The sequence below is a fragment of the Tenrec ecaudatus genome, chromosome 2 (assembly GCF_050624435.1).
Source record: "Tenrec ecaudatus isolate mTenEca1 chromosome 2, mTenEca1.hap1, whole genome shotgun sequence".
NCBI lineage: Eukaryota > Metazoa > Chordata > Mammalia > Afrosoricida > Tenrecidae > Tenrec > Tenrec ecaudatus.
Genome location: NC_134531.1, coordinates 202,435,805 through 202,724,162, shown reverse-complemented (window position 1 = coordinate 202,724,162; position 288,358 = coordinate 202,435,805). Strand labels below are relative to the sequence as shown.

The following is a 288,358-nucleotide window of genomic DNA, read 5'->3' as shown; positions in this document are numbered from 1 at the left end:
GAGTAGTCCTCTGGGATTAACACCTAAATGAGGAACTGGTAAATTAGTTCGACAATGGGGACAAGATTTTACTATGTCCCTTGCTGCTTCTTTAGATATGTTAAATTTATGTTTTAAAGCTTGGCTATTTTGGTGATGTAGTTGATGAGAACACTGGGCTAGAGTAATTTGATCTTCAGATAAACTGACAAATGCTGCCACAGCTCGAGTTGCACAATCACCTAAATTGTTGCCTTCTGCCAAAGTCCCAGGTAGGGAAGAATGAGCTCTGATATGTGCTGCAAAGTAAGGATACTTGCGGTTCCAAATTAATTGTTGCAATTCACCAAATAAAGCCAAAATAGGTTCATTTTGCGATTGAACACAAGCAACAGTTTTTAAATTATTTAATACGAAAACAACAAATAGGCTGTCTGAATAAAGGTTAGCGCAGATTGAGCTGGAAATTTTTTAATCATAGTATGTCCTATGTACGAAATTACTGCAGTTCCATTGGAGGAACCATCAGTAAATATTGTAAGGATACGAGGTATGGGTTTATTTTTATAAAACTGGGTAAAATAAATGTTTTTTTTAGCAAATTGTAACAATTTATCTGGAGGATAAATATTGTTCACCAATCCACAAAATCCAGCAAATGCTATTTCCATGAATCACAACTTTCCCATAACTAAGAAGTTTGGGGTCTTTCATAAGGTATGCTTATGGAATTAGGGTCTTTTACAAAATATTTCACAGACTCAAATCTATCTTTCATCACTAACTCAGCTATTTAAAAAAAAATAAGTTTTCAGAACTCTTTTTCTTGAAGAAGCTAAATATACCCTCAATAATGGTCTTTCCTGTCATAACAGAACAGATGTAAAAGTACCAAGGTTTACCATAATTAATGTACATAATTTGTTGTTCTTGAGTACGTAAATTTGCTAAATTTAAGGTTTGTTCTGCTAATGGGGAAATTTTCCGAGTCGAATTTGGATCAGGATCTCCTTTTAAAATATCAAATATAGGCTTAAGCTCTCCAGTACTTATTTTTAAATATGGTCTAAGCCAATTAATATCTCCTAATAATTTTTGAAAATTATTTAAAGGTTTTAAGTGATCTTTTCTTATTTCTATCTTCTGGGGTTTCACAAAACCTTTCTGTAAAATATGTCCTAAATATTGGTAAGGTTCAATAACTTGTACTTTTTCTTCTGCTATAACTAACCCATGCCTTTTTAATGCTTCTCGTAATAAGTCAAAAATAAAGAGAACCACCTTTTGGTCCCTATGAGCCATCAAAATATCATCCATGTAGTGAATGTTAAACACCAATTTTTCAGAAGTTTTTACCGATTTTATAGATGCAGTTGCAAACTTTTGACATAAGGTGACACTATTAGACATTCCCTGACTTAAGACTCTCCACTGATAACGCTCTATAGGTTCTTTAAAATGAACACTAGGAACACTAAAAGCAAACCTTTTATAATCTTTGGGATCCAAGTATAGTTTGATATAATCCGATAAGTTGTTCCTTTTTTTAAGGTCTCAGCACTGCCTTGCATTTTTAAAAGCCAATTGTTTAATTTTTAAATACAATTCCTGATTTTAATTAGACAAAGGGATAAAAAATTAGCACATACTTGAAGGTTACATAGTCTACAAATGATGGCAATATTTTCCTTGAGAGAGTAGTTTTGTTGGTATAATTATTTTTTAAATACTCAAAAAAGACTTAATTTCAAGCAGTAATAAACACAAGCAAAAGTGACTTTATCCTTAAAATAAACATTCAGAAAAACCTCTCCGTGAATACAAGTGAAAGAGTATGTAATACTTACACACACACACACACACACACATTGTTCACACAAACTTTGTTCACACAAACAGCTTATATCTGCTGTATTTTGAAAACTCTCAAGAAACTCTGAATTTCACAACAAGTAGTCTTTTCCTGACAAACACATTTGAGCCAGCTATTACCAGTCTTCTGCCCAAAACACATTTTCTCCTATCGCGGCTTCTACTAACTCCATAGTAAAATGAGCCACAGAACCATATTGAGAATAAGCAGATTTTAAATCTTTAGCAGTTTTGAATGAAATGGGGGAAACATTCACCAGTCCTTGAGCATCTTGTCCTTTAACTGGATAACATCCTGGAATTCCTAAACCTACTCCTTGTTATGTTGCTAATGACTCACACTCTTGGTCTCAGGCTACCGCCTTTGTATCATCCCAGCAGGACACCTGAGTCTCCTGCAAGAGGTCTCAGGTTGAAGCTTCTTAGAAAAGGCAAAAATTCCTAAATCTTCATCATAACAACGTACTAACTCGTCCTCTAACTGCTCTGACTTGTCCTCTAACTGTTCGGCATCACAGGGATTAAGGAGTTTCTCATCCTGGCTTTCAAAGCCCTCAGCTTCACTTTCCAGTGGTTTCAGTGGCGGAGGGGGAGAAGCTGGAGGTATAGCAGGAACTTTTCTATCAATTTTATTTGAGCATGCAAACGAATTATTCTCACCCTGGAGTCCCTCATGCCTAGGATCCAGGCTATCCCTAATATTCACAGTCCCGTCTTCAGTAAATTAAGGACATATCTTAATCACAAAATCTGAAAACTTCTCTAATATATGGTAACTTATTTTTGTTCCTCTGGCTTTTAACATATTTTGAAGCATATTTACATAACTACATTTACTAGAAACCTGTCCCATCATTTATTACTTCCGACTTTTCACCATTTACCCTTAATTTTCTCTGTAAAGATTCACGGCTAAGCTACTCAGTGGTGTCCATCAACAGGATCCTCGGTTTTCAAAGCTCCAACATTGGGCGCCATTAATAAGGGGGATTAGACCAGCTTTCCTGCATCATGCTGGGTTCGAAATGAGGCATGCGGATGAAAGGAAAATAAAGAGATATATACAAAGTATGGGATGGGGAGGACTCCGATCTGATGGACTGAAGTCTTGTGTATATTTGAAGCTTGCTTTTTATACTCTCCTTACACAAGGGAATTGGTTACAAAACAAACATCAAAGAACTTAAACATTCCTAAACTCTTATATATGCAAATGTTACTTAATTAGTCACAGTTTCTTAACCTTAGAATAATAAAAGCACTAGGTTCAAAGACAATCACACAGATATGCAAGATTCAAGAGAGCCTCAAAGAGATCGTAAATAACTGAGTTATCCCTCAATGCTTTTAGCAGCAAAGTCACAAATAACAGTCATTTTGCAATGCTTTTGTCTGCAGAGACACAGAGGCACAGGGGACTAAATAGTCACCCTTTAGTAAACACCTTGATCAGCCAGATGCTTCCTACAGATAGATATTATAATTTTAATAATCTAGTATTATTGTCCATGAAGAAAAATATTAGGCCATTAAATCATACTCTCTTGTTTTCTACAATTGTTTGATAAAGTTTGAATGAAAACTCGGAATTTTTAAACTGTTTTTTGTTACTTTAAAAAATAGACACATCCAAGTATTATGTAAGTTAACTATTACTACATATAGCATTCACAGATATTTGTTTAATATTTTCACTTTGTTTCTTCATTGTGGTAATTTTTGCTCAAGTTGTTTCACTCTCTTTAATTTAGACTCACTCACCCAAACTTCATTTTCTTGCTCAACTTACTTGGTGGTGCCGTCTAGCAAGTCTCAGACTGCTCAGCACAAGTTTACTTGGTTGAAACACACCAGAATGATGAGACTAGCAGCTCACATAACAATTTTCAACCTCAAAAATTCTTCCTGGTTACTATAAGCCAAAATGTACTTATTGGCATTATTTTAGTTTGCATTTTATTCATATACATCTATATATGTTTTTAAGTGAAATTCTTATTACTGACATTCTTTATATTTTTATTTAATCTTTATTTTTGCGTATGAAGTTGGTTGATTGCTTTCTATAGAAGTATTTTTATCAATGTTATACTTTGTATTGCATTATATTTATTTGATAGTGTATTTAAATTGTGATATTTTTTCAATATGCCCACATTGCATTGTCCTATTATGATAGACAGATTTACTGTGCCAACCTGGCAAATTAACACAGGTGAGATTAATTGAAAGCCGGATATGTAAATGACTCAGTGAACCTTGTCTTTCTCTTCTTTTTCTCTTTGATGATCAGACCAGACCGTGTGTGGCCTTAGCTCGTTCTGTGCCTCAACTTGTGAGCTATACTACCTGTGGGACCACCAAACCCATGGAGTGTGCATGTGTAGTTAGAGGTTCCTTCACGACCTGCTTCACCACGCTACTGGAGTATACATCACTTGAGCTGGGGACTGTCAGACCCTGTCTTCTGGCTGACTGTTGGTAACCTGTCTTGCTGTTTTCTGCCGGTGCCTGGATAGTCTTAATTGCTCTACAGAGGACTACTAGGCTGTCCTTAGGACTTGAAGGACTTCCAGGGTATTAACTCAAGGAGGTGAGTTTCACTGAGCCATTTGTACTGCTCTATAGAATAATTAACTGGTTATTTCTTATGTTATATATATGTTTATATAAATATATATAAAATCATAAGTGGCCTAGTTTTGTTTCCTTAGAGAACCCTGTATAACATACCTATATATTTCAATATGATTGATTTGTATGTTCCTATAAGTTACTTTTTTGTTTTTAGTTAACTACAGAGAGAAACACATTACCAAGAAACTTTATTCATTTCAGTCTTCTGAATGGAGATTTAAAGCCCTACATTTCCAATGCAAAATTTAATACTGGAAATAATATAAAATACTTGGTGTACATACTAGGTAGACAGATTGCTGTTTGATATTTATGGGAAAAAGATGTACTACACATATACAAACCTATTATTGGACACATGCTTTTGACAAAGTTCTATATTAAAAGCAAATAATTCTTTGATGATGCCTAGATTAGATACTAATAATGATTCAAATAGCTTGCGGTTTTTGTTAATGTAAAGATCTGACAGCTATTACAACCTGACAGAAATGAGAGCTATAATTAGGAAGTACAATTTATTATGGTATCCATGATTCCCATATTGACTCTCCTATAGTAATATCTTTAAGAATCACCTTTAGAATGTCTGTTTATTGTATCATGACTCAGCATTTATTTAAGCAGCTTTTCCCTAAAACTTGACGGAACTAATGCATAGTTTTAAAAGTTGTCATTATTTTCTTCCCCCCCCTCGCCCCCGCCAGATATTGGTAACCTGGAACTAATAAAATCTTGAGTTGAAAAATCAGTAACACAGTATGAGAATATCTACTTACAAATCACACAGGAAGTTATCCTATTAATATAACTGTAATGTAAGTATTAAATCATATTCCATATGGATATCTGTGCATATTTTCCCAGTGTTTTAACTAATTATAATAAATGGAAACAGTATAGATTTTATTCTGTTTTGTGTAATTCAAATGGATCAGTCAAGCTGCACTGAATCTTATAATGATGCAATTTATTTACTATATCTTAATCCTGGAATGCACAAGTCATTCTAATCTCAGATTACTAAATTTATATTCAATCTATATTATATATGCAGATTCACATTAGTAATTTATCATCATTTTGCTTACTTACATTTTCTGTGAATAGCAAGCTACATCCCAGCTGTCTGACTATTGACATTCTGTTGTTAAAGCTGTGTCACATTTGTCTCTGCTGCATTTTCCCAGTGACTAATGAATCAGATGGGAAGGAAAATGAGGTTTTCTCTTCAGGTGCACTGTGGCACTCTTGAAAACCCATGGAACAGTTCAACCCTGTCTCACATTGTCACTATGGGATGGACTTGACTCTACATCCAGTCAGTTTGAGTTTTAGAAGTTGTTTCCTGAGTTAGTGGATTAGAACTTCTCATATTTGATAGTCATGTGGAAATTCTCTTTCAAAGTATTTGTATTCCCTATTTTGAGTCTTGATTATATTTATTGATTTGATATATATCTCTATTCATATTCTATGTGTATTCATTTTATATTTGAAGGAAGAGAAACAATCCCCTATGTAAGAACAAATTTATTTGAACAGCGAATAAAATTGTTTTATGTGAATTTTCTGGGTTGAGATATCATTTAAAGATTTTTACCAATAGAAAACATTTATGCCACCATGAAAAGTTAAGTGTATCTCTATTTTTATATTTCTATTTTCTAAAATATGGCTATGAATCTCCCTACTGCATATTAATTTAGAGCAAAATAATAATACAGATTTTCACTTGAACTTGTGGTGATCCTTTTTTCCTCTCATAGCTGTTTTTCCAATTCTGTGTGTGTGTGTGTGTGTGTGTGTGTGTGTGTGTGAAGGTACATAGTGAACCAGGAAAACTGGATAGGAATTGTGGCATTTGAGTAATGGTCTTGGTGTAGAATATTGATAGGACCACAGATTCCTCAAAACAAACCGATGTATCTTGAAAGTACTATCAGAATGCTCCTTAGGAATAAAGATAACAAAACTTTAACTTATACCCTTTGGAGACCAATTCCTGGGATGGACACCATGCCTGGAAAAGTAGAGGATCAATGAAAAAGAAGTAGAAAATCAGTGAGATGGATTAACACAGTAGATGAAATAATGGGCACAAACCTAAAGATTATGTGTGTCAATGTTTTATTCTATGGCACATATCTTCTCTAAGAGTCAGGTGCAACTTTATGTCGCCAAACAACAACAGTAGCATCTGCATAGCAATCAACATTCTTTGACATCTGGTCTCCTCTAAGGATGGTATTAAATTATATTGGGGAACAAAAGTATGCAAATATATTTCCCATTCTATGGCTGAGGAATGTTGAGGACCAGGGCTTTGTGCAGCCCACTTGAGTTAACCTTGCAATAGGAAGCCGTGAAGGAACCTTTCAGAACATGTTCAGAAAAAGGGCATCACATAATACTGTTGTGAGAATCCAGTCTAGTGTTACAGGCTGCTAGCAGTGGTACCTGGATTTTCTTTCTAAACAGCTTTTCCAAAGAGTACATTAACGATCTGTTGGTATTCAATATCAAAAATGAAAAGGATACACTGAGACCATATTTCCAATATTATAAATAGTTTTGTGTTAATGTACTGGACATATTTTAGAAATAAGCAATATTACCCACAATTCTACATATTATTTCATTGAATATATTTATGCGTGCCTAACTCAATATAGAACTTAGTTAATAATTATTATTATAATCAACTGAACTAATTTTATGAATCATCTATATTCTATTATATTTCTGTTAAAAATGAGCAGAATAAAAATCCAATAATTTTAAAGAACATACCTTTCCTCACTCTAGTCTTCACAAACTTAAATAATTACAAAGCTCAGCATACTGTGGATGAGAGATTGAGACAGCTAGATTAAGGCTATGTATGATATGTTTTATAGCAGAGACAGTTAAAAACGAAGATCGTCAATGAAGCATTTTGACACAATGGCCGCAACAATTGGTTCACACATGACGACAATGGTGAGAATGGTGCAGGACTTGGTGTTGCTCTGTTCTGAGGACAATGTGGTGCGATGAGATAGAACCAACTGGATGGTACCTAAAGGGAACAGCAACACCTATGTAGGGTGAAAACTAAAGAAACACAAAAAACTGGAGTTACAAATAACTCACAGTAAGTGCAAGCAGGACATTTTTTAGTAGCGTAAGTTGGTAGATGAGTCTTGATAATATTTTATTACCATCAAGTAAGTACTGACAAATTGTGTGTCTTTAGGACAGGTTAGAAATTTCTGTTTGGGTTTCCAATAATTTAAAATCTTACACAAGCTAATAGGAGCTCTCTCTCCCCTGAAGAGGTTACTAGTTTCAAACTGCCTACCCTCTGATTAGTGGCCCAAAGTATAACCCAGGAAGCCTCCAGAACTTCTTGGATAAGCTATTGTTGTCATGTGCCATCCATTCATTTCTGACCCATAATGGCCTTATGTACGCCTGAACAAAACCCTCCTGGTCCTGTGCCATCCTCACAATTGTCCATATCCTTGCACCACTCTGCCAATGCATCTCCTCCTGTTAGCTATTTTTCTACTTTACAAAGCACAAACTTCATCAGGAAATGGTTTCTCCTGACAACATGTCCTAACTCTGTAAAATGAAGTCTTTCCATCCTTGCCTCGCAGGAGCACGCTGGCATATTTCTTATTAAACAGATTTGTGTGTCCTTTTGGTAATCCTTAGTACTTTCAATATTCTTTGCCAGCACCAAAATTCAAATGTACCCATTCTCCTCAGTCTTCCTTGTTCAATGTCCAACTTTCTGATATATATAAAGCAATTGAAAATACCACGAGTTATGTGGGGCACTTTAGTCCTGAAAGTAACATCCTTGCATTACAATACCATGAAGAGGTCCTAGGCAACAGATTTCCCAGTGCTATGAATCTCTTTACTGCTGCTTCCAGAACCATTGATTGTGGATGCAAGGAAGACAAAATATTTGAAAATTTTAATCTCATCTCCATTCTCAATGGTAGCTCTATTGACTTTCTTCACATTAAATTGTAAACCATACTGAAAGCTTTAATCTTTTATCTTGATCAGGAAGTGCTTCAAGTCCTCCTCACTCTCAGCAAGCAAGCTATGGCATCTCTGTATTGTATGTTGTCATATGCCTTACTCTAATCCTGATGCCACACCCTTCTGTATATAATCTAGTTTCTGTGATGATTTATTCAGCATAAAGTTTGAATAAGTAGGTGAAAGGATACAACTATGAAGCATACTTTTCCTGATCATCAATAAACCATGCCCTCTCTCCTTGTTCTGCTCACACAACTACCTCTCGATCACTGTAAAAGTTCCACATGTGTACAATGAAGTGTTCATTAATCAGGAAATCGAATTATGAGGGAAAGTGAGAGGTACACAAGGTAGAGAAGACCTCCTGTGCTGCTTCACTCACCCATTTTTCATAGCACGTCCAACGAGGAGGCAAAGGCAAGAGTTCACAAAAGTTCAAGTGCGGGGCCTATATTAGTGCACAGCTTCAGGCTTAAGCTGTTCTCATGGTTGATAACTAACAAACATGATCACATTCTGACCTCATTGAGCATCGTGTTGCTGCAACAAGTGATCTCCTTCTCACTCACTGTCTGTGCCAAGTCCCTTACACATGTAAACTGTCACCCACTTTAGGTGTAACTAATCCCAGAGGGAAACAGGACAATATTTCCCTACTCTCAATGCTATCCATATTTTGTTAGGATACACACAGTCAAATGTCTTGGCATAGTCAACAAAATCCAAATAAACAGATCTTTGCTTTTCTCTGATTTTAGTGGAGATCCATCTGACTTCAGTAACATTATCATTTGTTTCATATCTTCTTCTACACCTTGCCTGGTTCTCCAGCATCTCTTTGTCAATGTATTGATGCAACTGTTTTGGGATGATACAAAGCAGAATTTAACTTGCACATAATATCAATGATGTTGTCCTGTATATTGAGCATTCTATTGGGTCACCTTCTTTGGAATATGTACAAATACGGATCTCTTCCAGTAAGTTGGAAAAGTAGTTGTCTTCCAAATATCCTCGTGCAGGTGAATATGTTCTTCCAAAGCATCATAAATTTATTCAAATATTTCAGGCGTTTTTTTCTTGTTTTTAGCTAATGCTTTCAGTTCTGCTTGAACTTTTCCCTTAATACCATTGTTTCTTGCTCACATGCTGAGCAAGAAATTGTGTAATATTGACAAGTTTCCTTTGGTACAGTGACTCTGTGTACTCTTTCCTTCTTCTTTTGATGCTTCATGCATAAATCAATATTTTGCTTGTCATATCTTTCAAAGCTGCAAAACAAAGCTTTAATTGTTCTTGATTTCTTTTGGTTAAAGGTAAGCTATGTGTGCTCTTCCTTTCTATTTTTAATTCTAGGACTTTGAAAATTTCATTATAACATTTTTATTTTTCTTCTCAGGTGCCTTTTGACAATTTCTGTCCAGCTCTATGGGTTCTTCATTTCTCCTATTTGCTTTGGCTCATCTATGATTCAGTGTAAGTTTGAGAGTCTCTTCTGACATCCACTTTGAACTTTTGTTTCTTATCATTTTAATGATCATTGACTGTTTAAAAAAGTTTAATTAGCATTTCAAACATATATCAAAAATTCAATCAAATCAAGAAGAATTGTTCAATTAGCACCACATTCATTACTGTTCTTCCTTGTACCCATGGTTATTGATACAATTATTTTTTCTAATTGTGGCAAAATTTTCATAGGAAGACTCTCCAATTCCACAAATTCTACACATACATGGCAATGCCATGGCTTATACTCTTGATTACATGGATCATTATTGATAACCTTTTTCAAATTTTCCACCACCAGGAATATAAACACAATGCCTCTTAAAGGAAGAATCTTTCTCCTTCACACATAATAATTATTGTTCAAGTTTGACTTCTGGTCTATTTCCTTTCTTGTGGATGATGCTCTTGCTATTCTCCCATAGCTCCCTGGGTCTTCTCTCATTAGTGTTTTTTGCAATCAATCTCTTCTTGAGATGTTCCCAAAATTCAGCTGGGATAAACTCAAGTTTAAATTTTTGCTTTCATGGACTTGTTTTAATTTTCTTCAACTTTAACCTGAACTTACATATGAACAATTTTTCCAGAGTTAACCACTGGCCTATTTTAACTGTTGGTATTAAACTTGTCCATTATCTCATATTTCATCCTGAGAGATCTACATGTAGAGTTACTGTTTGTGTTGTTGAAAAAGCCTGTTTTCTATGAACAAATCTTTTACCAGGAACAATTCCATCATGTGATCTCCACCTTCATTTCTATCATCAAGTTTCAATTTTCCTACTTTTGTTCCAATTTTCTTTTTGCAAATTTTCCAACTGTCAATCATTATCAATGCACATTAATTACATATTTCATCAATTTCACGTGCAAGTCTACAGATTTATTCAGTTTGTTCATCACTAGCTTTGGTGGTTGATACATAAATTTGTATAATAATTATATTGATTGCATATCCTTGAATGGGGAAAAATATACCACAGAGAGCATTGTAATTCAAGACTAATTTTTCAATGCCCTTTGACAACAAATGCTATGCCATTTCTCTTTATAGTGTCATCTCCTTCATACTATATCATGCAATTTTCTGATTCAATGGCCAATACAATTCCTTTTCAGCTCATTAATGCCTAGTATCTCCGATGTGTTTCATTTCACTTTGATGACTATCAAATTACCTGGATTCATACGTCCCACATTCCAAAATCTGATAATTAGCAAGTTTTCGCAGCAGCTTTCGTCTTCATTGTCTCTTCTTAGTCTGGAAGCTCCACTGAACTTGTTCACTTTATGTGACCGTGCTGACATTTAAAACATCAGTGACATAGCTTCTAGCATTACAGCAACACCAAAGCTACTACACTATGACAAACTGACAGAATAGTAGTGGAGTCTATTTACAGACTATGCATATTTAGTGCATGAGAGAAATTGTTTAATGTGATACTTTTAGACCAGCTGTTATTAACCTGTGTGTGGGTCACGTCTCCTTTGGGGGTCGAACAACTCTCACTGTGTCACTCAATAACAGTAGCAAAATTACAGTTATGAAAGAGCAGAGAAAATAATTTCATGATGGGGGGGCATTACCACAAAAGGACAAACTGTATTAAAGGGTTTAGGGCATTAGGGAGGTTGACAACAACTCCTCCAGACAACGTGTGTATCTCTGACCAAATTACCTTTTCCTGCATGGACTAAGTAAGAATGAGGGGGGAGGCCTGGAAATATATTGATAGGATTCACCTGTGATTAACTGTGGAGAGGAATTCCTAAAATGACAACATGCTGTACATAAAATGAGCCTTTGGAGAAGCAATAGGAGAAATCTGATTGCTAGCAAGAGTCAGCAGTGGAGCAAGTCCTGTATACCCTATATTACTTCCCAGGACCTACATGGATGCAGAAATAGTTATCACATCAGAGGAGCAGTAACAGAACAAGGGAGCCAGAGCACGGAACAGAGTCCTGGGCTCCCCAAAACGGGGAGCGAGAAAAAGTGAATGTTTCTGTGCTGGAGGCTGACTTGTGGAGTGAAGTGCCTCTCAACATTGAATTGGGAACGATGGGCTTTCTGGCCCTCTGAAATAATGCTGACTGCCTTTGGGCCGTGGTTCCTGAAGTGGGGTGCTTCTGTGCACTTAATTCAGCAATTGGGTTGCTGACCCAGGGGGCTCGATCAGAATATCTTTCAGTTGAGGATTTCTGTGGAATGGTATGCTTCTTGGAGGGTTTATTAGCATATTGAAAGAACTTTGTAACATGTCCTGATAAACAAATTTCCTGCACATTTCTAACGGGCATTTAAATGTGTAAAAATCAATTAAAAACTTGTTAATCATGTACTTTGTCAGAGTTCAGTGTAAGAATTTAATGATTTTAGAACTAAGGGAGGTAAAATAGAGAATATTACTGTACACCAGTTTGTCTTAATTAGTTATTACACATTTACTTAATAATTACATATTATTATTACTTAAAATTACATTAAGCATTACACAGTATAGCAAATTCAGGTCACAACAACTATATATAAGAAATTGTGGAAAAGCTGGTGTCATAACTAGTAAAAGACAAATTGACCACCATCAAGCCAATGATAACCCATAGGAAGCATGTGTTGATTTCCAAGACCATTTACAAGAGTAGAAAGTCCAACCATTGTTCTAAGGAACTACTGGTGGTTTGAAACTGGTGGTTTGGGGACCCACAATGCATAACCACTACATGACCAGCGCTCCTGGTGGGAAAAAGAGGTTAAAGGGGATCAACAAAATTAATAGGCAAATAAGATTAGCAAACCATTCCAGGGTAAGTAGAAACCTTAGAAAACATTCCTTCTCAAAGCAAAAGGTTCAAGCTGTGTTTGTGCAGAGTGATTTCACTGGGAGAAGGAACATTCTGCAGATTTTTTAAAGACTATGGATGATGCTGTGCTGGCACGTCCCACAGCACACTTAGTTATCCCATTGCTCATTCACATTGGGTGGTAGTTGAAGCTCTGTGGCCACAGACGTGTCAACATTAATTAATACTTCATTACACTTTTCATCATAGAAACCTCTTACAAAATGTATTCATGTTGCCATGTGTTCACAGTTCACTTTAGATTTTGCATATTTATTCATTGTGTTCTCTCTCCACTGTTAGAAGTGGTGTCTTTAACTTCTTAAACCATCTCTCCTCTTGTTTAGACAGGTATCTTTAGGATCTATGAACAGATGGGTAGCTTTTATCAGATTACTTTCTCAGGATTTTGGATCCCTACTTGTTGCTATTCAATTCTTTTTTATTTACCCCCATCAACACTTTTTAATAATTGTTTTATGGGCATATAAATCACATATCATACATTTCAATAGTTTGATCATACTGAGTTGTACAATCATTACCTTAATACATTTTAGAATATTTTCTTCTTTCATTGTGATTAGGACTGCCTTCCATCAACCTCCCTGGCTCTACCCCAAAACAATCAATGCAGTTAGTGTCTCTACAGATTTACCAGCCTTGTATTTCATATACGGGAAAAGATACAAAACAAAAAATCTACCAACAATTATAAAATAAAATTCTGGAATATATCTCAATTGAAGAGACAGTAGAAAATATTCAAAGTTACAACAGTTTTAAAATAGGTCAAAAGCAAGTTCATAGATACATGGTGAAATTTGAACTTATCTATATCTTCTATAGAGATCAAGAATTGCAGTCTTAAGTATAGTTTAACATTCAATATAAAGAAAACCAAAATCCCCACAACAAGACAAACAGGATCATTATGCAAGAGAAGCATTTGAAGTCACCAAGGATTTTGTCTTACTTGCATCCAAAATCAATACTCATAGGAACAGCAGTCAAGTGATCAAAAGGTGCATTGCATTCGCCAAATCTATTGTATAAGAACACTTTAGAGCATTTAAAAGCAAGGATGTTTCCTTGAGGGCTAAGGTGCACCTGATCCAAATCATGGCATTTTCAAGTGCCCCATGGATATGTGAAAGTTGGATATTGAATTAAAATGATACATTTGAATTGTAGTCCTGGAAATGTACTAGTGCAGTGTTGAAAAATACTACTGGGCACACTTTACTGAAGGGTTGTGAGGAGGAGATGAGCCAGTCAGGGTGCAGGGTAGCAACGATGAAACATATAACTTTCCCCTAGTTCTTAAATGCTTCCTCCTCCACAACCTCACCCCACTATGATGGTCTCTATTCTACCTTCCAATTCCGGCTAGACCAGAGGATGTACATAGGTACAGATAGCAACTGGAAACACAGGAATCCCAGACAGATGGCTCCTTCAAGACCAGTGGTGAGAATGGCAATGCCTGGAGGGTGGAGAGAATATGGGGTGAAACTGATTGCAATAATCTAGGTATAGCTTCCTCCCGGGGAGACAGACAGCAGAGAAGGACGCGGGGGGAGACATCAGACAGTGTAACTTATGACAAAATAATAATAATTTATGAATGATGAAGGGTTTATGAGGTAGGGGAGAGTGGGGAGGGAGGGGGAAAACAAGTAGCAGATATTAAGGGCTCAAGTAGAAGGCAAATGTTTTGAGAATGATGATGGCAACAAATGTGCATATGTTCTTGACACAATGGCTATATGTATGGATTGTGATAAGAATTGTATGATCCCCCAATAAAATGATTTTTAAAAGTACCGTGAATTGCTAAAAGGGCAAAGAGATCAATCTTGAAAGGAGTATTACAATAGTGCTCCTTAAGGACAGAAGGATGGTGACCCTGTCTTACATACTCTAAAATGGGTTGTCAGCAGAGATCAATTCCTGGAGAGTACATTGTGTTCGCTGAAGTGGTGTGGCAGTGAAAAATGGAAGGTCCTCAAGGAAATGAATTGACCAGTGGCTGCAAAAATTGGCTCAAGTATAGGAAAAATTGTGAGGATGTCAGAGATCAAGGAAGTGTGTCATTCCTTTGTACACAATGTGTATGGGTTTGAATCAACCAGATGGCCCTTAAGAGCAAAAATACCTGCCAAAATCCACTTTCTTTAAAAAAATTTTTTTAATCGTTTTATTAGGTGTTCATACAGCTCTTATCACAATCCATACATACATCAATTGTGTAAAGCGCATTTGTGCATTCATTTCCTTCTTTTCAATGAGCTCTTCGTGAGAGCAGAGTAATTCTGACCCTGGACAAAGGGGATTCACCGTAACCTTAATCTATGTAATGACCTTGCAAATGGATTTTGGGCTTCCACTGTATTCTGTGGCCTTCTGCGAGCTTATATTCATGATTCCATCTGATACAATTCCCTTCTTCTGGTTTGGATTTCACTGTTTACCAAACTTGGATCACTCGGGCTGATGTGCTTTTTCCTTGTGAATTTAGTTGATGCTTCACTTAGATGGCTGCTTGTTTGAGGCAAGCCATTATGACCTCAGGTGCTAACTAATCTTTTTGAAAGTCAGATACCATCTACTTTCTCCTCAAATCTTGTTGGGATTCCTTGTGACCATCTCAAGTTTGAGACAATTTACTATTTCTTTTTTTTTTTAACTACCCTTTGAGAAGCATCAGTCAGGCAGGGAGTGGTCTTGGTTTTATATTAGGAACTTTATATAGTTAAATAATAGACAATATCTGCCTTTCATTCTATTGCTATCACCTTTCAAGTTTATTGCTTGTGATTTACCATTAGTAAACAACTTCAAGTTATTTCAGATCATGATGGTTTATTTAACTGAAGTGAGTACATCAATCTTTTTTTCATAAGTCATTTTTACAAATGGGCTTCGATATCTTTATCCAGTATTTTAGTTTTAAAATTCTACAACTTATTCTATCTTTCCTAAGAATGCTTAATCCTGCCATCAAGACGTATGAATTTCAATATAGAATCTATTTTAGGAAACTTTTGCTTTTCGTGTTTTACAACAACTCTATTATAATGTTATCTCTAAAAATTCACATGAACGTCTCTAATTAATCTCAAGGGATAGGTCAGAATATATATGAGGAAAGAGCCATTGAAGGCCCTTACACTTTTCTGGAAACTACAATTAAGAGTGTTCCCTGAGGATTCCCCCCCAAAAAACCCCAAGGATTTACCAACATACTTCAAAATAGAATTTCCATGGCTGAAAATCAGATATATCACTTCTTATGGCTTAGAAAATCTATGTCACCATGATGAAAAATAAACTAATAGAGAGCCTTTCCATTCAAGGGATTTAAAGAAAATATGGGGTTTGGCTTTACATCAGTGAATTTTATGAGGGATAGAAATATTAATGGAGAAAAAATAAAACGTCAAACTTTGTGATCAGGTATGGTTATTTCATTTTTAATTTAGTGAATTTTATTTCAATTTTGAAGGAAATTACAAAGTTAATTGAATTGATATTAACATATTTGTGTGTACATATGAATAACCTTCATTTGATAATTTAGTAATCTTTTCTACTTTTTAAATTTCTTTGCTAATAGAAAAAAAATTATTCTAAATTACAGCAAATTTATTCAGAAATATAAAGTTTTAGGATAATAGACACAGTATCCGTTTTGGTAGGTTGCATAATTTTACCATTTTATCATGTAATTCTAGAGAGAGAAAAGTATATTAGTAGACATGGGGAACCTCACCATCATCACAGAATTCCTCCTCATGGATATTACAAGCTCTCGGGAGCTCCAAGTCCTGCAAGGTCTGCTTTTCCTACTGATTTATCTGGGATCCATGGCTGGAAATCTTCTAACACTTACTGTCATAATAACAGACAAGCACCTTCATTTCCCCATGTACTTCTTTATAGCCAACTTATCCTTGCTCGATTTTTGCTGTATTTCAGTAACTGTCCCCAAAGCGGTTTTAAATTCTCTGATGGACAGTAAAGTGATTTCTCTCAGAGAATGTCTGGCTCAAGTTTTCCTGTTTATCTTATTTGCATCCACAGAGTTTTCTCTCCTTTTGTTCATGTCCTATGACCGCTATGTTGCCATTTGTCACCCTCTGCATTATCAGCTCATCATGACCCCATGGCTGTGCACACAGATCTCGGGTGGCACGTGGGTCTGTGGGCTGGTGTATTCAGCAATCCATACAGTCACCTTGTTCAGGCTGCCCTTCACAAAATCCAATGTCATTCACCAGTTTTTCTGTGACTTTCCTCAAATACTGAGCATTTCATCCCCGTCTGTGCAGTTTTCTGAAACAGTGGTTCTTGCAGTCAGTTCTGGCTTTGCCTTAATCTGTTTTGTTGTCTTATTCACTTTCTATGTTAAAATATTTTCTACTGTGCTCCGGATGAAATCTATGGAAGCCCGAAACAAAGCCTTGTCTACCTGCTCTCCACAGATAGCTACAGTTATTTTGTTTATAATCTCTGCGATATTTGCTTCTTTCGGCCCCAACTCAAATGTATCCGCTGTTGAAAACTTTCTCACATCTGCGTTCTACTCCATAGTGCCCGCCTTTGTCAATCCGATTATCTTTAGCCTGCGGAACAGGGAAATCAAGAGTGCTCTTGGCAGAATGATGTTTAGATATTCCAAGTTACCCTAAGGCTTTTTGTTCCTGCTGTGTGTTTGTGTGCTTCTTTTGTTTCACTGAATAAAACATTTCAATCACATCATCTTTAATTTTGACATTCATAAAAAGTAATAATTTCAGATATTTTTCTATTTAAAATCATGGGGTGTATATAAACAAGCAGTACTATATTTGAAAAAAGCCTTTACATGAATTCAGTGAATTATTAATACTCATAGACACTTTTGTGAATATTAATTATTATATGTTTAATAGTGGATAAATAGAGCAATTTTAATTATCCAATTGTATTGTCCATGAAAAAAATACTAGGGCATTAAATCATATTATCTTGTGTTCTATCATTCTTTGATAAAGTTTGTATGAAAACTCAATAATCTAACTGTTTTAGCTTAATTTTAAAAATATACACATCAAGGTAGGATGTCAGTGAACTATTTCTACACATTACCCTCATTGTAATTTGTCAGATATGTTCACTTTGTTTCAACATTGTGGCTATTTTTACTCAAGTTGTTTCCTTCTCATTAGTTAAGACTCACTCACCCAAGTCTTCATTTTCTGGTTCCACTTAATTGATGGTGCCGTCTGGTGAATGTTGGACTGCTCACCACAAGATTAGTGGGTTCAAACACCAGAATGATGAGTCTAGCTGCTCACATGGTGATTTATAACCTTAAAAACCCTTTTTCATAACTATGAGTCAAAATATACTTATTGGGATTGTTTTATTCTGCATTTTATTCTCATATATAATAATTTGAAAGTGAAAACCTTATTATCGACATTCTTTAATTTTTTATTTCATATTTATTTTTGTGTGAGAAGTTTGTTGGTTGGTTCCTCTGGGAATAATTTTTTCAATGTTATACTTTTTATTGCATCATATTTATTTGATTCTATATTTGAATTGTGGTTGATTTTTTTTCAGTATGTTCCTATTGTAATAGATTGGTTTATTGTGACAACCTGTCCAATTAACACATGTGAGATTAGTTGAAGGGTGGAGAAATAAATGGCTCGGTGAGCCTCATCTTTCTTGCCACTTGCTCTTTGATGATCAGACCAGTGTACAGCTGCCTTAGCTGGTTCTGTGCCTCAACTTGCAAGCTCTACTACCTGTGGGACACCTAACACATGGACTGTGTATGTGTAGTTTGAAGTTCTTTCAAGACCTGCTTTGCTACGCTACTGGAGTATACATCGTTTGAGCTGGTTCTGTAGAACGCTGTCATCTGCCTAACTGTTTGTGACCTGCCTTGTTGTTTGCTGCCTATGGCCAGATAGCTTGAATTAGGACTGCCTGGCATGCCCTCAAGATTTGAAGGAGTTGCCAGGGTACTAGCTGTCTCACGAAGTAAGTGGCACTGGGCTATTTGTACTGCTCTATAGAAACTCTTTGTTTCTTTTGTTATATATATGCATATATATGCCTATATATACAGAACCATAAGAATCCTGGTTTTGTTTCTCTAGAGAACCCTAAATACCTATATAATTCAATATGCCTGAATTGCATGTTCCTGTAAGTTACTTGTTTTTTTAGTTAACTACAGAAGAAAACACATCACCAAAAAACCCTATTTATTTCAGTATTCTAAAGGGATATTTAAAGTTCAACATTTTTAATCAACATTTAATACTCAGGATAATAAAAATTAGTTGGTGTACACACTATGGACAAAGATAACTGTTTTTCATTCATGTAAAAAAGACATGTACCATATATACAAAATCCTATTATTGGACATGTGCTTTTGACAAGGTTGTATATTGAAAGTCAATAATTCTTTGGAGATATGAAGAATAGAAATATCAGAGATGATGTATAGATATGATTCAAATAATTATTGTAATTTTTTTAATGTAAAAATCTGACAGCTAGTACAAGCTGGTAGAAATGAGAGCTGTAATTAGAAAATACAATTTATTATGGTATCTATGATTCCTATACTAATATCCTTAAGAGTCACCATTAGAATGCCGGTTTATTGTATCCTGACCCGGCATTCATTTAAACAGCTTTATCCTAACACTTGATGGAATTTTAAAAGTTGTCATTTTTTCCTTTTATTCAGACATTTGTAACCTGGAACTAATACAATCCTTACTTAAAAAAATAGTAACAGTCAGGATTAGAGTCTCTATTTACAAAACACAGAAGTAGTTATCCTATTAATCTAATTGTTACATAAGGATGAATTCATATTCAATATGGATATCTGTGCATATTTGTCTGAGTGTTTTAACTAATTGTAATAAATGGAAACAGTATAGATTTTATTGTGTTTTTTGTAAATCAAATGGATCAGTAAAGCTGCACAGAGTCTTATAATGATGCAATTTATTTGCTACGTCTTAATCCCAGAATGCACAAGTCACTCTATATCTCGAGTTACTGAATTTATATTTAATCTTATATTCAAACATGCGGTTTCACATTAATAAGTTATCACCATTGTGTGTATTCATATTTTCTCTATGAAAGCAAGCTAAATCCCAGGTGTCTAATTATTGGCATTCGTTATGTCAAAACTGTGTCACATTTGTCTATGCTGCATTTTCCCAGTTACGAATGAATCAATTGGAAGAAAAATGAGGTTTTCTCTTCCTGTACAGAATTGTACTTGAAAACCCACGGGAATAGTTCAACTCTGTCTTATAGTGTCGCTATGAGATGAACTTGACTTTACAGGCAGTGAGTTAGAGTTTCAGTCATTGTTTTTTCAGTTAGTGTATTAGAAATTCTCTTATTTGATAGTCATGTGGAAATGCTCTTTCAAAATATTTCGTATACTCTATATTGAGTTTCTGATTGTACTTAATGATTTTGTATGTATCTATGTTCATATTCTTTGTGTGTTCTTTGAATATTTGGATGAAGAGAAACAACCACTTTTGTAAGAACATTTATTTGAACAGGAAAAAAAATTTTGTTATGTGAATTTTCTGGGTTGAGATGCTGAGATATCATTGTAAAAGTTTGCACCCAAAAAAAGGTTTATGACTAAACAAAAGGCTAAGGGTATCTATATATTCTGAATTTCTATCATTTCAAATTTGGCTATGAATCTCTCTACTAATTTAAAGCAAAATAATAATACAGGATTTTTCACTTTCATTTGTGGTGATCTTTTTTTTCCCTCTCACAGCTGTTTCCTAGTATGTTGTGTGTGTGTGAAGGTGTAAAGTGAACAAGGTAAATGGGATAAGAATTGTGGCATTTGGTTATGGTGCTGATGTAGAACATTTGAAAGGACCACAAATTCCCAGAAAAAAAAAAAACCCACTGTATCTTGACAGTACAGCCAGAATGCTCCTTAGGAATAAGAATGACAAAACTTCAACTTATACCCTATGGGGACCAATTCGTGGCATGGACATCATGCCTAGTAAAGTAGGGGGTCAGTGGGAAAAAAAGAGAAGAAAGTCAATGAGATGAATTAACACAGTGGATGTAATACTTGACCCCAACATGAAGATTGAGAGTATGTCACATCACTGGGCAATGTTGTATTCTGTGGCACATAAGGGCTCTATGAGTCAGATCCAACTTCATGTCACCTCACAACAGTAGTAATATGTGCTAAACAATCTACTATTTTTGCCACCTTCTTAAGGATAACATAAAATTACATGGGAGGAAAAAGCACACAAATATATTGCCCGGTTTATAGCTGAGGGAAGTTGACAGAGGTAGGACTCAGGCTTTGTGCAGCCAAATTGAGTTAGGGCTTCAGTAGAAAGCAGTGAAGGAACCTTTCAGAAAGGTTCAGAATGAGCACATCACAAAATCCTGTTGTGAGAATCCAGCCTAGTTTTGCAGGCTGCTAGCAGTGGTTCCTGGATTTTCTTTCCAAAGAGTACATTAAAGAACTGTTGGTCAGCAACATCAAAAATGAAAACGGAAAAACTGACACCACATTACCAATAATTTAAATAGTTCTGTGTTAAAATTCTCCATATATTTTAGAGATAAGCAATATTATCCACAATTTTAAATATTATTTCAGTGACTATAATTCTGTGTGACTAACTCTCTATAGAACTTAAATCATACTAATTAGTATACTCAGCAGAATTAATTTCATGAATTCCCCATATCCTATTATACTTGCTTTAGCAAATGAGCACCATAAAAATTGATTAATTTTAAACAGCATCCCTTTCCTCACTCTAATCTTTATAAATTTAAATAATTACAAATCTCAACATACTCTGGAGAGAGATTGAGGTGGCTGGATGAAGGCTAAAAATCATGTTTTATAGCAGAGGGACATTGAATAAAATGAAGATCCTCAATGAAACAGCTTGACACTGTGGCCACAACTGGGTCACACAGGACGACAACGGTGAGAATGGTGCAGGACTTGGTGTTGCTCTGTTCTGGGTACAATGTGGAGCAGAACCAACCAGATGGCCACTAAAAAGAACAGCAACACCTATATAGGCTTAAAAACAAAACAAACAGAGTGGAAATATAAATAATAACTCATAGTAAACGGAAGCACAACATTTACAATAGCGTAAGTGTGTAGATGAGTCTGAACAATATTTTATTAATATCAACTCAGGAATTACGCATTGTGTTCCTTTAGGAAAGGATAAAAATTTCTGTTTGAGTTTCCAAGAATGTAACATTTTATAAGAGTTAAAAGGCTTCTCTCTCTGCCCTGCAGAGGCTGGTGGTTAGAAACTGCTGACCTGTGCTTAGTGGTCCAGGATAAAACCAACTAGGCCAGCAGAACTCCTTGAACAACCTATTGTCTTCATGTGCCATCCATTCATTTTCAACCCTTAGTGGCCTGAGGCACACCTGAATGAAACATTTCTTGGTACTGCACCATCATCACAATTGATCCTTGCAGCCACTGCCAATACATTTCTGTGAGGGCCTTCCTCCTTTTTCACTATTCCTCTACTTTACCAAGCACATATCTCATCAGGACCTGAACTCTCATGGCAATATTTCCAATGGATGTGTGATTAATCCTCCAATTCATCCCTCTAGGCAGCACTCTGGCCATATTACTTTCTTTTTTAAAATTTATATTAATTTATTTTTATATCTCATATCATTTTATTGGGGGTTCTTACAATTCTTGTTACAATCCACACATCAATTATATCAGATGTATTAGTACATATATTATCATTGTTCTTTTCTAGACATTTATATTCTATTGAGCCTTTGGAATCAACTACTCTTTTTTTTCCCTCACTCCCCCCACACTCGTGGCCCCTTGATAGATAATAGTTTGTTATTATTTCATATCTCACAGAGACCTCTTTCTCTCTTGCTCTCTGGTTTCTATTTTTCTGCACTCTGTGGGTTGGGGAGATGGTTATGTGCCATTCATTGTGATCGGTCCTCACTTCGTCCACACCTTCACCCAAACCTTTTATTATTGCTACATCCTTTTACTAATGAATTCTGGATTCAGTGTGTCCTGAGGTTTATCTCTTGCCCATACCTATGTACATTAGCAGATGCAGTCCAGAGTGGGAAGCAGTACGAGGGTCATGATATTGGGGGAAGAGGAAGTCTCATGGAACCAGATGTATATTGCATGATCCATCAGTGCTCTACTGCACCTTGATTGACTCATCTCTTCCCTGCTTCCCCTCTGAAGGGGATGGGCCCTTGTCTACAGATGAGCTTAAAGGTCAGCTGTACTCCCTCCTACCCACGTGCTTTTGTTTGTTTGTTTGTTGTTTGCTATGAATCTTCTGATGCCTATAACCCGGTCTCAGTGACACTTCATGATCACACCGGGTACTATGCTTCTTCCATGTGGGCTTGTTACTTCACTGTTGGAGGTTGGCCTGTTTAACCTCAAGCCATTAAGACCCCAGAAACTGTATCTTTTCATCGCCGGGCACAGTTTTCTGCCTTCACCACAGGTGCTTATGCACCCATTTTTCCTTCAGTGATCATGCCGGGCATTGGGGTGGAGAGTTTGAGTATCACAAAATGCCATTTTGTTAGAACAAAGTGTTCATGTGCTGAGGGAGTTTAGAGTGGAGGCCCAAGGCCCATCCGCAGCCTCAGTGTATTGCCTTATAAATGTATGTACATAGTCCAATACCAATATTTTTATGGATCAATGTACTTACATAATTGCCCACATATATTAATACCTCTCTCTAAATTTGCTTCCTAGAGCTTTCCTCTGTTTCCTTTTGCCCCTCCTGCTTCACCATCATTTTTCCCCTTCTTCCACCTCTTACTACTCCCTCTCACCTATATGGGTGCTTCTCTAATACCCACAGGATCTTTACAATCTCTTAGATGTCGGTTTTAATTCCCTAGGCTTTCACCCTGTCTATGGTGTTGTTTGTTCACCACAACGTTTTCCCCACTAGCTTCTCTTGCCAAGACACTCCAGGACCATGGAGCCCGTTGCTTTCTCCTTGAGCTTGCTTCCCCTGTCTGTCTGATATAAGTAGGCAAACCAGCAATGTCCTAGTCCACACAATAAGAACAAAAGGTTGAAAAAAAGGGAAGAAGAAACAAAGGAAGCATACATAGATCAAAGTTTGTCTGCTTGCCTTTATGAATCTCTTCTCATGGTCCTATAGGGGTTCCGAGGCCTTCCCCTTCTAACCTGAAGTCATTTTGGGACTCTGTAGGGGATTTGTGGTTTGAATTTGCTCCAATTGCTGGTGTTATGCTCTCTTCTAGGTTTGTCCCATTGTGGGGAATTCAGGACACATTATCTCCCCACTGTGTATCCCCATTATTGTCTTCTGTCACTGTGTGGTCCATTTAGGGGACAATATGTCTTGAGTTGTTGGTGGTCCCATAGTAATCTCCTCTGTTCCTTAGCAGCTCTATGGAAGGACATCATCCTCTGGTTTTTGTGGGCCACTATGGAGCCTAGGCTGATTGTCCCTTTTCTTTTCCCTTCTTGGTTGGCTTGCATGTAGGCAAAGTAAGTCATTTCCTTTCTCTGACCTGAAAGGTTTAGTGCTGTTCTCTATGGCAAATACTTCTAGGGCAGGGGTCAGATTGACTCTGATTGGGTCCATCCCCGCATCTTTTCCTCCACTTCTCCATGTGGTTGCATTGCCCTCCTTTTTTGGTGCGCCATCTGTATGTACACTCATAATTCTGTGGTGTCACAACCAATACTCTCTCCCTGGGTGGGTTAGTGTCCTTTTACCCCCATGCCACCATCTGTTTCCCCATGCTCATTTTCTCCCTCCTTCTTCCACCTATCTCCTTCTTTTTGTTGGATTCACATGGACCTCCTTGGGTTTGGTGTGACCTCCACCCACTTACATGTGCCTCTATCGGTATATCGTGAGATAGGTTTCTTTTCTTCTATAACTCCTCAGCTGATTATACTTAACCCCAGGAAACTCCTGTTATTCTTCTCCTCTGGTGATTGGCTGAACTCATTTAGCGCAATTTCCTCCAAAAATGCCCGTGAAATGACATGTTTCATGTGATAATACGTGATTTTTAATGTTGCAGAGTACTCCGTTGTGTGTGTGTGTGTGTGTGTGTGTGTGTGCCAGATTATAGAAATCCACTGGTCTATTGATGGAAATTAAGGTGGTTTCCAACTCTTTGAGATTGTGAATTGAGACCCCAAAAACATTGGGGAACAGAAGACTGGCTGTACTTTATTTTTTACCTCTTCACCACGCTTACTTGTGCACACATTCGTCTTCAACATTTATGTGGGGAAGGTGATCACACAATGATGGTTTATGTTTTTTGGTGTCTGCTACCTGATCCCTTCAACAGCTGGTGTTCACTTAGGCTTGTGTGCTTCTTCACTGTGGGCTTTGTTGCTTCTGAGCTAGATGGTCGCTTGTTTTGTATTCAAGCCTTTAAGACCTCAGTTGCTAAATATTTGATAGCCAGGACACATCAGCTTTCTTCACCACATTTGCTTATGTACACGTCTGTCTTCAGCGATCATGTGGGGAAGGAGGGTATCATGGAATGACCGTTTAGCTGATCAAGGCGCTCTTGTGTTGAAGGAATGCACGTGAGTAGGGCCAATGTCCATCTGCTACCCTATTACTAAACTTATAAAGATATGCACATAGGTCTATTCTCCCCATAATAATAAATATATTTACACAAGTACATGTCAGTATTTAGCCTTCTCTGTATGCCCTTAGCTTCCTACTGCTTTCCTCTATTTCCTTACACTTTCCTCCTGTCGCACTACCATGTTCAGCTTTCATTCTGGTGTCAGTAATTCCTCTCAGTTACCTCCTTAGTCACTCCATTCCAGTCCTCCCATCCCCTCCCTCTACTGGTTTTGAACCACTCGTTGTTCCCTTGTCCCTGGGTTGGCCAACACCTCCTCCCTTCCCCTACCTCCCACACTCTCATGTCCCTTCGGGACCGTTGGTCCGTTATTTTCTTCTCCCATTGGTTGTCCAGCCTATCTTATCTAGGTGGACCTGCAGACACAGTAATATGTGCATAACAAGGTGAATAACTTTGACAGCAGCGAAGTGGCACATAAGAACATGGCGTCCATGGAAGCAACACCGGCAAGCTAAGAAACAAAAAAGCCACTGACATGCAAAATTTAAAAGAAGAGGAAAAAAACTAGAAAAAGAAGTTAGCAAAAAAATTTAAAAAAACACTATTAGTAGTTCAAGGTCTGTTGACCTTAGGTGTGTTTTACGGACAAGTCTCATGGCATGCTAGGTGCTGGCCTCAAAGTCTATCCTTTATACACCCTCGGGACCTCCTTGTTCTGCGTCCCTCACCCCTTCATTGCACGTCACCAGTGTTCTGCCTCATGTGGTGGGGTCAGCTCAGGTGCATACGCCCGCCTGTGTCTCCTGTGCTGCCCCGTGTAGGTCGATGGGTCAGTGCAGGATGTTGCATCGCCTGGGGGGCCGGCGATTTGGTCTTCTCTGTACATTGGGCCCTTCGAATCCGCCTATCGTCTTCTGAGCTCGGTGTGCCCAAGATGCTCCACTCCGTTCTTCGTACTTCCGTGGCTTCAGCTTTCTTCTGGGTGTGGTGTGGTAGGTCAGTTCTTTTCCCACACCAGATGATCTATTGTCATTCTCTGTGGAGCTCCCTTTGATGGTGGGGGTCGGGCTAATTTTGGTTGGGGACATCTTATGGTTCAGTCTCTTTGTGGATTCCTCCTCGTATTGCATTGCCTTCCTGATTTGGCATGTAATGCTGGGATTAGTATGCATGTTCCAGTTCTGTGGGGGGGACACCCAATATCCTCCCCCAGGGTGGGTTAGTGCCCTGTTCCCCCGTGGTATCCACTCGTTTCTCCCTACCCCCTTCTCCCTCCTCCGGTCCCCCTTCTCCTTCTTTATGCTGGGCTCTCATGTACCTCCCAAGGTGTGGCCTGCCCTCCACCAGCTACCTATGCTTCCTTTGCAAGATAGTTGTTTATTCTTCTATTCCTGGCATATAGATTGTACTTACCTCAGAGGACTCGTGTTATGCCTGTCCTTTTGAGTTGGGCTTACCTCGCTTAACATGATTTCTTCCAGCTCTGCCCACAAAATGATGCGTTTCATGTGATCTTCTGTGCTTTTCAGTGCTGCATAGTACTCCATAGTGTGTATGTGCTAGAGTTTATTAATCCACTCACCTATCAATGGAAACTTAAGCTGTATCCAATTTTTTGCTATTTTGAATTGTGCCACAATGAACATTGGAACGCAGATGACTGGTCGTGTCTGATTTGTTGTTTCCACAGGGTATATGTCCAGGAGAGAGATGGTTGAGTCATGAGGTAGATCAATTTCCATTTTCTTTAAGTATTGCCATATTGCTTTCCATATTGGCTGTACAAATCTACACGACCACCAGCAGTGCAGGAGGCTTCCTGCTTCACTACAGCCTCTACAGCTTTTAATGTACGAATTGGGTCCATTTGTTTTTTGAGTTATTATCACTCTCTGTGTATTCATAATCGTCATACCCTGTTTTGGGTCTTTACCTATCTCATTTCATATCAGTGTTCTGTGTTTGATTGGAGAATTTCTATCTTGTACTCTTTTCCATCTGAGAACATGCTGTTCTGATAATTTTTGCTGGCATGTTGACTTTTGGATGGATATAGGGCATATGGTGGTCTCTTGTTTGTTCTTAGTGGTTGTTGATCCTCTGGCCATAACGAGTCCGTCAGTATGTTCCACAGTGTCGGATATCTTGCAGGACATTCTCAGAGTCTTTCCTTGTCCTGAAAGACCCTTATCTTGCCATCTATTTTAATGGATAACGTAGCTGGGTACAAGATTCTAGGGTAGGCATTATTTCTTTTAGCTTTTGAAGATTTCGTTCCATTCTTTCCTTCTCCTCAGTGTATCTGCTGAAGGTCTGAGCATATTCTTACTTGCGCTCCTTTTATGTGACTATCTTCCTTTCTCTTGCTGCACATAAAATTTTCGCTTTTCCCTCTAAGTTGGATATGTTTACTATTATATGTCTTGGTGAGTACCTCTTGGTATTAAGTTTAAGTATTAAGGTTAGCTGGTGTCCTTTCTGCTTCCTGTATGAGTGCCGGGTTCTCCTTTGTTAGGGTGGAATATTTTTCTTACAGAAATTCTTTTGATATTTGGGCTGTCATCTTGTGCTCCGGTTGATCGATTATTCGAATATTATTCTTCTTCATAGAATCTGTCATATTGATCTCACGCTAACTTCTGTTCCTTTAATTTTCCTATATGACTGTCTTTCTTTCATGCTTGGGTCTCTTTGAGTGTCCTCGAGATCTCTGATATGGTTCTCTCGCTCCTCATGCATAAACGTAAATATTGTGACCTTGTGCGGGGCTTCTCCTATATCCTCTGTTAGCTCCTGCAGTTCCCTTTGATGGATTGATTTCATCCCCTTTATTGTGGACTTCATGCCCTCTATTGGGAACTTCATCTCCTCTATAACTGCATCCTTATTCTGGGTTGCTTCCTTCAGCTCCTGTATTACTATAAGCAGACTCCGAAGATTTCCTTGTGTGTCACTTTTGCATCTGTTTCTTTTGATAATGTTACCTCTGCTCTTTTATTTCATCTTATTGGGGGGGGGGGTTGTGATGTGGTCTTTTGATATTTCCTCAGTCCTTTCATAGGCTCCGTGATTGTGGATGGCCAGGGGAACCTTATCTTTGTTACTGTTAAGAATTATTTCAGGCAACTGCCTATGACCTTCTATAAGGATGGATCAGACTTCCTTGTAGGCAGGGTTCACCCAAGGGTTTAGTGACCCACAGTGTTGAGATATTTCAGCAACTAGAGTGGCGCCTGAAGTTTCTGTGTGTGCCCTCAGCCTGCTTTGACATGATGTCAGGGTGGTCTTAGAAGCCCTTTTTTATTCTTTAATAACAAAAAGGAATTTAAAATGTGGAGAGGAAAAATAAAAAAATAAAGAGAGAGGAAGAAGTAGAAGCTATAAAATAGGAGAGAAATGAAGTGATACTAGAAGTGGATGGAGAAGAAAAAAGAGATAGAAGAAAAGCTATAGAAAAGGGCCATAAGAGAAGAAGTAGCAATAATGGAAAAAGGAGCAAGAAAGAAGAGAGAAAAGACAACACAGAAAGTAAAAAAAGAAAAGAGAAAACTAGCACGAGATAAAATGTGTGTGTGTGTGTTTATAAAAATGAATTCGCCCCGCTTCTTTTCCTTCCAAAGTATAGTGATGCCTAAGAGAAGGGAGAGGTAGGAGTGACCTTGCTGCCATGGGAGGTGGTACTGATCTGGGCTACAGAGACCGGCAATGTGGGTTGAAAAGCTCTTCAGATCAGCAAACACTCCCAGGTCCCTTCAGGCCTATTGAGTTGAGCCTGTCGTGAGAGGCTACACACGCGTGATCAGCCTCCCAGAGACAAGCCTGAAAATGCTTGCACAGGAAGTGGTGCTGAGAGGAACACAGGCCCTAGCGCCTGCCTCATTAGCTGCTTGGGAAGGGTTGGGGTAGGCTTTTGATTCTGATGCTGGGGAACGTGCAGGGCACCACGTTGGTGAGAGCTGGCTGGGGCGCACAGTCGGCTCTGGCGGGGACCACAAAGTTGAGTCCTAGGTTCCCTAGCAATCAAGGATTTTATTGCTTAAACTCGGGCCCTGTGAGCGGTGCAGGCTCTGCAATGATGTGGTCTGAGTCATATGGACAGCGATTACTCTGGCCAGGAAGAGCAGTGAATGGCGCGTGTCCTCCACCCAGGAGGAAGGACACAGCAGGCTCAGAACTCAGAGTCGTGGCTGCTAGAATTCCCGCAGCACACCAGGGAGGGCAAAGTCACTCACGAAGGAATGCAAAGCCCTGTGGCTCACGCTCCCAGTAGGCAGGGGTGCCCTCTGGTCTTTCCGGCGATTTTGGCGCTAGAGGAGTGTCCTGCAGCAAGCAGGTCTGGTGTCCCCGGCTGCAGGCATGGGTCTCCGCAAGCACGGGTATCCACGGTGTCACAGGCCAGCCTCAAGTGGTTACAGCGGCAGAAATGCAGTGTCCCTGGTAGAAGCGGGTTGGCTTCTGGCTACAGGTGACTGCAGACATTGTAGTTTCCCTGGACGGGAATGGAGCAGAAGCTAGGTTGATGGGGGCTGGTAGCCGAGCAAGCGGGTTGCTAGTGGAGAGGTCCCAGGCAGCAATTGGAGTAGATGGTCTCCCGTGGGGTTCACTCTGGCAGCCCCTGCTGGCCTGCAGATTAGTTATCTGGGCCTTGGATGAATGGAGGGAGGGATGCCGGCCCAAGGGCAGATAGCTCTCACGTGGGGAGAGGGGAACTGCGGGAAAGGGAAGCTTCGCTCTAAGTGGGGTCCCATCCAGGACTGCTACATGTATCTGGGAGGGTTAGGCATGTGACTCTGGACTCGGGATCCCGGTCTGGGGATGGTGTGGGGCTATAGCTAGTCTCAGCCAAGATGGTGGCAGCCTAGTGACTCAAGATATCCCACGAATCAGGTCCTGTATAGCCGAAGCCCATACTCAGGACAAATGTGTGGGGTGGGGTGGGGTGCTGTCCTGGGGGATATTTAACTCACCAGACTCCTATCACTTCGCTACCTAGATAGACATCAAACCCACTATGTTCGGAAGAGCTCTCAGAGTATGCAGATCCTGTGGTCTGCCATCTTCCCAGTTTCTCCCCATAGTAGGGTCTTATAGTTTTCCTTGTGTAGGTCTTTAGTTTTTCTTATTAAATATATTCCTAGGTATTTCAATTTGTTCTTTGCTATTGTGAAGGAACCTGCTTTCTTGTTCTCCTCTTCCATGGTCCTATCTAATGTACATCACAAACCAATATACTTTGGTTTGTTGATCTTGTGTTCTGCCACTCTTACATGTTCCTCTATCACTGTAAGTACACTCTTTGTGGAGCTTTGGAGATTTTCACTGAACAGAATCTTGTTGTCTGCAAATAGCCAAAGTTTCACTTCCTCTTCTCCTACTGCAATATCTTTACAGTCCTTCCGGGGTCTTATGTTGTTAACTAGAACCTCCAGTAAGATACTTAAAAAAGTGGGGGAAAGGGGCATCCTAGTCTGCTTCCCTATTGCAGAGGGATTGTGTTTTTCTTTTGTTCATTGACTATAATATTGGCTGTGGGTTTTTCATAGATAGCAAGCATTAGATTGAGTAATTTTCCTTCTATAACTATCTTCATGAATATCTTAATTAGAAATGTGTGTTGGATATTCTCAAATGATTTTTTGTGTGTCTATCGATATTGTCATGTGGTTCTTATAGTTGTCTTGATCAATGTGGCATAGTATATTGATGGTTTATTGCATGTGAAACCATCCCTGCATCCCTAGAATGAATAATCTCTGATCAAGGGATTTGATTTATTTTATATACTTTTGTATGCTATTGGCCAATGTTTTTTTTAAAGATTTTTGCATCTATGTTCCTAAGCAATATTGGTCTGTATTTCTTTATACCTGTGTGATCCTTTTCCTGTTTGGGTATCAAAGTTACACTGTTTCTGATATTATACCATGATGTTCTGAGAATGACATCTGAATAATCCAAATGTGTTTGAATTTGCTCAGGCTTGATTTGTTTCCCAGTCTGTGGTCCATTCTCCAAAATGAGCCATGTGTGCTTGAGAAAATATGTATTATTTGTGTTTTGATGGAAAGCTCTATAAATTTCTATCAAGCCCAGGTGCCTAATTTATTGCTTAGCTACATAGCCTCCTCACTGAGTTTCTTTATCAGTTATCTTTCTCTGATAGAAGTGTATGAAAGTCACCCACTATGATTGTTGAATCTCTGATTTCTTATTTCTTTCACAAATCTTGCTGGTCCCTTGTTAGGAACATAAATATTCAATATGCTTACTGATTCCTGGCTTACTGATCCTTTGAGCACTACAAAGGACAACTCCTTGTTTCTTTTTATGATCTAAGCCATGAGGCTAATTTTGAGGAAGATTAGCGATGCCACCCCTGCTTTTTTACAGTTGCCATTTTGAGGGTATACTTCCCACGGACCTTTTATTCTTAGTTTATTTTTGTCTGTGCACTTAAAATGTGTCTTACAGCCAACAGGTTGTTGGGTCATGTTTTCTGAGCCAGTCTTCTAGCCTTTTTCTTTTAATGCATGAGTTGAGACCATTGAATTTCAGAGTTATTATCCTGATCTATGGATTCATTACTGTCATCTAGTCCTTGTGTTTGTGGTGTTTTCATATGTCCCTTCATATCAGTGTGCTGTGTTTGTGTGGGGAGTTTCATTCTTGTCTTCTTTTCCCTTTGAGGTCCTTTTATCTTGATATTTGTTGTGAGCACATTGGCTTCCAGATGGAGTTGGGCTATATTGTGATCTCCTGCATAAGCTTGGTGGATATTAATCCTCTGACCATATCAGTAGGCCAGTATCTTCCGTAGTGTTGGGTGGCTTGCAGCAAATTCTTTGAGCTTTTTATTGTCCTATAACACCTTAATCTCCCCATATATCTTAATGTATAATTTGTCAGAGTAGAGGATTAGGGGGCTGGCTTTTTTCTTTCAGCTTTTGGAAGATGTTGCTCCACTTTCTCCTTTCCATCATGGTTTCTGCTGATATGTCTGAGCATATTCTTACCTGAGCACCATGGTCTGTGACCATCTTTCTTTCTCTTGTTGCTATTAAAATTTTCTCTTTATCCTCAAAGTTGGATATTTTAAATATTATATGCTTTGGTGAGTTCTTCTAGGTGTTCAGTCTTGTTGGTGTCCTCCCTCCTTGCTCCCTGAGTGCTTATTTCTCATTCATAAAGGTGAGAAACTTTACTTCCATTAATTCATTTGTTATGTTATCTGTTGATTTGTTCCTAGTGACCTGTTCTGGGAAACCAATTATTCGAAAATTGTTCCTGTTCATAGTATCTGTCATTGATCGCAGGTTACCTTCGAATTCTTTTATTATCCTATTTGACTCTCCTCATTTTCTGAAGTCTGCCTGTGTGCTTTCAAGATTGCTTGTCCCCTCTAGTGTAATCATAAATTCTGTGATCTTTATAGATTCTGATAGCTCAGCTGTTATCACCTGTAGGCCTCTTTGGTGAGTGGCATTCATCTCCTCTATCATGGAGTTCTTCCCCGCAATTGTGGACTTAATTTCCTCCATCGTTGAATCCTTTTTTGGCATTGCTTCCCTGAACTCCTGTATCACCACAGGCAGCCCTCTGAAGATTTCTTTTTGTGGCAGATCCATTTCAGATACTTCTCAGAGTGTCATTAACTCTGCTGTTGTGTTTTGTCCCACTGGGTTTTTGGAGAAAGATGTGGTTTGCTGCTGCTTTCTTGACCCCCTTTCAGAGGTAGTTGCCATGTTTCTGGGAAACCAAGGGTCCTGAGCTCTTTCTCTGTGTTTTAGATAAGAATGCTTTCAGGTGCTGCCTGTACCCTACTATAGAGTTAGGTCATACTACCATGTAGGTAGGGTTTCAAGTCAATTCAGTGGCCAAAAGTGTTGAGGAGTTCCTTTGAGTAGAATGGGGCTTGAGCCTGTATATGCCCCTGGGCTGCTTTCAACAGGGTTGTCAGACCATGATTAGCAGTCTTTTTACTTATTTTATTTTAATTTTTTTAAAAGTTTTATAATAGAAGGCAAAGTTGGGGGACACCCCTCTCCATGGGTGGGGAAGTGGATTGAGGGCAAAAACAATCCCACTGAACTGGTACAGTTTCCCAGGGATAGCCTTCACAAAGTGGGGGTGCCTGGCACTGGTGGGGGCAGCTGAGGCATCCACAGGTAGGAAGCCCTATGGTGGCATGGGCCAGGTCACTGCTGCAGTGGGTGGCAAGATTGAAGGATCCCTGAGTGCAATGAAAAGCCTGATGGAGACCAATCACAGGGCATTTGGCTCATGGGGCTCTGATGTTGCATGAATGGCATGAGTTGGAAATACCTTGAACCAAGGTCTCTTATGTCCTGCATTTGAGAGTCCGAATATGTGTGGGGAATGTCTGATATTCAGACTGAGGAGGACTCCCTCTTGTTCACTGTGGGTCTTGGATGTTAGGGATGTCCTGAGTTGGTGAGGGCAGGAGCAGTTCCAACAGGAGCAGGGAGGGCCCAAATGTTTGGGGGCATGATGGTGTGCAGGAGCAGTACGGTCCACCACCTATGGGGGTACAGATACAGGGGTCTCAGGCAAAAGTCCTGGGGAAGGATACACTTTGTTGCAGGTCACCTAACCTGCCACAGGTAGACTGCAGTTCATTTCCTTGGACTATCACCACCAGGTAGAGAGAGGGGAACCACCAGGTAAAGGAAAAGCTCCCCTACGGGAGTGCTGGAATTGGGCAACTGCTGCACAGGTTTTCCACCACAGCTGTGTGGGTCTAGAAAGGGCAGCCAAGCATCTCCTGGCATGGAGAACAGACCTGGGGGTGGGGTGGGGTAATAGGTGACTGCAGCAGCAGCAGTGCCATGCAGGAGCAGCCCAGCTGGCCTAGCCAAGATGTCTCAAGGATTAGATCTCAGGCCTTCTGGGGTTCCAGCTCAGGGCTTATGCATGAGAGAGTTGCCTCATGACTGGAGGAGGCACCAAGGATTGTTTTAGGGGGTCCTTTTACTCACGAGAATCTTCTCATTAGTCCTCCTGGACACAAGGCCCTGCATACATGAAAGAGTTCTCAGTATATGCTTCTTACGTGGGTACATTCTTGACTCTATTTATCAGCCATATTTCTTATAAAACAGATTTATGTGTCCTATTAGTAGCCCATGATACTTTCAATATTCTTTGCCAGCACCAAAATTCAAATACATCAATTCTCATTCAGTGTTACTTGTTCAATGTCCAGCATTAATATGCATATAAAAATGGAAAATACCTTGGCTTATGTGAGGGACACTTTATTCCTGAAAGTAACATCTTCCCTTACAATACCCTGAAGAGCTCCAAGGCAACAGATTCCCCCCATTGCTATGTATCTCTTGACTCTTGCTTCTGCGACCAATGATTGAGGATGCAACAAAGTCAAAGTCTTAAACATTTTTAATCTTATTTCAATTCCCCATGGAGTCAAATATTCATTCAGTTGTGAGGATTTTGGTCTTCTTTATATTGAGTTGTAATCAATACTGGAGGCTTTAATCCTGGTTCTTCATTGAATGCTTCAAGTCTTCCTAAATTTCAACAAGCAAGTTTATGGGATCGGTATATTTGTACATGTTTAATAAATTTTCTTTCATTCCTGATGCCTCATTCTTCTTTATATAATCCAACTTCTGTAGTGATTTACTCAGCGCATAGATTGAATAAGTATGGTGAAAGGATACTACTATGAAGCATAATTTTTCCTGATCATTGAAACACCGTGTACACTCCCCTTCTTCTGTTCACACAACAATGTCTTAATAGGTGTACAACTTCCCCATGTGTACAAGGAAGTATTCTGTAATCAGGAAATTGAGTTATGCGGATCATGGAGAGATACTCAAGGGAGAAATGACCTCCTGAGCTGCTTCACTGGCCAGTTTTTATTACCTGGTCAAAGGAGAAAGTTTAGAAAAGTTCAAATGTGGGGCCTATATCAAGGCACAACTTCATTCTTACAATGTTCTCATGTTTGATAACAAACATTATCACATTCTAACCTAAAGGTAATTCCTGTTGCTGCAACAAGGAATCTCCTTATCACTCACCATCTGTGCCAAGTTCCTGACATCTGTAAACAGTCACCCATTCAAGTTTTTATTAAAAAAACTATCCCAGAGGGAAACAGGACAATGATTCCCTACTCCCAATGATATCCATATATTGTTAGGATACACACAGGCAAATGCCAATGCATAGTCAATTAAATTAAAATAAACATATGTTTAGTCTTCTGTGCTTTCTGACATGATCTATCTGACATCTGTAACACTATCATTTTTTTCACATTTTCTTTTAAATTTAGCCTGATTCTCTAGGACCACCCTATCAATGCATTGCTGCAACTCTTTTTGGATAATCTTAAGCAAAAGTTTACTTGCATGTAATGTCAATAATATTGTCCTGTACATTGATCATCCTTTGTGGCACTGTCTATGGAATGGGTACAAATAAGGATCTCTTCTAGTAAGTTGGTCAAGTAGATGTCCTCCATATGTCCTGGCAGAGGTGACTATTTGCTTCCAGTAAGTCATCAGCTTTTGAAACATGTCAATTGGTATTTTCTATGCATTCTTGGAGGCTTATTTATTGACTAACACTTTCAGTTCAGCTTGAACTATTTCCTTAATATAAATTTTCCTTGTTAATGTGCTGAGCAAGAAATTGTGGGATGCTGACTAGTTTTTTGTTTTCTGTACTTTTTTTGTTACAGTGACTGTGTATTCTTTCCCTCTTATTTTGATGCTTCTTGGATAACTGAATATTTTGCCTGTCACATTCTGTCATGCTTACCTTCCCAACACCATCACCGAAGGAATAATGGGTACGTAAGCAAATGTGGTGAAGGAAGCTGATTGTACCTTGCTATCAAAAGATATAGCATCTTGTGTCTTAAAAGCTTGAGGATAAACAAGCAGCGATCTAGCAAAGAAGCAATAAAGTCCACATATTGAAGAAGCACATCAGCCTCTGAGATCATGAGGTGTTGATGGGATAAGGTATCAGATATCAAAGACTCAGAACAAAAAAAAAATCATATCATAGTGAATGAGGGTGAGTGTGGACTGGAGACCCCAAACCCATCTGCAGACAATTGGACATCATGTCACAGAAGGGTCACAAGTAAAAGGCCAGTCGGTCAGGGTATAGCACTGTGGAGACACAAATTTCCTGTAGTTCTGTAATGATTCCTGACCCTCAATATTATACCCCAATTCTGCCTTACAAATCCTGCTAGACCAGAGAATGTGCAGTGGTACAAATAAGCAGTGGAAACACAGTAAATCCAGGAAAGATGAACCCCTCAGGACCAATATTGAAAGTAGTGATACCAGGAGGGTAAGGGAAAGGTGCAGCGGGAGGCTGGTAAGGATGGAGTGATCACAATGATCTACAATGCTATGAGGAGGGTAAGGAAAAGTTGGGGGTGGGAGAGTGGTTGAAAGGGGGGATTGATCACAATGATCTACATATAGCCCCCTCCCTGGTGAACTGACAACAAAAAAGTGGGTGAAGGGAGCCAATGGTCAGTGTAAGGCATCAAAACAGAAATAATTTATCCCGTGATATTTCTTAAAGAAACAACACAAGGCTTTAATTTTTCTAGATCTCTTCCAGTTTAAGATATGGATGAGAGCATTCTTCCTCTTGTTTTCTAATTTTTGGGCGTTGCACATTTCAACATACTATTTTACATAGTTTTCTCACGTGCCCTTTGAGGTTTTCTGTCAAGCTCTTTGACTTCATCATTTCTTCTACTTGCCTTAGCTTATCTAGGATTAATTGTAAGTTTGAGAGTCTCCACTAATATCCAAATTGATCTCTTTTTTCTTATCTTTTTAATGATTTTTTATCTTTTTAAACAGTTTTATTGGCTCTTCATCAACAAGTCATAAATTTAATAATTCAATCATATCAAGAAGAATTCTACAATTTTCACCAAATTCAATTCTAGAATATGAACTTCTTCCTTGTAAGCATCGTTATTCCTGTCATTATTGTTTTCTAATTGTGGCAAAAATTACACAGGAAAATTCTCCACTTCCACAACTTCTACATGTATAATCTATTGCCATTGATTATACTTCTGATTATATCATTCGTTATTGAAATTATTTTCCAAATTATTCCACCAGTAGCAACATAAACTCAATGTTTTGTAAGGAACAAATCTCTCTCCTTCACGCATTACTGGTCAAGTTAGACTCCTTCCTTTCTTATGAAAGATGCTCTCCCATGGTTCCCAGGTCTTCAGTCATTAGAGTTTTGTTTTGCAGTAAATCTCTTCTTGAGAAATTCTCAACATTCAGGTGTAATAAACTCAAGATGAATTTTTGCTTTCATGGAATTCTTTTTTCAACTTCAAACTGAAATTACATGTGAACAGTTGTTACAGAGCTAAATGCCAGTCTAGTTTTAGCTGTTGGTATTAAACTTCTCCATCATTTCGTATTTCATCTGATGAGGTCCGTATAGAGGTTGACTGTATTTTTGGAAAAGGATGTTTGCTATGAAGAAATCTTTGACCATGCAAAATTTAATCATGTGACCTCCACCTTCATTTCTATCACCAAATTTTGATTTTCCAACTTCTGTTCCATTTTATCTTTTTGCAACGTTGGCATTCTAACTACCAATCATTATCAATTCACCTTGATTGCATGTTTACTCAATTTCAGACTCAAGTCAGTAGAATTCTTCAGTCTGTTCATCACTAACTTTTGTGGTTGGTGCATAAATTTGAATAAAAGTTGTATTGATTGCATGCCTTTGAGGGGAAAATATATCACAGATCACATTATACTTCAAGATTAATTTTGAAATGTCCTTTTGACAACGAATGTTACACCATTCCTCTTTAGAGTGTAAATTCCTGCATAATATATCATGATTTTCTGATTCAACATCATCTCACTAATTCTGGAATAGCCATCTTGATGTGTTCCATGTCATTTTGGTGACTACCAATTTTCCTAGATTCATACTTCACATATTCCAAGTTCACAATTAGAAAATTTTTGCAACAACTTTCTTCTTCATTGTCTCTTCTTAATCTGGAAAATCTCCTGAAACTAGTTCACATTGGATGACCCTGTTGACATTAAAAATATCATAGACATAACTTTCCGCATTGCAGCAACAAAAAAACACCACTATGTGACAAACTGACAGATAAGTATTAGAGTGTATTTATAGACTAGTATAGAAAATTAGTACAGCAGTAGTAAATTATTTAATGTGATTTTTCTAGTCAAAGTTTCTAACTCTGACCAAATTACCATTTCCTGAATGAAGTTAGTAAGAATGGGGAGAAGATAATGACAGAATTCACCTGTGAGCAATTGTGAACAGGATTTCCTGGAATGACATCCTGCTGTGTGTAAAAAGAGCCCTCTGAGAAACACCAGATTTACTAGAGGAGCCAGAAGTGGAAAAAAGTTTAACATCAGAAGAGCAGTAATAGAACAAGGAGCCAGAGCATGGAACAGTCCTGGGCTTCCCAATCGTGGACCAAGTAAAACTAAATGTTTCTGTGCTGGAGACTGGCTTGTGCAGTGGAGTGCCTCTGGACATTTAATTGGGAAATCTGGTCTGTGTGCCTTTGTTTGGAGGCTTACTGCAGTGGGGTGTTTCTGTACACTTAATTCATTGTTAACTCAGGGAGCTTCAGCAGAATGTCTTAAGTTGAGGTTTGCTCCTTTGGAGGATCTGAAAGAACTTTGTAACATGTCCTAATACACAATTTTCCTGAGCACTTCTCATGGGCATTTCCATGTGTTAACTTCCATAATAAAATTGTAAATCATGGATTTTATCTGAGTTCCGTGTAGCTATATCAATCAATATTGGAATCTAGAAGAGTAAACTAGAGGAAATTAATTATCACCAGTCAGGATTAATTGGTTGTTACCTATTCAATTATTAATTACATATAGTTAACGTTTACAATAATATTATGATTATGCATTTTGCATAACCAATTGAGATCACAAAACTATAAATGATTAGTTATTGAAGCTCTATTTTCATCTGAATGAAGCAAAATCGGCCTGTAATTGGCCAATGCTGACACAAAGCAGCCACCTGAGAATTTCCAAGAGCGTTTACATGTGTACAAACTCCAAACTTTCTCCTGTGGAGCTGCAGGTAGTTTTGAACTGTGAACCATGTGACCCGCAGTATCTAACAAGTGCATGTCCATGACACCTGAAGTGATAATAAGGTTAAAGTTAATAAACATAATTAATAAGCGAATGAGAGTAACAAATCATTCCAAGGTACATAAAAATGAGATAATACTTTCTTCCTTAAAACAAAAGTTTCAGGCTGTGTTCATGCAGAATGATTTCACTGGTACAAGAACATTCAGCAGATCTTTCAAAGACTGTATGGAATAGTTGATGGAGTGTCTCATGTAAGATTGAGTTATACCTTTGCTCATTCACATTACATAATAGTTGAAGCTCTGTGGGCTTTGTTGCTTCTGAGCTAGATGGCTGCTTTTTTATCTTCAAACCTTTAAGAGCCCAGATGCTTTATCTTTTGATAGCCAGGCACCATAATTTAAAAAAAGGAAAAATTTTAAACAGAAGGAAAAATCTATGAATAGCTCAAAGTCTGATTTTTGACCTTTGTGGGTATCCTCCAGTCAAGTCGGAAGGGGTGCCACGTTCTGGCCCCAAAGTCTATGCTTTGCACTCCCTTGGGAACTTCCTGTTAGGCTACCCTGGTTGAGCTGCCGCAGGTCTATAATGTTTTGCCTTGGTGTCGCCAAGTCAGTCCAGGCCAATCCTGACACTGAGTCTCCAGTGTTGTCCCCATAGGGCCATGGGTCAGCGAGAGACACTGTGTCTCATAGTGGGATCACCCATATGCTCCACTCTGTGCACTGGCTGTTCAGAGTAGGGATATTTTCCCCAAGCCTGGGTGGGCCAGTATGTACTCCACCCTCCCTTCCTCCCCATTCATTTGCTCCCATGTGCTCTGATCATACACGTTTCTGTCCCCTAGTTGCAGTCTCAGTGTCCTCCTCTAAAGCAAATTATTCTAGGGGGAGGGGCAGTTGTCCACGTAAATGATATGGGGGTATCATGCCCCTCCACAGGCTCGCTGTCTACACCGGCATGCTGCATTCACATCCCGGAACACTGGATTAAAGCCTGGTCTCTGTTTCCCTGTGGAGACACAAATATTAGCTTACTTTTGGGCGGGTCAGTGCCCTATTCTGCCGCCACACATCTCTTTTTTTTAACTTTTCCTTCTCCCCCACCATGCTTTTTAGTTGCCTATCATATGCACTACTGGATTTGATCTGGCCCTTGCTGTATTACCTGGACCTCAACCCTGGAGTGTCTGTATACAATAGCTTTTCCATGTGACCCTTTTGCATTTTATTTTATTTGTTTTAATAAACTTACCTCAGCGGACTCATCTTGTACTTTTCCTTTTGTGCTTGGCTTGCTTCCCTTAGCATGATTTCCTCCAGTTCTTCCCATACAGTGATATGCTTTATGCGTTCATCACTGCTTTTTAGCAATGCATAATACTCCATGTATGCATGCTCCACAGTTTTTTAATCCCTTAACCGGTTGATGGAAATTTGGGTTGTTTCCAACTCCTTGCAATTGGGAACAGTGCCACAATGAATATTGGAGCACAGATATCTGACCGTGGCTTGTTTCTTGCCTCCATTCGGTATGTGCCCAGCAGGGGAATTGCTGTGTCGTAAGGTAGCTCCATTTCCATCTGTTTTTGAAATTGCCAAATTGATTTCCATAGTGGCTGTACATATCTATAGGCCCACCAGCAGTGGATGAAACTTCCTATCTCACCACAGGCCCTCCAACCATTGTTGTTTTCTGATGTTTTGAATTGGGCTATCTTTGAGGATATTAGTTACTATCTCATAGTTGCTTTAGTTTGAATTTCGCTTAAGGCTAATGGTTGGGAACATTTTCTCATATGTTTATTAGTCATTTGGATTTCGGACTCTGTGAAATTTCTGTTCATGTCCTTTGCCCACCTCCTCAGTGGGCAATTAGTTTTTCTCTTAAATGAAGCTTGCAAAATATTGTAGATTTAATAATACGGCCTTTGTCTGATGTTTCATTGCTAAAGATATTTTCCCAGTCGGTGTGTTCTCTTATTACTCTCTTGGTGAATTCTTTTAATGTACACAGGTGACTTATCTTCGGTATATCCCACTGTTATATTTGTGACTCCTCTGTATTTGTACACTTCCCTATTTCTGATAGCCTATGTATTCCTTGTGCCAAGGTACTCAGGTTTGTCCCAATTCCCTCATCAATGGCCCAATTGTTTGGGGTTTTAGCTCTAGGTCTGTGATCCACCTTGAGTTCTTTCTTGTGCATGGAGTGAGGTAAGGGTCTTGCTTCATTTTTCTGCAGGTAGACATCCATTTTTCCACCACCATTTATTGAATAGGGAATCTGCTTGCCATTCCATATTTTTTGGACCCTTATCAAAATGCAGTTGCCTGTATGCTGATGTTTTTATTTCTGGGCCTTCAACTCTTTTCCATTGGTCTGAATATCTATCACTATACCAGTACCACACTGTTTTGAAAACTGTGGCTGAATAATATGTGCTAAAGTCAGGTAGAGCAAACCCTCCCACTTTGTCCATCTTCTAGAGGAGTTCTCTGCTCATTCTGGGCGTTTCCCACCTTCATATGAAGTTGATCATCAGTTTTTCCAAGTCTTTTAAAGAAGGTGGTGGTTCTCATATTGGAATTGCATTGAATTATAAAATGCCTTGAGGAGAACTGACATTTTTACTATGTTGAGTTATCCAATCCACAAGCATGGGAAGTTCTCCCATTTGTTGAGGTCCCTCTTGGTTTCTTTAGTAGTGTTTTATAAGTTTCTTAATAAAAATCTTTCACTTTTCAAATCAGGTATATCCCTAGATATTTCCATTTCTGCTTGGCTCTTGTAATCGTCTCTTCTGTGATCTTGTCTTACGTGTAGTGCATCCCGATAGACTTCTGTTTGTTGATCTTGAATTCTGACCTTCTACCATATTCTTCTAACACTCCACTTGTGGAGTTTAGTGGATCTTTGGGGTATAGAGTCATATTGTCTAAGAATAACGATAATTTTGCCTCTTCCCCAGATGAAAACCTTTGATGTCTAGTCTTTGTTTTATGTAGTTGTCTAGGACCTCCAGCTACATATTAAGTAGGAGTGGGGACAAGAGGCATCCTTGTACGGGCCCCCTTTTTCAGTTGAATTGTTTTCAACTTTTCTCCACTAACTACCACGTTGGCTGTTGGCTTTTCATATATAGCTTGTATAATATTGAGAATCAGCAGAGCAACTCCTCCAAAAGCAAGAGAAAAGAAATGATAAAATCAGGGCAGAGTTAAACCATCAGGAAGACAAAAGAACAATGCAGAACATAAATGAAGCTAAAAGCTGGTTCTACAAAAGAATTAACAAAATTGACAGTCCTGTGGCAAAGTTTACCAAGAATATAAAGGAGCAAACACCAATAGCCAGGATGACAGATAAATCAGAGGCAAAAACATCAAACCCCAATGAGATTAGAAGGATATTCACAAAGTACTATGAAGACCTGTATTATAATGAATCCCGAAACATGGAAGACGTGGATAAATAGTTGGAAAAACGTTCTCTCCCTGGATTATCTCAGACAGAGATCAAGAACCTCAACAAAGGCATAGCGAAAGAAGAAATAGAGAAGGTCATCAAAAACCTACCAACAGAAAAGGCCCCAGGGCCAATGGTATTACAGCAGAATTCTACCAAGCATTCAGGGAAGAGTTGACGCCGATCCTCCACAAAGTATTCCATAACACAGAAGAGGATGACAAACTCACAAACTCATTTTCCGAAGCTAGCATTACTTTCATACCCAAACCGGGCAAAGACCCCACAGATATAGATAATTACAGACAAATAGCTCTAATGAACATAGATGCAAAAATCCTTAACAAAATATTCTCAAATAGAATACAAAAGTATATAAAACATATCATCCAACACGACCGGGTAGGATTCATCCCAGGGATGCAGGGATGTTGTAACATCTGAAAATCCATCAATATTATACATAACACCGAGAAGAAAAAGGATCAAAACCATATGATAATATCAATAGAGGCAGAAAAAGCATTTGACAACATCCAACACACATTCCTAATCAAGACACTCATGAAAATTGGACTGGAAGGTAAGTTCCTCAAGCTGATAGAAGCTATCTTTGAAAGACCAACGGCCAACATCATAGTCAATGGAGAAAAGGCAAAAACAATCCCACTGAAAAAGGGTACAAGACAGGAATGCCCCCTGTCCCCACTTCTATTCAATATCGTTTTGGATGTTCTGTCCAACACCATAAGACAATGGAAGGATGTCAAAGGAATCCAAATGGGAGAGAAGAAGGTGAAACTATCACTATTTGCAGACAACATGATCCTGCACATTGGAAAGCCCAAAAGCTGCACAGCTGAAGTACATACAGAGACAGAGGCATATGGAAGAGTGGTAGGATACAAGATAAATAAAGAGAAGTGGGTAAGTTTTCTATACACATTGGACAGGACCATGGAAGAGGGGATTAAGAAGGAAGTATCCTTCATAGTAGCTAAGAAGAAAACTGAAATACTTAGGAATATATTTAACAAAAAGGTACTAAAGACCTATACAAGGAAAACTATAAAACCCTACTACAGGAAACCGAAAGCAAACTCCACAAAGGGAAGAGCTCTTGGATTGGAAGTCTGAACATAGAAAAGATGTCAGTCCTACCTAAAACAATTAAAAGTTTAATTCTACACAAATTCAAATAACATCAACCTTCTTCAAAGAATAGGAAAAACTGATCGCTGATATCATATGGACAGGGAGGAAACCCAGAATTAGCAGAAAACTCAAGAAGAAGGTCACAGTTGGAGGACTCACCACATCCGATTTTAATGCCTATTACACAGCTACAGTAGTCAAAACAGCGTGGTACTGGCACAACGACACACACTCAGGTCTGTGGAAAAGAATAGAAAGCGAAAGAACAAAACGATAAGCATATAGACAACTGATCTTCGACATCAAAACCAAGTAGGGAGTGGATGCCCTTTGTAACGAGTGGGGGTGGAAACAATGGATATCCACATGTAGAAAGATGAAACAAGACATTTACCTCACACCATGCACATGGATAAACTCAAGGTGGATCACAGACATAGAAGTCAAACCCCAAACCATTCGGACCATCAAGGAGGAAATTGGAATTAACCTGAGAGCAATGGCCCAGGGAAGTCATTGGTTCACTGCAAGAGGGAAGTGTTCACACATAGGTGAACTGGAAATCAACAAATGGGATTTAATAAGAATAAAGCACCTGTGTGTCTAGAAAGACTTCACCAAGTGGGTGACACTACAACCCACAGACTGTGAGAAAATGTTTAGTAATGACACATTGGACAAAGGGCTCATTAATAAAATCTACAACACCATAATGACCTGCAAAAAGAGGAAAACAGTTAATCCCCTAAGGAAGTGGGCAAAAGAACTGAAAAGAGCTTTCACTAGGGAGGAGACCCATATGGTCAATAAGCACATGAGAAAGTGTTCCAGGTCAATAACCATGAGAGAAATGCAAATCAAAACAACCATGATATACCTCCTAACACCCGGGAGGCTAGCCCAAATCAGCAAATCAGAGAGCAACAAGGGCTGTAGGGGCTGTGGTGAAGCAGGAAGCCTCCTGCACTGCTGATGGTCGTGTAGATTTGTACAGCCAATATGGAAAGCAATCTGGCAATACTTAAAGAAAATGGAATTGATCTACCTCATGACTCAACCATCCCCCTACTGGGCATATACTCGGTCGAAACAACAAATCAAACACGACCAATCATCTGCGTTCCAATGTTTTTCGCACAATTCACAATCACAAAGACTGGAAACAGCCTAAGTTTCCATTGATAGGCGAGTGGATTAATAAACTCTAGCACATACACACAATGGAGTACTATGCAGCACTGAAAAGCACGGACGATCACATGAAACACATCGTTTTGTGGGAAGAGCTGGAAGAAATCATGTTAAGTGAGGTTAGCCCAACTCAAAAGGACAGGCATAACATGAGTCTTCTGAGTTAGGTACAATCAGCATGCTAGGCATAGAAGAATAAACACCTATCTCGCAAAAAAAAATGGTGGAAGCATAGTTAGTTGGTGGAGGGCAAGCCACACCTCGGGAGGTACATGAGAACCCAGCATAAAGAAGGAGAAGGGGGCCTGGAGGAGGGAGAAGCGGGGTGGGGAGAAACCGAGTTGATGTCACAGGCGAACAGGGCACTAACCCAAATTGGGGGAGGATATTGATTGCATCCCCACAGAACTGGAACATGCATACGAACACCACGAAGACACGCCAAACCAGGAAGGCAATGCAACGCGCTCAGTAATCCACAGAGACTGGAACATAAGTTGTCCCCAACCAGAATTAGCCCGAACCCCACCATCAAAGGGAGTTCCACAGAAAATGAAAATAGATGATCTGATGTGGGAAAGGAACTGACCTACCACACCACACCCAGAAGAAAGCTAAAACAAAGGAAGGACGAAGAACGGAGTGGAGCATCCTGGGCCCATCGAGCTTAGAAACGATAACCCAGTTCGAAGGGCCCAATGTACAGAGAAGACCATATCGCTGGCCCCCAGGTGATGCAACATCATGCACTTTCCCATGGCCCTACACGGGACAGCACCGGTGATACAGTTGGGCGTATGCAACAGAGCTGACCCCACCACATGAGGCAAAACACTGGGGCCCTGCAATGAAGGGGTGGTGTAATGCAGAACAAGGAGATCCAGAGGGCGTAGAAAGGATGGACTTTGAGGACAGGACATGGCACCCCATGAGCTTTGTCCATAAAACACACCTAAAGGTCACCAGACCTTGAATTACTAACACAATTTTTTTAATTTTTTGCTTTTCTTCTTCTTTTTTTCCTCCTCTTTTAAATTTTGCAGGTCAGTGGAGTTTTTGTTTCTTAGATTGTCGGTGTTGCTTCCATGGACGCCAAGTTCTTATGTGTCACTTGGTGCTGTCAGAGATTTCGCCTTTTTATGCACATATTACTGTATCTGCAGGTCGACCTAGAAAAGATAGGCTGGACAAACAATGGGAGAAGAAAATAATGGACCAACGGTCCCGAAGGGACATGAGAGTGTGGGAGGTAGGGGAAGGAGGAGGTGTTGGCCAACCCAGGGACAAGGGAACAACGAGTGGTTCAAAACCAGTGGAGGGAGGTGATGGGAGGACTGATATGGAGTGACTAAGGAGGTAACTGAGAGGAATTACTGAAACCCGAATGAAAGCTGAACATGGTAGTGCGACAGGAGGAAAGTGTAAGGAAATAGAGGAAAGCAGTAGGAAGCTAAAGGCATACAGAGAAGCCTAAATACTGACATGTACTTGTGTAAATATATTTATTATTATGGGAAAATAGACCTATGTGCATATCTTTATAAGTTTAGTAGTACCGTAGCAGTTGAACATTGGGCCTACTCATGTGCATTCCCTCAACACAAGAGCGCCTTGATCAGTTAAACGGTCATTCCATGATAGCCTCCTTCCCCACATGATCGCTGAAGACAGATGTGTGCATAAGCAAACATGGTGAAGAAAGCTGTGTGTCCTGGCCATCAAATATATAGATCTAAGGTCTTAAAGGCTTGAATGAAAACAAGCGACCATCTAGCTCAGAAGTGACAAAGCCTACAGAGAAGATGCACGCAAGCCTAAGTGAACACCAGGTGTTGAAGGGATCAGGTGGCAGATACAAAGAACAAAAACCATCATTGTGTGATCACCTTCCACACATAAACGCTGAAGAAGAATGTGTGCACAAGTCAGTGTTGTGAAGAAGGCTTAAGGTGCCCAGCTATCGAGAGATATACCGTCTGAGAACTTAAAGGCTTGAAAGTAAACAAGCGGCCATCTAGCCCAGATGCAACAAAGCCTACACGGAAGCAGCAGACCAACATGTGTGATCATGAAGGGCCAAGGGGACCAGGTTTAAGCAAGAAAGGAGGGGAGGAAATTCTTATCATCGTGAATGAGGAGAGTGCATGATGGGGATCCAATGCCCATCTGTAGACAACTGGACAGGCCTTGCAGAAGGGTAGTAGAGAGATGAGTCACTCAGGGTTCAGTGTAGCAATAATGAAACGGACAACCTTCCTCTAGTTCTTAAACGCTTCCTGCCCCTCAACTATCATGATCCCAATTCTACCTTGCAAACCTGGTTAGATCAGAGGACGCACAGCGGTACAGTTGGGATCTGGAAACACAGGGAATCTAGGATAAATGAACCCCTCAGGACCAACGGTGAGATTGGCGACACTGGAGGGGAAGAGTGGGTAGAAAGGGGGAACCGATCTCGAGAATCTCTATATAGCCTCATCTCTGGGGATTGGGCAACAGGAAAGTGGGAAAGGGAGATGCTGGCAGTGTAAGATAAGATAAAATAATAATTCATAAATTATGACAGTTTCTTGAGAGAGGAGGAAGCGGGGAGGGAGAGGGAGGAGAAAATGAAAATGAGGAGTTGAATACAGGAACCAAAGTGGAAGGCGAATTTTGATAATGATGGGGGCAATGAATGTATACGTGTGCTTTACACAATTGATGTATGTATGGATTGTGATAAGAGTTGTATGAGCCCCAATAAAATGATTTTTTTTAAAAAAGGAGATGCTATAGGAAACCAAATGTGACATCCATAATAGGAAGAATATCCCATGCTCGTGGATTGGAAGACTCAACTAAGTAAAGATGTCAAACTTAACCCATGCACTTTATACGTTTAATGCTATTGTGATTCAAATACCAACAATCTTCTTCAAATAATTTGAAAAACTGATAACCTATGTCATATGGAGAGTAAAGAAAGCCAGTATTAGCAGAGAAGTACTCAAGAAGGACAAAGTTGGACAACTTGCTTTACCTGATTTTAATACCTACTACACAACCTCAAGGCTCAAAACAGTGTGGTACTGACATAATGACAGATACTTAGACTGGTGGGAAAGAACAGAAAGCCCAGACGTGAAATCATTGGCATATAGACAACTGATCTTGATAAGAGCCCCAAAGGCATGAAGTCACAGTTGGATGCCCTCTTTCACAAGTGGTGCTGGAAACAATGGATATCCACACGTAGAAAAATAAAACAAGATGTTTAACTGACCCCATGAATGACAACAAACTCAAGGTAGATCTCAGATGCAGAAGTAAAACCCCAAACCATGAGGACAATGAATGAAGCAATTGAAAGTAATCTAAGATCATTGGACCAAGGAAATACATAGTCTCACCGTAATAGGGGAAGGTATACACACAAGTGAACTAGAAAATCAACAAATGGGGTTTAATGAGAGTAAAACAACTGTATCAGTTGAAACATTTCACCTAGAGGATAAGAAGGCTATCTACGGATTGGGAGAAGATTTTTAGCAAAGTCACATCAGACAAAGGACTTATACTGAAATGTGAAGTATCCTCCTGTCCTGAAAAAACAAAAGGAAAACAGTTAACTCCCTTAGGAAGTGGGAAAAAGAAATGAAAAAAAAAACTCATATGGGAGGAGAACTGTATGGCATATAAACACATGAGAAAGTGCTCCCTCTCATTAATCACAATTAATCGCAAATTAAACAACCTTGCGATATCATCTACCACCTTGAGGTTAGCCCAAACCAGAAATTCAAAGAGCACCGAAAACATTTGGAGGGGACATCGTGAAAAAGGAGATCTCCTCCACTGCTGGTGTTCCTGTAGATATGTACAGCCAGTGTGGAATGCAACCCAGTGATATTGAAAGAAATTGGAAATTGATCTACTTTATGATCCAGTATATTCCAGAAAGAGTAAGAAATCAAGCACGGCCAGTCTTCTGTGCCCCGATGTTTTTGGGATGCAATTCACTATCTTAAAGAGTTGGAACCAACTTTAATTTCCATCGATAGAGCAGTGGATTGCTATACTCTGGCACACACACACACAATGGAGTACTCTGCAACAGTAAAAATCACGTATTATCACATGAAATGTCATTTCATGGGCATATTTAGAGGAAATTATGCTAAGTGAGTTCAGCCAATCACCAGAGGACAAGAATAACAGGAGTCCCCTGGGGTTAAGTATAATCAGCTGAGGAGTTATAGAAGAAAAGACACCTATGTCACGATATACCGATAGAGGCACCTGTAAGTGGGTGGAGGTCACACCAAACCCAAGGAGGTACATGTGAATCCAACAAAAAGAAGGAGATGGCGTGGAAGAAGGAGGGAGAAAATGAGCATGGAGAAACAGATGATGGCATGGGGGTAAAAGGACACTAACCCACCCAGGGGGAGAGTATTGGTTGTGTCTCCACAGGATTATGAGTGTACATACAGATGGCGCACCAAAAAAGGAGGGAAATGTAACCACATGAAGAATTGCAGGAAAAGATTCAGGGACCGCCTCAATCAGAGTCAATCTGACCCCTGCCCTAGAAGTATTTGACACAGAGAACAGCACTAAACCTTCAGGTCAGAGAAAAGAAATGACTTACTTTGACCCCATGCAAGCCAACCAAGAAGGGAAAAGAAAAGGGACAATCGGTCCAGGCTCCATAGTGGCCCACCAAACCCAGAGGATGATGTCCTTCCACAGAGCTCCTAAGGAACAGAGGAGATTACTGTAGGACCACCAACAACTCAAGACATATTGTCCCCTAAATGGAGCACACTGTGACAGAGGACAATAATGGGGGCACACAGTGGGGAGATAATGTGTCCTGAATTCCCCACAGCGGGACAAACCAAGAAGGGAGCATAACATATCTGCAGTTGGAGCAAATCCAATCCATGAATTCCCTACAGAGCCCCCAAATGACTTCAGACTAGGAGGGGAAGATCCTTGAACTCCCCTAAGACCATGGGAAGAGATTCATAAAGGCAAGAGGACAGACCTTGAAATATGTATGCTTCTTTTTTTTCTGCTTCTTCCCTTTTCTTTTTTCAACCTTTTGTTTTTTCTTTGTCTTGACTAGGACATTTCAGGTTTGCCTACTTATATCAGACAGACAGGGGAAACAAACTCAGGGAGAAAGCAACGGGGGCCATGGTCCCGGAGTGTCTTGGCGGGAGAAGGTAGTGGGGAAAATGTTGTGGTGAACAAACAACACCATAGACAGGGGAAAAGCCTAGGGAATTAAAACCAATATCCAGGAAGTTGTAGAGATCCTGTGGGTATTAGAGCAACACCAATTTGGTGAGAAGGAGTACTAAGAGGTGGAAGAAGGGGGAACATGATGGTGAAGCAGGAGGAGGCAAAGGGAGACAGAGGAAAGCTCTGGGAAGCAAATTTAGAGAGGTATCAAACGATTTGTGTACTTATGTAAGTACATTAATCCTTAAAAATAGATGCATTGGCCTATGTACATATATTTATAAGGCAGTACACTGAGGCTGAGGATGGGCCTTGGACCTCCACTCTAAGCTCCCTCAACACATGAACACTTTGTTCTAACAAAACTGCATTTTGTGATGCTAAATCCCCACGCCCTAATGCCCGACATGATCACTGAAGGAAAAATGGGTGCATAAATATCTGTGGTGAAAGCAGAAAACTGTGCCCAGCATTAAAAAGATATAGCCTCTGGGGTCTTAAATGCTTCAAGTTAAACAGGACAGTCTCCAACAGTGAAGCAACAAGCCCACATGGAAGAAGCACACCACCCGGAGCAATCATGAGGTGTCACTGGGACATCAGTTATAGGCATTAGAAGATTCATAGCAAACAACAAACAAACAAACAAACAAAAACATATGGGGGTAGAATGAGGGGGGTCAGCAGACCTTTGAGCTCATCTTTAGACAAGGGACCATCCCCTACAGAGAGGAAGCGGGGAAGAGATGAGTCAATCAGGGTGCATTAGAGCTTTGATGGATCATGCAATATACCTCTGGTTCCGTGAGACTTCCTCTTCCCCCAATATCATGACCCTCGTACTGCTTCCCACTCTGGACTGCTTCTGCTAATGTACATAGGTATGGGCAAGAGATAAAGCTCAGGACACTCAGAATCCTGGATTCATTAATAAAAGGATATAGCAATAATAAACGGTTTGGGGGAAGGTCTGGACGAAGTGAGAACCGATCACAATGAATGGCACATAACCATCACCCCCCCCCCCCACAGAGGGCAGAAAAACAGAAACCAGAGGACAAGAGAGACAGCGATCTGTGTGAGATATGAAATAATAACAAACTATTATCTATCAAGTGTGGGGGGACTGAGGGAAAAAAGAGGAGCAATCCCAAGGCTCAATAGAATATAAATGTCTAGAAAATAACAATGACAATATATGTAGTTATACGTCTGATATAATTGATGTATGGATAATAACAAGAGTTGTAAGAACCTCCAATAGAAAGATATGAGATATAAACATAAATTAATAAAGATTTTTTAAAAAGAAAGAAATATGGCCAGAGCTATCTAGAGGCATGAATTGGAAGACTTCGTCTAACATCCATTGGACATTTTGTCATGAGAATTCAGGTCCTGATGAGGTATGTGCTTGGTAAAGTAGAGGAATAGTGAAACAGGAGGAAGGCCCTCACAGAGATGTATTGGCAGTTGCTGCAAGGATCAATTTTGATTGTGGTGCAGGACCAGGAAATGTTTCCTTCAGGTGTGCTTCAGGCCACTAAGGGTTGAAAATGAATGGATGGCACATGAAGACAATAGGTTGGTCAAGGAGTTCTGCTGGCCTAGTTGGTTTTATCCTGGAACACTAAGCACAGGTCAGCAGTTTGTAACCACCAGCCTCTGCAGGGCAGAGAGAGAAGCCTTTTAACTCTTATAAACTGTTACATTCTTGGAAACCCAAACAGAAAATTGTATCCTTTACAAAAGGAACACAATGCGTCATTCCTAAATTGATATTATTAAAATATTGTTCAGACTCATCTATACCCTTACGCTGTTGTAAAATGTTCTGCTTCCATTTACTAAGAGTTATTATTTGTATCTCCACTCTGTTTGTTTTGTTTTTAAGCCTACAGAGGTGTTGGTGTTCCTTTTAGGTGCCATCCAGTTGGTCTAACTCATCGCCCCACATTGTACCCAGAACAGAGCAACACCAAGTCCTGCACCATTCTCACCATTGTCGTCCTGTGTGACCCAGTTGTTGCGGCCACAGTGTCAAACTGTTTCATTGAGGATCTTCATTTTATTCAATGTCCCTCTGCTATAAAACATGATTTATAGCCTTCATCCAGCCACCTCAATCTCTCTCCAGAGTATGTTGAGCTTTGTAATTATTTAAGTTTATAAAGATTAGAGTGAGGAAAGGGATGCTGTTTAAAATTAATCAATTTTTATGGTGCTCATTTGCTAAAGCAAGTATAATAGGATATGGGGAATTCATGAAATTAATTCTGTTGAGTATACTAATTAGTATGATTTAAGTTCTATAGAGAGTTAGTCACACAGAATTATAGTCACTGAAATAATATTTAGAATTGTGGATAATATTGCTTATCTCTAAAATATGTGGAGAATTTTAACATAGAACTATTTAAATTATTGGTAATGTGGTGTCAGTTTTTCTGTTTTCATTTTTGATGTTGCTGACCAACAGTTCTTTAATGTACTCTTTGGAAAGAAAATCCAGGAACCACTGCTAGCAGCCTGCAAAACTAGGCTGGATTCTCACAACAGGATTTTGTGATGTGCTCATTCTGAACCTTTCTGAAAGGTTCCTTCACTGCTTTCTACTGAAGCCCTAACTCAATTTGGCTGCACGAAGCCTGAGTCCTCACTCTGTCAACTTCCCTCAGGTATAAATTGGACAATATATTTGTGTGCTTTTTCCTACCATGTAATTTTATGTTATCCTTAAGAAGGTGGCAAAAATAGTAGATTGTTTAGCACATGCTACTACTGTTGTAAGGTGACATGAAGTTGGATCTGACTCATAGAGCCCTTATGTGCCACAGAATACAACATTGCCCAGTGATGTGACATACTCTCAATCTTCATGTTGGAGCCAATTATTACATCCACTGTGTTAATTCATCTCATTGACTTTCTTCTTTTTTTTCCCCACTGACCCCCTACTTTACTAGGCATGGTGTCCATTTCACGAATTGGTCCCCATAGGGTATAAGTTGAAGTTTTGTCATTCTTATTCCTAAGGAGCATTCTGGCTGTACTGTCAAGATACAGTGTTTTTTTTTCCTGGGCATTTGTGGTCCTTTCAAATATTCTACATCAGTACCATAACCAAATGCCACAATTCGTATCCTGTTTTGCTTGTTCACTTTACACCTTCACATACACACAACATACTAGGAATTGGAAAAAGAGCTGTGAGAGGGAAAAAAGGATCACCACAAATGAAAGTGAAAAATCCTATAGTATTATTTTGCTTTAAATTAGTATACAGCAGAGAGATTCATAGACAAATTTGAAAAGACAGAAATCAGAATATAGGTCCCGCGCCCCAGGGTCCGAGTCCTGAGCGGCGGCAGTTCTCACCCCGCCAGTGAACATAGCGCTGCTAGCGGAGCGGAGTGCGCGGGCTGCAGCCTGCAGCTTGCGTGTGCTCTCGGCGGACTGCACGCTCTGCCAGGCGCGATGCTGGGGTCCCGGGTCGGCCACTGTGCGGACGCTGCGCTCCAGCCGGGCTCTGCTCTCAGCGTGCAAGTTCATAGACAAACACGAATGGATAACGACAGAAAATGGTGTTGGAACAGTGGGGATCAGCAATTTTGCACAGGAAGCGTTGGGAGATGTTGTTTACTGTAGTCTTCCTGAAGTTAGGACAAAGCTGAACAAACAGGATGAGTCTGGTGCTTTGGAAAGTGTGAAAGCTGCTAGTGAACTCTACTCTCCTTTATCAGGAGAAGTCACAGAAATTAATAACACACTTACAGAGAAACCCGGGCTTGTGAACAAATCCTGTTATGAAGATGGTTGGCTGATCAAGATGACACTGACTAATCCTTCAGAACTTGATGAACTAATGAGTGAAGAGGCCTATGAGAAATACATAAAATCCATCGAGGAGTGAAAATGGGACCCCTCAATAAGCTACAATGAAACAACTTACGCCAGCATGGTTGTCTTAAATCAGCGGGGCAAAGAACTGAAGTAGCCTTTAGCAGTACCACTCGAACAGAGAAATCTGTTGGGGGCAATTATGCTATTGGACAAAAGTACTCCTTAACTTCCTAATGATTGTCGAGAAGCACAATGCACACTTTTTCTCACAGTAGCCTGTGATTTTTATGTTATGATCTAGTTATAATATTCAGAAGTCATGAAATGATCTGTGGTGAGAACAGCCACAGAACAATGTAACTCAAAAGGTACACTGTTATCTTAAGCCTCCTAACATAGCTACTGGGGATATCCAGACCTGGGTTTGAGCCAGCGTAATTAACCAGGAGTGGAGATAAGGTTTTATTAATTGTACAGTAGCAGCTAAAGAACAGCACAATTTTAAGTTTGCGATACACTTGCCATTGCTGGTGCAATTTTTATACAATGAAGCAACAGCCTTGCAGCAACATAAGAAACCATTTAATAAAACATTCAGCTTCTTAAAAAAAAAGAAATCAGAATCCATAAATACCCACAACCTTTTGCTAATGCATCAGCCTTTATTGGGGTGCAAATATTTTAAATTATTTCTCAGCATCCCAACCCAGAAAATTCACATAACATAATTTTATTTCCTGTTCATATGAATGTTCTTATGCAAGTGGTTGTTTCTCTTCCTCCAAATATACAAAGAACACACAAAGAACATGAACATAGATACATACAAAATCAATAAGTACAATCAGAAACTTAATATAGAGAATACAAAATATTTTGAAAGAGCATTTCCACATGACTATCAAATATGAGAAGGTCTAATCCACTAATTCAAAAACAACCACTGAAACTAACTCTCTGCCTGTAAAGTCAAGTTCATCTCATAGCGACCCTATAAGAGAGTTGAACTGTTACTGTGAGTTTTCAAGCACAATTCTGTACAGGAGGAGAAAACCTCATTTTTCTTGCAACTGATTCATTCGTAACTGGGAAAATGCAGCATAGACAAATGTGACACAGTTTTCACATAACGAATGCCAATAATTAGACACCTGGGATTTAGCTTGCTTTCATAGAGAAAATATGAATAAGCACAATGATGATAAATTATTAATGTGAATCTGCAAGTGTGATAAAGATTGAATATAAATTCAATAATCCGAGATTTAGAATGACTTGTGCATTCCGGGATTAAGACGTAGCAAATAAATTGCATCATTATAAGACTCAGTGCAGCTTTACTGATCCATTTGATTTACAAAAAACACAATAAAATCTATACTGTTTCCATTTATTACAATTAGTTAAAACACTGGGACAAATATGCACAGATATCCATATTGAATATGAATTCATCCTTATGTAACAGATTAGTAGGATAACTACCTCTGTGTTTTGTAAATAGAGATTCTTATCCTGACTGTTACTATTTTTTTCAATTCAGGATTGCATTAGTTGCAGTTTTCCAATGTCTGAATAAAAGGAAACAATGACACCTTTAAAACTATGTATTAATTCCCTCAAGTTTTAGAATAAAGCTGTTTAAATGAATGCTGGGTCAGGATACAATAAACAGGCATTCTAATGGTGACTCTTAAGGATATTAGTGTAGGAATCATAGATACCATAATAAATTGTACTTTCTAATTATAGCTCTCATTTCTACCAGCTTATACTAGCTGTCAGGTTTTTACATTAACAAAAATCACAAACTATTTGAATCCTTATTTGAATCATATCTAGACATCATCTCTGATATTTCTATTCTTCATATCTCAAAAGAATTATTGACTTTCAATATACAACTTTGTCAAAAGCATGTCCAATGATAGGTTTTTGTATGCATGGTACATCCCTTTTTTACATGAATGCAAAAGAGTAATCTTTGTCCCTAGTGTGTACACCAACTAATTTTTATTATCCTGAGTATTCAATGTTGATTAAAATGTTGAACTTTAAATATCCCATTAGAATACTGAAATAAATGGGGTTTTTTGGTGATGTGTTTTCTTCTGTAGTTAATTAAAAAAACAAGTAACTCACAGGAACATGCAATTCAGGCATATTGAATTATACAGGTATTTAGATAGAGTTCTCCTGAGAAACAAAACCAGGATACTTATGGTTCTGTATATATTTTTATAGGCATATATATGCATATATATAACAAAAGAAACAAAGAGTTTCTATAGAACAGTACAAATGGCCCAGTGCCACTTACTTCATGAGACAGCTAGTACCCTGGCAACTCCTTCAAGTCTTGAGGGCATTCCAGGCAGTCCTAATTCAGGCTATCTGGCCATAGGCAGCAAACAACAAGGCAGGTCACAAACAGTTAGGCAGATGACAGCGTTCTACAGAACCAGCTCAAGTGATGTATATTCCAGTAGCGTCACAAAACAGGTCTTGAAAGAACTTCAAACTACACATACACAGTCCATGTGTTAGCTGTCCCACAGGTAGTAGAGCTTGCAAGTTGAGGCACAGAACCAGCTAAGGCAGCTGTATACTGGTCTGATCATCAAAGAGCAAGAGGCAAGAAAGATGAGGCTCGCCGAACCATTTATTTCTCCACCCTTCAACTAATCTCACATGTGTTAATTGGACAGGTTGGCACACTAAACCTATTACAATAGGAACATACAATATGAGCATACTGGAAAAAAAATCAACCACAATTCAAATATAGAATCAAATAAATGTGATGCAAGAAAAAGTATACCATTGAAAAAATTCCTCCCAGAGGAACCAACCAACCAACTTAGCACACAAAAATGAATATTAAATAAAAAAGTAAAGAATGTCGATAATAAGGTTTTCACTTTCAAATTATTATATATGAGAATAAAATGAAGAATAAAACTATCCCAATAAATATATTTTGACTCATAGTTATGATAAAGGGTTTTTAAGGTTATAAATCACCATGTGAGCAGCTAGACTCATCATTCTGGTGTTTGAACCCACTAATCTTGTGGTGAGCAGTCCAACATTCACCAGACGGCACCACCAATTAAGTGGAACCAGAAAATGAAGACTTGGGTGAGTGAGTCTTAACTAATGAGAAGGAAACAACTTGAGTAAAAATAACCACAATGTTGAAACAAAGTGAACATATCTGACAAATTACAATGAGGGTAATATGTAGAAATAGTTCACTGACATCCTACCTTGATGTGTACATTTTTAAAATTAAGCTAAAACAGTTAGATTATTGAGTTTTCATCCAAACTTTATCAAACAATGATAGAACACAAGACAGTATGATTTAATGCCCTAGAATTTCTTTCATGGACGATAAAATTAGATCATTAAAATTGCTCTATTTATCCACTAATATACATAAAATAACTAATATTCACAAAAGTGTCAAGTAGTATTAATAATTCACTGAATTCAAGTAAAGCCTTTTTCAAATCATTAAGTATTGCTTATTTATATACTCCCCAGGTTTCCTAAATAGCAAAAAATCTGAAAGTTTTAACTTTTTCTGAAGTTAAAGATGATGTTATTGAAATGTTATTTCCAGTCAATCAAGGGAGCACAAAAACACACAGCAGGAACAAAGAGCCTTAGAGGAACCTGGAATATCTAAACATCATTCTGCCAAGAGCACTCTTGATTTCTTTGTTCCTCAGGCTAAAGATAATCGGATTGACAAAGGAGGGTACTATGGCGTAGAACGCAGATGTGAGGAAGTTTTGAACAGCAGATACATTTGAGTTGGAGCTGAAAGCAGCAAATATTGCAGAGATTATAAATAAAATAACTGTAGCTATCTGTGGAGAGCAGGTAGACAAGGCTTTGTTTCGGGCTTCCATAGATTTCATCCGGAGCACAGTAGAAAATATTTTAACATAGAAAGTGAATAAGACAACAAAACAGATTAAGGCAAAGCCAGAACTGACTGCAAGAACCACTGTTTCAGAAAACTGCACAGACGGGGATGAAATGCTCAGTATTTGAGGAAAGTCACAGAAAAACTGGTGAATGACATTGGATTTTGTGAAGGGCAGCCTGAACAAGGTGACTGTATGGATTGCTGAATACACCAGCCCACAAACCCACGTGCCACCCGAGATCTGTGTGCACAGCCATGGGGTCATGATGAGCTGATAATGCAGAGGGTGACAAATGGCAACATAGCGGTCATAGGACATGACCAAAAGGAGAGAAAACTCTGTGGATGCAAATAAGATAAACAGGAAAACTTGAGCCAGACATTCTCTGAGAGGAATCACTTTACTGTCTATCAGAGAATTTAAAACCGCTTTGGGGACAGTTACTGAAATACAGCAAAAGTCTAGCAAGGACAAGTTGGCTATAAAGAAGTACATTGGGAAATGAAGGTGCTTGTCTGTTATAATGACAGTAAGAGTTAGAAGATTTCCAGCCATGGATCCCAGATAAATCAGTAGGAAAAGCAGACCTTGCAAGACTTGGAGCTCCCGAGAGCTTGTGATATCCATGAGGAGGAATTCTGTGATGATGGTGAGGTTCCCCATGTCTACTAATATACTTTTCTCTCTCTAGAATTATATGAAAAAATGGTAAAATTATGCAACCTACCAAAATGGATACTGTGTCTAGTATCCTAAAACATTAAATCTCTGAAGAAATTTGCTCTAATTTAGAATCATATTTTCCATTGGCAAACAAATTTAAAAAGTTGAAAAGATTACTAAATTGTCAAATGAAGGTTATGCATATGTACACACAAATGTGTTTATATCAATTCAATTAGCTTTGTAATTTCATTCAAAATTGAAATACAAATCACTAAATTGAAAATGAAATAACCATACCTGATCACAAAGCTTGACGTTTTATTTTTTTCTCCATTAATATTTCTATCCCTCATAAAATCCAATGAAGTAAAGCCAAACCCCATATTTTCTTTAAATCCCTTGAGTGGAAAACCTCTCTATGAGTTTATTTTTTGTCATGGTGTTACAGATTTTCTAAGTCATAAGAAGTGATGTATCTGATTTTTAGTCATGGCAATTCTATTTTTGAAGTATGTTGGTAAATCCTTAGGGGGTTTTGGTGGGAATCCTCAGGGAACACTCTTAATTGTAGTTTCCAGAAAAGAGTAAGGGCTTTCAATGGCTCTTTCCTCATATATTCTGACCTATCCATTGAGATTAATTAGAGACATTGATTTGAATTTTTAGAGATAGCATTATAATAGAGTTGTTGTAAAACAGGAAAAGCAAAAGTTTCCTAAAATAGTTTCTAAATTGAAATTCATATGCCTTGATGGCAGGATTAAGCATTCTTAGGAAAGACAGAATAAGTTACAGAATTTTAAAACTAAAATACTGGATAAAGATATCAAAGCACATTTGTAAAAATGACTTATGAAAAGAAGATTGATGTACTCACTTCAGTTAAATAAACCATCATTATCTGAAACAACTTCAAGGTGTTTACTAATGGTAAAGCACAAGCAATAAACTTGAAAGGTGATAGCAATAGAATGAAAGGCAGATATTGTCTATTATTGAACTATATAAAGCTCCTAATATAAAACCAAGACCACCCCTTGCCTGACTGATGCTTCTCAAAGGGTAGTTAAAAAAAAATAGTAAATTGTCTCAAACTTGAAATGGTCACAAGGATTCCCAACAAGATTTGAAGAGAAAGTAGATGGTATGTGACTTTCAAAAAGATTAGCTAGCACCCGAGGTCATAATGGCTTCCCTCAAACAAGCAGCCAAGTGAAGCATCAACTAAATTCACAAAGAAAAGCACATCAGCCTGAATGATACAAGTTTGGTAAATAATGAAATCCAAACCTGAAAAAGAGAATTGTATCAGGTGGAATTGTGAACATAAGGACACAGACGACAGTGAAGCCCCAAATCCATTTGCAGGTTCATTAGATAGATTAAGGTTACGGTGAATCCCCTCTGACCACTGTCATAATTGCTCTGCTCTCACGAAGAGCTCATTGAAAAGAGGTCAGTGGATGCACAAACATGCTTTACACAATTGATGTATGTACAGATTGTGATAAGAGCTGTATGAAAATGAATGTTATAATTTTTAAAAAGAAAGAAAAGTGGATTTTGGCAGTTACTTTTGTTCTTATGGGCCATCTGGCTAAATCAAACCCATACACATTGTGTACAACGGAATGACACACTTCCTTGATCACTGCCATCCTCACAATTATTCCTATATTTGAACCCATTGTTGCAGCCACTGGTCAATCCATCTCCTTGAGGACCTTCCATTTTTCACTGCCACACCACTTCAGCGAACACAATGTATTCTCCAGGAATTGATCTCTGCTGACAACCCATTTTAGAGTATGTAAGACAGGGTCACCATCCTTCTGTCTGTCCTTAAGGAATACTATTGTAATACTCCTTTCAAGACTGATCTCTTTGCCCTTTTAGCAATTCACGGTACTTTTAAAAATCATTTTATTGGGGGATCATACAATTCTTATCACAATCCATACATACAGCCATTGTGTCAAGAACATATGCACATTTGTTGCCATCATCATTCTCAAAATATTTGCCTTCTACTTGAGCCCTTAATATCTGCTGCTCATTTTCCCCCCTCCCCACTCCCCCATACCTCATGAATCCTTCATCATTCATAAATTATTATTATTTTCTCATAAGTTACACTGTCTGACTTCTTCCCCCGCGTTCTTCTCTGCTGTCTGTCCCCCCGGGAGGAGGCTATACCTAGATTCTTGCAATCAGTTTCACCCCATATTCTCTCCACCCTCCAGGCATTGTCATTCTCTCCACTGGTCTTGAAGGAGTCATCTGTCTGGGATTCCCTGTTTTCACAGTTGCTATCTGTACCTATGTACATCCTCTGGTCTAACCAGTTTTGTAAGGTAGAATAGGGACCATGATAGTGGGACGAGGGTGGGGAGGAGGAAGCATTTAAGAACAAGGGGAAGTTATATGTTTCATCGTTGCTACCCTGCACCCTGACTGGCTCATCTCCCCCTACAACCCTTCAGTTAGGGGTGCCCAGTCGTATTTTTCAGCACTGCACTGGTACATTTCCAGGACTACAATTCAAATGTATCATTTTAATTCATTGTCCAACTTTCGCATATCCATGGGGCACTTGAAAATGCCATGATTTGGATCAGGTGCACCTTAGGCCTCAAGGAAACATCCTTGTTTTTCAATACTCTAAAAGAGATCTTATGCAAGAGATTTGGGGAATGCACTGCATCTTTTGATCACTTGACTACTGCTCCCATGAGTACTGATTGTGGATCCAAGTAAGATAAAATCCTTGATGATTTACTTCAAATGTATCTCTGTCATAATGATATCTGTTTGTCTTCTTTTGAGAGTTTTAGCTTTCTTTATATTGAATTTCAATCTATACTTAATGCTACAATTCTTGATCTTCATGGCAGATGTAGATAAGTTCAAATTTCACAACTTATCTATGATCTCACTTTTGACCCATTTTAAAATTGTTGTAACTTTGAATATTTTTTACTTTCTTTTTAATTGAGATGTTTTCCAGAATTTTATTTTATAATTGTTAATAGGTTTTTCTTTTGTATCTTTTTCTATATAGGAAATACAAGATAAGTAAATCTCTAGGGACAATAACTGGATTTATTGTTTTGGGGGTAATGCCAGGTTGGTTGATGGAAAGGCAGTCCCAATAACGATGAAAGAATAAAATGTTCTAAAATTTATTAAGTAAATGATTGTACAACTCAGTATGATCAAAGTATTGAATTATATGATATGTGATTTATGTGGCCATAAAACAATAATTAAAAATCCCTGATGGGGGTAAATAGAATATAATTGAACAGAAACAAGTACAGATGCTAAATCCTGAGGAAGTAATCTGATTTAAAAAACCACTGTGTTCACGGATCACAAAGACACCTGTGCAAACAAGAGGAGAGTAGCTTAAGATGTTAAATATACCACTTCTAACATTGGAGGGAGAAATGAGAGAACACAATGAATAAATATGTAAAATCTAAAGTGAACTGTGAACACGTGGCAAAATGAATACATTTTGTAAGAGGTTTCTATGATGAATAGGGTAATGAAGTATTAATTAATGTTGACATGTCTGTAGCCACAGGACTTCAACTATTACCCAATGTGAATGATCAATGGGATAACTAAGTGTGCTGTGGGGAGCGCCAGCACAGCATCATTCATAGTCTTTAAAAAATCTGCAGAATATTCCTTTTACCAGTGAAATCACTCTGCACAAAAACAGCTTAAACCTTTTGCTTTGAGAAGGAATGTTTTCTGTGGTTTCTACTTACCCTGGAATAGTTTGTTAATCTCATTTGCCTATTAATTTTGTTTATCCACTTTAACCTCTTTTCCCACCAGGAGCACTGGTCATGTAGTGGTTATGCATTCTGGGTCCCTAAACCATCAATTTGTAACCACTAGTAGTTCCTTAGAACAATGGTTGGATTTCTACTCTTGTAAACGGTCTTGGAAACCAACACATGCTTCCTATGGGTTATCATTGGCTTAATGGCGGTCAATTTGTCTTTTACTAGTTATGACACCAGCTTTTCCACAATTTCTTATATATAGTTTTTGTGACCTGAATTTGCTATACTGTGTAATGCTTAATGTAATTTTAAGTATTAATAATATGTAATTAATAAGTAAATGTGTAATAACTAATTAAGACAAACTGGTGTACATTAATATTATAAAGCAGTGCATATTGTCTGGTAAAAGCATAGACACCCTTCCCCCAGAGCGAGTTTCCCAGAAACGGGCTCGTTCTGTGAAAAACTGTACCCTCTAAGAGCACAGACCACCATATCATTGTTCCTAGAACCAGAACAGACTGACATTGTACAACGAGCAAAAACTCACGTAAGCCCCATTGAACAAAATCGCACCTTACCTCAACTCTCGAGAAGCTTCAACGGGCGGGGGGGGGGGGGGGGGGATAAAAAGTCCCTTAAGCGCTTCCCTGGGGCAAATTCCACAGCTTCACTTTACTGTTGGCTGTTGAACCTGTCCATTTGTCCCCAATAAAGCCTGCTTTTTAATCAGTCCTCAGTGAGTATAGTCCATCTCTAGTTATTTCGTGCCTCAGTTTACCTAACAATTTTGGCGCCGAAACCCAGAAGGGGTGAGTGGATCCCCCCTCTTTTGGTGGTCCCCTGAGAGCCCCTCTCTCTCCTCTAAATCTCCAGGACCTTTTGGCGTGGCGCTTACCTTCAGCGCTCGGGCACGCTCAAAACCAATCTACAGCCACCCTGGTGAGTCTCTCTCTCTCTCCCTCCCAGCTCCCCCGCCCCCCCCCTCCCCCGGCAACTTGGTTTCAGTTTCTTGAGCTCCTCCAGAGTCTTTCCGCCTGAGACGCAGCCACGCCAGGAATTCTCCTTCCAGTGGCCCCAGGGGCCCTAGGGGAGTGATTGTTCTTGAGACGTCTTGTCAATCCCTCTTCCTGTCCTTTACTGCTGTCCCAGTCAGGACACACTTGGGGACGCCTGGGTGCCTCCTGCCTGGTCCTGCTCACCAGGAACCTGAAACCTAGTCTCTGTTCACTCCCTCTCCCTCTTTCCATGTGGCCTTTTGCCTATTCTGCTGGCATTCATTTTATGATGTTCCTACCGCTGATGGGACTGTTGGCAATAGGCCTCGCGGCAGCTGCCCCCTCACACTGTACTCGGCCACAAAGGGTCAGCCTAAGTCTGTTTTACCTGGATATGTGCTTCCTATTCACACAACTTCAGTGTCTGTAAACTACATCTCTTTATCAACTCCTCCCTCCTACCCTCACCATGGGCACAGGGCAGTCTAAAATTGACCCATTGACTCCATTGGGCTGTCTCTTAAAAAATTTCTCTAACTTGGGGTACACCCAGACCTTGCGAAAGAAAAAAAACTTGTTTTTCTCTCCCAAGTTGCCTGACCCAGTACCAGCTTGACAACCAGTCACATTGGTCTCCGACTGGCACCTTCGATTTCAGCATTCTACAGGACCTGGACAATTTTTTCCGGCGTACTGGTAAGCATTCTGAGATCCCCTGTGTGCAGGCTTTTTGGGACTAGCGTTCCCACCCCAAACTCTGTAGCCACTGTTCCACCCGCCAAATCCTCTTAGCGCAAGCCTCCAAGACGGAACCAAACCCCGGGCTCTCAAAGAGCCGCCCGAACTCCTCAGTGCACCTCCTCCAACCCCATATCATTCTCCTCCAGCAATGTCTTCTGCTGTAAAGCCACCCCTGCATTCGGCAGCACCCATGCAGCCTCCCCCCCTTCCTCTGTCAGAGCCTCGCCTGTATCTTCCCTTTATAAAAGAATTTCAACACTTAACCCTTATTTAACCTGGCATGACGTACAGGTCATTTTAGCTTTCTCACTAACACCGGATGAATGTGCCAAAGTAACGGATGAAGGCAGGCAACAGACCGACCGGGACCATGTTATAGACAATACCATCCGCTTGGGAGAGCATGCCATTCCAGGGAGGACCCCAACTGGAACTATCAAATAGGGCAGGGCAACAACATTCCCCACAGGAACCTTATGCTCAGGTATCTTCTCTGAGAACTGGAAGCAGTTTCTAATAAGGTGGTGAACTATGATAAACTCAGGGAAGTTACCCAGAAGGCAGATGAAAACCCTGCTCTCCTCCTGAACAGGTTGCAGGAAGCCCTGGTTCGTTTTTCCAGGCTAGATCCAGGATCCCAAAATGCGGCTACAATCCTAGCTTCCCAGTTCATTTCCCAATCAGCACCCGACATTAGAAAATAGTTAAAAAAAAGGATGAGGACGTCCCTGAAACTCCCATCCAAGACCTGGTAAAAATGACTTTAATAGTTTTTCATGCTTGAGAGGAGACGGCTGAGGCTATCTGCCAGGCCAGACTCCAGGAAAAGGATAGCCTCCAGACCCAAGCCTTGGTGGCCGCCCTGAGGCCGGCAAGTGGCTCAGCTCCACCACAGCGACCCTCTAAGGGGGTTCGCAAACACCACCAGGTGCCTGCTTCAAGTGCAGAAAAAGTGGCCACAAGGCCAATTGCTGCCCTAACCCCAGACCTCCAAGCCGACCTTTCCCCCAATGTAAGCAGTCAGGTCACTGAAAATCGGATAGCCCAGCTTCGGGCCACACACTTGGCATCTCTATGTGGAGGAGTTGGGCCCCGGAATCTTCCAGACCTTCCGGTATTTGAGCTCCCGAATTGGCAGATGACTGAATTGGCCCTGGCGCCTCGAGTCCAGTCACCCTAGCCGAGCCCAGGGTCGTTCTCCAGGTAGTGGGCTACGTTCTCTGTTTTTGCTCTCTCACTCGGGCCATGCTTCCCCTTCCCAGGTCTTGGTTATGGGAATAGATGGGTTCCCCTCCACTCCACAGAAAACAGAACCTTTCTTTTGCCAATTTAATCAACTCACATTTTCTCACTCCTTTTTAGTTATCTCCTCGTGCCCCGTTACATTGCTAGGAAGGAATATTTTATAACCCTATCCAGCAACGCTCTCCGCTTTATCGCCCTCTTAAGTCAGGCCACCTCCACAACCTCATCCCCACCCCCAATCATCCAGCTGTTACCCGAGGTGTCTCCTGAAACCTGGGATATTAGTACACACGCATTGGCAAGTCACCACGAGCCAGTCCTAATTAAGCTTATAAAAACCCCTAATGTGTACCCTAACCACCTAGTTTCCAATTTCAAAAACCCACCGACTAGGCCTAGGGTTACTTTTATTGCAAACAAAATTGAAGTTGTTAGGCTGACCCAAGCAGAAGTAAGGAAGAAGTTGAACTTTGTGCAAGATCAAGTCAAACTGAGTCAGAAAACTGAGTACGCCCCCAAACCAGTAAAGAAAGATAAGGAATGTGATAAGGATGTGATGAGGATGTGATGAAGAAGGGATAAGGAATGTGATTTTTAAAATAACGAGTAATAAGGATGTGATGATGTGCTGGAGAAGGTAATAAAGAAGTTGAAATTGTTCTAAGAAAGATAAGGAATATGATAAGGATGTGATGAGGATGTGATGTGATGGAGAAGGTGATAAAGAAGTTGAAATTGTTCTGAGTGAGAAGGAAATTGAGATTGTTCTAAGTGGTAAGGAAGTTGCGATTGTTCTGGGTAAAACTGTTCTAGGTTTGCAATAAGAACAGAAGAAAGCAGGATGATCCCAACCTTGCATAAAGTTCAGCTTAACCAAATGTTCCATTTCTGTACCCTGCAGCATTTTAGCAAAACCACAGCTTCAGCAGATAACTGCCTTTCAACTCTTCAATGGTAGCTATAAAATAAAACAAAATGGGGGATATAGAGAATCACTGAGTTTAAATTGAAGTGTACTAGAAACTCTCTTAAGACACCGTGTCTTTATGTTTTCCCAAATTCTGAGACGCAAAAAGTAAACTGAGAACACAGCTGCCCTTGTTAAGATAAGATTAGTCCCAAGAAATTGTTTGTGCTGAGAGCAATTTTATCAGGATGCTATTATTACACTATGCAAGCTATGTACCCTTGCCTCATTCATATATAAAGCTCTACTTTGGAATGCTTCTACCCAGCTGTGCAACTCTACCAGTCCCTTCATACAAACTCAAGTTGCTCCAAATGGATACATTTTATGGTGCATCCACACTTTGTCCAAAGTATTGTACCCCAACATAGCAACTCACCAACTTTGCCTTCTGGTCACCCTAATTCCACAACCAACTATTTACACACCGGCAGAATTCCAAAGCATAAACCAAGCCCACCTTCCCCCAACAGGAAGAAAAAAAGGAGCCATTTTCTTCCATTGGTCGCAGAACTACCACTCGCATCCTCTGCGGTAGCCTTGGGACTTAGCGGAGGGGCCCTGGCACATTCCGTCCTAACCACAGACAAGCTAGCCATGTAATTCCAAATGGCCATAAATTCCTCCGCCGAATCCCTAGCTTCATTGTAAAAACAAATAACCTCTGTCGCCCAAGTTGCCTTACAGAATCGACGAGCCTTAGACCTAATCACCGTTGAAAAAGGAGGCACTTGCTTTACTTCCAAGAAGAGTGCTGATATTACATCACCGTGTCAGCAATACCAACCCCTGCCGTCCGTGCCAAGCCCGGAGTCCCTGATTTCTGTCTGATAAACTTCCCCACTACGCCCCCGTACAGAAGGAAGAAATCACGGACGACCTCATCAGTGCTGCCTTTCCCTATTAGACAGAGTCAGGGATGTCTGGTAAAAGCATGGACACCCTTCCCCCGGACTGAATTTCCCAGAAATAGGCTAGTTCTGTGAACAACTGTATCCTCTAAAAGCACAGACCGCCCATATCATTATTCCTAGAACCAGAACAGACTGACCTTGTACAATGAGCAAAGAGTTATGGATGCCCCACTGAGCAAAACCGCACCATATGTCAACTCTCCAGAAGCTTCAACAGGGGTTGGGGGTGGGTGAGTATAAAAAACCCCTTAAGTGCTCCCCTGGGGTGGCTTCCACAACTCCACTTTACTGGGGGCTGTTGAACCTGTCCACTTTTACCCAATAAAGCCAGCTTTTTCATCAGTCTTTGGCGAGTATGGTCCGTCTCTTCTTGTTTCGTGCCTCTGTTTACCTAACACAAATGACACAATGTTCCTCACTCCCGTGAGAGGGTTGTGAGATACTAGTAGTCCTTCGAGTTTCGAGAGATGCCAGGTAGTCCTCTGTAGAGAGAGAGAGCTAGGCTATCCCAGCACAGGCAGCAAACAGCAAGGCAGATTACCAACTGTCAGCCCCCAGCTCCAGAGATGTAAATTCTAGTCATGTGGTCTTAATGAGACCTCAACTTACAACGACAGAGTCCACAGGCTTGGCATCCCACAGGTAGTTTACCCTTTAAATTGAGGCACATAACAAACAAGGCAGTCATACCTTGGTCCAATTAGGAAAGAGTGAGAGACAAGAAAGGGGAGGCTCACCAAGCCATTTAACTCTCCTCCCTTCAATCAGTCTCACTTGTCTTTATCAGCCAGATTGGCACAACAAGCAATTTCAGAAGCCAAACATAGTGCACATGCAACACAAGCAGATAATATAGGTAGGTAGGACAACACCCAACACAAATATACAACATGACATAACATACTCCACAGATGAATGTAATATCACTGAATGTCAATGGCCTGAGGGCAGGTATTAAAAGGAAGAGGCTATCAGACTGGCTCAGAATTCAACAATTAGGAAGACAAGGACAAATATTTGGAAACACAATTTCTCCCTAGGATATCCCACTTGGATGTTGAGAACCTCAATAGCAATGGGAGAAATAGACAAGGTTGTCAAGGGATTACCAATAAAAATTCCCCGGGCTAGATGGCTTCAAAGGAGAATTCTACCATGCATTCAGGGACGAACTGAAACCAATCCTGCACAAACTCTTCCAGAAAATAAAAAGATGGAACAAACCCTTTCTATGAAGCTGGCATAACTCTGATACCTACAGCGGGTAAAGATCCCACAAGAATTAAGAACTACAGAAGAATAACTCTAATGAACAGTGATGCAAAAATATTTAGCAAAATATTGCCCAATAAAACACAAAAGCATATTAAAAATAATACACTGTGAACAAGTGGGGTTCATTTCAGGGATGCAGAAATGATTCAACATTCAAAAGACCATTTGTATTATTCACCACATTGGGAGGAAAATTGATAAGAACCACATGATAATATTGATAGATGCAGAGAAAGCATTCGACAATGTCCAACACACATTCCTGATTAAGACACTCAAGAAAATTGGAATCGAAGGAAAATTCCTCAATATTGTGCAAGCTATATATGAAAAGCCAACAGCCAACGTGGTAATTAGTGGAGAAATGTTGAAAACAATTCCACAGAAAAAGGGGAACCAGACAAGAATGCCTCTTGTCCCCACTCCTATTTAATAGGAGGTCCTAGCTTACTACATAAAACAAATACTAGACGTCAAAGGTGTTCATCTGGGGAAGAGGCAAAATTATCATTATTCGTAGACAATATGACACTATACCAAAAAGATCCATTAAAATCCACAAGTGGAGTGTTGAAAGAAATAGAAGAATATGGTAGAGGGTCACAATACAAGATCAACAAACAGAAGTCTATTGGAATGCGCTACACATCAGACAAGATCACAGAAGAGATGATTACAAGAGGCAAGCAGAAATGGAAATATCTAGGGATATACCTGATTACAAAAATGAAAGATTTTTATTAAGAAACTTATAAAACACTATTAAGAAACCAATAGTGACCTCAACAAATGGAAGAACATCCCATGGTTGTGGATTGGAAGACTCAATATAACGAAGTTGTCAGTTCTCCTCAAGTCATTTTATAAATTCAATGCAATCCCAATAGGAGAACCACCACCCTCTTTCAAAGACTTGGAAAATCTGATTATCAACTTCATATGATGGGGTCAACCCCCAGAATGATCAGAGAACTCCTTTAAAAGATGGACAAAGTAGGAGGGTTTGCTCTACCTGACTTTAGCACATATTATACAGCCACAGTTTTCAAAACAGTGTGATACTGGTATAACGATAGATATTCAGACCAATGGAAAAGAGTTGAAGGCCCAGAAATAAAAACATCAGCATACAGGTAACTGCATTTTGATAAGGGTCCCAAAAATATGGAATGGCAAGCAGATTCCCTATTCAATAAATGGTGGTGGAAAAAATGGGTATCTACCGGCAGAAAAATGAAGCGAGACCCTTGCCTCACTCCATGCACAAGAATAAACTCAAGGTAGATCACAAACCTAGAGCTAAAACCCCAAACAATTGGGCCATTGATGAGGGAATTGGGACAAACCTGAAAACCTTGGCACAAGGAATATATAGCCTATCAGAAATAGGGAAGCGTACAAATACAGAGGAGTCACAAATAGAAAAGTGGGATATACCGAAGATAAGTCACCTGTGTACATTAAAAGAATTCACCAAGAGTGTAATAAGAGAGCACACCGACTGGGAAAACATCTTTAGCAATGAAACCTCAGACAAAGGCCTTATTACTAAAATGTACAATACTTTGCAAGCTTACAATAAGATAAAACTAATTGCCCACTGAGGAGGTGGGCAAAAAACATGAACAGAAATGACCAATAAACATATGAGAAAAGATTCCCAATCATTAGCCTCAAGCAAAATTCAAACTAAAGTAACTATGAAATACTAACTAATATAATCAAAGATAGCTCGACTCAAGACATCAGAAAGCAACAATGATTGGAGGGCCTGTCGTGAGAGAGGAAGTATTATCCACTGCTGGTCGACCTGTAGATATGTACAGCCACTATGGAAATCAATTTGGAAATTTCTAAAACAGATGGAAATGGAGCTACCTTATGACACAGCAATCACCCTGCTGGGCATATACAGAGTGGAGGCAGGAAAGAAGCCACGGTCAGATATCTGTGCTCCAATAGTCATTGTGGCACAGTTCCCAATTGCAAGGAGTTGGAAACAACCCAAATTTCCATCAACTGGTTAAGGGATTAAAAAATTGTGGAACATGCATACATGGAGTATTATTCATTGTTAAAAAGCAGGGATGAATGCATAAAGCATATCACTTTTTGGGAAGAACTGGGGGAAATCATGCTAAGGGAAGCAAGCCAAGCACAAAAGGAAAAGTACAACATGAGTCCGCTGAGGTAAGTTTATTAAAGCAAATAAAATAAAATGCAAAAGGGTCACAGAGAAAATCTATTGTATACAAACACTTCAGAGTTGAGGTCCAGATATTATGGCAAGGGCCAGATCAAATCCAGTAGTGCATATGATAGGCAACTAAAAAGCATGGTGGGGAAGAAGGAAAAGTTTAAAAAAAGAGATGTGTGGCGGCAGAATAGGGCACTGACCCACCCAAAAGTAAGGTAATATTTGTGTCTCCACAGGGAAAGAGAGACCAGGCTTAAATCCAGTGTTTCAGGATGTTAATATAGCATGGGGGCATAGACAGTGAGCCTGTGGAGCGGCCCGATACCCCCATACCATTTATGTGGACAACTGCCCCTTCCCCCAGAAGAATTTGCTTTAGAGGAGGACACTAAACTGCAACTAGGGGACAGAAACATGTCTGATCAGAGGACATGAGAGCAAATGAATGGGGAGGAAGAGAGGATGGAGTATATTCTGGCCCACCCAGTCTTGGGGAAAATATCCCCACTCTGAACAGCCATTGCACAGTGGACCATATGGGTGATCCCACTATGAGACACAGTGTCCCTTGCTAACCCATGGCCCCATGGGTGACAACACTGGAGACTCAGTGTCAAGATTGGTCCGGACCAATTCAAACACATTTAGATTATTCAGATGTCTTTCTCAGAACATCACGCTATAATGCCAGAAAGAGTATAACTTTGATACCCAAATAGGACAAGGATCACACAGGTATAAAGAAATACAGACCAATATTGCTTAGGAACATAGATGCAAAAATGTTTAAAAATATATTGGCTAATAGCATATAAAAGTATATAAAATAAACCAAATTCCTTGATCAGAGATTATTCATTCCAACGATGCAGGGATGGTTTCACATCTGATAAACCATCAATATTATATGCCACATTGATCATGACAACTATAAAAACCACATGACAATATCGATAGACGCACAAAGAATCATTTGACAACATCCAACACACATTTCCAATTAAAATATTCATGAAAATAGTTATAGAAGGAAAATTACTCAATCTAATGCTTGCTATCTATGAAAAGCCCACAGCCAACATTATAGTCAATGAACAAAAGAAAAACACAATCCCTCTGCAATAGGGAAGCAGACTAGGATGCCCCTTTCCCCCACTTTTGTAAGTATCTTACTGGAGGTTCTAGTTAACAACATAAGACCCCGGAAGGACATTAAAGGTATTCCACTAGAAGAGTAGGAAGTGAAACTTTTGCTATTTGCAGACAGCAAGATTCTGTTCAGTGAAAATCTCCAAAGCTCCGCAAGAAGTGTACTTACAGTGATAGAGGAACATGTAAGAGTGGCAGAACACAAGATCAACAAACCAAAGTATATTGGTTTGTGACATACATTAGATGGGACCATGGAAGAGGATATCAAGAAAGCAGTTTCCTTCACAATAGCAAAGAACAAATTGAAATACCTAGGAATATATTTAACAAGAAAAACTAAAGACCTACACAAGGAAAACTATAAGACCCTACTATGGGGAGAAGCTGGGAAGATGGCAGACCACAGGATCTGCATACTCTGAGAGCTCTTCCAAACATAGTGGGTTTGATGTCTAGGTAGCCAAGTGATAGGAGTCTGGTGAGTTAAATATCCCCCAGGACAGCACCCCAGCCCACCCCACATATTTGTCCTGAGTAGGGGCTTCAGCTATAGAGGACCTGATTCGTGGGATATCTTGGGTCACTAGGCTGCCACCATCTTGGCTGAGACTAGCTATAGCCCCACACCATCCCCAGACCGGGATCCCGAGTCCAGAGTCACATGCCTACCCCGCCCAGATACATGCAGCAGTCCTGTATGGGACCCCACTTGGAGCGAAGCTTCCCTTTCCCGCAGTTCCCCTCTCCCCACGTGAGAGCTATCTGTCCTTGGGCCGGCATCCCTCCCTCCATTCATCCAAGGCCCAGATAAGTAATCTGCAGGCCAGCAGGGGCTGCCAGAGTGACCCCCACGGGAGACCATTTACCCCAACTGCTGCCTGGGACCTCTCCACTAGAAACCCGCTTGCTCAGCTGCCTTCCCCCGTCAACCTAGCTTCTGCTCCACTCCCGTCCAGGGAAACTACAATGTCTGCAGTAACCTGGAGCCAGAACCCAACCCACTTCTACCAGGGACACTGCATTTCTGCCGCTGTAACCACTTGAGGCTGGCCTGTGACACGGTGGATACCCGTGCCTGCGGAGACCCATGCCTGCAGCCTGGGACACCAGACCTGCTTGCTGCAGGACGCTCCTCTAGTGCCAAAATCGCCGGTTAGAACAGAGGGCACCCCTGCCTACTGGGAGCGTGAGCCACAGGGCTTTGCATTCCTTCGTGAGTGACTTTGCCCCCCCTGGTGTGCTGCGGGAATTCCAGCAGCGACGGCTCTGAGTTCTGAGCCTGCTGTTTCATTCCTTCCTGGGTAGAGGACATGCGCCATTCCCTGCTCTTTCCAGCCAGAGTAATCCTGTCCATCTGGCTCAGACCACCTCACTGCAGAGCCTGTACCGCTCACAGGACCCTCGTTTAACCAATAAAGTCCCTGACTGCTAGGGAGCCTAGGACTCAACTTTGTGGTCCCCGCCAGAGCCAACTGTGTGCCCCAGCCAGCTCTCACCAACGTGGTGCCCTGCACGTTCCCCAGCATCAGAATCAAAAGCCTACCCCAACCCTTCCCAGGCGGCTAATGAGGCAGGCGCTAGGGCCTGTGTTCCTCTCAGCACCACTTGCTGTGCAAGCATTTTCAGGCTTGTCTCTCGGAGGCTGATCACGCGTGTGTAGCCTCTCACCACAGGCTCAACTCAATAGGCCTGAAGGGACCTGGGAGTGCTTGCTGATCTGAAGAGCTTTTCAACCCACATTGCCGGTCTCTGTAGCCCAGATAAGTACCACCTCCCATGGCAGCAAGGTCACTCCTACCTCTCCCTTCTCTTAGGCATCACTATACTTTGGAAGGAAAAGAAGCGGGGCGAATTCATTTTTATAAACACACACACACACATTTTATCTCGTGCTAGTTTTCTCTTTTCTTTTTTTACTTTCTGTGTTGTCTTTTCTCTCTTCTTTCTTGCTCCTTTTTCAATTATTGCTACTTCTTCTCTTATGGCCCTTTTCTATAGCTTTTCTTCTATCTCTTTTTTCTTCTCCATCCACTTCTAGTATCACTTCATTTCTCTCCTATTTTATAGCTTCTACTTCTTCCTCTCTCTTAATTTTTTTATTGTTCCTCTCCAAATTTTTAATTCCTTTTTGTTACTAAAGAATAAAAAGGGCTGCTAAGACCACCCTGACATCATGTCAAAGCAGGCTGAGGGCACACACAGAAACTTCAGGCGCCACTCTAGTTGCTGAAATATCTCAACACTGTGGGTCACTAAACCCTTGGTCGAACCCTGCCTACAAAGAAGTCTGATCCATCCTTATAGAAGGTCATAGGCAGTTGCCTGAAATAATTCTTAACAGTAACAAAGATATGGTTCCTCTGGCCATCCACAATCATGGAGCCTATGAAAGGACTGAGGAAATATCAAAAGACCACATCACAACCCCCCCCCCACAAATAAGATGAAATAAAAGAGCAGAGGTAACATTATCAGAAGAAACAGATGCAAAAGTGACACAGAAGGAAATCTTCGGAGTCTGCTTATAGTAATACAGGAGCTGAAGGAAGCAACCCAGAATAAGGATGCAGTGATAGAGGAGATGAAGTTCCCAATAGAGGGCATGAAGTCCACAATAAAGAGGATGAAATCAATCCATCAAAGGGAACTGCAGGAGCTAACAGAGGATATAGGAGAAGCCCCGCACAAGGTCACAGTATTTACGTTTATGCATGAGGAGCGAGAGAACCATATCAGAGATCTCGAGGACACTCAAAGAGACCCAAGCATGAAAGAAAGACAGTCATATAGGAAAATTAAAGGAACAGAAGTTAGCGTGAGATCAATATGACAGATTCTATGAAGAAGAAGAATATTCGAATAATCGATCAACCGGAGCACAAGATGACAGCCCAAATATCAAAAGAATTTTTGTAAGAAAAATATTCCACCCTAGCAAAGGAGAACCCGGCACTCATACAGGAAGCAGAAAGGACACCAGCTAACCTTAATACCTAAACAATACCAAGATGTACTCACCAAGACATATAATAGTAAACATATCCAACTTAGAGGGAAAAGAGAAAATTTTATGTGCAGCAAGAGAAAGGAAGATAGTCACATAAAAGGAGCGCAAGTAAGAATATGCTCAGACCTTCAGCAGATACACTGAGGAGAAGGAAAGAATGGAACGAAATCTTCAAAAGCTAAAAGAAATAATGCCTACCCTAGAATCTTGTACCCAGCTACGTTATCCATTAAAATAGATGGCAAGATAAGGGTCTTTCAGGACAAGGAAAGACTCTGAGAATGTCCTGCAAGACATCCGACACTGTGGAAGATACTGACGGACTCGTTATGGCCAGAGGATCAACAACCACTAAGAACAAACAAGAGACCACCATATGCCCTATCTCCATCCAAAAGTCAACATGCCAGCAAAAATTATCAGAATAGCAGGTTCTCAGATGGAAAAGAGTACAAGATAGAAATTCTCCAATCAAATACAGAACACTGATATGAAATGAGATAGGTAAAGACCCAAAACAGGGTATGACGATTATGAATACACAGAGAGTGATAATAACTCAAAAAACAAATGGACCCAATTCGTACACTAAAAGCAAGAGGCTGTAGGACTGGCTCAGAAAACATAATCCTTCAATCTGTTGCCTGCAAGAGACACATGTTAAGCACACAGGCAAGAATGTGCTAAGAATAAGGTTGGCAAAAAGTTTACAAATCAAATTGTAACTCCAAAAAGGCAGGGGTGGCTATCTTAATCTCCAAAAAAATGGGCCTCAAGAACCAAAACACAAAGGGACAAAGAGGGACACTACATAATGCTCAAAGGTTCAGTAAACCAGTAAGCACTTAGCATATTGAATATTTACGTTCCTAGTAATGGTGTGGCAAATTTCATCAAACAAACTATTAAAAAACTAAAAAAAAAGAAATCATCAATCATAGCAGGTGACTTTAATAAACCGCTATCAGAAAAAGATCACTGGGAAAGAAGCTCAGCATAGAGGCCATAGAGCTAAACAATGTAATTAGCCAGCAGGTCCTCATAGACATCTGTAGCGCTTTCCATCCAAACGCAAAGCATTTCACATTCTTTAAAAATCCACATGGATCTTTTTCAATAGACCACATGCTGGGATACAAGTCCAACCTCAGTAAATTCAAACACACAGATACTATCAAGAAATCTTTCTCAGATCAGCATACCATAAAGCTGGAGATTAATAAGAGGATGTCCAGAAAAGAAGGGCAACCAATTGGAAATGAATAAACATCTCCTGCAACATGAATGGGTACAGGGTAAGATCCGAGAGGATATTAGGAAATTTCTAGAAACTAACGAGAATGAGAATACAACGTATCAAACTTATGGGACAATGCGAAGGCAGTTACCAGAGGTAGCTTGATACCTTTATATGCATCTATGAAAAAAACAAGAAAGGCTTATGACAGATACACTAATACAATCCTCCATCAACTAGAACAGAATCAGCAGAACAACTCCTCTAAAAGCAAGAGAAATGAAATGATAAAAATCAGGGAAGTGTTAAACCAGAGGGAAGACAAGAGAACAAAGCAAAAGATAAATGCAGCTAAAAGCTGGTTCTACAAAAGAATTAACAAAATTGACAGTCCTCTGGCAAAGCTTACCAAACATAGAAAGGAGCAAACATCAATAGCCAGGACGATGGATGAATCAGGGGCAATAACAACAAACCCCAAATAATTTGAAAGGATATTCACAAAGTATTATGAAGGTCTGTATTCTAATGAATTCAGAAACATGGAAGACATGGATAAATAGTTGGAAAAACGGTCTCTCCCTGGATTATCTCAGACAGAGATCAAGAACCTCATCAAACCCAGAGTGAAAGAAGAAATAGATATGGTCATCAAAAACCTACCAACAGAAAAAGCCCTAGGGTCAGATGGCATCACAGCAGAATTCTACCAAATATGCAGGGAAGAGTTGACACCAATCCTCCACAAAGTATTCCATAACACAGAAGTGGATGACAAGCTCATTTTGCGAATCCAGCATTACTTTCCTACCCAAACCGGGCAAAGATCCCACAGGTATAGAGAATTATAGATGCAAAAATCCTTAACAAAATATTGGCCAATAGAATACAAAAGTATATAGAATATATCGTCCACCATGATCAGGTAGGATTCATCCCAGTGATGCAGGGATGCTGTAACATCTGAAAATCCATCAATATTACACATCACATGGAGAAGCAAAAGGATCAAAACCATATGATAATATCAACAGAGGCAGAAAAAGCATTTGACAATATCCAACACCCATTCCTAATCAAGACACTCATGAAGATAGGATTGGAAGGTAAGTTCCTCAAGCTCATACAAGCTATCTTTGAAAGACCAACGGCCAACACCTCAGTCAATGGAGAAAAGGCAAAAAAATCTCACTGAAAAAGGGTTCCAGACAGGAATGGCCCCTGTCCTCACTTCTATTCAATATCGTTTTGGAGATTCTGTCTAACACCATAAGACAATGGAAGGATATCAAAGGAATCCAAATGGGAGGGAAGGAGGTGAAACTATAGCTATTTGCAGACGACATGATCCTGCACATTGAAAAGCCCCAAAACTCCACACCTTGATTACTAACAGAGATAGAGGAATATGGAAGAGGGACAGGATACAAGATCAATAAAGATCAGTGGGTAGGTTTTCTATGCACATTGGACAGGACCATGGAAGAGGGGATTAAGAAGTACCCTTCACAGTAGCCAAGAACAAACTGAAATACCTAGGAATATGTTTACCAAAAAAATACTAAACACCTATACGAGAGTACTATAAATCCTACTACAGGAAACTGAAAGCAACCACCACAAAGGGAAGATCTCTTGGATTGGAAGTCTGAACATAGAAAAGAAGACACTCCTACCTAAAACAATTAAAAGTTTAATTCTATACAAATTCAAATAACATCAACCTTCTTCAAATAATTGGAAAAACTGACCACTAATTCCATATGGAGAGAGAAGAAACCCAGAATTACCAGAGAACTCCTCAAGAAGGATACAGTTGGAGGACTCACCTTATCCGATTTTAGCTATAGTAGTCAAATAGCGTGGTACTGGCACAATGACAGACTCTCAGACCAGTGTAAAAGAATAGAAAGCCAAAGAATAAAACCATAATCATATAGACAATAGATCTTTGACCAGGGTCCCCAAACCATCAAGTGGGGTGCAGCTGCCCTTTGTAATGGGTGGTGTTGGAAACAATGTATATCCACATGTAGAAAGATGAAACAAGACATTTACCTCACACCATGCACAAGGATAAACTCAAGGTGAGTCACAGACCTAGAAGTCAAACTCCAAACCATCAGGACCATCAGGGATGGAACTGGAAATAACCAGAAAGCGCAGGCCCAGTGAACTCATAGGCTCCCTGCAATAGGGAAGGGCACACACACAGGTGAACTAGAAATCGACAAATGGGATTTAATAAGAATAAAGCACCTGTGCATCTAGAAAAATTTCACCAAGAGGGTGACAATACAACCCAAAGACTGTGAGAAGATGTTTAGTAATGACACATCAGACAAAGGGCTCATTAATAAAATCTACAACACCATCATGACCTGCAAAAAGAGGAAAACAGTTAACCCCCTAAGGAAGTGAGCAAAAGAACTGAAAAGAGCTTTCACTAGGGAGGAGACCCATATGGCCAATAAGCACATGAGAAAGTGTTCCCGTCATTAGCCATGAGAGAAATGCAAATCAAAACAATCATGAGATACCTCCTAACACCCCTGAGGCTAGCCCAAATCTGCAAATCACAGAGCAACAAGTGTTGGTCTGGCGTGGTGAAGTAGGAACCCTTTACACGGCTGGTGGTTGTGTATATTTGTACAGCTAATATGGAAATCAATCTGGAAATACTTAAAGAAAATGGAAGTAGATCTACCTTAGGACCCAGCCATCCCTCTACTGGGCATATACCAGGTGGAAGCAACAAATAAAACACGACCAGTCATCTGTGCTCCTATGTTTATTGTGGCACAATTCACAATCACAAAGACTTGGAAACAGCCTAAGTTTCCATCGATAGATGAGTGGATTAGTAAACTCTAGCACATACACACAATGGGTACTATGCAGCACTGAAAAGCACAGATGATCACATGAAACACGTCTTTTTGTGAGAAGAACTGGAAGGAATCATGTTAAGCGAGGTAAGCCAAATTCAAAAGGACAGGCATAATATGAGGCCCTGAGGTAAGTACAATCAGCATGCCTGGAATATCAGAATAAATACCTTTTTCACAAATCCTGGTGGAAGCATAGGTAATTGGTGGGAGGGCAGGCCACACCTAGGGAGGTACATGAGAGCCCAACAAAAAAAAGAGAAGTGGGACAGGTTGAGGGAGAAGCGGGGTGAGGAGAAACCAAGTGGCTGGCATGGGGGGAACAGGGCAGTAACCCACCCATGGGGAGAGTATTGGTTGCATCTCCACAGAACTGGAAATTGCATACGGACCCCACCATAACATGCCAAACTAGGAGGGCAACGTAACACGTGGAGGAATGCACAAAGAGACTGGACCATATGCTGGCCCCAAACAGAATTAGCCCGCCCCCCACCATGGAAGGGAGTACCACAGAAAATGAAAATAGATTGTCTGGTGTGGGAAAGGAACTGACCTACCACACCCAACCAGAAGGAAGCTGAAGCAAAGGAAGGAGGAAGAACCGAGCGGAGCATCCTGGGCCCACCAAGCTCAGAAGACGATAGCCTGGTTCGAAGGGCCCAATGTACAGAGAGGACCATATAGCCGGCCCCATGGCAAGATGTGACACCTTGCACTGTCCCATGGCCCTACATGGGACAGCCCCGGAGACACAGTGGGGGGTGTGCAACTGAGTTGATCCCACCATACTGAGGCAAAACACTGGGTGCATGCAATGGAGCAGGGGGGTAGCAGAGCAAGGAGGTCTCGAGGGAGTATAAAGGATGGACTTTGGGGCCAGGACTTGGCACCTCATCAGTCTTGTCCGGAAAACATGCTTAAGGTCAACAAACAGACCTTGAACTACTAACAGGTTTTTTTTTTTGGTTGTCTTCTAGTCTTCTTTTTTTTCTCATTTTAAAAATTTTGTATGCCAGTGGCTTATTTGTTTGTTAGCTTGTCGGTGTTGCTTCCATAGACGCAATGTTCTTATGTGCCACTTTGGTGCTGTCAAAGCCATCCACATTTTATGCACATATTATTATATCTGCAGGTCCACCTAGATAAGATAGGCTGGACAAAAAATGTGAGAAGAAAATAAAGCGATCAATGATACTGGAGGGACATGAGAGTGTGGGAGGTAGGGGAAGCGAGGAGGTGTTGGCCAAACCAGGGACAAGGGAACAATGTGTGGTTCAAAACCAGGGAAGGGAGGTGATGGATGGACTGTTATGGAGTGACCAAGGAGATAACTGAGAAGAAATACTGAAACCAGAATGAATGCTGAACATGGTAGTGTGACAGGAGGAAAGTGTAAAGAAATAGAGAAAAGGAGTAGGAGGCACATGACATATATAGAAGCCTCAATACCAACATGTACATATGTAAGTATATTTATGATTATGGGGGAAATAGACATATGTGCTTATCTTTATAGGTTTAGTAGTAGGTGGACATTCGGCCTCCTCGCGCGCATTCCCTCAATAGAAGAGCACCTTGCTCAGCTAAATCATCATTCATGAAACCCTCCTTTGTGACGTGATCGCTGAAGACAGACGTGTGCACAAGCAAACGTGGTGAACAAAGCTTATGGGGCCCGGCTATCAAAATATATAGCATCCGAGGTCTTAGAGGATTGAAGGCAAACAAGCAACCATCCAGCTCAGAAGCAAGAAAGCTCACAGAGAAGATGCACACAAGTAAGTGAACACGAGGTGTTGAAGGGAGCAGGTAGCAGACACCAAAAAACAAAAACCATCATTGTATGATCACCTTCCCCACATAAACACTGAAGACGAATGTGTGCACAAGTAAGTGTGGTGAAGAAGACTAAGGGTGGCCAGCTATCGAGAGATATAGCATCTGGGGACTTGAAGACTTGAAAGTAAACAAGCGGCCATCTAGCGCAGAAGCAACAAAGCCCATGTCAAAGTAGTACACCAGCATGTGTGATCATGAAGGGCCGAGGGGATCAGGTTTCAAGGAACAAAGGCAGGGGGGAAATCATATCATCGTGAATTAGGAGAGTGCATGATGGGGACCCAATACCCTTCTGTAGGCAACGGGATATCCCTTGCAGAGGGGTAGTGGGGAGGAGATGAGTCACTCAGGGTTCAGGGTAACAATAATGAAATTCACAAACTTTCTCTACTTCTTAAATGCTTCTTCCCCCACAAATATCATGATCCTAATTCTACCTTGCAAACCTGTTTAGAACAGAGGATACACAGTGGTACATTTTGGATCTGGAAACACAGGGAATCTAGGTGAGAGTGGCCATACCAGAGCAGAAGGGAATGTAGAAAGGGGGAACCGATCTCGGGGATCTACATATAGCCTCATCTCTGGGGGATGGGCATCGGGAAAGTGGGTGAAGGGAGAAGCTGGGCAGTGTAAGATGAGATAAAATAATTTATAAATTATTAAGGGTTCATGAGAGGGGGGAAGCGGGGAGAGAGGGGGAGGGAATAAACAAAAATATGGAGCTGATTCAAGGTACCCAAGCAGAAGGCGATTTTTGAGAATGATGAGGCCAATGAATGTATACGTTTGCTCAACTCAACTGATGTATGTATGGATTGTGATAAGAGTTATATGAGCCCCAATAAAATGATTGGTGTTTTTAAAAGACGCTACTATAGGAAAACAAAAGTGATATCCACAAAAGAAAGAATGTCCAATGCTCGTGAATTCGAGGACTCAGCTCAGGAAAGCTGTCAAACTTAACCCATGCACTTTATAAGTTTAATGCTATTGTGATTCAAATACCAACAATCTCCTTCAAAAAATTGGCAAACCTGACCACCTATGTCATATGGAGAGAGAGAAAGCCAGAATTAGCAGAGAACTACTTAAGATGAAGATCAAAGTCTGAGGACATGCTTTACCTGATTTTAACACCTACTACACAACCACAAGGATCAAAACAGTGTGGTACTGGCATAATGACAGATACTCAGACCCGTGGGAAAGAACAGAAAGCCCAGAAGTGAAAGCATCAGCATATAGACAACTGATCTTTGATAAGGGCCCCAAAATGATCTATTCAAAGTTGGATGCCCTCTTTCACAAGTGCTGCTGAAAACAATGGATATCCACACGTAGACAAATAAAATAAAATGTTTAACTCACCCATGAACAAGAACAAACTCAAGGTGGATCACAGACCTAGAAGTAAAAGCCCAAACCAGGAGGACAATGAATGAAGCAATTGGAACTAGTCTAATATCAATGGCCCAAGGAAATACATAGTCTCACCATAATAGGAAAAGGTATACACACAACTGAACTGGAAATCGACAAATGGGATTCAATGAGAATAAAACACCGGTATGAGTTGAAACATTTCACCTAGAAGATAAGAAGGCAACATATGGACAGGGCGAAGATTTTTAGCAAAGTCACATCAGACAAAGGGGTTATAACTGAAATGTGCAATATCCTCCTGTCCTGCAAAAAAAAAAAAAAGGAAAACAGTTAACTCCCCTAGGAAGTGGGGGACAAAATTGAAAGGAAGTCTCATAAGGGAGGAGAACTGGATGGCCCGTAAAGACACGAGAAAGTGCTCCCTATCATTAATCACAAGAGAAATTCAAATTAAACAACCATGAGATATCTTCTACCACCCTTGAGGTTAGCCCAAATCAGAAAATCAAAGAGCACCAAATGGTGGAGGGGATGTGGTGAAAAAGGAGATCTCCACTGCTGGTGGTCCTGTAGATATGTACAGCCAGTGTGGAAGGCAACCCAGCAATATTGAAAGAAAATGGAAATTGATCTACCTTATAACAGAAGAGGGAAGAAATCAAGCACGGCCAGTCTTCTGTGTCCCAATGTTTTTTGGGATGGAATTCACAATCTCAAAGCATTGGAAACCACCTTAATTTCCATCAATAGACCAGTGGATTGCTATACTCTGGCACACACACACACACACAACCGAGTACTGTGCAGCATAACAAATCACATATTATCACATGAAACATATCATTTTATAGGCATATTTGGAGGAAATTATGCTAAGTGAGTTCAGCCAATCACCAGAGGACAAGTATATCATGAGTCCCCTGAGGTATGTATACACAGCACAGTAGGTGTAGAAGAAGAGACACTTATCTCACAATATACTGGTAGAGGCACATTGGATTTTATTATTTACAATCTTTGATCACACAGGCTGATGTGCTTTTTTCCATTTAGACTTAGTTGATACTTCACTCAGATGGCTGCTTTTTTGAAGGAAAGCCTTTATGACCCCAGACTCAATGCTCTCTGATAGCCAGGCACCATCTGCTTTCTCCTCCAATCGTTTTGGGAATTCTGGTGATCATCTCAGGCTTGAGACTATTTACTATTCTATATGTAAACTCTCAGAAGCATCAATAAGGGAGTGTTCTCAATATTATAGTAGGAGCTTTACATATTTCAATAAAAGAGAATACATGTCTTTCATTCTATTGCTGTCACTTTTCAATTTTATTGCATGTGACTTATCATTAATAAATACTTTGAAGTTGTTTCAGATAATGATGGTGTGCTTGACTGCAGTGAGTTCAGCCCTCTTCCTTTCATAAGTCAGTCTTACACACATGCTTCAATATATTTATACAGTACTTTAATATATAAAACTCTGGGAGTTATTCTATCTTTCCTAAGAGTGCTTAATTGTATTATCAAGAGATAGGAATGTTGACCAAGAATTTATTTTGGAAACTTTTTCTATTTCATATCTTTCAAAAATTCTATTATATTGTTATTTCTAAAAATTCAGTGAATGACTCAAATTACTCTCACTGGAGAGGTGCAAATATATAGGAGGAAGCAGCCGTAGAAGGGCTTTATCTTTTCTGAAGGCTGCAATTAGTTGCTTTCCCCGAGGATTTAAGTCTATAAGTACACTAGCATACTTCAAATTACAATTCCCATCACCGAGCATCAGACATATCACTTATCATGGCTTAGATAAAATATGCCACTAAGGACAAAGAATAGTCAACTACAGAGAACTTTCATGGAAGAGATTGTAAAAAGCACAGGGTTGGGCTTTACATCAGAGTACCATATGAGGGATAACAGTACTAACAGAGAGAGGATAAAACTGCAAGCTTTGTGCTAAGGTATATTTGTTTCATTTTAATTTTACTGATTTCTCTTGTTATTTTAACTAAATTACAAAAGGTATATTGATATATCTATATGGATAGTAACATATTTGTGTGTACTATATGCAGACTTTTGATTTTCTTATTCACTAATATTTGCTACTTTTTAAGTTAAAAATAAAACAATTATTAAATAAAATAATTATTTAAAATAGATGAAATTTTGTGTAGGTTTCAATGTCTGATGAGGATAGTCAGAGTACATGTTTTGTTGGGTTCCATAATTTTATCACTTTATCATTCCATTCCAGGGAGAGAAGAGGGTGTTAGCAGACATGGGCGACTTCACCATCATCACAGAATTCCTCCTCATGGACATCACAAGCTCCAAGCCCTGCAAGGTCTGCTTTCCTACAGATTTATCTGGGATCCATTGCTGGAAATGTTCTATTACTGTCATTATAACAGACATGCACCTTCATTTCCCAATGTACTTCTTCATAGCCAACTTATCCTTGCTAGATTTTTGCTGTATTTCAGTAACTGTTCCCAAATCAGTTTAAATTCTATGATGGACAGTAAAGTGATTTCTCTCAGAGAATGTGGGGCTCAAGTTTTCCTGTTTATCTTATTTGCAGCCAGACTTTTTCTCCTTATGGTCATGTCCTATGACCACTATGTTGCCATTTGTCACCCTCTGCATTATCAACTCATCATCAGCCCACTGCTGTGCGCACAAATCTCAGGTGGCACGTGGGCCAGTGGCCTGGTGTATTCAGCAATCCATACAGGCACCTAGTTCAGGCTGCCCTTCACAAAATCCAATGTCATCCACCAGTTTTTCTGTGACTTTCCTCAAATACTGAGCCTTTCATCCCAGTCTGTGAAGTTTTCTGTAACAGTGGCTCTTGCAGTCAGTTCAGGCTTGGCCTTAGTCTGTTTTGTTGTCTTATTTATCTCCTATGTTAACATATTTTCTACTGCGCTTTGGATGAAATCTATGGAAGCCGGAAACAAAGCTTTCTCTACCTGCTCCCCCCAGCTAGCTACAGTTATTTTGTTTCTAATCTCTGTGATATTTCCTGCTTTCAGCTCCAACTCAAATGTATCAGCTGTTCAAAAGGTTCTCACATAGTGCCCCTCTTTATTAATCCGATTATCTTTAGCCTCAGGAACAAGGAAATCAGAGTGCTCTTCACAGAATGGTTTTTAGATATTCCAGGTTCCCCTAATCACTTTTGTTCCTGCTGTGTGTTTGTGTGCTTCTTTTCTTTGACCGAATAAAACATTTCAATCACTTCATCTTTAATTTTGACATTCAGATAAAGTCAAAATTTTGAGACATTTTGCTATTTAAGAAACATGGGGAGTATATAAGTAAGCAGTACTTAATTATTTGAAAAGCGCTTTACTTAAATTCAAAGAATTATTAATACTAGTAGAAACTTTTGTGAATATTATTATGTTTTATAATGAATAAATAGTTAAATTTCATGAAGAAAAATAATACTAGGGTACTAAATCATACTCTCTTGTGTCCTATCATTGTTTGATAAAGTTTGGATGAAACTCAAAATTCTTTAACTGTTTTTTCCTTAATTTAAAAAATGTACACATCAAGGTATGATGTAAGTTAACTATTTCTACACATAACATTCATTGATATTTGTCAGCAATTTTCACTTTGTTTCAACATTGTGGCAATTTTTGCTTATGTTGTTTTGCTGTCATTAATTAGACTCAGTCATCCAAGGCTTCATTTTCTGATTCCACTTACTTGGTGGTGCCGACTGGTTAGTGTTGGACTGCTCACCACACCAGAATGATGAGACTAGCTGCTCACATGGCAATTTACAATCTCAAAAACCCTTTATTGTAACTCTGAGTCAAAATGTATTTATTGGGATTGTTTCATTCTGCATTTTATTTTCATATATAATCATTTTATAGTGAAAAACTCATTATTGCTATTATTTATTTTTAATTTAATCTTTATTTTTGTGTGGGAAGTTGTTTGGTTTCTATGGGAGTAATTTTTCCAATGTTACACTTTTTATTGCATCATATTTATTTGATTCCATATTTGAATTTGGGTGGATTTTTTTTTCAGTATGCCCACATTGTATGTTTCTATTGTAATAGATGTGTTTATTGTACCAAACTGGCTAATTAACACATGTGAGATTAATTGAAGGGTGGAGAGATAAATGGTTTGGTGAGCATCATCTTTCTTGGCTCTTGCCCTTTGATGATCAGACCAGTGTACAGCTGACTTAGTTGGTTCTGTACCTCAACTTGCAAGCTATATTTCCTGTGGGGCACCTATCCTGCAGACAGTGTATGCATATTTAGAGGTTCCTTCTAGGCCTGCTTCGCCACACTATTGGAGTATACCTTGCTTGAGCGTGGGACTATAGGACACTGTCATCTGACTTACTGTTGGTGACCTGCCTTGTTGTTTGCTGCCTGTAGCCAGATAGCCTGAATTTGTCTGTAGACTATAGAGGACTGCCTGGCCAGCTCTCAAGACTTCAAGGACTGCCACTTTCTTACAAAGTGATAGCACAGAGACATTTGTAATGCTCTATAGATTAATTATCTCTTTATTTCTTATGTTTTATTATATATCTATATCTGTCTTTATAAATACATATATAAAACCATATGTATCCTGGTTTTATTTCTCTAGAGAACCCTTTCTAAACACCTGTATATTTCAATGTGCCTAAATTGTATGTTCCTATAAGGTACTATTTTTTATATTAGTTAACTGCAGAGAAAAACACATCACCAAGAAACTCTATTTTCATATTCTAAAGGGATATTTAAAGTTCAATATTTCAGATCAAATTAATACTTGGGATAATAAAAATATTTGGTGTACACACTGGGGACACAGATTTCTGTTTTTCATTCATGGAAAAAAGAGATGTACCATACATATAAAAACCTATTATTGGACATATGCTTTTGACAAAATTGTATAATGGAAGTCAATAATTCTTTGGAGGGATGAAAATAGAAATATTACTGATGATGTCTAGATATGATACTAATAATAATTCAAATCACTTGTGGTTTTTGTTAATGTAAAGATCTGACAGCTAGTACAAGCTGATAGAAATGAGAGCTATTATTAGAAAGTATAGTTTATTATGGTATTCATGATTCCTATATGGACTCTCTTATACTAATATCCTTAAGAATCTTCGGCCTTTGAAACAAGGGATATTAGCATTACACTGGGCAGAATGTTCAACAGTTATTTGGAGTTCTCAAGAAGAAATTTTCTTACTTAAAGATAAAAATACTTAAATAAGACACTTAAAGTAAGTTACATTTATGTATGTGACCCTGAAACAAATAAATTTGAAACTATGCAAATTTTAATCTTCATACAAAGAGATATTGTTGATTGAATATTGAAACATGTTATAATGAAATATTTATATTCCATTTTACTGAAATAAATATATTAATAGTGCTAACACAAGTGGTTAAATATTTATGTGTGGAAAAAAGAATTATTCTTTATGTTGAGTTGCAGTCATACTGAAGGCTCAAATCCCGACCTTCAGCAGAAAGCAAGTTTGTAGCAGCTGTATAATGTAAGTTGATAATAAGCCTTCCATCAATCCTGATGCTCCATTCTTTTTTATATAATCCAGGTTCTGTGATGATTTGTTCAGCATACAGACTGACTAAGTAGGTGAAAGGAGAGAACTAAAGCATACATTTCCTAATCATAAAAAAAAAACATGCACAGTATCCTTGTTTTGTTCACAGAACTACCTCTTGTTCAGTGTGCAAGCTTCACATGTGTACAATGAGGTGTTCTGGAAATTGTGTTATGAGGGAAATTGAGTTATGAAATTGTGTTATGAGGGAATGGGAGAGGTACTCAAGGGAGAGAAAACCTCCTAAGCTGCCCCACTCACCCGTTTTATTAGCACGTCCAAGGAGGATGCAAAGGAGGAAGTTCACAAAAGTTCAATGCGGGGCCTATATTAGTGCATGTTATCAAAATCTGACCTCATTGAGAGTCTTGTTGTTGCAACAAGTAATCTCCTTCTCACTCATTGTCTGTGCCAAGTCCCTTCCACATGCAAACTGTCACCCACTTAACCCAATTTTGGTTTAATAAACTTATCTATCCCAGAGGGAAACAGGACAGTATTTCCCTACTCTCAATGCTATCCATATTTTGTAAGAATGCAAATAGTCAAGTGCCTTGGCATAGTCAATCAAATATATATAAACCTACCTTTGTTATTCTATGATTTTAGCTGAGATCCATCTGACATCAGTAACACTATCCTTTTCCACATCTTCTGGATCCGGCCTGATTCTCTACCAGCTCCCTGTCAATGATTTGCTGCAACTGATTTTGGATGATACTAAGCAGAATTTAACTTACATGTAATATCAATGGTATTGCCCTATATATTCAGCATTCTATTGGGTCACCTTCTTTGGAATATGTACACAGATGGATCTCTTCCAGTAAGTTGGAAAGTAGTTGTCTTCCAAATATCCTAGCACAGGTGAATATGTCCTTCCAGTGATTCATCAGTTTATTGAAACATTTCAGTTCATATTTTTATAAATTCCTGTAGCCGTGTTCTTAGCTAATGGTTTCAGTTCTGCTTGAACTTTTTCCTTAATGCAGTTGTTTCTTGCTCATATGCTGAGCAAGATATTGTGGAATGTTGACAAGTTCCTTTTGGCACAGTGACTCTGTATTCTTTCCCTTTTCTTTTGATGCTTCATGTGTAACTCAATATTTTGCCTGTTGTATCTTTCAAAGTTGCAGAACAAAGCTTTAGTTTTTCTTGATTTCTTTCAGTTAAAGATATGCTATGTGTGCAACTCCCTTCTGTTTTTAAGTCTAGAACTTTTCAAATGTCATTACAATAGTTTACTTTGTCTTCTCATGTGCCCTTTGATATCCTCTACCCAATTCTATGGCTTCTTCATTTATTCTATTTGCCTTGGGTCATCTATGATTCAGTGTAAGTTTGAGAGTCTTCTCTCACATGCGCTATGGTTTTTGTTTCTTATTTTTTAATGATATTTGTCTTTTTAAAAAGTCTAATTAGCATTTCAGCCACATGTCATAAATTCAGTATTTCAATCATGTCAACAAGTATTGTACAATTACTACCACATTCAATTCTAGAAATTTTCTGCTTCCTTATACTAATTGTTGTTCGTGTATTTATTTATGTCTAATTCTGGCAAAAATTACTCAAGAAAACTCCCAAATTCCACAAGTTCTACATGTACATTTCAGCACCATGGTTTATATTCCTGATTATATAAATAATTATTGATAACCTTCTACAAATTATTCTAGCACCAGGAACATAATTCACGGCTTCCAATAGGGAAAATCTTTCTCCTTCACACATAATAATTATTGGTCAAGTTAGAATGAAATTCAGAACTTAGGGAGGTGAAACAGAGAATATTAATTAACACATTAGTCCTAATTGGTCATTACACATTTAATTATTTGTTACATTTAGCTATTAATTAAAATTACACTAAGTATTACACAGTTAGCATAACTAATGCAGGTCACAAAAACTATGTATAAGAAATTGTGGAAAAGCTGGTGTCATAACCAGTAAGAGACAAATTGACTGCCATCAAGCCAGTGATGACCCATAGGAAGCACGTGTTGGTTTCCAAGACCGTTCACAAGAGTAGAAAGCCCAACCGCTGTTCTAAAGAGCTGCTGGTGGTTTGCAGACCATGAATGCATAACCACTACATCACCAATGCTCCTGGTGGGAAAAAGAGGTTAAAGTTGATCAACAACATTAATAAACAAAAGAGATTAACAAATCTTTCCAAAGTAACTAGACCACATAAAACATTCCTCCTTAAAGACAAAAGGTTCCTGCTGTGTTCATGCAGAGTGATTTCACTGGGAAAAGGAACATTCTGCAGATTTTTTACAAACTGTGTATGATGTTGTGCTGGAGCGCCCCACGGCGCACTTAGCTATTCCATTGCTCATTCACATTGGGTAATAGTTGAAGCTCTGTGGTTATAGATGTGCCAACCTTAACTAATGCTTCATTACACTTTTAGCATAAAAACCTCTTCCAAATTGTAATGATTTTGCCATGCATTCACAGTTGGCTTTAGATGACACAGGTTTATCCATTGTGTTCTCTCACTTCTCCCTCCACCGTTACAAGTGGTGTGTTAACTTCTTAAGCCATCTCTCCTCTTGTTTACACAGGTATCCTTGGGGTCCATGACAAGAGGGGTAGTTTTATCAGATTACGTTCTCAGAATTTAGGATCCCTACTTGTTTCTATTCAATTATTTTTATTTACACCCAACAGTGCTTTTAAATAATTGTTTTATAGGCATATAAACCACAAATCATGTATTTCAATAGTTTGATCTTACTGAGTCATACAATTATTACTTTAATACATTTTAGAACATTTTCTTCTATTACTATTATTAGGGCCACCTTTCCATCAACATCCCGGCACTACCCATAAAATAATAAATCCAGTTACTGTCTCTAGGGATTTACATATCCTGAATTTCATATATATAAAAAGATATAAAACAAAAAACCTGTTAACAATTATAAAATAAATTTCAGGAAAATATCTCAATTGAAAAGAAAGTTGAAACTATTCAAAATTACAACTTTAAAATGGGTCAAAAGCAAAATCATAGATAAGTTGTGAATTTTGAACTTATCTACATCTGCCATGAAGATCAATGATTGCTACCTTATGTATAGATTGCAATTCAACATAAAGAAAACCAAAACCCCCACAGCAAGACCAATAGATATCATTATGATCAATGTCAAGGATTTTGTCTTGCTTGGATCCACGATCAATACTCATGGGAGCAGCAGTGAACTGATCAAACTATGCAGTGCATTCCCCCAGTCTCTTGCATAAGATCTCTTTAGAGTATTGAAAAGCAAGGATGTTTCCTGAGGACCAAGGTGCACCTGGCCCAAATCATGGCATTTTCAAGTGCCCCATGGATATGTGAAAGTTGGACATTGAATTAAAAAGATGCATTTGAATTGTAGTGCTGGAGAAGAATATGGAAATTATCATGAACTGCTAAAAGCATAAACAGATTGATCTTGAAAGGAGTATAAGATAGTGCTCCTTCAAAACAGAAAGATGGTGACACTTTGTCTTACCTACTTTGAACATGTCAGTAGAGATGAATCCCTGGAGAATACATGGTGTTTGCTGAAGTGATGTGGCAGAGAAAAAAAGGAAGGCCCTTAAGGAGATGGATTGACCCCGTGGCTGCACAATGGACTCAAGTGTAAGAGCAATTATGAGGATGGCAGAGATCAAGGAAGTGTATCATTGTGTTGTACACAATGTAACTATGGGTCTGAATCAAACAGGTGACCCCTAACAACAAAAATCCTCGCCAAAATCCACTTTCCAATGATAACAAGACTATTCCAACCCTGGTCAGGGCACATTCACTCATTCACTGTAAACGTAATCTATGCAATAGCGCTGCAACTGGATTTTGGACTGCCACTATTTTCTATGGCTTCTGCAAATCAGATGTTCACAATTCCAGCTGATACCGCTCCCTTCCTCATATTTGGATTTTATTATTTACCAACCTTGGATCACATGGGCTGATGTGCTTTTTCCATTTTGACTTAGTTAACACTTCACTTAGATTGCTGCTTGTTTGAAGGCAGGCCTTTATAACCTCAGGTGTTAGCTAATCTTTTTGATAGTCAGACACTATCTAGTTTCTCTTCAAATCTTGTTTGGGATCCTTGTGACCATCTCAGGCTTGAGACAATTTACTATTTTTTTACAAGCCTCTGAGGACTTTTTCCTTAATACCATTGTTTCTTGCTCATATGCTCAGCAAAGAGTTGTGCAATGTTGACAAGTTATTTTTGGTACAGTGACTGTGTATTCTTTCTCTCTTCTTTTGATGCCTCATGCATAACTCAATATATTTCATGTTATATTTTTCTTTTAAAAAAACATTTATCGGGGCCCATACAAATCTTATCAGAATCCATACGTGCATCAATTGTATCAAGCATATCTGTACATTCGTTGCCCTCATCATTCTCAAAATATTTGCTCTCCACTTAAAACCTTGGTATCACTCCTCATTTTTCCTTCTCCCTCTCTGTTCCTCCCTGTTTCATGAATCCATGACAATTTATTACACTGTCCAAGGTCTCCCTTCACCCACTTTTCTGTTGTCCATCCCCCAGTGAGGAGGATATATGTAGATCCTTATAATCGGTTCCCTCTTTTTACCCTACCTTCCTTCCACCGTCCAGTATATCCACTCTCACTACTGGTCCTAAAGGGATCATCCATCCTGGATTCCCCGTGTTTCCGGTTCCTATCTGTACCAGTGTACATCCTCTGGTATAGCCGGATTTGTAAGGGAGAATTGGGATCATGATAGTGGGGGGGGGGGAAGCATTTTAGAACTAGAGGAAAGTTGTAAGTTTCATTGTTGCTGCACCGCACATTGACTGGCTCATCTCCTCCCTGCTACACTTCTGTATCTGTAAGGGGGTGTCCTGTTACCTTCGGATGGGCTTTGGGTCTCAACTCTGCACTCCTCCTCATTTACAATGATTAGATTTTTTGTTCTTTGATGCCTAATACCTGACCCCTTGGACACCTCATGATCACACAGGCTTGTGTGCTTCTTCCATTTTGATTATGCTGCTTCTGAACTGGATGGCTGTTTGTTTCCTTGCAAGCCTTAAAGGCCCCAGGCACTATGTCTTCTGATAGCAGGGCACCATCAACTTACTATACCACATTTGCTTATGCACACATTTGTCTTCAGCGATCATGTCTGGAAGTTGTGCAGAGTTCTTTCAGTTAAAGATATGCTGAGTACATTCTTTCTTTTTGTTTTGAATTTAACAATTCTTTAATAAATTGTTGCAAATTTCATTATAATATTGTACTTTGTCTTCTCAGGTGCCCTTTGACATTTTCTGTCCAGTTCTATGACTTCATTTTTTTTTCTATTTACTTTGGCTCATCATGATTAAGTATAAGGCTGAGACACACAGCATGTCTCTTGTGACATCCACTTTGACCTTTTGTTTCTTTCTTATTTATTTAATGATTTTTGGCTATTATAAACAATTTTCTTAGCACTTTATCCACATGTCATGAACTCAATAGTGCAATCATGTAAGCAGAATTGCACAATTAGCACCACAGTTAGTTGTAGAACGTTTAATTCTTCCTTGTACTCCCTGTTATTCATGTCATTATTTTGTTCAATTTATGGTAAACATTACACAGGAAAGCTCTAATTCCACAAATTATATATGTATATAAGTCGGTGCCATGGATGATACTCCTGATTATATGAATCATTACTGATATATTTTTCCATCACCATCTTATTACCTCACCAAGAACATAAATTCAATGCCTCCTAACAGAACAATATTTCTCCTTAATGCATAGTAATTATTAGACAATTTTATTTCTTGCCTTTTTCCTCTCTTATGGATAATGCTCTTGCTGTTTTCCCATAGCTTCCCAGGTCTTCTCTCATTAGTGATTTTTGCAGTCAATCTCTTCTTCATGTATTCTCAAAATTCTGCTGGAATAAAATCAAGTTTAAATTTTGGTTTTCATGGACTTGTTCTAATTTTTTTCAACCTCATCCTGATTTACTTATAACAAGTTTTCCAGAGTTAACCGCTGGCCTACTTTTAGCTGTTGGCATTAAACATCTCCATGATCTCATATTTCTTCCTGAGAGGTCTATCTGCATAGTTACTGTTTGTGCTGTTGAAAAAGGATATTTACTATGAACAAATCTTTGACCAGGCAAAATTCAATCATGTGATCTCCACCTTCACTTCTATCATCAAGTTTCAATTTTCCAACTTCTGTTCCATTTTGTCTTTTTCTAATTTTTGACATTACAACAGCCAATTATCATCAATGCACTTTAATTGCATCTTTCATCAGTTTCACACTCAAGACTATAGAACTCTTTATTTGGTTCATCACTAGCTTTTGTTGTTCTTGCATAAATTTGAATAATATTTGTATAGATTGCATATCCTTCAAGGGGGATAAATATACCACATTGTACTTCAAGACTAATTTTGCAATATCCTTTGACAATGAAATGCTACATCATTTCTCTTCTTAGTTTCATCTCCTGCATACTATATCACACGATATTCTGATTCAAAATGGCCAATGCCAGTCTTTTTCAGCTCACTTATGCCTAGGATATCCATCTTGATGTGTTCCATTTCAGTTTGATGACTATCAATTTTCCTGGATTCATGTTTTGCACATTCAAAGTTGTGATGATGAGCAAATTTTTGCAGCCACATTCTTCCTCAATGACTCTTCTTAGTCTGGAAGCTCCACTGATAATTGTTCTCTTTGGGTACCCTTGCTGACATTTACAATATCAGTTACTTAGCTTTTGCATTACAACAACACAAAAGCCACCACACTAAGAAAAACTGGCCAAATATTAGTGGAACCTATTTATAGACTATACACATTAAGTACAGGGGTATTAAATTATGTAAGGTAATACTTCTAGAAACATTCTCTAATTCTGATCAAATTACCATTACCTGCATATATTTAGTAATATTGGGTGGGGAAGGGGGTGAATATTGATATAATCCATCTGTGATTGTGAACAGGATTCCCTTCTTTGTATCAAAGGAGAAGCATCAGAAGAGATCTCATTACTAGAAAGGCCTGGAGTGGAGCCCGTCCTGAAAACCCTGCAACCCTGCACATTGAACTTCCTGGATTCAGAAACAGCATTAACAGCAGAAGAGCAAAAACAGACAAGTAACCAGATCATTGATCAGGGTCATTGGTTTCTGAAACCAGGGAGCAAGTAACACTGAATGCTTTGGTGCTAGAGGTTGGCTTGTGGAGTGGAGTGCCTCTGGGCATTTAATTGGAAAAACTGGGCTTCCTGGCCCTCTTAAATAGTGCTGAGTGTCTTTAGGCTGAGCCTTACTGAAGCCCAGTGCTTCTGTGCACTTAATTCAGGGTCTGTGTTTACTCATCCAGAGAGCTAGAATGCCTTCCTGTTGAGCCTTGTAGTGGAATCTTATGCTCCTTTGGGGATTTGTGAGCAGAGCTGATAAAACTTTGCAACATGTTGGGATAAACAACTTTCTGAGTCATTTCACACTGGTCTTTCAATGAGGAAACTTCCGTATTATTTTATCATGGATATACTGTGAGTTTCAGGTAGCCATTTCGTGAATATTATAAACTAGAGGGGTAAAATAGAGGGTATTAATCAGAACCAATTAGCATCAATTGGTCACTACATGCTAAATTATTAATCACACATAATTATTAATTATAATTACATTAATTTTTGCACATTTAGTACAAACAATGCACATCACAAAAACTATATATAAGAATGCCTATTAAAATGCTGTTGACTGAATAAAAAATATTAACAGATATCAAGCCATTGCTGATTTATAGTAACCAGTTTTGTGTTTTAAAGACAATTTACAGGAATAGAAAGCCTACAGAGCTTCAGGTAACTTTGAACTCTGGATATGTGATCCCCAATGCACAATTACTACATGGTCAGGGGTCCTGTAGTGATAAAGAGGTTAAAGTTAAGAAACAATTAATAAGCAAATGAGAATGACAAAATTTCCAAGGGAAGTAGAAACCACACAGAACTTTCTCCCTCAAACAAAAGTTTCAAGCTGTGTTCCTGCAGAGTGATTTCACTGGGGCATGAACAATCAGGAGATCATGTACAGATGGTGCGTAATGCTGTGATGGAGCGTTATGATGTAGCACTGTGTTACCGCCTGTCACACTCACATTAGGTATCGGTCAAAGTCTATGGTTACAGAGGTATTTTATTCTTAAGTATAAATGTTCATTAATATTTTACTAAGATTTTCTGCATAGAAAACTAACAAAAGCTATTTATTTTGCCATGTGTGTTCAAAGTCCTGATCAAAATTACAAGTTGATTCATTCTGTTTGCTCACTTCTCCCTTCGCTGTGTGCAGTCGTGTATTTGCCTGGTGAAGCCATCTCTCCTCACTTTTCACTGGTGTCTTTAGGATCTATGCCCTGAGATGTAGCATTTATCAGATTACTTTCTCACGATTGTGGATCCTTCTTGTTTTTATTATATTATTTTTATTTAATTCCCTAGTCTGTATGCTTTTAAAAATTGTGTTATGGGCATGTAAACTCCATATTATATATAGAATTCAATAGTTCAATGATATCGAGTTGTACAATTGTCACCTTAATCAATTTTAGGACATGTCTCCCTTTCACTTTTTTTTTTTTTAATTTTAGATTTCTTTTTTTTTTTTTAACAATTTATTGGGGCTGATACAATTCTTTTCACAGTTCATACATATACATACATCAATTGTATAAAGCACATCTGTACAGTCTTTGCCCTAATCATTTTTTTCTCTTTTCTTCTTTTACATTTTATTAGGGACTCCAACAACTCTTACCACAATCCATACATATACATACATCAATTGTATAAAGCACACCCATACATTCCCTGCCCCAATCATTCTCAAGGCATTTGCTCTCCACTTAAGCCCCTTGCATCAGGTCCTCTTTTTTTTCCCCCCCTCCCTCCCCTTTCCCCCCTCCCTCATATGCCCTTGGTAATTTATACCTCGTTATTTTGTCATATCTTGCCCTATTCGGGGTCTCCCTTCCCCCCTTCTCTGCTGTCCCTCTCCCAGGGAAGAGGTCACATGTGGCTCCTTGTAATCAGTTCCCCCTTTCCAACCCACTCACCCTCCACTCTCCCAGCATCGTCCCTCACGCCCTTGGTCCTGAAGGTATCATCCACCCTGGATTCCCTGTACCTCCAACCCTCATATGTACCAGTGTACAGCCTCTGTCCTATCCAGCCCTGCAAGGTAGAATTCGGATCATGGTAGTTGGGGGGAGGAAGCATCCAGGATCTGGGGGAAAGATGTGTTCTTCATCGATACTACCTCACACCCTAATTAACCCATCTCCTCTCCTAGGCCCCTCTATGAGGGGATCTCCATTGGCCGACACTTGGGCCTTGGGTCTCCACTCTGCACTTCCCCCTTCATTTAATATAATATATATATACACATACATATATACATATACACATATATACACATACATACACACACTTATATCTTTTTTTTTTTTTTTGCATGATGCCTTATATCTGGTCCCTTGGGCACCTCGTGATCGCACTGTCCGGTGTGCTTCTTCCATGTGGGCTTATTTGTTTCTGAGCGAGATGGCCGCTTGTTCACCTTCAAGCCTTTAAGACCCCAGACACTATCTCTTTTGATAGCCGGGCACCATCAGCTTTCTTCACCACATTTGCTTGTGCACCCATTTGTCTTCAGCGATCCTATCATGGAGGTGTGCAGTCAATGATATGATTTTTTGTTCTTTGATGCCTGGTAACTGATCCCTTTGGGACCACTCAATCACACAGGCTGGTGTGTTCTTCCATGTGGACTTTGTTGCTTCTGAGCTAGATGGCCGCTTGTTTATCTTCAAGCCTTTAAGACCCCAGTCACTATCTCTTTTGATAGCCGGGCACCATCAGCTTTCTTCACCACATTTACTTGTTCACCCACTTTGGCTCCAGCCATTGTGTCGGGAGAGTGAGCATCATAGAGTTCCAATTTAATAAAAGAAGGTATTCATGCATAGAGGGAGTGTTTGAGTAGAGGCCCAAGGTCCTTCCGCCACCTTAATACTTGACCTATAAATATCGACACAAAGATCTATTTCCCCAACCTCCTATATATATTTGCATGTACATGTCTTTGTCTAGACCTCCATGAATGCCCTTTGACTCCTAGCTCTTTCCTCCATCTCCCTTGACCTTCCTCCTGCCCTACTACCATGCTTCATCGCCACCTGGGCTAGAGTATACCTCTTCTCTAAGCAACCTTACCCTTGATCATTTCCCATCAGGCCTGCCACTCCCCCTTCTCTACCCTTTGGGGTCCCATGTTTTTCCCTTGTCCCTGGGTTTGTTAACACCACTTCCTTACCCCCCCTACCCCCCACCCCATGTCCCCCCGGAACTGTCGGTCCCGTTGTTTTTCATCCAGATAGTTCATCCAGCCTGTCCTATTCAGACAGACCTGTGGAGTCACTAACATGCACGAAAACTAGACAGAGGAACACAAAGCAACAGTATACAACCAGACAACAAAACAACCAAAACAAACCACTGAAAAAGAACAGAACAGAACAGTTCACAAGAGAAAAGCTTGTAGTTAGTTCAGGGATCTTTGCTGGCCCTTAGGAGCGTTTTCCAGTCCAGTCTGTTGGGGCACCACACCCTGGCCCCAAAGTCCACTTTCAGCATTCCCTGGGGACCTTGCCACTCCATTCCCTTGCTGTTCCGCTGCACTCCCCCAGTGATTTGCCTCGGTGTGTTAACCCCCTAAGGAAGTGGGCAAAAGAAATGAGAAGAACTTTCACTAGAGAGGAGATCAATATGGCCAATAAATATATGAGAAAGTGCTCGAAGTCCCTTGCCATAAGAGAAATGCAAATCAAAACAACCATGAGATACCACCTAACACCCCTCAGGCTAGCTCAGATCAGTAAATCAGAGAGCAACAAGTGTTGGAGGGGCTGTGGTGAAATAGGAACCCTCCTCCACTGCTGGTGTTCGTGCAGATTTGTACAGACACTGTGGAAAGCAATCTGGCGATACCTAAAGAAAATGGAAATTGATCTACCTTACGACCCAGCCATCCCTCTACTGGGCATATACCCGGTTGAAGCAGCAAATAAAACACGACCAGTCATATGCGCTCCAATGTTTATTGCGGCACAATTCACAATAGCAAAGACTTGGAAACAGCCTAAGTTTCCATCGATAGACGAGTGGATTAGCAAACTTTGGCACATACACACAATGGAGTATTATGCAGCACTAAAAAGCACCGATGAGCACATGAAACACGTTATTTCATGGGAAGAGCTGGAAGGAATTATGTTAAGCGAGGTAAGCCAGACCCAAAGGGACAGGTACAACATGAGTCCCCTGAGGTAAGTACAATCAGCATGACAGAAATGGGGCATTAATCCACCCGAGGGGAGGGTATGGTTTATATCTCCACAGGGAAAGTGGGACCAGACTTCAACCCAGTGTCGCAAGGTGTGAATGCAATATCCCGGCGTGGAGGAGGGAACCGGTGGAGAGGTCTGGGAGGCTGGCCCCAGCACCATAAATTAAGTGGATTCCTGCCCCTCCCCCGAAAAGAACTTGTTCCAAAGGACGACATTGACCCTGCAGCTATGGGAGATGGACATATTTGATCAGAGCACACGGGAGCAGATGAAGGGGCAGGAGGAGAGAGTGGAGCACAGCCTGGCCCACCAGGCCGTGATGATGATGTTCCTGAGTAGAGCAGCCAGTCCACAGAGAGAACAACATGGCTGGCCCTACTATGAGACATGATGTCACTTTTATCAGAATTGTATTTCGATAAACCTCTCCTGCATAAACCCAAGCACAATTAATCCTGTTACTGTCTCTAGAGATTTTCCTATCTTGGATTTCATATGAAGAAAAATACAAAAACAAAAAAAATTATCAGCAATTACAAAATAAAATAGTAAAAACGAACTCAATTGAAAATAAAACAACTTAAAATGGGTCTAAAAGAGAGTTCATTGGTAAGTTGTGAAATTTGAACCTATCTACATCTACCATGAAGATCAAGGATTCAGCTTTAATATAGATTGTAATTCAATATAAAGAAAACCAAACCCCCCCACAACAAGACAAACAGGGATGGTTATGATCAACAAGGAAGAATTTGAAGTAGTGAAAGATTTTGTCTTGCTGGTGTCCACAATCAGCACTTATGAGAGCAAAAGTCCAGAGATCAAAAGGTGCATTGCATTAGGCAAAGCTATTGCATGAGATCTCTTTAGAAGATTGAAAAGCAAGGATGTTACTATGAGGGCTATGGTGCACCTGACCATATCATGATATTTTCAACAGCCAAAGGGATATGTGAGAGTTGGACATCGAATAAGATGAGCATAAAAGACACATTTGAATTGTGATGCTGGGAAAGAATAGTGAAAATGTCATGGACTGCTGATAGGATAAACAGATCTCTCGGGAGGGATGCCGTATAGAGAAAAGGATGGGAAGACGTTGTCTTACATATTTTGAAGGTGGTGTCAGAAGACATCAATCCCTGGAGAATACAGCATGTTTGGTGAAGTGATGTGGCACCCACCCCCTAAAAAAAGGAAGGCTATCAAGGAGATGGATTTGCTCAGTGGCTGCAACAATGAGCTCAAGTATAGGAATAATCGTGAGAATGGCAACGAGCAAGGCAGTGTTTCATTCTGTTGTGCACAATGTGACTATCGGTCTAAATCAAACACATGGACCCGAACAACAACAGTAATTCCTGCCCAAATCCACTTTCCAATGCGCTCTTCATGATAACAAGTCTATTCCACTCTGTGGTCAGAGGGGATTCACTGTAAGCTTAATCTATGTAACATTCCTGCAAGTGGATGTTGGGCTTCCACTGTCTTTCATCGTCTTGTGCAAACCAGATGTTCACAATTCCAGTTGATGCCACTCCATTTTTACAGATTTGGATTTTATTATTTACAATCATTTGATCTCACAGGCTGATGTGCTTTTTCCATTTGAACTTAGGTGATGTTTCATTTAGATGGCTGCTGGTTTGAAGACAAGTTTTTATGACCCCAGACTCTATTCTCTCTGATGGAAGGCACCATCTACTTTCTCCTCAAATCTTTTGGGGAATCCTGGTGATCATGTCAAGCTTGAGACAATTTTCTATTTTATTTCTACACTCTCAGAAGCATCAATAAGGGAGTGTTCTCAATTTTATAGTAGGAGCTTTACATATTTCAATAAAAGACAATACATGTCTTTCATTCCATTGCTGTTTTCAAGTTCTTTGCATGTGATTTACCATTCATAAATACTTTGAAGTTGTTTCAGATATGGTGGTGTGTTTGAAGTGAGTACATCAATCTTCCTTTCACAAATCATTCTTACACACATGCTCAATATATTTATACAGTACTTAGCTTATAAAACTCTACCACTTATTCTGTATTTCCTAAGAGTGCTTAATCATATTACCAAGAGATAAGAATTTTGACTAAGAATTTATTTTTGAAAGTTTTGCTATTTCATCTCTCAAAAATTCTATTATACTGTAATCCGTCAAAATTCAATTAATGACTCGAATTACTCTCAATGGAGAGGTGTAAATATATAGGAGGAAGCAGCTATTGAAGAGCTTTATCTTTCCTGAAGGCTGTGATTAATTCCTTTCCCTGAGGATTTAAGGCTATAAGTATACAAGCATACCTAAAAATTTAATTAGCATCACCAAACATCAGACATATCACTTCGTATGGCTTAGATAAAATATGCCACTAAGGACAAAGAATAGTCAACTACAGAGAACTTTCATTGAAGGGATTGTAAAAAGCACAGGGTTGGGCTTTATATCAGAGTACTGTCTGAGGGATAACAACACCAACAGAGAGAGGATAAAACTTCAAGCTTTGTGCTCAGGTATATTTGCTTCATTTTTATTTTACTGATTTCTCTTGCGACTTTACATAAATTACAAAAGGTAATTGAAATACCTATATGCACATTGACATATGTGTGTATTATTTGCAGAATTTTCATTTTTATTCACTAATATTTGCTGCATTTGTTAATTACTAAATAAAACAATTATTAAATAAAATAATTATTTAAAATAGATGAAATTTTGAGTTTCACTGTCTGATTATCATAGTCAGAGTACATGTTTTGTTAGGTTCCATAATTTTTTTACTTTATCATTTAATTCTAGGGAGAGGAGGGTATGTTAGAAGACATGGGCAACCTCACCATCATCACAGAATTCCTCCTCATGGACATCACAGGCTCTCGGGAGCTCCAAGTCCTGCAAGGTCTGCTTTTCCTACTGATTTATCTGGGATCCATGGCTGGAAATCTTCTAACACTTACTGTCATTATAACAGACAAGCACCTTCATTTCCCAATGTACTTCTTTATAGCCAACTTGTCCTTGGTAGATTTTTGCTGTATTTCAGTAACTGTCCCCAAATCGGTTTTAAATTCTCTGATGGACAGTAAAGTGATTTCTCTCAGAAATGTCTGGCTCAAAATTTCCTGTTTATCTTATTTGCATTCACAGAGTTTTCTCTCCTTTTGTTCATGTCCTATGACCGCTATGTTGCCATTTGTCACCCTCTGCATTATCAGCTCATCATGACCCCACGGCTGTGCACACAGATCTCGGGTGGCACATGGGCCAGTGGGCTGGTGTTTTCAGCAATCCATACAGGCACCTTGTTCAGGCTGCCCTTCACAAAATCCAATGTCATTCACCAGTTTTTCTGTGACTTTCCTCAAATACTGAGCATTTCATCCCAGTCTGTGCAGTTTTCTGAAACAGTGGCTCTTGCAGTCAGTTCTGGCTTTGCCTTAATCTGTTTTGTTATCTTATTCACTTTCTATGTTAAAATATTTTCTACTGTGCTCCGGATGAAATCTATGGAAGCCCGAAACAAAGCCTTGTCTACCTGCTCTCCACAGATAGCTACAGTTATTTTGTTTCTAATCTCTGCAATATTTGCTGCTTTCGGCCTCAACTCAAATGTATCTGCTGTTGAAAACTTTCTCGCATCTGCATTCTACTCCAAGTGCCTTCCTTTGTCAATCCGATTATCTTTAGCCTGAGGAACAAGGAAATCAAGAGTGCTCTTGGCAGAATGATGTTTAGATATTCCAGGCTACCCTAAGGCTTTTTGTTCCTGCTGTGTTTTTGTTTGCTCCTTTTTCACTTGATTTAACATTTCAATCACATAGTCTTTAATTTTGACATTCAGATAATTTTAAAAATTTGAGACATTTTCTTATTAAGAAACATAGGGAGTATATAACTAAGCAGTATTTAATTTTTTGAAAAACGCTTTAGTTAAATTCAATGAATTACTAATACTAGACACTTTCGTGAATATTAATTATTACATGTTTAATTATGGATAAGTAATTCCATTTTAATTATCCAATTTTATTGTCCATGAAGAAAAATACTAGGGCATTAAATCACACTCTCTTCTCTTCTATCATGGTTTGATAAAGTTTGGATGAAATTCAAAATTCTTTAACTGATTTACTCTTAATTTAAAAATGTACCCATCAAGGTATGATGTAAGTCAACTATTTCTACACATAACATTCATTGATATTTGTCAGAAATGTTCACTTTGTTTCAACATTGTGGCAATGTTTGCTCATGTTGTTTCCCTCTCATTAATTTAGACTCACTCCCCGCAAGGCTTTATTCCCTGGTTCCGCTTACTTGTTGGTGCCGACTGGTGAGTGTTGGACTGCTCCCCACACCAGGTAGATGAGACTAGCTGCTCACATTGCGATTTGCAGTCTCAAAAACCCTTTATCATAACTATGATTAAACATGTATATATTTGGATTGTTTTATTCTGCATTTTATTCTCATATATAATTCTTTAAAGTGAAAACCGTATTATCGATATTCTGAATATTTTATTTACTCTTTATTTTTCTGTGCGAAGTTGCTTGGTTGGTTTCTATAGGAGTAATTTTTTTAAAGTTACACTTTTTATTGCATCATTTTTATTTGATTCTGTATTTGAATTGTGGTGGATATTTTTTCAATATGCGCACATTGTATGGTCCTATTGTAATAGATAGGTTTATTGTGCAAACCTGGCCAATGAACAAATGTGAGATTAATTGAAGGGTGGAGAAATAAATGGCTCTGCCAGCCTCATATTTCCTGTCTTTTGCTCTTTGATCATTAGACCCGTGTACAGCTGTCTTAGCTGGTTCTATGCCTCAACTTGCAAGCTATGCTACCTGTGGGACAGCTAACCTGTGGACTGTGTATGTGTAGTTTGAGGTTCCTTCAGTGCCTGCTTTGCCACGCTACTGGAGTATGCATCACTTGAGCTGTGGACTGTCAGACCCTGTCATCTGGCTGACTGCTAGTGACCTGCCGTGTTTGCTGCCTGTGGCCAGATAGCCTGAATTGCTCTATAGAGGAGTACCTGGCCAGTCCTCAAGATTTTAAAGACTGCCAGTGTATTAGCTGTCTCACGAAGTGACTTGCACTTAGCCATTTGTACTGCTCTATAGATTAATTAATAGTTCATTTCTTATGTTTTATATATATCTATACCTGTCAATATATATAAACCATAAGTATCCTGGTTTTGTTTCTCTAGAGAACCCTGCCTAAATACCCATATATTTAAATATGCCTGAATTGTATTTCATGTATGTTACTTTTTTGTGTTTTAGTTAACTACAGAAAAAAACACATCACCAAGAAACTTTATTTATTTCAGTATTCTAAAGGAATATTTAAAGTTCAAAATATCTAATCAAAATTGTATACTTTGGATAATAAAAGATACTTGATGGACACACTAGGGAGACAGATTACTGTTTTGCATTCATGGATAAAAAGATGTACCATACATATAAAAACCTTTTATTGGACACATGCTTTTGACAACGTTGTATATTTAAAGTAAATGATTCTTTGGAGGGATGAAAATAGAAATATTACTGATGATGTCTAGATATGATACCAATAATGATTCAAACAGCTCGTGATTTTTGTTAATGTAAAACTCTGACAGCTAGTACAAGCTCATAACAATGAGAGCTATAATTAGAAAATACAATTTATTATGGTATCTATGATTCCTCTATGGACTATCCTATACTAATATCCTTAAGAGTCACCTTTAGAATGCTGGTTTATTCTATCCTACCAGGCATTCCTTGTAAACAATTTTATCCTAAAACTTGAGGGAATTTATACAGCATATTAAAAGTGGTCATTGTTTCCATTTTTTTTCAGATATTAGTAAACTGATTTGAAAAAAATAGTAACAGGATAAGTGTCTCTATTTACAAAACACAGAAGTAGTTATCCTATTAATACAACTTTTATATATGGATTAATTCATAGTTAATATTGATATCTGTGCATATTTGTCCCCGTGTTTTACCTACTTGTAATAAATAGAAACAGTATAAGTTTATTTGATTTTTGCACAATTCAAATGAATCAGTAAAGCTGCACTGAATCTTACACTGAAGCAATTTATTTACTATGTCTCAATCAAGGAATTCATAACTCATTCTAAATCTCAGATTACTAAATTTAAATTCAATCTTTATCACACATGTGGATTCACATTAGTAATTTATCATCACTGTGCTTACTCATACTTTCTGTGAAAGCAGGCTAAATCCCATATGTCTGACTATTGACATTCGTGTGTTAAAGCTGTGTCACCTTTATCTATGCTGCCTTGTGCCAGTTACTAATGAATCAGATGGGAATAAAAATGAGATTTTCTCTCCTGTACAGACTTGTACTCTTGAAAACCCACGGAACAGATCAACCCTGTCTCACAGTGTCGCTATGAGAGGGACTTGACTTTACAGGCAGTGAGTTTGAGTTTTAGAGGTTGTATTTTGAGTTAATGGATTAGAACTTCTCATATTTGATAGTCAGGTGGAAATGCTCTTTCAAAATATTTCGTATTCTCTATATTTAGTTTCTGATTATATTTATTGATTATATATGTATCTATATTCATATTCTTTGTAAATTCTTCATATATTAGGAGGAATAGAAACAAGCACCTTTGTAAGAACATTTATTTGAACAGCAAATAAAATTATGTTATGTGAATTTTCTGGGTAGAGATATCATTTTAAAAAGTTGCACCCCCCCCAAAAAAAAAAAGAAATCTTATGCCTAAAGAAAAGGTTATGGATTTCTATATATTCTGAATTTCTATCTTTTCAAATTTGGCTATGAATCGCTCTACTGTATACTAATTTAAAGCAAATAATACAGGATTTTTCACTTTCACTTGTGGTGATCTTTTTTACCTCTCAGAGCTGTTTTTCCAATTCCTAATGTGTGTGTGTGTGTGTGTGTGTTTGTGTGTGTGTGTGTGTTTGTGTGTGAAAGTGTATAGTGAAGAAGAAACTCGGGATAACAATTGTGGCATTTGGTTATGGTATTGATGTAGAATATTGAAAGGACTACAAATTCCCAGGAAAACAAACCAATGTATCTTGAAAGTACAGCCAGAATGCTCCTTAGAAAAAAGGATGACAAAGCTTCAATTTATAGCATTTGGAGACGAATTCATGGCATGGACACCGTGCCTGGTAAATTAGGGGGTCAGTGAAAAAGAAAGTCAATGAGCTGAATTAGCACAGTGGATGAAATAATTAGCTACAACATGAAGATTGTGAGTCTGTCACATTACTGGGCACTGTTCTATTCCGTGGCACATAAGTTCTCTATGAGTCATGTCACCTTACAACAGCAGTAACATCTGCTAAACAATCTACTATTTTTGCCACCCTCTTAAGGATAATATCAAATTACATTGGAGCAAAAAACACACAAATATATTGCCCGTTTTATAGCTGAGGAAAGTTGACAGTGAGGACTGGGTCTTCGCGCAGCCCACTGTAGCTAGCGCTGCAGTAGGAAGCATTGAAGGTACCTTTCAAAAAGGATCAGAATGAGCGCATTGAAAAATATTGTTGTGAGAATCCAGTCTAGTGTTGCAGGCTGCTAGCAGTGGTTCCCTGTATTTTCTTTCCAAACAGCTGTTCTAAAGATTACATTAAAGAACTGTTGGTCATCCATATCAAAAATGAAAACAGAGAAACTGACACCATATTACCAATATAATAAATAGTTTGTGTTAAAATTCTCAACATATTTTAAAAATAAGCAACATTGTCTGCAATTCTAAATATTATTTCATTGGCTATAATTTTGTGTGACTAACTCTCTATAGAACTTAAATCATACTAATTAGTATGCTCAACTGAATTAATTTTGTGAATTCTCCATATTCTATTATACTTGCTTTAGCAAATGAGCACAATAAAATCGATTAATTTTAAATAATTTATAAATTATCAAGGGCTCATGAGGGAGTGGGGAGCAGGTGGGAGGGGGAAAAAAGGAGGACCTGATGCAAAGGGCTTTAGTGGAGAGCAAATGCTTTGGAAATGAAAAGACAAAAACATGTACAGATGTGCTTTACACAATTGGTATGGATTGTGAAAAGCTTTGTATGAGTCCCTAATAAAATGTTTAAATAAATAAATAAATAAATAACTTTAAATAGCATCTCTTTCCTCACTCTAGTCTTTATAAAGTTAAATAATTACAAAGCTCAGCATACTCTGGGTGAGAGATTGAGGCGGCTGGATTAAGGCTATGTATGATATGTTTTACAGCAGAGAGACAGTTAAAAACGAAGATCTTCAATGAAGCCTTTGACACTGTGGCTGCAACACTTGGTTCCCACATGACGACAATGGTGAGAATGGTGCAGGACTTGGTGTTGCTCTGCTCTGGTACAAAGTGGTGCTTTGAGTTAGAACCAACTGGATGGCACAGAAAAGGAACAGCAGCACCTGTGTTGGGTTAAAAACAAAACAAAACTGGAGATACAAATAATAACTCATAATAAAGGGAAGCAGAATATTTTATAATAGCATAAGTGTGTAGATGAGTCTGAACAATATTTTATTAATATCAACTCAGGAATGGCCCAGTGTGTGTTTGTATGACAAGATAAAACTTTGTTAGGGTTTCCAAGAATGTAACATTTTATGAATTAAAAGGCTTCTCTCTCTCCCCTGCAGAGGCTGGTGCTTACAAACTGCTGACCTGTGCTTAGTGGTCCAGGATAAAACCAACTAGGCCAGCAGAGCTCCTTGACCAACCTATTGTTTTCATTTGCCATCCATTCATTTCCAAACCTTAGTGGCCTGAGGCACACCGGAAGGAAGCACTTCCTGGTCCTGCACCACCATCAAAATTGATCCTTGAAGCCACTTTCAATACATCTCTGTGAGGGCCTTCCTCCTTTTTCACTATTCCTCTAATTAACCAAGCACATACCTCATCAGGCCCTGAACTCTCATGACTACATGTCCAATGATTGTAAGATGAAATCTTGCCATTCTTGTTTCTAGGGGGCCATTCTTGTTTCTAGGGAGCACTCTGGCCATATACGTTTTTTAAAAAATTTATATTAATTTATTTTTTATATTATTTTACTGGGGCCTCTTATAACTTTTGTTAAAATCCATACATTAATTTTATTGGACATATTGGTACATAGTGCCATCATTGTTTTCTAGACTTTTACATTCTATTGAGCCTTTGGGATCGGCTCCTCTTTCTTCCCTCCCTCCCCCCACACTCATGGCCCCTTGATAGATTATAGTTTGCTATTATTTTCATATCTCACACAGACAGCTGTCATTTTCCCCCTCTGGTTTCTGTTTTTCTGCCCCCAGAAGGGGTCGTGATGGTGATGTGCCATTTATTGTCATCAGTCCTCACTTCCTCCACACATTTCCCCTACCTTTTTAGTATTACTATACCCTTTTACTATTGAATCCTGGATACTGTGTGTCGTGAGCTTTATCTCTTGCCCATAACTAAGTATGATCTGATTCAGTCCAGAGTAGGAAACAGTACTGAGGTCATGATATTGGGGGAAGACGAAGTCTCATGGAACCAGAGGTATATTGCATGATTCATCAGTGTTCTACTGCACACTCATTGACTCCTTTCTTCCATGATTCCCCTCTTTGGAGGGATGGTCCCTTCTCTACAGATGAGCTTACAGGTCTGCTGCAACCCCCCTCATTCTTACCCACGTGCTTTTGTTTGTTTGTTTGTTTGTTATGAATCTTCTGATGCATATAACCCGATCCTGGTGACACTTCATGATCACGTGGGGTACCATGCTTCTTTCATGTGGGATTGTTGCTTCACTGTTGGAGGTTGGTCTTTTTAACTTCAAGCCTTTAAGATCCCAGATGCTATATCTTTTAATAGCTGGGCACAGTCTTCTGCCTTCACTACATGTACTTATGTACCCATTTTGTCTTCAGCGATCATGCAGGACAGGAAGATACTGCACATTTCAGTTATAAGCACTTTATGTGATGTGACTTTGCACATAATCTTCTCGCAGTCTTCAGGTTGCCTTCTTATCCTCTAGGTGAAATGTTTCAACTCACACAGGTGTTTTATTCTCATTAAATCCTTTTTGCCGATTTACAGTTCATTTGCGTGTATTCCCTTCCTTATTGAGATGAGACTATGTATTTCCTTGGGCCAATGCTCTTAGACTAGTCCCGATTGTTTCATGCATAGTCCTCACGGTGTGGGTTTTACTTCTTGGTCTGTGATCCACCTTGTGTTTGTTCTCATTCATAGGGGGAGGTAAACACCTTGTTTTATTGTTCTACATGTGGATAACCATTGTTTCCACTTGTGAAAGAGGGCATCCAACTCTGACTTGCTGCTTTTGGGGCCATTTTCAAAGATCATTTGTCTATATGCTGATGGTTTCACTTCTGGGCTTTCTGTTCTTTTCCACAAGCTTGAGTATCTGTCATTATGCCTGTACAACACTGTTTTGAGTCTTGTGATTGTGTAGTAGGTGTTAAAATCAGATAAAGCAAGTCCTCTGACTTTGTTCTTCTTCTTGAGGAGTTCTCTGCTATTTCTGGCCTTCTTCCCTATCCATATGAAATACATCAACAGTTTTCCCAAGTATTTGAAGAACATTGTTGCTGGTACTTGAATCACAATAGCATTAAACTTATAAAGTACCTGGTTAAGTTTGACATTTTACTGTGTTGAGTCTTCGAATCCACAAGCATGGAATATTCTTCCTTTTGTGGATGTTGCTTTTGGTTTCCTATAGTAGAGCCTTTTGTTTTCCTTGTGTAGGTCTTTTAGTTTTTCCTGTTAAATATATTCCTAGATAATTCAATTTGTTTTTTGCTATTGTGAAGGAACCTGCTTTCTTGATCTCCTCTTTCATGGTCCTATCTAATGTATATAGCAAGCCAATAGACGTTGGTTTGTTGATCTTGTGTTCTGCCACTCTTCCATGTTCCTCTATCACTGCAAGTATACCTGTTGTGGAGCTTTGGGGATTTTCACTGTATAGAATCATGTTGTCTGCAAATGTGAAAGTTTCACTTCCTCCTCTCCCAGTGGAATACATTTAATGTCCTTCCGCTGTCTTATGTTGCTAACTAGGACCTCCAGTATGATATTGAAAAAAGTGGGGACAAGAGGTATCCTTGTCTGCTCCCCTTTTGCAGTGGGATTGTTTTTCTTCATTGACTATAATGTTGGCTGTTGGCTTTTCATAGATAGCTAGTATTAGCTTGAGGAATTTTCCTTCTATAACTATCTTCATGAGTGTCTTAATTAGGAATGTGTGTTGGATGTTGTTAAATGATTTTTTGTGTGTCTATCGCTATTATCATGTGGTTGCTATCATTTTCCTGATCCATGTGGTGTTTAATATTGATGGTCTTTGGATGTTAAGTCATCCCTGCATCCATGAGATCATCCCTGATCAAGGAATTTGGTACATTTTATATACTTTTGCATGCTATTAGCCAATATATTTGTAAAGATTTTAGCATCTATGTTCGTTAGCAATATTGGTCGGTAGTTCTCTATACCTGTAGGATCTTTGTCCTCTTTGGGCATCAAAGTTACACTGTCTCAAGCTTTATAGCGTGATGAGCTGAGAAAGATATCTGAATAATCCAAATATGTTTGAATTTACTCAGGCTTGATTTGTTTCCCCGTCTGTGGTCCATTCTCCAAAATGAGCCATGTGGGCTTAAGAAAAATGTGAATTTTTTGTGTTTGAGTGGCAAGCTCTATAAATTTCTGTCAAGCCCAGTTGTCTAATTGAATGGTTTAGCTCTATAACCTCCTTGCTGAGCTTCTTTCTCAGTGATCTTTTTATGACAGAAGTTTATTAAAATCACCCACTATGATTGTTGAATCTCTAATTTCTTATTTCAGATTTTGAATAGTTTGTTTGACAAATATTGCTGGTCCATTGTTAGGAACATGAATATTCAATATAATAACTGGTTCCTGGCTTTCTGATTCTTTGAGCATTACATGGTAACCCTCCTTGTCTCTTTTTATGGGTTAACCCTTGAGACTAATTTTGAAGGAGATTAGGAATGCTACCCCCTGCTTTCTTATAGTTGCCATTTTGGGGTTTATTTACCGTGAACCTTTTATTCTTAGTTTATTTTTGTCTGTGTGCTTAAGATGTGTCTCTTGCAGGCACCAGATTTTTGGGTCATGTTTTCTGAGCCAGTCTTCAAGCCTTTTTATTTTAATCTATAAATTGAGATCATTGATATTCTGAGTTTTTATCCAGATTTGTGGATTCCTTGCTGTCATTTAGTGCCTTGTGTTTGGTGTGTTTTCATATCTCCCTTCATATCAGTGTGCTGTATTTGTGTGGGGAGTTGCATTCTTATCTTCTTTTCTATTGTAAGTCCTGTTATCTTGGTGATTGTTGTCAGCACATTGGCTTCTTGATGGAGTTGGGCTATATGGTGGTCTCTTGCATGAGCCTGGTGGATGTTAGTCCTCTGACCATATCAGTCGGCCAGTATTTTCCACTGCGTTGTGTATCTTTCAGCATTTTTGAGTTTTTTCATGTCCTAAACAAGCCTTATATCCCCATCTATCCTATTGGATAATTTGTTTGAGTAAAGGAGTCTTGGTCAGATTTTTTTTCTTTCAGCTTTTCGAAGATGTTGCTCCACGCTTTCCTTCTCTTCATGGTTTCTGCTGATGGTTCTGAGCATATTCTTCCCTGAGCTCCCTGATCTGTGACCATCTTTCTTTCTCTTGCTGCTATTAAAATTTTTTCTTTATCCTCAAAGTTGGATATTTTAAATATGATATGCCTTGGTGAGTTCTTCTTGATGTTAAGTCTAGTTGGTGTCCTCTCTGCCTCCTTTATGAGTGCTTGATTCTCATTCATAAAGATGGGAAACTTTGCTTCCATTAATTCCTTTTTCTATTTTATCTGTTGATTTGTTAATAGTGTCTTATATTGGTAGACCAATTATTTGAAAATTGTTCCTCTTTATAGTGTCTGTCATTGATCTTAGGTTACCTGCGACTTCTTTTATTATCCTATTTGACTCTCCTCATTTTCTGAGTTTTGCCTGAGTATCTTAAAGATTGCAGATACAATTCTCTTCCTCCTCTAGTCTAATAATAAATTCTGTGCTCATGTGTGTAGATTCTGATACCTCAGCCGTTATCACCTGTAGGCCACTTTGGTGTGCGGCCTTCATCTCCTTTATCATGGAGTTTATCCCCGCAATTGTGGATTTAATCTCCTCCATTGTTGCATCCTTATTCGTCATTGCTTTTTGAACCCCTGTGTTATTCAGGCAGCCCCCTGAAGATTTCTTTTTGTGACAGATCCGTTTCTGATACCTCAATGAGTGTCATTAAGTCTGCTGCTGTGTTTTGTCCCTCTGGGTTTTTGGAGAGTGACACTATTTGCTGCTTCTTTCTTGACCCCTTTTCAGAGGTAGATGCCATGTTTCTGGGAAACCAGGGCCCCGGGGCTCTTTCGCTGTGTTATAGATAAGAGTGCTTTCAGGTTCTGTCTGTAGCCTACGATAGATATGGTTCAGACTCCTATGTAGGCATGGCTATTCAAAGGCCAACAGTGTGGAAGAGTTCCTTTGAGTACAGTGGGGCTGGAGCCGGTTTATGCCCATGGGCTGCTTTCAACTGGGCTGTCAGGCCATAAAAGCCCTATGGTGGTGTGGGACAAGTCACTGCTCCAGTGGGTGGCAAGAGTGGAGGGTCTCACGTGGATTATGATAAGAATTGTAAGAGCCCCCAATAAAATGATTTAAATAAAAAGAAGAAAGAAATTTTGACTAGAAAATCACATTAAATAATTTACTACTCCTACAATATGTACAGTATGTAAATAAACTCCATTACTTGTCTGTCAGGTGGTCCTAGACCCTGGTTTTGGTGCTGCTGTTGTGCTGAAAGTTATGTCACTGATACTTTAAATGTCTGCAGGGTAACTCAAAGTGAAGAAGTTTCAGTGGAGCTTCCAGACTAAGAAGAGACAATGAACAATAAAGTTGTTACAAAAATTTGCTAATTATGAACTTTGAATATGTGAAGTATGAATCTAGGAAAATTGATAGTCCTCAAAATGAAATGGAACACATCAAGATGGCTATGCTAGGCCTTAGTGAGCTGATGTTGAATTTGAAAAGCATATGATATATTGTGCAGGAAATGATGCTCTAAAGAGGAATGGTGGAGCATTCATTGTCAAAAGGACATTGCAAAATTAGATTTGAAGCACAATGCTGTCTGTCATATGTTTCCCAATTCAAAGATATGCAATCCATACAATTATTATTCAAATTTATTCCCCATCCACAAAAATAAGTGATGGACAAATTGAAGAATCTATTGACTTGAGTCTGAAATTGAGCAACCAGAAATCAAGGTGCATTGATAATGACTGGTAATTAGAATAGCAAAGTTGGGAAAGGATAAAATGGAAAAGAAGTTAGAAAATTAAAACTTGGTGATAGAAATGAGAGTGGAGATCATATGAATCAATTCTGTATGACCAAGGATTTGTTCATAGAAAATATTCTTTTTCAAATATAGAGTCAACATACATATGGACCTCTCCAGATGAAATATGAGATGATGGACAAGTTTAATACCCACAGCAAAATCTAGGTTAGCAGTTAGCTCTGAACAATTGCTCATATGTAACTTCAGGTTGAAGTTGAAAAAAATAAAATAAGTCCATGAAAGCAAAAATTAATCTTGTGTTTATTGCATCTGAATTTTGAGAACATCTCTAGAAGAGATTTACTGCAAATGATTCTAATGACAGAAGACTTGGAGAACCATGGGAGAACCTCAAGAACATCATTCATAAAAAAGAAAAAGTCAGGAAGTCTAATTTGACCAATAGTTACTATGCCTGAAGGAAAAAGATTTGTTCCTTAGGAGACATTGAGTGTAAGTTATTGGTGGAGTAATAATTTGGAAAAGGATATAAATAATGATTGACATAAGTATTATCAATAAAAATGGATTATATGTGTAGAAGTTGTGGAATTGAAGACATTAGAAAAAATATGACATTAATAACTGAATACCACAAGAAAAAATATCCTAGAATTTTAAGCAGCAGACTTAATGACACTCATTGAGGTATCCTAGAATTTAATGTGGTCAAAAGTGTACAAATCTTGATATTTTTTAATTATTAAAGCTATGACTTATAGGTGAAGTGCTAGTACAACTGCTTTTAAAAAGTGAACAATCTTTAAAAAGATTAGAAACAAAAGGTAAAAGTGGATGTTAGATAAGACTCTCAATCTTAAAATTAATATAGCTAAGCCAAGGCAAATAGAAGAAATGAAGAAGTCAAAAAGCTGAACAGAAAAAGCCAAATGGCACCGGAGAAGACAAAATAAAATGACATATTGAAGTGTACAATGCCCTAGAATCAGAAAACAGAGAGAACACACTCGGCATGTCTTAAATGAACCAAAAGAACTAGTAAACATCCCACCATATCTTGTTCCGCATTCGAGCAAGAAAAACTGGTATTAAGGAAAACTTCAAGCAGAACAGATAGTGTTAGCTAATGAATAAATCTCCAGGAATTTATAAAAAATACAAATTAAAATGTTTCAATAAGCTGATGACTCACAGGAAGGACGTATTCACCGGTGTCAGGACATTTGGAGAATATCTACTTGACAAACTTACTAGAAGAGATCTGTATTTGTACCCATTTCAGTGAAAGTGACATATTAGAATGATCTATAGGACAATTATTATTGCTATCACAGGTAAAATTTTGCTGAAGACTACCCCAAATAGTTGCAGCAATACAGCTAGAGTATCATGTTAAATTTAGAAGATATGAAAAAATGATAGCATTACTGATATCAGATGGATCATGGCTGAAAGCACAGAAAACCAAACATATGTTTATTTTATTTTCATTGACTGTGCCACTGCATTTGACTGTGTGTATCCTAACAAAGTATGGATAGTATGGAGAGTAGGGTATCATTGTGCTGTTTCTCCCTGGGAGAATTACTTGGGTGTCAAGACTTTGGTTAAACCTTGAGTGGATGACTGTTTGCAGGTGTCAGGAACTTGGCACAGTGAGTGATAAGGATAAGGAGATGCCTTGTTGCAGCAACAGGAAATTCCCTTAGGTCAGAATGTGATCATGCTTGTTAGTTATCAACCATGAGAACATCTTAAGCCTGAAGTTGGTGTGTCTTCTATAGGCCCCACATTTTAACTTTTCTAAATTATCTCCTTTGACATGGTAAGAAAAACTGGCCAGTGAAGAAGCTCAGGAGGTCATTACTCCATTGAGTACCTCTCCCTTACCCTCGTAACTCTATTTCCTGATTACAGCATTCTTCGTTGTACACACGTGGAACTTGCACACCTATCAATAAATAGTAGTGTGAACAGAAAAAGGAGAGAGTGCATGGTGTTTCGATGATCAGTAAAAGTATGTTGCACACTTGTATCCTTTCAACATACTTATTCAAGCTGAATGCTGAGTAAATCATCACAGAAGACAGGTTATATAAAGAATAATGCGGCATTAGAATTGGAGGAAGATGTATTAACCGCCTACAATATACAGATCCCATAAACCTGCTTGTTGAAAGTGAAGAAGGCTTGAAGCACTTGATGCTGAAGGCCAAGGGTTAAAGCCTTCTGTACTGATTGCAACTCAATATGAAGGAGGTCCAAATTCTTATAACTGAATCAATAGATGACATCATGGAGAATGGAGATAAGTTTGAAATGTTCAAAGAGCAGGTCTTGCTTGCATCCATAATCAATGGTCCTGGAAGCAGCAGTCAAGAGATTTGTAGCACTGGGTAAATCTGTTGCCTAGGACCTCTTCAGGGTATTGCAAGGCAAGGATGCTACTTTCAGGACTAAAGTGCCCCTGACACAAGCCTAGGTTTTTAGAATCACATCATAGGCATGTCAAAATCGGACACTGAACATGGAAGACTACAAGAGAAATGATGTATTTGAATTTTGGTGCTGACAAAAAATATTGAACATATACTGGCCTGCCAATAGGACATATACATCTGTTTTATAAGAAATATGGTACACAGATAGAGCCAAGATTGCGCCCACGTAAGTAGCACATTCTGAGAGTTCTGTCAGGCATGGAGGGTCTGGTGTCCAGGAGGAGCATTCTGGTGAGTGATAGGACCCCTACGAAAACCCCGGGTGCCTCCCCAGGACACAAGACAACCCTCCCACACATCTGCCCTGAGCTGGAACCCCGGGAGATCTGAGATATAATCCTTGAGACATCTTGGCTCAGCCAGCTGGGCTGCTCCTGCGCATCACTGCCTGGTAGACATTTATAGAGTTTCCCATCAAAACACAAAAAAAGCTCACATTCTTTTCCAGCCCATATAACTAATTTTTGATAATAGACCACATGCTGGGACAAAAGTCAAGCCTGAGTAAATTCAAACACATTGAGATTATTCAGATGTCTTTTTTGTATCACCATGCTATAAAGCTGGAGATTAATAGAAAGTCGACCAGAAAAGCAAGAGAAAACAAAGTGATGCTCTGTGACATGAATCAGCAAAAGGTCTGGATTAGAGAGGAGATTAGAAAGTTTCTAGAAGCTAATGAGAAGATAATTCACGTATCAAAACATATGGCAAAATGTGTAGGCAGTTATCAGAGGTATCTTCATATCAGTAAATGCATACATGAAATAATAAGAGAAGCTTATGACTGAAACCTTATCACAAAACCTCCAGCAAGTACAACAGTCAACAGAAAAACCCCTCTAATAGCAAAAGAAAAGAAATAGCAAAAATTTTGGCAGAGATAAAAAAAGTGGGAAGACAAAAAAATGATGCAAACAATTAATGTATTAAAGAGCTGGTTTTAGGAAAGGATCAACAACATTGACAGAGCGCTGGTGAACATCACGAAGGAAAAGAAGGAGAAAACCCCAATAGTCAGTATGAAGGATGAAACAGGGGAAATCTCAACAGAACCAAATGAGGTTAAAAGGATAATCACAAAGTGCTATGAAGGAATGTATTCTAATGAATTAAAAAATGTGGACGTGGATAAATACTTGGGAAAACAGTCCCAGACAGAGCTCAAGAACCTCAACAAACGCATAGTGAAAGAAGAAAAATATACAGCTATCAAGAAGCTACCAAGCAAAAGGCTCCAGACCACAAGGCTTCACAGGGGAATTCTACCAAACATTAAGGGAAGAGTTGACACTGAACCTCCAGAAATTATTCCAGAGCATAGGAAAGGATGACAAACTCCCAAACTAATTCTACGAAGCCAATATAACTTTGATACTTAAACAGGACAATGACCCCACAGGTATAGAGAACTAAAAATCCTTAACAAAATATTGGCTAATAGAATGCAAAAGTATATAAAACATACTATCCACCTTGATCAGGTAGGATTCATCCTAGCATTGCAGGGATAGTTTAATATCCAAAACACCATCAATATTATATACCACATTGATAAGGAAAACTATAAGACCCACATGATCATATCAATAGGTGCAGGGAAAGCATTTGATAACGGCGAACATGCATTCCTAATTAATGCACTCATGAAGATAGGAATGAAATGGAAATTCCTCAAGTTAATGTAAGCTATCAATGAAAAGCCAACAGCTAACATTATAGACAATGGAGAAAAGATGAAAAATAAATCCCACTGAAAAAGGGGAACAGACAAGGATACCCCTTGTCCTCACTTCTTTTCAATATCGTACTGGAGATCTTAGCTAACAATATAGGACAGTGGAAGAACATTAAAAGTGTACAACTGAGAGAGAAGAAGGTGAAATTATAGCAATTTTCAGATAACATGATTATGTATATTGAAAATCCCAAAAGCTCCACAATGGGTACACTTACAGAGAGAGAGGAATATGGAAGAGTGGCAGAATACAAGACCAAAAACCAGAAGTCTGTTGGTTTGCTTTATAATCAGACAGGACCATGGAAGAAGAGATTAAGATGGTAGTACCCTTCACACTAGCCAAGAACAAATTGAAATACCTAGGAATATATTTAACAAGAAAAACTAAATAGCTACACAAGGAAAATTATAAGAGCCTATTATAGAAAACCGAAAGTGACCTTCATAAATGGAAAAATATCCCATGCTTGTAATACTCAACACGATAAAGATGTCAATCTTACCCCAAGCATTTTCTAAGTTTAACGCTATTCCTATAGAAATATCAACAATCTTCTTCAAAGAATTGCAAAATCTGACGATCTATTTCATATGGAGAGGGGAGAAGGCCAGAATTAGCAGATAACTCCTCAAAAAGGACAAAGTCGGAGGACTCGCTTTACCTGATGTTAACAACTACTACACAGCCAGAGTGCTCAAAACAACGGGTACTGGCATAATGAGATACTAAGACAGGCAGAAAAGAACAGAAAGCCTAGAGTGAACCTATCAGCATAAAAACACCTGATGTTGATAAGAGCCCCAAAAGCATCAAGTCAGAGTTGGATGCCCTCTTTAACAACTGGTGCTGAAAACAGTAGAAAACCCCACATGTAGAAAAATAAAAGAAGATGTTTACCTCACCCCATGCTCAAGCATTAACTCAAGATGAATCATGAACTTAGAATTAAAACCCCCAAACATCAGGATCATATATAAAGCAATCGGGATTAACATAAAATCATTAGCTCAGGTAATATATAGGGAAGGGTATATACACAGTTGAACTGGAAATCAGCATATGGGATTTAATAAAAATAAAACACCTGCATGAGTTGAAAGACTTCACCAAGAAGGTAACATGGCAACCCACAGACTAGAAGAGGATGACACATCATACAAAGGGTTTATTAACAAAATGTACAATGTCCTTCTGGCCTGCACAAAAGAGGAAAACACTTATCTCCATGAGGAAGTAGGCAAAAGAAGTGAAATTTTTCAATAGGGAGGAGACCTCTATGACCAATAAACACATGAGAAAGTGGCTCTGATCATTAGCCTTAAGAGAAATGCAAATTAAACAACCACAAAAGACCATGTAACACCCTTGTGGTTAGCCCAAATCAGAAAATCAGAGAGCTACGAATGGGGGAGGAAATGCGGTGAAAAAGGAAATTTCCTCCACTGCTGGTGGTCCTGATGTGGAAGGTAAACCAGCGATATTGAAAGAAAATGGAAATTGAGCTACGCTGTACAGGGCATATACCAATTGTACTGGGCATATAACAGAAGAGGTATGAAATAAAACACGACCAGTTATCTGTACCCCAATGTTTGTTGGGGCACAATTAACAATCCAAAAATGTTACAAGCAATCTTAATTTCCATCGAGAGAGGAGTGGATTAGTATACCTTGACACACACAAACAATGGAGAACTATGCTGAACTTAAAAGCACGGATGATCACATGAAACATGTCATTTCATGGGAAGATTTTCAGGAAATTATGCTAAGCGAGGTAGCCTATCACCAAAGGACAAGATAGATTGAGTCTCCTGAGTTAAGTATAATCAGCACAGTAGGTATAGAAGAAAAGACACCTATTTCAAAATACACAGGTAGAGTCACATGTAGTTGGCTGGAGGTCAGAAAAACCCAAGGAGGTACATGTAAATCCAACATAAAGAAGGAGATGGGGTAGAAGTAGAAGGTATAAAAGGTAGTGGGGTAGAGGTGTGGGGATGACTGAGATGATGGCATGGGGGTAACAGGGAACTAACCATCCCAAAGGGAGAGTATTGGTTATGTCTCCACAGAATTGGCACTGTGCATATGGACCTCACAATGGTGCACCAAACCAGGAGGACAACCTAACCACAGGGAGGAATTGCATGAAAAGATTGGGCTACAGGGCCAGCCCAAACAGAACCCAAATTACCCCCACCCTAGAAGTATGTGCCTTTAGGTACGGGAAAGGAGTTGACTTCCCAGGCCCACATGGAAGAAAATCAAGAAGGAAAAAGAGAAAGGGGCAGTTGGCCTAGACTCCATATTGGCACACCAAGATCAGGGAATGATGTACCTCCACTGAGCTGGAAAGGAAAAGGGAGGACTGTAGGACCACCACCAACTCAAGGCATGCTGTTCCCTACCTGGAGCATACTAGAACAGAGGCCAATATTGGGGACACACAGTGGGGAGATAATGTGGCCTGAATCCCCCCACTCCCTGTGGGTTATTAGACTAGCTATCCTGCATCAAGCTGCGTCTGAAATGAGGCGTGTGGATGAAAGGAAAAGAAAGACATATACAAAGCATGGGATTGGGAGGACAACAGTCTGATGGACTGAAGTACCAACTATATTAAAGCTTCGTTTTTATACTATTCTTACAAGGGAATGATTACAAAGTAAACATTAAAGCACTAATTAAAAAAACATTCTGAGCCTCTTAGCTATGTAAACATTACTTAACTAGCTACACTGTCTAAACACTTGAACAATAACAGCACTATATTCTAAGATAAGCACAATGACATGCAGGGTTCAAGAGAATTTTCAAGAGGTCTTAAAGAACAGAGTTATCTCACAATGCTTTCAACTGCAAAGTCATAAAGAACTGAGTTATCCCACAATGCTTTTAGCTGTGAGGTAAACAGAGGCACAGGAGACTAATTAGTCACCCATCAATAAACACCTTGACCAGCAGACCTCCTACATCTCCCTCCTTTTATTTACTAAATATGAGCAAAGCGGGACTGCGTCCGTTTAGTTTGGGAAAGTTTCTGATGATCTTACCCGTCATTGGGTCTACTGTTATTCAAAAACAGTTTCCTGTCTTAGGTTGATGCATCTGAACTCAATCCCCTTGCCCGTCATTGTCTGCCAGACCTTCAGACTTTGCGGGGGTGAGGGTGGGGGGGGGGGGTAACTCCACGAACTCGATTTAACTTAAGGCTGTTCAGATGAACTTGTGCTATATTTCCATGCCACTATGGTTTGAAGACATTGCAGATAACAAGGTAATAAAATGCAAAAAATTTCCCCCCAAATTAATAATAATAATAATAACATATTCCTTATATTCATGCAGAAACAAGCCAGTGTTAATTATCTCATTGTTAAGCAAGCACATCTGATACACATAGCAACTTTATCTTTTGTCAAGCCAGACTCCTTGAGAAAATTATACCACCTGTTTTTCCAGACCTTACAAACTTCCTTGTTCTTGACAGTCTGTTCAAAACGTTGTCACAGAAGAAATCAGCAAACACTGACATATAGGTCATGAAAATTTTCAGCTCTTTTAAGGCTGAGTCTTAATGGCCTTCAACATCTTTCCCCATTTTTTATTTACTGAAGACGTTTTTACTCAAACCGTAGGCAGATAACTGTGTCTGTCTTAGGTTGTCGAGTACTGAAATTGCCCTTACCCATCATTAGTCACAGTCCTCCAGGCGACTATGACCTGTCTTAGGTTGAGAGACTCAGACTCGATCTTACCCGTCTTTGACTAACCAGCCTCTGCCTTACGCCCCTGTTTGGGGAGGGCACAGTGCACTTCATGAAGTTTTATTCTTAAGGCCAATAATTTAACCACAACCTTGTGCAGTATCATGGGAAGTATGCATAAGATCAACAATAAACACACTTCTGCTGTGACTGTGGACATAAGCGTTTCCTTTTATTTCTAACTTCTTGTCTAATATCTTCTTCAGTACCCAACACATTAGTCACATTTTTTGCATAATTCCTTTAAACAGTGGGCAGTTTGTAATTCACTGGCAGCATAATAAAAGAAGATTGATACAAAATAGCAATGACAATACCTTCAGGCTTCTAGGTAATACAATTAGACAAATTACAATTATTACAAGACATGTTAAACTTACAATCATCATGATCTATAGTAATTTTTCCTACCAAAAGTACATAAGGTGGTGGCATGCAGACAGTCACTTTTCCTTGTGGTCTGGAGGAAGGGCCCATAAGGTTTGCATAACTCAAAGTAGCCTCTATTTTCCATTCAGCAGTATTTTTTTGAGTATTATCTTGATTGCCGGACTAATCAATGATATATCTCTCTTTTGTGATGTTATACTGGATGGGCTTGTCCATGAAACATGATCTCCACAATATGGTTTTATTATTCTTTCAAGTCTCTAGTCCACAAGAAGAAAAAGACTGCACAGTGGATGAGATTACATTTCCTTCACCTTGTACATGGAAGACGTGAGTCATTAACCCACACCGTGATTTCCTGACCTTCCCAGACAGTAGGATGTAAGAGTGGTGATCAGGAACTTAAGGCTAGTACTGCTCACTGTACCATGTCCCCAGAAGCACTTGGAGGCAAATTACCATCTGCATGGTTTGCAAACTGCACCAACCTTTCTGTCAGTCACTTCGCTCCATCAGTATCCTGTTAGAAAAACACAGACATGTGCTCTTCCCCAAATTAATCGGGGCCATGCCATGAGGCAAAACAAGCCAAGGATATCTCTTCATAGGATCTTTAAAGTTGGTGGAAGAAATACTAAAGGCAAATTTTTTACAATCATTTGCATCCAACGGGATTGTATAAAACAATCTTTTAAATCTATAAAGTTCTAATATGTTCTGGCTGGACTAGCAGAGGGGTAAGGGAGCCCAGGCTGCATGGCTTCCATAAATTCAATTGTATCATTAATCCTCCTTTACTATTTTCCCTTGCAAAGAAGCTGCTGTAGCAAGCGCCTGAGTAAAGGAAGTTCCAATGTCCGAGCATAGTCTGATATAATCAGAAAGGTTGCCCTTTTTTTCTAAAAGGTCTCAGCACTACCTGACTGGCAGTATTTGCCTTTTCAAAAGCCAATTACTTAATTTTTTTAATACAATTCCTGATTTGAATTAGACAAAGGGACAAACAATTAGCACATACTTGAAGGTTACATAGTCTACAAATGATGACAATATTCTCTTTGGAAGAGTAGTTTCGTTGGTATAATTATTTTTTAAATACTCAAAAAAACTCAACTTCAAGCAGAAGTAAATGACACAAACAAAAAAGTGATTTCTTCCTTATAATAAATATTCAGAAAAACTTCTCTGTACATAAAAGTGAAAGAGTATGTATTATTTTCACATGCACACGCGCACACACAATTTATTTACACAAACAGCTTACATCTGCTGTATCTTCACAACTCTCATGAAACTCTGATTTCCACAAGTAACCTCCACCTGACAAACATGCTCGAGCCAGCTGTTTCCAGTCTCTTGCACAAAACACATTCTCTCCTATCGCAGCATCTACTAACTCTGTAGTAAAAGGAGCCACAGGATCATATTGAGAACAAGCAGGTTTTAAATCTTTTATACTTTTGAATGGAATGGGGGCGAACATTCACCCCTGTCCTTGAGCATTTTGTACCCTAATCTGATAACATCTTGGAATTCCTAAATCTTCTCCGTGCTCTGTTGCTAATGATTCATAAGCTTTTTCCCAACCTACCACCTTTGTTTCATCCCGATAGGACTTCTGAGTCTATTGCACCAGGTCTCCACTCTCAGGCTGAAGCTTCTCAGCAGAGGCTTCAGTGGTGGAGGGGGAGGAGGAGGTGCAGAAGGAATTTTCTTTCAATTATGTTTGAGCATGTGAACGAATTATTCTCACCCCAGTGTCCCTCATGCCTAGGGTCCAGGCTATCCCTAAGTAAATTCCACAAACTAAACATGTCTATGGGAACCTTACTAGGTCCATTAGCAGTATAGTGATCTGTTAACCGTTGCCCTACTTTTTGCCAAGTTTCAATATTTACAGTCCAGTCCTCAGGATACCAAGGACATACCTTAACCACAAAATCTAAAAACTTCTCTAATCTTTGGTAGCTTACTTTTGTTCCTCTGGCTTTTAACAATTTTTGAAGCATATTTACATACATACATTTACTAGAAGCCTTTCCCATTATTTGTTGCTCCCAACTTTTCACCCTTAATTTTCACTGTAAAGATTCATGGCCATGCTACTCAGTGGTGTCCGTCACGTGATCCTCGGTTTTCAAAGCTCCAACTTTGGTCACCAAAACTGCGGTAATTAGACCAGCTCTCTCTCATCATGCTGCATCTGAACTGAGGCATGCAGATGAAATGAAAAAAAAAAAACATATACAAAGCATGGGATTGGGAGGTCAACAGTCTGATGGACTGAAGTACCAACTATATTAAAGCTTCGTTTTTATATTCTTCTTACAAGGGAATGATTACAAAGTAAACATTAAAGTACTAATTAAAAAAAACATTCGGAGCCTCTTAGCTATGTGAACATTACTTAACTAGCTACACTGTCTAAACACTTGTATAATTACAGCACTATATTCTAAGATAAATACAATGACATGCAGGGTTCAAAAGAATTTTAAAGAGGTCCTAAAGAACCGAGTTATCTCACAATGCTTTTAGCTGCAAGGTAAACAGAGGCACAGGAGACTAATTAGTCACCCATCAACAAACACCTTGACCAGCAGACCTCCTACAACTCCCCTCCTCCCACCACTGGTACAAACCAAGAAGAGGACATAAGATTTCAGCAAATGGAGCAAAGCCAATTCACAAACCCCTATAGGGCCCCCCTAAATAGACTTTGGGCTATGAGGGGCAACCTCTGGAACACCTGCAGAACCATAGGGGAGAGATTCATACAGGCCAGTGAAAAGACCTTGAATTATATGTTTCTTATTTTTCTGCTCTCCTTTTCTTTCATCAACCTTGTGTTTCCTTATTGTTTGGATTAGGGTATTGTTGGCTTGCCTACTTATATCAGACAGACATGGGAAGCAAGCTCGGAAAGAAAGTCATGTGGCCAATGTTCCTGAAGAGTCTTGCAGGGAGAAGGTGGTGGGGAAAAGGGTATGGTGAGCATACAACTCCATAGACAGGAGAACAACTAGGGAATTAAAATCAACATCTAGGAGGTTGTAGAGATCCTGTGGGTATTAATGCAGCACCAATCTAGATGAGAGGGAGTACTAAGAGCTGGAAGAAGGGGAAATGTGATGGTGGGGCTGGAGGAGACAAAAGGAAACAGAGGAAAGCTCTAGGAAGCAAATTTAGAGATAGAGGTTTTACCACAGGTATGTAATTATGTAAATACATTAATCCAGAAAAATAGAGGCATTGGTCTAGGTGCATCTATTTAAAAGGCTACGTAGAAGCCTTGGGTCTGTGCTCTAACCTCCCTCAATAAAAGAACACTTTGTTTTAACAAAATGGCATTTTGTGATGCTCACCCATGTGCCCCATCCATGAAGTGATCACTGAAAGCAAAATGGATGTATACACAGATGTAGTGAAGACAGAAGATTGTGCCCGATATTAAAAGATATAGCATCAGGGGTCTTAAAGGCTTGAAGTTAAACAAGCTGGCCTCCAACAGTGAAGCAACAAGCCCACATGGAAGAAGCACACTACCCAGTGCGATCATGAGGTTGACCGGACCTGGTTAAAGGCATCAGAAGATTCATAACAAACAACAAACAAACAAAAGCACTTTGCTGAGAAACAGGGGCTTGTATTGGACACCCAAAGCCCATCTGTAGACTATGGAACATCCCCCCACAGAGGGGATACAGGGAGCAGATGAGTCAATCAGCGTGTGGTAGAGCACTGAGGGTTCGTGCTATATACCTCTGGTGCCTTGAGGCTACCACATCCCCAACTGTCATGATCCCAGTGCCGTTCCCACTCTGGATTGGACCCTCGACCAGAGCACGTACATAGGTATAGGCAAGAGATAAAGCTCACGACACACAGAACCCAGCAACAGGAATGGGAATAGCAATACTACAAGGGTAGGGGGAAGGTTTGCAGCCAGTATGGACTGATCTCAATTAATGGCACATAACCACCCCTCACCCCCTTCCAGAGGGAAGAACAATGGAAACCAGAGGAGAAGGGAGACAGCGGTCAGTGTGAGATATGAAAATAATAACAATCGTTAATCTATTAAGGGGCCATGAGGGTTGGGGGAGAGAAAAAAGGAGCAGCTGATCCCAAAGGCTCAAAGGAATGTAAATGTCTAGAAAAGAATGATGACAATGTGTGTACAAATATGTCTGATAATACTGATGTATGGACTGCAATAAGAAGTGTAAGAGCCCCCAATAAATTGATATAAAAATAAATAACTATAAATTAAACAAAAAAGGTATATGGCGAAAGTGCTCCCTAGAGGCATGAATGGCAAGACTTCATCTAACATACATTGGACATGTAGATATGACAGTTCAGGTCCTGGTGAGATATGTGCTTGGTAAAGTAGAGGAATAGTGAAAAAGGAGGAAGGCCCTGAAAGAGGTGTATTGACAGTGGCTGCAAGGTTTGGGTCAATTGTGATGGTGGTGCAGGATCAGGAAGTGTTTCATTCTGGTGTGCCGAAGGCCACTAAGGGTTGGGAATGAATGCATGGCACATGGAAACAATAGGTTGCTCAAGGAGTTCTGCTGGTTTTATCCTGGATCACTAAGCACAGGTCAGTAGTTTGTATCCACCAGCCTCTGCAGGGGAGAGAGAGGAGCCTTTTAACTCTTATAAAATAGTACATTTTTGGAAACCCAAAGAGAAGGTCTAATTCTGTCCTACAGACACTTAATACATCATTCCTGACTTGATGTTAATAAAATATTGTTCAGGCTCATCTACACACTCATGCTATTAAAAATGTTCTGCTTCCATTTACTATGAGTGATTATTTGTTTCTCCAGTGTTTTATTTTTAACCTCACATAGGTGTTGCTGTTCCTTTTCTGTGCCATCTAGTTGGTTCTAACTCAAAGGACCATATTGTCCCCAGAACAGAGCAAAACCAAGTCCAGGACCATTCTCACCATTGTCGTCATGCGTGAACCAATTTTTGCGGCCACAGCGTCAATCGATTTCATTGAGGATCATCCTCTTTTTCACTGTCTCTCTACTCTACCAAATACGATACATAGCCTTATTCCAGCCACCTCTATCTCTCTCCCAGAGTACATTGAACTTCATGGTTATTTAACTTTATAAAGATTAGAGTGAGGAAAGGGATGTTATTTAAAATTATTTCATGTTTATTGTGCTCATTTCTTAACAGAAACATAATATAATATAAAGAATTCATAAAATTAATTCAGTTGATTATAATAATTATTATTATTTAAGTTCTATATTGAGTTAGTCGCACAGAATTACATTCAATGAAATAATATGTCGAATTATGGGCAATATTGCTGATTTCTAAATATGTAGAGTATATTAACACAAAACTATTTATAGTATTCATAATATGGTCTCAGTTTCTCTTTTTTCATTTTTGATATTGAATAGCAACAGTTCTTTAATGTACTCTTTGGAAAAGAAAATCCAGGTACCACTGCCAGCATCCTGCAACACTAGACTGGATTCTCACAACAGTGTTTTGCAGTGTGCTCATTCTGAACCTTTCTGAAAGGTTCCTTCACTGCTTCCTATTGCAGCACTAACTCAAGTGGGCTGCACGAAGCCCCAGTCCTTACTCTGTCAACTTTCCTCATCCATAAAACGGTGAATATATTTGTATACTTTGCTTCCCCAATGAAATCTAACATCATCCTTAAGAGGAGGCCAGATGTCAAAGAAAGTTGATTGTTATGCAGATGCTATTGTTGTTGTAAGGTGACATAAGTTGCACCTGACTCTTAGAGACCATATGTGCTATAGCATAAAACATTGACATATAATCTTTAGGTTGGAGCCAATTATTTCATCTACTGTGTTAATCCATCTCACTAACTTTCTACTTCTTTTTCACTGATCCTCAACTTTACCAAGCATGATGTCCGTCCCAGGAATTGGTCTCCAAAGGGTATAAGTTGAAGTTTTGCCATCTATTTTCCTAAGGAGCATTGTGATTGTACTTTCAAGATACATCGGTTTACTTTTTGGGAATCTATGGTCCTATCAATATTCTACATCAAGAACATTACTCAAATGCCACAATTCCTATCCAGTTTTCCTGGTACACGATACACCTTCACACACACACACACGCACACACACACACACACACACACACACACACACACACACACACACGCACACACACACAGAATTGGAAAAACAGCTCTGAGAGGAAAAAAGGATCACCACAAGTGTAAGGGAAAAATCTGTATTTTGCTTTAAATTAATATGCAGTAGAGAGATCCATAGCCAAAATTTAAAAGATAGAAATTCAGAAAATATAAGAATCCTTAACATTTCATGTTGGCATAAATGTTTTCTATTGGTAAAAACTCTTTAAATGGTATCTCAACCCAGAAAATTCACATAAAATAATTTTATTTGCTGTTCAAGTAAATTTGTTCTTACATAGGAGACTATTTATCTTCCTCCAAATATACATTGAATACAGACAGAATATGGATATATCAGAAACTCAATGTAGAGAATACAAAGTATTTTGAAAGAGAATTGTCACATGGCTAACTCAAAAAACAACCACTCAAATTCAAATTCAATGACTGTAAAGTCAAGTCCATCTTGACTTTCTAGCCTTCTGTAGAGCAATGACGGCTATCCGGCACAGGCAGAAAACAGCAAGGTAGGTTAAGAACAGTCAGCCAGAAGAGAGGGTCATCTCATAGCGACACTATAAGACATGGTTGAAGTTTTCCGTGGGTTTTCAAGAGTGCAACTCTGTATAGGAGGGAAAATCTCATTTTTCTTCCAACTGATTCATTAGTAACTGGGAAAGTGAAGCATAGATATATGTGACAAAGCTATCACATCAGAATGTCAATAGTCAGACAGTTGGGATGTAGCTTGCTTTCCACAGAAAATGTAAGTAAGCTCAATGATGATAAATTACTAATGTGAACCTGCATATGTGATATAGATTAAATATAAATTTAGTAAACAGATTTAGAATAACTTGTGCATTCCTGAATTAAGACATAGTAAATAAATTGCATCATTTTAAGATTGATTGCAGCTTTACTGATCCATTTGAATTAGACGAAGCAAAATAAAATCTATACTGATTCCATTTATTGCAATTAGTTAAAACACTGGGACAAATATGCACAGATCTCCATATTGAATATGAATTAATTCTTAAGTAACAGTTATATTAACAGGAGAACTCCCTGTGTGGTATGTAACTAGATGCTATTATACTGTTACTAGTTTTTCACTCCAGATTTTATTAGTTCCAGTTTACCAATATCTGAAGAAAAAAAAGGAAATAATGACAACTTTTAAAGCTTTGTTTAACTTCCCTCAAGTTTAAGGATCAAGTTGCTTAATTAAATGCTGGGTCAAAGTCTAATAAACAGGCGTTCTAAAGGTGATTCTCAAGGCTATTTACTATAGTAGAGTCAATATAGGAATCAAGGATACCATAATAAATTGTGCTTTCTAATTATAGCTCTAATTTCTACCAGCTTGTTCTAGCTGTCAGATCTTTGCATTAACAAAAACCACAAGCTATTTGAATTATTATTAATATCTAATTTAGGCATCATCTGTAATATTTTTATTCTTCATCCCTCCAAAGAATCCTTTGCTTTTAATATACAACTTTGTCAAAAGCATGTGCCCAATAATAGGTTTGTATATGTATGGTACATCTCTTTTTCCCACGAATGTAAAAAAGTAATCTGTCTCCCTAGTGTGTACACTAAGTATTTTTTCTTATTTCCATTATTAGATTTTGCATTGGAAATGTTGAACTTTAAATCTCCATTCAGAATACTGAAATGAATAGAGTTTCTTGATGATGCGGTTCCCTCTGTAGTTAACTTTTTAAAAAAGTACCTTACACTTACATACAACTCAGGCATATTGAAATATGTAGGTATGTTAGACAGGGTTCTCTTGAGCAACAAAAACAGGACACTTATGATTTTATATATATTTATATAATCATGTATATCTATATATATATAAAACATAAGAAATAAACAGTTAATTAATCTATTGAGCAGAAAAAATGGCTCAGTGCAACTCACTTTCTTGAGACAGCTAATACCCTAGCAGTTCTTCAAGTCCTAAGGACAGCCGGGTAGTCCTCTGTAGAGCAATTCAGGCTATCCGGGCACCAGCAGAAAACAGCAAGGCAGGTTATCAACAGTTAGCTAGATGACAGGGTCTGACAGTCCCCAGCTCAAACAATGTATACTCCAGTAGCGTGGTGAAGCAGGTCTTGAAGGAACCTCAAACTAGACATACACAGCCCATGGGTTAGGTGGCCCACAGATAGTATAGTTCACAAGTTGAGGCAGACAACGAACTAAGGCCACATACTGTCTGATCATCAAAGAGCAAAGACAAAAAGGCAAGGCTAACTGAGTCATTTACCTCCCTGACCTTTAATTAATCTCACCTATGTTAATTGGCACGGTTGGCACAATAAACTTGTCTATCACAATGGGAACATACAATGTGGGCCTATTAAAAAAAATCACAATTCAAATATACTATCAAATAACTATGATGTAATAAAAAGTGCAACATTGAATAAAAATACTTCTATAGAAACCAACCAACCAACTTTGCACAAAAAAAGGATTAAATAAAATGAATAAAGAATGTCAATAATAAGGATTTCACTTATATATATATGAATAAAATGAAAACTAAAACAATCCCAATAATTATACTCTGACTCACAGTTACCAGAAAGAGTGTTTGAGATTGTAAATTGTTATGTGAGCAGTTAGTCTCATCAATCAGGTGTGTTTGAACCAACTAATCTTGTGGTGAGCAGTCTAAGATTTACCAGACAAAGTAAGTTGAACAAGAAAAAGAGTTTGGGGTGAGTGAATCTAAATTAAAGAAACTGAAACAACTTGAGCAAAAATTACCAAAATGTAGAAGCAAAGTGAAAATATCAGACAAATATCAATGAATGCTATATGTAGAAATAGTCAGCTTACATCATACTTGGATGTGTATATCATTTAAATTGAAAAAAAACAAGTTAAAGAATTCTGAGTTTTCATCCAAACTTTATCAAGCAATTGTAGAAAGCAAGAGAGTATGATATAATGGCCTAGTATTTTTCTTCATGAACAATACTATTAGATTATTAAAATTGCACTATCTATACAATATTTAACATATAATAATTAATATTCACAAAAGTGTCTACTTGTAATAATAATTCATTGAATTTAAGTGAAACATTTTTCAAGTTATTAAGTACTGTTGATTTATATACTCCCCATGTTTCTCAAATAGCAAAATGTCTCACATTTTTAACTTTATCTGAATGTCAAAGTTAAAGACTATGTGATGGAATATTAAATCCAGTCAATCAAAGGAGCACCCAAGCACATAGCAGGAACAAAAAGCCTTAGGGGAACCTGGAATATCTAAACATCATTCTGCCAAGAGCACTCTTGATTTCCTTGTTCCTCAGGCTAAAGATAATCGGATTCACAAAGGTGGGCACTGTGGAATAGAACACAGATGTGAGAAAGTTTTGAACAGTTGAAACATTTGAGTTAGTGCCGAAAGCATCAAATATCGCAGAGATTATAAACAAAATAACTGTAGCCAGCTGTGGGGAGCAGGTAGATAAAGCTTTATTTCGGGCTTCCATAGATTTCATCCGGAGCACAGTAGAAAATATGTTAGCATAGGAGGTGAACAAGACAACAAAACAGATTAAGACAAAGACAGAACTGGCTGCAAGAGCCACTGTTTCAGAAAACTGCACAGACTGGGACGAAATGCTCAGTACTTTAGGAATGTCACAGAAAAACTGGTGAATGACATTGGATTTTGTGAAGGGCAGCCTGAACAAGGTGCCTGTGTGGATTGCTGAAAATATCAGGCCACTGGCCCATGAACCCACCGAGATCTTTATGCACAGCCGTGGGGTCATGATGAGCTGTTAGTGCAGAGGCTGACAAATGGCAACATAGCGGTCATAGGACATGACCACAAGGAAAAAAAACTCTGTGGCTGCAAATAAGATAAACAGGAAAACTTGAGCCACACATTCTCTGAGAGAAATCATTCTACTGTCCATCAGAGAATTTAAAACCGCTTTAGGGACAGTTACTGAAATACAGAAAAAATCTAGCAAGGATAAGTTGGCTATAAAGAAGTACATTGGGAAATGAAGGTGCTGGTCTGTTACAATGACAGTGATAGTTAGAAGATTTCCAGCCATGGATCCCAGATAAACCAGTAGGAAAAGCAGACCTTGCAGGACTTGGAGCTCCCGAGAACTTGTGATATCCATGAGGAGGAATTCTGTGATGATGGTGAGGTTGCTCATGTCTGCTAACACTCTCTTCTCTCCCTGGAATGAAATGATAAAATAATGCAATCTACCAAAATGGATACTCTCACTATCCTCATAAGAAATCACATCTCTTACAAAATTTAGTCTACTGTTTTCAAACAATTGTTTTTTATGGTAAACAATATAAAAAGTAACAAAGATTAGTAAATAATAAAATTAACATTCTCAATATAGTAAACACAAACTGATGTAAATATATCTATTTACATTGACTTAAAAAATTAATTACTACTCAAAATATAAATCACTAAAATAATAAAAATAACCATATCTGAGCACCACACTTGAAGTTTTATATTCTCTCTGTTAATATTGCTATCCTTCAAAAACTTCACTGATGTAAAGCCCAACCCAGTGGGTTCTTTAATCCCTTCAATGAAAATTTTTTGTAGAAGATTATTCTTTATCATAGTGGCATATTTTTCCAAACCCTAAGAAGTGATGTGTCTGTTATTCAGTGATGGTCATTCTATTTTGATGTATTCTAGTGCAGTTATTATATCTTTAAATCCTCTGGGAAAGCTATTAATTGTATCTTCCAGAAAAGATTAAGGCCTTTCAATGGCTCTTTCCTCATATAAATATAATAACCTCTCCATTGAGATTAATTAGAGGCTTCTATATGAATTTTTAGAGATAACATTATAATAGAGCTTTTATAAAACATGAAAGAGGGAGCGTTTCCAAAATAAATTTTAGGTATAAATTCTTATCTATTTATAATAGAATTAAGCTTTCTCAAGAAAGATAGAATATATTGTAGAGTTTTATAAACTAAAATACTGAATAAATATATTGAGGCAAGTGCGTACGAATGACTTATAAGAGGATGCTTGGTGTACGCAATTCAACCAAATACCATAATTATCTGAAACAACGTTGAATTGTTTATTAATGGTAAGTCACAAGTGACAAGCTTGAAAGGTGACAGCAATAGAATGAAAGATATATTGCCTATTATTCAATTATGTAAAGCTACTAATATAAAATTTAGACTACTCCTTGACTGATGCTTTTGAGAAGGTAGTAAAAGAAGTCATAAATGGTCTCAAGCCTGAGATGGCCATGAGGTTCCCAACAAGGTTTGAGTAGACACTAGATGGCGCCTGTCAATCAGTATGTACAGGGCCTGGAGTCACAAAGGCTTGTCTTCAGACAAGCAGCCACCTGAGTAAAGCATCTACTAAATTCACATGGAAAAGACACCACAGCATGTGTGATTTAAGGATTGTAAATAATAAAACCCTAACTTGAAGAAGGGAGTGGCATCAGATTTAATATTGAACATCTGCTTTGCAGAAGGCCATAGAAAACAGTGGAAGCCCAAATTCCATTTGCAGGGTCATTACATAGATTAAGTTTACAGTGAATGCCCTCTGCCCTCTGTCAGCATAGCCTGGTATCATGAAGACTGCATTGGGAAGTGGATTCTGGCAGGTATTTTTGTTGTGATTAGGGGCCATTTGGTTGATTCTGATCCATAGTGACATTATGCACAGCAGAGTGAAACATAGCCTTGATCATTGCCATCCTCACAATTATTCCTTTACTTGAGCCCATTGTTGCAGCCACTAAGTTAATCCATTTCTTTGATGGCCTTCTTTTTTCATTGCCACACCACTTTACCAAACATGATGCATTCTCCAATGACTGATCTTTGCTGACAACCTATTCAGAGTGTGTAAGACAAGGTGTCAACATCCTTCCTCTGAGCAGCACTATGGCAGTGCTCCTTTCCAGGCAGATGTTTGCCCTTTAGCAGTCCATGAGACTTCGATATTCTTTGCCAGCACCACAATACAAATGTATCTTCTTTGATCTTTATTCAGTGTCCAACTTTCACATACCCATGTGGTAGTGGAAAATACCATGATTTTGGTCAGCACCTTAGCCCTCAAAGTAACATCCTTGTTTTTCAGTACTCTTTATTGCAGAGAGAGAACTTATGCAATAGATTAAGCTAATTCAATGCATTTTTTGGTGACTTGACCGCTGCTCTCATAATCGTTGTTTGTCGATCCAGGCAAGACAAACTTCTTGGCAACTTCAAATGCTTCTCTGCTCATAATGGTTCCTATTGGTCTTGTGGGTGTTTTGGTTTTCTTTAAATTGAATTGTAATCTATAGGTAAGGCTGCTATCCTCAAACTTCATGGCAAATTTAGATAGGTTCAAATTCCACAATTTATCATTTTAACTTACTTTTAACCTATTTTTAAGTTGTTATAATTTTCAATACTTTTTATTTTCTCTTCCATTGAGATACTCCCCTTTGCTTTATAATGTTGGTATGGCTTTTAAAAAAAAGTTTTTCTGTATATGAAATTCCAGATAGGTATATCTATAAAGGACAATGAAAGGAGAGGTGAGAGAACAGAATGAACCTATGTAATTCTAAAGAGAAATAAGAACACATAGGGCAAAATGAACAGCTTTTGTAAGGCATCTATGCTGAAAATCATCATAAATTATTAATTCATGTTGATACTTAAGAAGAAAGAAGCTCTGTAGCAACAAAGTTTCAAATCTTTGTCAATGTGAATGAACAAAGTGGTAACTGAGTTCTTGCTCTATGGGCACCCCATCACGGCATCATACACAGCCTTTAAAAGATCTGCTGAAAGATCTTGCCCAAGTGAAATTATTCAGTGGGAACACGGATTGAATTCTTTTGTTTTAAGGAAGAAAATTTTGCGTAGTTTCTACTCACCTTGGAAAGATTTAGTGCTCTCATTTGCTTATTATGTTTATTAACTTTAATCTCTTTATCACACTAGGATCCCTGGACAGGTGGGTGTTACCCATTGTGGACCACATGGTCTTCAGTTCAAAATCACCTGAAGGTTCACAGGAGAAAGTTTAGGTTTTCTACTCCTGTAAACCATCTTGGAAATCCACGTGTGTTTGATGTGTGTCAGCATTGCGTCTGTGTCAGCGAATTTTTTTTTCTGGTTATGACAACAGCTTCTCCTAACTTCTTATATATAGTTTTTGTGAACTTCATTGTTACACTAAATGTGTAATTGTAATTAATAATTATGTTTGTAATACCTATTAATACTAATTCTAATAATATCCTCTATTTTACCCCTGTAGGTTCCAATATTCATTGAAATGGCTACACAGAAATCAGATAAAATCACTGATTTAAATGTTTATTATTGAAGTTTCCACATAGAAATGCCAATGAGAAATACCAAGGGAAATTGTTTTTTGGGACATGTTACAAAGTTCTTTAAGATCTGCTGACAAATCCCCAAGGGAGCACACCATTCCACTGCAAGCGCCAACAGGAAGCTATTCTGTTCAAGGTCACTATAAGAGTAAAACTGGGTGAGTAAACTCAGTCCCTTAATTAAGTACATAGAAGCACCCTGCTCCTTTTAGCCTCAGGTCAAAGGCACTCTGGTCTACTCAAGAGGGCTAGGCAGCCCAAATGCCCCAATTAAGTGCTGAGATGTAAGCCATTCCACAAGCCAGCCTCCAGCACAAAAAACATTCACTTTTACTTGGTCCTGGTTGGGGAAGCCCAGGAATGTGATCTATGCTCTGCCTGTTTGTTCTCTTTCTGCTCTGTGTGTGTTACAGCTCTTTCCGGATACAGGGCTCACAGGACTTGCTCCACTGCAGGCTCTTCTAGTAATGAGATCTCTCCCTGTGCTTCTCAGAGGGCTCGTTTAAAACACAACAGAGTGTCATTCCAGGGTATCCTGTTCAAGATTGATCACATGTTAATATCATAATCATTACCGCCCACCTACCACCACTATTCTTCCTAATTCCATGCAGGAAAGGATAATTTGTTCAGAGTTAGAGACTTTGCCTGGAAGACTGACATTAAATAATTTACTACTCCTGCATTGAATATTTATAGTCTATAAGTAGACATCCACACTCTATTGGTCACTGTCGGTCAGTTTGTCATGGTATGGTGGCATTTGTATTGCTGTCATGCTAGAAGCAAGGTTACTGATATTTTAAATGTCAGCATGGTCACCCAAAGTAAACAAGTTTCAGTTGAGCTTCCAGACTTAAGAAGAGACAATGAAGAAGAAAGGGGCTGTAAAAATTTGTTAATTATCATAACTTGGAATGTGTGAAGTATGTATCTAGGAAAATTGATAGTCATCAAAATGAAATGAAACACATCAAGATGGCTATTCTAGGTACTAGGAAGCTGAAATGGACTGGCGTTGGGCCATTTTGAATCAGAAAATCATATGATATACTATGCAGAAGATGACACTTTATAAAGAAATGGCATAGCATTCATTGTGAAAAGCACATTACAATATCAATCTTGAAGTACAATTTGGCCCGAGATATATCTTCCCCTCTCAAGGATATGCAATCAATACAACTATTATTCAAATGTATGTACAAACCACAAAAGCTAGTGATGAACACATTGAAGAATTCTATAGACTTGAGTGTGAAATTGAAGAAACATGCAATTAAGGTGCATTGATAATGATTCGCAGTTGGAATGCCAAAATTGGAAATAGAGAAAATGGAGCAGTAGTTGGAAAATTGAAATTTGGTGATATAAATGAAGGTGGAGGTCACATGATTGAATTATGTGTGGTCAAAGATGTCTTCATAGCAAACATCCCCTTTCAATAACACAAACATAAATGTACATAAGCACCTCTCCTGATGAAATATGAGATGATGGAAAAGTTTAATCCCAACACCTAAAACAAGGCCAGCAGTAGGCTTTGTAACAATTGCTCATGTGTAAGTTCAGATTGAAGTTGAAAAAAATTAAAACAAGTTCATAAAAGCAAAAATTTAAATATGAGTTTATCTCAGCTGAATTTTGAGAACATCTGAAGATTTGACTTACTGCAAAAAACACTACTGGCAGAAGATGTGGAGAGTTTAGGAGAAGAGAAAAAGCATCCCCAATAAGAAGGGAAAAAGGCAAGAAGTGTAACTTGACCAATAATTATCATGCTTGAAAGAGAAATATTTTCCTTTAGGAGTCATTGACTTTATGTTCCTGGTGGTGGATTAATTTGGAGAAGTATATCAATAATGATTCATAGAATCAGGAGTATAGTCAATGGCACTGAATTTTATATGTAGAATTTGTAGAATTAAAGAGTTTTCTGGAGTAAATTTTGCCACTTTAGAAAAAAAATAATTACATCAATGAGTAAAAAGAAGAACAAAATTTTTGGAATTGAATGTGGTATTAATTGTATAATTCGTGTTATGATTGAATTATTGAATTTATGACATGTAGATGAAGTCCTAATAAAACTGTTAAAATAGAGAGTTCATTAGAAAGATAAGAAATGAACAAAAGATCAAATTGGATGTCAGCGGAGACTCTCAAACGTACACTGAATCAAAGACAAGTCATAGTAAATGTAATAAATGGTGACATCAAAGAGCTGAAAAAAATGTCAAAGGCACCTGAGAAGACAAAGTAAAAAGTAATCATGAAATATGAAAATCCCTAAAAATAGAAAACAAAAAGAAAGAACACACCCAGCATATTTTTAATGGAAAAAACTCAAGAGAATGAAAGCCTTGTGATGCACCGTTGGGAGATACGAGGGGGAAATAGTGAGTGATGCAGGAAGCTTCAAAAGAAGAGGGAAGGAACACACAGAGTCACTGCACCGAAGAGACCTAGTCAACAGTGCGCAGTTTCTTGCTCAGCAAATGAACAGGGAACAATGATATTAAGGACAAAGTTGAAGTAGAAATGAATACATTAGCTAAAAACAAGGCTCCAGGTATTTATAGAAAATACCAACTGAAATGTTTCAATAAGTTTAGGAAGCACTGGAAGGATATATTTACTTGTGCCAAGACATTTGGAAGACAGGAAGTTGTCCAACTTACTAAAGAGATCCATGTTTGTACATATTCCAAAGAGGGTGATCCAATGGAATGCCAACCTTATAGGACAATATCAATAATAATTGCATGCATGATAAATTTTGCTTAAGATCATCCAAAAACAGCTGCAGGAATATATTGACAAGGTTCTGGTAAAGAATCAGGTCAATTTAGAAGAACATGGGGGAAAATGATAGTATCACTAATATCAGATGGATCTTGTGAAAGGAGAGAAGGTCAAACACATGTTTATTTGAATTTTATTGGCTATGGCCAGGCATTTGACTGTGTGCATGCTGACAAAACCTGGATGTCCTTGAGTGTAGGAAACGGTGCCCTGCTTCCCCTGGAGAGTTACTTGCTTGAAAAGACTTTGGTTAAACCTTGAGTGGGTGACTGTTTAGAGATGTCAGGAATTTGGCACAGACAGTGAGGAATAAAGGGGTTCCTTGTTGCAGCAGCAGGACTCTCCCTTAAGTCAGAATGTGATCCTGTTTGTCAGTTATCAACCATGAGAACATTTTAAGCCTGGAATTTTTGTGTCCTAATAGAATTCCTGCATTTGAATTTATACACTTCCTCATTTGAATCCTCCTTTGGTGTGCTCATAAAAACTGGCCAGTGGGGAAATTCAGGAGGTTTGCTCTCCCTTGAATATATCTCCCTTTCCCACATAAGTCAATCTCCTGATTGCAGATCACTTCATTGTACACATATAGAACGTATACTCTCATCAAGAGGTAGTTTGTGAACAGAACAAGGAAATAGTGTGTGGTAGTTACATAATCTGGTGCTATTTGAGGGCTTGAGAGGATTAAAAGAAAAAGGGTGGAGTCAGTCTATAAATCAGTTTACAACCAACAAGGTCTCTGTGTGGACAGAGCCTTTTCCTGAGGATTCTTGGAATGCCAGTATTTCCTTCACGGACATAGGAGACATGTTCTCTAGGCGCACTCCCTGTGAGATATTTCTGAGGAGAATCTACAAAGAGCTACCCTGATGCCACCAGAACGCTGGGAGCTGGAGGAACCACCTGTATACCCCTGTCAGCACTGAGATGCTTACACCACAGGATCCGCAAGACTTCCCACCTACTGGCCTATGATCTTCCTGCATTTGGAGTAATTGCATGTGTTTCATGAGTCTGAAGGGGAAATTATAGATTAGTGTCAGACATATGGGCTAATATCAACCTTTTGGACTCGATCTTCACTAGGTATAGATGTTTTCCCAATATTCAATTGCATATATATATATTTATACAAAAATGATTGTGTCCATGAAACTGTTGCTTTAGTCTACCCAGACGAACAAAGAGCGCATGACTTAAAATCAGGAAAAGCATGCTGCACATTTCACCATATTTATTTATTCTGTATGTTGAGTCAATCATCACAGAAACTGGCTTATGTAAGTAAGAATATTGGCATCATGATTGCAGGAAGGTTTATTCACAACCTACAAATCACAGATCCCATACATTTACTTTCTGAAAATGAGGAGGGCTTGAAGCACTTGTTAATAAAGATGAAGGACTACATCCTTCATCATGGATTACAACTCTATATAAAGATTTCAAAATCCTCACACTGGAATCAATAGATGATATTATCGGGAACGGAGATACCATTAAAATTTTCAAATATATTTTTCTTGCTTGCATCCACGATCAATGGTCCTGGAAGCAGCAGTCAAGAGATTCATAGCACTGGGGAAATCTGTTGCCGAGGACCTCTGCAGGTTATTGTAAGACAAGTTGTTACTTTCATGTGCCCCTAACACTAGCCATGGTATTTTCAAATGCTTCATATACATGTGAAAGCTGGACGTTGAACAGAGAACACTGAAAGGGAGTTCATGCATTTGAATCTTGGTTCTGGCAAAGAAGATTGAAAATACCACGTACTACAAGAAGGACACATAAATCTGTTTTATAAAAAATATGGCAGAGTGCTCCTGAGAGGCACGGATGGCAAGACTTCACTTGACAGAGGTAGGATATGTTGTCAGGAGAGACAATTTCCTAATGCAGTGTGTGCTTGATAAAGTAGAGGACTAGTTAAAAGGAAGAAGACCCTCAAGGAGATGTATTAACACAGTGGCTGCAAGGACAGGGACAATTGTGAGGATGGCACCGGACCAGGAGGGTTTCATTCAGGTGTGCATAAGGCCACTATGGGTCAGAAATGAATGGATGGCACATGACAACAATAGCTTATTCAAGAAGCTCTGATGGTTTGTGAGTTATACCTTGGCCTACCAGCCAGAGGTCAGCTGTTTGAAACTAGCAGTCTGTTCAGGGGAGAGAGAAGCCTTTCAGCTCTTGTAAAATGTTAAATTGTTGGATTCCAAAACAGAAAATCTATCCTGTTATGTAGATACACAATTTGTCAGTACTGACTTGATGTTAATCAAATATTATTCAAACTCATCTACAGACTTACAGTACTAAAAATGCTCTGCTTCCATTTGCTATGAGTTTTTATATATAACTCCAGTTTTTGGTTTTTTGTTTTGTTTTTAACCATACACAGGTGTTGCTGTTCTGTGGAGGTGCCATCCAGTTGGTTCTAACTCAAAGCACCACATTGTCCCCAGACAGAGCAACACCAAGTCCTGCACCATTCTCACATTGTCGTCATATGTGAACCAATTGTTGCAGCCACAGCGACAATCTATTTCCTTGCGATCATCCTCATTTTAACTGACTCTCTGCTATACAAAGGATGATACATAGACTTAATCCAGCCTCCTCCATCTCTTTCCCAGAGTATGTTGAGCTTCACGATTATTTAACTTTATAAAGACTCAAATGAAGAAAGGCATGTTATTTAAAATCATTTGATTTTTATGAATATTGAGAATTCATAAAATTACTTCAGTTGATTCTAATAATTATTATGATTTAAGTTATATATCTTTTTTTAACAATTTATTGGGGCTCATACAATTCTTATCACAGTTCATACTAATACATACATCAATTGTATAAAGCACATCTGTACAGTCTTTGCCCTAATCATTTTTTCTCCTCTTTTCTTTTTTTACATTTTATTAGGGACTCATACAACTCTTATCACCATCCATACATATACATACATCAATTGTATAAAGCACATCCATACATTCCCTGCCCCAATCATTCTTAAGGCATTTGCTCTCCACTTAAGCCCCTTGCATCAGGTCCTCTTTTTTTCTCCCCCCTCCCTCCCCTTTCCTCCCTCCCTCATGTGCCCTTGGTAATTTATACATCGTTATTTTGTCATATCTTGCCCTATCCGGAGTCTCCCTTCCCCCGTTCTCTGCTGTCCCTCTCCCAGGGAAGAGGTCACATGTGGATCCCTGTAATCAGTTCCCCCTTTCCAACCCACTCACCCTCCACTCTCCCAGCATCGTCCCTCACACCCTTGATCCTGAAGGTATCATCCACCCTGGATTCCCTGTACCTCCAGCCCTCATATGCACCAGTGTACAGCCTCTGTCCTATCCAGCCCTGCAAGGTAGAATTCGGATCATGGTAGTTGGGGGGAGGAAGCATCCAGGATCTGGGGGAAAGCTGTGTTCTTCATCGGTACTACCTCACACCTGACTGCCCCATCTCCTCTCCTAAACCCCTCTATGAGGGGATCTCCATTGGCCGACACTTGGGCCTTGGGTCTCCACTCTGCACTTCCCCCTTCATTTAATATGGTATATATATATATATATATATATATATATATATATATATATATATATATATATATACACATATATACACATACATGCACACACTTATATCTTTTTTTTGCATGATGCCTTATACCTGGTCCCTTGGCACCTCGTGATCGCACTGGCCGGTGTGCTTCTTCCATGTGGGCTTTTTTGCTTCTGAGCTAGATGGCCGCTTGTTCACCTTCAAGCCTTTAAGTTATATATCTTGTTAGGCACACAGAATTATGTTCAATGAATAATATTTAGAATTGTGGGCCATAATGCTGATCTCTAAAATATGTGTAGAATATTAACACGAAATTATCTATATTATTTGCAATTTTTCTTAGTTTTTTTATATTGATGATCAACATTTATTTCATATACTCTTTGAAAAAGACGTTTGGAAATTAAATCCAGGGAACCACTGCTAGCAGCCTGCAACACTACAGTGGATTCTCACAACAGTGTTTTGTGATGCGCTCATTATGAAGCTTCCTGAAAGGTTCCTTCACTGCTTCCTATTGCAGCACTAACTCAAGTGGGCTGCATGTAGCCCCGGTCCTCACTCTGTCAACTCTCCTCAGCCACAAAGTGGGAAATATATATGTACACATTTTTTCCAAAATAATTTAATACCATCCTAAATATGTGGCCAGATATCAAAGAAGGATCATAGTTTAGCAGATGTTACTGTTGTTATAAGGTGACATAAAGCTGTGTCTGACTCAAAGAGACTGTGCAATTGAATAAAACCTAGCCCAGTGATGTGACAGACTGACAATCTTCATGGTTGAGCTCACTGCTTCATCCACTGAGTGAATTAATCTCATTCACTTTATTCCTCTTTTTTCTCTGACCCTCTACTTTACCAGGCATCATGTCCGTGCCAGGAATTGTCTTCAAAGTGTATAAAGTGAACTTTTGTCATTCTTATTCCTAAGGAACATGCTAGTTGCATTTCTTTGAGGATAGTGTGTTTCTTTTCATGGGAAACCATGGTCCTTTTGATATTCTTTCTTAATGTCGTAACTCAAATGCCACAAATCTACTCCAGTTTCCTTTTTCACTACACAACCTTTAAACACATGTTAGGAATTGAAAAGCAACTCTGAGAGAAAAATGGACCTCCAAAAGTGCAATTGGAATAGTCTGCAATGTTACCTAGCTTTCAATTAGCACACAGTACAGAAATCCAAAGTCAAAATATAAAAGATAAAAATTTTGTAAATATACATATCCTTAGCATTTCATGCTAACATACTTTCTAAATGATATCTAAATCCAAAAAATGCAGATCAAATATTACATTAGTTCAGACAAAGAGGGTTGGTTCTCTTCCTTCAAATTTACAAAGAATACACAAAGAATATGCATAAGATTAAACAACACATATAATAAATATAATCAGAAACTCAATATCGAGAACACAAAATACGTTTTAAACAGAAGAATTTCCACATGACTGTGAAGTGCGAGAAGTTTTAATCTACTAGATCAAAAAAAGAACCTCCAACACACAAACTTACTGCATGTAAAGTCAATTACAACTCATAAGGCACACTCTAGGGCAGGGTTGAACTGCCCCTGTGGGTTTTTAAGGGTGCAATTCTTTACAGGAAGAGAATGCCTCATTGTTCTTCCAATCCGATTTATTAGTAACTGGGAAAATGCAAATTAGACAAATCTGAAACACAGCTCATAAAACATAGGAATGTCAATTGCTAGACAAGTGGAATTTCACTTTCTTTGGGAGACTATGTAAGTAAGTACAATGATGAAGCATTAGTGAAGTGAAACCGTATGTGTGAAGAAGATTGAATATAATTTGAGTAAACTGAGATTTAGAACGGCTTGTGCATTCTTGGATTAGGAAAAACATAAATAAATTGCATTCTTATAAGAGGTAGTTCAGCTTTACTGAACTAGACAATCCATTTGAATTATACAAAAGAACATGAAATCCATATTGCTCATATTTATTATAATAAGAAAAACACTGGGACATATATGCACAGATATCCCAATTGAATATGAATTTATCCTTATGTAACAGTAATATTTATAGAAGAAATACTTTTTTTGATTTGCCTAAAGAAAGTCATTCCCAGACTGTTACTGTTTCTTCATTTCCAGGTTTTGTAAGTTCATGTTTACCTATATATGAAAATGAAAGAGATAGTGACAAATTAAAAAATATGTGTACATTCTCTAAAATTTTTATGATAAAACAGCTTAATGAATGCTGGCTTTAGGGCACTGTCAACAGGCATTCCACAGGCGATTCTTAAGGATATTACTATAGGAAAGTCAGTATCGGCATCATAGATAACAGTAAGTTATACTTTCTAGTCATAGCTCTCATTTTTACAAGCTTTTTCCAGCTGTCAAAAGCTGTTTGAATCATTGTCACTTCTAATCTAGACATCATATGCAATATTAATATGCTTCATTGCTCTAATGATTTAGTTTTAATATTCAACTTTGACAGAAATATCTGTCCAATAGGGGGTTTTTATATGTGTGGTACATCTTTGTTTGTTCCTCATAAATGAAAAATAGTAATCTCTCTTAGTTGTGTGTACAGCTATTATTATTTCATGTCTCCACTATTAGATTTTGGATTGGAAATATTGAAGTTAAATTAACATTTAAAATTCTGAAATAGAGTTATTTCGTGATGAGTTTCTCTCTATAGTTAGCAAAAAAACCTATATCTTACAGGAACTTAATGCAGCCATATTGAAATATATAGGAACATAAACAAGTGATTGAAATACAGAGGTAAATACAATTTAGGCATATTTATATAAACAACGACAATTCATATATACCATCAAATAAATATGGTGCAATAAAATGAGGAACATTGAAAAAATAAAACATACCTGTAGAGCAACAAACCAACGTCACCTACAAAATTACAGTTCAAATAAAAAATTGAAAAATGGCATTATGAAATATTTCACTTAAAATTATCTATATGAGAACACAATCCGAACCAAAACATTTCCACAAATAAGTACATTGTGATTCACAGTAATCAAGTAGGATTTTTGAGCTTGTAAATATTTATGTGAGCAGCTAGTCTCATCGGTCTGGTGTTTGAAGCAACTAATCTTGTGGTGATCGCCCAACACTTACCAGTCGGCACCACCAAGTAAGTGGAACCAGGAAATGAAGCCTTGGGTGACTCAGTGTAAATTATAGAGAGGGAAACAATTTGAGCAAAAATAACCACACTGTTGAAACAAAGTGAACATATTTGACAAATATCAATGAATGCTATGTGTAGAAAAAGTTCTTACATACTACCTTGATGCATACATTTTTAAAGAAAAAAACAGTTAATGAATTTTGAGTTTTCATCCAAACTTTATGAAACAATGACAGAACACCAGAAAATATGATTTAATCCCCTAGTATTTATCTTCATGAACAATACTTTTTGATTATTAAAATTTCACAATTTATTCAATATATATCATATAATAATTAATATTTATAAAAGTGTCTATTAGGAATAGTAATTCATAAATTTAAGTAAAGCATTTTTCAAATAATTAAGTACTGCTTATTTATATACTCCCCATGTTTCTTAAATAGCAAACTATCTCAAGTTGTTAAATTTCTCTAAATGTCAAAGTTAAAGACTATGTGATTGAAATGTTATACTCAGTCAAACAAAGGAGCACACAAACACATAGCAGGAACAAAAAGCCTTAGGGGAACCTGGAATATCTAAACATCATTCTGCCAAGAGCACTCTTGATTTCCTTGTTCCTCAGGCTAAAGATAATCGGATTGACAAAGGCGGGCACTATGGAGTAGAACACAGATGTGAAAAAGTTTTGAACCAATGATACATTTGAGTTGGGGCACAAATAAGCAAATGTTGCAGAGATTATAAACAAAATAACTGTAGCTATCTGTGGAGAGCAGGTAGATAAAGCTTTATTTCGAGCTTCCACAGATTTCATCCGGAGCACAGTAGAAAAAATGTTAACATAGGAAGTGAATAAGACAGCAAAACAGATTAAGACAAAGACAGAACTGACTGCAAGAGCCACTGTTTCAGAAAACTGCACAGACGGGGATGAGACACTCAGTATTTGAGGAAGGTCACAGAAAAACTGGTGAATGACATTGGATTTTGTGAAGGGCAGCCTGAACAAGGTGCCTGTATGGATTGCTGAATACACCAGCCCACTGGCCCATGAACCCACCGAGATCTGTGTGCACAGCCGTTGGGTCATGATGAGCTGATAATGCAGAGGGTGACAAATGGCAACATAGCGGTCATAGGACATGACCACAAGGAGAAAAAATTCTGTGGCTCCAAATAAGAGAAACAGGAAAACTTGAGCCACACATTCCCTGAGAGAAATCACTTTACTGTCCATCAGAGAACTTAAAACCGACTTGGGGACAGTTACTGAAATACAGCAAAAATCTAGCAAGGACAAGTTGGCTATAAAGAAGTACATTGGGAAATGAAGGTGCGTGTCTGTTATAATGACAGTAAGAGTTAGAAGATTTCCAGCCATGGATCCCAGATAAATCAGTAGAAAAAGCAGACCTTGCAGGACTTGGAGCTCCCGAGAGCTTGTGATGTCCATGAGGAGGAATTCTGTGATGATGGTGAGGTTGCCCATGTGTGCTACCATACTCTTCTCTCCCTGGAATCAAATGATAAAATGATGTAGCCTACCAAAATAGATATTGTGACTATCTTCATAAGAATTTACATCTCTCACAAAATTTAAATTATGGTTTTACATGTAAGTAAATAAGCAAAGTAACAAATATTAGTAAATAATAAAATGTAGATTATCTATATAGTAAACACAAAGCAATGTAAATATGTCTATTCACAGTATGTTTTTTCTGATTCATTGAAAATCAAAATATACCTGGGCACCATGCATGAAGTCTTATCCTCCCTCTGTTAATGTTGTTCTCCCTCATGAAATTCACTGATAAAAAGCCCAACTCAGTGTTTTCTTTTAATCCTTTCAATGAAAATTCTCCCTAGAAGATTATTCTTTGTCCTAGTGGCGTATTTTAACTTAACCCTAAGAAATGATGTGTCTGGTCCTCAGTGATGCCAATTCTATTTTGAAGTATTCTCATGTACTTATATCTTTACATCCTCAGGGAAATCTATTAATTGTAGTTTCCAGAAAAGATTAAGGCTCTTCAATGGCTCTCTCCACATATAAATTCTGACCTATCCATTGAGATTAATTAGAGGCATTTATTTGAATTTTTAGAGATAACAGTATAACAGGTCTTTGTAAAACATGTAAACGCAAGAGTTTTCTAAGATAAATTGTAGCTCAGAATTCTAATCTGTGTATAATAGAATTAATCACTCTTATGAAAATTAGAATAAGTTTTAGCATTTTATAAATTAAAATATTGAATAAATATATTGAAGCACATGTGTAAGAATGACTTTTGAAAGAAAATTGTTGTATTCACTTCAGTCAAACACACCTTAAGTGTCCGAAACAACTTCAAAGTATTTATTAATGGTAAATCACCAGCAATAGACTTTAATGTGACAGTATAGAATGAAAGACATATACTGTCTATTTTTAAAGTATACAGAGTTCCTAATATAAAATTTAGACCACACCCTTACCTATTATTCTGAAAGGATAGTAAAAAATTAGGCTAGAATTCTCAAGTCGGAGTAATCCCACTGAGAGTTGAATAGTAACTACCGTAGGTGGTGCCTGGACACAGTGCATGGTGAAAGACAAGGGGCAAAAAAATAAGATAATACAAGAAGCAACAGTAATAATAACATTTAATATAAGAACAAGGTTACTTGGGGGAGGGGTTAGAGTGAGGGCAGGCAGACATAGGGGAACTGATACTAAAGAGTTCAAGGAAAAATAAAATGTTTTAAAAATAATGGTGGCGATAATTGTAAAATCATGCTTAAGCGAATTGAACCATGGACAGCTATATCATTAAGAGCTCCCAATAAAATGAAAAAGAAAATTGCAACTGTGGTCATAAAGACTTGCCTTAAAAAAGCAGCCATCTAAGTGAAGCATCGATGAAGTCCACATGGAAATAGCTGACTGGCCTGTGCGATCCAAGCATTGTAAATAATACAGTCCACATCTGAAGGAGGGAGTGAAACCAGCTCTGTTAGTCTGAGCAGACTAGAGAAACAGATCCAGGAGGACACAATGTGTATTAGAGAGAGTTTTACATAAAGAGTATTTGTACATTCAGAAAGCATTCCACCCCAGTCTAGATCAAGTCCATAAGTTAGATATTAGTCCATATGTCCAATACCAATATGTAAAGTCTCTTCAGACTTACAGAAGACATGCAATGACACATAGTGCAGGACGATCACAGGCCTGTGGGTAGGAATCATTGGATCCAGCGGGACTGTAAGAATCTGAGCACTGGCAGGGGTTCCCACGTGGCTTCTCCTGTTCCCTGGGCAAGAGGTCTATCAGAGTAGTGTCAGGGTTCTTGTCAGTCAAGTGTCTCAGTGAGTGAGCTCAGGGAGAAATTCTTGTCAGGTAGGATGTCTCACAGGGACTGCGCTGAGAGAGAGGGGTCTCCTGCCCCCAAGGAGGAAATACAGGAGTTTCCAGAATTCTTAGGAGAAGGCCTAGCCCATACAGAGGCCTCATTGGTTATATCTTGATTGACAGGCCACACTCCACACCATTCACTGGTAATCCTCTCAAATTGGCACCAGATTATGTAACTATTCCATGGGCTTAAATTTTAAACATCTAGTTTGTAGGAAGCCATAAGTAACAGTGGAAGCCCCAAATCCTTTTGCTGGATCACATGACATAGATTAAGTTTACAGTGAACGCCTCTGACTAGGTGTCTGAATAGTCTTACTCCCATAAAGAGTGCACCTGAAAGTGGATGATGGCAGGTAGTTTGTTGTTGCTAGGGGCCATCTGGTTGATTCTGAACCACAGTGAGATTATGCACAACAGAATGAAACGTTGCCTTGTTCCTTGCCATCCTCACAATTATTCCTATAATTAAACCCATTGTTGCAACCACTGAGTCATTCCATCTTCTTGAGACCTTACTCTTTTTGCCACCCCTATCTGAAATTTTATCAGCATTGCTCTCCCCAAACTTTTCAGTGAGAAATTAATTATACAAAATAATGATCATTTTCGTTTAGCTTTGCAATATAGGCTGTTTTCTTGGGCCCCCCATTGGTTGATTCTGATTCATGGTGATTTCAGATTGTAAAGAGTCTAACTGGTCCATGGGATTTTCTTTGTTGTAATCTTTACAGAGATGAATGGTCAGACCCCCACCTCCAACATTTGAGTTATCAGCTAAGTACACTATTTTGTGCCACCCAGAAGCTTTTTTCAGCAGATGCTCGATATCATAGGCAAATAATTGTAGGAAACTGAGAACCTGGAAGGAGGTGTACGTGGCCTAATCTCTACACTCAGGACCACAGGGAAGACCAGCTCTAGTGTTTAGAGGAAAGCCTCCACAGTCTGGAAATAAGGATAATGCCAGACACAGTCTTCACATAGAGCAATTTCTCCACAATTGCCCTGGATTAAAATGCTAATACAAAGCTGTCTCCCCCTGGCGCCTGGTTCCTGGCCACACAGCTAAAGGATGCCAACCTTTAAGAGGAGTCAGATTGTTTTATCCCTTTCGCTGCTCAGCCTACTCCTTTTGCCTCTTCAATGCCCAACACCGAGCATGAAGGGTTCCCCTAGGGAGCTCAGGAGACGCAAGATTCACAAATTGCCTTTCGATTGTTTAGGTTCTCACTGGAGGCTCACAGGCATGTTCACTTTGTAACTTCATCCGTGAATAAACTCAAGACTGCTTTTCTTCAGAGACTGGAGGTCAGTCCCCGCCCTGCTTTAGTGTATTTTTGTTTCTGTTAGTGTGCTGTCCTTTCTTCCAGAACCCTATTTGTGCGACTGGACCCCACAAATAATTCTTAGGTATTTACTACATCCAAAAGTATAATAATGTCTACAGTAAATAAATATACAGAACCCTGCCCATATGTATTTCTCTACATTATCTATCCTTTTACAAAATAACATAACTCATTTTAAAAATCCAAACTTGAAATCAGGTAACTTGTATGAGCTTTTCTTGAAGCAGTTTACATTAAAAGACTCATTTTTAAGGCTGAATATAATCTTTCTGTTTCAAAATATTATTTCTCTTTATTCATTTGATTTTAGAACATAAAATTGTGGTACCAGTTGGATTCATTTTACATACTTACCTGGGCATCAGTAACTTTAAAAGAATATGCAGTGTTACTCCATAAATAGCTTATACTTTAAGATATTTATTTTACTTTGGGTGAAAATGTGCACAACAGATTATATGTCCATTTTTCTATACACTTCCATGACATCGGTTACATTTTCAGGTTATATCACTATTCTCATGATATCTCCCCATGTTGTTTCACTAATATTTGCTTAGGATATTCACTTAGTTTGGCTTTATAAACAATTCATCTATGTGATAGAAATTTTGTCTATTCAATTTCATATTATTATTTTTCAAAGAATGCAATACTTAAGAGAATATTCTTATTAATTCATCTAAACTATTTTTTAGTTTGAAGAAGACTTTAGGGTAAACTTTAGGTTCAAGGATCTAAACATTCTATTCAGAGCAAAAAAATTAAGGGTTGCTGCAGCTTCAACACACCCAGTATGTCTGGGTTCCATAGAACATTTGAAGTTCTGCCCACATTGCCTCTTTTTTGGTCAAGAGTCAAAGCATGCAGAATATTAGGACAGTCTAGAATAATCCACTTTTTCTTAGTATTGTTGAAAAGTAGATCATAGTTCTTGAAGTCAGTTTTTTTTTTTATTTATTTCTTGGTGTCCTATGTTGATACAATAGAAACTAACTGTGGAGCCTTGGATTGCCACTCCCACTTTTGAAGACCCTGACACTCCTAATCAAGTAGAGAGGGGTAGAGCAGAAACTCCAAAATAATGTTAGTCTAATTACTCTACAAAGCAGTGACCATAAGCCTTCAAAACAAACAAAGCTAAAAAAAACATATCCCTATGAGGTTTTGGGGTTCTATCTAAATAGTATCCGTAATTGTAACCTCACTTTTGCCGTTGTTCAGATTTTTTAAATTCTTAAATGTTTTCTACCATTACAATGTTTTTAAAGTCATTGCTATTTTTCTTGTTATGTGATCTACAATAACAATGATAGTAATTTTTTTTTTCAAGACTGAAGGACTAGTTTTATTATGTACAAAAACCAGCCATGAGCAAGCTAGCCCAGCTTGGTGGCAAGTTCTTTGGCCTTGGCCTTTTCTAACTTGGCGATTCGGGCCTCTGACTTGGGGCCCAGCTCATTGCCACCCCAGTGGCGGCGGATCTCGTCAAACCTGTCATTATAGTTTGTCCTGATGGTCTCCACCAGCTTAGCCAAGGCTCCTTTGTCTTCCGAGTTCACCTCTGTGAAGGCGACAGTGGTGCAGATCTTCCTGTGCACCAGACGCCCCAGCCGGACCTTGATCTTGATGATGCAGTAGGGGACCCCCATTTTACGTCACAGGGCAGACAGGAAGACCACCAGCTCAATGGGGTCCACGTCGTGCGCGATCACCACCAGCTGAGCCTTCTTGTTCTCCACCAGCGTGGTGAAGGTGTTGATCTCCGCTCGCAGGACAGGCTGCCTCTTGGTGGGCACGTCCCATTTGCTGGCAGCCTTCTTGCCCCGGGCCAGCAGCCGCTGCTTCTTCTCCTGCTTCGTCTCCGGCTGGTACTTGTGGGCCAGCTTCAGCAGCTGGTGGCTGTCTGCCGGTCCAAGGCCTGGGTGAACGGGTTGATGGCGGGCGGCACCTTCAGCCCCTTATACAGGATGGCGCGCTGGCGCTGCAGCCAGATATAGTGCTGCCACCGGACTAAGCGGGTGAGGTCCCTCTTGGGCTGGATGTCCTGGCCGATGCCGAAGTTCTTGGGCCTCTTCTCGAACAGGGGATTCACCACATTCTTTGCCTCCTGCTTCTTCACGACAGCCGGCGGCAGGGCCACCTTCTTGCCCTTGGCCTTCTTCCCTTTCGGCACGTTGGCTGGCTGGACGCAGGAGAGGATGATAACTTTTTATCATGCAGTTGTACTTATTTATAATTGCCTTCTTATTTTTGTTATTGACTCAAATTCATGGGCTATACCTCTTCAGTTATTTAAGTCTTTTGTTATGCTTAATTTACTGCTTAAAATAAAACAAAACTGTTTTAAGGAAAGCAGCAAATCTTTTGAGAACAACCATGAATAAAAATGACAATGCTTTACACAATGGAATGACATCATTTAGCAAGAAGAAGGTGAATATTATGCTTAAGAAAGAGGAAGAGAGAGAATTTCAGTACATTTTCTATGTGACTAAAGCCAGTATGAAATAGCTGCAGAGTGCATGCTTTCTTTATAAACTTTATGATTCTGAGAAAACACAAAAAGCATAACATCCATGTAAAGAAGTATACTTTCTTATATTTTTCTTTAAATCTAAAACTTTTATAAGTAGAATATATTAAGAATAAGTAAATTGTTCTACACAGAAATAATTCACAAGCCAAAATAAATATTCAAATGTAAAACTTAATTGTCTTTATTATTAGTCAGACTTTCATCTTCAAAAACAGCATGCTAAAAAATGTGATATCACTGCATCATAATTTAAGGTAAACAATACTGAATTCAAAACATGCTTACATTGCCTTCCTTTTATCATTAAATTTGCATTTTATGCTGAATCAAATTTTAAGTTTGGTTTCCAACACTAAATAGTTTGGTTTCCAACACTAAATTCTCTCTCTTCTTTTGTGGACAATAATCATGAGCTGTTTACTCAGTCCTATAGCATCTCCATGAGTCAGAATTGACTTGATGGCAGTGAGTTTTCTGAATTTAAATAGGTTTACATGTGTGTATGTGTGTATTGCCATAATAAACAACAACTGCTCACATGGAAGTTCAGGTTGAACCTGAAGGAAATTAACATAAGTTCTTAAGAGCCAACGTAAGATCTTGAGTATATTCCACCTCACTGTAGAGAACATTTCCAGAATATACTTGACACATGGAACACTAGTGCCTGCAGACCAGACTAGCTGTGAGACATCCTCACGTACATCACGCCCAAAAAAGAAAGGGGCAAAACAAAGTCAAGAAGAAAGAAAAGACCAAATTGGATACTAGCAGAGAGTCAGAAACTTGTTCTTGAATATATAATACCTAAAGCTCATTGAACAAATGTGGGGGTGTATGTGGGGGGTGTGTATTAAAGAGAAACTTTCAAAATTTACTTTGTGAAGAAAAAGTAAAGTATTATAATGAAATATCCAAATGCCTGGATTTGGAAAACCAATAAAGAAGAAGAATATCCTCAGCATTTCTCAATCTGCAAGAATGAAAAAAACATTCAAGTATTGTATTGCAAAATTAAGAACTCTCTGCGTAGAATATTGTCCAATGTAGGAAGCATCAAAAGAAAATGGGAAAGATACAAAAAATTAATCAACATTATTCCATTTCAAGGGGCAGAATATGATTGAGAACCTTTGGTAATGAAAGAATTCCAAGCTGCACTAAAGGAATTTAGTGTAAATCAAGGCAGAAATTGATGGAATATCAATTTGAAGTGTTACAACAAGCTATTGAATCACTGAAGCAGTTTCTAGTCTATGTCAAGGCATTTAGATGACAGAAATATGGATAACTGATTGGAAGAGATGCCTATTTCCCCATTCCTAACAAAATGAAATGCAGAAATTATTGAACAATATCATTAATTTTACATGCAATACAATTTAGTATTATAAACTGAATATAATTTAGTTATGCTTTCTAGAGTACATTGATTCAAAAGAGGACATGGAATTAAGAATACGATTGTTGATATTAGATGGATCTTGATTAAGAGCAGATAATACCAGAAAGATGTTTACTTATGATTTAGTGATTATTCAAATATATTAGCCAGTGTGAATTATAATAAACTTTGAATAATATTTCAAAGAAGGGAACTAAAAAAAAGGTTAATTATACTCATGTGGAACCTGTACATAATCTAAGAGTCAGTTATCTGAACATAATAAGAGACTATTTCATGTTGTAAAAACAAAAATTTCAGGGTGATTTTCTTTCACCATACTTATTCAATATGTATGCTGAGCAAATAATCTAAGAACCTGAACACTATGAAGATCTCAGCATGAAGTTTGGAGCAAGGTTCATTGTGATATTCACCTGTGATATTCAGATGATGCACACTTGCCTGTTGAAAGTTAAGAGCAATTTAGGCCTTTGCTGATGAACAGTGTAAACTGTAGTCTGTAGTATGCATTTCAACCCCACGTAGAGGAAACAAATATCTTCAGAACTGGACCGATAGACAGCTTCACCATAAACAGAAAACACTGATGTTATCAAGAATTTCATTTTACTTGGATCCACAGCTAACATTTATGTAAGTGGTAGTCATGAAACCCATAAAAAAGATATCAATCAATTAATTACATTGGAAAAATCTGCTATGAAAATGTTGAAGGACAAAAATCCTCTTTGAGAACTAGGGTCTGCCTGACACAAAACAAAACCTCTGTCACTGAGTTGATTCTCACTACTAGCAACCACATGGGGCAGGCTAGAAGGTAAAGTTTCTTAGACTATAACTCTACAGGAACAGAGAACCAAATCTTCCCGCCATTGTACATCTGGTGGTTTTAAATTGCAGGCTTAGCAGTAGTCCACTATACCAGTAGACCTCCAGATCCATAGCATTTTCAATCTCCTCATATGCATGTGAAATCTGGATCATGAATAAGGAGGACAACAGAATTGATGCATTTGAATTATGGTTTTGACAAAGAATATTTAAAGTCATATGGACTGCTAGAAGAATAAACTAATCTATCTTGGAGATAGTTGGTTAGTGTAAAACAATAGGTAGAATGTTCTTAGAAGGGAGGATAGTGATTTTATTTATCATATGTAGATATGCTGCTAGGAGAGACCAATCACTGGAAAAGAACATCATGATTAGTAGAGGATCATCATAAATTAACAGTAGAGGAAGACCCTTGAGATAGAAATCAAATAAAAGGGTAAACTAAAGGTAATTTAGACATTCAAAATTTCAGGATTACAATTGTCAAAATCTTAGAAGAAAATTACTTGAAAGAAATCCTTAGCAAAATGAAGATTCTGTCAAGAAAAAAAATACATAAAGTATGAATCTAGTTTAATAGTTATATGCTTTATAATATGACCGCCCTGTTGAAGATTTGATGCAGAAAAATGAAGATTAGCACATGCTCACACCCACATACATCTGCTCACTTGCACAAACATCCATCCACAGGAAAGAGGAGATTTTTCCTGGATATATGATTTCAGGACATAATGTGATTAAATAGAATACAAAAAGGGGTGGAATATTAAGAAATCAAAGACACAGTTAGGCTTGTCTGGAAACGTGAAAAACATTACATATCTTGAACAATTTTTACAGACAGCATTGTTCAGGATTTTAAACTACTCGGGGTCAGCTGCCATTCTAATGAATACCTTGCTTCCATAATTAAAAAAAGTTGAACATTGCATAAAGAAGACCAAAGGAGAATTGATGCATTTAAATTGTACTGCATTTGAATTACGAAGAATAACGAAAATATTCTGGACTGCCAAAGAATAAACAAATCTATCTTTGAAGAAGTACAGGATCTTAGACGCAAGAATGGAGAGACTTTGTTTCATGTCCTTTGGACAAGTTATCAGGTGAGACCAGACCCTGGGAAAGCGTGTTGTTGTTTGTTGCCATGAGTCTTTTCTGATGCACAGTGACCCTGACATCTATCTGGATCTTTTCAGTTTTTCCTATTTTTTTATTACCTTTGCTCTCTTCAAGTGGTGATGGTAAAGCATAGGAGCTGTGAAAAAGAGGGAGACCCTTAATAAGATGGTCTGAGAGAGTAGCGGCAACCATGACCTTAATTGTAAGAAATATTCTGAGGATGGCACAGGACTGAGAAGAGTTTGGTTCTGTTGTGCATAGGGAGACTCTGAGTCAGAACCAACCCACTGGAACTGAAAGATAGAAACATAGTAAAATAAATGGGCAGAGTAAGAACAATTCAGTTGTGCTAGCTTATTTAGTTTGAGACTGAATTTACATAAGAATAAACCCATAAATATTGAAGTTAGTTTTCCCATATTGTACAGCTAAATAACAAAGGCATTTAATACATTTCCTTAATATACTTCAATCTCATTTCCTTAAAATATTTCAATAGTCACTAAAAAAAGAGCATTATTTTCTTCTGTAACCAGAATTAGGAAACTTCTTGAGTATTAGGAAACTTCTTCCACATCAGCTTGTGCATAGTAAATGGTGAAAAATGACACCAAGTTCCACAAACAAGGATAGCCATTAAATTTTTGGAGGTTAAATATTTCCTTTCCACTGAAACATGGTAAATAGAGGAGAGTGTAGCTTTGGTCAGAAGAGCATACATACCCTTCATATAGCCTGACTCTGGAGCCCAGGGGAGAAGACACCTGGGTGCAAGGACTTTACAGCTCATGGTTACCACACAACCTCAGACCCTAGTGTGGCCAATGTCTGCTGACAGTTCTCCTTCAACCTTTTAATTGCACAAAGAGTTCCACCATTCTCACCACCTACTGAAGCATTAACCTGTCCCATGCCAGCATGGTTCTCCCCACCTGGGGATGACTCAGCTGCCCCCACCAGTGCCATTCACCTCCACCCTGCAGAAGCTCTCCCTGGGCACCCACGCCAGGGAAGTTGGTTCCTTTTTGCCCTCAGTCAGCTACCTCACCCATGGTGGAGATGCTCCCCCAACCTTTGCCTTCTATTAGGCAAACGGAAAAAAAAATTAAAATTTAAGAATGAAAAAAGGCTGTTAATCGTGGTCTGAGAGCCCAGTTGAAAGAAATCCAGTGGCATATACAGGCCCATGCCCCACTCTAGTCACAGAAGCTCCTCACCACCATTGGCCAATGAATCGCCGTGGAATCCTGCCTATATGGTAGTGGAACCAACCTCTATAGTAGGCTAGAGGCAACCCCTAAAAGCACTCTTATCAGTAACACAGAGAAAGAGCTGAGGGTCCCCTGACTTCTCAGAAACATGGCACCTACCTCTGCCAAGGGGTCAAGAAGGCAGCAGAAAACCACATCACTGTCAAAAAAGACAGAGGTGAAAAACACAAAACCAGAGTTAATGCTAATAATAGAAGAATCAGACATGGATCTGCCACACACAAAAATCTTCAGAGGGCTGCTTGGGGTAATACAGTAGTTGAGGGAAGCAATGCAGAATACATTTGCAATGATAGAGGAGATGAAGTCCAAAATTGTGGGGACGAAGTCCAGGATAGTGGGGATGAAGTCCACACATCAAAGGGAAATGTAGGCGCTAATGGATGAGGGAGCAGAAGCTATGCACAATATCACAGAATTTATGATTAGACTAGAGGTGCCAGAGAACCATAGCATCGATCTTGAAGACAATTGGCAGACCTCAGAAAATGAGAAGAGGAGTCAGATAGGTTAATAAAAGAAGTGGAAGATAACCTGAGATTAGTGACAAGTGCTATGAAGAGAAACAATATTTGAATAATTGGTATACCAGAGCAGGACATTACAAACAAGTCAACAGTTAATAGTGAAGGAATTACTGAAAGCAAACTTTTTAATCTCAATTAATGTGAATCAAGAACTCATAAAGGACCACAAGAAGGACTCACCAAGGCATATAATAGTTAAATAATCCAACTTTGAGGCAAAAGAATAAAGGAGCAAGAGAAAGGAAGATGGTCACAGACAAGGGAGCTCAGGTAAGAATATTTTCAAACATATCAGCAGAAACCATGAGGGGGAGGAGAGTGTGGAGCCATATCTTCCAAAAGCTGAAAGAAATAAATGCATTCCCAAGAATCCTCTACTCTGTCAAATTATCCTTTAAGATAGAAAAGGGAGATAAGGGTCTTCCAGGAAAAGAAAAACTCAAAGAATATGCTTCACCTGCTGGAAACACCTTCTACACAGCCACAATGATCAAAATTGTATGGTACTGACATAATGACAGGTATTCAGACTTGTAAAAAAGAACAGAAAGCCCAGAAGTGAAATCATCAGCATATAGACAACTGATCTTTGCTAAGGGCCTCAAAAGCATCAAGTCAGAGCTGGATGCCCTCTTTAACAAGTGGTGCTGGAAAAAAGGATATCCACATGTCGAATTATAAAACAAGATGTTTACCTTGCCCCATGCACAAGAATGAACTCAAGGTGGATCACTGACCTAGAAGTAAAACACCAAACCATCAGAACCAGCCTTGACATAATGGAGACTAGCATAGGATCATTGGCCAACTGAAATACATAGTCTCACCGTAAAAGGGTAGGGTACACACACAGGTGAACTGTAATTGACAAATGGGATTTAATAAGAATAAAATACCTGTGCGACATGAAAGACTTCACCAAGAGGATTAACAAGGCAACCCACAGACTGGAAGAGGATTTTTAGCAATGTCACACCAGACAAAGGGGCTTATAATTAAAATATACTATATCCTTCTGGTCTGCAAAAAGAAGAAAACAGTTACCCCTAAGGAAGAGGGTAAAAGAAATGAAAAGAAGCTTCAATAACAAGGATACCTGTATGGCCAATAAACAATGAGACAGTGCTTCTGATCATTAGCTATAAGAGACATGCAAATTAAAACAACCATGAGATACCATCTAACACCAATGAGGTTAGCACAAATCAGAAAATCAGGAAGCAGCAAATGGTGAAGGGTATGTCGTGAAATAGGAAATCTCCACTGCTGTTGGTCCGGAAGACATGTACAACCACTGTGGAACGTGATGGGCTGCTCGTGAAAGACAAAGGAAATTGATCTACTTTATGACCCAGCTATCTCTCTACTGGGCATATACCAGAAGAGGTAAGATATAAATCATGACCAACTGAGGTGCTTAGGAAAGTAACTGTGTTGTTGAAAAAGGATGGTTGCTATGAAGACATCTTTGACCACACCTAATTCAATCAGGTGACCTCCACCTTCATTTCTATCACCAAGTTTCAATTTTCCTACTATTGCACCATTTTCTCTATTTCCAAATTTGAACTTCCAACTGCCAATCACTATCAATGCGCCTTAATTGCATGTTTCATCAATTTCACATTCAAGTCTATAGAATTCTTCAATGTGTTCATCACTAGTTTCTATGGTTGGTGCATACATTTGAATAATGGATGTATTGACTGCATATCCTTGAGGGGGAAAGGCATATCACAAGCCCCAGTGTACTTCAAGCCACATTGTACTTCAAAAGACAATATCCTTTTGATAATGAATGCTAGTCCATTCCTCTATACAGTGTCATCTCTGGCATATTATATCATATGATTTTCTGATTCAAACTGGCCAAAACCAGTCCTTTTCAGTTCCCAAATGAATAGAATAACCATCTTGATATGTTTCATTTCATTTTGAAGATTGTCAATTTTCCTAGATTCATACTTCACACATTCCAAGTGCTGATAATTAGCAAATTTTTGCAGCCCCTTAAACTTCATCATTGTCTCTTCTTAGTCTGGAAGCTGCCCTGAAACTTGTGTACTTTGGGTGACCATGCAGACATTTAAAATATCATTGACATGCCTTCTAGCATCACAGCAACACAAAAGCCACGACACTATGACAAACTGACAGACTAAGACAAATAGAAAGTATTACCTTTTCCTGCTTGGAATTAGTAAGAATGGGGTTGGGTTGTGGGCGGCACAGATAATGATAGAATTCATCTGTGATTAATTGTGAATAGGCTAACCTGTAATGACATTCTGCTGTGTATAAAATGAGCCCTCTGAGAAGCACTAGGACAGATATCATTGCTAGAAGCACCTGCAGTGGAGCAAGTCCTGTGAGCCCTGCATCTGAAAACAGCTATAACACACACACACATCAGAAACAGAACAAAGAGACAGAGCATAGAACAGATTCCTGGGCTTTCCTAACCAGAACCAAGTAAAAGTGAAAGTTTTTGTGTTGGAGGCTGGCTTGTGGAATAGAGTGCATCTCAGCATTTAATTGGGAAAGTTGGGCTTCCTAGCCCTCTTAAGTAGCCCAGAGTGCCTTTGACCTGAGGCTAACAGAAGTAGGCTGCTACTGTGCACTTAATTAAGGGACTGAGTTTGCTCACCCATTTTTGCTCCTGTAGGGAACTTGAGAAGAATGGCTTCCTCTTGGCACTTGCAGTTGAATGGTTTGCCCCTTTGGGGATTTGTCAGCAGATCTTAAAGAACTATGTAACATGTCCTAAAAAACAGTTCTCCTGAGCATTTCTCAGTGGCATTTCAATGAGGAAATTTCAATAATAAACATTTAATTTTGGATTTTCTTTGAGTACTATATAGCCATGTCAATGAATATTGGAATCTACAGTGGTAAAATAGAGCATATTAATTATTAGAACTGGTGTTAATAAAGTATTGTGCATTTAATTATTCATTAAATGTAATTATTAATTACAATTAAATTGATTATTACACATTTAGTGTAACAAAGAACTTCACAAAAACTATATATGAGATGTTAGGAGAAGCTGTTGTCATAACCAGAAAAAAAAATCCACTGATGTCGAGGCAATGCAGACACCCAGCAAACGCCCCTGGGTTTCCAAGAAGGTTTACAGAAGTAGAAAGCATGAACCTTGTTCTGTGGACCTTCAGGTGGGTTTGAAATGCAGACCATGTGATCCACAATGCGTAGCACCCAACTGTCCAGGGATCCTATTGTGATAAAGAAGCTTAAGTTAATAAACATAATTAATAAGCAAATGAGAGTATCAAATCTTTCCAAGGTGAGTTGAAACTACCTAAATTTTTCTTCTTTAAAACAAAAGATTCAATCCGTGTTCCCAATGAATAATTTCACTGGGGTAAGATATTTTTTTTCTAATCATTTTATTAGGGGCTCATACAACTCTCATCACAATGCATACATTTATCAATTGTTTAAAGCACATCTGTACATTCATTGCTCTCATCATTCTCAAAACTTTTGCTCTCAACTTAAGCCCCTAGTATCAGGTCCTCTTTTTTCCCCTCCCTCCCCGGTCCCCTCTCCTCATGAGCCCTTGATAATTTATGAATTATTATTTTGTCATATCTTACCCTGTCCCACGCCTCCCCTCACCCACTTTTCTGTTGTCTGTCCCCCAGGGAGGAGGTCACATGTATATCCTCATAATCGGTTCCCTCTTTCCAACCCACCCTCTCTCTACGTTCCCAGTATCGTCACTCACACCACTGATCCTGAAGGGTTCATCTGCCCCAGATTCCATGTGTTTCCAGTTCCTATCTGTACCAGTGTATGTCCTCTGGTCTAGCCAGACTTGCAAGGTAGAATTGGGATCATGATAGTGGAAGTGGGGGGAGGGGCCGGGGGGAGAAAAAGCATTTAGGAACTAGAGGAAAGTTGTATTTTTCATCGTTGCTACATCTCACCTTGACTGGCTAACCTACACCCCTCTGCAAGGGACTCTCCACTGGCCTACAAATTGGCTTTGATTCTCCAGTCTGCACTCCCCTCCTCACTACAATTAGATTTTTTTTTTGTTCTGATGATGCCTTATACCTGATCCCTTCGATACCTCATGATCGCACAGGCTGGTGTGCTTCTTCCACGTGGGCTTTGTTGCTTCTGAGCTAGATGGCCGCTTGTTTACCTTTAAGCCTTTGAGACTCCAGATACCATATCTTTTGATAAACAGTAACCATCAGTTTTCTTCGCCACATTTGCGTATTCACCCATTTATTTTCAGCGACCTTATCATGGAGGTGAGCACACAATGATATGATTTTTTTTTCTTTGATGCCTGCTAACTGATCCCTTCTGCACCTCGTAATCACACTGGCTGGTGTGTTCTTCCATGTGGGTTTTGTTGCTTTTGAGCTAGATGGCCGCTTGTTTACCCTCAAACTTTTAAGACCCCAGAAGCTATGTCTTTTTATAGCTGGGCACCATCAGCTTTCTTCACCACATTTGCTTATTCACCCACTTTGTCTTCAGTGGTTGTGTCTGGAAGGTGAGCATCATAGAACACCAATTTAATAGAAGAAAGTACTCTGGCATTGAGGGAGTACTTGAGTGGTTGCCCAATATCCTTCTGCTACCTTAATACTAAACCTATAATTATAGGCACATACCTATATTTCCCCATCCTAATATATAAATATGTTTCCATGTGTACATGTCTTTATCTAGACCTCTATAAATGCCTTTGCCACCCAGCTCTTTCATCTATTTCCCTTGACTTTCCTCCCCCTCTCATTCACCATCATGCTCAGTCCCCACCTGGGTTTCAGCAATTCGTCTTCGTTACATTATCCTTGATCATGTCCTACTAGGCCTCCCACACCCACCTCACCACCAATATGGGTCACTTGTTTTTCCCTTGTCCCTGGGTTTGTTAACACCACTTCCTCCATCCCCACCCCACCCCATTTCTCCCTATGCCATGTCCTCCCAGAACTGTTGGTCCCGTTGATTTCTCCTCCAGATTGTTCATCCAGTCTAGCTTATTTAGACAGGCCTGTGGAGATAGTAACATGCACAAAAACAAGACAGAGCAAAACCAAGAATCAATATACAACAACAAAAAAAACCCCAGCAACAACAAACCACTGACAAAGACAAAACTAACTACAAGCTCTTCTTTCTTGTGTTTTGTTTGTTCTTTGCTAGCAGGCAGATCTTTTAAAGACTGTGTATGATGCCATGATGAAATGCCCCATAGAGCACTCGGTTCCTGCTTTACTCATTCACAATAAGTAAGAGTTGAAGTGTTGTGGCTACATAGCTTCTTTATTCTTAAATACCAACATTCATTAACATTTTATGATAATTTTCAGAATATAAACCTTACAAAAGATGTTTGCTTTACCCTATGTGTTCACAGGTCTCTTCAGAATTACATTTGTTCATTCTGTTCACTCACCTATCCATTCCCTGTCTGAAGTCATGCATTTTCCTTCTAAAGCCATCTCTTCTCATTTTGCACATGTGTTTTTGAGTCAGATCATCTTCTCTGGATTTATTATCCCTTCTTGTTTCTATTCATTTCTTTTCTATTTACCCCCATTAGCATTATGCTTCTTAAAAAATGTCTTTGGGGACATAATCCACATATCACACAATTCAATCTTATAGTTAAATCATATTGAGTTGCACAATCATGATCTTACTCAATTTTACAACATCTTCTTTCATTTTTATTAGCAGCCAATTTCCCTTGTTCTCTCCTGCACTACCTCCAAGAAACAAATAATCCAGTCTTTATGGATTTACCTATATGGGATTTCATATACAGAAAAATCTTAAAAAAAATAAAGCCCTACCAATATTATAAACAGCGGGCGGGGGGAATATCAGTGGAAGAGAAAAGAGAAAGTATTAAAAATTAGAACTTCAAAATGGGTTAAAAACAAGTATAAATGATAAGTTGTGGAATTGAACCTATCTACATTTGCCATGAAGATCAGGCTTGCAGCATTATCTATAGATTACAATTCAATTTAAAGAAAATCAAAACATTCATAAATCCAATATGTACCATTATGAGCAGAGAAGCGTTTGTAGTTTCCCATAATTTTGACTTGCCTGGATCCATAATCAATGCTCATGAGGGCAGTGGTCAAGTCACCAAAAAATGCACTGAATTAGCTAAATCTATTCCATAAGATTGCTTTATGCAATAAGGAGTACTGAAAAGCAAGGATGTTACCTCGAGGTCTAAGGTGCGCTTGACCAAAATCATAGTATTTTCAACTACCACATTGGTATGAGAAACTTGGACACCAAATAAAGAAAATCAAAGAAGATACATTTTAATTGTGGTGATGGCAAAGAATATTGAAGTCTCATGGACTGCTAAAGAGCAAACATCTGCCTGGAAAGGAGCACTGCCATAGTGCTGCTCAGAGAAAGGATGTTGGCATGTGTCTTACACACTCTTAAAAGTTTGTCAGCAAAGATCAGTCATTGGAGAATACATCGTTTGGTAAAAAGGGGTGGCAATGAAAAATGGAAGGCCCTCAAGGAAATGGATTGACTCAGTGTCTGCAACAATGCGCTCAAGTAAAGGAATAATTGTGAGGATGGCAACGATCAAGGCTATGTTTCATTCTGTTGTGAATAATGTCACTATGGGTCAGAATCAACCAAATGGTTCCTAACCACAACAAAAGTACCTGCCAGAATCCACTTCCCAATGCAGTCTTCATGATAGCAAGGCTATTCTGACCCAGGGCAGAGGGGATTCACTGTAAACTTAATCTATGTACTGACCCTGAAAATGGAATTTGGCTTCCACTATCTTCTATGGCCTTCTGGAAACCAGAGGTTCAATATTAAATCTAATGCCACTCTCTTCTTCAAGTTTGGATATTATTATTTACAATCATTGGATCACACAGGCTGCTGTGCCTTTTCCACGTGAATTTAGTAGGTGTGTGAATTTAGTAGGTGCTTTACTCAGATGGCTGCTTGTCTGAAGACAAGTCGTTGTGACCCCAAGCCCTCTACTTACTGATTGCCAGGCACCATCTAGCATCTACTGAAACATCGTTGGGAATCCTCATGACCATCTCAGTCTTGAGACCATTTACTACTTCTTTTTCTGCCTTCTCAAAAGCATCAGTCAGGGATTGGTCTAAATTTTATTTTAGTAGTTTTATATAATTCAGTAATAGACATATGTCTTTCATTCTATTGCTGTAAACTTTCAAGTTTATTGCTTGTGATTTATCATTAATAATCACTTCAAAGTTGTTTCAAATAATGATGGTGTATTTGACTGAAGAGTGTACACCAATCATCATTTTTTATAAGTCATTCTTACACACATGCTTCAATATGTCTATTCAGTATTTTTTTGTTTATAAAACTCTACAACTTATTCTACCTTTCCTGAGAAATATGAATCTTATTATCAAGAGATAATAATTTCAACCTAGAATTTATTTTGGAAATTTTTCCTCTTTCATGTTTTAGAAAAACTCCATTATAATGTTATCTCTAAAAATTCAAATAAATACCTCTAATTAATCTCAATGGATAGGTTATTATATATATGAGGAAAGAACCATTGAAAGCCTCAATCTTTTCTGGAAGATACATTTCATAGCTTTCCCAGAGGATTTAAAGATATAATTAGTACACTGGAATACAGCAAAATAGATTGACCATCATTGAACATCAGACACATCACTTCATAGGGTTTAGAAAAAGTATGCCAATATGAAAAAGAATAATCTTCTAGAGTAGTTTTTCTATGAAGGGATTAAAAACCCACTGGGTTGGGCTTTACATCAGTGAATTTTATGAGAGATAACAATATTGACAGAGAGAATATAAAACTTCAAGGGTGGTGCACAGATATGGCTCTTCTCTATTATTTTAGTGATTTATATTTTGATTTGTAATGAATTACAAAACGTCAATGTAAGTAGATATATTTACATTAATTTATGTGTACTATAAGGAGACTCTTCAATTTTTATTTACTAATATTTGTTACTTTTTTATTGATTTACCATAAAAAACAATTATCTAAAAACAGTAGAATAAGTTTTGTCAGATTTGTGATTTTTTATGAGGACACTGAGAATATCCATTTTGGTTGGTTTCATAATTTTAACATTTAATTCCAGAGAAAGAGAGTGTTAGCAGACATGAGCAACCTCACCATCATCACAGAATTCCTCCTCATGGACATCACAAGCTCTCGGGAGCTCCAAGTCCTGCAAGGTCTGCTTTTCCTACTGATTTATCTGGGATCCATAACTGGAAATCTTCTAACTCTTACTGTCATTATAACAGACAAGCACCTTCATTTCCCAATGTACTTCTTTATAGCCAACTTGTCCTTGCTAGATTTTGGTTGTATTTCAGTAACTGTCCCCAAATCGGTTTTAAATTCTCTGATGAACAGTAAAGTGATTTCTGTCAGAGAATGTGGGGCTCAAGTTTTCCTGTTTATCTTTTTTGCATCCACAGAGTTTTTTCTCCTTGTGGCCATGTCCTATGACCGCTATGTTGCCATTTGTCACCCTCTGCATTATCAGCTCATCATGACCCCACGGCAGTGCACACAAATCTTGGGTGGCACATGGGCCAGTGGTCTGGTGTATTCAGCAATCCATACAGGCACCTTGTTCAGCCTTCCCTTCACAAAATCCAATGACATTCACCAGTTTTTCTGTGACATTCCTCAAATACTGAGCCTTTCATCCCAGTCTGTGCAGTTTTCTGAAACAGTGTCTCTTGCAGTCAGTTCTGTTTTTGCCTTAATCTGCTTTGTTGTCTTGTTCACTTCCTATGTTAACATATTTTCTACTGTGCTCCGGATGAAATCTATGGAAGCCAGAAACAAAGCCTTGTCTACCTGCTCCCCACAGCTAGCTACAGTCATATTGTTTCTAGTCTCTGGGATATTTGATGCTTTGGGCACCAACCCAAATGTATCAACTGTTCAAAACTTTCTCACATCTGTGTTCTACTCCTCAGTGCCTGCCTTTGTGAACCCGATTATCTTTAGCCTGAGGAACAAGGAAATCAAGAGTGCTTTTGGCAGAATAATTTTTAGATATTCCAAGTTCCCCTAAGATTTTTTATTCCTGCTGTGTGTTTGTGTGCTCCTTCGATTGACTGGATATAACATTTCAATAACATAGGCTTTAAATTTGACATTCAGATAAAGTTAAAAATTTGAGACATTTTGCTATTTGAGAAATATCGGGAGTATATAAATAAACAGTACTTAATTACTTGGAGAAAGCTTCGCTTAAATTCAATAATTATTATTACTAGTAGACACTTCTGTGAATATTAACTATTATATGTTAAATATTGGATAGATAGTGCAATTTTAATAATCCAATAGTATTTTCCATGAAGAAAAATACTAGGGCATTAAATCATTCTCATGTTTTCTACAATTGTTTGATAAAGTTTGGATGAAAACTCAGAATTCTCTAACTGTTTTTTTGGTAACTTAAAAAATATACACATCCAAGTATGATGTAAGTTAACTATTTCTATATATAGCATTCATTGATATTTTTCTGATATTTTCACTTTGTTTCTACATTGTGGTAATTTTTGCTCAAGTTGTTTAACTCTCTTTAATTTAGACTCACTCACCCAAAACTTCATTTTCTTGTTCAACTTACATGGTGGTACCGTCTGGTAAGTCTTAGACTGCTCACCACAAGACTAGTTGGTTCAAACACACCTGAATGATAAGACTAGCTGCTCACATAATGATCTGCAATCTCAAAAACTCTTTCTGGTAACTGTGAGCCAAAATGTACTTATTGGATTGTTTTAGTTTGCATTTTATTCGTATACATCTATATAGGTTTTAAGTGAAATACTTATTATTGCCATTCTTTTTATTTTTATATAATCTCTTTTTGTCTACCAAGATGGTTGGTTGCTTTCTATAGAAGTATCTTTTTTCAGTGTTATACTTTGTGTTGCATCATATTTATTTGATAGTATATTTAAATTTTAATTTTTTTCATTAAGCCCACATTGTATGTTTCTATTGTGCTAGATAGGTTTATTGTGCCAATCTGGCATATTAACACAGGTGACATTAATTGGAAATCAGAGATGTAAATGGCTCAGTGAGCCTTGTCTTTCTTGTCTTTTGTTCTTTGATGATCAGACCATGTGTGGCCTTACCTGGTTCTCTGCCCTCAACTTGTGAGCTATACTACCTGTGGGATACCTAACCAGTGGACTGTGCATGTGTAATTTGAGGTTCCTTCAAGACCTGCTTCACCACGCAACTGGAGTATACATCGCTTGAACTAGGGTCTGCCAGACCCTGTCATCTGGCTGACTGTTGGTAACCTGATTTGCTGTTTTCTGCCGGTGCCAGCATAGCCTTAATTGCTCTACATAGGACTACCAGGCTGTCATTAGGACTAGAAGGGCTGCCAGGGTATTAGCTTCTCAAGGAAGTGAGTTTTATATATAATAAGTATCATTAGTGTCCTGGGTTTGTTTCCTGAGAGAACCCTGTCTAACATAACTATAGATTTCAATATGCCTGAGCTGTATGTTCCTGTAAGTTACATTTTATTTTTAGTTAACTACAGAGAGAAACACATTACCAAGAAACTCTATTCATTTCAGTATTCTCAATGGAGATTTAAAGTACAGCATTTCCAATGCAAAATTTAATACTGGAAATAATAAAATAATATTTAGTGTACACACTAGGGAGACAGATTACTGATTGGCATTCATGGGATAAAGAGATATAACACACATATACAAACCTATTAGTGGACAAATGCTTTTGACAAAGTTGTCTATTAAAAGTAAAAAATTTTTTGATGATGCCTAGAGTAGATACCAATAAGGATTCAAATAGCTTGCGTTTTTTGTTAATGTAATGTTCTGACAGCTAGTACAGCTGGCAGAAATGAGAGCTATAATTAGAATGTACAAATTATTTTGATACCTATGATTCCTATATTGACTCGCCTATAGTAATATCTTTAAGAATCACCTTTAAAATGTCTGTTTATTGTATCCTGACTGGGCATTTAAGCAGCTTTATCCTAAAACTTGAGGGAAGTTATGCATAGTTTTATAAGTTGTCATTATTTCCTTTTTTTCAGATATTGGTAAACTGGAACTAATAAAATCTTGAGTTGAAAAAGAAGTAACACTCAGGATAAGAATATCTACTTACAAATCACACAGGGATTTCTCCTATTAAAATAACTGTTATATAAGGATTAAATTAGATTCTCAATATAGATATCTGTGCATATTTTCCCAGTGTTTTAACTAATTATAAAAAATGGAAACATTATAGATTCTATTTTGTTTTGTGCAATTCAAATGTATCAATCAGTCAAGCTGCACTGAACCTTATAACGATGCAATTTATTTACTATGTTTTAATCCCAGAATGCACAAGTCATTCTAATCTCGGGATACTAAATTTATACTAAATCTTTATCACACATGCAGATTCACATTAGTAATTTTTCATCATTGTGCTTACTTACATTTTCTGTGAAAGTGAGCTAAATTCCAGCTGTCTGACAGTTGACATTCTGATGTGAAACCGGTGTTACATTTGTCTATGCTGCATTTTCCCAGTGACTAATGAATCAGTTGGAAGAACAAAGAGGTTTTCTCTTCCTGTTACCACGTTGCACTCTTGAAAACCCACAGAACAGTTATCCCTGTCTCACAGTGTCACTATGAGATGGACGTGACTCTACAGGCAGGGAGTTTGAGTTTTAGAGATTGTTTTCTGAGTTAGTCATGTGGAAATTCTCTTTCAAAATACTTCGTAGTCTCTATATTGAGATTTGTTTATATTTATTGATTTGATATATATATCTATATTCATATTATTTGTGTATTCGTTGTATATTTGGAGTATGTGAAACAATCCTCTATGTAAGAACAAAGTTATTTGAACAGAAAATAAAATTATTTATGTGAATTTTCTGGGTTGAGATATCATTTAAAGAATTTTTACCAATAGAAAAAATGTATGCCAACATGAAATGTTAAGTGTATCTCTATTTCCTGAATTTCTATATTTCAAAATTTTGTTATGAATCTCTCTACTGCAAATTAATTTAAAACAAAATAATAATACAGATTTTTCACTTACACTTATGGTGATCCTTTTATCCTCTCATAGCTGTTTCTCCACTTCCTAATGTGTGTGTGTGTGTGTGAGTGTGTGTGTGTGTGTGTGAGTGTGTGTGTGTGTGTGTGTGTGTGTGTGAGTGTGTGTGTGTGTGTGTGTGTGTGTGTGTGTCTGTGAAGGTATATCGTTCACCAGGAAAACTGGATAGGAATTGTTGCATTTGAGTTATGGTACTGATGTAGAATATTGATAGGACTACAGATTGCCAAAAAAAAAAAAAACCGATGTATCTTGAAAGTACAATCAGAATGCTCCTTAGGAATAAAGATGACAAAACTTCAACATATACATTTTGGAGAACAATTCCTGGGATGGACATCATGCCTGGAAAAGTAGAGGGTCAGTGAAAAAGAAGAGAAAGTCAGTGAGAAGGATTAACACAGTGGATGAAATAATGGGCACAAACCTAAAGATTATATGTCAGTGTTTTATTCTATGGCATATATAGTCTCTAAGAGTCAGGTGCAACTTTATGTCACCTTACAACAACAGTAGCATCTGCATAATGATCAACTTTCTTTGATATCTAGCCTCCTCTAAGGACAGTACTAAATTATATTGGGGAACAAATGTATTCAAATATATTTCCCATTTTATGGCTGAGGAATGTTGATGGAGTGAGGACCGGGGCTTCGTGCAGCCCACTTGAGTTAACACTGCAATAGGGAGCAGTGAAGGAACCTTTCAAAAAGGTTCGGAATGAGTACATTACAAAATACTGTTGTGAGAATCCAGTCTAATGTTGCAGGCTACTAGCAGTGGTACCTGGATTTTCTTTCCAAACACCTTTTCCAAAGAGTACATTAAAGAACTATTGGTATTCAATATCAAAAATGAAAAAAGATAAACTGAGACCATATTACCAATATTATAAATCGTTTTGTATTAATATACTTGACATATTTTTGAAATAAGCAATATTACCCACAATTCTACATATTACTTTATTGAATAGAATTCTGTGTGACAAACTCAATATAGAACTTAAATCATAATAATTATTATGATCAACTGAATTAATTTTATGAATCCTCTATATTCTAGTAGGTTACTGTTAAAAAATGAACAGAATAAAATCAAATAATTTAAAATAACATCCCTTTCCTTACTCTAGTCTCTACAAAGTTAACTAATCATGAAGCTTAACATACTCTGGAGAGAGACAGAGGTGCCTGGACGAAGGCTGTGTATCATACTTGGTATAATAGAGAGTGAAAAAGAGGATGATATTCAATGAAATGGATTGACATAATGGTTGTAACAATTGGTTCACACATGACAAAAACTTTGAGAATGGTGCAGGACTTGGTGTTGCTTTGTTCTGGGGTCAAATGTGGTATTTTGAGTTAGAAACAACTGAATGGCACAGAAAAGGAACAGCAATACCTATGTATGGTTAACAAACAAAACTAGAGATACAAATAATAGCTCATAGTAAATGGAAGCAGAACATTTTACAGCAGCGGTAGTGTGTAGATGAGTCTGTACAATATTTTATTAACATCAAGTCAGGAATGATGCAGTGTGTGACTCTAGGACAGGATAAAATGTTCTGTTTGGGTTTCTAAAAATGTACTATTTTATAAGAGTTAAAAGGTTTCTCTCTCTCCTCTAAAGAGGCTGGGGAAACTGCTCACCTGTGTTTAGTGGTCCAGGATAAAACCAACTAGGCCAGCAGACCTCCTTGAACAACCTATTGTTCTCATGTGCCATCCATTCATTTCCACCCCTTAGTAGCATTAGGCACACCAGAAGGAAATATTTCCTGGTTCTGCACCGCCATCACAGCTGTCCCTATCATTGCAACCACTGTCAATCCTTCTATTTGAGGACCTTCCTCCTTTTTCACTATTCCTCTACTTTACCAAGCACATACCTCATCAGGAACTGGTCTTTCATGACAACATGTCCAGTGCATATTAGTAGAAGTCTTGCCATTCATGCCCCTAGGGAGCACATTGACCATATTTCTTTTTTATTTAATTTATATTTATTTTTATTTTATATCATTTATTAGGGACTCTTACAACTCTCTTTAAAATTCATGCATCAAATGCATCAGATATATTAGTACATACATTGCCATCATTCTTTTCTAAATATTTACATTCTATCGAGCCCTTGGTATCAGCCACTCTTCCCCCCTGCCCATGGCCCCTTGATAGTTTATAGATTGTTATTATTTCAGTATCTCACACTGACCACTATCTCCCTTCCCCTCTGCTTTCTATTGTTGTTCCCCCTAGAAGGGGGTGGGGGTAGTTATGTACCATTCATTGAGATCAGTCCTCACTTCCTGCCAATCTTCCCTATACACTTTTGGTATTTCCGTTCCTGGGTTCTGTGTGTCATGAGCTTTATCTCTTGCCTATACCTATGTACGTGCTCTTGTGAAGGGTCCAGTCCACAGTGGGAAGCAGCACTGTGGTCATGACAGTGCAGGATGAGGAAGCCTCATGTTACCAGAGGCATATTGCATGATCCATCAGTGCTCTACTGCACTCTGATTGACTCATCCGGTGCCTGAAACCCCTCTGTGCGGGGATGTTCCATACTCTACAGTTGGGCTTTGGGTCTCCACTACAAGCCCCTCTTTCTCAATAACGTGCTTTGGTTTGTTTGTTGTTTGTTATGACTCTTCTGAAGACTTTAAAACCGATCCCAGTGACACCTCATGATCGCACTGGGTAGTGTTCTTCTTCCATGTGGGCTTGTTGCTTCACTGTTGGAGGCCAGCTTATTAAACTTGAAGCCTTTAAGATCCTAGATGCTATATCTTTTAATAGCTGGGCACAATCTTCGGTCTTCACCACATCTGCTTACACACCCATTTTGCCTTCAGCGATCATCTCGGGGGGGGTGGAGGGGTGAGCATCACAAAATGCCATTTTGTTAAAACAAAGTGTTCTTATATTGAGGAATGTTAGAGCGGAGGCCCGAGGTCCATGTGCAGCCTTATAAATATATGTACTTAGACCAATGCCTCTATTTTTATGGATTAATGTACATACCTCTGTTAAAACCGCTATCTCAAAATTGCTTCCTACAGCTTTCCTCTGTTTCCTTTTGCCTCCTCGAGCCCCACCATCACATTTCCCATTCTTCTACCTCTCAGTACTTCCTCTCACCTATGTTGGAGCTTATCTAATACTCACAGGATCTCTGCATCCTCCTTGATGGTGATTTTAATTCCCTAGTGTTCCCCCTGTCTATGGAGTTGTTTGCTCACCACACCCCCTCCTACCAACTTCTCCCCTCAAGACTCTCCAGGATCATTGGCCGCATTGCTTTCTCCTTGAGCTTGCTTCCTATGTCTGTCTCATATAAGTAGGGGAACCAGCAATGTCCTAGTCCAAACAATAAGGAAACATAAGATTGATAAAAGGAGAGAATAAATAAAAGAAACATACAAAGTTCAAGGCCTGTCAACTGGCCTTTATGAATATCTCCCTCATGATCCTGGGGGTTTTCCAGGGGCTGCCCCTCCTAGCTCAAAGTCTATTTCTTTTTGTTTTTCCTTTTTATTCTTTTCCTAGTTTTATTTTTAAACATTTTATTAGGGGCTCACACAACTCTTATCACAATCCATACATATACATACATCAATTGAATAAAGCACATCCACACATTCCCGGCCCCAATCGTTCTCAAAGCTTTTGCTCTCCACTTAAGCCCTTTGTATCAGGTCCTCTTTTTTGTCCCCTCCCTCCCCTCTCTCCCCTCCCTCATGTGCCCTTGGTAATTTATACTTTGTTATTTTGTCATATCTTGCCCTATCCGGAGTCTCCCTTCCCCCCTTTCTCTGCCGTCCATCTCCCAGGGAGGAGGTCACATGTGGATCGTTGTAATCAGTTCCCCCTTTCCAACCCACTCACCCTCCACTCTCCCAGCATCGCCCCTCACACCCTTGGTCCTGAAGGTATTATCCACCCTGGATTCCCTGTGCCTCCAGCCCCCATATGCACCAGTGTACAACCTCTGCCCTATCCAGCCCTGCAGGGTAGAATTCGGATCATGGTAGTTGGGGGGAGGAAGCATCCAGGATCTGGGGGAAAGCTGTGTTCTTCATCGGTACTACCTCACACCTGACTGCCCCATCTCCTCTCCTAAACCCCTCTATGAGGGGATCTCCAGTGGCCGACACTTGAGCCTTGGGTTTCCACTCTGCTCTTCCCCCTTCATTCAATATGGTATATATATATATATATATATATATATATATATATATATATATATATATATATATATATATATATATATATATATATACATACACACACACATATATACATATATATTTATTTTTTTGCACCTTTAGGGATTTGTGGATTGGTTTTGTTCTAATTGCTGAAATGTTATGCTCTCTTCATGGTTTTTCCTGCTGGGGGTGGGGGGAATTCTGGCCACATTATGTCCCCAGTGGGTATCCCCATTATTGTCCTATGTCACAGTAACTCCAGTTAGGGAACAGCATGTCTGGAGTTGTTGGTGCTCCTATCGTCCTCCCTGTTCCTTACCAGCTCAGTGGAGGGACATCATCCTCTGATCTTGGTGTACCAAATGGAGTCTACGCCAACTGTCCCTTTCTCATTTTCCTTCTTGATTTGCTTCCATGTGGGCCTGATAAGTCAGCTCCTTTCCCCCACCTAAAGGCTGAGTGTTGTTCTCTATGGCACATACTTCTAGGGTGGGGGTAATTTTGGCTCGGTTTGGGCTGGCCTTGTAGCCCAATCTTTTCTTGCAATCCTCCATGTGGTTAGGTTGCCCTCCTGGTTTGGTGCACCCTGGTGGGTTCCATATGCACCCTGCCTATTCTGTGGAGACCCAACCAATATTCTCCCCCTGGGACCATTAGTGTCCTCTTATCCACATATCCTCCATTATCTCAGTCATCCCCCACCCCTACCCCACCGTCTTTTCTCCCTTCTTCTTCTACCCCAGCTCCTTCTTTATGCTGGATTCACATGTACCTCCTTGTGTTTGATCTGACCTCCACCTAACTACATGTGTCTCTACCCGTATATTGTGAGATAAGTATCTTTTCTTCTATACCTACTGTGCTGATTATAATTAACTCAGGAGACATGCTATACTTGTCCTTTTGTGATTGGCTTACCTTGCTTAGCATAATTAACTCTTCCCATGAAATGACATGATTCATGTGATCGTCATGCTTTTTGGTACTGCATAGTACTCCATTGTTTGTTTGTGCAAAGGTATACTAATCCACTCATCTATCCATGGAAATTTAGTTTGTTTCCAACTCTTTGAGATTGTGAATTGTGGCCCGACAAATATTGTGGTGCATACAACTGGTCGTGCTTTATTTCATACCTCTTCTGTTGTATACTCAGGGCAGAGACACTTGGATCATAAGGTATTTCCATTTAAATTTTCTTTCAATATCGCTGGTTGCCTTCCACATTGACTCTACATATCTACAGGACCACCAGCAGTGGAGGAGATTCCCTTTTTCATCGCATTCCCTCCACCATTCACTGCTCTCTGATTTTCTGATTTTGACTTACATCAAGGATGTTACATGGTCTTTTGTGGTTGTTTAATTTGTATTTATCTAATGTCTCATGATCGGGATCACTTTCTCATGTGTTTGTTGATCATAAAATTCTCCCTAGTGAAGTATTTCAGGTTTTTTTTGCCTACTTCCTCATGGAGTTAAGTGTTTTTTCTCTTTTTGCAGGCCAGGAGGATATTGTATATTTTGTTAATAAGCCCTTTGTGTGATGTGGCATTCCTAAAAAACCTCTTCTCATCTGTGGGTTGCCTTGTTACCCTCTTGGTGAAGTCTTTCAACTCACACAGGTGTTTTATTCTTATTAAATCTCATATCTTGATTTCCAGTTCACCTGTGTGTATACCTTTCCATATTGTGGTGAGCCTATGTATTCCCTGAGCCAATGATTTTAGGTTAGTCCCGATTGCTTCATTTATGGTCCTGATGCTTTGGGATTTTACTTCTAGGTCCGTGATCCACCTTGAGTTAGTTGATATGCACGGAGCTGGGTAAACATCTTGTTTTATTTTTCTACATATGGATATCTACTCTTCACAGCACCACTTGTTAAAGAGGGCATCCAACTCTACTTGAGGCTTTGGGGGTTCTCATCAACATCAGGTGTCTATATGCTGATAGTTTCACTCTGGACTTTCTGTCCTTTTCTCCTGATCTGAGTCATATTATGCCGGTACCCGTTGTTTTGACCACAGTGGCTGTGTAGTAGATGTTAACATCAAGTAAAGCAAGTCCTCTGACTTTGTTCTTCTTCTTGAAGAGTTATCTGCTAATTCTGCCTTCTTCCTTCTCCATATGAAATTGGTGGTTAGTTTTTCCAATTCTTTGAAGAAGATTGTTGGTGTTTGAATAGGAATAGCGTTAAACTTATAAAGTGCTTTGTGTAAGATTGAAATCTTTACTGTGTTGAATGTTCCAATCCAGTAGCATGGGATATACTTCCATTGATGAAGGACGCCTTCGGTTTTCTGTAATAGACCCTTATAATTTTCCTCGTGTAAGTCTTCAGTTTTCCTTATTAAATACAGTATATACCCGTCTGTCAATTGAGTTTTTCACGCAAAAAAATGTCCTGCAAAACTGTGGTTCTGCTTATACATGGGTCAGTCGTACCCCAGTGAGGTATTACATCTTGCTGGTCCCCCCCACCAAGTAACAATAGGAGCACCCGTTACATCGCGGGTGATTGCTATTTCTGTACTGTTCATTCAAAGCCCAGCTGACACTGAAGGGCTCTGAATTTTTGTTTACTCACATCTAACCAATGAAAGCCGTCCTATGATGTGGACGGCTCCAATTTGCAGAAGCACACGGAGTGATGCACTTAACGCCAGCAGCTGAACTGGTAAGGATGTGTCTGTTGCTGTGCTCTGTCTCTCCCCTCTGGTGTCTGTGTTAATTCACATCCTGCATTCCCTGGATGCTCCAACTACCACTCTTTCTTCTAGCTAACACTTCTCAGTAGGGTGGGGGGCAAGCATTACCATGAAAGTTCTTTTTCAAAGTCTGTGATTTTTATCCCATTAGAAATGGATAGTCTTGAACCGAAACAAAAACACCGATCATATGAGGCTGGTTTCAAAATGAAGGTTGTGTTGAGAACAGAAGAGAGCAAGAACTGTGTTGCAAGTTGGGAATTCTGTGTTGATGAAAAGCAAGTGAGGGAGTGGCGGATAATGAAGGCTGACTTTGAACAGATTCCAGAAACTTAAAAGGCTCATTGTGGTTTAATGTCTTTTTATGAGGCTCAAGAGAGTGAATTGCATAAATGGGCTATGCAGTGTCATCAAAATGGTTACTGCATAACACACATGGGTATCCACATACATGCTCTACAAATGGCTAAGGATGACAAATATAAAGCACTAGGCATTGAAAAAATTGCTGGGTCTAACCTTCATGAATAGGTTCGTCCTATGTTTGAGACCAAGAACAGAGATTTCACAAAAATTGCCACAAGACTTTGAAGAAAAAATATGCAATTAGTCATTTATTATAAAACAAAGAAGGATTTATTATTATGACCTGGAAAATATTGGGAATATGGTAGAAACTGCCATGACTTCTGATCTTCCAAGGAACAAAACTGGCAAGTTTAAGTGAAAAAAAAAACATTTTTCTCAAAACCACAGGAAATGAAATTAAAACACTTTACAGTTGTTCTATCATGTTTGGATAATGGAACTAAGTTGCGTCCTGTCATTATTTTTAAAAGAAAGACTTTGCCTAAAAAGATCAATTTCCCACCAAGAATTACTTTGCGTGCACATGTTAAAGGCTGGATGGTTGAAGACGTACCAAAAAAAATGACTGGAAAAAATTTGGAACTGACGACCAGGAGCAGCTTAAAGAAAAAACCATCATTATTGGTTTGGGATATGTTCAGAGGCCACCTATTATATGACATAAAAAAATTGGCAAAATCTAATAAAGTTACATTAGCCGTTATTCCAGGTGGGCTTACATCTGTACTGCAGCCTCTGGATGTATCTTTGAATAAGCCTTTTAAAGACCATGTTCGAAGGATGTGGCATGAAGGGATGTCATCTGGTCAAGCCCGACTAACAAAAGGAAGAAATCTCATGAAGCCTGACAGAGTTAATAGCAAAGTGGGTTCGAGATGAATGGGAAGACATTCCAGAAGACATTGTGGGACCTGCCTTCCAGAAATGTAGTACTAGTAATGCTATGTATGGCAGTGAAGACTGTGCTTTCTATGAAAATGACAGCAGTGATGGTGATGATGGCAATCTCAGTGAGGACAGCGTCTATGATGACCTCACACCGGCTAAAGCTCTGCACTGGGATACAGATGATGATGAGGACTCCAGTTTTTAAGAATTTTAACTGTTTACATTTTAGCTTGGTTGTTGATTGAGCTCAGGGAATAGTACTCTTAAGGTATCATTGTTGATAACTTACTGTTTTTGTTTAACCTTTTTTCCACTCCCTGTGCTGGATTACTAATGTGAAAAAGACTTGCTGTCCTTTTATTTATGTTTTTATTTAAAATAAATATTTAATTATATCGCCCCACTGATGTCTCAATTTTCAGTAATTTTACTTTCATTTGTTATGATTATTGAAACTCTCTAATAGTTTCTGCAAATTCCACCATAGGCTTATGCTCGAATCAATCAGTTTTTCTGGTTTCCCAGGTGATAATTACATACCTTGGCTTATACTCGGGTCAGCTTACATTCGAATATATACAGTGGATTCCTAAGTATTTCCATTTGTTCTTGCCTATCTCATTATAAAGCAAACCAGTAGATTTCTGGTGTTTTGTTTTGTTTTTCAGGTTTATCATTTTTAAAAAACATTTTATTAGGGACTCATACAACTCTTATCACAATCCATACGTATACATACATCAATTGTATAAAGCACATCTGTACATTCTTTGCCCTCATCATTTTCAAAGCATTTGCTCTCCATGTAAGCCCTTTGCATCATGTCCTCTGATTTTTTCCCCTCGCTCCCCGCTACCCCTCCCTCATGATTCCTTGATAATTTATAAATCATTATTTTGTCATATCTTGCCCTGTCCCACGTCTCCCTTCACCCCCTTTACTGTTGTCCGTCCCCCAGGGAGGAGGTCACATATAGATCCTTGTAATCGGTTCCCTCTTTCCAGCCCACTCACCCTCTACCCTCTCAGCATTGCAATTGACACCCCTGGTCCAGGAAGTATCATCCACCCTGGATTCCCTGTGTCTCCAGCTCCTATCTGCAGCAGTGTACATACTCTGCTCTACCCAGACTTGCAAGGTAGAATTTGAGTCATGATAGTTGGCGGGGGAAGGAAGCATTTAGGAACTGGAGGAAAGCTATATGCTTCATCCGTGCTACATCGCACCCTGACTCATTTCATCCCCTAGACCCCTCTGTGAGGGCATCTCCAGTGGCCGACAAATGGGCTTTGGGTCTCCACTCTGCACTTCCACCTTCATTCACTATGATAACATTTTTTTTTCTGATGATGCCTTATACCTGATTCCTTTGACACCTCGTGATCGCTCAGCTGGTGTGCTTCTTCCATGTGCGCTTTGTTGCTTCTGAGCTAGATGGCTGCTTGTTCACCTTCAAGCCTTTAAGACCTCAGATGCTATCTCTTTTGATATCCGGGCACCATCAGCTTTCTTCACCACATTTGCTTATGCACCCGTGTGTCCTCAGTGATCATATCATGGAGGTTTGAACCCAATGATCTAATTTTTTGGTTTTTGATGCCTGATAACTGATCCCCTCAGAACCATGTGATCACACGGGCTGGCGTGTTCTTCCATGTGGGCTTTGTTGCTTCTGAGCTAGATGGTCGCTTGTTTATCTTCAATTCTTTAAGACCCCAGATGCTATCTCTTTTGAGAGCCAGGCACCATCAGCTTTCTTCATCACATTTGCTTGTTCACCCGCTTTGTCTTCAGCGGTTGTGTTGGGAGGGTGAGCCTCATAGAATGCCAATTTAATAGAAGAACGTATTCATGCATTGAGGGAGTACTTGAGTAGAGGGCAAATATCCTTCTGCCACCTTAATACTAAACCTAAAAATATAGGCACATAGATCTATTTTCTCATCCTCATATATATAGTTGCATGTCTTCGTCTAGACCTCTATAAATGTCCTTTGCCTCTTAGCTCTTTCCTCTGTTTCCCTTGACTTTCCTCCTGTCCCACTATCATGCTCTGTCCCCACCTGTGTTTCTGCTATACCTCTTCATTACATTACCTTTAATCATTCCCTACCGGGCCTCCCACTCCAACCTCACCACCAAATTGGATCACTTGTTGTTCCCTTGTCCCTGGGTTTGTTAACACCACTTCCTTACCACCCACCTCCCCCTATCTCATGTCCTCCCAGGAACTCTCGGTCCCATTGTTTTTCCTCCAGATAGTTCATCCAGCCTACCTTATTTAGACAGACCTACAGAGATAATAACATGCACAAAAACAAGACAGAGTAAAACCAAGCAATAGTATACAGCAAAACAACAACAAACCAGTGACAAAAACAAAACACAACAAGAAAGAAAAGCTTGTAGTTAGTTCAAGGATCATTTGTTGGCCTTTGGGAGTATTTTCCAGTCCAGTCTGTTGGGGCACCACGCCCTGACCCCAAAGTCCACTTCCAGCATTCCCTGGAGAACTTGCTGCTCCATTCCCTTGGTGTTCTGCTGCACTCCCCCAGTGATTTGCCTCAGTGTGGTGGGATCTATTCAGGTGCAATGTGTCTCCTGTGCTGTGCCCTGCAGGGTCATGGTCAATGAGGGATGTCATATCTCATAGTGGGCCCAGCCATGTGGTGCTCTCTGTGGACTGGCTGCTCTAATTGGGGTCATCATCCTCCAGGCCTGGTGGACCAGGATGTGGTCCTCTCTCTCCAACTCCCCCTTCATCTTCTCCCATGTGCTCTGATCAGATATGTCCCTCTCCCGGAGCTGGAGATTCAATGTCAACCATTGAAATAAATTCTTCTTGGGGGGAGATGCAGGCATCCTCTTAGTATTTGGTACTGGGGCCAGCCCTCCAGACCTCTCCACTGGTTCCCGACTCCATGAGGGAATGTTGCATTCACACCTTGAGGCACTGGGTTGAAATCTGTTCCCTCTTTCCCTGTGGAAATATAAACAATACCCTCCCCTTGAGTGGGTTAGCGCCCCATGTCCCCACTCCCCTTTTCTTCCTTATATTGATCCTTTTTTTCCCCCTTTTCCCATCTCCTCCCCAGTTGTCTACCATGTGCATCCCTGGATTTGATCTGGTCTCTGCCATACTACATGGTCCTCACCCCAAGAAAGTTTGTATAGAGTAGCGTATTCCCTATGCCCCTTTTGCATTTTTTAAAATTACTTATCTCAGCGGGCTCATGTTGTACTTATCCTTTTGTGCCTGACTTATTTCACTTAGCATTATTTCCTCTAGTTCTTCCCATGCCACTAAGTGCTTCATTCGTACATCACGGCTTTTTAGTGATGCGTAGTACTCCATTGTATGTATATACCTCAGTTTTTTAATCCAACCGTCAGTTGATGGAAATTTGGGTTGCTTCTAACTCCTTGCAATTGGGTACTGTGCCGCAATGAATATTAGAGCACAGATGTCTGGTCTTGGTTTGTTTCTTGCCTCTTCTGGGTATATGCCCTTAGGGGGATTGCTGGGTCCTATGGTAACTCTATTTCCATCTGTTTTAGAAATCGACAGATTGATTTCCATAGTGGCTGTACATACTTACACGTCCACCCGCAGTGGATGAGAGTTCCTGTCTCCCCACAGCCCCTCCAACACTTGTTGCTTTCTGATTTTTTGTATTGGGCTACCTTTGAGGGTGTTAGGTGGTACCTCATTGTTGTTTTAATTTGCATTTCTCTCATGGCTAAAAATCGGGAACATTTTCTCATGTTTCTTGTTCATTTGGATTTCTGCCCCTGTGAAACTTCTGTTCAAGTCCATTGCCCACCTCTGAAGTGGGCAATTAGATTGGGGTTTTTTTTTTGGAAGCTACCAGAGTATTGTAGATTTTAGTAATAAGGCCTTTGTCTGATTTGTCATTGCTAAAGATGTTTTCCCAGTCCGTGGACTCTCTTATTGCTCTATTGGTGAATTATTTCGATGTACACAGGTATTTTATCTTCAGTGTATCCCATTTGTCAATTTGTACCTCCTCTGTGTTTGTGTCCTTCCCTATTTCTGATAGCCTGTGTATTCCCTGTGCCAAAGTTCTCAAGTTGGTCCCAACTCCCTCATTGATGGCCCTAATTATTTGGGGTTTAACTTCAAGGTCTGTGATCCACCTTGAGTTTATCCTTGTGCATGAAGTGAGGTAAGGGTCTTGCTTCAATTTTCTGTAGGTAAATAACCATTTTTTCCAGCACCACTTGTTAAAAAGGGCATCTGCTTCCCATTTGATATTTTTAGGGCCCTAATCAAAGATCAGTTGTCTGCATATTGATGATTTTATTTCTGGGTTTTCAGTTCTTTTCCATTGGTCTGCATATCTGTCATTTTACCAATAACATGAGGTTTTGACAAGTTTGGGCTGTATAGTAAGTGCTAAAGTCAGGTAAAGCAAGCCCTCCCATGGTGTCCTTCTTCTTGGGGAGTTCTCTGCTAATTCTAGACTTCTTCCCTCTCCATATGAAGTTGGTCATCAATTTTTCCATTTCTTTGAAAAAAATGAGGGTAATTGTATTGGGATTGCATTAAATTTAAATAGTGCCTTTGGCAGAACTGTCATCTTAACTATATTGAGTCTTCCAATCCACGAGCATGGGATATTCTTCCATTTGTTGAGCTCGCTCTTGGTTTCTTGTAATAATGTTCTATAGTTTTCCCCATATAGATCTTTTGTTTTTTCAGCCAGGTATATCCCTAGATATTTCCATTTGTATTTGGCTATTGTGAAGGGTACCACCTTTTTTATCTCTTCTCCTGTGGTCTTACCCGATATGTAGAACAGTCTGATGGGCTTCTGTTTGGTGATCTTGTATCCTGCCACTCTCCCAAACTCCTCTATTGCTACCAGTACTCCCTTTGTGGAACGTTTGGGATTTTCCATATATAAAATCACATAATCTGAAAATAATGATAATTTCACCTCTTCCTTCCCCAGACGAATACCATTGATGCTTCTTCTTTGCTTTATGCTTTTAGCTAAAACCTCCAGCACAATATTAAATAAGAATGAGGACATGAAACATCCTTGGCTGGTCCCCGTTTTCAGTGGGATTGTTTTAGTCTTTTCTCCATTGACTACCACGTTGGCTGTTGGTTTTCCATACATAGCTTGTAATGTCTTGAGGAACTTTCCTTCCATTTCTATCTTCACTAGTGTCTTAAACAGGAATTCGTGTTGGATGTTGTCGAATGATTTTTCTGCGTCTATTGATATTATCATGTGATTCTTATACTTTTTCATGTCAATGTGACGAATAATACTAATGGTCTTTCATATGTTGAACCATCCCTGCATCCCTGGTATGAATCCCACTTGGTCATGGTGAATTATTTGTTTTATATACTTTTGTATTCTGTTGGCTAGTATTTTGTTAAGGATTTTTGCATCATTGTTCATTAGGGATATTGGTCTATAGTTCTCGATTCTTATGGGATCCTTGCCTGGTTTTGGTATCAGAGTTATACTAGCTTCATAGAAGGAGTTCTGGAGTTTCCCATCTTTTTCTATGTTCTAGAAGAATTTGTGTTGGTGTTAGTTCTTCCCTAAATGCTTGGTAAAATTCTCCAGTGAAGCCATCTGGTCCAGGGGACTTTTTTGTTGGTAATCCCTTGAGAACCTTTACTATTTCTTCTATTGCTATGGGTCTGTGGACATTCTTGACGTCCACTGAGGATAGTCTAGGGAGGGATTGTTTTTCCAAGATTTTGTCCATGTCTTTCAAATTGTTGAATTCATTGGAGTACAATCCTTCATAGTACTGTGTAACTATCCTTTTAATTTCATTAGGGTCTTTTGTAATGACCCCTCTTTCATCCCTTATTCTTGCTATTGAGATTTGTTCCCTCCTTTCTTGGATAGGTTTGCCAGTGGTGTATGATTTTGTTTATCCTTTCAAAGAACCAACTTTTAGCGATATTAATTTTTTCCATAGTTTTCTTATTTTCCCTCTCCTGGATCTCAGCCCTGATTTTTATAATTTATTTTCTTTTGCTATTAGTAGGATTGTCCTGCTGACTGTGCTCTAGCTTTTGTAAATTTTGTGCCAGCATATCAATCATGAGTCTCTCTTCCTTTCTCAGGTATGCATGTATTGCTATGAACCTTCCTCTGAAGACTGCCTTTGCTGTGTCCCATATGTTTTGGTACATTTTGTGCTCATTTTTGTTGGTTTCTAGAAATTTCCTAATATCATTTCTGATATGCACCAGTAGACACTCCTTTTGCAGTAGAGAGTTATTCATCCTCCAATTGTTTTCTCCTCTTTTCTTTATCTTCCTTTTGTTGATTTCCAGTCTTATGGCACACTGGTCAGAGAGAGAGGTCTGTATTATTTCAATATGCTTAAATTTATGTAGATTTGACTTATGCCCCAGCATGTGTTCTATCTTTGAATATGTGCCATGGGGACTTGAAAAGAAAGTGAAATTTTTTGTATTTGCATGAAAAGCTCTGTAAATATCTATCAGGTCAAATTGTCTAATTGTGGTGTTTAGCTCTTTAGTCTCCTTGTTGATTTTCTTTCCCTGTGATCTATCTTTCTCAGAAAGTGGTGTGTTGAAGTCACCCACAATATTTGTTGAGTCTGTGATTTCTTTTTTAATCTTTTGGAGTGTTTGGTTGACGTATTCAGCCAGTCTCTCATCCGGGGAATATATGTTTACAATGGTTAGTGGTTCTTCACCTACCATTCCCTTGAGCATTATATAATTTCCCACCTTATCTCTTTTTATTGTTTGCACTTTGAGGTCAATTTTATCCAAGATTAGGATTGCAACTCCTGCTTTTTTTTTTTTTTTCGTATTGCTGTTTGCTTGGTAGGACCTTCTCCAGCCTATTTTTTTCTGTAGCCTTGAGATGTTTCTCCTTTAGTTAGCAGATTGATGGGTTGTGTTTTCTAAACCAGTCTTCTAGTCTCATTCTTTTAATGCCTGAGTTCAGACCTTTGATATTCAGGGTTATTATCTCCATCTGCCGACTCTGTGATGTCATCTTATACCTTTTGTGTTGGGAGTATTCCTACTTTCCTTTCTCATTAGTGTGTTGTGCGTGTGTGTGTGTGTGTGTGTGTGTGTGTGTGTATCATTCTTGACCTCTTTCCTTCCTTATGCCAATGCTATCTTGGGGTCTGTTTACTCTTCGTTGCATTCTGGGTGAGGTTGTTATATGTGGCGGTCTCTCATTTATGCTTGGTGAGTGTTCTTCCGCCGATACTGAGTTGGTAAGGATCATTTGTAAGGCTTGGTTTGTTATAACGTATTCTTTGAGTTTTTCCTTGTCTGGGAAGACTCCTACTTCTCTTTCTATCTTGATCAATAATTTGACTGGGTGGAGTATTCTTGGATTTGCATTGTTTTCCTTCAGTTTTTGGAATATGTTACTCCACTCTCTCCTCTTCTTCATAGTTTCTGCTGATAGATCTGAGCATATTCTTATGTGGGAACCTTTATATGTGATTGCTTTTTTTCCCCTAGCTGCTCTCATGATTTTCTCCTTTTCCGCAAAGTTGGATAGTTTAACTATTATGTGCCTGGTGACTTCTTCTTGAGGTTCAATCTTGCTGGTGTTCTTTCAGCCTCCTGAATGGTTGCCTGGTTTTCATTCATTAGCCTGGGGAAGTTTTCCTCCAAGATTCTCTCGCTATTGTTGCAGATGATTCTTTGTTGTGTCTACCTCTGGTAAGCCAATAATTCTAATGTTGTTCCTCTTCATAGAATCAGACATCGCTCTTAGGTTTTCTTCAGCTTCTATGATGATCTTATTGGATTTTTGTTCACGTTTGTTAAAGTCTGTGTGGTTGTCCTCCAAGTCACTGATGCGGTTCTCTGATTCCTCCAACCGATTCTCAAGGCCCGTGTTTCTGCTACTGGTTTTCGTTATCTCCTCCCTAAGCTCCTGTATTTCCCTTTGGTGTATGGTACTTTATCACCTCTATCATTTCATCCTTTTCTGTATTGTTTCCCTCATATCCTGTATGACTCCAAGCAGCATTCTGAAAATTTCTTTGTGTGGCAGCTCATTGTCTGCTTCTTCTATGTATATTGTTATGCTCAGGACATCTTCTGCTATTGCCTTTTGTTTCTCATGTTTTTTTCGTTGAGGTCATTGAGGCTGATGGCTGTTTGTGTTGTGTTGTCTTAGAAGGACCAGGTGCCATTTTCCAGGCTCTCTCTGGTAGACTTATATGAATGCTTCTTCGAACTGCCTACAGCTGATTTTACTATGGGATTAACCTACCTATTTATCCTCCCGTGGCTTCCCTATCGGGGAGTGTCCCAGAAGGCTGATGGGTTGCCTGCTTTGGTGTTGCAGAGGTTGGGCAGAAATTCCTGCAACATCTTGGAATGGTGATGAGTGTTGCCTGAGCTGCCTTATGCCCCAGGTACACAGGCAGGAATTCCCTGATGAGAAGTTGGACAGAGTATCCCCTGGAGGTAAAGTGGGCCTTTCCATAGCCTTGGGCTATCTACTCAGGTTGGAGTTCATACCAGGTTGGGTATGGTACAGGCATAAATGTTCTAGGGCAAAGGGAGAGTTCTGTAGGTCAGCAGTGGAGTGTGAGAGAACAGGAGAGAGACAAAGAGGAGGAGAAAAATGAAAAAGTAACAAGTTTTAGACTGTACAGGAATATAGGGAAGAGAGGGAAGAAAAAACAACTATGTAGCTGAGTCCCACTCCCTGCCTGTTGAGCTGCAAGGGTTTAGTCCCTGCCCCAAGGCAATGCAGCAATCTACAGCTAGGCCCCAAGAAAAGTCGTGAGAAAGCTCCTGAGCAGCCCTTAAAGAAGTAGGGGGACAGAGAACACAGATGTAAACAGAAGCTGCAATGTAGCTGAACCCTGATCCCTGCCCATGGAGCTGCAAGGGTTTGGGTTTAGTCCCTGCTCAGAAGCGTTGGTGGCAAGCTGTGGCTGTGCCATGAAAAATCCCCTGTGCAGCTTTCCAAGGCTGTGTGGGAAAAGAGAGCAGAGATGTAAACAGAAGCAACAATGTAGCTGAACCCCAATCCCTGCCAGTGAAACTTCAAGGGTCCTGTCCCTACCCTGAGACAGGCAGGTGGGTGGGTGGGGGAACTGTGGTTGTGTTGAGGCAAAGCCCTGCTACAGGCTCCACACGGTCCCGGTTCCCGCAGGTACAGTGGCAGTGCCAACGTCAAGCCCCAGCTGGATTCGACTGAAGTAAGCCAAAAGGCCTCAGCCCCTCAAAACACCGTGGGTCTATGCCTACTTATCTTTTTGATGCTCCTCCTGTGTTCGTTCCAGCAGTGTTGAATTTCCCTCTAAGCAACTCTCCTGGGCTGGATTCTGCGGAGTCCCTCTGGTATGTGTTACTCCATCGTCATCTTCGACTTCTGTTTTTGGTCTTCTGCCATTCTTCCATATTCCTCTACCTCTGTAAGTACACCCATTGTGGACCTTTGGGGATTTTCAATGTACAGAATCATGTCTGCAAATAGCGCTAGTTTCACATCCTCCTCTCTCAGTTGTACACCTTTAATATCCTTCCATTGTCCTATATATTTAGCTGGGATCTCCAGTACAATATTGAATAGAAATGAGGATAAGGGGTATCCTTGTCTGTTCCTCCTTTTCAGTGGTTTTGTTTTCATCTTCTCTCTCTATTGCCTTAAGGTTGGCTGTTGGATTTTCATTGATAGCTTATATTAACCTGAGGAATTTTCATTCCATTCTTATCTTCAGGAGTGTCTTAATTAGGAATGGTTGCTCAATGTTGTCCATTGCTTTTCTGCACCTATTAATATTTTCATGTGGGTCTTATACCTTTCCTTATCAATGTGGTATATAATATTGATGGGTTTTTTGGTGCTTAACTATCCCTGCAATTATAGGATGAATCCTACCTGATCAAGGCATATAGTATGTTTTATATACTTTTGTATTCTATTGGCCAATATTTTGCTAATGATTTTTAGTTCTCTATACCTGTGAGGTCTTTGTACTTTTGGGGTATCAAAGTTATACTGGCTTTGAAGAATGAGTTTGTGAGTTTGTCATCCTTTTCTATGCTCTGGAGTAATTTGTGAAGGTTTGGTGTCAACTCTTCCCTGAATGTTTGGTAGAGTTCCCCTGTGAAGCCTTGTGGTCCGGAGCCTTTTTACTTGGTAGCTTCTTTTTTTCTTTTTTTAACTTGGTAACTTCTTGATAGCCGTATATATTTCTTCTTTTACTATGAGTTTGTTGAGGTCCTTGAGTTCTGTTTGGGACTGTTTTTCCAAGTATTTATCCACATCTTCTACATTTTTGAATTCATTAGAATACAATCCTTCATAGTACTTTGTGATTATCCTTTTAATTTCATTTGGTTCTGTTGAGATTTCCTCTGTTTCATTCCTCATGTTGGCTATTGGTGTTTTCTCCTTCCTTTCCTTAGTCAGTTTCACGAGCGCTCTATCAACAGTGTTGGTGCTTTCATGAAACGAGCTTTTGAATGCATTAATCTTTTGCATCATTCTTTTGTCTTCCCACTTGCTTAGCTGTGCCAGGATTTTTATTATTTCTTTTCTTTTGCTATTAGAGGGGTTGTTTTGTTAACTCTGTTGTACTTTCTGAAGGTTTTGTGATAATGTGTCAGTCATGAGCCTCTCTTCTTATTTCATATATATATTTACTGATAGCAAGTTACCTCTGATAACTGCCTTCAAAGTTTTCCATGTTTTCATACATTGATTCTCTTCTCATTTGTTTCTAGAACCTTCCTAATCTCCTCTCTAATCTAGGCCATTTGCTGATTCATGTAACAGAACATCATTATTCATCCTCTAATTGTTTTCTATTGCTTGTCTGGTCTATCTTTTATTAATCTCAAGCTTTATACTGGGTTGATTCAAGAAAAAAACATCTGAATAATCTCATTGTGTTTGAATTTATTCAGGCTTGACTTTTGTCCCAGCATGAGGTCTATTATCAGAAATCATTCACATGGACTGGAAAATGACGTGAATTATTTTAAGTTTTGATGTGAAGCTCTATAAATGTCCACCAGGTCTAGTTGGCTAATTGTATTCTTTAGCGCTATAGCCTGCTGGCTGAGTTTGTTTCCCAGTAACCCTTTTCCGATAGCAGTGTATTAAAATCACCTCTAATGATTGTTAAATCTGTCATTTCATTTTTCATCTTTTGAAAAGTTTGTTTGACAAATCTGTCCAGTCCATTGTTATGAGCATAAATATTCAATATGCTTACTAGTTCCTGGTTTACTGATCCTTTGAGCATTACATAATGCCCTTCTCTCTCTCTCTCTTTTTTTCTTTGTCTCTTTTTATGGTTTGAACCTTGAGGTCAATTTTGTCCCAAATTAGAAATGCCACCCCTGGTTTTTTTTTAGTTGCCATTTTATTGGTGTATACATTCTGCCAAACTTTTATTCTTAGTTCATGTTTCTCCAAGTGCTTAAAATGTGTCCCCTACCAGCAACAGATTGTTGGGTTATGTTTTCTGAGCCAGTTTTCTTGAGTTTTTCTTTTATTGTATGAATTAAAATCATTGGAATTAAGAGTTACCACGATCTGTGAATTAATTGTTGTCATCTAGAGCCTTGTGTTTTTCTGTATCCCTTCATATCAGTGTGCTGTGTTTGTGTGGAGAGCTTCTTTCTTGACTTCTTTAACCTTTGAGGCTCTGTTCTCTTGGTAATTGTTGTCTGCATATTCATTTCTGGATGGAGTTGGGTTATATTTTGGTCCCCCACTTGTGCTAGGTGGATGTTGGTCCTCTGACCATGTGAGTTGGCCAGTATTTTCTGCAGGGCTGGGTATGCTGTATCACATTTGATTTTTTTCATGTCCTGGAAGACCCTTATCTCCCCATCTATCTTAAAAGATAACTTCATAGAGTAGAGATTTCTTGGGCAGCCTTATTTTTCTTACAGATTTTGGAGGGTGTTGCTCCCCTCTCCTCCTCTTCATGATTTCTGCTGATAGGTCTGGGCATATTCTTACCTAGCTCCCTTGTCTGTGACCATCTTCTTTCTCTTGCTGCTCTTAAAATTTTCTCAGAGTGGATATTTTAACTATCATATCCCTTGGTGAGCCCTTCTTGGGGTTCAGACTACTTGGTTTCTTTGTGCTTCCTGTATGAGTGCTTGATTCTCATTCATTAAGAAGGGAAAGTTGACTTGCAGTAATGTCTTTGCTATTTTAACAGTTGACTTGTTCACTGCTCTGGTTGACCAATTATGTGAATATTGTTCCTCTTCATTGCATCTGGTATTGATCTCAGGTTATCATCCACCTCTTTTATTATCCTATTTGACACTCCTTCTCATTTTCTGAGGTCTGCCTGCGTGTCTTCCAGACCACTGATACAGTTCTCTGCCTCCTGTATTCTAATCATAAATTCTGAGATCATGTGTTAGCTTCGGCTACCTCATCTGTTAGCACCTGTATTTCCATTTTGTGTGTGGACTTCATCCCCTCTATTGTGGACTTAATCTCCTGTATCATTGCATTCTTATTCTGCATTGCTTCCGTCAACTCCTGTATTACTCCAAGCAGCCCTCCTAAGATTTCTTTTAGTGGCAGAACCATGGCTGACTCATCTATGAGCATCATTATCTCTGCTGTTTTGTTTTGTCCCCGTTGATTCTTTGTGATATGGTTTACTTCTGTTTCTTTACCCCTTGGCAAAGGTAGCTGCCATGTTTCTGGGAAACCAGGGTGCTCTGAGCTCTTTCTCTGTGTTACTGATTAGAGTGCTTTTAGGGGCTCCCTATAGCCTCTTGTAGTGGTGAGTCAGACTGCTATATAGGCAAGTTCCACTGCAATTCAGTGGCCAACTGTGGTGACGGGTTTCAGTGACTAGAGTGGGGCTGGAGCCCGTATATTCTCCTGGGCTGCTTTCAACTTGGCTGTCAGACGGTGATTAGCAGCCTTTCTTCGTATTTCACTTTTAAATTTTTTTCTGGATGAAGCCAAGCTTTATGTTGTAATTAAACACAGCAGCTCCTTTAGGTACAGATGGACATAAAAATTCGTTACCAAATTACTCTCCTTGGTTTTATAGAATGTTTACCCAATATTTAAACTTTGGTCTCATTATATTTCATAATCATTTATGTAATACTGATCAAAAAATCCTCAATGGAAGATTAACTGAAATTAAAAAGCCTAAGAGGGTTTCATTTTTAAAGTATGTTTATATGAAATGCTCTAACATTATAAACAGTAAAGAGTCATTGCATATCCATACTTTTTGTTATTTTGCTTGTGGGCTGTGGTTTTGTTGTTGTTTGTTTGTTTGTTTTGCTTTTTTAATGATTTCATTGGGGGCTCATACAATGTTTGAAACAATTCAAACATACATCCTTATGTTGAGCATATTTGTACATTTGTTGCCATCTTAATTCTCAAAACATTTGATTTCTACTTGAGCCTTTGGTATCAGCTCCTCACTTTTCTCTTCCTTTCCTGCTACCTTCCCTCATGAACCATTGAAAATTTATAAATTATTATTGTTTTGTCATATCTTACATTGTCCCACGGCTCCCATCACCCATTTTTATGTTGTCCATACCCCAGAGAAGAAGTTATATGTAGATCCTTATAATCAGTTCCCCCTTCCTACCTCACCTTCCCTCCACCCTCCCGGTATCTCCCAAAAGTTGCCTAATTCTGGGAAAAGGTATGGGAGGCCTTGCTGCAATGGGAGGGGTAGCTGATTGAGGGAAAAACAACCCCATTGCCCAGGTGAGTTTGCCCAGAAAAAGCCTCCAAAGGGTAGGGATGCCTGGTACTGCTGGGGCAGCTGAGGCATTCGTGGGCAGTGAGTGCCATGCTGGCCATAGGGCAGGCCACTGTTGCAGTGGTAGGTGAGAGTGGAGGAGACCTGTGAGCAATAAAAAGGTTTAGGGAGACCAATTTGTAGGCATTGACCACATTGGGTTCTGAGGGAGTGTGGTCAGCAAGAGCTGGATTGCCAGTGGACCCAGGTCTCTTAACACCTGGACTCCAGAGCCATGCTATGTGTGGGGAAAGTTTGTTCTTTGGACCGAAGATGATCTCCGCCCTGCTCACCATGTGCCTGGGACTCTAGGGAAGTGCTGAGCTGGTGAGGGCAGGAGTTGTGCCAGCAGTAGGGGGGAGGACTACGCCCACAACAATTGAGGGAAAAGGATCATGTGGAGGTGTGAGGGAGCTGCATAGGACACTGTGGCCTGTGGTATGGATGGAGTAGTCTCAGGCAGCAGTGGGAACAGAGGAGCCTCCAGTGGCAGGCCACTTAACCTGATACACGTAGGCTGTAGGTCATTTCCTAAGGTCCGGGGAGATAGAGTGAGACACACAAGCTTGGTGACAGATCTCCACCAAGTGGAGAGAGGGACCCACAGGAGAAGGGAAAAGCTCTCCTAGAGGAGTGCTGCAATTGTGCAGCTGCTGCACGATGGTTCCACCACAGCCATGTGGGTCTAAGAAGGGCAGCCAGCATCTTCTGGCGTGGTAACCAGGCTTTGGGATGGAGTGACCGTGGCGGCAATGGTGGTGGCACACAGGAAATGCCCACCTTGCTGAGCCAAGATATCTCAAGGTTAGATCTCAAATATCCCAGGGTTCCAGCTTGGAGCAGATGCATCGGAGGGTTGCCTGTGATAGGGGGAGGCGCCCTGGATTTTTGTAGGCATCGTCTCACTCATCATAATAGTCCCACTATTCCTCCTGCACACCAGACCCTCCATACCCTGCAGAACTCTCAGTATGTGCTACTTACATGGGTACAATCTTGATCTACTTATCAGCTGTATTTCCTATAAAACAGATGCATATGTCCTATTGGTAGCCCTGGATGCTATCAATATTTTTTGCCAGCACCAAAATTCGAATACATCAATTCTCTTCTAGTTTTCCTTGTTCAATGTCCAACTTTCACATGCCTATGATGCGATTCAAAAACCTAGGCTTGTGTCAGGGGCACTTTAGTCCTGAAAGTAGCATCCTTGCCTTTCAATACCCCAAAGAGGTCCTAGGCAACAGATTTACCCGGTGCTACAAATCTCTTGACTGCTGCTTCCAGGACCATTGATTGTGTATGCATGCAGACCAGATCTTTGAAAATTTTAATATTTTTTTTTCCATTCTGCATGATGTCGTGTATTCATTCAGTTGTCAGGATTTTGACCTTCTTTATATTGAGCTGAAGGCTTTAATCCTTGGCCTTCAGCAACAAGTGCTTCATGTCTTTCTTACTTTCAACAAACAAGTTTATGGAATCTGTATATTGTAGGTGGTTAATAGATCTTCCTCCAGTCCTAATGCAATGCTGTATTCTTCTTTATATAATCCAACTTCTGTCATGATTTCCTTAGGATTCAGATTAAATACGCATGCTGAAAGGATACAACTATGAAGCATACTTTTCCTGATCATCGAAACACCATGCACTCTCCTTGTTCTGTTCACTCAACTACATCTAGATAGGTGTACAAGTTCCACATTTGGACAATGAAGTGTTCTATAATCAAGAAATTGTGTTATTAGGGTCAGGGACAGGTACTGAAGGAATAAATGACTCCTGAGTTGCTCCACTGGCCAGTTTTTCTTACCAGTTCAAAGTAGAAAGTTCAGAAACTTCAAATGTGGGGCCTATATCAAGACACAACTTCAGGCTTAAGCTATTCTCATGGTTGATAACTAACAAACATGATCACATTCAGACCTAAGGGAATTTCCTGTTGCTGCAACAAGGAATCTCCTTATCACTCACTGTCTGTGCCAAGTCCCTGACACCTGTAAACAGTCATCCACTCAAGGTTTAACCAATGTCTAGACACCCAAGTAACTCTCTCAAAGGGAAGCAGGACAATGCTTCCCTACTCTCAAGGCTATCTGTACTTTGTTAGGATACACAAAGTCAAATGCCTTGGCATTGTCAATGAAATTAAAATGAACATGTTTGTTTTTCTGTGCTTTCAGCCATGATCCATCTGATATCAGTAATGCTTTCATTCTTTCACATCTTCTAAATTTAACCTGATAATCTAGCCATATTCCTGCAACTGTTTTGGGGTAGTCTTAAGCAAAATATTACCTGTGGCAGCAATAACATTGTACTATAGATCATTCTAATAGGTCACCTTCATTGGAATGGGTACAAAAATACATCTCTTCTAGTAAGTTGGTCAAGTAGATGTTCTCCAAATGTCCTGGCACAGGTGAATATGTTCTTCCAGGGAGTTATCAACTTATTGAAACATTTCAGTTTTTATTTTCTATAAATTCCTGGAGATTTATTCATTAGCTATCACTATTTGTTCTGTTTGAAGATTTTCTTTAATGCCAGTTTTCCTTGTTCATATGCTGAGCATGAAATTGCGGGATGTTGACTAGTTCTTTTGGGTCATTTAAGATATGCCGAGTGTGTTCTCTTTAGTTTCTAATTCTAGGGTGATGCACATTTCACTATATTATTTTACTTTGATTTCTCAGGGGCCTTTGACAGTTTCTGTTCAGCTCTTTGACTTCATCATTTCTTCTATTTGCTTCGGGTTAGCTATATTTATTGTAAGATTGAGAGGCTTTTATAACATCCACTTTTACCTGTTTCTTTCTAATTTTTTACTGATTTTTTACTTTTTAAAACAGTTTTATTAGCACTTCATCCACATTATAGCTTTAATAATTCAAAAATATCAAGAATTATTGTACACTTTTTACCACCTTAAATTCTAGGATATTTTATTCTTCTTGTATTCAGAGATTAATGTCATTATTTTTCTAATTGTGGCAAAAATTACACAGGAAATTTCTCCAATTCCACAACTTCTACAGAGATAATCCATTTCCATTGATTATACTTCTTATATCAATCATTATTGATATCCTTTTCCAAATTATTACACCACCAGTAACATAAATTCAATGTCTCCTAAGGAACAAATATTTTCCTCATGTATAATAACTATTGGTCAAATTAGACTTCCTGACCTTTTCCTTTTTAAGAATGATGCTCTTGAGGTTCTCCCATGGTTCTGCAGGTCCTCTGTCATTAGAACCTTTTGTAATAAATCTCTTCTAGGAATGTGCTCAAAATTTAGGTGTAATAAACTCAAGATAAAGTTTTTGCTTCTATAGACTTGTTTTATTTTTTTTCCAACTTCAACCTGAACTTACATATGACCAATTATTCCAGAGCTAAACTGCTAACCTAGTTTTATCTGTGGGTATTAAAGTTCTCCATTATCTCATATTTCATCTGGTGTTTTCCATATGTATGTTGACTCTATTTTTGAAAAAGAATATTTTCTATGAACAAATCTTTGAACAAACAGAATTCATTCATATGATCTCCACTCTCATTTCTATCACCAAGTTTTAATTTTCTGACTTTTGTTCAATTTTATCCTTTTCCAACTTTGCTATTTAATTAGCAGTCATTATTAAAGCACCTTGATTTCTGATTGCTCAATTTCAGACTCAAGTCAATAGATTCTTCAATTGGTTCATCACTAATTTTTGTGGTTGGGGAATGTATTTTAATTCTAATTTCATGGATGACATATCCTCTAATGGGGACACATATATTACAGACAGTATTGTTCTTCAAGACACATTTTGTAATGTCCTTTTGAAAATTAATGCTACACCATTCCTCTTTAGAGCATCATTTCCTGAATAATATATCATATGATTTTCTAATTCAACATCAGCTCACTTATGCCTAGAATAGTCATCTTGAGGTGTTTCATTTCATTTTGATGACTATCAATTATCATAGATTCATACTTCACATATTCCAAGTTCATAATTACCAAATTTTTGTAAAAACTTTATTCTTCATTGTCTTCTTAGTATGGAAGCTCCACTGAAACTTCTTCACATTGGGTGACCCTGCTGGCATGTAATGTATCAGTAACATAACTCTCAGCGTAACAGCAAACCAAAGTCAGGACTCTACGACAAACTGACAGACAAGTAATGGAGTTTATTTATAGACGATATATATTTAGTGCAGGAGTAGTTCATTATTTAATGTGATTCTTCTAGTCAAAGTGTCTTTCTTTTAAAAAAATCATTTAATTGGGGGTTCGTACAATTCTTATCACAATCCATACATCCATCCATTGTGTCAAGCACATTTATACATTTGTTGAAATCATCATTCTCTAAAGATTTTCCTTCTACTTGAGCCCTTAATATCGGCTCCGCATTTTGCCCCCCGCCTTCCGACTCCCCTCTCCCACATGAACCTTCATAATTCATATTTTGTCTTATGTTACACTCTCGGACATCTCCCATCACCCACTTCTCTGTTGACAACCCCCTGGAGGTTATATGTACATTCTTGTCATCAGCTCCCCCACATTCCCTCCACCGTTCATGCATCGCCACTCTCACCACTGATCCTCCAGGGGTCATCTGTACTGGATTCCTAACTGTAACAATATACATCCTTTGGTCTAGCCAGATTTATAAGGTAGAATTGGGATTATGATAGTGGGAGGAGGGGAGGAAGCATTTAATAACTAGAGGAAGGTTATAAATTTCATTGTTGCTAACCTGTACCCTGATAGGCTAATCTCCTCCCCATAATCCTTCAGTAAGGGGAAGTTCAGTGTCCTATTGATGGGCTTTGAATTTCCACTCTGCACTCACCCTCATTTTCAATGATATTTTTTGTTCTTTGATGCTTGATATCTGATCTCTTCAACAACTCGTGGTCACACAGAATGTTGTGCTTCTTCCATGTGGGCTTTGTTGCTTCAAAGCTATATGACTGCTTGTTTATCTTCAAGCTTTAACATCCCAGAGACTATGTCTTTTGATAGCTGCACACTTTCAGCTTTCTTCATCATATTTACTTATACACCCGATTGTCTTCAGTGATTATACTGGGAATGTGGGCACCTACTGATATGATTATTTGTTCCTTGGTATCTGATACCTGTTGCCTTGTACACCTCGTAGTTACACTAGCTGGTGTGCTTCTTCCATGTAGGCTTGATGATTATCACCTAGATGGATGTTTGTTTATCTTCAAACTTTTAAGACCCCAAACACTATATCTTTTGATAGTCTAGTCGGGCACCATCAGCTTTCTTCACCACATTTGCTTATGCAAACATTTGTCTTCAGCAATAGTGTCGGGAAGGTATGTAACATGGAATGACAATTTCATAGAACATCATGTTTTTGCATTGAGTAAGTACTTTAGTGAAGGTCCAATGTCCATCTGTTGCCTTAAAACTAAACCTATAAATATATGGACATAGATCTATTTCCCCACCATCCTATATAAATGTATTTAAATATGTGAATGCCTGTATTTAGGCCTTGATAAATACATTTTGTCACCTAATTTTTCCCTCTATTTCCTTTTACTTTTCTCTTGTTCCACTGTCATGCTCAGCCTTTATTTGGGTTTCTGTAATTTCTCTCGGTTACGTTGACCTTGCTGAATCCCTACCAGACCTCTCACAGTTTCCTTGCCACTAATTTTGGATCACATGTTGTACCCTTGTCCCTGGGTTGGTCAACACCACCTCCACTTCTCCCATGTAACCCAAGAACCTTTGGTCCAATTGTTTTCTCCTCCAGAATGTTCATCCAGCCAACTACCATGTTGGCTGTTTGATTTTTATATATGGCTTGTATAATATTGAGGAATTTTACTTCTATTCCAACCTTCTTGATTGTTTTAAACAGGAATACGTGTTGGATGTTGTCAAATGTTTTTTCCTCATTGTCAATATTATTATGTGGTTCTAATCATTTTTCCTGCCAATGTGGTGAGTAATGTTAATGTTCTTTCATATATTGAACCATACAAGAATCCCTGGTATGAATCCTACTTGGTCACAGTGCATTCATTTTTTTAATGCTTTTTAATTCTATTGGCCAGTACTTTGTTAAGGATTTTTGCATCAATGTTCATTAGGAATATCGATCCTTAGCTCTCGATTCTTGTGGTATCACTGCCCGCTTCAGGTATCAGAGCTATACTAGCTTCATAGAAAGAGTTTGGGAGTTTTCTGGAAGTGTTTGTGTAGGATTTTTGTCAGTTTTTTCCCTGAATGCTTGGTAGAATTCTACTGTGAAGCCATCTGACCCAGAGAATTTTTTGGTTGGCAATCCCTTAATAACCTTGTCTCTTTCTTTCATTGCTATGGGTCTGTTGAGATTCTTGACATCCATCTGGGGTAGTCTAGGGAGGGAGTGTTTCCAAATATTTGTCCATGTTTTCCAAATTATTGAATTCATTAGCGTATAGACCTTCATAGTACTGTGCAATTATGCTTTTGATTTCATTAGGGTCTCTTGTAATGTCCCATGTTTCATCCCTCATCCTTGCAATTGTCATTTGGTCCTTCCTTTCAATATTTACATTTCCAGCGGTCTATCAATTCTGATAATTCTTTCAAATAACCAATTTTAACAGTATTAGTTTTTACATAGGTTTCTTGTTTTCCTTCTCCTGTATTTCAGCTCTAATTTTTATTATATCTATGCCTTGCGATTAGTAGGGTTGTTCTGTAGACTCTACTCTAATTGTGTAAGTTTGTGCCAACATATCCACAAGCCTCTCTTCTTTTTTCATGTGTGCTTTTATTGCTATCAGCTTTCCTCTGATAAATGCCATTGCTGTATTCCACAGGTTTTGATACATCGTATTTTTGTTCTTATTGGTTTCTAGAAACTTCCTGATTTCACATCTAATCTGGGTCAATACCCATTCTTTTTGCAATAGAGATTTGTTCATCCTCCAATTGTTTGCCTTTGCTTTCTTCACCTTCTTTCTGTTAATTTCCAGCCTTTTGGCACAGTGATCTGAGAGGGATGTATGTATACTCTCTATTTGCTTGGATTTACTCAAGTGTGACTTGTGCCACAGCATGTGGTTTATTTTCAAATATGTGCCATGTGGGCTTGAAAAGAATGTGAATGTTTTAACTGTGGGTGGAAGGCTCTGAAAATATCTACCAAGTTAATTTGTCAAATTGTGCTATTTAGATCTGTAGCCTCCTGGTTGAGTTTCTTTCCCAATTATTTTTTTTCAGAGAGCGTTGTATCAAAATCACCAACTACAATTGTTAAGCCTGTCATTATTTTCAAATTTTGGAGTGTTTGAGTTACAAATTGTGTAGGTCTCTCATTAGGTGCATATATATATATTAATTATGCTTACTGATTCTTGGTCTACTAGTCCCTTCAGCAGTGTATAGTGTACCTTTTTAATCTTGTACTGGCTTGTATCTTGAGATTAAATTGATCAGATATTAAGATTGCTACCCCTGTTTAGTTTACATTGGCATTTGTGTTGTTTATTTTTCTCCAGCCATTAATTCTTAACCTGTTTTTGTCTGCTAGCTTGAGATGTGTCTCTTGGAGGCAGCAGATCATTGGCTTATGTTTTCTGAGTCAGTTAGCCTCTGCCTTTTAATGTCTGTGTTCATAACATTGAAAACCGTTTTATTGCATCCATCTGTGGACTCTGTGATTCATCTTGTACCTTTTTGATGGATATTTTCCTATCTACCTATATTATCCGCATGTGTTGTGTTTGTGGTTTGTATTTACCTTCTTTCCACTATTAAGTTGATGCTATCCTTGTGGCTGTTTTCTCTTGTAGTCCTGTGGGTGGAGTTGTTCTACGTGATGGTCTCTTATTTGCCTTGGTGAGTGTTGATCTTCTGCCCATACTGGATTGGCAAGGATCTTTGTAGGTCTGGATTTCTTTTTATGTATTCTTTGACGTTTTCCTCATCTGGGAAGACTCTTACTTCTCCATCTATCTTAATAGATAATTTCACTGCGTAGGGTATTCTTGGGTTTGCATTGTTTTCCTTCAATTTTTGGAATATGTTACTCCATTCCTTCCTCTTCATGTTTTGCGCCAATAAGTTTGAACATACTCTTATTAGGGTACTTTTATACATAATTGTTTCCCTTTCCCTAGCTGCTTAAATGGTCTTCTCCTTGTCCTTATAGTTGGATAATTTGACAATTATGTGTCTTGGCGACTTCTTGGATTCAGTCTGGCTAGTGTTCTTTCAGCCTCCTGAATAGTTGCCTGATTTTCATTTATTAAGCTGGGGAAGTTTCCCTCTTTCGCTGTTTTCCCTGTTGACTTCTTTGTTGTGTCTTATTCCGGTAGTCCAATTATTCTAATATTGTTCCAATTCATAGCATCAAACATGGCTCTTACGTTTTCTTCTGCTTCTTTGATTGACTTATTTAACTGTTTTTTCCCATTTGTTGAGGTCTGCTTGTTTATACTCTAGGTCACTGTTGAGACATTCTGACTCCTCCAGTCTGTTGGTAAGGTCTGTCTATTTGCCACTGGATTTTTTTTATTTCATTCCTTAACTCTTGCATTTCCCTTATAGGTGTGTTGCCTCTATGTCCTCTATCATTTCACCTTTTTTGCTGAATTGCTACCCTTATGTCTTTGAGGACTCCAAGCACCATTCTGAACATTTCTTTTTCCACAGATCAATATCTGCTTCTTTTTATGCACATCATTGGGTTCATTGCTTCTTCTGGCATTATCTTCTGTTCACCTGCTTTTTCGTTGAAGCTGTTAAATCTGGTTGCTGTTTACGTGTCGTTTTAGAGGAGTTGGAGCCATCTTCCAGAGTCCAAGAGCACTGGGCTCTCTCTTAGGGGACTCATATGAGTGCTTCTATGAACCAGCTACCTTTAGCTAGACTGAATTATCAGGCTATTGCTGTATCTTCCTGTGTTTTCACTCTTAACCTAGCCATCCATTATTCCATTATTTGGAATATGAGTTGGATATTCCTCTCATTTGACACTGGTTGGGTTGTTGTGGGCCCACAAAGCCATTGCTTCACTGGCTGATCTCTAAGTAGGCCTCATGGTGCTTGGAGCACCTGGAGTGGCCTTTGGTGTCTCCCTCTGTAACTGGGATGCCGAGGAGTGCACGGGGGTTACACCCTCCTAAGTGTAGAGCTCTGTAGTTGGCAGGGGGGATTACCATATACAGAGCAATTGCCTTGGAGGTTGGGTGAATATTCCTGAGTTAATGTCAAGCCCTATCACTGGAGTTCAGGTGTTTGCCCCAATCACATGTAGGGCCTTGTGGTTTAGGCTGGAGATGTCCCCGATTTTCGCAGGGGTGAACACCCTGCTGCTTGGTGTGCGGAAGAAGACTGACGTGATTTCCCAAGCTGCTTGAAAAGCCAATACATTCATGTGGGAGCTCCCCCAGTTGGGCCTTCAGAGATTCCTAGGCTGAGGGGAGTGGCCTAGAGGTTGGTAATGGATTGAGACAGCAAAGAGAGGATAGGGAGAGAAAAAAGAAGGAAAGAGGAACAAAAATACCGGAGCAACAATGCCAAGAAAACTAATACCCACTCACACACACATTACTAAAACACACAGAATAAACACAAGTGAAAACAGTAAAAACATATAATAAAGGAAATAGAAAAAAGAAAACAACAAAAAGGGAGAACTGAATATGCTAAGACTGTGGCAGTAAAGAAAGAAGAGCTAGAAGAAGAGGAGAAAAGAAGAAAATTGAAAGAAGATCAATAAAAGAAATAAAACAAAGAAAAAAAGAAAGTGAAGAAGAGAAAAAAAATTAAATTGATAAAGAGATAGCTTACCCTGAGCTGTGATGTGTGTAGCACTGTCTCTTGATGTGTGCAGCACTATTCTTGGGGTTAGGCTGCCTACTGGCTGGGCAGAGTTGCCTTAGGCATAGGGTATGGGTCTGGGAATCAGCAGTGACATAGGAAAGGACAGTGCGGGAGAAGGAGAATCATACAAGCAGAGAGAAAAGTGAAAAAAGAAAGAGAGAAGAAATAAAAAGAGGAGAAAGAGGAGAAAAACTCAACTGTGTTCACTAAGATTGGCTGTGATGGTAAAGAGGGAATGGAGAGAGAAGGATGAAATAAAGAACAAAGAGAATGCTGATCCCTGATTGTTTGAATGCGGGGCCAGAGGGTTTTAGACTGCCCCACAATGGCAGGTTGGTGTGCCCTTTTAATCAAAGACCCAATGGTGTTAGGTGGAATTGTCCTAGTTGACGAGATCACCTAAATTGACCAGACGTCCCACTTTTGGAGGCATAATCCCAATTTTAACAATTTTTCCGTTTTCCACAGCATTTTTAAAAATTCCCAATTTTGGGGAAAAATGCACAGAGAGCTAGGGTATACGGTTTTTGACTGCCATGTGGCTATTTTGCCAGGATATGGGTTTTATCAATGCTGTCCTGCTTTAGCAATGTTAAAATCTGTTCACCTTACCTTAGATGTCTGACGGAGGTTTGCTCAGCAGCTCAGCGCACTTTAGATGGCTGCCATAGCTGCTTCGTGTGGTGTATAGCACTCCCACGGAGGGCAGGCTGAAGTTACTCCTTCTATTTGGAATGATTTGCCCTAGTCAGAGGGTAGTGACCTGGAAGTCAGTAGTGACATATGATCGGAAAGAGAAGGAGAGAAGAGAAAGAGGGAAAAGGCGTGGGGAAAAGATGGAAAAAGAAGAAAGAGAAAAATAAACCCAACACAAACCTGAGCTCGTTGGGGCTGTGGTGGGAAAGATAGAAGGGCGAGTGAATAAAGAAAGAAGAAATACAGTGATAAGTAAGGAAATAACTGTGACTTGATCACCTATCCGTGAGGGCTGGAGCTGTTCCAACTCTTCCTCAAAGTATCTAGGAGGTGTCCACCCTTTATGTAGGGTTCCACAGATGCAGGGTTGGATTACTCTGGAAGGCAAGATTGCACCAGAGGTCAAGTGTCAATTGTCACCATGGCACTGAGTGCTGGAGTTCACTGGTATTCCTGCCTTGTGCTGTATGTAGCGCAACAGCAGGGGGAGGGGTGCATGGTGTTTCCACAGCCCCATGTTGGGCCCCCAGCCAGGCAGGACCTCCTTAGCTGTGTATAGCACCACTGAGAGGGAAGCTGGGCTTATTGTCCTATCTAGATAACTGGTGCCATACTAGATCAAAGGATTTTTTTTTATCACCTTGGTCAGCTTGAATAGAATCAAATTAAATTGTCTCTGTCACTGTGGGTTGCAGCTCAGTGCTCTGTTAGAAGCTTAGACTAGAGTTAGTGGGTCTTTGTTATGCAAACAGCCTCTAGGCCCTGTATCTAAGTTCTGACATTCCTTAGCTGGGCTTCTTATGCTAAGGGTCCCCATCTATGTGCTCCTTGGAACTAAGCATCAAGACTGGAGTTTGAATTTTTAACCAATAATAAATATTTCACTCTTTTTTATATTTTGCTTGTGAGGCGCTCTGATTTGGGGAATATCACACTGACCCCCAAGGGGGAGATAGAGTTTATCAGAGGGGTTGTTTCTCCCATATTGCGATCTGCCTCAGGTAAAATTCTGCTTTTTATTTCTACTCCAAATTATGGCTACCCACCACTTCTACTCCCCAGACTATGAGCTCAGGGCAGTCAACAGCATGGAGAGCTCCAGCATGGGGTTCTCCTTGTATCTGAGATCATGTCCCCTGTAGGGTGTCCACCTGAAGAAATCGCTACTCCCAGCAAGGGCACGATAAGTTTTTCAGCTGTAGCCTGCTGGCTCATCAAACCTAGAGCGATTTAGAATATTCTTAGTTCCCTTTGTGAGTGGAAATCCCACGCAAAAAAAGGGATTCAGGAGAGATTTTAGTATCCTAATTCTAATTTCATGACTCCATCTCCACAATTCTAATGTCATGACTCCATCTCCTTCACCTTACCTCCCAATTTGCTGGCCTGGCAGCAGGAGCTCCTGATGGGTAAGTCCTATGTAGTGGACATTTTCCCTGACCTCCTAGTTGAACTTTCTGTCGGACCAAATTACCTTTTCCTTCATAGACTTAGAAAGAATCAGGGAGGGATGTGAGGCAATGACAGAATTCACCTGTGATTAATTTTGAACAGGATTCCCTGGAATGACATCCTGCTGTGTCTAAAATGAGCCCTCAGAGAAGCACTAGATTTACTAGAGGAGTCAGGAGTGGAGCAAGTCCTGTGAACACTGCACCCTTGCATAGTGAATTTTCTGTATCCAGAAAGAGCTTTAACTTCATAAGAGCAGTAACAGAACAAGGAGCCAGAGCATGGAACACAGTCCTGAACAACCCAAACTGGGAAGCAAGTAAAAGTGAATGCTTCAGTGCTGGAGGGTGGATTGTGGAGTGGAGCAACTCTGGACATTTAATTGGGAAATCTGAGCAGTTTGCCTTTGTTCTGAGGCTAACTGGAGTAGAGTGCTTCTGTGCACCTAATCCAGGGACTGGGTTTTTTCTCACCTAGAGAGCTTGAGTAGAATTCATTCAGTTGAGGTTTGCAGTGGATTGGTGTGGTCTTTTGGGAGATCTGAAAGAACTAATATTTTATTCTTTGAAACAAAAGTTTCAGGCTGTGTTCATGCAGAATGATTTCACTGGGACAAGAACATTCAGCAGATCTTTTAGAGACTGTATAGGATAGTTGAAGGACCGCCCCATGTAACATTGAGTCATGCCTTTGCTCATAACTACAGAACTATTTTTCTTCAATATAAATATTTATTAATGTTTTATTACGATTTTCAGCATAGAAACCTCTTACAAAATCTATTTTCCCTATGTTTTTTATTTCTCTTCATTGTTCTATGTTTTTTCATTCTGTACGGTCAACTCTTTGAAGTAGTGATTGAACTTATTGACCCATTTCCTCTCATTTTTCACAGGTGTCTCTGGGCTATGCACTGAGATGTAGCATCTATCAGATTACTTTCTCTGGATTTAGGATCCCTCATATTTTTCATTCAGTTCTTTTTTATTTACCTTCATCAGCATGATCCTTCTTCAGAGTTGTTTCATGGGCATATAAACCACACAACGTACAATTCAGTTATATCAAGTTGTACAATCAATTTTAGAACATTTTCTTCTTTTATCATTATTGGCACATCATTTCCTCCCAAACTTGCCTGCACTAGTCCTAAGAACAGTGAATCTAGTACTGCCTCTATAGATTTACCTATCTTGCTTTTCATATATAGAAAAACATATTTAAAAAACCCTATGAACAATAATAAACCAAAGTTGATAAAAAATCTCAATTTGATTGAAAATATTAAAAATTAGAACAACTTTAAAATGGATAAAGAGTGGGTTGAAATTACAAAGTGTGAAATTAGAACCTACAGCTGCCATTAAGATCAAGGATTGTAGTTTTTGGTACAGGTTACAATTCAATGTCAAGAGAACCAAAACCCCCACAACAGGACCAATAGATACCATTCTGATAAACAGAGCAGCATTGGAGGTTGTAAAAAATTTTGTCTTGCTTGAACCCACAATCACTGCTCATAGGAGCAGCAGTCAAGAGCTCAAAAGACATATTGTATTAGGTAAATCTACTGCATAAGATCTCTTTAGAGTATTCAAAAGGATGAATGTTACTTTGAGGACTAAGGTACACTTGATCCAAATCATGGTGTTTTCAATTGCCACATGTCCGTGTGAAAGGTCAACATTAAATAAAGAAGATCAATGAACATCCATTTGAATTATGGTGCTGACAATGAATATTGAAGCTATAATGGACTACTAACAGGACAAGGAGATTTACCCAGGAAGGAGTACTGCCATATTACTGCTTAGAAGCAAGGATGGTGATACTTTACTTTACATACTTTGAATATGCATATGTTCTCAGCAGACATCAAATCCTGGGGAATACCTCAGGTTTGTTAAAGTGGTGGGTGGAAAGAATGAATAAGACCTCAAGAAGATGGATTGACTCAGTGGTTGCAACAATGGGATTAATTATAGGAATAATTGTGAGGGTGGCAAGGAAGAAGGCAGCGTTTCATTCTGTAGTGCAGAATCTCACTGTGGGTCAGAATGAACCTGATGGCCCCTAGCTACAGCAACCTACCTGCCATCACCCACTTTCCGATGCACCCTTTAAGAGAGAAAGGCTATTCAGACCCCTAGTCAGAGGGATTCACTGTAAGCTTTATCTATGTCATCATCCTGCAAAAGAATTTTGGGCTTCCATTGTTATTAATGGAGTTCTTCAAACAAGATGGTCAAAATGTAAGCCAATGTGGTAGTTATGTGATCTGGTGTCAATTTGAGAGGTTTACAGTGTAGGGGTGGAGTCTGGCTTGTCAATCAAAATATTACAAATGAGGCCTCTGTGTGGGCATGGCCTTTTCCTGAGAATCCTGAGAACTTCTGTATTTCCTCCTTCGAGGAGGGAGAAGCCTCTTTCTCAGCCCATTCCCTGTGAAACAGATAGCTGACAGCAATGTATCCCTCGTCTCACTCCCTGAGACCCACTCTACTGACAAGAACTACGCTGACAGACCCAATGCTCTAGGAACAGGAGAAGCCACAAAGAGACCCCTGCCAGCGCTGAGATTCTTACAATGCCACTGGATCCAAAGACCAGCTACCTACTGGCCTGTGATCATCCTGAACTCTGCGTAATTGCATGTGTTTCGTGAGTCTGAAGAGACTTTATTTATTGGTATGAGACATACGGACTAATATCAAACTTATGGACTGGTTCTGGACTGGGTTAGGATACGTTCTTAGTGTACAATAACCCTTTATATAAGACTATCTCTCAGACACATATGAATCTCCCTGGCTTTGTTTCTCTAATCTACTCAGTCTAACACAGCCGATATCACTCCCTCCTTCAGATTTGGACTGTATAATTTAAGATCCTTGGATCACACAGGCCAGTGTGCTATTTTAATGTGGACTTAATTGATATTTTACACAGATGGCTGCTTTTCTTAAGACAAGTCTTTATGACCCCGGGTGCGATTCCTTTTTTTCATTTTATTGGGAGCTCTTAAAGATATAACAATAGTTCAATTAGGTTAAGCATGATTTTACAATTATTTTTACAATAACACTGTCATTGTCCAAACATTTTATTTTTCCTTGTACTCTTTAGTATCAGCTCCCTAACTCTGTCTGCCCTCACCCTAAGCCTCAAGTACTCTTGTTCTTATAGAAAATGTTTTTATTACTGTTGCTCCTTTTGTTATCTTTTTTTTGACCCTTTTCTTTCACCATGCACTGTACCCAGGTACCACTTTGTTTCTGCTCAACTCTTGGTGTGAATCTTCAGGCTTGATTATTCAGGCCTACTGTTTTTTTTCTTATCGTCTCAGAAACATCAGTAAGGGTGTGGAGTAAATTTTATATTAGCAGCTCTATATAGTTCAATAACAGACAGTATAGGTCTTTCATTCTATTGCTGTCACATTAAAATTTATTGCTGGCGATTTACCATTAATAAATACTTAGAAGTTGTTTCAGACACTTAGGTGTGAATACTTCAATCTTCTTTCAAAAGCCATTCTTACACACATGCTTCACTCAATTTATTCAGTATTTAATGTACATAATGCCACAACTTATTCAATCTTTCCTAAGACTAATTAATCCTATTATCCATAGATAAGAATTCTGACCTGCAATTTATCTTAGGAAATTTTCCTTTTACATGTTTTACTAAAACTATTATAAGGTTTCCCTAAAAACTCAAATAATGCATATAATTAATCAGAATCAAAAACGAGATTATATATGAGAAATAAGTCATTGAAGGCCCTTAATCATTTTGGAAGCTATAATTAATTACTAGCTTTCCCTGAGGATTTAGAGATATAACTATATAGCATTCTCCAAAATAAAATTAGACATTCATTACTGAACATCATGCATATCACACCTTTGGTTTAGATTAATACTTACATTATGAGAAGGAAAAATATACTAGAGTATTTTCATTGAAGAGTCTTAGAAAAGCATGTTATTAGGCTTTGCATAGGAGAACTCTAAGAGGAATATTAGAAGAGAGACGATAAATATTCAACTCTGTGCTCAGGTTTGGTTTTATTCATTTAAGTGATTTATATTTGGATTTTTAATGAAAATTTTAAAAGTTAATTGAAATAGATATATTGATATTAACATTTTCATGTTTACTATATGGAGAATCTTCATTTTATTATTTACCATTTGCTATTTTCCTATTTACTTACCAAGTAAAACAATTATTAAAAAAGAGTAGACTAAATTTTGTAACAGATGTAATTTCTTATGAGGATAGTCAGAATATCTGCTTTCGTAGGTTGTATAATTTTATCATTTAATTCTAGGGAGCAGAGGGTGTGTTAGCAGACATGGGCAACCTCACCATCATCACAGAATTCCTCCTCATGGACATCACTAGCTCCCGGGAGCTCCAGGTCTTGCAAGGTCTTCTTTTCCTACTGGTTTATCTGGGATCCATGGCTGGAAATCTCCTAACTCTTACTGTCATTATAACAGACAAGCACCTTCATTTCCCAATGTACTTCTTTATAGCCAACTTGTCCTTGCTAGATTTTGGCTGTATTTCAGTAACTGTTCCCAAATCAGTTTTAAATTCTCTGATGGACAGTAAAGTGATTTCTCTCAGAGAATGTGTGACCCAAGTTTTCTTATTTATCTTATTTGCAATCACAGAGATTTTTTTCCTTGTGGTCATGTCCTATGACCGCTATGTTGCCATTTGTCAACCTCTGCATTATCAGCTCATCATGACCCCACGGCTGTGCACACAGATGTCAGGGGGTTCATGGGCCAGTGGGCTGGTGTATTCTGCAATCCATACAGGCACCATATTCAGGCTGCCCTTCACAAAATCCAATATCATTCACCAGTTTTTCTGTGACATTCCTCAAATACTGAGCATTTCATCCCAGTCTGTGCAGTTTTCTGAAACAGTGGCTCTTGCAGTCAGTGCCGGCTTTGGCTTAATCTGTTTTGTTGTCTTATTTACCTCCTATGTTAACATATTTTCTACTGTGCTCCGGATGAAATCGATGGAAGCCAGAAACAAAGCCTTGTCTACCTGCTCCCCACAGCTAGCTACAGTCATTTTGTTTCTAACCTCTGCGATATTTGGTTGTTTGGGACCCAACTCAAATGCATCATTGGTTCAAAGCTTTCTCGCATCTGTGTTCTACTCCATAGTGCCCGCCTTTGTGAATCCGATTATCTTTAGCCTGAGGAACAAGGAAATCAAGAGTGCTCTTGGCAGAATGATGTTTAGATATTCCAAGTTCCGCTAAATGCTTGCTTTTCTTTCTGAGTGTGTGCTCCTCTGTTTTACTTGAAATAATAATTGAACCACATATTCTTTAACTTTGACATTCAACTAAAGTTAAAAATTTGATACATTTTGCTAGTTGAGTAAAAATGTGGGGGCATATAAATATACAGTATTTCGTTTGTAAAAAGTTTTACTTAAACAATGAGTTTTTTTTTTTCTAGTAGACACTTTTTGTGACTATTAATTATTAGATGTTAAATATTAATTAAATGATGCAATTTTACTAATCCAATATTGTGTTCCATAAAGAAATATAGTAGGACAATTAATCATATTCTCATGTGTTCTCTCATTGTTTGGTAAAGATTGGTTGAAAATTCAGAATTCTCTAACTCTCTTTTACTTAAATTTGAAAATGTACACATCCATGTATGCTCTAAGTTATAAATTTCTACACTAACATTCAATGATATTTGTTTGATTTTTTCACTTTGTTTCTACATTGTGGTAATTTTTGCTCAAGATGTTTCACTCCCATTAATTTAGACTCAGTCACCTAAAACTTCATTTTCTGGTTCCACGTACTTGGTGGAGCCGTCTGGTAAGTTTTGGACTGATAACCACAAGATTAGCTCGTTCAAACACACCTGAGTGATGAGTGTAATTGCCCACATAAAGATCTACAGCCTCAAAACCCTACACAGTAACGATGAAACAGAATGTACTTATTGCTGGCAGTGTTTTTGTTGGCAGTTTGTTCTCATATAGATAATTCTTTAAAGTGAAATACTTAATAAAGTCACTCTTCAAGTTACATTTAAACTGTAATTTTGTAGGTGAGTTGGTTTGTTTCTCCACAGGTGTATTTTATTTTTTCAGTGTTAAACATACTTTATTGCATCATACGTATTTGATTATAAATTTGAATTGTGATTGCTTATTTCAATATGCCTGCAATGTATGTTCCTGTGTATTTCAATTCACAAGTGTATGTTCCTATATATTTCAATATGGCTACATTGTAATGTACTGTATGCTATAATTCTTTTAGCTAACTACAGAGAGAAATGCATCATGAAAAAACCCTATTTTAGAATTCTAAATGTAGATTTAAGTTCAATATTTTCAATCCAAAGTTTAATGGTGGAGATAATATATGATGATTGTTGTACACACAACTTACACAGATTACTGTTTTTCATTTATGGAAAAAAGAGAGATGTATTATACATAAAAAACCCTATTATTGGACAACTGCTTCTGTCTAATTTGTATATTAAAACTAAACAATTAGAGTGATAAAGGATAATTATATTGCATATGATGTCTAGATTAGAAACTACTAATGACTGAAATAGCTTTTGATTTCTGTGAATTTAAATGCCTGACAGCTGGTACAAGGTGATGGAAATGCGACCTATTATTAGAACATACAATTCACTCTGTTATCCATGATGCCAATATTGACTTTCCTATAGTAATATCCTTAAGAATCACCTGCAGATTGACTGTTTACAGTACCCTAAAGCCAGCATTCATTAAACAGTTTTATCTTAAATATTTTAGTGAATTTACACATGGTTTTTAAACTCCTCATTATTTCTTTCATTTTCATATATAGGTAAACATGAACTTATAAAACCTTGAATTGAAGAAAGAGTAACAGTCTGGGTGTGACTTTCTATTGGAAAATCAAAACAGTATTTCTTTTATAAATATTACTATTACACTAAAGCTAAATTCATATTCAATAGGGATATCTGTGCGTATTTTTCCCAGTGTTTATCTGATTAAAATAAATGTGAGCAGTATGGATTTCATGTTCTTTTGTAAAATTCAAATGGGTTGTCTAGTTCGGTAAAGCTGAACTGCCTCTTATAACAATGTAATTTATTTAAGTTTTTCCTAATCTAGGAATGCACAAACTGTTCTAAATCTCAGTTTACTCAATTTATATTCAATCTTCTTCACACATATGGCTTCACATCACTAATGCATCATCATTGTACTTACTTACATAGTCTCCCAAAGCAAGTTACATCCCACCTGCCTAGCAATTGACATTCTTACATTTTATGAGCTGTGTTTCACATTTGTCTATTTTGCATTTTCCCAGTTAGTAATAAATCAGATTGGAAGAACAATGAGGCATCCTCTTCTTGTAAAGAGTTGTACCCTTGAAAACCCACACGGGCAGTTCTACCCTGCTCTAGTGTCGCTCTGAGTTGGGATTGACTGTACAGGCAGTGAGTTTGTGTGTTGGAGGCAATTTTTGATCTAGTAGATTAAAACTTATCATACTTCATAGTCATGTGGAAGTTCTTCTGCTTAAAACATTTTGTCTTCTCTATATTGAGTTTCCTATTAAATTTATTGGATTCATTATTTAATCTTATTCATATTATTTGTGTATTCTTTGTAAATTTGAAGGAAGAGAAACAACCCCCTTAATGAGAACTAATTTTATTTAAAGGTCAACATAATATTTGATCTGCATTTTCTGGATTTAGATATCATTTAGAAAGTGTATACCAACATGAAATGTTAAGAGAATCTATTTTCTGAATTTTTATCTTTCAAATTTTGGCTTTGAATTTCTGTACTGTATACTAATTGAAAGCAAGAAAATATCAGTTGTTGTTTTTTTTTGTGGTGGGAATCAGGCATTTCCCAGGACTACCTTTAGTTCATTTTTTAATAGAATTTTATTGGGATCTCTTACAGATATTATAACAATCCATAATTCAATTAGATCAAGCATAATTGTACAAGTGCTGCCACCAATGGTTTCAATACATTTTATTTCTTCTTTAACTCTTGATATCAGCTCCCCTTTATCTCCTCCCTCCCCCTCCCTCCACTCTCCTACCAAGAACTCTTGTTATTACATTACAAATTGTTATTATTACTCTGTATCTTACAGCATCCATTGCATCTGTTCACCTACAATTCTGCTATTCATTCCCCTAGAGTGGGGTTATACAGTCATCATTGCTATCGGTTCCCCATTCTATCCTTTCCTTACCCCTCTTCCCATACCCTTAGGGAATCATTACTCCCAATTCTATTTCTGAAGGGTTTATCTATCTTGGATTTCTAGCATTGAACAATCTTATCTATGCAAATGAACATTCATACGGCTACCAAGATTAATGAAGTAAACCTAAGACCATAATAGTAAGGGGAGAAAAAATATATATATATAGGATGATTGTTTTTTGGTTTTTTTACATTTTATTAGAGGCTCATACAACTGTTATTACAATCCATGCATATACATACATCAATTGTATAAAGCACATCCGTACATTCTTTGCCCTAATAATTTTCAAAGCATTTGCTCTCCACTTAAGCCCTTTGCATCAGGTTCTCTTTTTTCCCTCTCCCTCCCCGCTCCCCCCTCCCTCATATGTCCTTGATATTTTATAGATTGTTATTTTGTCATATCTTGCCCTATCCGGAGTCTCCCTTCCTCCACCTCCCCTTCTCTGCCGTCCATCTCCCAGGGAGGAAGTCACATGTGGATCCTTATAATCGGTTCCCCCTTTACAAACAACTCACCCTCTACTCTCCCAGTATCACCCCTCACACCCCTGGTCCTTAAGGTAGCATCCACCCTGGATTCCCTGTGCCTCCAGCTCCCATATGCCCCAGTGTAAAACCTCTGCCCTATCCAGTACTGCAAGCTAGAATTCGGATCATGGTAGTTGGTGGGAAGAAGCATCCAGGATCTGGGGGAAAGCTGTGTTCTTCATCGGTATTACCTCACACCCTGACTGACCCATCTCCTCTCCTAAACCCATCTGTGAGGGGATCTCCAGTGCCCGACAAATGGGCTTTTGGTCTCCACTCTGCACTCCCCCCTTCATTCACTATGGTATGTATGTATAGATAGATAGATAGATAGATAGATAGATAGATAGATAGATAGATAGATAGATAGATAGATAGATAGATATTTGCATGAAATATCAGTTTTTTCATTTGCACTTTTGGATTTTCATTTTTCTCTCTGATTTCCTTTTCAATTACTAATATGTGTCTGAAGGTTGTGTAGTAAACAAGAAAAGTGGAGAAGAACTGTGGCACTTGAATTATAGCATTGATAAAGAATATTAAAAGGACCCTGGATTCCCATTAAAAGACACAAAACTATCTTTTAAAAAAAATAATTGTATTGGGAGCTCATACAATTCTTAACACAATCTATACATTTCATCAAGCACATTGGTACATTTGTTGCCATCATCATTCTCAAAACACGTGCTTTCTACTTGAGCCCTTGATATGAGCTACTCCTTTTCCCCCTTCCTTTCCCACTCCCACGCCCTCATGAACCCTTGATAATTTATAAGTTATTATTTTATCATATCTTACAATCTTCAACGTCTCCATTCACCCAATTTTCTGTTGTCCATCTCCCAAGGAGAAGTTTATATAGAGAGCCTTGTAATCGGTTCCCACTTTCTACCCCACTAACCCTTCACCCCCAGGTATCTCCCCCCACACCAGTGGTCCTGAAGGCATCTTCTGTCCTGGATTCTGTTTCACAGTTTCTATTTGTAACAATGTACATCCTCTGGACTAGCCAGATTTGTAAGGTAGAATTGGGATCATTATATTGCGGGGGGGTGGGGGAATTTAGGAACTAGAGGAAAATTGTATCTTTCATTGATGCTACCCCACACCTTGACTGGCTCATCTCCTCCCTGTAAGGTCATGTCCAATTGCCTACGGATGGGCTTTGGGTCTCCAATCTGAACTCAACCTCATTTATAATGATATGATTTTGCTCTTTGATACCTGATACCTGATCCCTTCAACACCTCGTGGTCATACAGGCTGGTGTGCTTCTTGCATGTGGGCTTTGTTGCTGCTGAGCTAGATGGCCGCTTGTTTATCTTTAGGCCTTTAAGATCCCAGATGCTATATCTTTTGATAACTAGGCACTATCAGCTTTCTTCACCACATTTCCTTATGCATACATTTGTCTTCAGAAATTATATTGAGAAGGTGTACATCACGAATGCCAATTTGATAGAATAAGGTGTTCTTGCATTGAGTAAGTAATTGAGTGGAGGTCCAATGTCCATCTGATGCCTTAATACTAAACCTATAAATATATGCACGTAGATCTATTTCCCCACCAGCCTATATAAATATATTTATATACGTACATGCCTGTATTTTGACTTCTAAAACACCCTTTGCCTCCTAGTTCTTTCCTCTATTTCCTTTCACTTTCTTCTTGTCCCACTATCATGCTCAGCCTTAATTCAGGTTTCAGTTATTTCTCTCGGTTTCATTGGTGTTGCTGAATCCCTACCAGGCCTTTCACATCCTCCTCGCCACTAATTTTGGATCACTTGCTCCCTTGACTCTGGGTTGGTCGACACCACCAACTTTCCCCTGCCTCCCTCTATCCCATGCCCCCCCAGAACCATTGGTCCCATTGTTTTCTCCTCCAGACTGTTCTTCCAGTCTATCTTATCTGGATGGATCTGCAGAGCTAAAATATGTGCAAAAAAACAAAGCATAGCAAGACAACAAAAAAGAAAGCAAATGACACAGAGAAGAATAAATTAATTTTTTTAAAGAAAAAAAATTTAAAAATGTAAAAAAGAAAACCTGTAAATCGATCAAGGTCTGATTTTTGACTAATAGGCATGCCCTCCAGTCAAGTCAAATGCAGTGCCATGGTCTGGCCCCAAAGTCTACTTTTGCACTCCCTCAGGATTTCCCAGCTCTGCTCCCCCCATGGCTCTGCCTCACTCCCTTAGTGCTTTGCCTCAGTGTTGCGGGGTCAGACCAGGAAAATCCAAATACTGTGTCTCCAGTGTTGTCCTCCCTAGGGCCATGGATAATGAGAATCATCATATCTCATAGTGGGATCAGCCATATTATCCACTCTGTGCATTGGCTATTCGGAGTGGGCATATTGTTGTCCTCCAGGCCTGGTGTGCCAGCAGGTGCTCCACTCTCTCTTCCTCCCCATTCATTTGCTCCCATGTACTCTGATCATATATGTCCCTCTTCCTTAAGCTGCTGAGGGGGAGGGGCAGTTTTTCATGTGGCTGGTATGGAAGCCAAGCCCTCAGGCCCCTCCACTGACAGCCTTCTCAATGCCATTATGCTGCTTTCACATCCTGGAACACCGGATTTAAATCTGGTCCTTCTTTCCCTGTTGAGACACAAACAATACCCTCCCCACCACACATCTCTCTCTCTCTCCCATTTTTTTAACCTTTCCTATCCCACTCCTTTTTATTTGGCTACCATATGTACCCCTGGATTAAGTCTGGCCCCTGTGATACATGGACCTCACCCTGCAGTGTTTTTATACAGTAGCTTTTCCCTGTGCCCCTTTTGCATTTTCTTTTCTTTCTTTCTTTGTTGTTTTTTTTTATTTTATAAATTTACATCTGTGGACTCACGTTGCACTTGTCCTTTTGTGCTTGGTTTACTTCACTTAGCATAATTTCCTCCCATGAGGTGATTTGCTTCCCATGCGGCAATATGCTTCATACATTTATCACTGCTTTTTAGCGATGCATAGTACTCCATTGTATATATGTACCACAGTTTTTAATCTATTCATGTATTGATGGAAATTTTGGTTGTTTTCAACTCCTGTGATTGTGAACTGTGCTGCAATGAGCATTGAAGCACAGATGTCTGGCCGTGGTTTGTTTATTGCCTTTTCTGAGTATATGCCCAGTCGGAGGATTGCTGGGTCATATTGTAGCTCAATTTCCATCTGTTTTAGAAATTGCCAAACTGATTTCCATAGTGGCTTTACACAGTGGCAGTGGATGAGAGTTCCTATCGCACTACAGCCCGTACAACACTTGTTGCTTTCTGATGTTTTGAATTGGGCTATTTTTGGGGGTGTTAGGTGGTATCTCATTGTTTTAATTTGCATTTCTCATATGGCTAATGATCAGAAACATTTTTTTCATATGTTTATTGGTCATCAAATTTCAGACTGTGAAATTTCTGTTCAGGTCCTTTGCCCACCTCCTCAGTGGGCAATTGGTTTTTCTCTTATTCTAAGCTTGCAAAGTATTGTAGATTTTAGTAATAAGATGTTTGTCTGATGTCTCATTGCTAAAGATGTTTTCCAAGTCGGTGGACTCTCTTATTATTCTCTTAGTGAATTCTTTCAATGTATCCAGGTGACTTATCTTCAATAAATCCAACTTTTCTATTGTGACTCCTCTGTATTTGCATCCTTCCCTGTAGCCTATGTATTTGATCTTCCAAAGTACTCAGGTTTGTCCCAATTCCCTCATTAATGGCCCTAATTGTTTGGAGTTTTATCTCAAGGCCTGTGATGCACCTTAAATTTATTCTTGTACATGGAGTGAGGTAAGGGTCTTGCTTCATTTTTCTGCAGGTAGATATCCATTTTTTCCAATACCATTTATTGAAGAGGGCATTTGCTTCTTGTTTGTTATTTTTTTTGGCCCTTATCAAAATACAGTTGCCTGCATGCTGGTGTTTTTATTTCTGGTTCTTCAACTCTTTTCCATTGGTCTGAATATCTATCATTATATCTATACTGAACTGTTTTAACTACTGTGGCAATATACTACGTGCTACTCAGGAAGAACAATACCTCCCACGTTGTCCTTCTTCTTGAGGAGTTCTCTGCTTATTATGGGCTTCTTTTTCCTCAATAGGAAGTTGATAATCAGTTTTTTCCCAATTCTTTGAAGAAGGATGGTGGTATTCGTATTGGGATTGCATTCAACTTATATAGTGTCTTGGGGAGAACAGACATCTTTACTATATTTAGTCTGCCAATCCATGAGCATGGGATGTCCTTACTTTGTTGATGTCTTTCCTGGTTTCTTGTGTTTTATAATTTTCCTCCGACAGATCTTTCGTGTTTTTAGTCAGGTATATCCCAAGGTATTTCTATTTGTGCTTGACTATGGTAAAGGATATTACCTTTTTAATCGTCTCTTCTGTGATCTTGTCAGATGTGTAGAGCAGTTGATAGACATCTGTTTGTTGATCATTGTCCTGCCACTCTGCTATATTTCTCTATTGCTTACAATAATCCACTTGTGGATTTAGGGCATATTTTATGTGTGGAATCATATCATGTGCAAATAATGATAATTTTGCCTTTTCCTTCCCAAGATGAATGCCTTTGATATCTCTTCTTTGCTTTATGTTGTTAGCTAGGACCTCCAGTATGATATTAAATAGGAGTGGGACAAAAGGTATCCGTGTCGGTTCCTTTTTTCAGCAGAATTGTTTTAATCTTTTTCTCTGTTAACTACCACATTGGCTGTTGGTTTTTAATATATAAGTAGTGTAATACTGAGGAATTTTCCTTCTATTCCTATCTTCTGGAGTGTCTTAAACAGGAATGCATGTTGAATGTTGTTGAATGCCTTTTCTTCATTTATCGATTTATCATGAGATTCTTATAATTTTTCCTGCCAATGTGGCCAATAATACTGATGATCTTTCCTATGTTGAACCATCCCTGTACCCCTGTTATGAATCCCACTTGGTCACAGTGAATTACTTTTTAATATGCTTTTGTATTCTTTTGGCCAGTATTTTGTTAAAGGATTTTTACATCAAAGTTTATTAGGGATATTGGTTTGTAGTTCTCACTTGTGCGGGATCTCTGCCAACTTTAGGTAACAGAGTTATACTAGCTTCATAGAAAGAGTTTGGGAGTTTTCCATCTTTTTCTGTTCTGGAATAGTTCGTGTTGGATTGGTGCCAGTTCTTCTCTGAATGCTTGTTAGAATTCGCCTATGAAGTCATCTGGTCCAAGGGATTTTTTCTGGTTGGTAATTCCTTAATAGCCTTGTCTATTTCTTCCATTGCTGTGGTTCTGTTGAGGTTCTTGACCTTGACACCCAACTGGTATAGTCTAGCGATGGAGTGTTTCCAATGCTTTGAGTCAGCACTGGCTAATGGCAGTGATTTTGTTTCATCCTGATGAAAATATTGTTTCAATAACTTCTCATGTATAGTTTTGTGATCTGAATTGATTATACAAAATGTGTAACAATAATGTAATTGTAAATAATAAATATAGATAATTATTAATTAAATATGTAATTACCAATTAATACTAACTGGTAATAATTCATTTCCTCTATTTTACTCTTCTAGATTCCAATATTGACTGAAATAGCTACACGAAACTCAGATAAAATCTATGATTTAAAATTTTATTATGGAAGTTAGCCCATGGAAATATCAGTGAGACGTGCTCAGGATAATTGTTTAGAAAGACATGTTACAAAGTTGTTTTAGATATCCCAAAGGAGCAATCCATTCTACTGCAAACCTCCATTATGCTGAATCTCCCTGGGTTAAGAAAACCTAGTCCTTGAATTAAATGTACAGAAACACCCGACATCAGTAAGCCCCAGAACAAAGACACACAGCCCAGATTTCCCAATTGACTGTCCAGAGGCACTTCACTCCACAAGCCAGCCTCCAGCACAGAAGCATCTAATTTTACTTGCTCCATGGTTTGGGAAGCCTATGACTCTGTTCCATGCTCTGGCTCATTGTTTTGTGACTGCTCTTCTTATGTTAAAGTTTTTTGTGGATCCAGAAATTCGCTCTTCAGGGATGCAGTGCTCACAGGGCCTGCTCCACTCCTGACTCCTCTAGTAAAGCTAGTGCTTCTCAGAGGGCTCTTTTTACACACAGCAGGATGTCATTCCAGGGAATCCTGTTCACAATCACAGGTGAATTCTTTCATTATTTTCTCCCCACTCTTACCAAGTCCATGCAGGAAAAGATAATTTGGTCAGAGTTAGAAACTGTGACTAGAAAAATCACATTAAATAATTTACTACACCTGTACAAAATATGTATAATCTATAACTAGACTCCACTACTTGTCTGTATGTTTGTCACAGACTGGTGGCTTTTGTGTTTCTGTAATGCTGAAAGTTATGTCACTGATATTTTAATGTCAGCAGAGTCACCCAATGTGAACTAGTTTCAGGGGTGTTTCCAGACTAAGAAGAGACAATGAAGAAGAAAGTTGTTGCAAAAAATTTGCTAATTATGAACTTGGAATATGTGAAGTATGAATCTAGGAAAATTGATAGTCATCAAACTGACATGGAACACATCAAGCTGGCTATTCAAGACATCAGTGAGATGATGCCAAATAAGAAAATCATATGATATATTATGCCGGAAATGACACCTTAAAGAGGAATGCTGTAGCAGTCGTTGTCAAAGGGACATTGCAAAATTACGCTTGAAGTACAAGATGTTCTGTGATATACCTTTTCCCCTATAAGCTATGCAATCAATACAAATTTTATTCAAATGTATGCACCAACCACAAAATTTAGTAATGGACCACGTGAAGAATTCTATTCACTTGAGCCTGAAATTGACACCCAAATAGGACCAGGATCTCACAAATATAGAGAACTACAGACCAATAATGCTAACGAACATAGATGCAAAAATCCTGTTTTTAAATATTAGCTAAAGCATACAAAAGTATATTAAATATATGAACTCCTTGATCAGGGATGATTTGTCCCAGGGATGCAGGGATTGTTTAACTTCTAATAAACCATCCATATTATATACCACACTGATAAGGAAAATTATAAGAACCACATGATAATATCAATAGACACACAAAAAAATAATTTGACAACATCCAACACACATTCCTAATTAAGACACTCATGAAGATAGTTATAGAAGAACATTCCTCAAGCTAATACTAGCTACCTATGAAAAGCAACAGCCAACATTATAGTCACTTGAGAAAAGATGAAAACAATCCCACTGCAAAAGGGAGCAGACAAGGATACCCCTTGTCGCTACTTTTTTTTCGATATCATACTGGAGGTTTTAGTTAACAACATAAGACAGCGGAAGAACAGTAAAGGTATTCCAGTCAAAAGGAGGAAGTGAAACTTTTGCATTTACAGACAACATGATTCAGTACAGTGAAACTCCCCAAAGCTCCACAACGGGTGTACTTACAGTGATAGAGGAACATGGAAGAGTGGCAGAATACAATATCAACAAACCATCTATTGGTTTGCTATATACATTAGATAGGACCATGAAAGAGGAGATCAAGAAAGCAGTACCCTTCACAATAGCAAAGAACAAATTGAAATACATAGGAATATATTTATCAAGAAAAACTAAGGACCTATACAAGGATAACCAAATACCCCACTATAGGAAACCAAAAGCAACATCCACAAATGGAAGGATATCCCATGCTCATGGATCAGAAGACTCAACACAGTAAAGATGTCAAACTTAACCCAAGCACTTTATAAGTTTAATGCAATTGTGATTCAAATACCAACAATCTTCTTCAAATAATTGGAAAAACTAACCACTATTTCATATGGAGAGGGAAGAAGGCCAATATTAGCAGAGAACTTCTCAAGAAGAAGGACAAAGTTGGAGGACTTACTTTACCTGATTTTAACACCTACTACACAACCTCAAGGCTCAAAACAGTGTGGTACTAGCATAATGACAGATATTCAGATCAGTAGAAAATAATAGAAATTTCAGAAGTGAAACCATCAGTATAAAGACAACTGATCTTTGATAAGGACTCCCAAAGATTCAAGTCAGAGTTGGATGCCCTCTTTCACAAGTGGTGCTGGAAACAATGAATATCCACTTGTAGAAAAATAAAATAAGATGTTTACCTCACCCCACAAATGAGAACAAACTCAAGGTGGATCACAGACCTAGAAGTAAAACCCCAAAACACTAGGACTATGAATGAAGCAATTGGGACTAGTCTAAGATCATTGGACTAAGGAAATACATAATCTCATCATAATAGGGAAAGGTATACACACAAGTGAACTGGAAATCGGCAAATGGGATTTAATGAGAATTAAACACCTGTGTGAGTTGAAACTTTTCACCTAGAGGATAAGGAGCCAACCTACAGACCTGGAGAAGATTTTTAGCAAAGTGACATCAGACAAAGGGCTTATAACTGAAATGTGCAATATCCTCCTGGTCTGCAAAAATAGGAAAACAGTTATCCCCCTTAGGAAGTGGGCAAAAGAATTGAAAAGAAGACTCATAAGGGAGGAGAACTGTCTGGCCTGTAACCACATAAGAAAATGCTCCCTATCATTAACCATAAGAGACATGCAAATAAACTAACCATGAGGTACCATCTACTACCCTTGAGGTTAACCCAAATCAGAAAATCAAAGAGCACCAAATGGTAGAAGGATGTGGTGAAAAAGGAGATCTCCACTGTTGGTGTTCCTGTAGTTATGTACTGCCAATGTGGAAGGCAACCCAGTCATATGGAAAGAAAATGGAAATTGATCTACCTTATGCCCCAGTATATACCAGAAGAGGTAAGAAATCAAGCACGACCAGTCTTCTGTGCCCCAATGTTTTGGGGGGCGCAATCCACAATCTCAAAGAGTTGGAAACAACCTGAATTTCCATCGAGAGACCAGTGGATTACTATACTCTGGCACACCCACTCCATGGAGTCCTGTGCAGCATTAAAATCACTTATGATCACATGAAACATGTCATGTCATGGGCAGATTTGGAGGAAATTATGCTAAATGAGTTCAGTCAATCACCAAAGGACAAGTATAACATGAGTCCCCTGGGGTAAGTATACTCAGTACAGAAGTTATAGAGGAAAAGAAACTTATCTCACAATATATGGGTAGAGGCACATGTAAGTGGTTGGAGGTCAGACCAAACCCAAGGAGATACATGTGAATCCAACTTAAAGAAGGGGATAGGGTGGAAGAAGGAGGGAGATAATGGGCACGTGGAAACAGATGATGGCATGGGGATAAAAGACACTAATCCACCCAGAGGGAGAATATTGGTTGTGTCTCCACAGAATTGGGAGTGTACATACAGACACTGCACGGCGCACCAAAAAAGGAGGACAATGTAACCACATGGAGGATTGCAGGGAAAGATCCAAGGACGGCCCCAATCAGCATCAATCTCACCCCTGCCCTACAAGTGTGTGCCACAGAGAACAGCTCAGAGAAAGGAAACAATTTACTACACTCACATGCAAGCAAACCAAGAAGGGAAAAGAAGAGGGACACTTGGCCTAGACTCCATATTGGCCCGCCAAGCCCAGAGGATGATGTCCTTCCACAGAACTGCTAAGAAACAGAGGAGATTACTGCAGGACCACCAACAACTCAAGACATATTGTCCCCTAAATGGAGCACACTGTGGAGAGGATAATAATGGGGACACACAGTGGGGAGATAATGTGTCCTGAATCTTCCGCAGTGGGACAAACCAGGAAGGGACCATAAAACATATCAGAATTTGGAGCAAATCCAATCCACATGTACCCTACAGAGCCCCAAATAGACTTCAGGCTAGGAGGGGTTTACCCCGGATCTCTCCTAGGACCACAGGAAGAGATTCATAAAGGCCAGCGGACAGACCTTAAACTATGTAAGTTTCTTTTTTTCTTCTTTTTTTCTTCCCTTTTCTTTTTTCAACCTTTTGTTTACTTATTGTTTGGACTAGGACATTGCTGGTTTGCCTACGTATATCAGACAGACATGGGAAGCAAGCTCAGAGAGAAAGCCATGGCTTCAATGGTTCTGGAGTGTCTTGGTGGCAGAAGGTAGTGGGGAAGAGGGTGTGGTGAACAATAAACACCATAGATAGGGGGAAAGCCAAGGAATTAAAACCAACATCTAAGAGGTTGTAGAAATCCTGTGGGTACTAGAGCAACACCAATTTATGTGAGAGGGAGTACTAGGAGGTGGAAGAAGAGGGAACATGATGGTGAGGCAGGAGGCAAAAGGAAACAGGAAAGCTCTCTCTAGGAAGCAATAAACAAACAAAAGCACGTGGGTGAGAATGAGGATGATTGCAGCTGACCTTTAAGCTCATCTGCGGAAAAGGGACCATTCCCCCCACAGAGGGGAAGCAGGGAAGAGATAAGTCAATCAGGGTGTAGTAGTACACTGATGGATCATGCAATATACCTCTGGTTCCGTGAGACTTCCTCTTCCCCCAACATCATGACCCCAGTGCTGCTTCCCATTCTGGACTGGATCGGATCACGAACATAGATATGGGCAAGAGATAAAGCTCGAGACACACAAAATCCAGGATTCAAGAGTAAAAGAGTATAGCAATACTAAAAGGGTCGGGGGAAGGTGTGGAGAAGTAAGGACTGATCACAATGAATGGCACAGAACCACCACCACCCTCCCAGGGGGCAGAAAAACAGAAACCAGAGGGGAAGATAGACAGCAATCAGTGTGAGATATGAAAATAATAACAAACTATAATCTATCAAAGGGCCACGGATGTGGGGTGAGGGAGGGATAAAAAGAGGAGTTGATCCCCAGGGCTCAGTATAATGTAAATATCTAGGAAAGAATGATGACAATATGTGTACTAATATGTCCGATACAGTTGATGTATGGATTGTAACAAGATTTGTAAGAGCCACCAATAAAATTTTTATAATTAATATAAATTGAAAAAAAGTGATCTATGGCCAGAGTGCACCCTAGAGGCAAAATGGCAAGTCACCTAACAATCATTGGACATGTTGTCATGAGAGTCCAGTTCCTGATGAGGTATGTGCTTGGTAAAATAGAGGAATAGTAAAAAAAGAGGAAGGCCCTCAAAGAGATGTATTGACAGTGGCCGCAAGGATCAGAACAATTTTGACGGTAATGCAGGACCAGGAAATGTTGCCTTCTGGTGTGCCTCAGGCTACTAAGGGTTGGAAAGAAATGGATGGCACATGAAACAATAGGTTGTTCAAGGAGGTCTGCTGGCCTAGTTGCTTTTATCCTGGGCCACTAAGCACAGGTCAGGAGTTTGTAACCACCAGCCTCTGCAGGGGAGAGAGAGAAGCCTTTTAACTTTTATAAAACGTTACATTCTTGGAAACCCAAACACAAAGTTTTATCCTGTCCTCTAGACACACACTACATCATTCCTGACTTGATGTTAATAAAATATTGTTCAGACTCATCTACACACTTATGCTATTGTAAAATGTTCTGCTTCCATTTACTTTGAGTTATTATTTGTATCTCGAGTGTTTGTTTTGTTTTTAACCCTACATACATGTTGCTGTTCCTTTACTGTGCCATCTAGCTGGTTCTAACTCAAAGCAACACATTGTCCCCAGAACAGAGCAACACCAAGTCCTGCACCATTCTCACCATTGTCGTCATGTGTGAACCAATTGTTGCGGCCATTGTGTCAAGCTATTTCTTTGAGGATCTTTGTTTTTAATTGTTTCTCTGCTGTAAAACATATGATACATAGCATTAATCCAGCCGCCTCTATCTCTCTCCTAGAGTATGTTTGTCATTATTTAATTTTATGAAGACTAGAGTTAGGAAAGGGATGCTATTTAAAAGTAATCAATTTCTATTGTGTTCATTTGCTAAAGTAAATAGAACATAGAGAATTCATAAAATTAATTCAATTGAGTATAATAATTGGTATGATTTAATTTCTATATTGAGTTCAGCACACAAAGTTACAGCCAATGAAATAATATTTAGAATTGTGGACAATATAGCTTATCTCTAAAATGTGTGGAGAATTTTAACACAAAACTATTTATAATATTGGTAATACAGAGTGAGTTTTTCTGTTTTCATTTTTGATGTTGATGACCAGCAGTGCTTTTATGTACTCTTTGGAAAAGCTATTTGGAAAGAAAATCCAGGTGTATTGGACAGGGTTCTCTAGAGAGACAAACCAGATTGCTAGTAATTTTATATGAATATACTTATAAAGATAGATATATAATTCAAGAAATAAACCATTAAATAATATACAGACAGATAATACAAGAAATTAACAGTTAAATTATAAAGCAATGAGACACTAGCAGTCCTTCATAGCACCTGGGCACCACTGCTAGCAGCCTGCAGCACTAGACTGGATTCTCACAACAGTGTTTTGCAGTGCACGCATTCTGAAACTTTCTGAAAGGTTCATTCACTGCTTCCTACTGCAGCGCTAATTCAAGTGGGCTGCATGAAGCCCCAGTCCTCACTCTGTCAACTTTCCTCAGCTATAAAACAGGCAATATATTTGTATACTTTTTTCCTCCCGTGTAATTTAATATTTTCCTTAAGAGGATGGCAAAAAGAGTAGAATGTTTAGCAGATGCTACTGTTGTTGTAAGGTGACATGAAGTTGTATCTGACTCATAGAGAACTTATGTGCCATGAAATACAACATTGGCCAGTGATGTGACAGACTCTCAATCTTCATGTTGTAGCCAATTATTACGTCCACTGTGTTAATTCATCTCATTGACTTTCTCCTTCATTTTCATTGACCCCCTACTCTTCCAGGCATGGTGTCCATTTCACGAATTGGTCCCCATAGGGTATAAGTTGAAGTTTTGTCATTCTTATTCCTAAGGAGTATTCTGGCTGTACTGTCAAGATACAGTGTTTTTTTTTTCTGGGCATTTGTGGTCCTTTCAAATATTCTACATCAGTACCATAACCAAATGCCACAATTCTTATCCTGTTTTCCTTGTTCACTCTACACCTTCACACACACACACACACACTCACACACACACACACACACACACACACACACACACACACACACACACACACACATTAGGAATTGGAAAAACAGCTCTGAGAGGAAAAAAGGATCACCACAAGTATAAGTGAAAAATCCTGTTGTATTTTGCTTTAAAGGAGTATACTGCAAAGCGCTTCATAGCCAAATTTGAAATATAGAAATTCAGTATATACAGATATCCATAACCTTTGTTTAGGCATAAAATGTCTGGGGTTTTTTGGTGCAAACTTTTTAAATGATATCTCAATCCAGAAAAGTCACATGAATTAATTTTATTTCCTGTTCAAATAAAGGTTCTTAAAAAGGTGGTTGTTGCTCTTCCTCCAAATATACAAAGAATTCACAAAGAATAAGAATATAGATACATATAAAATCAACAAATATAATCAGAACTCAATACAGATAATAAAAAATATTTTGAAAGAGAATTTCCACATGACTATCAAATATGAGAAGATGAGAAGTTCTAATCCACTAACTCAAAAAATGACCACTCAAACTCAAACTCGCTGCCTGTAAAGTCAAGTCCACCTCATAGCGGCACTGTGAGCGAGGGATGAACTGTTCCGTGGGTTTTCAAGAGTGCAGCGCAGTACAGGAAGAGAACACCTCCTATTTCTTCCCATCTGATTCATTAGTAACAGGGAACATGCAGCAGAGACAAATGTGACATCGCTTTAACACACGAATGTCAATAGTGAGACACCTGGGATTTAGCTTGCTTTCACAGAAAATATGAGTAAGCTCACTGTTGATAAATTACTAAATTGAATCCACATGCGTGATAAAGACTGAATGTAAATTTAGTAATCTGAGATTAGATTGACTTGTGCATTCCTGGATTAAGTCGTAGTAAATCAAGTGCATCCTTGTAAAATTCAGTGCAGCTTTACTGATCCTTTGGAATTACACAAAACAAAATAAAACCTATACTGTTTCCATTTATTAGAATTAGTTAAAACATGGGGACAAATATGCACATATATCAATATTCAATATGAATTAATCCATATGTAACAATTGTATTACTAGAATAACTACTTCTGTGATTTGTAAATAAAGGCTCTTATCCTGATTGTTACTATTGTTTCAATTCAGGACTGTATGAGTTCCAGTTTGCCAATGTCTGAAAAAAAGGAGACAATGACAATTTTTAAAAATGCTATATTAATTCCCTCAAGTTTTAGGATGAAGATGTTTAAATGAGTGCCAGGTCAGGATACAATAAACAGACATTCTAAAGGTGAGTTTTAAGGGTATTAGTATAGGAGAGTTCATATAGCGATCATAGATACCATAATAAATTTTATTTTCAAATTACAGCTCTCCTTTCTACGAGCTTGTACTAGCTGTCTGATTTTTACATGAACAAAAATCACAAACTATTTGAATCATTATTAATATCATAGCTAGACATCATCAGTAATATTTATATTTTCATCCCTCCAAAGAATTTTTAATTGTCAATATACAATTAGTCAAAAGCATGTGTCGCATATAGGTTTTTATATGTATGGTATATCTCTTTTTTCCATGAATGACTAGCAGTAATATATCACCCTAGTGTGTATAACAAGGTTTTTTTATTCTCCAAAGTATTATATTTTGATTAGAAGTATTGAACTCTAAATATCCCTTTAGAATACAGAAATAGAGTTTCTTTGTGTTGTATTTTTCTCTGTAGTTAACTAATAAAAAAATGTAACATACAGGAACATACAAACTAGGTATATTGAAATATATAGGTATTTAGACAGGACTCTCCAGATAAACAAACCAGGATACTTATGGTTTTATATACATATTTATATAGACAGATATAGATATATATAAAACAAAAGAAATAAAGAGTTAATTAATCAATAGAGCAGTACAAATGGCTCAGTGCCACTCACTTCATAAGAAAGTGGCAGTTCTTCAAGTGTTGAGGGCTGGCCAGGTAGCCCTCCAGAGTCTATAGAGCAATTCAGGCTATCCGGCTACAGGCAGCAAACAACAAGGTAGGTCACCAACACTCAGCCAGATGACAGGGTCCGACAGTCCTGAGCTCAAGTGATGTATACTCCAGTAGTGTGGCAAAGCAGGTCTTGAAGGAACCTCAAACTACACATACACAGTCCACAAGTTAGGAGTCCCACAGGTAGGATAGCTTGCAAGTTGAGTCACAGAACCAGCTAAGGCAGCTGTATACTGGTCTGATCATCAAAGAGCAAGAGACAAGAAAGATGAGGCTCACCGAGCCATTTAGTTCTCCACCCTTCAATTAATCTTACATGTGTTAATTGGCCAGGTTAACACAATAAACCTATCTATTAAAATAGGAACATACAATGTGGGCATACTGAAAAAAATCCACCTCAATTCAAATATAGAATCAAATAAATATGATGCAATAAAATGTGTAACATTAAAAAATTACTCCTATAGAAACCAACCAACTTCACACACATAAATGAAGATTAAATTTAAAAATAAAGAATATCGATAATAAGTTTTTCCCTATAAAACGATTATATATGAGAATAAAATGCAGAATACAATAATCCCAATAAATACATTTTGACTCATAGTTATGATAAAGGGCTTTTGAGATTGTAAATTGCTATGTGAGCAGCTAGTCTCATCGTTCTGGTGTGTTTGAACCAACTAATCTTGTGGTGAGCAATCCAGCACTCACCAGACGGCACCACCAAGTAAGGTGAACCAGGAAATAAAGCTTTGGGTGAGTGAGTCTAAATTAATGAGAGTGAAACAACTTGAGCAAAAATTACCACAATGTTGAAACAAAGTGAAAATATCTGACAAATATCAATGAATGTTATGTGTACAAATAGTTGACTTACATGATACCTTGATGTGTACATTTTTAAAATTAAGAAAAAATAGTTAAAGAAGTTTGAGTTTCATCCACTCTTTATCAAACAACGATAGAACAAAAGAGAGTGTTATTTAATGCTCTACTATTTTTCTTCATGGACAATACAATTAGATAATTACCATTGCACTATTTATCATTAAACACATAATGATTAATATTAAAAAAGTGTCTACTAGTATTAATAATTCACTGAATTTCAGTAAAGCATTTTTGAAACACTTAAGTACTGTTTATTTATATACTCCCCATGTTTCTTAAATGGCAAAATGTCTGAAATTTTAACATTATCTGAATGTCAAAATTAAAGATTATGTGATTGAAATGTTTTATTCAGGCAAACAAAAGAAGCACACAAACACATAGCAGAACAAAAAGCCTTAGGGAAACCTGGAATATCTAAAAATCATTCTGCCAAGAGCACTCTTGATTTCCTTGTTCCTCAGGCTAAAGATAAGTGGGTTGACAAAGGCCGGCACTATGGTGTAGAACACAGATGTGAGAAAGTTTTGAACAGCTGATACATCTGAGTTGGGGCCAAAAGCAGCAAATATCACAGAGATTAGAAACAAAATGACTGTAGCTAGCTGTGGGGTGCAGGTTGATAAGGCTTTGTTTCGGGCTTCCATAGATTTCATCCGGAGCACAGTAGAAAATATGTGAACATAGGAAGTGAATAAGACAACAAAACAGATTAAGAGGAAGCCAGAACTGACTGCAAGAGCCACTGTTTCAGAAAACTGCACAGACGGAGATGAAAGGCTCAGTATTTGAGGAAAGTCACAGAAAAACTGGTGAATGATATTGGATTTTGTGAAGGGCAGCCAGAACATGGTGCCTGTGTGGATTGCTGAATACACCAGCCCACTGGCCCATGAAACCCCTGAGATCTGTGTGCACAGCCGTGGGGTCATGATGAGCTGATAATGCAGAGGGTGACAAATGGCAACATAGCGGTCATAGGACATGACCACAAGGAGAAAAAACTCAGTGGCTGCAAATAAGATAAACAGGTAAACTTGAGCCACACATTCTCTGAGAGAAATCACTTTACTGTCCATCAGAGAATTTAAAACCGATTTGGGGACAGTTACTGAAATACAGCAAAAATCTAGCAAGGACAAGTTGGCTATAAAGAAGTACATTGGGAAATGAAGGTGTGTGTCTGTTATAATGACAGTGAGAGTTAGAAGATTTCCTGCCATGGATCCCAGATAAATCAGAAGGAAAAGCAGACCTTGCAAGACCTGGAGCTCCCGAGAGCTTGTGATGTCCATGAGGAGGAACTCTGTGATGATGGTGAGGTTGCCCATGTCTGCTAACACTCTCTTCTCCTCCTGAAATTAAATGATAAAGTGATAAAATTATGGAACCTACCAAAACATATACGCTGACTACCCTCTTCAGACATTAAAACTCTGACAAAAGCTCATCTATTTTAAATAATTATTTTATTTAATATTTGCTTTATTTTGTAAGTAAAAAAGTAGAAAATATTAGTGAATAAGAAAATCACAATTCTCCATATAGTACACACAAATATGTTAATATCCATATAGCTTTTTCAATTACCTTTTGTAATTTAATTAAAGTCACAAGAGAAAGCAGTAAAATACAAATGAAGCAAATTTATTTGAGCACAAAGCTTGCAGTTTTATCCTCTCTCTGTTAGTATGGTTATCCCTCATATAGTACTCTGATATAAAACCCAACCCTGGGCTTTTTTATAGTCCCATCAATGAAAGGTCTCTGTAGTAGATTATTCTTTGTCCTTAGTGGCATATTTTATCTAAGCCATGATAAGTGATATGTCTGATGTTCGGTGATGGGAATTGTAATTTGAAGTAAGCTAGTGTACTTATATCCTTAAATCCTTGGGGAAAGCAACTAATTACAGCCTTTAGAAAAGATAAAGCCCTTCAATGGCTGCTTCCTCCTATACATTTGCACCTCTCAGTGAGAGTAATTAAAGTCATTAATTGAATTATTTTGAAATAACAGTATAATAGGAATTTTGAAAGATATGACATAGAAAAAGTTTCCAAAATAAATTCCTTGGTCAAAATTCTTATTGCTTTGTAATATGATTAAGCTATGTTAGGAAAGATAGAATAAGTTGTAGAGTTGTATAAACTAAAGTACCATATAAATATATTGAAGCATGTGTGTAAGAATGACTTATGAAAGGAAGATTGATGTACTCACTGCAGTCAAGCACACCATCATCTAAAACAACATCAAAGCATTTATTAATGTTAAATCACAAGCAATAAAATTGAAACAAGATAGCAATAGAATGAGACATGTATTGTCTTTTATTGAAATATGTGTAGCTCCTATTATAAAATTGAAAACACTCCATTATTGATGCTTCTGCGAGTATAGAAATAAAATAGTAAATTGCCTCAAGCCTGAGATGATCAGCAGGATTCCCAAAAAGATTTGAGGAGAAAGTTGATGGTGCTTGGCTCTCAGAGAGAATAGTATCTGGGGTCATAAAGGTTTTCCTCCAAACAAGCAGCCATCTAAGTGAAGTACCAAATAAGTCCAAATGGAAAAAGCACATCAGCCTGTGTGATTGAATGATTATGCACAATAAAATCCAAATCTGAAAAATGGAGTGATATCAACTGGAATTGTGAACATCTTGTTTGCAGAAGACCATGAAAGACAGTGGAAACCCACAGTCTATTTGCAGGATTATTACATAGATTAAGCTTACAGTGACTCCCCTCTGCCCGGGGATCAGAGTAGCCTTGCTGACATGAAGAACACATGGGAAAGTGGATTTGGGCAGGAATTATTGCTGTTGTTAAGGTCCATGTGTTTGATTTAGACCGATCGTCACATTGTGCACAAGAGAATGAAGCACTGCCTTGATCGTTGCCATTCTCGATTACTCCTATACATGAGCCCATTCATTGTTTCAGCCACTGAGTCAATCCAGCTCCTGATCGCCTTTCTTCTTTTGGGGGTGGGTGCCACATCACTTTACCAAACACCATGAATTTTCCAGGGATAGATCTTTTTTGATGACATATTCAAAGTATGTAAGACAAAGTCTCACCATCCTTTTTTCTATGCGGCATCCCTCCCAAGACAGATGTTTGCCTGTTTAGCAGTGTGTGGTCCTTTCACTATTCTTTGCCAGCATCACAATTCAAATGTGTCTTTTATGATCATCTTATTCGATGTCCGACTCTCACATATCCACTTGGCTGTTGAAAATATTATGATTTGGGTCAGGTGAACCATAGCCCTCAAAATAACATCCTTGCTTTTCAATACTTTAAAGAGATCTTATGCAATAGCTTTGCATAATGCAATGCACCTTTTGCCCTCTTGACTGTTGCTCTCCCTAAGCACTGATTGTGGACCCAGGCATTTGACTACTTCAAATGGTTCTGTGTTGATCATAATGGTACCTGTTTGTCTTGTGGTGGGGGGTTTGGTTTTCTCTATAATGAATTGTAATCTAGACTTAAGGCTGCACTCCTTCATCTTCAGGGTATATGTAGCTAGATTCAAATTTCACAACTTACCAATGAACTCTCTTTGGACCCAAACAATTGAGATAGTTTTTACTATTTTATTTTGTAATTGCTGATAGCTGTTTTGTTTTTTGTGTTTTTCTATATATGAAATCCAAGATAGGAAAATCTCTAGAGACAGTAAGTTGTTCATTGCACTTGGAGTTGTGCAGGGGAGCTTGATGAAAATGTGGTGCCAGTAAAAATGAACGGGAGACATGTCCTAAAATTGATTAAGGTAATGATTGCACCGCTCAATATTATTGAATTATTGAACTGTAAATTGGGTGGTTTATATAAACAATTTTTGAAAGCATAAAGCATAAGAAGAATTTAATAAAAACAAGTAGGATTCTCAATCATAAGAAAGTAACCTGATAAATGCTGCATCTCATTGCATAGATCCCAAAGAACCCAGTGCAAAACGAGGAGACATGGCTTAACCAGGCAAATACACGACTGCACACAGTGAAGGGAGAGGTGAGCTAACAGAATGAAAAACTTGTAATTCTGATGAGGACTCTGAAAACAGAAGGCAAAGTAAATAGCTTTTGTTAGGTTTCTATGCTTAAAATCATAGTAAAATATTAATAAATATTTACACTTAAAAATAAAATACCTCAATAACCGTAGACTTTGACTGTTACCTAATGTGAGTGAGCCAAGGGGTAACCCAGTGCTACATCATGACGCTACATGACAGCATCATCCACCATCTGTACAAGATCTCCTGATTGTTCATGCCCCAGTGAAATCACTCTGCAGGAACACAGTTTGAAACTTTTGTTTGAGGAAGAAAGTTCTATGTGGTTTCTACTTCCCTTGGAAATGTTGTTACTCTCAATTGTTTATTAATTGTTTCATAACTTTAACCTCTTTGTCACTCCAGGACCACTGACCATGTAGTGGTTATGCATTGGGGATCACATAGTCCACAGTTCAAAACCACCTGAAGCTCTGTAGGCTTTCTACTCCTGGAAATGGTCTTGGAAACACCACTGGTTACTATTAATCAGTACTGGCTGAGTATCAGTGAATTTGTTTTTTTTTTATTAAGGCAACAGAAATTTAATAGGTGTTCTTATATATAGTTTATGTGATCTGCATTGGTTATACTAAATGTGCAAAATCAATGTAGTTATAATTAATAATTATATGTGATTAATAATTAAATGTGTAATGACCAATTAATGCTAATTTGGTTCTGATTAAGATCCTCTATTTTACCGCTCTAGCTTAAAATATTCATTGAAATGGCTTCGTGGAACTCACAGTGTATCAATAATATAATGATATGGAAGTTTCCTCATTGAAATACCAGTGAGAAATGACTCAGAAAGTTGTTTATCCCAACATGTTGCAAAGTTTTATCAGCTCTGCTCACAAATCCCCAAAGGAGCATAAGATTTCTCTACAAGCCTCAACAGGAAGGCATTCTACTCCAGCTCCCTGGGTGAGTAAACACGGACCCTGAATTTAGTGCACAGAAGCACTGGGCTTCATTAAGGCTCAGCCTAAAGATACTCAGCACTAGTTAAGACAGCTAGGGAGTCCAGCTTTCCCAATTAAATGCCCAGAGGCACTCCACTCCACAAGCCAGCCTCCAGCACAAAAGCATTCAGTGTTATTTGCTCCCTGGTTTGGAAAACCCACGACCCTGTTCCATGATCTGGTTGCTCATCTGTTTGTGTTCTTCTGATGTTATAGTTGTTTGTGGATCCAGGAAGTTCAATGTGCAGGGCTACAGGTTTTTCAAGACTTGCTCCCCTCCAGGCTCCTCTAGTAATGAGATCCCTTCTGATGCTTCTCATTTAACACAAAGCAGAGAAACCTGTTCACAATTACAGGTGAATTATATCAATATTCACCCCCCCTCCCTGCCTAATCTTACTAAATCCATGCAGGTTAAGGTAATTTGATCATAATTAGAGAATTTTTCTAGAAGTATTACCTTACAGAATTTAATAACCCTGTACTAAATGTTTACAGTCTATAAATAGATTCCACTAATATTGGGCCAGTTTATCTTAGTGTGGTGGCTTTTGTGTTTCTGTAATATTAGAAGCTAAGTCGCTGATATTTTAAATGTCAGCATGGTTATCCAAAGTGAACAATTTTCAGTGGAGTTTCCAGACTAAGAAGAGGCATTGAGGAAGAATGTGGCTGCAAAAATTTGATAATTATCACTACTTTGAATATGCATGCAAAACATGAATCCAGGAAAATTGATAGCCATCAAAATGAAATGGAACACATCAAGATGGATATCCTAGGCATAAGTGAGCTGAAATGGACTGACATTGGCCATTTGGAATAATAAAATTGTGTGATATAGTATGCAGGAGATGAAAGTATGAAGAGAAATGATGTAGCTTTCATTGTCAATGGACATTACAAAATTAGTCTTGAAGTACAATGCTCTCTGTGGTATATTTCTCCCACTTCAAGGATATGCAATCTAAACAAATATTATTCAAATGTAATCATGAACACCAAAAGCTAGTAGTGAAACGGTTGAAGAGTTCTATAGACTTGAGTGTGAAATTGATGAAAGATGTAATTAAAGTGCATTAATGATAATAGGCTGTGGGAATGTAAAAAATTAGAAAAAGACAAAATGGAACAGAAGTTGGAAAATTGAAATTGTTGATAGAAGTGAAGGTGGAGATCACATGATTGAATTTTGCCTGGTCAAAGATTTGTTCATAGTAAATATCCTTTTTCAACAGCACAAACAGTTACTATGCAGATAGACCTCTCAGGAAGAAATATGAGATCATGGAGAAGTTTAAAGCCAACAGCTAAAACTGGGAGAGCAGTTAACTCTGGAAAACATGTTCATAGGTAAATCAGGGTTAGATTGAAAAAAAATTAGAACAAGTCCATGAAAACAAAAATTTAAACTTGTGTTTATCCGAGCTAAATTTTGAGAACATCTCAAGAAGAGATTGACTGCAAAAAACACTAATGAGATAAGACCTGGGGAGTTGTGGGCGAACAACAAGAGTGCCATGCATAAGAAAGGAAAAAGGCAAGAAGCCAAACTTGATCAATAATTATTATGTGTGATGGAGAACGATTTTACCTACTGGGAGCCTTGAGTTATGTTCCTGGTGGTGGAATAATTTGGAGAAGGCGATCAATAATGATTTATATAATCAGGAATATAAACCATGGTGCTGCAATGTACATGCAAAACTTGGGGCATTGGAGAGTTTTCCTGAGTAATTTTTGCCTGAATTTGAAATAAATAAATACATGAATAACAATGAGTACAATGTTGAAGAAAATTTCTAGAATTGAATGTGGTAGTAATTGTACAATTCTTTTTGACATGATTGAAATGCTGAATTTGTGACATGCGGCCAAAATGCTAATTAAACTGTTTTAAAAAGTCAAAGATCATTAAAAGGATAAGAAATAAAAGACCAAACGGGATGTCAGAGGAGACACTCAAACTTACACTGAATCATAGACGAGCCAAGGCAAATAGAAGAAATGAAAAAGCCATAGGGTTGGGCATTAAATGTCAAAGGGCACCTGAGAATACAAAGTAAACTATCGTAATGACATTTAAAAAGTCCTAGAATTAAAAATGGAAGTGAAGAACACACATAGCATATCTTTAACTGAAAGAAATAAAGAAAAACTAAAGCTTTGTTTTGCAGTTTAGAAAGATACAACAGGCAAAATATTGAGTTATACATGAAGCATCAAAAGACAAGGGAAAGAGTACACAGAGTCAATGTCCAAAAGGAACTTGTCAACATTCCATAATTTTGTGCTCAGCTTATGAGCAAGAAACAATGGTATGAAGGAAAAAGTTCAGGCAGAACTGAAACCATTAGTTAAAAACAGGGCTACGGGAATTTATAAAAATATGAACTGAAATGTTTCAATTAACTGATGAATCACTGGAAGGACATATTCACCTGTGCTAGGATATTTGGAAGACAACTACTTTCCAACTTACTGGAAGTGATCCATATTTGCTCATATTCCAAAGTAGGTGACTCAATAGAATGCTCCATATATAGGACAATATCATTGATATTACATGTAAGTTAAATTCTGCTTACTATCATCCAAAATCAGTTGCAGCAAATCATTGACAGGCAGCTCCCAGAGAGTCAGGCCAGATTTGGAAGTGGAAAATGATAGTGTTACGGATATCAGATGGATCTCAGCTAAAACCATAGAAGAACAAAAGTAAATTTATATGTATTTGATTGACTATGCCAAGGCACTTGACTATTTGTATTCTAACAAAATATGGATAGCACTGAGAGTAAGGAAATATTGTCCTGTTTCCCTCTGGGATAGTTAACTGTATTAAACCAAAAGTGGGTTAAGTGGGTGACAGTTTTCATGTGGAAGAGACTTGGCACAGACAGTGAGTGAGAAGGAGATTACTTGTTGCAACAATACTCTCAATGAGGTCAGAATGTGATAATGTTTGTTAGTTATCAACCATGGGAACAGCTTAAGCCTGATGTTGTGCACTGATATACGCCCAACATTTGAACTTTGTGAACTTCCTCCTTTGCATTCTCCTTGGACGTGCTAAGAAATTGCATGAGGGGAGCAGCTCAGGAGATCTTCTCTTCCTTGAGTACCTCTCTTTTTCTGTCATAACTCAATTTCATAACTCAGTTTCCAGAACATGTCATTGTACACCGATGGGGCTTATACAGTGATCAAGAGGTAGTTGTGTGAACAAAACAAGGAGACCGTGTGTGGTTTTTTGATGATCGGGAAAAGTATGCTTCATAATTCTATCCTTTCACCTACTTATCCTCTCTATATGTTGAACAAATCATCACAGAACCTGGATTATATAAAAAAGAATGGAGCATCAGGATTGAAGGAAGACTTATTAACAACTTACATAACCTTGCTTTTTGGTCAAGGTCAGGATTAGAGACATCAATATGAATTACAACTCAAAGTAAAGAATAATCCTTTTTTCACAAATAAATATTTAACCAGTTGTGTTTAAGGAATATTTTAAAACTCTCTCAGCATTTTTATTAGCACTGTTAATACATTTATTTCAGGAAAATTGATTATAAATATTTGATTATACTGTGTTTCAATATTCAATCAACAGTATCCCTTTGTATTGAGAGTAAACTTAGCATAGTTTCAAAATTATTTGTTTGGGGGTTACATACATAAATGTAAAATTATTTTAAGTGTCTTATTTAAGTCTTTTTATTTTTAAGTAAGAGGAAAATTTCTTCTTTAGAACTCTAAATAACTGTTGAACATTCTGCCCAGAGTAATGCTAATATCCCCTGTCTCAAAGGCTGAAGATGATGGGGTTCAAGGATGGGGCCACCATACTATAAACATGGCAATTAGAATACTTTTGAGCAACGTCTTATTTGAGAGGAGTCCTAATGCAACAATTACTGCAGAAATTACAAAAAGAATGAGTATTGGTAATTGTGGGGTACATGTGGATAAGGCTTTGTTATGGGTTTCCACTGAGTGCATCCTAAGCACAGAAGTACAGTTGAAAATATATTAGCATACGATGTAAACAAAATGACCAAATAGACTAAAAGTATATTTGAAATTATAGCAATGAGAACATACTCAGAAAACTACACATCTGAGGAGGAAATTCTCAAAACTTGAGGAATACCACAGAAATATTAATGGATCACATTGGACTCTGTATAAGGAAGCCTGAATATACTACTTGTGTGGTGGCAGAATAGATCAGCCCACTGGCCAGTGTTCACACATTTGTGGGGTAACAGTGAGTCCATAGTGCAGTGGGTGGCAAGTGACAACACAGCAGTCATAGGACATCATAACAAGGAGAGACAACTCTGTGACTCCAAATGGGAGTAATAGCAAAATCTGGGTGGCATATGTGGTGAGAGAAATCATTTTCCTGTCTGTTAAGGAATTCATAATTAATTTGAGAACAGTAACTGAGATGTAGCAAATATCTTCAAGGGATAAATTTGCTATAAAGAAGTACATTGGAAAGTGAAGGTGTGGGTCGATGGCAATAACAGTTACAGTAAGAAAATGTCCACTCCGTTATCCCAGATAAATCATTAAGAACAGAAGTTTCTGCAATTCTTGGAGCTCCCTAAAATTGGAGATGTCCATGAGGATGAATTCTGTGATGACGGTGAACTTGCTCATTTCTAGTAAGATGCTGCAGTCTCCTTAAAGTTTTAAGACATAGCAAAGATGCTGTTAGTGGTCAAGTAGAGAGAGAACCAAAATTTCATATACATAAGGTTAAAATTAGTGGAACTGGTCATAGGATCACATAGTTTCCTCCCACTATTTGAAGAAGTGTGTAAGTAAAGGAGTTAAACACAGGGGTTATATATTGGGATGCATTCAGAAAGGTCAGCAGTTCAAAGCTGCCAGCAGCTCCACAGGAGAAAGATGGGGCTTTCTACTCCCATAAACAGTTACAGTCTCAGAAACCCAAAGAGCAGTTCTACATGTTCTAGTGTGTAGACTCACTATAAGTTGGCATCAATTCAATGGTAATGGGTTTGGTTTTCTTATCTGAAAGTAGAGCATACCGAAGAAGCTTTAGTAAGCAGAGTTATCTTAGAGCAAGGAGGTAATTAACATGAATTTATATGAGAATTTTAAGTCTTCCCAGACCCACGAAATATTTTAACAAATGATATTAAATAATACAAAAATCATAAAATAAAACTAACCATTTTCACAGATGTAGTCTGACAGTACTGCAGCCCCAGGCCAAGACGTTCCGAGTAGTTTCTGGGGAAGGAGCCTAGGATGGCCATTTTGACATGCAGTGTGCATGCTGCCTCTGAGAAGGCTTGCTGGAAAGCAAATTCTCAATGACAGCTGTGCTCGCTAAGTTTCTATGTAAAATAGAAATCCTGGAAGGCAGCGGAGAAAAATGGCAAGTACTTAAGACAAACTTGTCCGGAGCTCCTGCTGCCAGACCAGAAAACTGGGAGGTAAGGTGAAAGAGACTGGCCAGTGGAGTCCTGAACTTAGAATTGGGATAATAGGGGCTCCCCTGAACCTCCTTTTTCTTTAATTTCTACTAACGAAGTGAATCAAGTATGCTATAAATTTCTCTAGGTTCAGCAAGCTGGGCTCGTGGGCTCCACCTGGAAATCTCCTCCAGCCATCTTGTCAGGAGTAGGGATTTCACCAGGCTGATGCCCTAAAGGAGACATAATGCCAAAGGAGAGGAGAAACCCACGCCAGAGCTATCTGAGTGGTTAGCTGCCTTGAGCTCATAGCCTGTGGAGTGGGGCGGCAAGTAGCCATAATTAGAAGTAGAAGAAAAGCAGAATTTTACCTGAGGCAGGTTGTGGTGTGGGAGAAAATTGGTGGATAGTCAAGAGTCCAGGGAGCGAATTCATTTCCAATTGGCAAGAAGGAAACAACCACCTGATACACTATATCTCCCCCTCAGTGGGTCACAGTCACAGCCCCCAAATAAGAGCACCTCACAAACATAATATAAAAATGAGTGAATTACATATTATTGGTAAAAAAACTCAAACCCCAGTCTTGTTGCTTAGCTCCAAGGAGCACATAGATGGAGGCCTTAACATAAATCAGCATAAGAAGAAGCCCATGCTAAGGAATGCCTGAATTAAGCTACAGTTCCTGGAGGCTTTGTGCATAACAAAGACCCACTAAAGCAAGTCTAAGCTTCTAACAGAGCACACAGCTAGAGACCAGAGCCAGAGAGACTATTTAATTTGATTGTGTTCTAGCTGCAGGGGTGGGGGGTGTTAAAAAATAAAAATAAAATTCTCTGATCTACTAGGGCACCTGCAGTCTAGGTGGGACAAAAAGCCCAGCTTCCCTCTCAGTGATTCTGCACACAGCTAAGGAGATTCTGCCTGTCCTGGGGCCCTACATGGGGCTGTGGCCTGTAGAAACACACCTCAAGTCCCCAGCCCCTGCTGTAGTGCTACATACAGCACAAGGCAGGTATAACAGTGAACTCCAGCACCAATACTGCAGTGGGAACGGACGCCTGGCCACTGTCACAATCTTGCCTGCAAGAGTAATCCCACTCTGCATCTGTGGTCCACTGCATCAAGCTGGCACACCACAGCGCTACCTTGAGGAGGAGTTGGAACTCCTCCAGCCTGATAGACAGGTGATCAAGTCTCAGTTATCTCCTTACTTACCACTCTATTTCTTCTTTCTTTATTTGCTCACCCTTCTATCTTTCCCACCCCAGTTGGTTTCAAAGAGCTCAGGATTGTTTGGTTTTTATTTTACTTTTTTCCTTTTTTTTTTTTTACCTTTATCCCTCTTTCTCCTCTATTCTCCCTCTCTTGCCTATCATATACCACTACTGGCGTCCAGGTCACTACCCTCTGCATCGGGTAAATCATCCCAAATACCAGCGGGAATCCCAGCCTGCACTCTGTAGGAGTGCTGTGCACTACATGTTACAGCCATCTACAACAGTCCGTGCTGCTGAGTAATCCTCCATTGGATCTCTAAGGTGACCTTGCCAACTAGGACAATGCTGCTAAGCACAACTGGGTACCTGCATTAAAATGGCACACCAACCTGCCATTGTGAGGCAAGCTTTAAACCCTCTGATCCCACATTCAGGCAATCAGGGATCAGGCACAGTTGAGGTTTTACCCTTCTTTCGTTCTTCTATTTTTCTTTCTTCTCTCTTCTGTGTTCTCTTATGCTTGCTCTCTCTGATTTTATGATTCTCTCATCTACCTCTCTTACGGTCCACATGCTACTGCTTGTTTCCAGACCTCTTCCCTAGGACAACTCTGCTCATGCAATGGGGACAGCTATAGCTTGCCCGCTTAGACAGTGCGGCACACAGCATGAGACAAAGCTACACACAGCATGACATGGGGTTCAGCTATCTCCTTATCGATTTTTAAAATTTTCTCTCCTTCATTTTCTTTTTTTCTGTTTGTTGTTTTTTCACTTTTTCTTCTTTTCTTCTCCTCTTATATCTCTTTTCTCTCTCCTACCATAGACTAAGCAGATTCCATTCTCCTTTTTTGTTGTTTCATTTTTTACACTGTTTTCACTATTGTGTAGTCTGAACATTTTGGTTGTGTATTTGAGTGGGTGTTAGTTTGCTTAACATTGTTGCTATAGCCTTTGTTTTCTTCTTTCTCTCCTTTTCTTCACCTCTCCCTGGCCTACCTTTCACAAGACACTAGCTGCCTCCGTGTCACTCCCCTGTGCCTACGGCAACTCTGGTGACAAGCTGGGGAGCTCCTACCCACATTTGTTGGCTTTACACGCAGGTGGGGAAATCACACTGGTTCCCTTCCATAAACCAAGCAACAGGAGGATCTCACCTTCAAACAGTGGGGGGATCACCAGCCTAAACCCCGAGGCCCTACAATGACTGGGGAAACACCTCCCCACCACTGTTGAGGCTCCACGCTACTGTGGAAATATCTATCCAACCTCCAAGGTGCTCTCTCTGTCTGCAGTAATTCCCCCTGACAACCACAAACCTCTACACCAAGGAGTGTACATCCACACACACTCCTCGGCATTCCAGTGGCAGAGGGAAAAACCACGTCACCCAAGGTGCTTCAAGCACCTTTAGGCATACTTATAGATCAGCCAGGGAAGCAACTACCTCATGGGCCCCCAACATCCCGACCAGTATCACAGGAGAGAACTATCCAACTCACATTCCAAATAACAGAATACTGGATGGCTATGGTAATAGTGGAGCCACAGGAAGATATAGCCATAGTCTGACCACAAAATACAGCTACTGGCAGGTAGTTTGTAGAAGCACTCATACAAGTCTCCCAAGAGAGAGCCCAGTGCTCTTCGACTCTGGAAGATGGCTCCAGGCTCTTATAAAACAACACATGAACAGCAATAAGCTCTAACAGCCTCAATGAACAAGCAGAAGAAACAGAACACAATGCAGGAAGAACTCATGAACCTAACAATGTGTATAGAAGAAGCAGACATTGACCTGGCACAGAAAAATATTTTCAGAATTCTGCTTGGAGTCATACAGGATATGAGGGAAGCAATTCAGAAAAAGGATGAAATGATAGAAGAGATAAAGGCAACAACCAAAGGGAAATACAAGACTTAATGGATGAAATAAGAAAACCAAGAGGCAAATTGACGGACTATGCCAACAGAATTGGGTAGGTAGAAAATGGCCCCAGTGACTTTTGGATAACCAAGTAGACCTCAGGAAATGGGAAAATAATAGTCAAATAAGATAATCAGAGAAGCTGAAAAAAAATTGAGAGCAATGTCTGATGCAATGAAGAGGAACAATATTATAATAATTGGACTACCAGAACAAGAGACAACTAAGAAGTCAACAGCAAAAATAGCGAAGGAATCCTTAGGGGAACACTTCCCAAGCTTAAGAAATGAAAATCAGGGAACCATTCATGAGACTGAAAGAACACCAACCAGACTGAATCCCAAGAAGAAGTCACCAAGCCACATGAATAACAAATTATCCAACTAGGAGGAAAAAGAGAAGATCATAAAAACAGCTAGGGAAAAAGCAAACAGTCACATATAATGGTACCACAATAAGAGAATGCTCAGAAATATCAACAGAAAGGATGAAGAAGAGGAGGGAATGGAGTAATATATTCCAAAAATTGAAGGAAAACAATGAAACCAAAATTATATTACCTGGCCAAATTATCTATTAAGATATATGGTGAAGTAAGAGTCTTCCCACACAAGGACAACAGCAAATATTACATGAAATGAAACCCAGGCCTACAGAAGATACTTATCGATCCAGTATGCCCAGAAGATCAACACTCACCGAGGGAAAATAAGAGACCATCACATAGAACAACTTCACCCATAGGGTGACAAAGAGAAAACAGTCCCCAGAATAGCATTGGCTCAATAGTGGAAAGAAGGCAAACATAAAGTTCACACAACAAACGTGGATAATGTAGGTAGTAGGAAAAAACCAAAAGCTACAAAATGACATCACAGAGTCCACAGATGATGAAACAACACTGAATATCAATGGTCTGAGAGCAGGCATTAAAAATCACAGGCTAACAAACTGGCTCAGAAAACATATCCCATCGATCTGCCACCTACAGGAGACACATCTCAAGCTTGCAGACAAAAACAGGTTGAGTATTAAAATCTGGAGAAAAATAAACCAAGCAAATGGCAATGTAAAAGAAGCAGGGGTAGCTATCTTAATATCAGACAAAATTGACCTCAAGATACTGGCCACTAAAAGAAATAAGCAGGGGTAATATATAATGCTCAAGGAAACAGTAGACCAAGAATCAGTGAGCATAATAAAGATATAATCGCCAATGAGAGACGTGCAAAACTTGTAAATCAAACACTCAAAAAGATGATAAATGAAATCACAGTCTCAACAATTATAGTTGGTGACTTTAATACACGACTCTGAAAAAGACAGATATTTGGGATAGAAACTCAACAAGGTGGCTACCGTACTAAACAGCACAGTGCATGACTTGACTTGATAGATATTCTGAGATCTTCCCACTCACATGCAATAATTCACATTATTTCCTATACCACATGGCACACATTCAAAAACAGATGACTTGCTGGGACACAAGTCAAACTCGAATAAATTCAAACATATAGAGACTATACAGACGTCTCTCTCCAATCATTGTTATCTAAGGCTGGAAATTAACAGAAGGACTGTTAAGAAAACAAAGGTAAACAATTGGACATGAACAATTCTTTATTGAAAAAGGAGTGGGTATTGACTCAGATCAGAGATGAAATCACAAAGTTTCTAGAAACCAATGAGGACAAAAAGAAGACATATGAAAACCTTTGGGATACAGCAAAGGCATTTATCAGAGGAAGGCTGATTGCAATAAAGGCACACATGAAAACATAAGAGAGAAACATGGAGGATATGCTGGTACAAAACTTAAACCAATAGGAGCAGAGTCAACAGAACAACCCTACTAGTAGCAAGAGGATAGATATAATAAAAATCAGAGCTGATATACAGGAGAGGGAAAACAAGAAACCATGGCATAAATTGATGCAGTTAAAGGTTGGTTCGTTGAAAGAGTTAATAGAGTTGATAGACTGCTGGCAAATCTAACCAAAGAAAGGAAGGAGCAAACGACAATTGCAAGGAGCAGGGCTGAAACGGGGGACATTACAATGAACTCTAATGAAATTAAAAGGATAATTACACAGTACTATGAAGGCCTATACTCTAATGAATTCAGCAATTTGCAAGACATGGATAAATATTCGGAAAACCAATCCCTCCCTAAAATATCCCAAATGGATGTCAAGAGACCTAAACAGAATATATCAATGGAAGAAACAGACAAGGTTATCAAGGGATTGCCAACAAAAATTCCCCAGGCCAGATGGCTTCAAAGGAGACATCTACTGCGAATTCAGGGAACAACTGACACCAAACCAACACAAACCCTTCCAAAACATAGAAAAAGATGAAAAACTACCAAACCCTTTCTATGAAGCTAGTATAACTCTGATACCTACAGTGTGTAAATGAACATTGATGCAAATATCCATTATAAAATACAGGTCAATAGAATACAAAAGCATATTAAAACATAATTCACCCTGACCAAGTGGGATTCATACCATGGATTCAGGGATGATTCAACATACAAAAGACCATCGGTATTATTCACCACAGAGGCAGGAAAAAATATAAAAACCACATGATAATGTTGATAAATGCAGAAAAAACATTTGACAACATAAAACACACATTCCTGTTTAATACACCCAAGAAGATAGGAATAGAAGGAAAATTCCTCACTATTATACAAGCTATATATGAAAAAGCAACAGCCAACCTGGTAGCTAATGGAGAAAAGACTAAAACAATTCCACTGAGATGCCCCTGGTCCCCACTCCTATTTAATATCATACTGGATGCCCTAGCTAACAACCTAAGACAAAGAAATGACATCAAAATATTTATGTGGGGAAGAAAGAGGAAAACACTATCATTTTCACAGACATATGAGTCTATATATCAAAGATCGTCTAAACTCCACAAGTGGACTGTTGGAAGCAATAGAGGAATATGGTAGAGTGGCAGAATACAAGATCAGCAAACAGAAGTATATCGACTGCACTACACATCAGACACCATCACAGAAGAGATGATTAGAAAGGTAGGACCCTTTACAAGAGCCAAGCACAAATTAAAGTATCTAGGTATATACCTGACTTAAAAACTGAAATATTTGTATTAAGAAAATTATAAAAACACTACTACAAGGAACCAAGAGCAACTTCAACAAATGGAAAGACATCCCAGGCTCGTGGATTGGCAGACTCAATATAGTAAAAATGTCCGTTTTACACAAGGCACTATATAAATTCAATCCCAATATGAGTACAATGATGTTCCTTCAAAGAACTGAAAAAATTGATTATCAACTTTATATGGATGGCAAAAATAGTAGATTGTTTAGCAGATGCTACTGTTGTTGTAAGGTGACATGAAGTTGTATCTGACACCTAGAGACCTTCTGTGCCATGGAATAGAACATTGCCCAGTAATGTGACAGACTCATAATCTTCATGTTGGAGCCAATTATTTAATCCACTGGGTTAATTCATCTCATTGACTCTCTTCTTTTGTTTCACTGATCCTCTATTTTTCCAGGCTTGAGGACCATGTCATGAATTGGTCTGCAAAGGGTATACATTGAAGTTTTGTCATCCTTATTTCTAAGGAGCATTCTGGCTGTACTTTAAGGATACATTGGTTTGTTTTCCTGGGAATTCGTGGTCCTTTCAATATTCTACATCAGTGCCATAACGAAATTCCAAAATTCTTATCCCATTTTCCTTGTTCACTATACAACTTCACACACACACACACACACACGCACACACACACACACACACACACGCACACACACACACACACGCACACACACACACACACACGCACGCACACACACGCACGCACGCACACACACACGCACGCACGCACGCACGCACGCACGCACACACACACACACACACACACACGCACGCACACACACACACGCACGCACACACACACGCACGCACACACACACGCACGCACGCACGCACGCACGCACGCACGCACACACACGCACACACACACACACACACACGCACGCACACACACACACACACGCACGCACACACACACGCACGCACGCACGCACGCACGCACACACACACACACACACACACACACATTAGGAATTTGAAAAACAGTTATGAGAGGAAAAAAGGATCACCACAAGTGTAAGGGAAAAATCATCTATTATTTGCTTTAAATTAGTATACAGTAGAGTGATTCATAGTCAAATTTTAAAAGATAGAAATTTGGTATATATAGATACCCATAACTTTGTTTAGGCATAAAATTTCTTCTTTTTTTGGTGCAAACTTTTTAAATGATATCTAAATCCAGAAAATTCACATAACATAATTTTATTTCCTTTTCAAATAAATGTTCTTAAAAAGGTGGTTCTTCCTTTTCCTCCAAATATACAAAGAATAAGAATATAGATACATATAAAATCAATAAATATAATCAGAACTCAATAGAGAGAATACAAAATATTTTGAAAGAGAATTTCCACATGACTATCAAATATGAGAAGTTGTAATCCACTAGCTCAAAAAACGACCACTCAAACTCAAACTCACTGCCTGTAAAGTCAAGTCCATCTCATAGTGACACTGTGAGACAGGGATGAACTGTCCCCATTGGTTTTCAGGAGTACAATTCTGTACAGAAAGAGCAAACCTCATATTTCTTCCCATCTGATTCATTTGTAACAGGGAAAATGCAGCAGAGACAAATGTGACACAGCTTTAACACACGAATGTCAATATTTAGACAGCTAGGATTTAGCTTGCTTTCACAGAAAATATGAGTAAGCTCACTGTTGATAAATTACTAAATTGAATCCACATATGTGATAAAGATTGAATGTAAATTTAGTAATCTGAGATTTATAATGACTTGTGCATTTCTGTATTAAGTCGTAGTAAATCAAGTGCATCCTTGTAAAATTCAGTGCAGTTTTACTGATCCATTTGAATTACACAAAACAAAATAAAACCTATACTGTTTCCATTTAGTTAAAACATGGGGACAAATATGCACAGATATCAATATTGAATATGAATTAATCCATATTCATTGTATTAATATGATAACTACTTCTGTGTTTTGTAAATATTCTTATCCTGACTGTTACTATTGTTTCAATTAAGGATTGTATGACATCTAGTTTACCAATATCTGAAAAAAGGTAACAATGACAACTTTTAAAACACTGTATAAATTCTAACACAATTTAGGACAAAACAGTTTAAACGAATGCCGGGTCAGGTAACAATAAACAGACATTCTAAAGGTGACTCTTCATGATATTAATATAGGAAGAGTCCATACAGGAATCATGGATACCATAATAAATTTTATTTTGTAATTACAGCTCTCATTTCTATCAGCTTGTACTAGCTGTTAGGGGACTTTATAAATTGGTATCGGACATATGGACTAATATACAATTTATGGACTTGATCTGGAATGGATTTGGCTGGCTTCTTCTTAATGTACAATTACCCTTTATACAAAACTGTCTCTTACACAGATATGAGTCTCCCTGGATTTGTTTCTCTAGTCTACTCAGACTAGCACAGCCAATATCACTCCCTCCTTCAGATTTGAACTGTATTATTTGCAATCCTTAGATCACATGGGCTGCTGCGCTATTTCCATGTGGACTTAGTTGATGCTTCACTTAGATGGCTGTTTTTTTAAGACAAGTCTTTATGATCCCAGGTGTGATTCTTTTTTTTTTAATTGGGAGCTCTTAGAAATATAACAATTCATGGTTCAATTAGATTAAGCATGATTTTACAATTGTTGCCACCATCATTTTCAAAACATTTTACTTTTCCTTGCACGTGTTAGTGTCAGCTTCCCTATCCCTGTCTGTCCTCACCCTAACCCCCTAAGTACCCTTTTCTTTATATTAAATGATGTTATTATTGTTACACCTTTTATATTCTTATTTTGCCCCTTATCTTTCACCTTGCACTGTATCCAATCACCATTGAGTTTCTAATCAACTCTTGATGGGAAAACTCAGGCATGGGTAATCAAGCCTACTTTTTTTATTATCATCTCAGAAGCCTTGGTAAGGGTATGGTCTACATTTTATATTAGAAGCTCTATATAGTTTAAAGTAGACATTATATATCTTTCATTCTATTGTTGTCACATTTCAAGTTTATTGCTTGTGATTTACCATTAATAAATACTTTGAAGTTGTTTCAGATAATGACGGTGTATTGATTGAAGTAAGCACATCTATCTTCCTTTCAAAAGTCATTCTTACACACATGCTGCAATATATTTATTCAATATTTTGTTTATAAAATGCTACAAGTTATTCTATCTTTCATAAAAGTGATTATTCCTATTATACAGTCATTTATTATTTCTATCATGCAGAATTTCAACCTACAATTTATCTTAGGAAACTTTTGCTTTCTCGTGTTTTAAAAAACCCTATTATAATGTTATCTCTAAAATTCAAATAATGCATCTAATTAATACTCAAAGGATCGGTGAGAGTAAAAGTAATTGAGAAATAAGTCATTGAAGAGATTTAATCATTTCTGGAAGTTACAGATAATTAAAAGCTTTCCCTGATGATTTAGAGATATAAGTACATAGCATTCTCCAAAATGAAATTGCATGTACATTATTGAACATTAAACACTTCCCATCTTATGGCTTGCTTAGATAAAAGCTTACACTATGAAAATGAAAAAAATATGAGAGAGAAAGTTCATTGATGGGATTTCAAAAAGCATCTTATTGGACTTTACAATAGAGAGCTCCAGGAGGATAATAGTATTAGCAGAGAGAAGATAAACATTCAAGATCTGCGCTCAGGTTTGGGTGTATTTGATTATTTTAGTGATTCATATTTTCATTTATAATGAAAATTTTAAAAGTTAATATAAAATATATCCATATTAACATATTTGTGCTTATCATATGGTGAATCTTCATTTTATTATTTATTAATGTTTGTCACTTTTCTTATTTGCTTACTAATTCAAACAATTATTTTAAAGCACTAGATCAAAGTTTGCCAGCATTTTAATTTATTATGAGGATAGTCAGAATATCCATTTTGGTAGGCTGCGTAATTTTATCATTTTATTTCAGGGAGAGTAGAGTGTGTGACACACATGGGCAACCTCACCATCATCACCGAATTCCTCCTCATGGACATCACAAGCTCTCGGGAGCTCCAAGTCTTGCAAGGTCTGCTTTTTCTACTGATTTATCTGGGATCCATGGCAGGAAATTTTCTAACGCTTACTGTCATTATAACAGACAAGCACCTTCATTTCCCAATGTACTTCTTTATAGCCAACTTATCCTTGCTAGATTTTTGCTGTATTTCAGTAACTGTTCCCAAATCGGTTTTAAATTCTCTGATGGACAGTAGAATGATTTCTCTCAGAGAATGTGCGGCTCAAGTTTTTCTGTTTCTCTTATTTTCAGCCACAGAGTTTTTTCTTCTTGTGGTCATGTCCTATGACCGCTATGTTGCCATTTGTCAGCCTCTGCATTATCAGCTCATCATGACTCCACGGCTGTGCACACAGATCTCGGGTTGCATGTGGGCCAGTGGGCTGGTGTATTCAGCAATCCATACAGGCACCATGTTCTGGCTGCCCTTCACAAAATCCAATGTCATTCACCAGTTTTTCTGTGACATTCCTCAAATACTGAGCATTTCATCCCAGTCTGTGCAGTTTTCTGAAACAGTGGCTATTGAAGTTAGTTCTGGCTTTTTGTTAATCTGTTTCCTTGTCTTACTCGCCTCCTATATTAATGTATTTTCTACTGTGCTCCGGATGAAATCTATGGAAGCCCGAAACAAAGCCTTATCTACCTGCTCCCCACAGTTAGCTACAGTTGTTTTGTTTTTAATCTCTGCGATATTTGGTTGCTTGGGTCCCACCTCAAATGTATCAGCTGTTCAAAACTTTTTCACATCTGTGTTCTACTCCATAGTGCCCGCCTTTGTCAATCCACTTATCTTTAGCCTGAGGAACAAGGAAATCAAGAGTGCTCTTGGCAGAATGATTTTTAGATATTCCAAGTGCCCCTAAGTCTTTTGGTTCCTATGTGTTTGTGTGCTCCTTTGATTGACTGGATATAACATTTCAATTATCTAGTCTTTACCATTGACATTCAAATAAAGTTGAAAATTTAAGCCATTTTGGTATTTGAGAAATATTGGGAGTATATAAATAAAAAGCACTTAATTATTTTAAAAATCTTTACTTATGTTTAATGTTTTATTATTACTATTGAAACTTTTTTGAATAATTTGAAAAATTATTATATGTTAAATATTGGGTTCATAGTGCAATTTTAATAATCCAATAGTATTTTCCATGAAGAAAAATACTATGACATTAAATCATACTCTCTTGCTTTCTATCATTGTTTGATATTGTTGGAATGAAACTCAAAATTATTCAATGATTTTTTTCTTAATTTTAAAAATGTGCACACAAAATATGCTCTAAGTTAATAATTTCTACCCATAACATTCACTGTAATTTGTCAGATATTTTCATATTGTTTCTGCATTTTTGTAATTTTTTCCAAAGTAGTTTCACTTTTATTAATTTAGACTCACTCACCAAAAACTTAATTTCTGCCTCAACTTACTTGGTGATACCTGCTAACCACAAGATTAGAATGTTAAAATGATGAGATTAGCTGCTCACACAGAGTTATATTCCCCAAAACACTTTATGGTTACTATGAGTCAAAATGGACTTATTGGGAGTGATTGAGCTGGCATTTTATTCTCATATAGATATTTTAAGTGAAATCCTTATTATTGGTATTCCTTGGTTTTTTGTTTAAAATTTATTTCTGTTTGTGAATTTGGTTCATTTGTTTCTATAGAAGTATTTTTTCAATGTTACACTTTTTATTGCATTATATTTATTTGATCATATATTTGAATTGTGATAGTTTTTGTTTCTAATATGCCAGCACTCTATGTTCCTATTGTGATAGGTAGGTTTATTGTGCCAACCTTGGCAATGAACACATATGGGATTGATTGTAGGGAGAGAGATATGGCTTTGTGAGCCTCACCTATCTTGTCTTTTGCTCTTTGATGATCAGATCATATGTGGCTGCCTTAGCTTGTTCTCTGCCTCAATTTGCCAGCTACACTAATTGTGACATATTTAACCCATTGACTGTGTCACTGTAGTTTGAGGTTCCTTCCTGATCTGCTTCTCCGTGTTACTTGAACTGGGGACTGTTGGACCCTATCATCTGATTGTCTGTTGTTGACCTGCCTTGCTGTTTGCTCCTTGTGGCTCAAGAGCCTGAGTTGCTCTACAGAGGACTACCCAGTGGCCCTCAAGACTTGCAAGACTGTCAGTGTATTAGCTTTCTCACAGAAGTGCATTGCACTGGGCCATTTGTACTGCTCTATAGATTAATTAATTGTTTGTTTCTTATGTAATCTATCTAATATCTGTCTATCTACATATCTTTTTATCTATCTATCTAAATATATATAAAACCATAAGTGTCCTGTTTTGTTTCTCTAGAGAACCCTCTCTAAATACCTATATACTTCAATATGACTGAATTGTATGCTCTTGTAAGTTATAATTTTTTTAAGTAACTACAGAGAGAAACACATCACCAAGAAACTCTATTTATTGCAGTTTTCTAAATGGAGACTTAAAGTTCAACATTTCCAATTCAAAACTTAATTATAGAGATAATAAAAGATACTTGGTTTGCACCCTAAGTAGACAAATTACTGTTTGTATTCATGGAAAAAAGAGTGGTACCATACATACATAAACCTATCATTGGACACCTGATTTTGCTAAAGTTGTATACAAAATGTAAATAATTCTCTGGAGGTCTGAAGAATAGAAATATTACAGATGATGCTTAGATTAGATACTAATAATGATTCAAATAGCTTGTGGCTTTTGTTAATGTTAACATCTGACAGCTCATATAAGCTGGTAGAAATGAGAGCTGTATTTAAAAAATACAATTTAATATGATATCCATGATTCCTATATTGACACTTCTATAGTAATTTCCTATATTGACACTCCTATAGTAATGTCCTTAAGAGTCACCTTTAGAATGTCTGCGTATTATATCTTGAAGCTGGCATTCATTTAAATGACTTTATCCTAAAATTTGAGGATATTTATACATAGTTTTAAAAGTTCTCATTTTTCCTTTTTCTTCAAATATTGGTAAACTTCAACTAATAAAATATTGAGTTGAAATAGTAGTAACAGTCAGGATAAGAGCCTCTACTTACAAATCACACAGGTAGTTCTATTAATTTAAGTGACACATAAGGATTAATTAATATTCAATATGGACATCTGTTTGTATTTTCCCCAGTATCTTAAGTAATTATAATAAATGGAAAGAGTATAGATTTCGTTTTGTTTTGTGTAATTCAAATGGATCAGTGAAGCTGAACTGCCTCTGATAGCAATGCAATTTGTCTACAATGTCTTAATCTAGGAATGCGTACATCATTCTAAATCTCAGGTTGCTAAATTTATATACAATCTTTATCACACATGTGGGTTCACATTAGTAATTATCATCATTAGTAATTTTCATCCATGTCAATAGTTAGACACCTGGATGTTAGCTTGTTTTCACTTACATTTTCTGTGAAAACAAGCTAACATCCAGGTGTCTAAGTATTGACATTCTGATGTTAAACTGTGTCACATTTGTCTATGCTGCATTTTTCCAGTTACTAATGAATCACTTTGGGGAAAAAATGAAGTTTTCTCTTCCTATAAAGATTTACACTTGAAAACCCATGGGAACAGTTCTACCTTGTCTTATAATGTCGCTATGAGATGGAATTGACTTTAAAGGCAGTGAGTTTGAGTTTTAAAGGTTGTTTTTTGAGTTAGTGGATTAAAACTTCGCATATTTTAGGGTCATGTGGAAAGTGGAAATTCTCTCTCAAAACACTTTATATTCTCTTTATTCAGTTTCTGATTATATTTATTGATTTGATAAGGATCTATATTCTAATTCTTTGTGTATTCTTTGTATATTTGCAGGAAGAGAAACTACCCCTCTGTAAGAACAAATTTATTTGAATAACAAATAAAATTATTTTTTGTGAATTTTCTGGGTTGACATATCATTTAAATGGTTTGTACCAAAAAAAGTTTATGCCAATGCAAAAGGTTAAAGGTATCCATATTTTCTGAATTTCTGTATTTTAAAACTTGGCTTTTCATCTCTCTACTGTATATTGATTTAAAGCAAATAATAGAGCTGGGTTTTTCACTTCCCCTTGTAGAGTTTACTTTTCCTCTCTAGCTGCTTTTCCATTTCCTAATGTGTGTGTGTGTAAAGGTGTATAATAAATCAGGAAAATTGGATAGGAATTTTGGCATTGAGCTATGGTATTAATGTAGAATATTGAAAGGACCACAGATTCCCAGGAAAGCAAACCACTCTATCTTTAACATGCAACCACAATGCTCCTTAGGAATAAGGATGACAAAACTTCAACTTATCCACGTTGGAGACCAATTCCTTGCATGGACATCATGCCTGATAAACTAGAGAGTCAGTGAAAAAGAGAAAGAGGGTCAATGAGATGGATGGACACAGTGGATGTCATAATTGGCTGCAACATAATGTTCTGTTTCATGGGACACATGGCCTCTACGAGTTAGCTAGAACTCTATGTCACCTCACAACAACAGTAGGATCTGCATAAAAATCAACTTTCGTTGACATCTAGCCTCCTCTTAAGGATGGTATTAGATTTTACTGGGGAACAAATGTATACAAATATATTTCCCATTTTATGACTGAGGAACGTTGACAGAGTGAGGGCTGGGGCTTCCTGCAGCCCACTTGAGTTAGCGCTGCAATAGGAAGCAGTGAATGAGCCTTTCAGAAAGGTTCCGCTTGAGTACATTACAAAATACTGTTGTGAGAATCCAGTCTAGTGTTGCAGGCTGCTAGCAGTGGTTCCCTGGATTTTCTTCCCAAAGAGCTCTTCCAAAGAGTACATCAAAGGAGTTTTGGTCATCAATATAAAAATGAACAAAGATAAACTGAGACAATATTACTAATATAGTTTTGTGTTAATATTTTTGATATATTTTAGAAATCAGCAATATTTCCCACAATTCTACATATTATTTCATTGACCATAATTCTGTGTGCCTAACTCAATATAGAACTTAAATCATAATGATAATTATAATCAACTGAATTAATTTTTATGAATTCTCTATATTCTAGTATCTTACTGTTAGAAAATGGGCACAATAAAAATCAAATAATTTTAAATAACATCCCTTTCCTCATGCTAGGCTTTATAAGGTTAACTAATCATGAAGCTCAGCATATTTTGGAGAGAGATAGAGGTGGCTGGATTAAGTCTGTGTATCCTGCTTGTTATATCAGGGAGACAATGAAAAAGAGGATGATCTTCAATGAAATAGATTGATGCTGTGGCTGCAACACTTGGTTCACACATGACGACAATGGTGAGAATGGTGCAGGACTTGGTGTTGCTCTGTTCTGGGGACAATGTGGTGCTGTGAGTTAGAACCAACTGGATTGCACAGAAAAGGAACACAACACCTATGTAGGGTTAAAAAACAAAACAAACAAACAAAATGGAGAAACAAATAATAACTCATAGTAAATGGAAGCAGAACATTTTACAATAAGTGTGTAGATGAGTCTGAACAATATTTTATTAACATCAAGTCAGGAAGGACCGAGTGTGTGTCTACAGGACAAGATAAAACTTTGTGTTTGGGTTTCCAAGAATGTAACATTTTATGAGTTAAAAGGCTTCTCTCTCTCCCCTGCAGAGGCTGGTGGTTACAAACTGCTCACCTGTGCTTAGTGGCCCAGGATAAAACCAACTAGGCCAGCAGACCTCCTTGAACAACCTATTGTTCTCATGTGCCATCCATTCTTTTCCAACGCTTAGTGGTCCGAAGCACACCAGAAGGAAACACTTCCTGGTCCTGAACCAACATCACAATTGACCTGATCCTTGCAACCACTGTCACTACATGTCTTCACGTCTTTCCTTATTTTATTATTATTTTTTTTTACTATTCCTCTACTTTACCAAGCACATACCTCATCAGAAACTGGACTCTTTTGACAACATGTCCAATGTATGTTAGATGAAGTCTTGCCATTCATGCCTTTAGAGTAAGGTGACCAGATTTTAACATTGGTAAAGGGGGACACCCTTGACGGGAGGGGGTGTTCTTGATTGAAAATTTGGTCTATATGGAGCAACAAAAATTTTCATAGAACGCAAAAATAGTATTGTAATATATATTTTTAAATTTCAACATAAGTACAATTTACAAATATAATACATTAAAAATTATGTATTGTATTATTTTATTATTTGGCATATTTCTCATTTGAGTGAAATTCATTAGTAGATTGCTGTCGTTGTTTAAAACGTCATGAAAATTTTCACCAGAATTTGTTTAATTCTATTTCACATATAAAATGGCTTTCAAAGTCTCAACACTTAATTATGATTTTTCTGATGTCCACACTTTATTTACCTTAGAGAAAAATGTGTTAAGTCGCAGCATTAGTTCCTGGTAAGAACAGCATGTATTCCACAATTTTTAGTGCATTATTGTATATAACATGGTTTGTTTCAAAATGGTGAAATATTTCTAACCATTTGTTCTCTATTGTGATTTTTGCTGATGCCCACGATTTAACCTTTTCCTTATCAATATATGTTTTTAATAATGATACCTCATTACAACGTACATATTTGGAAATATAGCATATGAGAAAAGTTGAGAAATATGATCGAATGATTTTTGGACATCATTCCAATTAAGTTCTTGTCTGAATGTAACCCAATGAAAATGTTCAATATCATTGTAATGTACCGTCGACTCTTCTAAGTAATCTATGCAGTTACTTCAGAACTTTTTAACGTGATTCATGATATCTGCACCATTTATTGCACCTTGTTCTTCTAGCTGACTTCTACTTTTAGGTATATGTAATGGAAGAAATTTATTTTCTAACAACTATTGACACTGAAATTTTAAATTATTAACTTCATTTGCTACTTCGATTACCAAAATTTTGTCACCTTCAATAAGTTTTATAGCATTTTGAAAAAAGAGCTGCTTAATTGTGTACAAATCCTAGCCAAATTTTTGAAGATTCTTTTTCAAAAAACTCTTCTAAAATTCTAGGACATTTATCCTGTGATAGAAAGTCGGATTTCAAAGGATCTTTTATTTTGAAAGGCTTTTAACAGCTGGCAAAAAGCTAACCCGCATATTTTACTGTATCCAAATATTTTCTGATATTTGATTCCCGCAGTTTCACAAAATTTGTTAAGCATTTCAACGTGCACAGTGTATATATAGAAATAAGAATATATTTTAGTAACAATATTTTCCACATCTATGGGCAACAAATCAGCAGCTGTTTGAATGGCGATATGTATTATGTGCGTTACACAACTAACACCAATAATGTTTTGATTAAAGTTTTTGTTTAATTTATAACAAATATTATTTGTATCTCTTCTCACTTTTCCTCCAAAATTTGCATTCGTGTTGTCTGCACAATATGCAATCATTTTGTTTTAAATTGTTTTTTTCCCCAAAACATTAATAGTGGAACTGAAAATTATTTCAGAAGTTTCACCAGGCACAGAAACGAAATCTAAAATTCTAATTTTTAATCCAGTTTCAGAATAAAAAAATCTAATAATTGTTGGAAATAGCTTTATATCCTTATGATTAGATGCATCAGAATATGCAGATACAAAATTATTTTTTTCTAGATTTCTGTTTAATTATGAAAATGCATATTGGGAAAGCACATTACACACAATTGCCTCGGATTTTGTTCTGACACAGGCAAATTTTTTTGTTGATTAACTTTTTGACAACTTGTGATGTGCAGTCCATAGTTCTGAAGGAATGATTTTGATTAATAGCATGAAAAGACATAAGTCCTTCTGCTAATGCTAATTTCTTTTCTTTGTCTGCATAAGTTGCATTCTGAAAATATTCCTATGTTTTGGAGGAAGATTCAGCAGTATTTAAATATCTTTTATGTTTTTTTGTCTCCAAGTGCTTTGAAATATCATTCTTCCCGCCATGCAAAACAGAAAAATTCACCATTACATTTCTCACATTTTACCATGTAATCGCTTTTGTTTTTTTTTTAATAAAAGGAAATTCACTTCTTAGATCATCATTGAATTTGCATCCTCTTTTCTTACTCATGTTAAAAATCTAAAAAAAGTAATTTAAAATTATATTATAAATTATTATACAGATTTCTTAGAAACACAGCAAGTAGGTACATAATTACATGAACATATTTTGTTAGCTTATAAATTAAATTAACCTGATTGTTATAAAGTAACTATATTTTAAATTATTTTAATTTTAATCCTATATATTTTTTTGTTTTAAACGTTTTATTAGGGGCTTATACAACTCTTATCACAGTCCATACATATTCATACATCAATTGTATAAAGTACATCTGTACATTCTTTGCCCTAATCATTTTCTTTTCTTTCTTTCTTTTCCCTTGTCTTTTTTTACATTTTATTAGGGACTCATACATCTCTTATCACAATCCATACATATACATACATCAGTTGTATAAAGCACATCCATACATTCCCCACCCCAATCATTCTCAAAGCATTTGCTCTCCACTTAAGCCTTTTGCATCAGGTCCTCTTTTTTTTCCCCCTCCCTCCCCGCTCCCCACTCACTCATGTGCCCTTTGTAATTTATACATCGTTATTTTGTCACATCTTGCTCTATCCAGAGTCTCCCTTCGCCCCCTTCTCTGTCGTCCCTCTCCCAGGGAGGAGGTCACATGTGGATCCCTGTAATCAGTTCCCCCTTTCCAACCCACTCACCCTACGCTCTCCCAGCATCGCCCCTCACACCCTTGGTCCTGAAAGTATCATCCACCCTGGATTCCCTGTGCCTCCAGCCCTCATATGTACCAGTGTACAGCCTCTGTCCTATCCAGCCCTGCAAGGTAGAATTGGGATCATGGTAGTTGGGGGGAGGAAGCATCCAGGATCTGGGGGAAAGCTGTGCTCTTCGTCGGTACTACCTTGCACCCTGACTGACCCATCTCCTCTCCTAAGCCACTCTATGAGGGGATCTCCATTGGCTGACACTTGGGCCTTGGGTCTCCACTCTGCACTTCCCCCTTCATTCAATGTGGTATATATATATATAAATATATATATATATACACATACACACACATATTCTTTTTTTTTTTTTCACATGATGCCTTATACCTGGTCCCTTTGGCACCTCGTGATCGCACTGGCTGGTGTGCTTCTTCCATGTGGGCTTTTTTGCTTCTGAGCTAGATGGCCACTTGTTTATCTTCAAGCCTTTAAGACTCCAGACACTATCTCTTTTGATAGCCGGACACCATCCGCTTTCTTCACCACATTTGCTTATGCACCCATTTGTCTTAAGCGATCCTATCATGGAGGCGTGCAGCCAATGATATGATGATTTTTTGTTCTTTGATGCCTGATAACTGATCCCTTTGGGATCACTCGCTCACACAGGCTGGTGTGTTCTTCCATGTGGGCTTTGTTGCTTCTGAGCTAGATGGCCGCTTGTTTATCTTCAAGCCTCTAAGACCCCAGATGATTTCTCTTTTGATAGCCGGGCACCATCAGCTTTCTTCAACACATTTACTTGTTCACCCACTTTGGCTTCAGCAGTTGTGTCGGGAGAGTGAGTATCATAGAGTACCAATTTAATAAACGAAAGTATTCATGCATTGAGGGAGTGCTTGAGTAGAGGCCCAAGGTCCTTCTGCCACCTTAATATTAAACCTATAAATGTAGAAAATTAGATCTATTTCCCTATCCTCATATATATGTTTGCATGTACACGTCTTTGTCTAGACCTCCATAAATTCCCCTTGACTCCCAGCTCCTTCCTCCCTCTCCCTTGACTTTCCTCCTGCCCCACCACCATGCTCCGTCCCCACCTGGGCTACAGCTATACATCTTCTCTACGCAACCTTACCCTTGATCATTCCCCATCAGGCCTGTCACTCCCCCCTCACTACCATTTTGGGTCCCATATTGTTCCCTGGTCCCTGTGTTTGTTAACACCACTTCCTTACCCTCCTCCCCCTCCACCACCCGGATATGTCTGTCCCCCACGGAACTGTCTGTCCTATTGTTTTTCCTCCAGATAGTTCATCCAGCCTGTCCTATTCAGACAGACCTGTGGAGACACTAACATGCACGAAAACAGGACAGAGGAAAACAAAGCAACAGTATACAACCAGACAATAAAACAACAAAAACAAACCACTGACAAAGAACAAAACAAAACACTTCACAAAAGAAAGGCTTGTAGTTCGTTCAAGGATCGTTTGCTGGCCCATAGGAGCGTTTTCCAGTCCAGTCTGTTGGGGCACCACGCCCTGGCCCAAAGTTGACTTTCGGCATTCCCTGGGGACCTTGCCACTCCATTCCCTTGCTGTTCCACTGCACTCCCCCAGTGCTTTGCCTCGGTGTGATGGGATCAGATCAGGTGCAATTCCCACATTGTGTCTCCGGTGCTGTCCCCTGTATCGCCCTTAGTCACTGAGGGGCATCATGTCTCATAGTGGGGCCAGCCTTGTTGTTCTCTCTGTGGACTGGCTGCTCTACTCAGGAACATCATCCTCACGGCCTCGTAGGCCAGGCTGTGTTCCACTGTCCCCTCTGCCCTTCATCTGCTCCCGTGTGCTCTGATCAGATATGTCCATCTCCCGGAGCTGCAGAATCAATGTCATCCTTGTAACAAATTCTTTTCGGGGGAGGGGCAGGAATCCACTTAATTTTTGGTGCTGGGCCCTACTCCATGCCGGGATATTGCATTCACACCTTGCAGCACTGGGTTGAAGTCTGGTCCCACTTTCCCTGTGGAGATATAAACAATACCCTCCTCTTGGGTGGATTAGTGCCCCATGCCCCCACTTCCCTTTTCTTCCTTATATTCATCCTTTTATTTTCCTTTCTCCACCTCCTCCACTGTTGTCTACCATGTGAATCCCTGGTTTTGATCTGGTCTCTGCCATACTACACAGACTTCACCCCAGAAATGTTTGTATACAGTAGCTTTTTCCCCTATGCCACTTTTGCATTAAAAAAAATTTTTTTTAATTTTTTAATTAAAACAATTTTTTTAATACTTACCTCAGCGGGCTCATGTACTTGTCTGACTTACCTCGCTTAGCATGATTTCCTCCAGTTCTTCCCATGCCACTATGTGCCTCATACGTTCATCACTGCTTTTTAGTGATGCGTAGTACTCCATTGTATGTATATACCACAGTTTTTTAATCCAATCGTCAGTTGATGGAAATTTGGGTTGCTTCCAGCTCCTTGCAATAGTGAACTGTGCCGCAATGAACATTGGAGCACAGGTGTCTGGTCTTGGTTTGTTTCTTGCCTCTTCTGGGTATATGCCCAGTAGGGGGATTGCTGGGTCATATGGTAACTCTATTTCCATGTGTTTTAGGTATCGCCAGATTGATTTCCATAGTGGCTGTACATACTTACAGGCCCACCAGCAGTGGATGAGAGTTCCTGTCTCCCGACAGCCACTCCAACACTTGTTGCTTTCTGATTTTTTGAATTGGGCTACCTTTGAGGGTGTCAGGCGGTACCTCATTGTTGTTTTAATTTCCATTTCTCTTATGGCTAAAGATCGGGAACATTTTCTCATATGTTTGTTGGCCATTCGGATTTCTGTCCCTGTAAAATTTCTGTTCAAGTCCTTTGCCCACCTTTCAAGTGGGCTATTGGTTTTTTTTTCTTTTTGGAAGCTATCAGAGTAGTGTAGATTTTAGTAATAAGACCTTTGTCTGATGTGTCATTGCTAAAGATGTTTTCCCAGTCTGTGGAATCTCTTATTACTCTCTTGGTGAATTCTTTAGATGTACACATGTGTTTTATCTTCAGTATATCCCATTTGTCGATTTGTGCCTCCTCTGTGTTTGTGTCCTTCCCTATTTTTGATAGCCTGTGTATTCCCTGCGCCAAAGTTCTCAAGTTGGTCCCAATTCCCTCATTGATGGCCCTAATAGTTTGGGGTTTAACTTCAAGGTCTGTGATCCACATTGAGTTTATTCTTGTGCATGAGTGAGATAAGGGTCTTGCTTCATTTTTCTGCATGTGGATATCCATTTTTTCCAGCACCACTTGTTAAAGAGGGCATTGGCTTCCCATTTGATATATTTGGGGCCCTTATCAAAGATCAGCTGTGTGTATGCTGATGCTTTTATTTCTGGGTTTTCAGGTCTCTTCCATTGGTCTGAGTATCTGTCATTGTACCAATACCATGCAGTTTTGAGAACTGTGGCTGCATAGTATGTGCCAAAGTCAGGTAAAGCAAGCCCTCCCACGGTGTCCTTCTTCTTGAGGAGTTCTCTGCTAATTCTGGGTTTCTTCCCTCTCCATATGAAGTTGGTAATCAGTTTTTCCATTTCTTTGAAGAAAGATGATGGTAATTGTATCGAGATAGCATCAAACTTATATAGTGCTTTTGGCAGAACTGACATTTTAACTATATTAATTCTCCCAATCCAAGAGCATGGAATATTCTTCCATTTGTTGAGGTCGCTCTTGGTTTCTTGTAATAGTGTTCTATAGTTTTCCCTATGTAGATCTTTTGTTTTTTTAGTCAGGTGTATCCCTAGATATTTCAATTTGTGTTTGGCTATTGTGAAGGGTACCACCTTTTTGATCTCTTCTTCTGTGGTCTTATCTGATGTGTATAACAATCCAATGGACTTCTGTTTGTTGATCTTGTATCCTGGCACTCTGCCAAACTCCTCTATTGCTTCCAGTACTCCCCTTGTGGAACTTCTGGGATTTTCCATATATAGAATCATATCATCTGCAAATAAGGATAGTTTCACCTCTTCCTTCCCCAGACGTATACCTTTGATGTCACTTCTTGCCTTATGCTGTTAGCTAAAACCTCCAGCACGATATTAAATAGGAATGGGGACAAGGGGCATCCTTGGCTGGTCCCCTTTTTCAGTGGGATTGTGTTAGTCATTTCTCCATTGACTACCACTTTGGTTGTTGGTTTTTCATATATAGCTTGTATTGTCTTGAGGAACTTTCCTTCCATTCCTATCTTCGCTAGTGTCTTAAACAGGAATTGGTGTTGTATGCTGTCGAATGCTTTTTCTGCGTCTATTGATATAATCATGTGATTCTTAGACTTTTTCACGTCAATGTGACGAATAATACTAATGGTCTTTCGTATGTTGAACCATCCCTGCATCCCTGGTATGAATCCCACTTGGTCATGGTGAATTATTTGTTTTATATACTTTTGTATTCGGTTGGCTAGTATTTTGTTAAGGATTTTTGCATCAATGTTCATTAGGGATATTGGTCTGTAGTTCTCGATTCTTGTGGGATCCTTGCCCGGTTTGGGTATCAGAGTTATACTAGCTTCATAGAAGGAGTTTGGGAGTTTGCCATCTTTTTCTATGTTCTGGAAAAGTTTGTGTAGGATTGGTATTAGTTCTTCCCTGAATGCTTGGTACAATTCTCCAGTGTAGCCATCTGGTCCAGGGGATTTTTTTGTTGGTAATCCCTTGATAACCTTTTCAATTTCTTCTATTGCTATGGGTCTGTTGAGATTCTTGATGTCTGCCGAGGATAGTCTAGGGAGGGATTGTTTTTCCAGGAATTTTTCCATGTCTTCCAAATTGTTGAAATCATTGGAATACAATCCTTCATAGTACCGTGTAACTATCCTTTTGATTTCATTAGGGTCTGTTGTAATGACCCCTCTTTCATCCTTATTCTTGCTATTGAGATTTGTTCCCTCCTTTCTTTGGTTAGGTTTCCCAATGGTCTATCGATCCTGTTTATCCTTTCAAAGAACCAACTTTTAGCGATATTAATTTTTTCCATAATTTTTTTTATTTCCCTCTCCTGAATCTCAGCCCTGATTTTTATAATTTCTTTTCTTTTGCTATTAGTAGGGTTGTCCTGCTGACTCTGCTGTAGTTTTTGTAAATTTTGTGTCAGCGTATCCATCATGATTCTCTCTTCCTTTCTTAGGTGTGCTTGTATTGCTATGAGCCTTCCTCTGTTGACTGCCTTTGCTGTGTCCCATAAGTTTTGGTACGTCGTGTGCTCATTTTCATTGGGTTCTAGAAATTTCCTGATTTCATCTCTGATCTGCAACAGTATGCACTCCTTTTGCAGTAGAGAGTTATTCATCCTCCAATTATTTGCTCTTATTTTCTTTGTCTTCCTTTTGTTGATCTCCAGTCTTATGGCACAGTGGTCATAGAGAGAGGTCTGTATTATTTCAATATGCTTAAATTTATGTACATTTGCCTTATGCCCCAGCGTGTGGTCTGTCTTAGAATATGTGCCATGGGGACTTGAAAAGAATGTTAATTTTTTTTATATTTGGATGAAAAGCTCTGTAACTATCTATTAGGTCAAACTGTCTAATTGTGGTGTTAGCTCTCTAGTCTTTTTGTTTATTTCCTTTCCCTGTGATCCATCCTTCTCAGTGAGTGGTGTGTTGAAGTCACCCACTATAATTGTCATGTCTGTGATTTCTTTCTTAATCTTTTGGAGTGTTTGGTTGACGTATTGAGCTGGTCTCTCATTCAGGGAATATATGTTTACAATGCTTAGTGGTTCATTGTCTGTGATTCCCTTGAGCATTATATAGTGTCCCTCCTTCTCTCTTTTTATGATTTGCACTTTGAGGTCAATTTTATCCGAGATTAGGATTGCAACATCTGCTTTTTTTGTATTGCTGTTTGCTTGTAGGTCCTTCTCCAGCCTTTCATTCTCCGCCTATTTTTGTCTGTAGCCTTGAAATGTGTATCCTGTAGGCAGCAAATTGATGGGTTGTGTTTTCTAACAATTCTGCTAGTCTCAGTCTTTTAATGACTGAGTTCAGGCCATTGATATTCAGGGTTATTATCTCCATGTGTGGACTCTGTGATGCCATTTTATACCTTTTGTGTTGGGAGTTTCCTACTTTCCTTTATCATTAGTGTGTGTTTTGTGTGTACATCCTTCTTGACTTCTTTCCATCCTTAAGCCATTGCTATCTTGGGGTCTGTTTTCTCATTGTTGTGTTCTGGGTGAGGTTGTTCTATGTGTTGGTCTCTTATTTGTGCTTGGTGAGTGTTGTTCTTCTGCCCATACTGAGTCGGTGAGGATCTTTTGTAAGGCTGAGGTTGTTGTAACGTATTTTTTGAGTTTTTCCTTCTCTGGGAAGACTTTTACTTCTCCATCGATCTTGATCGATAATTTGGCTGGGTAGAGTATTCTTGGATTTGCGTTGTTTTCCTCAATTTTTGGAATGTGTTACTCTACTCTCTCCTTTTATTCATAGTTTCTGCTGATAGGTCTGAGCATATCCTTATGTGGAAACCTTTATATGGGATTGCTTGTTTTTCCATAGCTGCTCTCATGATTTTCTCCTTTCCTCAAAGTTGGATAGTTTAACTATTATGTGCCTTGGTGATTTCTTCTTCAGGTCCCTTCGTGCTGGTGTTCTTTAAGCCTCCTGGATGGTTGCCTGGTTTTCATTCTTTAGGCTGGGGCAGTTTTCCTCCAAGAATTCTCTCGCTATTGTTGCAGATGACTTCTTTGTTGTGTCTTCCTCCGGTAGGCCACTAATTCTAATGTTGTTCCGCTTCATAGCTCTTAGGTTTTCTTCGGCTTCTCTGATGCTCTTATTAGATTTTTGTTCACGTTTATTAAAGTCTGCTTGGCTGTCCTCCAAGACACTGATGTGGTTCTCTGATTCCTCCAATCGAGAAACATGATTCTGGTATTGTTTTTCGTTATCTCCTCGCTAAGTTCCCGTATTTCCCTTTGGTATGACATTTATCTCCTCTATCGTTCCATCCTTTTTCTGTATTGTTTCCCTCATATTCTGCATGACTCCAAAAAGCACTTTGAGAGTTTCTTTGTATGGCATCTCAATGTCTGCTATTTCTATGTATGTTGCTATGTTCAGCACATCTTCTGCCTTTGTCTTTTGTGTCTCCTGTTTTTTCGTTGACGTCCTTGGGGCTGATGGCTGTTTGAGTTGAGTTGTTTTTGAGGGACCAGGTGCCATTTTCTAGTCTCTCTCTGGTAGATTTATAGGAATGGTTCTTCAAACTGCCTACAGCTAATTTTGTTATGGGATTAACCTACCACTTTATCTTCCTGTGGCTTCCCTATCAGGGGAGTGCCCCAGATGGCAGGTTGGCTGCCTGCCCCAGTGTTGCAGAGGCTGGACTGAAGTTCCTGCTATTGTTTTGATTATTGATAAGTGTTGGCTGAGCTACCTTATATCCCCAGGTACACAGGCAGGAACTCCCTGGTGAGAAGTCCAAGGAGTATCCTCTGGAGAGCAAGCAGGCCTTTCCCTAGCCTTGGGCTATCTATGCAGGGTGGAGCTCACCTAGCTGGGTGTGGCCCAGGCACAAATTCCCTAGGGCAATGGGAGTGCCCTCTAAGTCTGCAATAGAGTGTGAGAGAGCAAGGTAGGAATAAGAGGGGGAGAAAAATTAAAAATTGAGACTAGACTGTGCAGGGGTATAGGGAAGTGAGGGAAGCCAAAGCCACTATGTAGCTGAGTTGCACTCCCTGCCTGTGTACCTGCAAGGGCTTACTCCTTGCCTCAAGCCCCAGCTGCAGTCCACAACTGAGCCCCAAGAAGAGTCGCAAGAAAGCTGCTAAGCATCCCCCAGAGAAGTAGGGGGACAGAGAGCAGAGATGTTAACAGACGCCGCAGTGTAGTTGAACCTAGATCCCTGCCTGTGGAGCTGGGGGGGTTTGGGTTTAGTCCCTGCTCAGACCATGTGGGGTGGCAAGCTGTTGCTGTGCCTTGAAAAAGCCCCTGCGCAGCCCTCCAAGGCTGTGTGGTAATAGAGAGCAGAGACACAAACAGAAGCAACAATGTAGCTGCACCCTGATCCCTGCCAGTGGAGCTGCAAGTGTCCTGTCCCTGCCCTGAGGCAGGTAGGGGAAAACTGTGGCTGTGCTGAGATCAAGCCCTGCTACAGGTTCCAAATGGTCCCGGCTCTGGCAAATACAGCGGCTAGGCTAGGGTCAAGCCCCAGCTGGCTTCCACTGAAGTAAGCCCAAAGCCCCCAACCCCTTAAAACCCTGTATCTGTGCCTACTTATCTTTATGATGCGCCTCCTGTGACCCAGCGACGTTGAACTTCCCTCTAAGCAACTCTCCTGGGCTGGATTCTGTGGAGTCCCTCTGGTATGTGTCACTCCATCGCCATCTTCCCGGAAGTCTCCTTGTTGATCAACTTAACCTCTTTTTCCCACCAGGAGCACTGGTCATGTAGTGGTTATGCATTGAGGGTCCCCAAACCACCAGCAGCTCCTTAGAACAATGGTTGGGCTTTCTACTCTTGTAAACAGTCTTGGAAACCAACACATGCTTCCTATGGGTCATCACTGGCTTGATGGCGGTCAATTTGTCTCTTACTGTTTATGACACTAGCCTTTCCACAATTTCTTATATATAGTTTTTGTTACCTGCATTTTTTATGCTAACTGTGTAATACTTTATGTAATTTTAATTAATAACTATATGAAATTAAAATTAAATGAGTACTGACCAATTAAGAATTAAATGTTAATTAATATTCTCGATTTCACCTCCCTAAGTTCTAAATTTCATTAAATGGTGAAATGGAACTCTATCAAAACACAGAATTAAAAAGGTTTTATGGATTCTTTCACATTTTAATGCCAGTAAGAAATGCTCATGAAAGTTGTATATCAGGACATGTTACAAGTTATTTCTGATCTCCCAAAGTAGCACATCATTCCACAGAAATCCTCAACTGAAAGACATTCTGCTCAAGCTCCCTGGGTCAGCAACCCAGTTCCTGAACTAAGTGCACAGAAGCACCCCATTTCAGGAAGCCACAGGCCAAAGACACTCAGCTCTACTTCAGAGGGCCAGGTAGCCCAGCAGTCCCAATTCAATGTCCAGAGGCGATTCTTTCCACAAGCCAGCCTCCAGCACAAAGCGTTCACTTTTACTTGCTCCCAGGTTTGGAATGCCCAGGACTCTGTTCCATGCTCTGGATCCTTGTTCTGTTTCTGCTCCTCTAATGTTATAACTGGTTCTGCATCCAGGTAGGTAACTGAGCAGGGATATAGGGCATAAAGTACTCGCTCCATGCTCGGCTCTTGCTAGTAATCAGATTTCTCCTACTGCTTCTCAGAGGGTTCATTTTGTACACAGCAGGTTGTCATTTTAGGGAATCTTGTTCACAATTAATCACAGGTGAATTCTATCAATATATCCTCCACCTCATTCTTACTAAGCCCATGCAGGAAAATGTAAATTGGTCAGAGTTAGACACGTTGTCTGAAAGTTGTTCTCAACCTTCCTAATGCTGTGACCCTTTATTACAGTTCTTCATGTTGTGGTGACCCCCCCAAACCATAAAATTATTTTTGATACTATTTTATAATTGTAATTTTGCTGATGTTATGAATGGGCAACCCTCTGAAAGCGTCGTTCTACCCCCAAAGGGGTCGTGACCCACAGGTTAAGAAGAGTTGCGCTAGAGGTATCACAGTAAATAATTTCTAACTTGCACTAAATATGAATAGTCTATAAATAGACTCCACTACTATTCTGTCAGTTTATCATAATGTGGTGGCTTTGGTGTTGCTGAAGTGCTATAAAAAAGTCACTGATATTTTAAATGTCAGCATGGTCACCCAAAGTAAACGAGGTTCAGTGGCACTTCCAGACTAAGAAGAGACAATGACGATGAAAGCTGCTGCCAAATTTGCTAAGGATCAGAATTTTGAATGTGCAAAATATGAATCCCGGAAATTTGATAGTCATCAAAGTGAAATGAACACATCAAAATGGATATACTAGATTTTAATGAGCTGAAATGGACTGCTATTGGCCTTTGAATCAGAAAATAATATGATATAGTATGCAGGAGATGACACTATAAGGAGAAATAATGGAGGATTCATTGTCAAAAAAAGCATTGAAAAATTAGTCTTGAAGTAAAATGCTGTCTGTGGTATATTTTTCACTTTTGAGGACAAGCAATCAATAAAACTATTACTCAAATTATACACCAACCACAAAGTTAGTGATGGACAAGTTGAAGAATTCTATAGACTTGAGTGTGAAATTGATGAAACATCCCATTAAGGTGCAATTATAATGATTGGTCGTTGGAATGACAAAGGTGGAAGAGGAGAAAATGAAACAGTTGGACATTGAAACTTGATAGTTCACATAATTGAATTTTGCCTGGTCAAAGGGAGGGATTTGTTTATAGCAAACTTCCTTTATCAACAACACAAACAGTAACTATACATATAGACCTCACAGGATGAATTATGAGATGAGGGAGAAATTTAATACCAACGGTTAAACTAGGCCAGTACATAATTGTTCATATGTCAGTTCAGGTTGAAGTTGAAGAAAATTAAAACAAGTCACTGAAAGCAAAAATTTAAACTTGAGTTTATTCCAGCTGAATTTTGAGAACATCTTAAGAAGAGATTGACTGCAAAAAACACTAATGGCAGAAGACTGGGGGAGCTATGGGAGAACAGCAAGAGCGTCATGCATAAGAAAGGAAAAAGGCAAGAATTCTACCTTGACCAATAATTATTATGTGTGAAGGAGAAAGATTTTCCCTATTGGAAGCCTTGAGTTATGTTCGTGGTGGTGGAATAATTTGGAGAAAGCGATCAATAATGATTTATATAATCAGGAATATAAACCATGGTGCTGAAATGTACATGTAGAACTTGGGGCATTGAAGAGTTTTCCTGAGTAAATTTTGCCTGAATTAGAAATAAATACATACACGAATAACAATTAGTACAAGGATAAAGAAAATTTCTAAAATTGAATGTGATAGTCATTGTACAATTCTTCTTGACATGATTGAAATACTGAATTATAACATGAGGCTGAAATGCTAATTAAATATTTATTAAAAGGATAAGAAACAAAAGATCAAACTGGATGTCAGAGGAGACTGTCAAACTTACATTGAATCATAGATGAGCCAAGGCAAACAGAAGAAATGAAGAAGTCCTAGGTTTGGACATTAAATGTCAAAGGGAACCTGAGAAGACAAAGTAAACTATCGTAATGACATTTGAAAAGTCCTAGAATTAAAAACGAAAGGGAAGAACACACATAGCATATCTTTAACTGAAAGAAATCAAGAAAAACTACAGTTTTGTTTTGCAACTTTGAAAGATACAACAGACAAAATATTGAGTTATACATGAAGCATCAAAAGAAAAGGGAAAGAATACAGAGTCACTGTGCCAAAAGGAACTTGTCAACATTCCACAATTTTTTACTCAGCTTATGAGCAAGAAAAAATGGTATTAAGGAAAAAGTTCAGGCAGAACTGAAAACATTAGCTAAAAACAGGGCTACAGGAATTTATAAAAATATGAACTGAAATGTTTCAATAAAGTGATGAATCACTGGAAGGACATATTCACATGTGCTAGGATATTTGGAAGACAACTACGTTTCCAACTTACTGGAAGAGATCCATCTGTGTACATATTCCAAAGAAGGTGACCCAATGGAGTGCTGAATATATAGGAAAAGATCATTGATATTACATGTAAGTTAAATTCTGCTTAGTATCATCCAAAATCAGTTGCAGCAAATAATTGACAGGAAGCTCTTAGAGAATCAGTCCAGATTTAGAAGTGGAAAATGATAGTGTTACAGATGTCAGATGGATCTCAGCTAAAATCATAGAAGAACAAAGGTAGGTTTTTATGTATTTGATTGACTATGCCAAGGCACTTGACTATTTGTATTCTAACAAATTATGGATAGCATTGAGAGTAAGGAAATACTGTCCTGTTTCCCTCTGGGCTAGTTAACTTTATTAAACCAAAAGTGGGTTAAGTGGGTGACAGTTTGCATGTGAAAGGGTCTTGGCACAGATAGTGAGTGAGAAGATTACTTGTTGCAACAAGACTCTCAATGAGGTCAGAATGTGATAATGTGTGTTAGTTATCAACCATGGGAACAGCTTACGTCTGAATTTGTGCATTAATATAGGCCCCACATTTGAACTTTGGGAACTTCCTCCTTTGCATCCTACTTGCATGTGCTAAGAAATCGGGTGAGGGGAGCAGCACAGGAGGTCTTCACTCCCTTGAGCATCTCTCCCTTTTCCTCATAACTCAATTTCATATCTCAATTTTTCTCATAACTCAATTTCCAGAACACGTGATTATACACCGGTGGAGCTTGTACAGTGATCAGGAGGTAGTTGTGTGAACAAAATAAGGAGACTGTGCATGAGTTTTGATGATCAGGAAAAGTATGCTTCATAGTTCTATCCTTTCACCTACTTATTCTCTCTTTAAGCTGAACAAATAATCACAGAACCGGATTATATAAAAAAGAATGTAGCATTAGGATTGAAGGAAGACTTATTAACAACTTATATTATACATCTGCCATAAACTTGCTATCTGGTCAAGGTCAGGATTAGAGCCTTTAGTATAAATTACATCTCAATGTAGAGAATAATTCTTTTTTTTTTTCACAAATAAATATTTAACCAGTTGTGTTTAGGAAATATTTTAAACTGTCTCAGCATTTATTATTAGCACTATTAAGATATTTATTTTAGGAAAATTGATTATAAATATTTTATTATAATGTGTTTCAATATTCATTCAATAGTATCCCTTTTTATTAAGAGTAATATTAGCAAAGTTTCTAATTTATTTGTTTTGGGGTCACATACATAAATGTAAACTTACTTTAAGTGTCTTATTTAAATATTTTTATTTTTAAGTAAGAAGAAAATTTCTTCATAAGAACACCAAATAACTGGTGAACATTGTGCCCAGAGTAATGCTAATATCCCCAGTTTCAAAGGCTGAAGATGATGGGGTTCAAGAATGCGGCCACCATACTGTAAACTTGGCAAGTAGAATAGTTTTGAGCAATGTGTTATTTGACAGGGGACCTAATGCAACAATTACTGCAGAAATTACCGAAAAAATAAGTATTGATAGTTGTGGAGTACATGTGGATAAGGCTTTGTTACAGGTTTCCACTGAGTGCATCCTAAGCACAGAAGCACACTTGAAAATATATTAGCATACGATGTAAACAAAATGACCAAAGATACCAAAAGTATATTTGAACTTATAGCAATGAGAACATACTCAGAAAACTACACATTTGAGGAGGGAATTCTCAAAACTTGAGGAATACCACAGAAATATGAATGGATCATATTGGACTCTGTATAAGGAAGCCTGAATATATTATTTGTGCAGTGGCAGAATAGATCAGCCACTGGCAAGTGTGCACACATTTGTGGGGTAACAGTGAGTCCATAGTGCAGTGGGTGGCAAATGGCAACATAGCGGTCATAGGACATCACAAGTAAAGACAAATCTGTGACTCCAAAGAAGAGCAATAGCAAAATCTGAGCAGCGCATGCGGGTAGAGGAATCGTTTTCCTGCCTGTTAAGGAATTCATAACAGATTTAGGAACAGTAACTGAGATGTAGCAAATGTCTTCAAGGGATAAATTTGCTATAAAGAAGCACATTGGGAAGTGAAGGTGTGCGTCTGTGGCAATAACAGTTAGAGTGAGAAAATGTCCAGTCAGTGAACCCAGATAAATAATTAAGAACAGAAGTTTCTGCAATTCTTGGAGCTCCCTAAAACCGGAGATGTCTATGAGGATGAATTCTGTGATGATGGTGAACTTGCTCATTTCTGCTAAGATGCTGCGGTCTCCTTAGACGTTTAAGACAAAGCAAAGATGCTGTTAGCATCCAAGTAGAGAGAGAACAAAAATTTCATATACATAAGGTTAAAATCAGTGGAACTGGTGATAGGATCACATAGTTTCCTCCCACTATTTGAAGCAGTGTGTAAGTAAAGGAGTTAAACATATGGGTTATATATTGGGATGCATTCAGAAAGGTCAGCAGTTCAAAGCTGCCAGCAGCTCCACAGGAGAAAGATGGGGCTTTCTACTCCCATAAACAGTTCCAGTCTCAGAAACCCAAAGAGCAGTTCTACATATTCTAGTCTGTGGGCTCGCTGTAAGTCGGCATAAGTTCGATGGTAATGGGTTTGGTTTTCTTGTCTGAAAGTAGAGCATACCGAAGAAACTTTAGTAAGCAGAGTTATCTTAGAGCAAGGAGGTAATTAACATGAATTTATATGAGAATTTTATTTAAGTCTTCCCAGACCCACGAAATATTTTAACAAATGATATTAAATAATACAAAAAGCATAAAATAAAACTAACCATTTTCAAAGATGCAGTCTGAAAGTACTGCAGCCTCAGGACAAGAAGTTCGGAGTAGTTTCTGGGGAAGGAGCCTGACATGGACATTTTGACATGCAGTGTGCATTCTGCCTCTGAGAAGGCATACTGGAAAGCAAATTCTCAATGTTAGCTGTGCTTTCTATGTTTGTATATAAAAGAGAAATCCTGGAAGGCAGCGGAGAAAAATGGCAACTAGTTAAGACAAACTTGTCCGGAGCTCCTGCTGCCAGACCAGAAAATTCGGAGGTAAGGTGAAAGAAACTGGCCAGCAGAGTCCTGAATTAGAATTAGGGTAATAGGGGCTCCCCTGAACCTCCTTTTCCTTTAATTTCTACTCACGAAATGAATCAAGTATGCTATAAATTTCTCTAGGTTCAGTGAGCTGGGCACATGGGCTCCAGATGGAAATCTCCTCCAGCGCTATTGCCAGGAGTAGGGATTTCTCCAGGCTGATGCCCTAAAGGGAACGTAATGCCAAACAAGAGAAGAAACCCATGCCAGAGCTCTCCCAGCAGTTAGCTGCCTTGAGCTCATAGCCTGGGGAGTGGGGTGGCAGGTAGCCATAATTTGAAGTAGAAGGAGAAGATGAATTTTACCTGAGGCAGATCATGGTGTGGGAGAAAATTGGTGGATAGTCAAGAGTCCAGGGGACGAAATCATTTCCAATTGGAAAGGAAACAACCACCTGATATGCTGTATCTCCCCTCAGGGGCTTACAGTCAGGTCCGAAATCAGAGCACCTCACAAACATAACATAAAAAAGAGTGAAATACATATTACTGACAAAAACTCAAACCTCAGTCTTGTTGCTTAGTTCCAAGGAGCACATAGATGTAGGCCTTAACATAAGTCAGCATAAGAAGCCCATGCTAAGGAATGCCTGAATTAAGCTACAGGTCCTAGAGGCATTATGCATAACAAAGACCTGCTAAAGCAAGACTAAGCTTCTAACAGCTAGAGACCAGAGCCAGAGAGACAACTTAATTTGATTGTATTCTAGCTGAAGGGTGGCGGAGGGAGGGAGGGGGTGTGTTGAAAAATAAAAATAAAATTCTCTGATCTAGTATGGCACCAGCAGTCTAGGTGGGACAATAAGCCCAGCTTCCCTCTCAGTGATTCTACACACAGCTAGGGAGATTCTGCCTGTTCTGGGGCCCTACATGGGGCTGTGGCCTGTGGAAACACAATGCAAGTCCCCAGCCCCTGCTGTAGCGCTACATACAGCAAAAGGCAGGTATAATAGTGAACTCCAGTGCCAGTACCACAGTGGGAACTGATGCCTGGTCACTGTTGCCACCTTGCCTGCAAGAGTAATCCCCACCCTGCATCTGTGGTCCACTGCATCAAGCTGGCACACCACAGCGCTACCTCGAAGAGGAGTTGGAACTCCTCCAGCCTGATAGACAGGTGATCAAGTCTCAGTTATCTCCTTACTTACCACTCTATTTCTTCTTTCTTTATTTGCTCACCCTTCTATCTTTCCCACCCCAGTTGGTTTTAAAGAGCTCAGGATTGTTTGGTTTTTATTTTACTTTTTTCCTTTTTTTTTTTTTTTTACCTTTATCCCTCTTTCTCCTCTATTCTCCCTCTCTTGCCTATCATATACCACTACTGGCGTCCAGGTCACTACCTTCTGTGTCGGGTAAATCAACCCAAATACCAGCGGGAATCCCAGCCTGCACTCTGTAGGAGTGCTGTGCACTACATGTTACAGCCATCTACAACAGTCCTTGCTGCTGAGTAATCCTCCATTGTATCTCTAAGGTGATCTTGCCAACTAGGACAATGCTTCTAAGCACTACTGGGTACCTGCATTAAAATGGCACACTAACCTGCCATTGTGGGGCAAGATTTAAACCCTCTGATCCCACATTCAGGCAATCAGGGATCAGGCAGAGTTGAGGTTTTCCACTTCTTTCACTTCTATTTTTCTTTCTTCTCTCTTGTGTGTTCTCTTATGCTCTCTATCTGTTTTTATGATTCTCTCAACTACCTCTTTTACGGTCCATATGCTACTGCTTGCTTCCAGATCCCTTCCCTCTGCCTAGAACAACTCTGCTGACACACTGGGGACAGCTACAGCTTGCCCACTTAGACAGTGCTGCACACAGCATGAGACAAAGCTACACACAGTATGACATGGGGTTCAGCTATCTCCTTATCGATTTTTAAAATTTTCTCTCCTTCATTTTCTTTTTTCTGTTTGTTCTTCTTTCACTTTTTCATCTTTTCTTCTCCTTTTGTATTTCTTCTCTCTCTCCTACCATACTCTAAGCCGATTCATTTCTCATTTTTTGTTGTTTCATTTTTTCCCCATTTTCACTATTGTGTTGTCTGTAAATTTTAGTTGTGTGTTTAATGGGTGTTAGTTTGCTTAGTATTGTTGCTATAGCCTTTGTTTTCCTATTTCTCTCCTTTTCTTCTCATCTCCCTCTCCTACATTTCACAAGACACAAGCTGCCTCCGTGTCACTCCCCTCTGCCTAGGGCAACTCTGATGACAAGCTGGGGAGCCCCCACCCTCAATTGTTGGCTTTGCACGCAGGTGGGGAAATCACACTGGTCCTCTTCAATAAACCAAGCAGCAGGAGGATCTCACCTTCAAACAGTGGGGGGAACTCCAGCCTAAACCCTGAGGCCCTACAATGACTGGAAGAAACACCTCCCCACCACTATTGTAGCTCCATGCTACTGTGGAAATATCTATCCAACCTCCAAGGTGCTCTCTCTGTCTGCAGCAATCCCCCTGACAACCACAAAGCTCTACACTAAGGAGCGTACACCCACACACACTCCTCAGAATTCTAGTGGCAGAGGGGAAAAAAACCCCACATGTCACCCACGGTGTTCCAAGCACCTTTAGGCCTACTTATAGATCAGCCAGGGAAGAAACTACCTCATGGGCCCCCAACATCCCAACCAGTATCACATGAGAGGACTATCCAACTCACATTCCAAATAACAGAATACTCTATGGCTATGGTAATAGTGGAACCACAGGAAGATATAGCCATATCCTGACCCCTTTATGCAGCTACTGATGGGTAGTTTGTAGAAGCACTCATACAAGTCTTCCAAGAGAGAGCCCAGTGGTCTTTGACTCTGGAAGATGGCTCCAGGCTCTTCTAAAACAACACGTAAACAGCAACAAGCCCTAACAGCCTCAATGAACAAGCAGTAGAAACAGAAGACAATGCAGGAAGAACTCATGAACTTAGCAATGTGTATAGAAGAAATAGATATTGACCTGCTACAGAAATAAATTTTCAGAATTCTGCTTGGAGTCATACAGGATATGAGGGAAGCAACGCAGAAAAAGGATGAAATGATAGAAGAGATAAAGGCAACACATCAAAGGGGAATACAAGACTTAATGGATGAAATAAGAAAACCAAGAGGCAAATTGACTGACTTTGCCAACAGAATAGAGGAGGCAGAAAATGGCCCCAGTGACTTTTGGGTAACCAAGCAGACCTCAGGAAACAGGAAAATTAGTCAAATAAGATAATCAGAGAAGCTGATAATAACTTGAGAGTAATGTCTGGTGCAATGAAGAGGAACAATATTATAATAATTGGACTACCAGAACAAGACACAACTAAGAAGTCAACAGCAAAAATAGTGAAGGAATCCTTAGAGGAAAACTTCCCAAGCTTAAGAAATGAAAATCAGGCAACTATTCATGTGGCTGAAAGAACACCAACCAGACTGAATCCCAAGAAGAAGTCACCAAGACACATAATTAACAAATTATCCAACTAGGAGGAAAAAGAGAAGATCATAGAAGCAGCTAAGGAAAAACAGTCACATATAACAGTACCACAATAAGAGTATGTTCAGAACGATCAGCAGAAACGATGAAGAAGAGGAGGGAATGGAGTAATATCTTCCAAATATTGAAGGAAAACAATGAAACCAAAAATATATTACCTGGCAAAATTATATATTAAGAAATATGGAGAAGTAACAGTCTTCCCACACAAGGACAACCCAAAAAACGACATGAAATGAAACCCAGGCCTACAGAAGATACTTGCCGATCCAGTATGCCCAGAAGATCAACACTCGCCAAGGGAAAATAAGAGACCATCACATAGAACAACTTCACCCATTGGGTGACAAAGAGAAAACAGCCCCCAGAAAAGCATTGGCTCAATAGTGGAAAGAAAGCAAACATAAAGCACACACAACAAACGTGGATAATGTAGGTAGTAGGTAAAAAAAACAAAAGCTACAACATGACATCACAGAGTCCACAGATGATGAAATAACACTGAATATCAGTGGCCTGAAAGCAGGCATTAAAAAGCAGAGGCCAATAAACTCGCTTAGAAAACATACCCCATCGATCTGCCACCTACAGGAGACACATCTCAAGCTTACAGACAAAAACAGGTTGAGTATTAAAGGCTAGAGAAACATAAAGCAAGCAAATGGCAATGCAAAAGAAGCAGGGGTAGCTATCTTAATATCGGACAAAATTGACCTCAAGATACTGGCCACTAAAAGAAATAAGCAGGGGTAATATACAATGCTCAAGGAAACAGTAGACCAAGTACCAGTCAGCATAATAAATATACATCCACCCAATGAGAGATATCCAAACCTTGTAAATCAAACACTCAAAAAGATGATAAAAGATATCACAGTCTCAACAATTATAGTTGGTGACTTTAATGTACCTCTCTCTGAAAAAGACAGATAATTGGGAAAGAAAATCAACAAGGTGGCTACAGTAATAAAGAGCACAATGCATGACTTGACTTGATAGATATTCTGAGATCTTCCCACTCAGATGCAATAATTCACATTCTTTTCTAGACCACATGGCACACATTCAAAAATAGATGGCTTGCTGGGACAACGTCAAACTTGAATAAATTCAAACATATAGAGTCTATACAGACATCTCTCTCCAACCATTGTTCTCTAAGGCTGGAGATTGACACGGGAGGTTAAAGAAAACAAGGGCAAACAATTGGACATCAACAATTCTCTATTGAAAGAGGAGTGGGTATTAACTCAGAGGGAGATGAAATCACAAAGTTTGTAGAAACCAATGAAAACAAAATGAAGACATATGAAAACCTTTGGGATACAGCAAAGGCATTTATCAGAGGAAGGTTGATTGCAATAAATGCACACATGAAAAAATAAGAGAGACACATGGAGTATATGCTGGCACAAAACTTAAACCGATAGGAGCAGAGTCAACAGAACAACCCTACTAGTAGCAAGATGATGGATATAATAAAAATCAGAGCTGACATACAGGAGGGAAAACAAGAAACCATGTCATAAATTGATGCAGCTAAAAGTTGGTTAATTGAAAGAGTTAATAGAATTGATAGACTGCTGGCAAACCTAACCAAAGAAAGGAAGGAGCAAACAACAATTGCAAGGATCAGGGCTGAAACAGCGGACAATACAATGAACTCTAATGAAATCAAAAGGATAATTACACAGTACTATGAAGGCCTATAATCTAATGAATTCAACAATTTGCAAGACATGGACAAATATTTGGAAAAATAATCCCTTCCTAGAATATCTCAGATGGATGTCATGAACCTCAACAGAATATATCAATGGAAGAAACAGACAAGGTTATCAAGGGATTACCAACAAAATTCCCCAGGCCAGATGGCTTCAAAGGAGACATCTACTGCGAATTCAGGGAACAACTGACACCAATCCAACACAAACCCTTCCAAAACATAGAAAAAGATGAAAAACTACCAAACGCTTTCTATGAAGCTAGTATAACTCTGATACCTACAGTGTGTAAATGAACATTGATGCAAATATCCATTACAAAATACTGGTTATTAGAATACAAAAGCATATTAAAAAATAATTTACTGTGACCAAGTGGGATTCATACCAGGGATCCAGGTGGGACCATCGGTATTATTCACCACAGAGGCAGGAAAAAATATATGAACCACATGATAATATTGATAGAAGCAGAAAAAAAAACATTCGACAACATCCAACACACATTCCTGTTTAAGATACCCAAGAAGATAGGAATAGAGGAAAATTCCTCACTATTATGTAAGCTATATATGAAAAAGCAACAGCCAACCTGGTATTTAATGGAGAAAAGACTAAAACAATTCCACTGAGACAGGGGACTAAATAAGGATGCCTCTGGTCCCCACTCCTATTTAATATCATACTGGATGCCCTAGCTAACAACCTAAGACAATGAAAAGGCATCAAAAGTATTTATCTGGGGAAGAAAGAGGAAAAATGATAATTTTCACAGACATATGAGTCTATACATCAAAGTCTCCTAAACTCCACAAGTGGAGTGTTGGAAGCAATAGAGGAATATGGCAGAGTGGCAGAATACAAGATCAGCAAACAGAAGTCTATCAGACTGCGCTACACATGAGGCAACATCACAGAAGAGATGATTAGAAAGGTAGGACCCCTTACAAGAGCCAAGCACAAAATGAAATATCTAGGGACATAGTTAACTTAAAAACCGAAAGATTTGTATTAGGAAAATTATAAAAACACTACTACAAGAAACCAAGAGCAACTTCAACAAATGGAAGGACATCCCAGGCTCGTGGATTGGCAAAGTCAATATAGTAAAGATGTCAGGCACTATATAAGTTCAATCCCAATATGAGTACCATGATGTTCCTTCAAAGAATTGGAAAAATTGATTATCAACTTTATATGGAGTGCGCAGAAGCCCATAATGAGCAGAGAACTCCCCAAGAAGACGGTCATAGTGGGAGGGCTTTCTCTATCTGACTTTAGCGCATACTATACAGCCATAGTTATCAAAACAGTATGTGAGTGGTAAAGTGATAAATAGTCAGAACAATGGAAAAGAGTTGAAGGCCCAGAAATAAAAGCATCAGCATACAGGCAACTGTACTTTGATAAGGGCCCCAAAAAGATGAAATGGGAAGCAGATGCCCTCTTCAATAAATTGTGCTGGAAAGAATGGATATCTACCTGCAGAAAAAAGAAGCAAGACCCTTACCTCACTCTATGCACAAGAATAAACTCAAGGTGGATCACAGACCTTGAGATAAACCCCAAACAATAGGGGCCAATAATGAGGGATTGGCACAAACCTGAGTACCTTGGCACAGGGAATACATAGGCTATCAGAAATAGGGAAGGATACAAATACAGAGGAGTCACAAATAGAAAAGTGGGATATACTGAAGATAAGACATCTGCATACATCAAAAGAATTCACCAAGTGAGGAATAAGAGAGGCCACCGACTAGGAAAACATCTTTAGCAACGAGACAGTAGACAAAGATCTTATTACTAAAATCTACAATACTTTGCAAGATCACAATAAGAGAAAAACTAATTGCCCAGTGAGGAGGTGGGCAAAACACCTGACTAGAAATTTCACAGAGTCGGAAATCCAAATGGCCAATAAAAATATTAGAAAATGTTCCTGATCATTATCCATAAGAGAAATGCAAATTAAAACAACTATGAGATACCAACTAATACCCTCAAAGATAGTCCAATTCAAAACATCAGAAAGTAACAAGTGTTGGAGGGGCTGTGGGGAGATAGGAAGGGAACCACTGCTAGCAGCCTGCAACACCAGATTGAATTCTCACAACAGTATTTTGCAGTGCACTCGTTCTGAACCTTTCTGAAAGGTCCCTTCACTGTTTCCTATCTCAGCGCTAACACAAGTGCGATGCATGAAGCCCTATTCCTCACTCTGTCAACTTTCCTCAGCTATGTAACAGGCGATATATTTGTATACGTTTTTGCTCCAATGTAATTTAATATTTTCCTTAAAAGGATGGCAAAAATAGATTGCTTAGCAGATGCTACTGTTGTAAGGTGACATGAAGTTGTATCTGACTCATAGAGACCTTATGTACCATGGAATACAACATTGCCCAGTAATGTGACAGACTCATAATCTTCATGTTGGAGCCAATGATTTAATCCACTGGATTAATTCATCTAATTGACATTCTTCTTCTTTTTTTTAGATCCTCTACTTTTCCAGGCATGAGGACCATGTCATGAATTGGTCTGCAAAGGGTATACGTTGAAGTTTTGTCATCCTTATTTCTAAGGAGCATTCTGGCTGTACTTAAAAGATACATTGGTTTGTTTTCCTGGGAATTCGTGGTCCTTTCAATATTCTACATCAGTTCCATAACCAAACTCCACAATTCTTATCCCATTTTCCTTGTTCACTATACAACTTCAAACACACACACACACACACACACACACACACACACACATTAGGAATTGGATAAACAGCTATGAGAGGAATAAGGATCACCACAAGTATAAGTGAAAACTCCTGTATTATTGTGCTTCAAATTAGCATACAGTAGAGTGATTCATAGTCAAATTTTAAAAGATAGAAATTTGGTATATATAGATACCCATAACTTTGTTTAGGCATAACATTTCTTTTTTTTTTTTTTGGTGCAAACTTTTTAAATGATATCTCAATCCAGAAAATCCACATAACATAATTTTATTTCCTTTTCAAATAAATGTTCTTAAAAAGGTGGTTCTTCCTCTTCCTCCAAATATACAAATAATACACAAAGAATAAGAATATAGATACATATAAAATCAATAAATATAATCAGAACTCAATAGAGAGAATACAAAATATTTTGAAAGAGCATTTCCACATGACTATCAAATATGAGAAGTTCTAATCCACTAACTCAAGAAACGACCACTAAAACTCAAACTCACTGCCTGTAAAGTCAAGTCCATCTCATAGCGACACTGTGAGACAGGTTTGAACTGTCCCCAGGGGTTTTCTGGAGTGCAATTCTGTACAGGAAGAGAAAACCACATATTTCTTCCCATCTGATTCTTTAGTAACAGGGAAAATGCAGCATAGACAAATGTGACACAGCTTTAACACATGAATGTCAATATTTAGACACCTGGGATTTAGCTTGCTTTCACAGAAAATATGAGTAAGCACACTGTTGATAAATTACTAAAGTGACTCTGCATGTATGATAAAGATTGAATGTAAATTTAGTAATACGTGATTTAGAATGGCTTGTGCATTTCTGGATTAAGTCGTAGTAAATCAAGTGCATCCTTGTAAAATTCAGTGCAGCTTTACTGATCCATTTGAATTACACAAAACAAAATAAAACCTATACTGTTTCCATTTATTGCCAAAATAAAACCTATACTGTTTCCATTTAGTTAAAACATGGGGACAAATATGCACAGATATCAATATTGAATATGAATTAATCCATATTCATTGCATTAATAGGATAACTACTTCTGTGTTTTCTAAACCCTTATCCTGACTGTTATTATTGTTTCAATTCAGGATTGCATGAGTTCTAGTTTACCAATACCTGAAAAAAACAGGGCATTCTAAAGGTGACTCTTAATTATATTAGTATAGGAGAGTCCATACAGCAATCATGGATACCGTAATAAATTTTATTTTATAATTACATCTCTCCTTTCTACCAGCTTATACTAGCTGTCAGATTTTTACATTAACAAAAGTCACAAATTATTTGAATCATTATTAGCATCATATCTAGACATCATCAGTAATATTTCTATTTTAATGCCGCCAAAGAATTATTGACTTTCAATATGCAACTTTATCAAAAGCACGTGTCCAATAATAGGTTTTTATATGTATGATACATATTTTTTTTCCTTGAATGCAAAACAGTAATCTGTGTCCCCACTGTGTACAGCAAGTCTTTTTTATTTTCCCAAGTATTAAATTTTGATTAGAAATATTGAATTTTAAATATCCCTTTTAATATCTGAAATAGAGGTTTTTGGTGATGTGTTTTTCTCTGTAGTTAACTAATAGTTTGATTATATTGAGTTGTGCCGTCTTTACTGTAATCAAATTTAGAACAGTTTTTTTCTTTCATTATTAACACCGATTTCCTTCCAACCTTCCTTGTACTACTCCGCCAAGCAATGAATCCAGTACTGTCTCTATAGATTTACCTATCTTGGATTTCATATAGTGAAAAACATATAAAAAAAACCCCTAACACAATAATAAAACAAAGTAGGGGGGGGGAACTCAATTAAATAGAAAATACTGAAAATTAGAACTTTAAAATGGGTCAAGTGTGAATTGAAATTATAAAGTATGAAACTTGAACCTACATCTCCTGTTAAGATCAAGGACTGTATTCTTCAGTAGAGGTTACAATTCAATGTAAAGAGCACAACAGAACCAATAAATATCATTCTGATAAACAGAGCAGCATTTGAAGTTGTCAAAGATCCCATCTTGTTTGGATCCACAATCAATGCTCACAGGAGCAACAGTCAAGAGCTCAAAAGATTTATTGTATTAGGTAAATCTACTGCATAAGATCTCTATAGAGTATTGAAAACAAGGATGCTACTTTGAGAAAAAAAGTGCAACTTATCAAAATCATGGTATTTTCAATTGCCCCATGTCCATGTGAAAGTTCAACATTAAATAAAGAAGAGCAAAGAAGATTCAGTTAAATTGTGGTGCCGGCAAAGAATATTGAAAGTATCACGGACTTCTAACAGGACAAAGAGGCTTATATAGGAAGTACTACAGAAGTACTGCCATAGAGGCTGGAAGGAATACTGCCATAGTTCTGCTTAGGGTTTGGATGGTGACATTTTATTTTGCGTACTTTGACTATGTATATGTTGTCAGCAGAAATCAAATCATTGGGAGTACCTCAGGTTAGTAAAGTGGTGGGGTGGCAAAAAGAGTAGGGACTTAAGGAGATGGATTGACTCAGTGGTTGTAATTTGGGCTTAATTATAGGAATACTTGTGAGGATGGCAAGGAACATGGCAGTGTGTCATTCTGTTGTGCAGAATCTCACTATTAGTCAGAATCAACCCGATGGCCTCTAGCAACAACAAACTACCTGCCACAATCCACTTTCTAGTGCACACTTTATGAGAGTAAGGCTATTCAGACCCCTAGTCAGAGGGATTCACTGTAAACTTTATGTCATGACCCTTGAAATGGATTTTGGTCTTCCACTATTATATATATCCTTCTGCAAACTAGATGTTCAAAATTAAAGCCCATGTGGTAGTTACAAAATTTGGCGTCAATTTGAGAGGATTAGGAGTGAAGGGGTAGAGTTTGGCCTGTCAATCAAGACATAACCAATGCGGCCTCTTTGTGCGCATGGCCTTCTGCTGAGAATTGTGGGATTTCCTGTATTTCCTCCTTGGAGGTGAGAGACACTTCTTTCTCATATCAGTCTTTGTGAGATATCCTAGCTAACAAGAAACTCTCTTGGCTCACTCCCTGAGATGCTCTACTGACAAGACACATGGCATTACGCTGATAGACCCCATGCCCTGGGAGCAGGAGAAGCCACGTGGAGATCCCTGCAAGTGTTGAGCTTCTTACAATGTTACTGGATCCAAAGAATTTCTACTCACTGGCCTGTGATCATCCTGCACTCCACACCATTGTATGTGTTTCGTGAGTCTGAAGGGGACTTTATAAATTGGTATCGGACATATGGACTAATATACAACTTATGGACTTGATCTGGAATGGGTTAGGCTTCTTTCTTAATGTACATTCCCTTTATACAAAACTGTCTCTTACACACATATGAGTCTCCTAGGATTTGTTTCTCTAGTCTATTCAGACTAAAACAGCTGATATCACTCCCACCTTCAGATTTGGAATGTATCATTTACAATCCTTGGATCACATGGGCTGCTGCGCTATTTCCATGTGGACTTAGTTGATGCTTCACTTAGATGGCTGTTTTTTTAAGACAAGTCTTTATGATCCCAGGTGTGATTCTTTTTTTTTTTAATTGGGAGCTCTTAGAAATATAACAATTCATGGTTCAATTAGATTAAGCATGATTTTACAGTTTTTGCCACAATCATTTTCCAAACATTTTACTTTTCCTTGCACGTGTTAGTGTCAGCTTCCCTATCCCTGTCTGTCCTCACCCTAACCCCCCAAGTACCCTTTTCATTATATTAAATGCTGTTATTATTGTTCCACCTATTATGTTCTTATTTTTGCCCCTTATCTTTCACCTTGCACTGTATCCAGGCACCATCGAGTTGCTACTCAACTCTTGAAGGGAAAACTCAGGCATGAGTAGTCAAGCCTACTTTTTTTATTATCATCTCAGAAGCCTCGGTAAGGGTGTGGTCTACATTTTATATTAGCAGCTCTATGTAGTTTAAAGTAGGCAGTATATATCTTTCATTCTATTGTTGTCACATTTCAAGTTTATTGCTTGTGATTTACCATTAATAAATACTTTGAAATTGTTTCAGATAATGACAGTGTATTTGATTGAAGTAAGTACATCAATCTTCCTTTCAAAAGTCATTCTTACACACATTCTTCGATATATTTATTCAATATTTTAGTTTATAAAATGCTACAAGTTATTCTATCTTTCCTAAGAGTTATTATTCCTACTATACAGAGATTTATTATTCCTATTATACAGAATTTCAACCTATAATTTATCTTAGGAAACTTTTGCTTTCTCATATTTTACAAAAACCATATTATAATGTTATCGCTAAAATTCAAATAATGCATCTAATTAATACTCAAAGGATAAGTGAGAATAAAACTAATTGAGAACTAAGTCGTTGAAGAGAATCATTTCTGGAAGCTACAAATAACTACAAGCTTTCCCTGAGGATTTAGAGATATAAGTACATAGCATTCCCCAAAATGAAATTGCATGTACATTATTGAACATTAAACACTTCCCATCTTATGGTTTAGATAAAAGCTTACATTATGAGAATGAAAAAAATACGAGAGAGAAAGTTCATTGATGGGATTACAAAAAGCATCTTATTTGGCTTTACAATAGAGAGCTCTGAGAGGATAGGATAATAGTATTAGCAGAGAGAAGATAAACATTCAAGCTCTGCGCTCAGGTTTGGGTGCATTTTATTATTTTAGTAATTTGTATTTTCATTTGTAATGAAATTTTAAAACGTTAATATAAAAATATATCCATATTAACATATTTGTGTTTATCATATGGAGAATCTTCATTTTATTATTTACTAATATTTGTCACTTTTATCATTTGCTTACTAAATCAAACAATTATTTAAAAGCACTAGATCAAAGTTTGTCAGAGTTTTAGTTTATAATAAGGATAGTCAGAATATCCATTTTGGTAGGCTGCGTAATTTTATCATTTTATTTCAGGGAGAGTAGAGTGTGTGATGATGCACATGGTCAACCTCACCATCATCACAGAACTCCTCCTCATGGACATCACAAACTCTCGGGAGCTCCAAGTCCTGCAAGGTCTGATTTTTCTACTGATTTATCTGGGATCCATGTCTGGAAATCTTCTAACTCTTACTGTCATTATAACAGACACGCACCTTCATTTCCCAATGTACTTCTTTATAGCCAACTTGTCCTTGCTAGATTTTTGCTGTATTTCAGTAACTGTTCCCAAATCTGTTTTAAATTCTCTGATGGACAGTAAAGTGATTTCTCTCAGAGAATGTGTGGCTCAAGTTTTTCTGTTTCTCTTATTTGCAGTCACAGAGTTTTTTTTCCTTGTGGTCATGTCCTATGACCGCTATGTTGCCATTTGTCACCCTCTGCATTATCACCTCATCATAACCAGACAGCTGTGCCAACAGATCTCAGGTGGTTCATGGGCTGGTGGGCTGGTGTATTCAGCAATCCATACAGGCACTGTGTTCAGGCTGCCCTTCACAAAATCCAATGTCATTCACCAGTTTTTCTGTGATATTCCTCAAATACTGAGCATTTCATCCCAGTCTGTGCAGTTTTCTGAAACAGTGGCTATTGCAGTCAGTTCTGGCTTGGTGTTAATCTGTTTTCTTGTCTTACTTGCCTCCTATATTAATGTATTTTCTACTGTGCTCCAGATGAAATCTATGGAAGCCCGAAACAAAGCCTTAGCTACCTGCTCCCCACAGCTAGCTACAGTTGTTTTGTTTATAATCTCTGTGATATTTGGTTGCTTGGGTCCCACCTCAAATGCATCATCTGTTCAAAACTTTCTCACATCTGTGTTCTACTCCATAGTTCCCGCCTTTGTGAATCCGATTATCTTTAGCCTGAGGAACAAGGAAATCAAGAGTGCTCTGGGCAGAATGATTTTTAGATATTACAAGTTCCCCTAAGTCTTTTTGGTCCTGCTGTGTGTTTGTGTGCTACTTTGATTGACTGGAGATAACATTTCACTTATCTAGTCTTTCCCACTGACATTCAAATAAAGTTGAAAATTTAAGCCATTTTGGTATTTGAGAAATATTGGGAGCATATAAATAAACATTACTTAATATTTTAAAAGACTTTACTTATATTCAAAGTTTTATTATTACTATTGAAACAGTTTTGAATAATTTGAATAATTATTATATGTTAAATATTGGGTGTATAGTGCAATTTTAATAATCCAATAGTATTTTCCTTGAAGAAAAATACTATGGCATTAAATCATACTCTCTTGCATTCTATCATTGTTCAATTATGTTTGGATGAAACACAAATTATTCAATTATTTTTTTCTTAATTTTAAAAATGTGCACAGCAAAATATGCTCTAAATTAATCATTTCTACCCATAACATCCACTGAAATTTATCAGATATTTTCACATTGTTTCTACATTGTTGAAATTTTTGCCAAAGTGGTTTCACTTTTATTGATTTAGACTCAGTCACCAAAAACTTAATTTCTGATTCAAATTACTTGGTGATGCCTGCTAACCACAAGATTAGAATGTTAAAACACACCAGAATGATGAGATTAGCTGCTCAAACAGAGTTATAATCCCAAAAACACTTTATGGTAACTATGTGTCAAAATGTACTTATTGAGATTTTTTTAGTTGGCATTTTATTCTCATAATTATTTCAAGTGAAATCCTTATTATTGATATTTTTTGGTTTTTTATCTAAACTTTATTTCTGTCTGTAAATTTGGTTCATTTGTTTCTATAGAAGTATTTTTTCAGTGTTACA

At 38.5% G+C, this 288,358-nt stretch overlaps 2 pseudogenes; one reads left to right on the top strand and one right to left on the bottom strand.

Moving 5' to 3' along the window:
- The first annotated feature begins 16,649 nt into the window (after positions 1–16,649).
- Positions 16,650–54,732, top strand: LOC142440436 (glycine cleavage system H protein, mitochondrial pseudogene; annotated as a pseudogene).
- A 97,356-nt stretch (positions 54,733–152,088) lies between these two features.
- LOC142440435 (large ribosomal subunit protein eL8 pseudogene) lies at positions 152,089–268,207 on the bottom strand (annotated as a pseudogene).
- Between the last annotated feature and the right edge of the window lie 20,151 nt (positions 268,208–288,358).